The 232,471-nt window shown below is 48.2% G+C and overlaps 5 protein-coding genes and 1 non-coding gene across 23 annotated transcripts; 2 read left to right on the plus strand and 4 right to left on the minus strand.

Moving 5' to 3' along the window:
- The first annotated feature begins 48,366 nt into the window (after positions 1–48,366).
- On the plus strand, positions 48,367–53,819 carry lrpap1 (low density lipoprotein receptor-related protein associated protein 1). The gene is made up of 8 exons (XM_023829798.2): positions 48,367–48,664; positions 49,432–49,576; positions 50,429–50,559; positions 51,452–51,572; positions 51,815–51,970; positions 52,470–52,552; positions 52,641–52,817; positions 52,892–53,819. The coding sequence occupies exons 1-8, from the start codon at positions 48,500–48,502 to the stop codon at positions 52,958–52,960; spliced, it is 1,047 nt and encodes a 348-aa protein (XP_023685566.2). The 5' UTR covers positions 48,367–48,499; the 3' UTR covers positions 52,961–53,819.
- A 912-nt stretch (positions 53,820–54,731) lies between these two features.
- On the minus strand, positions 54,732–83,847 carry dok7b (docking protein 7b). 7 transcript variants are annotated; one of them, XM_023829768.2, is made up of 16 exons: positions 83,337–83,847; positions 83,157–83,202; positions 82,099–82,287; positions 80,000–80,230; positions 77,897–78,097; positions 72,066–72,185; positions 68,802–68,909; positions 67,923–68,719; positions 64,459–64,533; positions 63,099–63,147; positions 60,900–60,988; positions 60,216–60,285; positions 59,482–59,538; positions 57,681–57,758; positions 57,062–57,250; positions 54,732–56,303 (listed from the first exon to the last, which is right to left on the minus strand). In XM_023829768.2, exons 4-16 carry the CDS (start codon positions 80,067–80,069, stop codon positions 56,167–56,169), a joined length of 2,040 nt encoding a protein of 679 aa, XP_023685536.2. In that variant the 5' UTR covers positions 80,070–80,230; positions 82,099–82,287; positions 83,157–83,202; positions 83,337–83,847; the 3' UTR covers positions 54,732–56,166. The 7 variants fall into 7 exon arrangements, with proteins under 7 accessions (XP_023685536.2, XP_023685530.2, XP_023685531.2 ...); XM_023829762.2 differs by lacking the exon at positions 82,099–82,287 and having other exon boundaries at positions 83,337–83,846; XM_023829763.2 differs by lacking the exon at positions 82,099–82,287 and having other exon boundaries at positions 57,089–57,250; positions 83,337–83,844.
- Positions 62,411–62,482, plus strand: trnaa-cgc (transfer RNA alanine (anticodon CGC)). Its single transcript has one exon. It is a non-coding gene; the product is annotated as a tRNA-Ala (tRNA).
- Positions 83,848–93,556: 9,709 nt separating the features above from the next.
- On the minus strand, positions 93,557–140,165 carry rgs12b (regulator of G protein signaling 12b). Of its 8 annotated transcripts, XM_023829675.2 has the most exons (19): positions 138,963–139,250; positions 138,725–138,804; positions 136,076–137,986; positions 130,213–130,332; positions 115,602–115,623; positions 113,506–113,675; positions 113,326–113,418; positions 112,647–112,790; positions 111,771–111,950; positions 110,799–110,949; positions 110,446–110,543; positions 109,723–109,902; positions 109,539–109,612; positions 109,141–109,267; positions 108,318–108,414; positions 107,495–107,556; positions 105,255–105,357; positions 104,463–105,044; positions 93,557–94,834 (listed from the first exon to the last, which is right to left on the minus strand). In XM_023829675.2, the coding sequence occupies exons 3-19, from the start codon at positions 137,963–137,965 to the stop codon at positions 94,476–94,478; spliced, it is 4,452 nt and encodes a 1,483-aa protein (XP_023685443.1). In that variant the 5' UTR covers positions 137,966–137,986; positions 138,725–138,804; positions 138,963–139,250; the 3' UTR covers positions 93,557–94,475. The 8 variants fall into 8 exon arrangements, with proteins under 8 accessions (XP_023685443.1, XP_023685444.1, XP_023685440.1 ...); XM_023829676.2 differs by lacking the exons at positions 138,725–138,804; positions 138,963–139,250 and adding an exon at positions 139,815–140,165 and having other exon boundaries at positions 107,495–107,553; XM_023829672.2 differs by lacking the exons at positions 138,725–138,804; positions 138,963–139,250 and adding an exon at positions 139,815–140,164.
- Positions 140,166–142,666: 2,501 nt separating this feature from the next.
- Positions 142,667–178,624, minus strand: htt (huntingtin). Of its 5 annotated transcripts, none has more exons than XM_023829651.2 (66): positions 178,246–178,624; positions 175,324–175,407; positions 174,978–175,098; positions 174,525–174,584; positions 173,913–173,992; positions 173,700–173,838; positions 171,197–171,338; positions 170,902–171,080; positions 170,240–170,444; positions 169,944–169,991; positions 169,484–169,564; positions 169,050–169,384; positions 166,677–166,800; positions 165,875–165,993; positions 165,593–165,704; positions 165,148–165,285; positions 164,891–165,049; positions 164,558–164,655; positions 164,277–164,416; positions 164,118–164,181; positions 163,936–164,036; positions 163,687–163,833; positions 162,988–163,108; positions 161,990–162,135; positions 161,703–161,854; positions 161,416–161,618; positions 160,430–160,556; positions 160,220–160,344; positions 159,618–159,728; positions 159,449–159,526; positions 159,139–159,362; positions 158,250–158,328; positions 157,654–157,815; positions 157,262–157,317; positions 156,908–157,056; positions 156,181–156,434; positions 155,451–155,573; positions 155,136–155,371; positions 154,792–154,934; positions 153,893–154,100; positions 153,660–153,801; positions 153,017–153,196; positions 152,750–152,926; positions 152,583–152,659; positions 152,345–152,483; positions 151,778–151,900; positions 151,449–151,677; positions 151,091–151,236; positions 150,741–150,918; positions 150,551–150,652; positions 150,290–150,474; positions 149,996–150,122; positions 149,796–149,899; positions 149,261–149,415; positions 148,876–149,015; positions 148,547–148,629; positions 147,682–147,812; positions 147,468–147,600; positions 147,235–147,390; positions 146,941–147,131; positions 146,699–146,813; positions 146,322–146,535; positions 146,123–146,228; positions 145,786–145,948; positions 145,450–145,610; positions 142,667–145,044 (listed from the first exon to the last, which is right to left on the minus strand). In XM_023829651.2, exons 1-66 carry the CDS (start codon positions 178,341–178,343, stop codon positions 144,831–144,833), a joined length of 9,342 nt encoding a protein of 3,113 aa, XP_023685419.2. In that variant the 5' UTR covers positions 178,344–178,624; the 3' UTR covers positions 142,667–144,830. The 5 variants fall into 5 exon arrangements, with proteins under 5 accessions (XP_023685419.2, XP_023685418.2, XP_072563020.1 ...); XM_023829650.2 differs by having other exon boundaries at positions 160,220–160,347; XM_072706919.1 differs by having other exon boundaries at positions 160,220–160,347; positions 168,912–169,384.
- A 1,156-nt stretch (positions 178,625–179,780) lies between these two features.
- grk4 (G protein-coupled receptor kinase 4) lies at positions 179,781–228,590 on the minus strand. The gene is made up of 16 exons (XM_023829689.2): positions 228,298–228,590; positions 207,319–207,414; positions 199,296–199,408; positions 198,248–198,325; positions 197,807–197,907; positions 193,695–193,787; positions 193,184–193,247; positions 192,900–193,040; positions 190,496–190,686; positions 189,868–189,905; positions 189,481–189,570; positions 188,330–188,538; positions 185,714–185,851; positions 185,266–185,403; positions 183,907–184,038; positions 179,781–183,478 (listed from the first exon to the last, which is right to left on the minus strand). The coding sequence occupies exons 1-16, from the start codon at positions 228,347–228,349 to the stop codon at positions 183,425–183,427; spliced, it is 1,728 nt and encodes a 575-aa protein (XP_023685457.1). The 5' UTR covers positions 228,350–228,590; the 3' UTR covers positions 179,781–183,424.
- Positions 228,591–232,471: the final 3,881 nt, after the last annotated feature.

A 232,471-nucleotide genomic window follows, 5' to 3' on the forward strand; every position in this document is an offset into this window, starting at 1 on the left:
GGTAAAGTCATATATCCGTGAGAGCGTTTCCAGGAGAAGTACAAAAATCTTTTACAAGGATGTCTTTAGCCCATTGAATTGAGGGCTGTCTATTTCAGTAAGATTCCATCCATGCAATTAAACACTTGCCTAAAAAATTAATTTTGGCTCATGACACTGTGCTTTTTCATCCTGCAAGAGCAGTCTTCACCTTGATCTTCTAAGCGTTCCTCAACATTTACTTTTAAAGCCCCGGAGGCCTTCAGATGTCCCTTTGAGCAATCCCTGTCCTCAGACTGACTCAACGCGCTGCACAGATGAGGCATTCACCAACGCCACACTTCATAGCAAATTGTATCGCGCAAAATCGCTGAGTGATTGATAGCTAAGAACTGCAGCTTACAGCAGGACTAACGAGAGTTTTCTTCAGCCTGACGTGAGTCTAAATTACTGTCGTCGTTTTTTTGGCATATGCGTATGTCTACAAAATGGAGACAAAAGGTTTTAAGATCTTATAATGATTTGTAATCTTTCAAAAGACACTCTGAAACAATGATTAGTCCAATATTCACACTACAAATATTTACCGAACGTTATGATTACGATATGGAAGCATTCAAAGTGAGGGCAGTTTGGTGGCACAGTGGTCAGCCCCCGCTGGGTGAGGGTGGGTTTGATGTTCATGAGTCCGCACTCAAAAAGTCACTTCGGGCTTCCACCCCCTCCGAAGTTTCAACGAATGCAAAAGATCACTAGCGAGTAGTCTGAGGATCACGCTGAGCCAGCTGGTAGCAGACTTTTTGTGTCCAGAATGGGGCCCTTAAAGCTCAGGGGGGCTATGCAAATATGTGGTTTTGGGGGGGGGGGACGACTCTGACTCGACTAAGCCCTCATGGAAATTGCCTCCAGGCAGGTGGCCCTCATTTACACCCGACGCGTATTCAGCTAGTCGTCCGCATTTCACGCACATCCATCGTGACTTAACCTTGACATCTTACGTGGTCCCGGGATGTAAGCTGAGCTGAAAAGAGCACTTTTACTGTGGCAACGTTGTCCTCCTACACTCCCAGAGTTATTCGTTCAGGTTTCTTTGAATTTCTGCCTTGTTGATGGGACGTTAGTCTCTCTTCAGTAAATGCCGCATTTCATGCGTTACAGAAAATGCCTCGATTTAAACGATGGCATTCATGCAATAATTATAGATGCTATCCTAGCTTAGGTAAGTGCTTCCCTTTTCAAAGGGACTTAATAGAGTCATTTAGCTATGTCACTATCAACCACATTTTATAAATGTTTAAATAGCAAATATCATTTGTTTAATAAACCATAAGAAAATATTCCCTCTTGTAGATGTGCATGAGTAACTAGGTCCAGTAATACATCTATATATTGGTTCTGAGACTCATGGCGTAAACAGTTTTGAGAAATGGATATTTATTGCTTAATTTATGGGTTCAAAGCATCCAAGGAGAGGAATGTCAGATAGAATTTCAGCATCAATCTCCTTACTGCCCCTATCCTTTTAAGCCCTAGATAGTTCGGTGGAGCAAATGATGAGCATAAGCTTCAATGACCAAGACTGGGAAACTCCACGCACCCCAGTGATGTGGCCATGCGCAGTTCCACAGAGTCCCTGCAGGGGGCGTGGCAGTAGAGTGAACGCATGCTTCCAGGGCTGGGCTTCGAAACCCACGTGATCCCGAATGAATGCCGGTAAATAATGCAAGTGCAAGTCCCCTGTGATGGACTCTGGATTACCAGCACTCTAACTGGGAAAGGACTGAAAGCGAATAACATAGCAATTCTGGCTTGTCGAGAATTCAATAAAGAAAAAATTATTCCGCGCCCTGTTGTTTTAAAAGAGAAATAAAACACACACATGAGACTTTAGAGAAGTGCCTGTATGAGAATTACCCACAACAACATAAGTGAAAGGGCTAATTAAAAGTCTATTGTAGCATAGTGACTCCCATTGTTGCCAAGTGCATATTAATATGTTTTGGCGCCAACTAATTTCTGCTTTTACGACTCAATCTGGGCAGATCAGCAAACAGAACCATATGATGCCGAGTGGGAGGAAAAAGTTGTGGCTTTCTTTGTGCAAGAAAGCGGAGACAGTTTAACAAAAACAGTAGGTAGAAGTGTAAACAATAGCTAGCTCCGTGGGCGTCATCACAGGTAAACAGAGTCAGACAGTGGTCCGGTTGCAGTGGGAAATGCGCTCTGGCGGCAGGTTCTGAGCCAAAACAAAAGCAGCATCTGGGGTTTCCGGATGCTTATGGGAGTTTTACTTACACGAAAATGTTCTGAGGGCAGAAAGAAAAATGTCCAAGCAACTTGAGGTAGCGGGACCAAGACATCTGATTGGTTGATCCCACCTCCTCAAATTGCTTTGTCCCACCTCCTCTACAATCTGATTGGTTATCTCTCTGAACCAATCATTTTTCATTCTGCCCACAGAACATTTTTTTGTTTAAGTAAAACTCCCATGAGCTTCTCAGACTAGTAATAAGGCTCAGGTACTTTGGACAAATGCCCTCAAGACCTGACCTCTCTCTTATCCTGATGACCATATTCTCACTCCCAGAGTGAACAAGAATCACTCAGCTGTCCATCATTTTTGCCTGATTTAAATACGGGTATCAAACGTGTAGCAAGAAGTGTGGAGAAAAGTGCCTGGACTGGAACTCAAGGCCACGCCCTCTGCACAGAAGCCCCTCCCCCGCTTAGTGGCGATTGGCTGCCTGGAGAAAATGGACTTCCTGAGCAGCCAATAAGTTCAGGCATGGGCTCTGCTCTCCCATTAGGTGGAGAGCAGGGCTGGCGTGTACCGGGGGTGGCAGTCAGGTGATTACCACGGCACACACCTGGCCTTTCGTCATTAAGCGACTCACCTAATCATGCAATCTGAGCTTCAGACAGGTATTAATGTGTAATTGTCTTAAATCTGTGACGGGATCATCGCACCCTGTGTGGGTATTAGAGACATATCACTGAATTTGGGAAACAGCTCCATCTGCATCTTAATGTCACATTCTCGTCCAATTACACATGTTCCTCTGGGAAATTTAAAAGCATTTCTCTGGCCTCGGCCTCTTGCAGCCAGCATTTTCCTGTGCGTCCTCCTTTCTCTTATCATAATGTGCTACAGCATGCCAAGGCATAGCATTTGGGAAGACTGCAGATTGAACCACCAATCAGGGTATTAAAACCCATCCATCCATCCATTTCCTGTAACCGCTTGCCCTATTCCAGGACACGGTGGGTCCGGACCCTACATGCTCAAGGCAGAGTAAAACAAATTTTTAAAATGATCATTTTATTATGTCACATATAATGTTTTGCTAGGGGCAAGTCTGTAGCCGGGATTATATTTTGGTGGTGGGGGGGTCATGGGCCTCGGTGGATTTCACCAAGTAGGCAGGTCCCTTGGCAGATTTTGCCAAACAGGGGAGGGAAGGTGGGTGCCATACTGATTGAGGAGCAGAACCAACTTTTTTGTGGGGGGGGGGGGTTTCAACTCTGCTATTTTGCTACCTGGCTACAAGCCTGGTGAAGAGCAAGTAAATTACATTGGGGGGATTCAAGCCCGTAATTTGACTAAGCGGCTGAGTGCCTGGATGTGGGTGTGCTGATATGACGATTCCCTCCCGGGACGCTAAGCCATGCAGTTAGGTAAATTACAGCCTTTTGTGCCCGGTGATGGACTGGCATCCCATTCAGGTTGCACCCCAGCCCTGCGCCTTACGCTTCCTGGACAGACTCCAGTCACCCTCCCCCCACCCACAGCACTGCACCAGATAAGCAGTTACAGGAAATGAATGGATGGATGTTACATTTACAGGATGAATGTACCTGATTCTCAATAATTTTTTTGTAACAGTGAAAACATTGCCGGTTACAGTATCGCTGAGCTGACCGCTGTGTAATTATTCTCGGGATTCTGCCATCAGTGGATAGCCAGTTCATTTCTTATCTGTCTTCAAGCAGCAGTAGGACGTCCGCTGTTTTCCTCTCTGCTCCCAAACGGGAAAATCACCGGACTCGTCTGAAATTCCTGTTCTCTCCATTCCGCTATTGCCGTTCCATTCCGCTACTCTGCAGTTACGGGTGCCTTTGACAGGTGCCGACATGTACATATATTAAATGTCTCAAGCCAAGAAGCATGGCGTGAAGGGGGCGTGGCATGTCCCAAATGGGCGTGGTGATTGCTGAAGGGGGCGTGGCCTTACATGAGTTCCAGAACCGTGTCATTGTTGCTGGGATGTGGCTGGAGATGAGCGTATTTTCAACTGAAGAATCCAAGGAATACCTTCCGGACTGTAAAACAGCAAGCAGTGTTCAGCTCCTACAGCCATTGCAAATAAAATAAATGATCCTTTAGTCCTTTATCTCTCTTTCAGAGGCACCTATCTGGCGCATATGTTCTATAAAACTTAGTTAAATTGCCTTGAAAGAGAACAGGCTGAAATATATATAATGATTAAGGATTTATTTCTATAATGACTCAGGGACACCCGAGGTGAGGGAACGCTTTCGGAAAGTATCGGGAAGGAGTTTTCATACCAGAAGCCTGTATTTTTGGGAGTTCATCTCAAATATACAATTGGAGGTCTTGCTTGTTCTATTAATAAAGCCATAATTCCGTGGTCTACAGGCCATGAGAACAACTGAATGGAACCACAGAGCAGTGGTATACCTAGAAAATTAGTTCTCGGCTTGGCATGCAGAGCACAATAAAGTAACGTGTACCTATAGTAACCATTACTTTAATTACTCATTGGCCACGCCCATGACCGGTGTTGTGTGTGATGCATCCCCAGTGATGAAATTCACCAAACAGGGCCGGGGGTGGGGTGGGGGTGGGATGGTGTCCCTGATGAAAGAATTTATCGAGCACATCCAAGCATACTATTGGCCACCCCCGAGAGGCGGGGCTTACTGGAGCCTGCGAGGATCTTGTCATCCAATACCTGCTCCCACTGCAGTGTGACACAACCTGAACTTCCCAGTGGGGAAGCTCCACAACTACTGAAGCAATATATTTCACTGTTGAGTAATATACTGGAATACCAGTCATAAATATCACTTAGCAATATATATATAATATCATACAATATAGATATAATATCACTAAAGTAATACACGTCAGGCTACCATGACTTATTTCTGCCAGAATTATCTCCATTATCGCTGTGTTCCTGCACCAAAACATACCCAGTTCCTGTAGGTTCTACATGCCAGCAATACTGGCTGTACTGGGAATGGCTGTTACCCACATGCCTTTTTGGATCATCACTCCTAATATTGTGATGGTGTGTTATTTCAGGTTTATTATATAATCTGATAATACTTGTGTTATATTTCACCTCAATCACAAGTTTTTATGCAGATTCGCAATTTTTCTTTATAACCACATTAATATATGAAATGTAGTCGTCAAGCTGACTTTTAATTCAAATAAAATTAAATGAATGGTGATTAGCATGGCGTCCCTGACAGTTATTAAACAATATATTATGTCACTCGTTGTTTTTTGCTGTGAAGAATGTTCAATTTAAGGCTTTCATCCTTCAGATTGATGCTGGGGTGTATTGGCCTGTGTTTTAGGATGCTTTGGCTGCGATTTGAATGTTGTTGGTTCAAATCCCAGTGTTGGCAGACTGGTTTCACCAGCCTTACCCACCAATTGCCCCAGGGAGTCTGACCCTGTGTTCTCAAAATTGTTTGTGGCTTCGGATGAAAGCCCCCGAAAATGCTAATTTCAGGAGAATGACATGAGACATTTCAGAGAAAACTGGAAATTAACGCACGAGTACTGATCTACCTGCAATACGTGCAAATCCACATTTATTTGTACATTTTTAATGCGGGATCGGGCAGCCGACTAACAAATATCAGACAGCAATATGCTTTGTCTTTATGCGCAAATCTTCTACAGTCAGTTCACCTTTGAAGACACCTGATAAAAGTGACAGTGCCAGTCGAGATGACATGGAGAAGAGGCTTTGGAAAAACTACTTTAAATGCAAATCCGCATCCTGAATTCCTCTTTACCCTTTCACTGTTTTTAGGGCTTATTATAAGGATCCAATCTTTAAGCGCAGGGATTGTTTTGTCACTGGATAATGAATGTATGAGAAGAGTAAAAGTACTTTTCCTCCCTCAAAGAAGTTCTGAAGGAGAGTGGAACAAATTCCTTCCAATTCATGTAGTGTATTTTGATTTCTGGATGTAATAGCTGTAATTTTTTTGCTCCTTAAATGCCCCTAAAATATGACATACGGCAGGACTGAATCTTTCGCCATTTATTAGCAATGCACTATGCAAGAAAATATTTCCTGTGTTTTGAAAGTATCTCTTTGTCAAGATATCCAACAGTATGACGGTTACACAGAGAAGAAAATCTTGCCACAATGGATGCTGGATCTTCTACGCTGGCCTTTCTTCATCGGCTGCGTCCCCAGCAGCACCTGAATGTGAAACGTCCAAAAGCTTATTTGTCAACACAGGAACAGAAGCACACATAAATGAAACTGATTGGTTCAGGCAGCGATTTCGCTTTACATTAACGCCGCAGCATCGGATACCACAGCTCCGACGGTTCATTTTTCTCGTCAGGGGTAGGAGAGGGAGAACCAGCGGAAAGAATCTTAATTTCACATGCAGCGGGGTAGCCAAAGGTGTTGCAGATTATGGGACACGACCAAAAACTTTTATCTGAATTTCAGTTCAAACCACTGGACAGGAACTATTATTACACCCCAGAGCCCCAGAATCCAGCTGTCTATTTGTAGGCAATGAATAAAACCGAACTGTCGGCTAAGTTAACCAACTAGAAAGGTTTGAAGTCAAAGCTGACAAAGAAAAGTATATTACATCTGGTAAGCTGTGACATTAGTATTAAGTTGTATTATAGTTTTACCAGAAGCAGTAGGTGTAGTAACTGTAGTACACTGCTTTTCCATTTATTTATTTGTCAGTGAACCATATTAACATTTAAGGCAGCATTGTAATCATTTAAAAAGTGACATTTCACAGGTTGCATGGTTAGATACGCAAATAACCTCATAGTGTAGAAAATGCCGGAAGTCAAAGATACGTACATCCATGCAGGAGAAACAGTTATGGGGAGCAATGGCTTGGAAGTAATCTGGGTTTCAGAGCTGCAGTATAGTCAAGAGAGACGAGTCTTCATCCCTTTCTTGAAGAATGAGAGAGAGAACTTGGGGCCCTGAGAGATACAGGGAAGCTCAGTGTGTCACACGGTGGGCGAGGAGGAAAACAGACGGGATTTAGATTTCCGACCTTTCAGACGATGGAAGTGGATCAGTGGCGGAGCATCATGTGACATTTTGGGGAGGCTGAGCTCAGCTCAAGCAGCAGGATGCTGGAGTTTGACCAGCAAGGGTGAAGTTGCGACTTTCCAGGCAGGAGATGATCATAGCCTGGACCAGTAGTTGCATCCACATCTCCGGGAGGGTGTCACAAACCTGTCAGATGTCACATGGTGCACAATAAAGATGGACAGGGTGGCTGTCTCCATGTGTTTGGCAACACTGAGGTTCTTGTCAAGAATGATGTAATTTTGACAGATGTTTAATGTGATGGCAAGCTTGTGGTGAAGGATCGATAGTAAGAATAATATGGGTCGAAGTATCTTCTGACAAAGCTCTGATAGAGGACATAGAATAGAATAGAATAGAATAGAATAGAATAGAATAGAATATTCTCATGAGCAAGCTCTGGTGCAGAATATAGATATAGAATATAGACGACGATGCTCATTAACTGCTTTTCAGAAAATGTATTCAGTTCTGTTCCTTCATATTTACTGGTCAGTGCAGCGATCCAGCAGAGAGTAATATGCTATAGAATATAGCACAACTTTACTGAGGCGACGCCGTCATGTGTGTAAGCCAGACATCCGGAAAGAGAAATTACACACTGTGGACTGAGAGTTAGCCTAGCGGCGGGAGCTACACTAAGAGAAACACCTGCTTCGCTTGAGGGTCACCTGATACAAGGAGGAACTCTGGTTTATGAGCCAGTGGAAGTCTGTTAGTGAGCGAACATAAATCAGGGAGCTCTCCACGCTGCGACCAGGCGCCTGTTGGGGAGGAAGGGAAACAATTAGTAACATTCTTGCTGAGAAAGACTCGCCGCAGCGGCGAAATGGCAAAAGGCTTCCCACTGACTCAGAACAGGGGAAGAAGAAAACACTCAGAGGAGAGCTAATGGGTGTGAATGTAAAAATGTGGCAGGCAGAATGAATGCTGAGAGAAAAGCATTAAGAGGGCAGTGTGATGGGCAGGCTGAACTGGGCCCGGAGCTGGGGTGGCATCTCATCCTGGGCACGTCCGGGACCCCAAGGTTTGGAAAAGTAGCGAGTTGAGTTCGAGAAAATTAACCCCAGGTATGATACTGTATTATGAAATAGGATTTTATTTACATTTTACATATTTCGCAGATGCTTTTGTCCATAGTGACGTATGCAGATAGCAAATAGCATAATGCACACGTGTGTGCTGTCAGAAGTGAACATTTCAGGTCCAGAAAGTATAAATCCAGGCCATGATTTTGTTCCAACCAACCAGTTGCGTATAAAGAGTCACAGTCACAGAGTACTCAACTGATTGGTTGAAACAAAATCTTGGTCCGGATTTTTACTCTCTGGACCTGAAATTGTCACCTCCGCATGCTGTTAATATGCCATGCTCAGCTTCCAGTGAATGCCCGGGTACGGGTAAGCAGTACTGCAGCAGGGGCTGCACGACGTCCTCCAACAAAGCAAGAACTTAATAAGACTATTCAAGGGCCAGAAGTTCAACATTAAGCACATTCAGGGAACAGGGAGTGATAACAGACTAGTAAGGAATTCCTGGGATATATTAGCACTATGTGTAAGGACTTTATGGATGCCACTGAGTATTCATGCAGCAGAGAATCAACATGTGAATTAGCCCTTTGACCGGCTCGTTGACATCTGTCTTGTGTGCAGTTGCCATCTTAATGTCTTCCTAACAACCACCCTGCATTTGAAAAGAAATTGCACAACCGAAATTCCATTATCTTCAATAGAGCGGTGACATCTGCCTTGATATTCCATTTCAATTGGATTACCTACGCCCCCAAATACAATCAAGTAATAAAATATGGATTAGTATCTTTTGTTTACAAACATATTTATCTGTTGACAAAGGTTAACACAATTTAGGAACATACTTAATCACAATCATAAAATGTTTCCTTTTAATGGTACCTTTATTTGCTTCTCTATGTATGACGTCTTACTCTGGTATTTGAATATAATTTAATCATACCGTGATATTTTGCAGGCATCACACCATCTACCGAGCATTTGCCATGCAGGTGACTTTGTGAGAAAATGTGAGAATTCACCTGACATTAAATGGTGTCTGACTCTGTTGTAGTAATGTAATTGTCTTTTGTACAAGCTGTGTTCACACTTTAATATGAATAAAAATATTCCAGATAGAAAATGTCTGGTACTGAAGTAGAGCTACAGGAAGACTTGTCAGTGGTATTTAAGGGTATTCTGAAATACAAAGGTCAAATACAGCAGTGAAGACTGTGTAACACAAATACTTCGCTTCTGTCATCCGACTATGTCTTGCTGCTCCATTATAATGGATAGAAAGTATGCGAAGGTTGTCTGATAACCGATTCTGTTAAGGCGCTTCTTTATTAATAATTGTTCAGTAAAAGAAAACGCTGGGCACAGATAGTGAAAATATGTTTGAAACAACATTAGAGTCACAGAGTGCTTTGATGTAAATCCAGTATTTCTTCTGATTATTGATCAAGACCAGAATGGGGAATACTCTGAGTGACTGATGACATGACGATTCTTGACGTGGTTCTCCTGCAGAACAAGGTGCCGTTTTGAGGTCTTTCCCTAAATATGTATTTGTGCCTCAAGTAAAGTGTTTCTGAAGTTATCTACAGAATCAGCAAGTCCGTCTGCTGTGATTCCCTTTAAGGAGCTGCCCTTTAAACTAGTGTTTCTCAACCCAGATCCTTGGGGATCCCCCACACGGCCAACATTTCTGCTGCCTGGCAGGGAGCCGGGGGGGGGAGCGGAAATGGCTGGAGGCTCCCTCGAGGAACAGGTCGACACAAATCGCTTTAAACAACATCAAGGGAGTGTTTTCCTTTTCCCAGTGATGGTATTTCGCTGATACACCTTCCTGGCAGCATTTAGAGCCACAAAGAAAGAAAAAGGTCAGAAATCATTTCGATTCTCTAACTGCGCGCAAGGCAAGCAAGACTGCAACTGATCTGACCCACCTAATAGTCAACGGTGTGAGATATTTTCCAGGTACTCTAACAAGGGTAAAACCTCTCTCTCTCTCCCTCTCTCTCCCGCTCTCTCTCTCTCTCTCTCTCTCTATATATATATATATATATATATATATATCATTTTTGTATTTATTTATACATGTATTAATTTAGCTGGATATTATCCTAAAGCAATTCAGGCCTGGTACTGTTCTCAGAATGGCCCACTTAGGTCTCCCAGTGACAGCCATAAAATCGTAAGACTGTATTCTCCATCATCTGGATCAACGCTCCCTGTTGTTCGCAAAGAAAAAAAAGTTTTCAGCTGAGTGGTGCCCAGGTAGTTTCACACTCATTGTAACGCCATGTTGGTTCCTGATTAGAATGCCTTATTCTGCTCTCGTTGACAGTTTGCTATTCTCTGGCTAGCCTTTAGCCGCTCGCCCAGCGTTACACCGCCTCTGTCAGCCAAATCCCCCGCATCGAACGCCGCCAGCCCGCGCGTACGGCTGAGGTCCACCTGGCGGCCCGTTTCAAAGTCACTTTATCGAACAGCCAAAAAACACAACCGGCTTCCGAGAAGCTTTCACTCACACACATCTGTTCCATTAGCCGGTTTGTTCCATTAGCGCTTAGCGGCGTAAGGCAGAGGTGCTCTGGATTGAAAAGCGTGTTGGAATTGATTTGTACCCGCTGCAGTTTGGGGCTCCTAAATTCACATCTCATCACATGCATTCATAAGCAAAGCGGGTGAAACGCTATTAGGGTTTCCGATGCCTTGAGGTGTTATACAGTGAAACGGCACAAATAATGTCTGGTCCCATAACCGTCTAAGCCCGGACGTGTTATCCATCCATAATCACATGCCTTCGGGGGGAACCACAATAAGAGTTAATTATTATTCTTCATGCATACCAATAGAGAATGATTAATCGCACATCCAATACTCGCATTAATCTCATTCAAAGAACAGAGACAGTGGAGTCAGATATTCAGCCCTTCGTAGCAAACTTTTAAGTCTCATTAAATATGGAGTGCAGCCGACTCCAAGTTAAAAGTCAATCTGAGCGTGTGCCAAGTGGGTGGAAGGGAACGGCCGGTCAAGTGTGCTTCAAAAATCTCTGGCAGGAAACCTCACACTGCGGTCACTCACCCGGCTCTTCCCGGCTTTTCGGCTCTCGAGGCCCAGAGTAAGAATTTGCCAAAAAGGCAGATCTCGGGTTTGATTGGATTGGAGAGGTTCTGCGGGCACCAGATTCTTACTGGAATCTCTGCCCTTTCTCGGAAACAAGGAAGGCAGCACTGGGGCCGGGTGACTGGATGCTACTGGGAAAGTCCGTTGGCGTCGGCGTTCCCATAGTGAAGTGATGGTGTGGAGAGCTGCCGTCAGCTTCAGGAGAGAGAAGCTGAGGGAAACAGGCCATACAGACACCACAGGCTGGGCAGTGTTCCAGCCCCCCTTCCCAAAAAGGGATTAGACCCCTGCATCTTCAGCTTCGACTCATCAAACCTGTTGACGAGATTCTTTTGCTTCTTTTTCACTCAAAACACATCACCAGCTCAAGTAAAATGTTTCATGACGGTCTACAGCTTTTATGTCAATTCTGGAACAAGAAAGAAAACTCCAACTTGGTGATTAGGAAAGCATACTTGTGATTGAAAGGTTGTTGGTTCGAATCCCCAATCAGCAAAGTACATCTGAGGTTCCCAGAGCAAGGTACCGCCCTCACTCACTGCTCCTCAGCTGCTAAATATTAGCTGCCCACTGCTATGCCACATATGAGTTAAATGCAGAGGACACATTTTGTTGTTGTGCACTGTATGCGATGGTGTGTGAACAATGACAAGAAATCACTTTCACCTTCAAAATGTCCATCAAACAACATGGCTGCAAAAGCTCTGTGGCACCACTGAATCACGTTACCAGACACGGCTCACAAAATCAGCGTTTAATTCTCCATGTGTTCAGTTTGACACAACTGTTTTGCAAAGCCCTCAAAGTCATGTGACTCAGAAGCCACACGGATTACACCGCCGGCTGTATAATAGCCTTTATAAACACGCTCTGTCAAGGTGCTGACTCACAGGGGAGGCTGTCATGCTTTCAAAACAGCCGTATTTTGGCTCCAGAACCAGACCAGAGATTTAAACTTTTTCTCTCACCATTTGTGTTGTTTTAAGATTTGTTACTGGAAACAGTTCGTGACAGTCATCATTGTATGCGGTATCATCTGCAGTCACAATAAATATCTGCTTCACTACAGTCATATTCTCTAAAATGAGTCAATAATGACATGGCACCTTTATGCAACTTTTATGTGAGAGTTGTTACGGCCCCGTCCAGGGGAGGGACCATAACAGATGGAGTGAGCAGAAGAAGGGAGGACAGCAGGAGGAGGGTAAATGGCAGTGATTATTTTGTCAAAACGGACAATGCAATAATACAGTGCAATACAATAATACAATGCAATGCAATATCACAGTGCAATAATACAGTGCAAGGCAATAATACAGTGCAATGCAATATCACAGTGCAATACAATAATACAGAGCAATACAATAATACAGTGCAATACAATAATACAATGCAATGCAATATCACAGTGCAATAATACAGTGCAAGGCAATAATACAGTGCAATGCAATATCACAGTGCAATACAATAATACAGAGCAATACAATAATACAGTGCAATACAATAATACAATGCAATGCAATATCACAGTGCAATAATACAGTGCAAGGCAATAATACAGTGCAATGCAATATCACAGTGCAATACAATAATACAGAGCAATACAATAATGCACCGGTGCTGTATTTCAGAACACTATGATAATTCCCAGTCTAATTTACAGTTTATCTTACTTATAACACAATAGGTGATGTACAGAACTTCCATACTGCAGCAGAAAGGAGAGAACTGGGGGGTTCTGAAATGGAGCTGGTGGACTGGACTGCAGCGATGGGATCTGTGAAGACCTGGAGTGGATGACAGGCCTGTAATAAACAGGCAGCACAGCAGCATGTAACAGAGTGTGGGAAGGTACGTCGAATGAGGAGATACAGGGGTTATTAGGGTTGCAAAGGGCTGGAAAATTTCTGGAAATTTTCCTGAAACTTTCCGTTCCATGGGAAGTTAAGCTGGGGAATTTTGGAAATATTCTACATTAGAAACTTTCCATGGGAATTAACGGGAAAGTATGGGAATTAACAAGAATATTCCTAGAATTTTGCAACCCTAGGGGTTATGCAGGAAATTTGGGGATTATTCAGGTGGAGGTTTTCCAGTCAAGTCGCTCCTTATGGACGGCACAGACACAAGACAACAGGTGAACAGGGAGCTTGGGCCCTGCTGCTTTGAAGGATATATAGAGGTTACATGTAGAGTTAACCAGTGCAGAATGACCTGCAGCAGTGTGTCTCAACCCGGTCCATTGGGACCGCCAGACAGTCCACATTTTTGCTCCCTCCCAGCTCCCAATAGGAGCAAAAACATGGATCGTCTGGGGGTCCCCAAGGACTGGGTTGAGACACACTGACCTACAGTAGGGGTTCCCATACTTTCACTGACCAGGGATCAGTTTATGATGCGCAAAAAAAGTCACCGATCGGTAAAACAAGGGGCGCCAGCGGTGGATCAATCAGCAGAACAGATTTATTAAGTTGAACTGTGTCCATTTTTTTCAGATGCAAGCAAAGGTTGTAAAAAAAGACGTGAAAGTTTATTCTGGTAATTAAGCAGCTCACCCCCAAAACCCCCAGCATGCCTCAGGCCAGCGGACTGGGAACCCCTGACCTATTACACTGTCCTCAAGTTCACAGGCTCCTTCTGAGAACTTGAAGACCATCCTGTTTGTACTGATGATAATAACAGCATAAATGAAATATGGCGAGTACTTTTATGGAGGGTGCTTTCAGTATGGTCTCCGGGCACGATGACCCAGTGAACGAGGCAGGCATCGCTCTTCAGAGGGCTTCTGGTAGCTGACGGAGATAGAGCTGGCTTATCTCACTCATTCTGCAGGGAAATTAGATTTCATTAGTGGGTGTGTGTGGAGGGGGAGGGGGGGAGGGTTGGATCTGTTCCAGTGCGGGATTTTCCTGTCTGTGTGCCTGACGAGAGAAGCCAAGATGGAGCTCGGATATCCCACCAGGACACCTTTGTTCCGTAACGTATTCCTGAGTTTCCATTTCAGCTGTAAATATGCTTCATGAAAAACTGTGATCAAACACACTGAATAAGCAGTATAATGATTAGAGAAATCATATTTAAAACGGAAGCTTTTCGCGAAGCTCGCCTCAACTGTAGCCTCAACGCTTGTCACATCTTCCTTCGTCACGGTGTCACATGCTGTCCCACTGTGCTAACAAACGTAATGTTTACTCGTGCTGGGTTGGCTGGAACAGTCCTGTTCTGGCAAAGATTCACACCTCCAATGCCTTCAAATCACTTAATATTCAGAAATTCTACATTTTTTGTGTATCCACATTTGTTTTTACATTCCGTACTTTTGCCAAGAGCTGTGGCATAATCCATCCATCCATCTATCCATTCATCCATCCTTCCATCCAACTCAGCCTATTACAGATACTACAGGCACAAGGCAATAACCCAGGATGGGGTGCCAACCCACTAGAAGATATACACACACGCACACACACACGCACACACACACACACACGCACACACACACACACACGCGCGCATTCAAGAATAATTCTAAATGTTATTTACCCGTAAAATTCATTTTCCCATCTTTCATTCTGATTAAATTGATAATGAGCCAGAAAACCAAGGTCATTGAATAAACAATAGTGTAAAAATGATTAATTAAATTCTTAATGACCGACAAGCAAGGCCAACTGCAGCACAGAGCGGCCGCCCCTTTAAGCGTGAGTGACAGGAGCAAGAAGGATTTTGGGTCTCGTTTGATTGACAAGTCAGAGCCTCTTCTCCTACAGCCCGGATCTCACATGCTATGAATGGAGACCCAGAGATCAAGTGTAATTATGCTGAGGGCTCAGTGACATGGTGGGTGAAACCCGTGACAGCTTTTGGCGTGTTTTTATAAAATCCACATCGTGATGGTGGATGAAGAGTAGGCCTTGTGGGAGTTATGTTAATCAGAACCTCCCAGGAAAGTGGATTACGGTGTAGGAGGTGAGGTGAAATCAGTGCTTCAGCTCTCTGACCTCAGCAAACATTTGCATTGTCACCGTCTGTGTTTGTCACTCAGATACGCTAAACATTTTCTATCTGCATCTCTCTGGCAAAGAGAGAACCTGCCGTTCATGCAGGAATCACTCGAGTTTAAGGCAGGAATTAACATCCAGGGGATCATTCTGAAGCATCTCTCAGCTATATGAACAGAACTTTGGGATAGAAATGCTTAAAATATTTGAATGAATGTAGCTTGAATAGAGGAGAGCATCAGGTAAGGGTTGAAATGGGCTCGCAGCTGGCAGAGAAGCTCAGCACAGTCAAATAAGGTCCAGCTTGTGTTTTTCTTCCACAGAGGGAGGCTCATGACTGGAATTCCGAAATTCCCCAGTCCTCTATACGGCCCCATGGGCAGACGGAATATCACACAGAGGTGGTGGGCTGGGAGTGCATTCACTCCCCAGAATACACTAAGCATAACAGTGAGAGTCGGGTGGGTAGGAGAAAGAATAACAGCAAATCTGACATTATTTGACTCTGACCAGGATAGAAGATGGATGGGTGGATGGATGGATGGATGGATGGATGGATGGAGTGGTGTTGCACCCTAGGCAAGCTTCACTGCCGATGCCCCAGGGGGAGGAGAGTAGTTGGACACCTGCAGTTTGCTAACCCCCTTCTGTGGATGCCGCCCACAACAATTTCCCATATTGCCCTTGCCAAGTTGGATGGATGGATGGATGGATGGATTTGACTAGAACTTTTAGGAGTAGTTATTGGCAATGGCTATCTTTACAGACCAAAACCCATTTCAACAGCAGATGATCAGAAGCGTTTTGGGAAATAATCCCTGAAGAATTTCACTTGGCACCTTCTGCAAAAATCTACACAGTATTTCACAGAGACAAAGGGAACCAGATGGCGCGTTTTAAATCAATAAGCTCTCTGTAGGTTCATGCCATCATCATTTTCATCCACAAAATTGCAAGCAAACACTCACGCTTATTATGCAAACATTCGGGAAATGCCCTCATAGTGCTTTGAATGTTTTCACGTCTCAGTGAGCTGCATCTCAACGGACGGCCGTGAAACGTGCCGCAGGTGTCACACTTTGCCTAAAAACGTCGTCCGTGGCCAAACAGAACGTGCAGTAGAACATTCCGGAACAATCAAACAGAATTCCTGATGCACACATAAAACAGCTCAGGTTTACTCAGGGGGAGAGGCGATTTACAGCGCAGTAAACACGGCAGCGACGGTCTTTGTGGGCTTTAAAGATCTAACAAGATAGTGTCTTAGATCCTTAGGCGTGCTTCTCTGTGAATGTAGTTTGTTCTACTAAGAATCAGGCCTCTGCAGGTCAATACATGAGTTCCCTTCAGAACTGCAGCAAGAAAAAACAAACGTAAGTAAATCATACGAAGAGAAGTCGTCATACAGCTTTGAACAAAGCGATAAATATGACTGGAGGCTGCCTTAGGAAATTTGGCCAGCTGTTCTAAAAGCTTCCATATTATGGGTATAAAACTTGATTCACCTGCAGCTCGAGTGAAGAGTCCCTCCCGCATTCCATCGTACCACATTCATGATGGAAACTGTCCCTTAAAACCTGCAATTAGTCTAGCATTTTTTCTACCTTGCAGTTGGAACAGATGCCTAAAAATCAAATTAGAACTAATTAGAATGTTTGCTCCAAAAACAAACATCGGAATAAACGGGGATTCACAAACAGTTCTGGCTCCACCATGAATAATAAAAGCCTAGCAGGCTCCTTTATTCTCTACTACATAACACCCCTTCAGTGAGGTCACCAGTCACATTTACATTTGCATTTATTTACTCTGCAGCTGCTTTTGTCCACAGCGACGTACGACTGCAGCAGATAATATATCAGAAGCACACAGCTACACAGACTGTCCCGACATACAACTTGCACATATGAAGTTTCTATTTTAATTAGGTTAATATAAATATATATTTCTGGCAGCTGAACACCCGACAGTGCTACACTACCTAGTGCACAGCTATTCAATTCAGGCCCTCGATTCCAAATCCAGGCCGTGTTTTCAGTTCTCCCCGGTAGTTAGCTTAATAATCACTGATTCTGATTGGTCAGAGGCTTCACACCTGGCTCACAGGTGAAGGAAGGCTGGAAAACCAGCAGGACTCGGCCCTTGAGGACCGTGAGTTGAATAGCCCCGACCTAGTGTTTGCTATGCTAACCGTGTGATAGTTTCCCCAAGGAAGTACTGTACTGTACAGCCAGAGGTGGGTAATTCAGGTCCAGAGAGTAAAAGTCCAGACCAAGATTTTGTTTTAACAAACCAGTTCAGCATAAAGAGTCACAGTCACAGAGTACTGAACTGGTTGTTTGCAACAAAATCCTGGTCCGGACGTTTACTCTCTGGACCTGAATTACTCAACTCTGTGTACAGCAGTGTGACCATTGCAGCCGCATTCTCACACCTAAAAGTCAGTGCGCTTATACTATTGCAGCATATTGTATGTCCAGTTCGACGTACGACATGTTCGTTGGATTGGAACCCACCCGCAATTTGGGAACACCCTGTGCCAATAGACTGAGTTTCTATTGAAAGATCAGATGCAGAACAGCTATGGGGTGTGAGGCCGCGTGTATGGAACCGTCCTCACTATTTTAAGGGGACAGTGGCATTTTACCACAACAATGAATTGTTTTGATATCTTTCTCCCAAGGTTTTTGTTTGCAGGATCGGCAAGGGTGGAAGCAGATGGGCGTGCACATGTGGGACCTACGTAGAGTCCTTATTTATATTTATTGCCTTTTTTTTTCCCTTATGGTAGGGTGGTACCCTTATACCCAGAGGGGAATGGTAGCTCCCAATTAGAGGGGCGGGGACAAGGGTTTATAAGATGGTGGAAGGGTTAGTTCTTTTTTTGGGGCCCAGCTACTTGTGTGCTCTCGGAGTGGGAGGTCCTTAGGTGTGTGGGGACTAGAGGCCACGGTACAGTCTGGTGTACTTGTTTTTTCGTTTGTTTGATAGTTAATTGTATTAGTTTTTCTTTGTTTTTTTTATTTTTTTTGTTTTGGAACCTTTGATGGGAGAGCCGAGACATGAGCTGATGCCTAAATAAATCACCAATCTTTTTTGGATGTTTCGTTGTCTTTGCCCGACCCTGAGACCTCTCGACACCTTACCCCGTGACATGGGGACTGTATTACAGTACTGAATATCATTCCATAGGTAAATCACATCAGATAACCTAGACTTACTCTGTGAATATTCTGTGACTGTGACTCTTTAAACTCAACTGGTTGGTTGAAACAAAATCTTGGTCTGGACTTTGACTCTCTGGACCTGAACTACCCACCTCTGCTGTCAGTATTGTCTCTTTGTAACCAAATGTGGCTGAAACCGCAAACATGTGAAGGCACATGTTACGCACAGCCAATAAAGATCTTGTGTCTTGAATCTTCATAAGCAGCTGGAAGGTGGCCATTTGCATACATGTGACTCTCTAACCATTGTACACTAATGTGCAAAATCAACACCCCTGTTCCCTCCCTCTTGATCAGACTGGAAATAATCATCATAGACATACAACTATAAATGTCCCAGTTGAAAGTTTGTTTATCGAGCCCATCTGGCTAGATGTAATGTATTATAGCAGCATAGAGCCCAAGCTCAGAGTCCGGAGAAAAACACATAATGAGTCTCATAAAGACCAACTGCACTGAAAATGTTGAATCATTTTCGAGATGGTTTGGTCCCAGCACTACAAAGAGCTCTTTAAATCAGCTAGACCTTGAAAACAGAGCGACAAGTAGGCGTTCAAAAGCGTTTCAAATGTAGCCAGGCCCATACATTCAGCCGTCCAGCTTACCCGAGAACCCAGCTATCATCTTAAACCTTGTTATCATGCCAGTGCCGCAGCTGATTGGCTGAACCGTTGGGACAGGGTGTCAGAAATCGCCAATCCACTTCTCAGTCTCAGAGCATAGCCAAAGAGGCCGAAATTGCAGTTATAAATCGTCCGTATAAATGTCCGACTACAATTGCTATTTTTTACCCTTAAGTATTTTCATACGGTCCATAATCAAGCAGTCAGGTTATAGCTAAATGAATAATTGAATACACCTGAATTATTCAGCACGCGGCGGCTGCACGGAACCAGGAATGTGGAATCTGATGAGCGTGGGGGCCGGACGCCGATACTGGCATCCAGGACGTGAGGAAGCATGCAGAAAACGACAAAATAAGGGAAAACGTAATTGCCAGTTAAAATGAAAAGACCGCAGCTTAATTACAGAGCCGAGTGGCAGATGTGTTAGCGTTTGTTTGCGGCCCCCAGCGCGATCTGCGGCTGAGGATAAGGAGATGGATCCGCGCCGAGGCCACATCTGCGAGGTCCTGGGGGCAGCGGGAACGTCCCTGTGCGCCGCGTCCCCAGGACGGGCAGCTCTCTGATCTGTTTGTTAGTGTGACGGGTTTGAATAAATGGGAAAAAGGTAACTTTTTGGAAAATACCTGGTTTACATTTTTTTTTCCAGTTTTTTGTACATTTATCCACACCTTGCGGTGGGTTAAAAGTTCGTTGGATGTCGCTAAGTGAAGTTTCTCTCTCTCTCTCCCTCTCTCTCTCCCTCTCTCTCTCTCTCTCTCTCTCTGCGTTCGCTCCTGGTCGGAGTGCGCTGGTCGTCTCTGCCGCTGACAGCATTGATTCTCCTCGGCTGTCTCGGGGGGGGGGGTGATGAGGGTGGGACTCAGTGGGGGGTGTTTGCTGTTGTACACAGTGAAAATCTTTTGCTTGCTCTATTCCTGTGATTTGTGTTTAACAAAAAAATTGATCATAAAAGAATATCGTGGCACATTTTTTAGGGGGTGCTCTTACCCAAAGTGATGGACTGTTGAGAAGGGGGGGGGTCAGACGGTCCGGGGAGTGACTGGTGTAAAGGGTCTTGCTCTGGGGCAAATTACATGACATGGTGACATCATTTTGCTGATCGTGGGATTTGATCTGGTCACCTTCTGGTCAAAGCCACAGACCCCTAACCTGCTGAGGCACAGATGGCTTCTTAGTGCGTTTCCTGTTGGCTTGCAGTTTGATCCTTTTCTCCTTCACATTACGAGACTGAGAATGGACATCATTCAGATATTCACCCACCCAGGATGAACCAGCAAACTGCATATCCTGAACACGACGGACCACGCAGAATCATGGCCGCTTCCACAGAGTGGATCCAGCTATATTCCCTCAGCACTGGAGCCTCTTACCCCCATGTCCTGTGCCACTGCACACTGCATTCTCTGCCACAGGAAAAAGCTCTCTCCTCGTATGTACGCCTTACTGCATTCTGGATGCCGACCTCTTGACATCAGAGGTCCCTCTTTGTTAAATGGTTACGAAGCTGCATCTTCTCAAGCTGCATCTCGCGGACCGTGCCTTTTAAAAAATTAAAAACCCACGTGGAAATTGAACGTCTATTCATCATCTACGTCCCGCTGTAATCTCTTTAAGAACGAGCTCTTATCCAGTCGTAAACAATGTGATGCACTAACGTAATATGAGAATTTAATTCGGGGGGGGTAAAAAGTTGACATTTACACAATTTTGAAAAAGCAAATCCTGCCTTGACTTCCCTACTCAGGACTTGGTGGAATCGCTTCATAACTTCCATCTCTCACTTACCAGTTAGTATTAGGACTGTGTCTAATGGCGCCTGCGGAAAATTTTTGATTGAGTCAGAGGTGCCGCTGAATTAATTTTGAGCCCCATGAAACATCATACTGGGGCCCATATCCAGACCAATCAAATTACATTCCCAGTTTCTCTTGGAATCATCTTAGCTTCCCCCCTTTATAGGGTCACTGGACTGGGGGGGGGGGGGTTGGGTGGAGGTTATAGTTATCGGGGTGGCACAGAACGAAAAGGAAATGATCAACCTACCTGCTTGATAAGCAAATGACAGGAGTGTCTACAACACAAGTATGACAGGTTATCTGGAAATAAACTCTGATAGCAGCACATTCCGTTTCACTGGGTTGTTGCACCGCATAGTGTCTCTTGTATGGTTCATCTTAGAAAATAAAATAATACATTTTTTGTTTTTATTGTTTCCGTATGGGGTGGAAACAGAGGTGGCCAAGTATTTTATTTTGGGCGGGGGGACATGGCCAGCTCGTGGGAGTTTTACACAAAAATATTCTGAGGGCAGAGAGAAAAATTATTCAGGGACATAACCTGTCAGATTGTAGAGCAGGTTTGTCCCAGCAACTGGACGAGCTGGGATCAAGATAGCTGATTGGCTGGTCCTGTCTCCGCTAGTTGCTTGGACCCGCCTCCTCTATAATCTGATTGGTTCAGAGAAATAACCAATAATTTTTCCTTCTGCCCTCAGAACATTTTTGTGTAAGCGAAACCCCCATTGGCGCATGGCCAGCCCTAAAGTTACTCCTCACACCCACCCGTGCCCGTATCCCCCAAAAGTTTGCTCACGGCCAATTAGTTAATCGCAGGCGTCGTTCCCCATCTTCATTAATGATCTTACATACGGAGACCTAAATAATAAGTGTCGAAGTCTAGCTACGAGTTTGGATTGCCTCCACACACGGGCCCATCTTCCGCTAATTGCTAATTACGGCTGGAGTGTCTGGGTTCACGGGTCTCCCAGGTACGGAATCCCGCCAGAGGGACTTCCATCAAAAGGTAGATCAAAGTGCGGATGAATCCACGTCTCCGTAGCGACATGTTCTTCCTTTTTACTCCTCATCTCCTCCTGGACTTCATTGAATTAATAAGAATATTTCTTTCCAATCAGCCTCATAATAAAAGTGTTGTGCTCTCCAACAGGCAGAGGGAATGAATTAATTTACATCCAAATTGCAAAGGACAAGCAGACATCCATTTGTTCTTGCCACAGTCTTATCAGAACTACTTTAATCTGTGTAAATAATGCCTTTACTGTCGCTTTTGTTTATTGTTCAGTAGTGCTGGTCAGACTTTGTACTGCAGTTTCTGTCAAGACTCTAGAGAATGAACACCGGCTGTCTGTCTCCCTGCTGTTATTGAGAACCAAGAAATATCCAATTGTATGGACTGCTGCTACACTTTTAACTTCGTGCCTATCCTGGATGGTATCAGGTTCATGAGATATTGAGAGGACCATGCTTAATACTGTATGTGTGGGTAACAGGCAGATTACAGAAGCGTGGCCTGATTTTTGGTCCGGGTCAAGACATATGTGGCAGACAAGGTCATGGATTCAAAAGGAAGTGGAACATGAGGATGTCTGTTGCAAGAATGTAATTGATCATTATAAGTTTGTACTTTTGTACTCATTTACTATTAGTAAATTTTTCTATGGTGTAAACTTCATATTCATGTGAGAGAGAATGGGGTTTGATTGCTCTACCCTGTTAAATCATGGTTTTCTTGATCAACAAATAGAGTCCTGTTTCTGGGAAAAAAAAATGAAATTAGCAATGAGAGTGGTTGTTACTGGGGGCTGAACAACACAAAAGCATTAATATATAACTCATTTGTGTCCTTCAGTTTGATTCATCCACGCCCATGTTACCTGCACGGCTCCTAAGCAAATAATATTATAGTTTAAACAGAAATAAAATGAAAGTCCGAACTAGGGAGCAGAATATAACGACAGGAAGCATAAACAACCAGGGAGAGACTCCACTATGAGAAAAAACACCAAGGGCCCCATTTCCCACCGCAAAACGTGACGCAAAGTGGTTCTGCTGGTTTCCGCCCAAAGCATTGCTCATTCTGCGCCCCCTTTCTGCCGGTAGGAGTACTGCTTTGTAAATGAGGCGTGGGCGTGCACATTGTCCATGGGTTGCTGTTTTAATGCACTGCAATGACATTGCACTTCTAACCAACAAAAACCACGTCTAAAGCCAATACCACATTATTAAATGGAATTTAAGCGGCGGGTTTTAGAAACGCGTGGGTGAACGACGCTCATTACTTACACAGATAGGCACTAATGGTATTTCATTATTTTATTTCATTTATATACGATTTATTATAGAGTACATCTGGTCCTTTCACGTAATCGTACTGTTCAATAAAACACCAAAAGAAAAACAACATATATTAAAGAACAAACGAGCATTAAAAACCTCTTTCAAGTTCATTATCAGAATTAAGCACGTACTGTAATCGAAAGTACAATTGGATTGCTGAAAATGCGTTTCGGATATTTAGATAAGTCCGGTGGAACATTACAACACAGCCCTCAGAAGGTCACAGCATTCTTTGTGGGATGTTGTATGTTGCGTAACATTGCCGTGCGTGATGGATGTCTGTTGGACATAAATTGAGGACACATAAAAGGACTTCAGAAGGTGTGATGCTGTGCAAACGCGTCATTATAATAGCAATCCGCTATAGATCATGCGCCGCTGCGTTTTAAAGGTGAGGTGACACTTGATTCTGATTGGTTCATTGCATGCTACACCCAAAACACACCTCTGAATAATGAAGAGAGTTAAGACAACTTTGTGTTAGATTTTCAAAATTGAGCCCCAAGACTGGTGCAACCAGAGTTGCCGGGCTGCTTTCATAGCCCCCAGACTGATCACTTCCAAGTTAATATGATGTCATGGGGTCGCTAAAATGGAACTAGCTAATCAAGTTGAAAGCATACCGTCCTCAGATTCCTGCAAAAGCTTAATTCTGACAGAATGATTGTTGCTTTTTCTATATGGAACTGTTTAACTGATTTCCATTTATCCATTGATTGTATATACTGTAACATAGCCTGCCCCCCAGCTCAGTGAGCAGTTAGAGTTTTTGGAGGAATGCAAGTTCATCCTCTGATACTTTACTGAGTTGCAATTTCCTGACCTCAGCATGGAAGCTATGCTAGGAAAGTCACAAGCCTCAGGGTCCTATAGATTCTGCTGCGTACTTGGAAATTTCCCGGGTCGACCCATGTATACTTGAAATGCAGGTAACACATCGTTCTTTTGACATCTGCTGAGTTCCATCAGTCCTTTCAGCAGATTATAAACTTTGGAGAAAAGTGCCACATGTCGATCGTGGTGATGTTCTCGACCAGAATCTCATTTAGAAGCTTCTAATAGATTTTTCATGGTCTGTGTTTTCTGCATGCCCACCATGCAGAAATTCTCTAAAATGGCCTGTTTCTGCTAGGATTGAACAAGTACTTTCGACTGACAGGTTGGAGTTGAATGATGTTCAGTTACAGAAGAAGTTTTACCCTCCGCAAGTTTCAGGGCCAGCTGTCAGTCAGAGTTTGTGTAAAGTCTGTTCTAATGAAACCTCACACAGGGCTTCAGCAGATCAATACCCTCCTTCCAACATTATATACTACAAGAAAGCTCGTCTAAGCCTTTGAAAATTGACTAACAAAACAAATATTTCTTCAGGAAGTTTCTTTTGCTCAGTGATTATAACTTCTTACTTTGTTATTGGTGTAGAGAGACTGGGAGACCGCAAAAATCGTCCCAGCTTCTGGTGTAGCCTTGCTAAGCTAACATGCCCTGATGTAGCGCTTCAAGTCATCTACAGTCAGGTGAGTAGAGAGTAATCTTATATAGAAAGCCATCCTCTGTATATCCTACAAGTCCGCCCTTCCTGTCAAAGCTACATCCGTGGCACATCAACATACTTCACGTCCACGTTCCCCCGTCCCAGTTTCGCCTCATGATTGTCTGCTAATCGTTTCCTGACAGCATGTTTGTCTGACAAACATCACCTGTCAGTAGCCTTAATACTTGTAGGCAAAATCATGTCACTCGACATGTGACTTGATGTGAGTGGGTCGCGGTGGAGCCTGTCACGCGTGAGGTCGCGGCCTTACCGAAAACGTCGAAAGCCTAAAATCAGTGTGATCTTCATTTACATTAAGAGTAGAGTCTGCAGCAATAGTATGTATGTATTTATATTTTGCAGTGGAAAATGTTATATACGTAATGCTTAAGACATGTTTAGGTATACTTAAAAGCTTCATATTAATGTTCTATGAATGCATTAATTAAAGATGCATTATGTATGTGCATTTAATGTGAAGTGTTACCCAATAGCCCATAATATACAGAATAATTCCAGTTCTACTTTTTAAATAACTCTTTTCAAATAAAATCTTAACATATAGCTCAGAACAGCTGTCAACCTTTGGGACAATTAATTAATAATTTCCTTATGTATACAGCCACTATCAACAGAAATACGCTTATAAAGTTCAATTTTACCAAAAAATAAAAATAAAAATCACAGCAGTCAAATAAACAGACTAAACAATGTCCTGGCATAATGTTTACACACATACTCAGGTTACGTGTTGAGAGGTTGAATTCACTCAATTCCCTTCTTTTTGCGGCTGTATTCGTGTAACGTTATATGGCTGTTAAGTAATTATTTGATAAAAGCTAAATCAATGCTATCAGTACTAAGTGTTTGAGTTGTTTTCCTCAGTCATTTGCAGCTGTTGGGGTCCATTAACAACAATGCATCTGCAGAAGTCTCAGAGTTTCCAAACCAGAAAAATTAAAGCTGAATGGAGATAAACATTGATGGGACTGATGATCGCTGGGGGATGGGTGCGTGTGTCTTTGGGGACTCCACTGTCCTCCAGCAATCTGAAGACACACCATTCAGAGAACTGGTTTCTGCAAATGCATGAATGAAAGTCCAACTTTGCAATCAAATGAACTGAGACAAAACAGCGTCATGCTATCACGTTTACACACATGCTCAGGTTACGCATTTTGAAAGGTTGAATTTGCTTAATTTCCTTCTTTTTAGCATCTGTAGTGTTGTGAGTGTAAGTGTGCATGTACCACGCAGACTATACCACGCAGACTATACCCCCTGCTGATGTTGAGGGTGAAAGGACCCATTAAAAATTTGCCTGGGAAAAATAAGATGGATGGATGAATGGATGGATGGATGAACGGATGGATGGATGGATGAACGGATGGATGGATAGATGGATGATGTTTTTTTTTGATACCAGTTGATCACATGTCCAGTAAAAACTTAAAAAATTCAACATGACATAGTTCGGAGTAAATGCTGTAGATGTATTATTAACATCTTAATTAGACCCCTCTCCCTTTTGAATAGGAAATTGGCCCATTCCTCACAGGAGTCTCGCTCAGCGTCCAGTGACACCCACACTGGCCCGTCACTGAACACTGGTCTTCTGCCTTCTGCACCTGCCTCCTCTCATGCTGTGGGCCACATGCCATGTTTGGAAGAGACAGCAAGTCCACCCCCCCTCCCCCAATTACCCTTATGGCCCCGAGGGCCCTCAAGCAACGTCAGACATCTCATCTCCCTGGAAAATACAAAAAATACAAACCAGTTTCTTCGTACCTTCCTGTCCCCAAAAGTTAATGGGGCAGCTGGAAACTGGACCAGGGCAGCCTCTGTAAGGCGTATGTCAGTTTGACATTATTAACATTTCTATTCATCTCACATATCTGTAACTGCAATTAACAGCAGTCAAAGAATTCAAAACATAATCAGAAAGTAACGTCCAATAACTCTAAAAATTCGATAAAATATTTTGCCTAGTAGCTTAAACCATTCATGAAAGACTCCATTCGTTTAAGATAGATTATGCATAAGCCCTTTATACAGTAAACAACAAAATCTAAAGATGTATAGTGCATGAGTATCTCATTTCCAAAACATTATGATTCATTAGGCATTTCCTCGAGGGTAAATAAGCAGTTTTCTGTGTTGGGTTTTACTTAGAAACCCTAAGCATATACATTTCCTGCTACAGCTGCAAAAATCTGTGAAATGAATTCACTGTTGGTTTTAATTTGTACGCTTTAAGTCACTAAAGTGATCCTCCACTGCTGTCTTTTAAATTGCACACGTCATGTCCTATTACCTTTTTCACTTCAGATCGGGCTTTAATCATGCAAAGTATTTCACCCAAGTCTGTCTCTAGATGAGACGGTTCGGGTGATACGTGGCGCAGGAAGCGAGGGAAATCGGCCTTCCGCTAGTCGAACTTCCCTCCAGAGGTGTAGTAGAGGGTATACACGGGTTTATGGTGTACACCCACCTCTAAAAAAATAGATGTACCGTACACCCACCAAATAACTGTGAGAAATGCGTATCAGTCTGAAGATAAGTGTGTATACATAATTATAAGTATAACATATATATCATTAATTGTATACCCACCTACCAAGAGTTCACTAAACCAGTGTTCCTCCAGACAGTCCATGTTTTTGCTCATGAAAAGGCAAATATCAGCCGGGAAAGGGAATGCATAGAAGGCCGCTGGAGGCTGTTTTATTTAACAAGCAGAACAGAAATCAAAGGGCCCACAAGCTCAGTAGTTACACAACACCTTGAGACAGGGAGGGATCTATCCTCTCAAGCCTTTGGAATTAGCACGTGAATCCGTTTCAGTGAAGTGCAGAGACAATGTCCCTTCCGTGTGTTTTATTGGGTAATCCTGAAGTAGGAAATGGTAAATATTTTAGGACTAGAAAAACCATCCAGAGAGTAAAGCACAGAAAGATGTACAAATTATACTGCACTGTCTGTCATTGACATGTGTAGGGGAATCAGTCACAAAAGGGATATGGGAGCCCATCCAATACCCCCCCCCCACACACACACACACATACCCACCCACTGTATTTAAACCTCTATCAGCATCCCTTGCAGGTTCCTCTGGTCTGCCACAGATCCATCTCGAAACTAAACTGCCGACACCAGCAGTAAAATCACACCCAGACATCCAGCTCCTCGGAGCCTGTCGGGTTTGAAAAGTGCAGACCTCCTGGACGGCTGATTCCCCTGGTCATTACAGATCCTTTGGGCTCGTCATGTCAGAGAATCCCAGATGAAAACATCAACTGAAGCTTTGGCGTCGTACTCGATCAAGCTCCGCTTGAAAAGCAGCCAGGCGTAGGCGGCCATAGCGGTGATGTACGGAGCGGGCCAGATCGCTTCGATTAAGCTCAGAGCATGGCACTAGAGTAAGGCAGCATAAACGCGAAATTGTGCAGTGAGAGTCCATTAGCGGCGGGCAAATCAACCATAACTCGACCTGGATCTCAGCCCAGATCAAACTCCCTCCGGAAATATATCGAGAATCGCAGCAAAATCTGCTTCTCTGCCCGTCAGACTCTGACTGACGGCAGCTGAATTGCTCACATCCAGATAATTAACATAGAATATGTATTAAATATGTATTAGCTTGCATTTTTTTTTGGGGGGGGGGGTCATTTAAATTAACAAACGTATCATTTGGTTCCGTGTGGCTGGCAGTTAGGGGCAGACTGTAAGCACGCTGAGTGCAAACTCAACTTAATTACACTACAAAGGCTTACACAACCATAAGTCATTAACAGAAAGATAATTACCTCGGAAGGAAGGCTTATTTTACATTCCTTTGGTTGAATATTCACTTGAGTGAAAGATTCTCTTTCTGAGCCCAATACTGTCTTTGCATTCATTTATTTTTTTGCAAGGATTCTTCAGTCTTGAGTTAACAATGGGAGATGAATTAACGTTATAACAGGGCCCTTTCTGGATGCACTGAAAAGAAAGATTAGCTTTGTCAGATACAAAAGTATTTGTTGGCATAAGCATATCAAACGAGGCTCTCTTTTTAAATGAAGGATGAAAACAGAAGTGTATACAAACCCATAGAAGTCTTGAACTGAAAAAATGTCGTTGATTCATGGAAAACCCTGGAACACGAAACTTTCATTGTTCCTTAATGACATGTTTCAGTGAGAAACTAATGCAGTCTGTTTCTGTTGCTCCAGATTGATTTTGTTTACTTGTTGTGCTTCTAAAAAATGGGAAATAGTTCCCAATTCCCCTGTCTGAATGCCACCAGAACAAAGACCCTGACTTCTCTTGTTAAGTTGAAGAATTACAAATTGTTTTTTTATAAATACAGGCAGTATGTGAAATTCTGTTGGTAACTGTTTCTACAACATGGGAAAAAGAGACCAGTGAGTGATGTCTTGCTTTATAACTGAGGCTTCCTTGTAATGGACTGGCATTCCACCAGTTTGTCCCCTGCCATGTGCCCAGTACCGCCTGGGACAGACTCCAAGTCCGTCTACCACTCTGTACTGGGTAAGTGGTTGGAAGATGGATGGATCGATTATCCCTCTTTCGTTACAGAAGCGAGTGTTGACTTTGGATGGATATCCACAGAGACAAGATCCCTTACAGCAGTAGTTCTCAAACTATCGGTTACGACCCCCCCCCCCTCCAAGTGGGTCATTAAATAATTGTCAAGGGTTGTGAGACTGTTAGCAATCTGTTAGTAAACATTATATCACCAGGCACCTTTGGTATATTTTAGCATGGGACTCATCATGGGTCACCCCCCCTACTCAGCGAAATATATGGTATCAAATAAGGATCACAACACTTAACCAACGTTCTTTGTGGGGTCTCCAGGACCCTCAAGTGAGCTAAGGGGTTATCCAACGTTCTTTGTGGGGTCTCCAGGCAGAAAGTTTGAGAATCTCTGCCCTATAATAGGCATTTTTGCGGCAGTATAAATAATTTCCGACAGTCTGGTTTGTCATCAAACGGAGTCCTGTGTCATTGAAAGTAATTAAGTATCATTTTCCTTGTGGCCTCCTTTGCCATTTTCAGATTCGGCCCTGAACGGAAAGCAGCGGCATGGCTTCCCGGGGTCCGAGCAGGTCGGGCGCCAGTCCAGGGTGTACAACCTCACTCTCGAATTACTCTGCGAAAAAGGCTTTGCATGCCAGCGGCTCAGACAAGCAAATCGGTAGTGTCAGGAAGTTTTTAAAGCTTCAGGGCTAGGCGAGGTAGCATTGTCATTTTTTCAGTTAGAGGTAAAGAAGCTCTGCCAGCCAGCACTGGAAGCAAGGTAGCTAAATAACTTCTGCATAGCTAAAGCTGTTACGGCGTGATGTCATCATTGCATTTTTGCACGTTCTTTTCTTTTCTTCCGGATTTCCTCAGCTTCCACTCTCTGCCCTTCTCAGCTACATGTGATGTCCATCTGTGCATACCAGGAATAGCTGTCACATGCGGATGCGTTTTACAGTCTTACACGTCACCTAGCCATTCGCCGTTTATCCATAAGCACGTCAGTCGGCTCACTGAAGGTTTCAGGTCCCCCTGGGGGGGGGGGGGGGGGGGGGGGCTTGTCTGTCTCACAGCAGATGTGATGCTTAGCTCATAGCAAATAGTAACAACGTTCTACCTTAATTTAGCTAACAGTACAGCACTTAAAATCAGATCTGTTAATGACTCCTCCCGTAATCACCATAATATATGGGCACACAATGAAGACAGAGCCAGAGGAGAGGATTAACTTAAATAATGACAGTTGCCTCATTCATACCCTCCCCACATCTAAATTAGCTGTTGCCTAAATAAATGCGCCCCATTTAAGTCAAAGCAAGCAAATTAGCAGAGGATTTAATATTGCTCCTTGGTCCTGTTACCCCAGATTTATGTAAAGCGAGAATCACCTCTAAATGTGGGCAGAATAAAACTGCCATTGTCTTTTCAGTAACAAAGTATCCCCCACAATCCAAGCCAAGCAGATAAAGTTGTGTCAGGCAATCATCAATTATTGTAAAAAATAATAATAATAATTAATTAAATACTAAATATTAATTATTATTGGGGAAAAAAACAAATATTTTTTTTTCATAAATGACAAAAAATATACAAGTGAACACTTATCCGGTACAGGGTCTTCAGCTATTGTGATATTATGATATTAGTTTTTTAATTAGGCAAAAAATAAAAACTACAAATTTACCTGTTACTGCCAGTTTTTTTCCGATTTAACCCTGACCATAAATGCAGGCAGCAATTCAAACAAGCTTAATTAATTAAACAAACATACCACTGCCCCCCCCCATCCCACATCCCATGAGTAGTGGGATCATCAAATTGTACTTGATCCCTCTCGCCCATCCATCCCCACTGTCCTTCTTGGCATCATCCAGTGAATGATAGCTAATTACCATGTTACATTACATTAGGTGACACGGCTTAACTCGGGATTTGAAATTAATGTGTATCATCTCAGGATAGCTAAAGCGCGCCCTGCAAATCCAAATTTAATTTACCTCAATTGAGTTCGATTAATCCCCGGAACAAAATGAGAACCCTGGAGGGGAGTCATTTCGGAAGTGTTTCTAATCGTCGTGTGGGGACATTTTTTTTTTTATTGCCAGTTTTCGATAACGGTGCTGTCATATGAGAGGCGTGTCAGAAGCCGTTTCCAATTTGTGGCCCCTCTCAAATGGCGCTTTTCCACTGGCATACAGGAACTGACCTGTACCCAAGCCGTACCGTGAAGAGGGACTACTTACAGTGCGGTTCCAGCTTGCTTTGGTTTTCCACTGCATAAGAGTCGGTTCAGTAAAGACGGTGCCGAGTTTGGAGAGCAAAAGGGACGCAAACCCAAAGAAGTGCTTATTTACGGTTCACATGGTATAAGCCGTGATTTACTATGCGCTAATTTTCCGCTAGCATGTCTGTGAGAATTACTGTCTTATATTAGCATCAAACTCTAGTGGAATTAGCATTCGCTTGTGTAAATTTCCGTCATGAATACATTCTGTTCACCCAATCTATATTACTTTCTCAAGTAGATGGTTGGTAGATTTTCGAGTTTCAAGTTATCAAGAATACATCAATGCATCACGATGTTTGATACTACTAACCCATACATATCGACGCAGATTACCGGTTCTTCCTTGTGCATTTCTACGATTCAGATGGCAGTGACGCAACGAGCTCGGTTTAGTGACACTTTTGGCTCTGCTTGTAAGCAAGGACACGTCAACGCTGGTATGGGTTAGGTACAGCTTGCATAATTTACAATGGAAAAGCGTCTCTTTGTGGTTCGACTCTGGTACGGCTCAGTTCGTGGTGTCAGTGGAAAAGCTTCAAGAAGCCAGAGGTCGTCCTCTGTGAGTCATCAACGGGCCTCTACATAACACGACGTAACCGAACAGCAATGTTAGAGATTCACCTACATGCACTTACAATCATAGTCAGCTAAATCACAGTTGCTCCTTTGTTTATGAGCTCAGCCTGGGCAAATAAGAAAAAAATCAAATGCTGTCTCTGATGCTGTGGTGAGCTGACAATGGTTGCAGGCTTGCCTTAAGTCTTAATCTAACCTAATCTAATCGTTTAATTGGATAACATGGAATTATTTCACGGTGTTTTCACAGTTGCCGGTGAAAACTGCAGGAACGGTGGCCCCATGTCCCCACCATCGGAGACGCGGTTCCTTTCTGCCAGTCGGATTCGCTTTGAGCCAGAGGTGGTCCAGACAGCGGCGTAGCGAGTCGGAGAATATTAACATGTCAGTCAGACTGCAACGTGGGCATCTGGCCGCCTAGCATAGCTGTCCCGACAGCCATTTTGCTACAAAGCTGTCACCGAGAAATCACATTTAATTCAGCGCACGGCCCAAACCTGCTCGTTCCCTCCGGATTTCCTCAGACTTTACATCCTGTGAGGTGCCTTCAGATGTGCCTGTCCTTTGTGTTTATATAACCAACAGCTTTTAATTAGGAAAACGACAGGAGCCGATCGTCACTCTTACCAGCCTTGATTTATTTTGACTTCCCCATTAATATAAAGTATGCGGCTGTAAGTTTAGCGGGCAAATTTACTGTTCCTTCCACACACACCGTATCAGTTAATTAATTGTATTATACAAAGGCTAATTGCCCGAAACGTCCCATAAATTTTCAGGTGACAGTGATTTCATTAGCTTTTTATTTGCCTACAAATCTGGTATTGCTTTTCAATAAATGTAACATCGGACCTTTGGAAGAACTTCACACCTCCCAGTAATAAAGATGAATTTACAGCCGCGTTTAGTGGTCGGGTACCTTCTTGCGTCAGGGGTAGGGTATTAACGCAATAACTCAAACGTGCTGCTCTTGAAACAAGTCACCGCCTTTTTTTTCCCTCCGGAAATAGATGTCAGCCAATTGTGAAATTTAATAAAACAGCCGGGAATCAGAAGTCAGGGTTGAAATAAAATAATTTAAGGTGACAGGACTCTGACCAAGACACCGGCTCTCTCTCCATACTGGGCTATAATTTGTGCTTGGGTGATAATTTATAGATCACTGACTTCTTGACACCTCATTACTATAACTTGAGGAAACTCTGATTAGGCCTTTTCCTCTCCTGAGCGTATCTAAAGGACACTGAAGATGAACAGTTCTGATTGGTCTCTCTGACCTCACATAAGCTTCACCTTATGGCAACAACTTCCCCCCAATAAGAAAGAAGTGGCCTTGGGGTTATTCCATCCAGAACCAAACCAAAGCGGTGCCCTAAGCGAGAATCACCACTGGTGCCCCCTGTCTGAGGCAAAGTGAAACTAGCTGGCATGTCTGTGCCCCCCTAAGCAGCTGCCTATGTCACCTATAGGGCTGACTGGCCTTGATCCCACTGTTTACATAGATCACATATGGGGACAATAATGTCCCCAAAGTGGGGAAAGCCCTGAAACTTCCTTACTTTTGGGGACATTTTTCAGGTCGCCATTTGGATAAGCTCAATTGTATAAAAATCTGTGAATGCAATCATAAAAGTAAAAATGCCAAATGCCGAAAGGTTAGGGCTGGGTAGGGGTTAGGGGGGTCGTGATTGGGATTAGGGTTTTTCCTATGGAAATAAATGGAAGGTCCCCATTTAGATAGGTAACCCACTTGACTAGCTATATTTGAAAGGTAAAGGGAATCCTTCCATCATGCCCAGTGTTTCTGTCAGATTAACAACAGATCACTGCATATTAAACCCGAATTTGGTTTGATAACAGAAATAGTTTTTTTCTTTGTATGGCGAGTCAGTGGGTCACAGTAGGAGAACTTCAGCGAAGATCACGGCCTCTCACATACATGCCCACCCTCCCCCTGGAGGTCAGACCTGTACTGGTGGCCAGGGAAAGAGACACTATAAAGGCTCTGCTCCCCATAGCAGCCGCGGGCCCATTCCTGGACAAGCGCTGGAGCTCGTCACGGAAAGCGGGAGCTCAGTCGCTCGGGAGCCCGTGGAGAGCTCAGTGAATCCGCCATCTGTCCCGTCTGTTCCTCCTCGAGAAAGTGGACAGGTAACGGCGTCCCCTGAAGTACGAGGATGTGCTTGCGGTAGCGTACGGAAATATCTGCGCGGTATGTGAGCGGACACCCAGGTCCAAACGACGCACCTTCGTCTCCGGTGGTCCGAGCGGGTGGTGGATTTCCGATCCCTATCGGGTACTCTCTTCATACGTGTTCCAGGATTAAATCCAGCAACTTCTGTCACCAGGAAATGATGCGTCACACCACTGCGGGATCTTCAGTCGAGCTCCGCCTGGCGAGGGGAGACCGCAGCGGGAGCAATTATCCCACCAGCAATCAAAGCGGTACATGTGGACTTTGATGTTGCGGACCATGTATGGTGAGATATGCTCAGTCTTTTCAACTTTTGAAAGGTGCCCCTTCATGTAACGAGTCCCATGTGGATCACAGTCAACTTTCAGCCGATCTCTTGCCATTATTGACCAGCAAAGGGCAGAGCTGGAAAGACAGCCTAGTTACTCTCAACGGCAAAACTGCAAAGATAGCCAACTGCAAAGGTAGCCTGCATGTTACTCTCAACCGCAAAACTGCAAAGATAACCAACTGCAAAGGTAGCCTGCATGTTACTCTCAACGGCAAAACTGCAAAGATAACCAACTGCAAAGGTAGCCTGCATGTTACTCTCAACGGCAAAACTGCAAAGATAACCAACTGCAAAGGTAGCCTGCATGTTACTCTCAACCGCAAAACTGCAAAGATAACCAACTGCAAAGGTAGCCTGCATGTTACTCTCAACCGCAAAACTGCAAAGATAACCAACTGCAAAGGTAGCCTGCATGTTACTCTACAGCTCATCCATACTACCCAGAATTCAATTTGCAGAAAGTTCTCCATATGTGCTTATAGTTGGGTAACCAGTGTGAAACTCTCATGGATAAGGTTAGTTTCGTAAGGCTTGGTCCATCACAGAAGGGGGCAGTGGCCCCGTGAATCGCCCGGGACAGTTTTGACCCCCACACCTCCAGGGCTCTCCGGATTTGACCTCTCCCTGTGCTTGAGTGGTACAAACGTGAATGCGTGTCTAGTGGTGACCTTGGATTGTTCTGAATAAGTGTTTCCCATCCCAAATGGGGCACAGAATGCTCCTTGCCTTTCATGTGTAACCTTTGTGAATACTGATAGAGGCTCTGTGTAATTATGACCCTCGATAACTGGACAAGTGATCACCATTTGTCCAGAATAACAATTAGCCTCACTGCATATCTTTGGACATCAAGACTAAATCAGAGTACCAGGAGGGAACCCACTTAGAACAACTAAATAACAGTGATCAAGATAGGCATCATATTTACGGAACAGATCGGTTTGTACTAAAAAGAAATACCATTTATTTTAGGCTACTAAGAAGATTCCTTCAGACTCAGACTTTTAACCCGTTATAAAATGATTTAGTGGTTCTTTAATTTCCTCGTGAGGATTAATATCTACTGAAATATTGATCTTACCACTTAAGTCTGACTTTAAACCAGTGTAAGGTAGTTTAACCCTTAACTTAGATTCTTAAGGGATGTTTAAATTCACAGGCAACATCTTTGTAAAGAGCACCTAAATTGGCATTACATTGGCTGCGTTTACGAGATACACTGATTACTCAAAAGATACTTTCAGCCGATCAAATTTTGAAAGGTTTTTTTTGCATCAGGTTAAATTACGTGGCTAAATGGATGCACCCAGGGCATAGAAGGAATATTAGGTGCAGATTATCTTTGATGTCTAATGGCTCTGGGCGTGGGAGGTGAGCAAAGGTAGCCTGCTTCCCGCAGCTAATGTTTGTTTACAGTGTTCAGTCTAAATCCCCCTCAGTTTGTTTTTTGACCCATCTGCATGTCAACGATTTGTTACATATTACTGCTGCTCAGTATTCAGGAAAAAAAAAGGAAGTCACGTTGGCCCCAAAGAACTCAACATCCCAAAGTTCAACGGGAGCATTTGGCTGCTCCTTTGTGCCACAGCCTGGTTAGAGTACGTGGGTGTTATTAAAATAAGTTAATATATTAAATTTGCCTCCATGACACTAATAATCTCATTTCCTTCCCTCTGTGTTCCATAGTTTAATATTATATATCGTTTTGATTAATGATCCGAAACCATAAGTAAAGATTCTCAATAAAGTTTATTGTCTGTGCTGAAGAAATGAGCCAAAAAAACATTAAATGATTGATGATATTTATGGGAAATCACTTTGCAGCTGTATTTTAGATAGGTGAGGCATCCTGTGACTGTAAAATGAGTGACACTGAGATTTTACTTTTATTCATTTTATTGAGCAGAAAGCAACATACTTCTTTAAACAAAGGCAGCATCAGACAGTCCTTGGAAGAATTAGGGTTTGGGGCCCTTAAGGGCCCAACAGCATAATCACTCTATCAGTCCCAGGATTTGACCCAGCACCCATCTGATCCCAACCTGCAAATCCACACACCACCCAAAGCAAACCATACGGACACCGACTTTCCCTTAATATTGTCCTGGAGGAGCCTCACTTCTCATAAACATGAACATAAACATAAACGCAGAAACACACACAGGCTCTGCCCTGCAGAACCCTCCTGCCCTCACGCACACACACACACACGTCAAGTAAACATATCTTTATGGGGGCAGCTCATTCATTTCTAACGCTAACTATGACAACCTTAACCCCTGCTCAGCCCTAACCTTAACCATAAGTAGCATTTGTTCCCAACAATGTAATATAAATCTAATCCACACGCACACATGCACACACACAGACCAACAGCTCTGGAAAAAAATTAAGAGATCACAGCAAAATTTTCAGTTTTACTCATTTCTCAATTTATTAGTATGAGCCTGTGTGAAATATACATTTTTTCATATAAAGCTCCTGTTTCTCATTGATGAAGAGCTTCTTCCTTGCTTTGTGAGACTTCAGTCCTGTTTCTAGGAGCCTGATACGAACTGTCCCAGCAGAGCACTTCACACCTGCACTTAATGTTTCCCATTCCTTTCGAAGGTCACTTGATGTCATCCTCCAATTCATGAGGCGCTGCTGGATAAGTTGACAGTCAACTCTAGCATTAGAGTGTAGCTTCCACCCTCTACCTGGCTGGTTTCTGGTTGTTCCCAGTGTCTCCTTCTTCACATTGTTCTTGTGTTCTGCTGTCTTAGAAATTTTCAACCAGGAAGCAACCTGCTTCTCAGCGTAGCTTCTGCCAGCAGAACCAGGATTAAACCAGGATTTAAAAAATACAGATTCTTAAAAAATATGGAGTGATCTCTTAATTTTTCCAAAGCTGTATTTGTTTTCATATCTCTGCGTGGACAGTCCATTCTTAACCCCTACCAAACCCTAACCTTAACCACAAGTAACTAAACAAAATACAAGATTTTTGGCATTTTTACTTTTTTGATTGCAGTCACAGATTTTTGTAAAAATTCCTCTTGTGGAGACCGAAAAAAATGTCCCCACAAGGTCAAAATAACAGGTTTTTTTCACACTGTAGAGACATTGTTGAATCAATTTACCGTGTACATTTAATATGGATGTCGCTAGGAGACTGACGCTAGTGGAAGTGGAGGTACGTATAGCAGCGGTTAGTGCTGGAAGTGTGTTGAGCCCCCTGGCCTTTTCAACGTCCATCACCGGCCTCCCCCCTATGGGCCAGTGTTTGGCACCCAAACCATTCTATTATTGCCAGTCCAAAGCAGGACGATGCAGAGCCGCTCTTCTGAGGGGGGGGGGGGGGGTTGGCGGGGTAAACATGCAGCCAATGCCCTCCAGGCAGGCCTGTGTCCACATGACCACCCGCCGAAACAGCGGTCGGCATGCCTTTCCGGTTTCCGTGACAACCACCACGTACACTGAAGCAAGGTCTTCCTGCCCCGCGTTGAATGACGCCTTGTGATTTCCTCAGACGTCTGGCGGCCCGGCGGATCCCACGGCGGTTATGAATGTTTGCTTATTTGCCCCATCGCTCTGCTGTTCGTATTTCCCTCTGGGCCCACAACCCCAGCTGTTCCCAAACAGCCGGATTCTGCCTGACCTCCGGAACGTCCGAGCATTTTCATCTGTATGATTACAAGTCAGCGGGGAAGGTCAAATCAAATCCGTTCTTTCATGTTGTGGCATTGAAAATTTTCCCATGTATTTTTCTCAAACCCAGTATTCTCAAAATTTTATGTTCTGTGGGGAAATAAAATTAATAAAATATGACAGGTCGATGATATGTCCGTTTCTCACAGTCTGAATGGAAAAGGCAGAATGTTAGATATCACCACTGTGCGATGAAAACCATAAATTTCAAAAAAAATTTCCAAAGAAACCTCTTAGACAGCCGTCAGTGAACAGTTTAATGTTCTAAATGGACTTAAATGGAGGGAGATGAATCAATGTCATCAAGATACAAAGTAATCTTGCTTTATATTCACAATTAACAATGATATTAGCTAGCTATCTAGCTATCAAATGGAAAAACAAAGTTATCCATAAAAATAACCATCATGAATACACGTTAACCAGTACAAACCTAAAAAAAGAGTTAAATAGATGACTTCATAAAACATTTATAGGTCAATTAGATGTGAAACGCTATCAGTAGACCGAGGATAACTGGGCGTATTCCATTTATAGTATTCATTCATTTAGAGTAACAGTTGGTGTCCCAATGAATCCAATATGGACATATCAGAGATGCATGTTATCTTTTATCTTTTACTTTTTTGTTGTTGTACAATATGCACTTATATCCCAGGGCCTTAAAATCCCTGAAAGCGTATTCAGCGGCTGTTTGCTTGGCAGGAGCTGGGTCCTGTGGGCTCGCCACGCTCGGCACGCTGTATTCCAGAGGACGCGCGAGACCCGCGACCTGGCAGGAGATTAATAAAATCAAAATAAATGGAACCGTGAGCTTTCTGCTCGCCCCGAGGGACCACTGCGCAGGAACTTCTTTGCTGTGAACAGATAAAAAATAAAAAAGAACAATAACAGTAATATGAGTCACGCCAGCGTGAGTCACAAGCAAGGAGTGTGCACGTGCTGCCGTACACCAACGCCCCCCGTGACCGCCATGTTGCCAGGTGACTCACCTGGCTCTTCACAGTAGGACAATAATATGCCGCCTCGCTCATGGGATGGGATGTCAGGATCACTCACATGGACGGAGTGTCCATACCAAATCTATGTTCTGATCCTGCATGTCGCCCCCTACAGGTCACTTTGTGCATTTCAGACATTAATTAATCAATACCTGGAAAAGGGGTGACCAATCATATCCGCAAAGGGCCAGTGTGTATGCAGGCTTTTGGGATAACCTTTAGGTCAACTGTTCAAACCCAGGTGCGAGGACTCTTCAGCCAATCAGTCCTCTAATTAGTAATCCAATCAGGGAGTTGCAGTGAAAACCCGCATACACAGCGGCCCTTTCTGGATAACATTGGCCCCCCTGACCTACAAGATAACCATGATTCCCCAAAGACCCAGTTAGACCTGGGACTGCACCTTTTAGCACTTATGACGAAAATTTAAGCATAATGTTGCCATGGTTACTGGAGGCTGTAGGTCTGCGCAATGCTGAATGGGTAAATGGCCGTTTTAACCAGGTTTTCATTTCAGCTGCTCAGGTAAAGAAGGGCATGAAAAAGCCTTATTTACAACATATTCACCACACAAAAAATGTCATCCTTTAGAAAATAAAGTTAATCTTAAATTATTAAATATATTTAAACAATGCTTACCACCTCATCAGTTTTTGCAAGATTGAAAGATGTATGTTAATGTTTTGAAGAATGGGAATATTTGAAAATTGTGCCATAATCGCGCAAAAATTTTGATCCCAAGGAGAGCTCTTCATAAATTCATTTAAAATCTCATTGAATCCTCCAGTTTTCCTTAGCAGCTGTGAGATAAACGAGTGATATTCTGCATGCGTGCCGCGAGTTTGCCGTTATCGTTTGTCTGGAGACCCGGCAACCGTACTGACCTGGAAGGAATAGCTAATCATTTATGCAGAAACAATATTTATTCATGTAAACGTGAATCTGCAGGGTTTAGCCAGAGGCAGGAACCCGTCTCCGAGGATCAGTCTTAATCGCATAAACAAAGATATTTAACACGGCCTAAATCTTCTCTGCGGAATACATGGTCACCCTGGGTGCATTGACAAAACAGTGTTATGTCACGCGCATCGTTTTTCAAAATGTCCACCAGCGACTTTGGAAGGCCATGTGAGAGGCCTAAGGTACAGTTCCACTTGCTATGTCTAAATCTGTATTTTTACAGTAATGTTCGAGAGCCAGCCATTAACAACAAAACCAACCCAAACTTGAGGGTTCAACTAATCATCCCCTTAGTTTCCTGTCAAGTACGGCATAGGAGTACCAGGCAGGAGTCAGCCACGTTTTAATCTTTCACAGCCCAGTAACCAAGACCTATACAGAGGTTAACTTATCCAGTACGCACTCAACTAAAAGCAGGATTCAAAGACTCACGGAAATATTTGCAATTATACTCATTAGTATGCATCACCGTGTGTGTGTCCGGGGCTGACTTTTTTATTCAAATATTCAAATATAATGCTAATTCTTTGACTTTACTGCGTAGAAATGTAATAACCTGCAAGGTCCAACCTTTAAAAAAATATGAGTAGAGAGCTTAAATGAATTCTGAGAGACATGCTGGCCAACTCCTTTTAAGCAAAGCTCAAGGTTTTATTGAAGGTTGCACAATATACTGGAGAGAAACTTCACGAGTCACTGAAAAGTTGTATTACGGTATACAATTCTTCTCTACCGTGTGTGTAGTGTGGTATAGATTTCAAAAGACATTATGCATTGATATTACACGAAATTCTCCTCTGGCATATAAATACCATCTGAGGCATCTAAATGTGTGGAAAATGAGGTTTGAAAGGGTGCAGGCAGCAGCTATAACAGGTGTACCTTGGTACAGCTCTGGTGTTCATCATGCTGGCTTTCTGACGCCGGAGAGTGATCTCTGCTTGCTCGCTGTCACCGAAATAAAGCCCTAATTCCCGGCCACTGAGCTAGTTAGCCTTTGTTGTGTTTGGTGTGGGAAAGCAGCGTGGAGGAGGGGGGACGAGTCACGATGGGAGGAGACTCATAGTGTTTATTACAAAAATACAGCATGCAATCAGGATTGTGGAGGTTTAAAAATGCCCAACAAATCCCAAGCCAAGTCTAGTCACTCTGAAAACCTTCCAACTTAAAATCCCCCACGAAGGTGACACTATTACAACATAGAGGAGCTGCCCCCCCAATACCATTTTTTTTTTAGAAGACTTGCTGTCCAGGAGGGGGCTAGCTGTGAATTGTTTGGGACTGACTGAATTCCCCTGAAGCACTCACACCAAACTACTGAGAACGCCCATCACATCAAAAATCCGGCCTCCAGGCGCTCCCTGCAAGAATGTCATGGAAATTTGTTAGAAATATTGCAGTAACAACGGTAAACAAAGACACAGCTATTTGCCTTGACTGCTTTTCATTAGATTTTTCCGTTTAATGTCTCAGACAGAGACGGAATGTCTCTGCACTTCTCGGGACATTTTAAAATGAAACCACTCTGAGAGAAGCTCCTCTCCTGACCTGCCCTGATCTCAAACCTCCGTCTATTTCTTGTATGACTCCCAAATCTGGCTTTTAATCTCCTAGCTCCTTTATATTATTTGCTGCCCCAGCAGTGATTTTAGGTGATATGGACAACAAATACTCTTTACCGAGTCCAAAATGAATGTCCTTCAGAGTTACTCTACACAGGACCTTACAACCCTTCGAGATTAGTTTCGCTGGAGTGACCACCTGATTGCTGTGGGTGGTCACCCCCCCCCCCCCCCCCACACCACTGCTCAATTGCAATTGTGCAATTTCTCCACTTATTAACTGATTCCCTCGTTGCATTATTCCTCCTTTTGTTTGTGAAGCATTTATCAAGCATATAGTGACTGTGCAGTTGCCACATGCAATGTGGTTTAAAAGCACAGAAGAGAATCATTTTTTAATTGACAGCAAAACATATTTAGGTTTGATATCATAATTGATAGCTGTTAGCATTGATAAGCAGTTAGCGGATGGATGGATGGATTAAAAGTTTATTTGGAACAAAGAAATTATATGAATGTTTATCCCTTTAAAATTAATTTACAAGAAAAGTGATTAATAACAATAATTGACTTTTCACTGGCAAATTCGGAGTTTGATTAAATCGATAAGATATAGCTAATCAGCTGGATAAACAAAGTGTTTAAAAACATTATATTAGTCCCCGTAATGGTGTGTCAGTGTAATAGCGCCCTGGGAAGGGTTGGTGTCCCGTCCTGGGTGGTTCCCTGCCTTGTGCCTGTAGCTGCCGGGACAGGCTCAGGACCCCCCGCGACCCTGAATAGGATAAGTGGGTACAGAAAATCGATGGATGGATGGATGGATGGATGGATATTAGGCCCTGTCCCAGTTTTCTGTCTAAAACATGCACAGACAGCTTTAGCTGCGAGGAAAAGAGCTGGCCTGAAGTTAATCTCCTTCCCCGAAAGTCTCAAGCTGTCAGTGCTTGGAGGGGATAGTGTAAGAGCGCAGTCCTTTCTGTCAAAATGTGCCCACTAACCACAAGTGAATTTATGGGGAAGAGTACCTGCCTTTCCAAAATGGAAAAGTTTGCAATGGAAAAAAATGCACTTCAGTTTTAGCGCTGAGTATTTGTGGCCTGGAGGAGCACCTCCGCAGGGCAAGGTTCAGATCCTACTCCCCGCTGTGTGTGTATGGAGTTTGCACGTTCTCCCCAGATTGAACAGGTTTCGTCCAGGTACTCCGGTTTCCTCCCATAGTCCTTTGTGTGAGTGGACGCCCTGTGATGGACTGGCTTCTTGTCCAGGATATGCCGTGTGCTTTCAGAGACGGGCTCCAGGCTCTTCGTGGCCCTGTATTAGATAAGCAGCTAGAAAAGTTGGATATATAAAGAATCCAACTCAGTAGTTCTTCAGAGTATATTAGTTTTCGTTGAAGTCTGTGTGCTTTCCATTTAAAAGTTTAAAAAGTGACAAAATTTCTTTAAGCACACGTTTATGAAAATGTTCTACTGCTCGTTCTTGGAGCATACTTGATGGAAATGAATATTGATATACTGTAACAGAAAAATCTTTCTGAAAAAGCCACATACGATAAACCGAGTGCTGTGATTTTTCACGTTCTTCAAAACTTTTAATTATCTTGTCGGCCCCTCAGACGGTGATAAGGAGGTGAGGCTTCATCCCGGAGACTGATTTTTAACAATGAGGGGTATTTCTGCGTCTACCGTGCTTTTGCCATCGAGTCTTTTTAATTTGGCAGCCGGTCGATAAAGATGCACCCGATCGACGCTCGATTCCGGCTCCAAATGCCCGGCGAGTGACGTCTGGCTTTAAATGAGATATGCCAGCCGGCTCACGTGGCCCTGATCAACACTGAGAATGACAGTATGCATTATCAAGACTGCACCTTTGATTGAAAAAGAGCCCTTTGGTCTATTTTGTGCATCTCGTAAAATCAAGGCCTGTTAGAGAGCAGAAAAGCGGCAGTCATTAAGAGACAATGTGACAATATGCATAATGGACTGAAATATAAAATAACTGGACTGAATGAGCAAAAGGCCTTTTTTAAAACTTCCTCACTCCCAGAGGCTTTGACATCTAAGCACCTAAAACAGATCAAGCCTTATTTAGGGAAACAAAACATTTACACGCCATTCTGAGCTTATAGTAGGTTATACAAACGTGAACCAGCATTGCTCTAATACCTTGTCACATTAAAGCACAGAATTGTTGTTTAGCAAACTGCTAACTGGACAAATTTAGAGGGGGTGCTTATTTTTAAAAGACAAATGGCTTTGAATTTAGTTAATAGGCAGACAGCAAGCGCAGCACATGCAATAACAACCACCAACACAGTTTAGCTCTAGGTAGCTAGATGTTACTTTGGAGATGAACTCACTGGATGGCATTCGACGTGTTAGGTCTGACAGGCAGCTTACCTAATGGTCGCGTGGATTCAAATGCTGCAGCAGTGCATCCTGGGAAAGTTAAGCGCTCATCGGGAATTGTAATGAAACTCCCAGCCACCAGCTGTGATTAAAATGCTAAGTGGAAAATCACAAAAAGGCTTTTTTATTACTTATTAAAACTAAATAGCTGTTACTGGTTCTAGATTTTCACCCGAGAAATAACATACAAAATTACTGCGTCAATGCATTTTCCGCTTAAAATGCTATTACCGCATTTGTCTTCACGTCGCATTATGCATTTACTTTTTAATGTTTTTTTACATAAATGTATTTTAATAATCTATGCAACTGCTTGATTCCCAGAGGGAAAACTATATGAATATAGAGTGTAGTAATTGCTAGCACTGGTCAGATGGTATACTCTTTATAAAAGTAAATTTTTTAATCAACTGTAATTTTGCTGTTTTGTTTCTTCTCTGAGTGCCCTAATTGTTTAATTGTTGCGTTGCTCTTTGCAACTACCATTATATTTAATACAACAGGTTAATTTGTAATTTTTGCGATTTATAATTCTGTGTGGACCCGTCTTGGCAAATACACACATCTGTATATGAAAATGAATTGCATTAAATACAGGTATGTGTGAGAGCTCTGGAAGGTTCTGTGAATGTCAGATGCAGCTGGTCACGTTTACCAGGTCCTTCAAATGTTTAAAATTCGTGCTTTTTGAGGACTTTTTGAGACCTACAGCCTCAGGCAGCCTCTGAAAGCCCAGAGCTGTTGTAGCAATATGTTTCTTGGCTGGTTGCTTTTATATATCATGGTCTGCAAAATCAAATAATCCCCGGTTTGTTCTTGCAGAGGAACATTAAGTATGCTACTCTCACATCTTTCTTCTGACTACGTCAGTATTTGTAAGGAAGGCCATTCTGCTTTAACCTGAACACAATAATTCAAGTCAACACAGCTGAAAACCAGTATACAGGAAACCTGTATACGAAAGATCTTCTTCTATGATTTTTAACTTGGTTGTTCTCTAAAGAAGATATCAAGCATGTGATGAGGTTAATTGAATCACAGCAATTCATCTAGACTAATGAATGGAAGATCCATTTTGTCAATCTCACTAACCAGGGCAATTCATTTCTCCTTTGTGACAAAGTATCTGTCAATAAGATTAAGATTATGCAAATATTATACAGCCACTTTGGGGAGAGAATCTGAAATTTCATACTTTCTGGGTCTTATCTGCCTCTCATGGGGTGGAAACACAAGCCATTTTAATGGAATATATGGCAGGAAGGTTAGATTTCATCGCAGGATTTCCTGTCTCATGAAAAACTGACCGTAATGTCAGGGGTTAAAGGACAGTGACCCCACCACAGAGGGATAACCATCTGTGTGCATAACAGCCCATGGTTCACTATAGGCAGTAAACTCAGCAGCTCCCCCTTTTGGTAAAAGTACAGTCCTACAAGGGAGGATTGCAATACAATTTAAATGCTAACTGAAACATAATACTCCTTGGGTTTATAGAATTATTTTATTACAGCTAAACGAAGTGGGTACAAAAATACGAAATCACGTCACTGGATGACACTGCAAGAGTAAGGTGCCCGGGTCCCAAATACTCAGGACGAATGGGGTCCGCTCTCTCCCAGTACTCCGCAGGCCTTTGCTGGGAGATGCTCGGGTACCGAGGGCTGTCTGACAGCATGTCCTCCAGCATTCTCTCCTCCGATGCTCTAAGGGTCCTGCCCTGACTGAGGATCTATTCCAGCACCACAACTCCGGCACTGTTCCGGGGTCACGAATGACCCCTGCCTACATGGACTTTTCAGTTCTGCTTCACAGCTCCAATGAAAGGCACGCTGCTACGACGACTGCTAGCCCGTCATGCTAACACCCAGATAACTAGGAGACATCTTCAGCCTAAAGCAGGCCCAGCCAGTTATTTTCTGTGCATTGCCAGATCTGTATCAAGAAATCAGCAAGGCACATCGCGAACTTCCGGTCTGCTTCAAGCAGTGGGACAGTTAACTTCAGTTATCAGCTCAGTAAAAACTGAAAACTTTTATTTCATATTTCCAGCAGCCGCACTGCGTGGACTGGCTGGATACAGCCGTTTCCTACAAATGGATTGTGTCCCAAATTTCTTTCATCCTTATCTCTGAATGAAGAATGTCAGCGTACAGTCATGTTCTGTACTTCTGTCGAGTGAGGCATTCCGCGGTGAATCACACAAGGCACAGCACAGAAGCCATATTTAATGGAAAGTAATTAAGTATGAAGAGTCTGGATAAGGTGCACGCGAGAGTAGAAAGGAGTGTTTAAAGCTAAATCGCCAAGCTACTTCTGTGAACTGAGTAAAGTATGATGTTGGGGAATTGGGTTCAGCAAAGTACAGTAATATCAGACTTTCTCCTGCTTCTGGGAGCACACAAGGCAGATCAAACGAAACATAAGATGCATTATTTGTCCAAATGAAAAACCACTGAACCAATACTCTAAGAATGCAACACTTTAGACTTAGTTAAGGAATCCTACCCTTGGATCAGAAATGGGGCAATTATTATGCAAAACCTAGGAACAAGATCTATAGGTAAATTTATCCAAATTTCCTTCACATTTTAAATAAAAATGAATCTTTATTAGCCTCCAGAGAACTGAGATAACTCGAATCTGAAATACATATTGAGTATTATCGTTTGGCTTTTGAAATCGAAACCTTCTGCAAGACTTTCTCATTTCCTATCAAGGTTGAGTCCTTGTTGATGTTTATAGCTGGCTTTGCATTTGGTTGCCATACCAATGTGTTTAATTTGTTCCATCTTGAGGAAAGTTACTAATGTATACAACTCAGTGGTTCGAGGTACTGGTACTGGCTACCTCACCAGACCTTTACCCCTGAGACCTTAAGAAATGCATTTGGGGGGGATTCGGGTGGGGGAGAGGACGTATTCAAGGAACATCATTTATATACTAAAACAGGAATGTCATTTTACAAGTTTCTCTTTATAAATGACAGTTCCTTTTGAAATATTGTGTACACAAGAGGCACTGAAATCATTATTTCCATCTTTTTATTTTAATAGTTATACAAGCATACCATAATTGATTCTATTGACCAAAACGTTTCATGATTGATTTTTGTTTTTTTTTTTGCAATGCATAACTACTATTTTCTGGACTGTGAGAAACTGCTAGAGACCAGTCCGATGTTCACCCGCCTAAACATTAATAACTGGTTAATCTTTCACAGGACCAGTCCGTTGTAGCGGGTCAGAGCAACCGGCAAAATTTTGGCCAAATACTGCTATACAATTATTTCCCCCGGATCCGTGGTTCAACTATACATCACATAAACACTAAACACACATTTAAATTACGTAGTTTCACCATTGATCAATTACACAATTCACACAATTAATAACAAGCAATAATCATAATAATAAAAACAATAATGGTCCATAAGCACTTCGTGCTTTGGGCCCTTAATAAGTCCAACAATAATTAAAAATAATTTTGATTAATTGTTTAAACGTGTGATTATTTTGGTAACTTAAAAAAAGTCAAAGAATGCAACCAAATGTAATTGTAAAACAGACACATAAAGTTGAGAAAATGCCAAAAAACGGTGACGATGACTGCTGTCAGCATTCCCAGCCTCTCTAAACCGCAAGAACGCTCCTTCTATCGTGGGTGCTTCTCATTTGCTCACGGCATTTCTGCAGTTACCAGGAGACGAGCCTTTTGAGCATTGTGGGAATTGCCGTTCAGAAGTAGTTTCTAGTTTTAGATAACAAACGCCGTGACGCTACCTAGTAAACTACATATCCCATAATGCACTCACCCCCGGTCCTTTAAATTTGTCTTTTGCGTGCCTGTGCACATGACTAGCGTACGTACAGCTTTTGGGCTAGCTAGGTGTTCTTCGCGCATGCGATAGTTAGAAGAGCATTGATTTTGTAAACACGGAAAAACTATCGCTATTTGCTGTCTAACATGAAGCTCCAGAACTTGTGTGTGTTGTTACTTAGCTGTTTATGTTTCCGGACCCTGGCGAGTAAATATTCCAAGGAAATTAATGACCCCAAACCTACTGATGGCAAAAGCACAGTGGAGTTCAGGATCGCCAAACTGAATCAGGTCTGGGAAAAAGCGCTCCGGGTGAGTAACTTAACGAGATGGCATGTACATGTGCGTCGTTAGGTCCGATCACAAATGCTTTACGCCCCGATGCCAATCTTCATTCAAAAAATAAAAACGTCAAGCCCCAGCAGAACTTGACTCAGCCCCTGATCTTTTCAATAGCTAGAAACTCCCCTGTGCATGCATGATTAATCACTCAGTGTTGCCATTTGTTTCTATCCATTCGGTGACTTAAAATATCTACAAGCCCGTATTAACTTGAGCTATTTTGTCATCAATTTTTAGCCCTTGCACGAACACTAGAAAACAAGTTGCAGTCAACTTGCATCCAAAACAAGCTTTAATTCTCTTGAATGTAGGCCATTTTGAACAGTAGTATGTGGAGTTCAATATGATTAAGCTTATTTTATAATGCAGTAAAGTAATATGTGATCAAGGGGTAATAAGGAGATAAGAATGGTTACAGCCAATTTTGAAATATGCGGTACTGAAGTATGACCCTCTGGTGGGGGTTGCTGAGTATCGGAAGCAGAAAACTTATTTTCCCGAAGGAAATGGCTTGTGAGACTGCACATTACATCCAGATAAAATAGTCAGTATGCAGTATGACATAAAACAATCTCTGTATAAAAATAAATGTGACATAGAGATGACAAATACTAATTGCTGGGTGAATGTGGTGATAAGTACTGCAGATATTGCACTCGAAAGATATTGGTGGAAAAAAAAATTGTATATGGTTGGCCAGCAGATTGGTATCTTACATCCCATTCTCTCCCCTCCAGATGCAACTGGATCCAGTTAAACAGGCTGAGCTGCACAGTGACCTAAAGATCCAGGAGAAGGATGAACTTCGCTGGAAGAAGATGAAGGCTGAGGGCCTGGATGAGGACGGGGAGAAGGAGGCCAAGCTGAGACGGAGCTTTAACGGTGAGCGAGCCTCCGGTCACTATGGTGACGAGATGCCCTACCTATTTACATTTAAAGGGACCATGACGTATAACCATGCTGAGTGTTTAGGGCCTTATTGCTGCTGTAAGTATAGCCATAGCTTATTCAGGTGCTTTTTTAATTTAGTAAATGTTTTAAATGAATGGATGAATATCTTAAAGAACCCTTTCAGTTTCTAGACCTAAACATTGCGTACCATAGGAAAGCTGCCAGTTAATCTCAGTGTAAAAAGATGGAATACAAATCTTAAAAGGTTAAATTGGAAAATAATTTTGTAGGGTGACTTCTAAATGTCATGTTCTGTTTATCAAGCTAAATTAATTAGAATATTCTAAAACTGCAAAGTGTCTGTTTTGCTGGCTTTGGTTTCTTAATTTGGTTCTGATGGTTAAGATGTATTTTCCCTAGAAAAACGTGCATAGGGATGTTGTGCGGCTCAGCGGACTAAGTCTCCGTGTCTGTGATCAGTAGGTCATTGGTTCAAACCCAACCTAAGCTGAATAGTCACATGTCTGTGGGCCCTTGAGCAAGGCCCTTACCCCCAGCTCCATGGGCACCACAAGCTGCCTGTCCTGTCACTGTTGCCCCCAGGCCTGTTCTCACCTGCATGGAGAGCTAGCAAAAAGAGAATTTCCCCACAGGGATCAATGAAGTACCTCTATTCTATTCTACTCCAAATTCTCTTGTCAAGTGTGAGTTTGTATCCTTTATACAGTGCTTGTAGTACTGACATCTTGAATTAAAGGACGCTGCACCTTTAACGAGTTTTGTTTTCCATTTTGTTGCAAAGCTGACAGCACCTTAATGTCGCCCTGTTTCTCTGGCCCTCAGTTATTTTAGCCAAGTACGGCATGGATGGCAAAAAGGACACCCGTCCATTAGAAAGCAATAACCTTAAAGACCACGAGAGCAAGGAGGGCGATTTGTTTGATGACCCCAGGCTGGACAAACTCTGGAACAAGGTGAGGGAACGATTAGAAAATTGATGCTCCATTTTCAGTAATGAGAACTGGAGGCCTGTCGTAATGGATGGTGGTGATGCTTAAATGGTTCCCAGCAGAGCGAATTGGCAGGGTTGATGCACCGTCGATTTATTTCTCCTATAGTGTTGATGATTTTCTTCTGTAACTTTCCATAGGCAACTAAACGTTGAGAATGACCAAGGGAATGAGGCCCTTTTGAACCTCTGTTTGTCTTTGTAAATGGAGAATCGTTTCTGTGAGGGGAAATGTCCAGGGTTCGAGTACCACCCTTGCCGGACTTGGTTTAGCTAATTATTTTACACCAGCTAGATGTTAACTGTTGACTGACGTTCAGTAACCGCACTTCATATCCGCAAAGGTCTGATGTGGTGTTAGTATTGGTTTATATACTTAAACTGAATTTTAAGGGAAACCCAATGAAGTCCCCTGTTTGTTGTACTGCCAGGTAAGCAGCTAGCATTAAATACCACTTAGTTTAGAACTTGATAGCCCTAGCAAAAGTGAAGTCTCGGTTTTATAGTGTGCACACAGTAATTTGTTTGTAATCCTTTAAAACATTTTGGGCTTTGAACTGTAAATTAAACATGAAAAGATCAGAAGAACATAAAGCGAGACAACGGAATGGAAATTAATCAGACTTTAAAATTCAGTAGAAAGTGTAGGCGGTATGTTAATGTGTCTTTTATGCTTCTTTTAAAAGGATATACATCATTTATATGGTGGTACAAGGAACCGTATGCCTGTACCATATATATGTGCTCCTTGAGATGCTGTGAGCTTCTTTTAAGATGCACCAATGTCAGCCAGAGCCTTGGTGTAGAGGAATGACTTCAGATAGGCTACTGTGTCTGAAGCCCCTTTCATCTTGTAGGCCATGTCTTCTGGAAAGTTCTCAGAGGAGGAGCTCCTGAGTCTACGGCGGGAGTTTGAGCACCACAAGGAGAAGGTCCAGGACTACAACATCCTCATGGACACCGTCAGCAGGACCGAGGGTGACCGCTCCCTCCGAGCCCCCCACTCCTCCCTTCCTCTGCTTTTTAAATGTAACCATTACAGGTCGATTTCCTGCATCCTTCACCGGGGACCTGCAGGGTTTCTCCAGGGTTTTTGTTGACACTATATTGCCAGTTCCTGCTACCCAAGCCTTATGGGAAATCGTAACCGTCCATTAGTGCCTATCTGATCGACCCTTGTTTAAATATCAAGATTAAGACTGATATGTCACCCCCTTCAGAAATCCACAAGAACGTCATCTCCCCCTTGGAAGGGGAAGTCAAGGAGAACGCTCTCCATCAGAAGCACCAGGACCTGAAGGAGAAGATGCGGAACCTCAACCAAGGTTTTGAACGACTGCGCAAGCTGAGTCACGAGGGATTCAGCACGGATAGTGGTGAGCGGTTCGAGTCTCACATTCCTGGGTTGATAATCTGCAGGAAGCCAACTGTCCATCCGATGAAATCGGTTATTCAAAACTTCAATTCTGTCCCTGAACAACTTTTCCATATCTTTCATCCCAAACCCAGTTTGAAGGACTAATTATTTAAATACAGGTGTATATGACTTTGTGTATTATTTATGGCAGTCCGTGTTATTTTTGAACCTATAATAGGACTATTCTTCGGGCAGCTTCCTCAAAGGACCCATAGGTTGTTAGCCATGATAGACGTGACATTTTGGAACAGGCTTGAAAATATGCCTGTTATTAGTCAAACGCAAAAACAAGCAGCAGCCCAACTGGCAGTAGATGACTCACGGTTATTTTTCGCTGTGTGAAAGCCAAAACAGGACGGTAAAAATGTACTAAAGTACGTACTAAAGGCGTGGAGGCTCCTGACGTCTTGTTGAGATGTGACCACGTGGTAATTGCATTCTTCACTTTTGATCTGTAGAGTTTAAGGAACCAAGAGTCATTGAGCTGTGGGAGATGGCGAGGACAGCCAACCTTAGCAATGATGAGCTGGATTCCCTCAAGGTGCGTTTCTCCTTTCCTTTAAATTGAGTGTAAGAAGCCTCCTCAGGGTCACCTTGAAAAGTGACCTTTGTTCCTCTACCCCATACAGGAAGAGCTGAAGCACTTTGAGACCAAGGTGGAGAAACACCAACACTACCAGGAGCAGCTAGAGCTGTCCCACCAGAAGCTGAAGCACGTGGAGTCCCTGGGGGACAAGGAGCACATCTCAAGAACCAAGGAGAAGTACAATAACTTGGCAGAGAAGACCCGGGAGATGAGCTACAAGGTGGGGCATGTAGACCTTTTCCTAAATGTGTAGGATTGTTATGAAGACATTTTTATGGGATCTTGTCTTTTTAGATGAAGAAGCACCTGCAGGATCTCACCAGTAAGATCTCACGCAATGGATTCAACCACAATGAGCTGTGAGGGTGTGTGGATGCACCCGAGTGAACTGGCTTCCTGCTTCTGGGACCTTATCCAAAGGATCTACATTGCAGTTCTTCCCTCTCAACACACCATGGTACAGTAGATGAGCAAGGATTGTGGGCTCAATTTAAAACACTTTTTGGACCATAGGATGTAGAGATTTGTGTAATCAAAACACGAGAAATTGAAAGCACTTATTTTATAATGACCAATTCATGTTATGATTATTGAATATTTTTGCTCGGATGTTACAGTATTAGTGAATTTTTGTTCAGACGGTTTTGTGCTTTCGCGTCTATATTTCGCTTACAATCTTGACTCTGCTTCACATGAGTACTATAGTGGTTTGAAGGGTTTAGAAGATCGGCTGGGATGACCCGATCGTTTCTCACGTACAGCTGAGAGGGAGGGGACACTGGGATAGGTGGGGTTGCTGGGGAAAACCCAACAAGTCAGCCATTCAGATGTGGCTTCACCTGTATCCTGCATCCAATGTTCAGCCAGCAATAGGTCCAATGTAAGTAAGAGGTTAGCAGTTACTGGTACCTGGATGCTGTGTGTGTTTGGGGGGGGGGTGTCTACATTGGCTGTTGTATTTGTCGATTGGCTGTATATTGGCTGCAGTGTGTGTCGTCGAACACACCGACTGATGGATTGCCTTGTGGCCAGTGCTTCCTGGGGATTGGCTGCCAGCACCCGTACTGACATTTGGTTAGAAGACAGATTTGTATTGTATGCATTTGTACTTGTGTAACACTCAATGTTTTATGAAGGAACATAACGTGAGAGAATCGAGGCAGAACTTGTACCTAGCCTTCTAATCAATCACCTTGAATAAAGCTAATTTTACATCTGGTTATGCCCTGTGTCCTGGCCTAGAACCTGAACAAACTATACTGCAATGTCTTCAATTCAGACTACTACGAATCCACCGGTTTCTTGCAGACTTTTGAGAGTGATTGAATGCTAAACTTGCTTTTCTAAGGGTTAGAAAAAGCATAAAAGGACATAGCATCTTCCCCTAGTCCTCATGAGCAGTGTTTCCCCATCCAGTCCTCGGGGGAACCCCGGACAGTCCACGTTTTTGCTTCCTCTCAGCTACCAGCGCAACTTTACCAGGTATTCGGTGTTCCTGATTGGCTGGGAGCTGAGATGAAGCAAAAATGTGGACTGTCCGGGGTTCCCCGAGGACTGGGCTGGGAAACACTGCTCATGAGGCACAGAAGTCCAGGTTTTCTTGAATTGGATGGTCTGTGCCTGTGATCAGAGGGTTGCCAGTTCAAATCCTGCGACTGGGGAGGTGCTTACACCACCGGGCCCATGTTCCAGGGCCATTGACCCTCTGATATCCTAACTTGAACATAATTTTGGACAAGAGTGTGTTCAATGTAAATCTCACCTGGGATGGAGGGCTTAGCAACTGCAACCACCAATTCTAAAAGCCACAGACCCCCAGACCTGGGCTCAGGGGTGGAAAACCCTCTTTGACAGGCCGAGAATAGGTATACCTTTTTGCCTTCCTATGGAACCAACCTCTACGGTCCATTGGGCAATAAATGTTTGAGAGCAGGAATGCGAGGGACAGTGGCAGCCACTTCAGCTAAATTTGTGGAGGATACAACCATGCAAGTCTTCAGCTAGTTCCTGTGCAGAAACACTAAGTGAAATAGTGATTAGTGCATGAAAAGGCCATTGACTGGAGCAGAAAGATAGCATACGGCTCCAAAACGTCATCGAGAGCGGCAACAGGAAAAAGTCACACCTAAACCGGTAAGGTGCCTAAATTTATTAGAAATACAAAGTAAAATCTATGCGTTTGAAAAAGATCCCTTCCAGAGCGTTCACTTTACATAAAATCCTTATATGTACAACTTTGAGATGCGTGTTACCTACACGGCAAGGATATTTACAGGTCGTGTGGAACAGCTGGGGGTGAAGGCGAGAAATGGAAAAGTGAAGAGCGTCTTCCTGCATCTTCACCTGCATGCAAGCCAGGAGCTCCAGCAGAACTCCGTCTTTACTCTACCTGCCTAAACATACAACACACCACCGTAGGGCACATATACTCCATATACCAAGAATAACTTCCTCCCCAGGGCCAGAGGATCAAATAATGCTACAAAATTAGGAAAGATTATTCTTATCACTCTAAAATCTTTTTGCATAATTGAGGTCCAAAACACTGCTCTCCTATTCATTTCCTGCAAGGGAAATATACGTAACGGTAAAGATAAGACGGTAGATTTGGGGTTGAAGCTGTCCGGAGCTTATTTTTATGCATCCCCCACAGCAAAGAACCAGCCATTAGGATAGTAGCAGGATGGAAGTTAGCACCAGAAACTACGAAATTCCGAAGCGGCCAGTTTTGCTGTTAGCGTCCGTCCGGAAGGTGGAACGTCCAGCCCTCGGCAGGAGGACGTCACTCGAGCGCCAGGCGGACCGTGTTCGCACCAAGCTGTTCCAGAGCTGAGGAGGACCACTGAAGCGTAACACTGAATAAGGTTGGTCTTGACACACGCATGCACGCTACGCTATGCTATGCTACGCTACGCGGCACAGGACGTTTGGGAAATGACGGCTGTCATGAGGGAGTGTCGGTAAGTACAATGCTACAAACCAGGGCCAGGCTGGCTAGATATTTTTCCCGGTAGACCAATGGCATATGCCGCCCCCCCGTGAACAATATTTAATGTAAGGGACCTGAAAGTTCAGAGCCAATTTTGAATCTCAGTCCAGCCCGGCTACAAACTCGCTTGAAAGCTGCCACCCATGAAGCACATATGATGGGTAACCACCATCTCAATATCGTAGGTAACTAAAGACAGGAAGTGGCATAACAGACCCAAAAAAATCCCCCAAAATGCATCACAAAAAGGTTTCAGGGGAGTTTTTCCTCCCTTGGCGCCGAGCCAGTTCCCAGGGGGCTGATGACAGAGCTCCGAGGGCTTCAGTGAGGAGGGGGGAAGAGAAGGGGAGTCTGTGTGCGTCGTGTCCAGAAAGAGGCTGAATGTGGAAGGGAAGAAAGAGGAATACAAACGAACAGCGACAGCTCCCGCATTGGGCAGGGTGGGGGGGGTGGATGGTCATTTTCTCAGACGTCGGGTCTGGATTTGGTTACTCCGCGCTGGGAGCATGTGCTTCTGCTGCCGGGGAGGGAAAAAAAAAAAACTCAGAAATGGAGCCGCGGGTTCAGTCCGCTTGACAGGTCACTGCGGCGCCCCCTTCTTCCTCTGCTCCAGCTCCTGCAGGCGCTCCTCTCTGCACTGGGCATGCTGGGAGCCCACTTTGTGGGCCGTCTCCGTGGCGGCGATGTCAATCAGGGCGTACTTTGTCGAGCCTCCTCCTGGCGTGAGAAAAACGAGCATTATCATCCCCTATCTCGCACCCCAACAATATCAGCCGACTACAGAAGATGAACGTCCCGGTACTGACTCATGCAAATCCCTGAATCTTCTTATTTAAAGAACATTGGTTTTCCTTCCGGCATTAGGTCAGGGATCTATGCCCATATGCAAAAAGGTGTGGGTTTGAGTCCCATCACAGCATGAATGGGCACCTATACCCCAGCTGGCCCAGAGGTGCTGAAGGCTGGGTGACCCCGCTCTCTGACCCCAAGCCTGTCCTCACTCTAGACAAAAGCATCTGCTGTAAATGTCAAATGGCCATTATATCTAGTAACCAACTGAGAATGTTACTAAAGCAATATGAAATACCACCCACCTTCAACTGTAGTACTATTATTAATGCTACACATACAAATGACAGTGGGATGCATTTTCTGATAAATCACATCAGGCACAAATGTCTCCCTGTGCAGGCAAGCAATTACATTAACAAGCTGTTTTGAGCCGACTTTGGACGCAATTCACCTTAGCCCTCAGCCGTCAACCGCAGGAAACCGCGAGTACAGGTTCACTGTTCTGTTCTCTAGAAAAGTCAGGCTACAAGGCAACTGCCCCCCCCCCCTGCCACTGCAGCACAGTGTGGCGATTAGCAGCATGCTAAGAGTGTGCAGTCGGGCCGAAGCACAGAGATGGCCGTGCAGAGCGGGAGCGCTGGCAAGCCGTGCGCACACCGGGCTTAGGGAGGGAGTGCTCTTACTACGTCCGCGCAGGTGTGCGCCGTTACCTCGGACCGCAGAGCCAGGCTCCTGCAGCTCCAGCTCCATGTAGTGGAGCTGCTTCTTGGATGCGGGGCTGATGGGAATGTTGACGTAGGTCGGCCCGCCCCCACGCGGCCTTTCGGGCGGCGCCGCTGCCGCCACGTTCCCCAGGACGGCCGACGTGCTGCCTGCCGAGGGACAAACCAGCGTCGGCACCAGCCGTCGAGGCACAGGGGAAGACCGGAGGAACGCGAGGAACCTTCAGGGATTAATTTCAGCGGCTCGGCCAGCAACCTGGCAGGTATCGAGTCTGGCACCAAGCCCGTCTCTGCGGCTTTAGTTTAATAAGCTTACAGATAAAGTACTTTAATAGCCGGTAGGGTTTAAAAAAAACAAAACAGAAATGCAGGATGGATTCAACAAACCCTGATTTCTTCAGTAAATAAAACACTGCATGTCTATAGTGATTTTCAGCTAATTTTCGAAAAGCATCTTCCCCCAACTTGCAGGCCTCAATGCACTTGCTAATAATCAACCATTGGCCATTTGCAGATGAATCCGGTCCTCCAGCGTCAACTATGTCAACTACTCATTGAGATGATAACATGGGATACTAACCACACTCTGCTGGATTCACGCCCCCCCTCCTGGGTGCATCGATAGTGGAGGCCATCAGCTCATAGCCTCCTTTGGGATCTAAAAGGAACAGAAGCTAGCGATGAGCGTCCTGTGAGGGACAGGTCGATGAGACAAAGGGGGACTTCTCCAGAGGAAGCCACCCAAACAACTGCCCCGAATGACATATTCAGTCATGTGATCCTAAACGCACCTGTTAACTGATTAGTTACACTTCAACGTACATGAGCAACACTGTGCGAGAAAAAGGCGCACCTCAGCAAGAAATGGTCAACTGCCAGACCAACTGTAAATGATCAACCAAGGGCAACCATTGCCCCGAATCCCTTTGTATGATCTGGAATGATCCGCAGGTTGTCTCAATTCGCTGCGGTGGTAGGCCCGAAGCAGATTCCAGCTCTGTTCATTTTGACTTCATATCCTTAGGAACTTCAATTGAGTATTTGCGACAATGTCATCAAATGTTATCAAAAAAAAACAAAATAAACAATGATACACACTATACTGAAAGCAGTTAAGCTAACTAAGCAATTAACATTTCATAACATTCCATAGTCATGTATAAAAAGAAGTGGGCATGACCCGTTGCCCCTTATTTTGGGTTTTGTCAGCATGCCATGAAGACGTGATCTTTCACAAGGATCGACATCAGCATGGAGGCGTAACGAAAGGAGAGCATCTTCTAGGGCTCAGGATGGAAAGGAGCACATGCTCCTAACTCAGCAATGTCTATACATTTGCTTAAGATGCAAGGATGAAGAGCATCATAAGTTGGCTGCAAATATCAAGGGACGAAGATACAAGAAGTCAACTGCAGCCCATGGATAATTACAGAGGGACGCTATGGTTGGTTTGCAATGCACTGCATCATGTTCTTTCAAACAGAACAGAAAGAGGTCTAGAGAGCAGTGGGGGGGATCTGATCAGATAAGCCATCCATCTAGAACAGGGGTCTCCAACTCCGGTCCTGGAGAGCTACTATCCAGTAGGTTTACTATCATACCCGGCTTCTGATGAGCCACACTAGTTCTCAGGTAAATACCAGGAACAGGTGTGACTCATCAGAAGCCAAGTGGGACCGAAAACCTACTGGATAGTAGCTCTCCAGGACCGGAGTTGGAGACCCCTGCTCTAGAAGAAACAGACGTGCACATGTTGGTCTGTGCCAAAAGAAGCCTACAGGCTTGAAAATCATTCCCCGTGGTGAGGGGGTCCTGGTGGTTCTGCTATGCTGGGTTGCAACTTTCCTGATATGGTTTAGGTTCTACTTAAACCCTTGGAAGACCAAGTAAACACCAATAAATGCAAAGCCAGTGTGAGTGGTCGTGTTCATCCCACAGTGAAGCACTTCTAATCTGGTGGGTATGGTATCTTGTGGGATTAAGACGCCCCTTTTCACCAGGCACCAGTGGTCACAAGCCTGTTGATACTGACAGCAATGTAAATCATCCCTGACCATGAAATCTGAATTGGTGCTTATGGGGGACACCAATGTCGTACCATGGCATCAAGAAAACACAAAATTATGTAAAGGAATCAAATCCCTCCAAAATGCTCCAGATGCTTTTAGAATCTAAGCAAAATATCTTCATGTAAGCGGATTGTCTGAAAACCGTATGACTATTTTGCCAGTCACACACATGCGGTTATAACACCTATCGCAACAAACGAATGGCGTGAGGCTGAAGCCATCTGGTTGCCATGGTGCCAGCTGCAAACACCAGCATGTCTGCCGCCACTCGCTAGCATTCGGCTCCCCCTTCATACCACACTGACGTCTTACCAGAAGTTTGCCTGTGAGCCTTCGCCATGGTGGAGGAGCCCATCGAAGACACTGCTCCTGTCGGGATGAGGACAGCATCGTTACCGCAGACGGACCTCTGAGTCCGGAAAGCCCACAGGCTCCCGCGCTCTCCAGCTCTCTCTCCACGGCTGCCCAGGCACGCTCACTGACACCACGGGGCGAGTGAGGCCTCTTTATGCAACACACGTCGTGACGGCCGCAGCGAATCAATTATATTTTCTGCACGACTCCCAGCTCGATGATCGATGCAACATTGCATTCATTTGCAGTGTTCCTTCAGAGCTCAAACACGGATTTCGGGTGTTATTTAACAGCACGAAGAGCTCCCTATTGCTGAAGGACAACTAAAACAAATAATTCAGACGGTGGTTAATGATTCTCAATTAGCTGGTAGTGAAGAAAATAAATCTAAAATAAGTCTAGACATTGTATATAAGACCCTTTGGGGGTGGAGGGTCTTCTGATACAAGTTGGTCTTTTGCTTTTATATTTGTTTTGCTATATATGACCACTAAAAGTTAGTTCTCTGGTGGCCTCCATATATGGTCTGAGAAGCTCCGCTATCAATTAGCGAAACCAGACCAAACCGGTCAGGAGGCGCCTCTCTAAACCCCACGCGTCCGCCACGACACACGAGTCACACCAGAACGGCCCGTCAGGTCAGAGGTCAGCCTCCCGTATTCAGAGAGGCACTCTAATGAGGCAGCCCTTACCTTCAGAGTCAGCGTACAGTCTCTGCTGACCACAGCTGCCCATCAGTTCATAGCTGCTCCGGTCGTCAACCTGAAAGACAGCAGGCGATGGGAGAGAGGGGCTTTGTTCTGATTGGCTGCTCCCTAAACCACTCACCCAATACGATCACTGTTTATGCTAACTTATACAAAGGCATTCCATATTAGTCTGTCCTATTGACCGTGTTTTCCAACCATAGCTCTCAGTCGCAGACTTTGAAGGGGGCAGGGAATAATTGATCCAGTACTGAGGTCTCAGGTTTATTCCATTTTTTATTCAATAATTATCATAAACTACTACAAATAATATTGTTCTGGCCTTATTTCTTGCACAAGCTAATTTGTAACTAAACATTCTGCTTGATTGGCACAGCACATCCACATACACACCCAATCATACAGGCGAAATATGATTATTGTAAGTCTGAAATCATCACAGACCCACGAAACACTCAAGTAATGCTTGGTCTGTCCTAATACCCACCAAATTAATTCCTGAACAAGTTTAAAAAGCTGACAGCCTTGGGGAAAATAGGGCTTCTATCCCTGACTGTAGACATTATTGTTACATATTATCTGGTCTCGTTCAACAATATTCTAACTGTTCATTAGACACGTCTTCAAATAACTTTGCATTAAGCAGTTTGCCAACCTATTAAAAATTACCTCGGAGGACTTCTCCACTCCCCGCCCTTCCATAGCTTCATAGGCCACGCCTCCTTTGCCCTTATCCTCCTTCTTCATTGGCTTTTTGTCTAGATGACAGAAGGCGGAGCTTGTCATCGTTTTTTGTGACATCACAATACCCTGGTCTGACCTAAATCCTTCAAAGCTCTGACTGCCATCCTCAAACAAACATTAGTGTTAAAATCCCAAAAAACCTGCAATGTTTTAGGGTATGTTGGGAGGTCCTAACAATGTGTCACCTGCTAATATAGTGAAACACCGACAGCAATTGATGTCTTGCCCACTGGAAGGTTACACTGCAAGGCAGGAAATATAATCATTGATTCACAACACGCACATGGTATTAAACTAAAACCCTGCATGAGACTTATGTTGGAGGGTTGTTGGTTCAAATCCCTGGGTTGGCAGAGTGATCCCACTATTGGGCCCTTGAGCAAAGCCCTTAACCCCAAATAGCTCCAGGGACTGTCTGAACATGCTTTCAGAAAGAAAAAAAAAAGTTTCTTTGGACTAAAGCATCTGCTAAAATAAAAAAAAATTGTATTGGACTGGCGAGAGACCAAGATTTATTATTTTACCATGTGTCACATCCCCTGAAAAAAAAGGAGATATTTTTTGGATCTCCATGAAAGAACAAAACAGGTGCCCCCAGGCTATGTGAACATTAGTGTATGGAGCAGTGATCTGACAAAATTAGAATATGGAATCGGGTGAAAAACTCAGTGTAGTTAGACAGTGGTGCAGAGACTGGGGACTCAGGCAGGCTGGGAGAGCAGGAAAGGGGGGACCTCTTGGCATCTCACCAGCCTGGAGAACCTGAAATGCTGCAGCATCAGGATCTACAGCCGTAATGCATGTGAGAATCACCATCCACCTTGTACGACAGGGGTAGGTGTGGAACGTAACCCTGATCCTAGACTGCCGGTATTCAGCCGGTTTTTGCATCCTGTCAGGTATCTGATGAACTGCACCTGATCTCAGGCAGGTAGTAACTCATCAGGTGGGATAGAAAACCTGGATACCGGCACTGCAGGATCAGGGCTGCCTACCCCTGTTGTAGAGTATAACGTGTCTGTGCGTCATTGTCCTCGCCTGTGTGTCACCGCATGCTGCCATTAATCCGTTCCCGGAGCTTTAGCTGTAGCCTCCCATTTGTAATCAGGTGGCATCGATGCTCTGCCAGTTTTTGAAATAAACATCACTGCAAAAAAAATGAATAACCCAAAAAGTGTTCCCCACCGCCCCCCCATCCAGAATAAAATTGCATCAGTGTGAAGGCAACTGCTGAACTTCAAGGACCGATCTGGCATTTGGCCGACAGACACACCAAAGGAAAAAATACGACTTTCACCATATAAAGGCGTTTCATCACATAAAGGCGTTTCACCATATAAAGGCGTTTCACCACATAAAGGCGTTTCACCATCTAAACAGGGCAGGAATGACACTGGACCCACTGTGAGCCGCCCATTTTCCACAACGCACCCACAGGGGATGTAGCTCAGTGGTAGAGCGCATGCTTCGCATGCATGAGGTCCTGGGTTCAATCCCCAGCATCTCCACTCTTTCTTCATCCAAGGGTCAGTAGAGCAACATCACTCTGGACCCATGAGCAAGGTCCTCAACCACAGTCAGTCCAGGGACTGTCTGATTCTGCTTTCTTGAAAATGTGCACATTGACTAAACATTTTTTTTTTTTATGATTGCTGCTGGACAGTGATACAGATGATGGCATAGACGACAATGTACAGTTAGACTGGGAGTCTCATCTGTTGTTTTGCATTTGCTTGCTTTTAAACCTTGACCGAAGGAACCATGAAAGACTTCCAATGTACCAGAAATTCTGTACCTGTGCAAATGGCAACAAAGTTTCAATTCAATTCTAGACGAAGCACTAGTTACCTACAATGGATGACATGTTTCGGTTAACACAACCGACACAGAACATACAGGCCTCCTATGATACTCAACCCTGGTCCTGGAGTGCCGGAATCCAGCGGGATTTCCATCCTACCTGGTCTTTGATGAACCACCCCAGATCTCAGGCAGATAGGAAATCAAGCAGGACAGAAAACCTGATGGATACTGGAACCTGCCTAACCCAGCTCTAGATACCAGCATGCATGCAATCACAAACCAGTACAGGAGCTCCTACACAGAGCCCTTCATAGGACGTACCTGATCCGGTTGGAACGGCCAGGACTCCTGAATGCGGGAGAGTTGTTCCCTAAATGGCAGAGAGAGCAGAGCGTCAGCTGATTAGCGTGGGACTGAAACATCCTGATTGAATGTACCTTCAAACCCAAGGCACCGCAAATAAGCTCTGCTCCCGAACAATATACAAGTCAATCTAAGTAAGAGAAAATTTCAGAGATAAAATGCAATATTTTTAAAAAGGTACCACTTTTTAAAGTTTAATTTGTGCATTTTGTAGAGCAGGAATGGGTTAGCACACTTCAGAAAGGACACGGAGTCCACACAATTTTTGTTCTGGCCCAAGGATTAATCAAATTATGTTTACTTATGGATAAAACCAGCCCGCTTTTGCCATTCTGAATAACCTACTGATTGGAACATTTTCCTAAGAGCAACTCATTTCACCCAACAAAATTCAAAATTACAACAAAATACAACAGACCCCGTGGCCCTTCCAATGCATGGCTGCCCACCTCTAGTGCCAATTCAAAAAACAAAATAAAAACCCTTCTTGGCATTACGGCCACTCGGCAAATAATATTATAATTACCAGGAGCCATTCAGCCACTGATTTGCTTCCCTTTGGCAGTAGATTGCAGGATGAGGAGGAATACGCTGGGTTAAAAAAGGAAAGAAAAAACAGGCACGCAGGTGGACACCTGTGGAATCCTGAGGGAAGCCCATGGCTCTGGGTCCTACTGTTCTTGAGAAGGACTTTATTTTTAAAAGTACAGCTTAGGTCTTTAAATGAAAACCGAACCCCACTTCAATCACGTAGAAAAGTAAAACAAAAAAAAACAAGCGTTTAATTTAATGGTCCTGTGGTGTTTTAGATCCATTCTGGAACCCTCTAAAGGTCAAAACGCCCAAGCCCCTGCTACAGGACCCACTGTAAAATGTAAGCCCCTGGAAATACAAATGCCTTCTGACATCACATCACAAGGTCTCTCCCAAAATAGCTCTCATTGTTTGGGGGTGGGGGGATGGGGGGGGGGGGTAGGCTTAGGACAGAAAGTCAGGTCCCAGAAGCCCGCAAACGCAGATCCACAAGTATCACACTGCTTGAAAGTAAAAGCGATACAGAAGCAGCGTGAAGAAACCCCTGAGCCAATCCAAACAAACCTAAACATTAGTCCACCAATAGGAAGCCAGCTGTCAATTTCATTAATCATGCGGGGACCTTTAAATTGCATTAATCAATGTGAAAGGTAAACAAGAGTAGATGAGAACATCAATACAATAAAAACTCTGTATCTGACACATGTGCTTATGTGTCATTTCTTGTTAAGCAATATGCAGAAACCTTTTCCAAACAAGACCACGATAAACGCACAGTTCTTACCTGCTTACCACATTTTTTCATTGCTGAGTAGCACTGCTCATGGGTAATGTAGTTTAGATTAAATGAATGATTGCACTGGATGGAAAAAAAAAGGTTTTGGGGTTTTAAGACACAGGAATTTCAAACGGCACGTTTTATACTGATGGCCTGCAGTTAATATGGTATAGCAGGGAATCACAAAAACCATCTACCACCTCGCATTAAAAAGAAATTAAACAGATCTATACTTCAGGCTTTGGATGTACTACAGTAATATGGAATAACACAGTATTTCTGCGACAAGATTACAGAGGAGCAAACAATAAAATCAGGATTACCGCTCGGCGAGTATCATCGGATTTCAAATACCGGAATAATGCTGCTTTTGAAAATACTGCCAGAATACGGTCAAAATCCCATATACCACAGCATAAGGTCTGGACAGTATGATGCTATGAAAAGCTTGACACAGTCCAAGTCGACTGCACGCAGTTTCATAATCATGACCTCAGAAACACGTGCAAGTAACATGCACAAGGGTGAAATACAAGTCTTTGCTGACGTATATTTTCACATCTACAGCAAGGTGACACATTCATGGCTGTCCGAATGTCCCTCACATAACTCCGCAAGCTATCCATAATATACGGTACCAGTCAAAAGCCAGTTCAAATCCCTAGTTTGGCAGAGTGATCCCACCATTGGGCCCTTGAACGAGGCCCTTAACCCCAGTTGCCCCAGGGACTGGCTGCCCCTACTGTCCCCTCTACACCAGTTCCATGAGGTGGCCTCCTGGGATGCTTTTCCAGCTGTCCTGAAGGAGGTCCCACATATGCTGAGCCCTCATTGGCCACTTTTCCTTCACTCTCTGATCAAACTCCTCTAAAACCATCACTACTGTGTTTAGGTCAGGTGACCAGGTCATGTGACACTATCACTCTCCTTTGTAAGCGGATTGGCAAATCCAGACTTTTGACTGGACTTATGTCCAATAGTTAATAGTTAACACTAAAGAAAGAAATGACTGTAAACATATAGAAAATAAGGGGTATCCTAGTACAAGGGCAGCAAGCGGGGGTGGGGGGGGGAGTAGCCTCCGACTCCCAATGAAATGAAATCCATCCAGAACCTCCACCAGCATTTCCAGCACAAATCTGCTTAGCAGGACATCCTCTGACCAATAACCTCCCCCCCCGCCGCCCCCCCCCCCCCCCCCCCCCACTACCCATCACACAGAGAAAATGAGCTGTGCCCCTTCTGTCACAAGAGATCGCTTTCGATTCCTCCATCCACCTCGGACCAACGCCCCGCGCCCCCCCACCCCCACCCCAAGCAACAGGATGATTCACAATGACCTCGCTCTGCGTTCCTCTGTGGTGTGTCACGGGGGGGGGGGTTGGGGGCGTGAAAATGATTCACTTCTACAGGGCCTCACCAGTGTGTAACAGAAAAGAGAATGAAAAGAAGAAACCAGGAAAAATCACTGATCCGGGATCAGCTGTGGAGCACCTCAAAGCCCATTTCACATTAAACGCGGCTTCCTGTAAGAAATTTGCTGCTGAAAACTATGTGGACCAGGCAGCCACCAGAACAACAACCTCGTTTTCAATTATACGAGGGAAGGTGGCCAACCGTTCAAATGACTTTTTTGTCTGATAAACAATCAAACACCTTCCATTTCCCCCCCCCCAGAGGGCCAACAACTGGATTCCTACATGTACTAATTTTTTCACTGCCAAAAGTTTTTGTGTCCCTGTACAGCAATCCTGCTGCCTTAAATATTCACTGCACATTCTGAGCTTGTATGACAAGGTACTTATTCAGTTTTGCTAGGTTGAGGGTATTACTGTACATCAATGACAAAAATCACTGCACAAAAACCTGTCTTTTAAACAAGTGGAAAACACTGGCAGATACTAGTAAATGCATGTTCACTGAAACACACGATATTCCAGCAGTATTCTTTGCTGAATCATTTGCCTGGAGAAATGTATCCTTAGATGTGCAGTGGCATCACACTGAACGTGTAGTGCAGTGGCATTTGGTGTGGAGGGACAAGAGGGGAAAAGGGGTCAATCCTATCATTAGCCAATGATGTGTTTTGTATCAGTGAGTGGGAGGGGCACTCCACAGGCCAATCAGCTTTCAACCAATAACCCCGCCCCCTGTAAACACCACTCTCCTGGGTATAACGGAACCGTCACTGAGCCGACTAAGGCAAAAAAAATACAGCGGCCATTTAGAGCTCAGAAAACAAACTGTATTGTTACTCTCAGTGTACTATTTCCATGCAGACATTTGATTTCAAGCAGCTCTAATACTAGTTCTTTTGGGTCGAGGAAACATCTTTGCTACCTGTTTATGACAACTTGGTATGTTATAAGATGGACTTTTAAGGCAGTCATAGAATATATCCCAATATAGAGTTTAAACAAAATTATGAGCATGTTCCATAGATAATTTTAAAATATGCATGCTCTCTGTCTGAGATAATTTGCTTTATCCTGTTCTGAGACAAGTTCTGTAATTAGTTTTGAAAAACAGGTTTTGTAGTATTAAAATCGGTTTCACAATTGTTAACAGGAACTAATCAGTGAGGCAGAACAACCATTTCAGACAACATACACGCCATGTACAATTCGGCGATGTGAACTGCAGTTCAAAACTAAGTCGCATTTTTAAATCGACGGCCACAGTAATGTGCCTGAATTCAGCCTAGACCTGCGCATAACCAGCCAACGCAAGCGGGAAGTTAGTCACCGCACACAGAGTCTGGAGGAGCAGTTTAACCGAAAGCTAAACGGCAGTTTCTAAAATGCAGAGTCTCGGCCGTGTCCCAGAACGGCCGGAAATAAGCCAACGCCGTCGGCAGCAGAAAGAAAAGCGCGATTTAGGACCGAAGGTCCAATTACACGCCGGAGAGTGACATTAGCGCGGCGGAAGATTAATGAAGGCGCGTGGTGGTGACCGAAGGCAGATGAGACACGCGGCGCTTCGTGATGCGTTTCCATGGCAACCCAGGACTTAATGTCAGCGCTGGGCTTTTAATTGGCTCGGAAGCAGAAAATGTTCATGTTACCAAGAACAAGCAAAAGTTTAAAGGCTTTAGTTCCCGGTGCTGTCAGGTCTTTCTGGCTAAGCTACGGGGTTAATTATTAAGAGGCTCTGCGAAGATGGAACACAGATTAAAAGCTAAGTTTAAAACCTACACCACTATGTCCAAACAAGATAAGTCTGCTATACTGGAAGTGACCATAAAACCATGAATTAAATTTGACACATTTGTCAGTCGAGTAGCTAATTCAAGAATAAGAACAGTATGTCACAATGCAACGTTTCAGGAAATATTACACAAAGCTGTTCATAATTAAAGATACATCAGAATTAATATACTGGAGCAAAACATTTGCTTAATTGGAGTTAGACAGAATTTGCATACTGGACCATCAATCAGTTTAAAATGATTTGCATAAAAGATGCCGTACCTTCGTTTTGCCGCAGACAGGACAGGCAGCGAAGAGCGGTCTTGCCATCCCAGACTGGAGGCTGAATGTCTCGTGCGATTCCAAGAGGCTGGCAGCAGGGGGCGCCACCTCGCCGGCCCGCAAGTCCAAAGTCGGTCCATGTTTCTGTGGCGCCGGCAACTTCAACGCCGAGTCCATGGAAACCTGAGCCAGCTCTCCCAGCTCTGGGCCGGACTGTACGGCCGGTCGTCTGCTCGCGCTCGGATCTGCCCCCCCCCCCCCAGCATCCGGGGCCAGGGGGGCCAGCTGGTCCCTGGGTGGTGCACACTGGCGCAGGTTCCTTGGTGTGTCGTAGAGAGGCCGGAGAGAACTGGGGACCTGGTATTCAGCGGCTGGGCACGTGCAGACATTCCGCTCAGGCAGGCTGAGCAGAGAGCCGAACTCATCTCCCTGGCCGATGTCCAGACTTCCAGTGTAGGACGAGAAGCTTCCGGAATACGACGAGTGGCTCCCGGTGGCAATGCCGCTATCCGACGAGCTCTGGCGGCCAATTTCCTGCAGCCCCCGGCTGCGGGTAGGCTTGGACAGGACTCGTGTTGCCGTGGTGATGGCGGCACCCAGGCCCTCTTCGGTATGCAGGGGGCCCCTGCCTTGGGCCTGGACCAGGGGCTCCACGGCACCGGATGCCCTGGGCCCCGGCTCCGCCCACAGGGTCAGGCGGCTTCCCAGGCTGGTGTCAGAGTGGCTGGTCTCTGAGGAGGAGCTGGATATGCTGCGCTCATCACTCGCCACAGACACGCCGTAGCTGCAGGTGGACACTGCCGAGGACACGACACTGGTTTTAGCCAACTGGACGCAGAGGAGCGGCTACACGACCCGCGCAAGGACGGGGGGCGGTACCTGCGCTGCTCTGGCGACTGCAGTGGGAGAGGAGGCTCAGTCGCTTCTCCAGCTCCTGCGCCTCCTGCCTCACACGCTCCTCCATGGAAGCTGGACTTGCGTTGGGGTCTGAAACACAACGTTTAGCCAGTGTCCACAGGAAGTGACATCAGTGCAGTTGAGTAATCATCACTTAGACCCGAGTCCAGTGGAAAACCAAACAATAAAGGTGATGATACACAGGGCAACTTTTTGAGCGATGTTGCCGGTGCAGCTGCCAACCAGGTGAGACAAGGGGCAACTCATCCGGATCAGGATGATCACGAAAAGTTGCCCAGTGAGATTTATTGCCCGATAAGTGCCCGAGCGCCATTAATCAGCAACACTGCCTGGCAGCATTACTCAAAAAGTTCCCCGTGTATCAACACCCTAAGACTCCATTTTGGAGCAGTAGGTGTTATTACACAACCAGAATCGGAAGTGACATAGTGACCCATCAACATCCTTGGGACAAAGGATGGGAGTATGCAAGACAGACAACGAAGATGGACAGAGGAAGTGTACGATCCCCATCGGAAAAGCAGCACAGATCCCACGGACTGCCAAAGTGCATCCAGAATGCATGGAGATGCAGTACAGCCTGGCTAACCCTAGTGTGGAGATGTCCTTGATTGTTTAGCTGTTGTTGGATGCCTCTTCAAATGCATCATCAGACCAAAAACATCTTCTGGGTGCAGCTAAGTAGAGATAGACCAAGGGGCCCAAGCCCAATGTCAAAGGAGACGCTACTTGCCCGTCAGAGGCTACAGCTAAACATGAGCGGGATTCTCCGTGTTCCAGAGATGGCTGTGGACCAGCAGTTGCTAATGACGGGATACCAGCTCCCATTTTTTGCGAGTGGTACATCCAGCCTGAATAAAGACGTGCGAGTCATCAGGATGAGGGGGGGTGTTGGGATGCCATGGTGAGGTCACGCATTCCAACAGCAATTGTCGGCGTTTGATGGGTGGCGTCACCCACCGCGACTTGTGGTCCGACGCTCCTCCCAGCCATTTCTCCTCTTTACCCCGCGAGGCGGTTTAATAATAGTCCCTGATCTAAGCCGGGACGAATCCCGCGAGTAGGTGGTGACAGACCCACTCAGTCCCCTTATTCATCATTAGGAAACCTTTCCAGCTTCGGGGAAGATTAGAGGGGATGGAAACGCTCACACCAGATGGAGTGCTGCAGCCAAAATTCCTCTGTGATCGGAAGGAAAGAAAATTCAAGGACTAGCTATTAACAACGATCCCTGTCATGCTGCACGTGTCTGCAACCGTGACAATGATTGACGGTTCGACATCCTTAAATCTCGTTCAGAGGCTTCACCGCAATTGTAACGACATTAAATATTTTAGGAAAAGTGCAATATTCATTAAATTTAAAATTGCGACACTTTTTAAAAAAAAATTAGCTACTAATCTAATGAGTTATAAGCACTTGTCAGAAGCCATACTGGACCAATGAAGCTAAGAACCTAACAGCCAAGGAAGATGTCTGAAAGTCGTGGAGTCTAACAACAGGGACCCTCTTCGAAAACGGCAGAATGTATTTTTCCCAAAATTTATGTAAAACCAAAGACTCTGTAGCAACCGATAAAAAGATATATTAACAACAAGCGCCCGTCTGGCAGAGCCTCTCCGAAAGTACCGTGCCGTATCAATATCCCGCCGGCTAAATTAGCAACGTGTCATTCTCGGCACTGGGTTTGCGGCCCCCCCCTTGAATTTATAGCTTCCAGGTTCTGGTTTCACATTCCGACACCGGCACCATTGGCTTAAGTGCCGGGCTTTTTTATTTTTTAGCGCAAAACAAAATAACGGAAAAAAAAATAAACGGTCAATCCGACACATGATCTGGCAGGGGGTGCCTGTCATACCCGCACGTCCATCGCTCGGATCACCGGTGTCACTTGAGGTATCAAACCCTGATGCTAATTTTAGCACCTTTACTGCAATGAATGTCTCAGTTTTAGAAGGGTGGTAGGAGTAGTAGGGTTTTAATAGGGGTTTATAACTTATATGCATTACAAAAAGGCCCAACTCTCGATGTTGGGCTACACAAAATTAGTCTAGTTGACTATCTAGGCAAATCTAAATCATTAAACCCACTATAAATACATAATAGCTATCACACCGTCAGCAGATGTTAACCAAATTATTTAAATCAAATTATTCTCTTCAGCTTCGCTGTTGCATTAGATAACTCCACTATAATTTTTAGTCGCAAGAATACCCAATACATATTTCCCGTTCATGTTTTCAGGGGTTACCCATGATGCACTGCGGCATTTGCCCGGGCAGGACACTTCAAGGTCGCAGGGGGGCGCTCCCCACAGCATTCCTGAATGGATCCACTTTCCCCAGAACCATAATCTCACCGTGTGACCCACTTCCTGGAAAAGCCAATTAAACGGCGACGAACTGCGCAAGGGGGCAATTCGAGATAAACCCCCTCCCTGCACACTCACTGGCCCCCCCTGTCCCCTGAGAGATGCCAAGCCAGAGATGCGGGGATTTAGTGATCCACCCATTGGTGTGAGGCCCAGACCGAGAACACCGACGGGAACAAGAAAGACCCGCATTGTGGAGTGCGGCACCACGTACGAGAGCCCTGTTAGCAGGCAGCTGCGTTTCCACTGTGATGTTTTGTCTGGGGTCTGCCCTGGGCAAGCGCGACGGCCTCGGCGAATCAGGAAGCCCGTGTATCTCTTTACCCGAGCGCCGAAGGAGCTGAGGCAGGCCAGCCTCACTTTAACCCACGGAAAGCAACACTAAAGGGGAAAAAACGGCGGGTGGTGGGGACAGACCCAGCTCTACAGGAGGGGCCAAGGGTGCAAAACAGCCCGGAAATAATAACGTGGCCCCTCAGGGGAAGGTACATCGGTCCAGGACTGAACCATGGATCATGCCTCCTGATAGATTTCAGATTTTTTTGTGGACCCGGCACTGGGTGGGGTCACTGCCAGGTCAACTTGGTATAAGTGCTTCGCAGGCGATACTGAGCTCACAGGTCACTCAGCAGCGCCCTCTGCAGGGCAGGAGGTGCAGGACACCGGCGTCCCTGTGGGTTCTGTGGGTTGAATGGGACGGGATGTGGAAAAGGCCCCCAAATGCCATTCCAGGAGGAGCTCAGCTACCCCCCCCCCCCCATCCCGAGGCCTTGGATCTGTAACCCGAACGCAGGAGGGTGGGGCGCCAGACAGGGTGTGGTTTTGGGCCAGCACTCGGTGCTTGTGATATTAACCTGGCAGGACTGGCCTGAGCCCAAACGGGCCGCGGGTCGGCGAGACGCCCCGGACGATGCAGTCGAACAGAAAGCTGATCTGCTCGCCCTCCAGGCAGGACAGGAAGAAGACGCCAGCCCCTGTGGGAGGAGAGGGGGGAGGGAGAGAGTGTCAATGACGCCGCAGATCCAGCACTGTGTCCCTAGGGCTGCCATTCGGGGGGGGGGGGGTCACTTCCCAAAGGGACTCCCATGACTTTCGGTGGCTGAGCATTTTCGACAGTCTCGGGGCCAGATTGTGGATCGGTGACATCGATGAGTAAGTAGGGGCACGACTCAGGGGCCCCGGCACTTGACAGGGGCCCTTGGATATGAAAAACTGAGCAGGATGGGGGGCCCAAGGTAACAGCTGGGGAGTGACGACACATGACAGTCCCACAGGACAGGACAGGGCAGCGGTCCGTCGCAGGGCAGAGTCACTACAGTCACCCGGCATTGTCACAAAAGAGGGGACCTTAAAGTCAAGGAAAAGAAAGGAGAATGATAATGTCTCTCTCTCACACACACACATACACACACACGTTAGTAATTATATCTTTGTGGGGACTCTCCATTCATTTCTATGGGAAAGAATGCTAACGCTAACTATGACAACCTTAACCCCTACTCAGCCCTAACCTTAACCATAAGTAACCAAACCAAATACAAGAGCTTTTGCATATTTAGTTTTTTCATTGCAGTCACGGGAGTTTTCCCATATGGTCCCCACAAGGTAAGGTATACCTGGACCACACACACACACACACACACAGCTGGACCCAGACTTTAACCAGCAACCCCACAGCCATGAAGCAGCAACAGCAATTCTCACTGAAGCTTAATTCAGCCTCTCATCATCACACACTGGCCACATATGTGTATGTGTGGACGCAGGTGAGCTGACACAGCCATCCAATCAAAAGGTACTGGGGGGGGGGGGGGGGGGAGTGTACAGGAGTGTTACATTAAGACTATTCTACAGCTAAATCACAGCCCCACGTGGTGATCAGAAAGAAAACCACATTGTATGGGTCAGTTATATATAAATATAGCAAAGTCACGCTAATCATTAGCTCCCATCACAGGATGCCAGGACATAATTTATCACGGTATAATAAAAAAAAATACGACAGTTGAGAAGCACTGGCAGCATATTTGGCCGACTGAAGGCGTGTGGCAGAGCTATCAGAACGGGGTCCGCCTGCTGCCCACCCTTGGATGCGACCCAGCGGGGCTGTCATGCCAGGCGGCCGCGGTCCGATCGCGCCGACAGCAGTCCAACACTCCTCTCACACTGTCACGGGGGGGGGTAAGAATCATACGGCATTATGGCGGCGAGCAGGAACCAGAGAGAAGGACAAGTCCTCCCCCGGCGACCCGAGCCACCCTCACGGACGGATGACCCTTGCAGAGCATATATTTTTATTACTCTCAAGTTTTTATTGCCCTCCATGGAGACCGTAGAATTTGCCCCATCCAATTGCTTCTTGGATATGCAGCCATAATCGCAGTGAGGGCCAAGCCCCCCCTCCTCCCCCAATCCGCCCCAACCACTCAGTCCAGGTCAAACGCACTTAAACGGACACAAGCACCACTGATCAAGGAGGAATGATCTTATTGACCTCTAACAGACCGTTACATAACTGCTTAATTGATGCCAGCTTTCAGCGTTAATCGGATTAACCTGTGTTTTGGCGAGGAAGGTTTGCGTGTGCCACGGTTGACGTTAACCAGCTCTCATGCCCTAGCGTGTTTGAGTTCACATGTACATGTAACCGCTATCGTGACTGTGTCACACTGTCAAAGAACCTTTCATCTGCGGCACACGAGTGGTACAACTCATCTAAGAAATGGGCCTTACTTAGAAACTCCTGTTCTGATGTACAGCCTGGAAGTTGCAAAGGGAGAAGACGTGGGGGAAAGAAAGAAAGAGAGAGAAAGAGAGAGAAAGAAAGAGCAACAGTCTAAAAAGAACCTACAAAGAAAAAGACCGTAATTTCAGCACACACAGAATCAGATTCCAAGCACAGGCTCCATGCACAGCTAGTCTTCTGGTCCGGGTTACTGCCCAAATATGACATTCAGTACCGGTGGGGGGGGGGGTGTGTGTGTGATCACATGACCGCAGTGACAGACAGCAGCCCCATCCTGCCCTGCCACCCAGGGGGCAAACAGCTTTGCTATATCGAATGCTACTGTCAACAGACTATGGAGTTATAAGGTGAATACACTTGTTTAATAACAGCGTCGGGCCCAATTAAAAAGCTGTCTTTGTGGGAGTTACTCGGCCGCGACGGCCCGTAATGTGGATTCCGCAGTTTCCATGCATTCTCAGAGAACGTCACCCCGCTTCTTGCCAAAAGACCACCCAGGCAGACCACTGCCACCCCTCCTGACCCATATCCACAGGGGGGGTGTGAGAAATTCTGGAAGCCACCCGGGATCGGGTGGACGCAGGGGTGACTAAGCCCCCCCCCACACACACTACTATATGTGTTATAGTCGCAGCAGTCGTGACGGCTGGGTGGAGGTGGCTGACCTTCAGAACAACCACGGAGCAGAGGACCTTTCTTCCCACCGCCCCCCCCACCGCCCCAAGAGCCACCTCACTTAAAGAGGCGTCAGCCAGGAGCTGGAGCCGCCCCCCAGCAGCCAGCCACCTGCTGTCCCCCCAGGATTGGCGTGGAAGCCACCGTGTTATTCTTACACCGCATACCCCAGTCACAGACCCCTAACCTGGCCTTTCAGGCACCTGTGACCACCCACAGCCTTTAACGGTGGCCCCGAGGCATGCTGGGTATCCGCCTTCCACCCTGAACCTGAACGTCGTCACTCCTTGCTATATGCACACGTCAACGCTAACAATAATTGGTAAGTGGATTAGAGAAGGGCTATAAAATAATCACTGAAGCCTGATAGGCCAAAAGCAGGGTAAAAGCAGCCAAAACATGCCCACCATTGGCTCACGGCGAAGGGGCCTTCAGTTTGCACTGCATGGCATATCTACCTTTTGCGAAATATTTGGAGAGGGGAGGCTAACAGCTATTCTCAGCACACGCGGCGAGAATGCGCCTCGCATGTTTGTAGAGTATATTCCTGAATTATGAAATGCAATCCCAGTGGCCTGGAAGTTATTTCTGTAGGGTCTATGTTCCTCTGCAATCACATGCTACATTAAAGATAGACGGGGAGATTATTTGGCTCCGTTTTACATGATAAAATAAGACAGGGAGGATTTGGGCTGCCAATCATTGTGAAGGGGAAAAAAACACACACAAACGTAAGTCAGGCGGTGGGGAAAGGCCACCATCATCAATCAAAAGTGAGACGTTTCGCAACGTTCCGGCCCAAACGTACGGAAAACAGACCGAAAAGTTATAGTCATAGTGAGCCAACCCGTGGGCCCAGACCAGAACCACGCGTGCCGTGTGCATCCCCCGGCCTGCCGACGGGACAGAGCACCCCGTCAGGCTCGTAAATGGGACACGTTTCTCGGGGGGTACGATTCCAGAATAGCGCGCCGATTAGCATAACTTAGCACTGGGAGCAATGAGACGTGGGGCCCATCCACTGATCGCCGGCCTGTCAATCACCGTTTAGCCAAACGCCGAGGGCTCCAGCACGAGTCGTAAAGCGATTACCGACTTCCGAGGCCTCGTTTCACACTGCCGAGAATGAGCCCAGCATCTGAGCACCAGGACACATTTCCATATCGATAAATTAACGATAGCATGTCTGGCAATAAGGAGCTACATCTACAGTAACTGTATCTCCTGATATTTCTTAGTATTGGGTCTCGCTATGGAATTGAAGCGTTTCACGTTTAATTAGTTCTGAGATTCGGAAAACAACTCAGCGCATCTGCTTAATTAAAACTGTTTTTGCATAGTATTTCTCAGACCGAGAGAAGAGAGAATTCACCTCGAAAAACTGCCTGCCTGCCTAGACCAACAGTACCCCAGAGTACAGGCCTGTGCCCAAAACGTTAATATTTAAAAGGAAATACCTAGGAAATTCAGAAAGCATTTAAAAAAGAAAGTGCTACAGATGCACTTTGAACAGAAAAGTGATGTATTTTGTTTAGCAAAAAACTCAAATGCCTACATCAACGAGAGGGACTTTAATTCGCTCTGGAAATCTGTGGGAACCAGAACTGATGCACACCATCAACTAGAGAGATGGTAATAATCACAGATTTTATTCTTATAGTCACAACATGGGGGGAAATAGATTCATTTTAATACTACAGGCTCCAATAACAAGTCAAGCTGTCAAACTTTTGGGAATGAGGTCAGGCAGGTTGGCTGGTGCTGACTGGCCGATAAAACAGCTCGATTAGAAGGCGCCGAACTAAACACTTTACACTAGTGACTAATAAGCAATAGGCTTCATAATCACACCATCTGAATGTGTAAATTTTATATTTCAGACAGACACTATTAGCACATAATCGTATTTCTTATTGGTTCTTTCTATACATAATATTTACCCACAATGCTGTTCAGTCTGGGACAATGACTAATATACATTTTAGCAATGTGGCCATTTTGGGAATTTCCCCAGGAGGTGAATCATGTCTGACAAACTTACAAGGAAACACACTCTCCTGGTATGATTTGACCAGTGAACAGACTGAGCAGCTCGCAGACGGCTGACACAGACCGCCACGCACTAAGGCCGACTCGGAGGGGCCGGGGACCCTGATCGTACGTCTTTAAACAGCGTGGCGGGAACCGGAGCTTCTGGAGGAAAAGCCACATGCCGCAAGGAGAACGTGCAAACTGCATACACACAGCGGAGGCAGCATTCAACCTCTGCTACTAGCATTATAGCTAATTAACGATATAGCACAGCATGTTTCTCCAGGATAATGACGAATTTTTAAACTAAGCTAACTGTGAGTTGAAACCAGCAATAATTTTTAACACCCACAGTATGTATTCATGGTTATCACCGTACTAAATCTCATTAAGAACATTTTCTAAACCCTGCCGTATCGTTATATTTATATCTGAGAACAGGCCCCATTGGTTCCTAATCCCGCATTTCCGTCATCCCCGGTGTCACAGCAACGTAAATAGTACTCTACCTGAGAAGCACTCTCTGGGAGCTCATGCACTGGCCACGATGCTCAAAAGAGCTTCAGATGGTATAAACCCAGGGGGTTTAGGTGGGGGGCTGGCAGACCACTTTACAAAAAAAATACCCACAATGCATCTTGGCACATGCTTCAAGTGAATGGCCGAAAACACCAGATACCTGTGATGATCTTACAGACAGAACTCATATAAATATTATATTCATCAACTGCTCAATTTAAGCTTCTCGTTCGTTAGTTATTCAGCTAATTACCAGCAGGGGATTTGATCCATTTCAATACATCTCCCACCAGGGGTACAGATAGAGATTTTGGGCCCCATGGAAGCATATGACACTAGGCCCCCCCAACCCAGAACAATCCAATTATGTTACAATTTTTTTTAGGGCCCCTGTCACTTGGGGGCCCTTTGAATCATCCTAACTGCCCTCCTCCCCCCCGCTACAGGACCCTTTGCCTCCCAGGACTAAGAGTCTAGAGATCAAAATGCCCAACAGGTGTGACATCATTAGGGTGGATATCGGTAAACTGGGACAATTTTTTAAAGTAGACTTGTTCTCTTACTTAAAAAGATATTACACATTATAAAAATTTATAAGCATGAAAGTATTATTGAAAGCTCAAGAACTGAGCTTAAGTTAATAGTCACCCAAATGAAGATTGGGTGTGGGGTTAGGTTTAGGGTTAGGGTTGGGGGGGGCGAACAGTGACTCACAGTAACCGCAGCGCGTGCCACCCTCGAAGACGAAGCCGTTGGGCACGGCACCATAGCGCCGCAGGTCCGAGAGCTTCCACTGGCCGACGACGGCGGGGGGCAGGTCCCGGGCCAGAACCAGCAGGTTGTTACACAGGTGCAGAGTGGCGGGGCCGCTTTCCAGCCTGGTACCGGCCAGCACGCCCACGGCGAACCTGTGAACTGGGAGCAAGAGAGGCGACTGAGCGGGTCGACCGTCCGGCCTGTTCCCGGGGGGCAAGAGCAGGCAGGCCTTTATAAAGATCTCATCAGCCGCCGGGGACAGAGGCTGGGGGGGCCGGGGGGCCTGTCCGGCTGCACGTCTCATCGCTGCTGTTCCTGCCTCAAATTTTCACCACAAAGGCAAAGCAGCCTTGCCAGTGTCCCGCTGAGAATGGGGGGGGGGGGCGGGGGCGGCCTAGGAGGCCACAACAAAGCCATGTGCGGCCATGTATGACAACAGCCTCCGGCGGCAGGCCGATTAAATGGATTTACAGCCAAAATGCCACTGGTCCGCATCCCAAGAGGCAACTGGCACGCCTCTGAGTGTCAGCCTCGAAAAATAAGCTATAAAAATGGCCAGGAAGTCACCTCGGTTAAAACTTACCAATCACGCAGCAGCAACCTAGTATATATTTACATAGGTGCAGCGACAGGACAGGCAGGGCAGGCGATGGCCTGGGGCCCCGAGCTGGGACTGGGGGGCCCCCGAGGGCGGCCGAAAACATGGCGCATTGCAACGACAAATCTGCTTTATTTGCATATTCTGTTTGTGAAAATAAAGGAATTGTCTTTATTAATTTCACTTTTTTATATTATCAATTTACACTTCACAGTAAAATAGAGATAATGTTACCATGCTGGGGGAGGGGTAATTCGAGGCCCCCACGGTCCTTGGAATCGCCTCTGTATATTTATATTCCCATAGGATCAGTGGTCCACCGGGACCTGACGCAGTTACCACCAGGGACCTAAAAAGATAGGTAGCTATACACGTCGTGCGGCTAAATCAATGCCGCGCGGGTGAGATTAAAAGGTGCAGCGTGTAACGGAGTCACTTAAAGTCATTAGTCATTTAAAATGAGTAATTCCAGAGCCCCCACCACCCCAGTTACTCTAAAAATATTGGCTCGATACTATCTTTTTAAAATGAAAAAGGAATCAGGCAGTGGCAGGGGCAGCCGTGTAAATTCCGCAGCTCCGTCGGGGCCTCCGCGCCAAAGACGCCGACCCTCATCCATCAGCCGCAAACAGGCACACAGAAGACACCTGAGACGTGCCGGACGGTCGGCGCTAATAATGACAATCAGAACCCGTCCCGGTCTGCCGGGCTTGGGCCGTCACCGCTCCCGGCAGGAGACACAGGATATAAGAGGGACTGAGAGGTAGGCGGAGACCCTCGCGGTCTGGACACCCAATCCACAGGGCCGCTGGTAAGCCCCCCCCCCCCTCAGGCCTAGCCCCCACAAGACAACTCTCCGTAATAAGCTGTCGGACACAAATGTGAGCAGTTTCACGATTGTTACTGAAGTCTAACCGCAGAAAATATAAACTTCACAGTCGGAAACACCGCCCCCTGGTGGGAAGGGGGTGTATTACATCATTCTTATCGCAAGGCATTCAGCAGCGAGACCCGAGAAGAGGCACACACGTACGGCACGGGGTGTACAGACAGAGCCACGCATTACAGGTCCCAGTGCTGGGGAGGGCGGGGGGGGTTGGTAAAAGTGACTTGCGGAAAACGACATCCATGAGGCCGTGCCAACCGCGGGCGACACGCGACCCTTCGATATTTTTCACCATCTGCCCTCCCTACTGCAAATATTTTATACACTTCTTGGCATGCTGGGGGATTGTAGATGTAAAAAAAAAAAAAATAAGTAAAAATACACCCCCAACCGCCCCGGGAAACGTAATGGGCCAGCATTATTTTCAGGGCTTATTTTTACCCTATGCGGCCGGTATCGCATAGCAAAGCCGGGATAAACACCTCACCCCCCGCAAAGAGGACACAACAGGAGCAGCTGGAAGGCACAGACTCTGAGCCCGGGGGGGGAGGTGTCGGGGCCCGCGTTCCGGCGTTACCTTCCCCCAGGCTGTAGCGGATGCGGGTGTCCCAGGCCAGCAGGGCCTCCTTGCTGTCGAAGCCCAGCATGACGGCCTGGCTGAGGGTGACGATGGCCAGCGTGTAGCTGACGCCGTCGTAAGGTGACCCCGGCTCCAGGCCGCAGATGTCCTCCAGCGTCACGCTGCTCCGCTCCCTGTGACCCTTGGTTTTATCTGACCAGTCTTTGTACACCAGCAGCACCAGGCAGTCTGGAGAATCAGAAACATCAAAGCCCTTACAGCCTTTCCATCACGCCGGCTCTGGAAAACTAAAAATAAAATTAGAAAAAAAACATGGTAACACTTAAAGCGGTCGTGTATAATACACTATAGATACCTTCATAACACATTATAGCCATGCTTATTATGCATTATGAAGGTTCTGTGAAACTCCATCTATAATGCAATATAGATTCCTTCATTCTGTAATGCATTATAATGCATTAATAAAGTACTATAAACATGTCTATAAATATTTATAAAAAGGAATAACAGCCATAGTTATTATGCATTATGAATGCTCTATGAAGCTCTCATCTATAATGCACTATGGATACTTTCATAATGCAGTACGAAGCATCCTTAATTCTTACACTGACCATTATAATATATTATGAAGGTATCTATGGCGCATTACAGTTGAGACTTTCATTGAAGCTTATGAAGCATTATAATCAATGCTATAATGCCTTAAGACTGTCAATAGAAGATGCTGTAATGCTTTATTAATTCTTATAATGACCGTTATAGTGCATTATCTAGGTATCTATATTGCATTATACCCGATAAGGTATCTATAGTGCATTATGATGATTGCTTTAAGTAAAATGTTACCACATACATTTTTCATTCATTTTACATCCTATAAAATCAGTGTCACACTTTTGTGTATATGTTTCACCAAGCATTAAAGATGGATATTCTACAAGAGTATTTAACCAGGAAACATTAAGTTACAGATCTTAAGTTCATGACATCTTACATTTACCCCAAAGCCCTTCACACATACAGCCATAGCAGTGACTCAAACCGAAGTCCCCGAAGCAGGAGGCAACAGTGCTAACCACTGCACCAGCATCCCAGTGCCCCAACAGTGCTAACCACTGCACCAGCATCCCAGTGCCCCAACAGTGCTAACCACTGCACCAGCATCCCAGTGTCCCAACAGTGCTAACCACTGCACCAACATCCCAGTGTCCCAACAGTGCTAACCACTGCACCAGCATCCCAGTGTCCCAACAATGCTAACCACTGCACCAGCATCCCAGTATCCCAAAAGTGCTAACCAATGCACCAGCATCCCAGTGTCCCAACAGTGCTAACCACTGCACCAGCATCCCAGTGTCCCAACAGTGCTAACCACTGCACCAGCATCCCAGTGTCCCAACAGTGCTAACCACTGCACCAGCATCCCAGTGTCCCAACAGTGCTAACCACTGCACCAGCATCCCAGTGTCCCAACAGTGCTAACCACTGCACCAGCATCCCAGTGTCCCAACAGTGCTAACCACTGCACCAGCATCCCAGTGTCCCAACAGTGCTAACCACTGCACCAACATCCCAGTGTCCCAACAGTGCTAACCACTGCACCAGCATCCCAGTGTCCCAACAGTGCTAACCACTGCACCAGCATGCCAGTGTCCCAACAATGCTAACCAATGCACCAGCATCTCAGTGTCCCAACAGTGCTAACCACTGCACCAGCATCCCAGTGTCCCAACAGTGCAAACCACTGCACCAGCATCCCAACAGTGCTAACCACTGCACCAACATCCCAGTGTCCCAACAGTGCTAACCACTGCACCAGCATCCCAGTGTCCCAACAGTGCTAACCACTGCACCAGCATCCCAGTGTCCCAACAGTGCTAACCACTGGACCTCATTTTTTGATGTATGATCTCAAGACCTGCCAAAACATTGCAACCAGCAACTAGTTACCCTAGTGACTAATTATGTTGCTTTATGCACAGAATAAGCCAGAGGAGCGCTTGGAGGATAGGCCTCCTATGAAGGACGGCTCTGAGGTGCGCCAGATGCTCAGGGCACCTTAACGCGCGTTCAAAGGCACGCAGACGAACCGTGCGCAGCCTCGCTTTGTCAGTTGTGGCGGCGGCCAGCCAGACAGCGGGGTTATCGAGGGGATCCGGCTACTTCAAAAGGACGGAATGGTCCGGGGGCGCAGCTCCTCATTAAAACCTCAAGCGGGACCTGTCCTGCGGCTTAGCCCACTTCAAAGAGCGAGGCCCCTCTCCCACTCATCCCCTATGCTTTTAGGGAGAAAGAAGACAAAAGCGCGCAATATACACACCTTCCAGGAGCATTATATGCAATTATGTCTCAGAAAGGTCCCCGATCCCATATTTTCTAAAGGCAGCCAAAGTAGGACAGATGCGCATATATGGTTTTCCCGGGGCGGCTGATGCGTGTTTTATGCCGCTTGAATCCGGTTTTAATGAAACCCGTTATGTCCTACGGATCGCTGGCGCAGGGAAGGTGTGTCTAAAGGCCACAGGGGCCGGGTTGGGCGTCCCTGATATCCCACCGAAGCTCATTTCTGCCCCAAGACTCGCTGATCTGGGAGCAGACCTTTAAACTGCCCCTTCAAGCTACAAATCACAACTTCAAAAACGCATCAAACAAAACCGGCCGCAATTAATGTGCACGGAGTCAAACGAGGCTGTTTGAGAGTCTGCTTTTATTACGGCCCCGGTTTGATAATAAAACTACGGATATATTAAGCTGAATTCGGTTCGTTTTAAAATATAAAACACACGCCTTTGCATGGGTAAAATTCTGAATGAGCAAGATGAAATTTAAGACTGTGGCCGGCACCCGGTGCCAAATCGGAATTATTTTCAAACCACGCCAGCGCAGCATGTCCAAATATCAAGATGAATCGAATATAATACTATCCGATTACTTAGACTGTAGTTCTCGCTGTTTTTCTCCGTCCCTGTGCTTTTCAATACCGAAACTAAGCCGAACAATCCGAATTATGTACTTTCACTTAAAAACAGCACGACGGACATAAAAACTAACGCTCACATCTATTTCTTTAACAATCCAAATAATAAATTGTTTATTTTATTCTTGTAATCTTACCAAAACATATTGTAAAGTAGTATTAGCAACCAACCTGCTACTGGAGAAGGTTTCCGGAGAGCCACCCACCTACTTTTCCACTGCGAGGAAAAAAAATATCAAAAATAAAAAATAAAGTTACAACTGCTCATTCACACCATCTGACAGCACCGAGAATCGAACTATGAGAGTCTTGCAAGGTGCAAAAGAGCAGAAATTAACGCATTTAAACAACCTTTTTTCCATCTCTGTACTTGGCTTGTCCCTCCACGACAACAGTATCCGTCATCTTCAGTCATGATTCCGGACAGCTGCTCTCTGCTCTCTGCCCCGTTCCCTACTGAGGGGGTCACTTTCAAAATAGCTTTACTAGCTCCCAGCCTGGCTGCTGCAGACAAACGGCCCCCGTCCGACAGCCTTAGAAGGGCCCACCCCGAGTTTGTTCAGTTGTCAGTCTGTTTGGGGACGCATGTTTCCAAAGTGCACCAAGATAAACGCAGATGCACGATCCCGGCTTTAAATGAATGCGCAGGTTAATTATAGCCATGCATAATAACCTCGCTTCTACAAGAGGTGAAAATCTTTGTCTGATTTCTAGGGGAGATGAACTTCTGTTGCAGGTTTGAAAGCAAGGTTAACGTCCTACAGATTTGGGATGGATATATTGGACGGGGCAGACACTTTCTGAAATACGAGAAAGACAAAAAATTCGCCTGAGTGACTGGCTAAGTGAAAGCTCCATTTCTAGCATGACAATATTTGTAATCCCCCCCCCCCCCTTATAAATCGGCGAGCACTTTCGGACGTCCGACTCGGATTTCAGGCGAGACTGGGAGCTAAGTTAATGTGGGAAGCCGGGCACAGCTGTCAGGGACAAATGCGAGGGGAGTCGGCCCGCGATGTGAGCCTGCGCTAGGATTATTTATCAGCACGGAGCTGCCAGAGAAAATCAGATCCAGATCCCAGTAGCGTAGGCGAAACCTTGGAAAGGGAAGCAAACAGAAGAGTGTTTTATCTGACTGACCAGCTGGCTTGTTGTGTGCGGTCATCGTGGACCAGAGGAGGCTTGTGGCAGGGACGTTCCTTCACACTTCAAAGGTAATTGCCCCCCCTCCCCCTCACGTACTGGAAACACCTGGGTGATGGTGTGTGTCCCTCCGTCATAGGGGTAAGGCTGACTGGCAGGAAAATGATCATGCAAAGAGCCGGTCAATATGAGGAACATATACAATATAGATCTAAAAATCATAACTCAGGATAAATGCCATTAAACCGAATACGACTGAGACGTTATTGTCACTGTCGCTGTCCTCCTACGACGCGGGTGTCACGCTGAATATTGCTGCCTAGTTATTCTGCGTCTGCGTGTTCTGCGCATGCTCAGTGCCCAATTTACGCAGACGCATTTTTAAGGTTTATAACTTTCTATGAACGTTCTTATTTTTAATAATGTGTGTGAGATGAGGGTGTTCCTGCCCTACCCACACCCCTAGTACCTACATCCTCCCGACATCTATTATTATTCTCACATCATTACATCATAATAACTTCTCTTGTTTCTTGTGTCCTGTCTTGCCCAGGCTCGCTAACCTCGAAAAGGGAGTCAAACAATAAAATACCCGTTATTTCTCCCTTCCTCGTGTCGCCTGTTTTGTCCAGACCCGATAATTACAGCCAGACCCGCCGAGTCTCACGCATTCGCAGTGACTCTCCCGCACTCCTGCAAGCCCTGTTTCCATGCATCCAGAGTCAAAAGCAAATTTGCAAACACCATTAGCATACAATTACTACATGCGACTGTTAAATGTATTGCTGACTTGTCATTAAAAAATAAATCCGTTTATGCTTAAGAATTATGCATATTTTTGTCTTCATTTAATAGGTTGGAAAAAATTGCCTAAAATCAACAGGTGCAACCTAATGCATTAACACAATTAAAATATGGCAAACACACGTTGGTCCGCGTACAGCTGTAACAAATAATAAAATAAACATTATTCAGTTTAGGTTTGTTTCAAAAAAGGACCGTGGTTGGGATTTTTATTGATTATGATTCGGAATGATTCGATGCAGATCACAGGATTACAGCTACAAAGTAGCTTTGTGTAGTTTTTTGGCCTATATCAGGGTTCTTCAACTCTGGACCTCGATTCCAAATCCAGGCCGTGTTTTCAATTACCCCAGGTAGTTGTTTAATAATTACTGATTCTGATTGGTCAGAGGCTTCACACCTGACTGACAGGTAAAGGAAGGCTGGAAAACCAGCAGTGCTCGGACCTCGAGGACCGTGAGTTGAATAACCCTGGCCTATATGTTGTATACTTCACCGTAAATACCTCGAGTTCATTGAGCAATTTGACCCTCGAGAATACCGAAGGAAGTCAACGTAGCGGCGAGCATAACCGGTGTCTGGATCGACAGCTTGGCTATGAGGCGCCAAAGATTATTATTAAAAACTCGCTGCAAACGCAGGACGCCGCAGCCACATTCCCTGCTTTCTACGGTGTTACAGCATCTTAATTACTGAGAAAGGAAGCGGGACCCCATCAATAATAATAACGATTTAACTCCCGGCAATATCCATAACGCGCTGAAAATTTATGATGTTGAATTTCTGGCCGGCGTCATATGTTTGCGGGTGAATCTCAGTGAATTATTTTCTTTTCTCAGTGAAAACGCTCGTTATTCAGGCCCGGGGGGTTTCGCGTCGCATAGGGTGTCTAGTGCCGCTGTGTGAAACAATAGGGCGTATCAGGGCTGCCCTACTGAAATCACACTTCTGGCTCTGAGATCGACAGTTAAGATCCCACACCTGTTGTACGCTATAAAAAGTATCTGTCAATGTATCGTGTGCAGAATTTACATGACTATATATTTGTCTACAAGGAAATGTGATATATTCCAAAATAAATAATTAAAATAGAAATTAGATTTCCAAATAGTGTTGGATATACATAAAATGCAGGGCAGACGGACTGATTTTCGCTGTCTATATATGGACGGTATTGAAAGCTAAACCGTGCAGATCTTTCTAGAAGCCTTAATTCTCCAGGTAATGTAGTGTGCCCGTCAGTGGTTTTTCTGACGTAGGGGAGTCGTCTCAGGGCTTTGCTGCCTCTGCTGGTCCTTCTGTAGTGGTGACACAGGAAGGCTCTGATCTCCTCATCTCTGGGCATGCAGCCACAGCAGCAGCACATACATCTTAGCAGTCGATTATGAACCAACTTTAATGAGCGTGGGGTAGCAGATTGGACGGTGTGGAGTTCGTCCTCAAATGTGTAGGACCGGATAACGACCTTTAAAAACTACCGTACCATTCCCCACAGCAGAAGTCTCCGGGATTATGCAAGAGACACAGTTTTGATGTGGGGGGTGGGGTACAGTGGCTAACACTGATACCTCTGGGGAACAGGGTTCAAGTGTCTACTCAGGTTCTTTGGGTTCTCCAACATCCGCCCCCCGGTCCAAAAACATTTAAGATGAATTGCTGCTAAATTGTCCTTAGGTGTGAATGGTAAGTGTGTGTGTGTGTGTCTGTGTTTTTTTTTTTTTTTTAACGTTTACCAACGGCAGCGACCTCTATGACCTCACATAGGACATGTGGGCATAGATGTTCTAGATCAGGGCTGGGTAACCTTATCCAGAAACGGCTGCTGTTTATGCAGGTTTTCGCTGCTACTGCCTAATTAGATCACTAATTAGAGGACTGATTGGCTGTAGAGTCCTCGCACCTGGGTTTCAACAGCTGACCTACAGGTTATCCCAAAAACCTGCACACACACCGGCCCTCTGCGGATAAGATTGGCCACCGCTGGTCCAGATGGTTTCATTGTTTTAAACTCTGGTGTCTAACCACACCAAATGAGCACCGCTACCTCAGTTGCTCGGCACATGGAACAAAAAAATTCCCAGCATTCCAGCTAGAATATTTCTACCCGCCCATTCCTGTTTTATGACGCCCAATTGGGGGATCAGCAGCCCACCTCCATGGACAGGTCTGACCCTTCCAGCACACTCCCGACTGGAGACAGATGTGCATCAAGCCATTTCCTAAAAGCCTGCTGGGGCTGAGCACTGCTGAGTACATTCATAAATGATGCTCATTACAGAAAGATCCTTTGTGACCACATGAAAAAGCATATCTCCCAGTCTGCACATAACCCACCGAGAAGAGAGACGGTGCATTTTGTTGACGATAGCTGATTAAATCTTTACAGGCAGGATTAGTTATTAGCTTCTACTGCTCTGATACACCCAAGTGGACACGGTCTTCCATATGACTGACTCTTACTAAGTCTAATTATCCTTTTCCGTCAATAAGTGCCCTGTCATTGCAGAGTATGTTAATCTCAATGGGATATTTTTCTGGCTGTTTTATGGGTACTGATGAGCCGCAGTCAATACAATCAGCCACCAGTAATGGAATACAGATTTACAACATAGAAGCCTGTACTCTCACGTAATGTTACAGCACACGTTTATTTTATTAATCCAGTCTCTCACAGACGGAGAACATCAGGGTTCAGAATGGCCTCATACAGGTTCTCCAAGTTAATGCGTTTATACAGAGGCTCAAACATCAGCCAGGTTATTTATCTCATTAAAACAAATGTCTAAACAAAATAAACCTATTTAGTCTGCTTCAAAGATTTGCTTGCTAATTTGCAATTCAATTTCCCGACAATTGCTACCAACAGGTAAACATCTACCCCACTATTTGATACAAGATAGTATGTAAATATCTATAAATATATATATAAATATAGGCTGCTGTAGTTTTTTTTCACCAATATATCACTGCAATAAAAGTGCCTTTTTACCCAAGAATGACTGCAGCTTCGAGCAAAGCAAGCTCTTGATTTCTTAAAACCCATTTACAACACAAAGAAAAAATGACCTTTCCTCACTCCCTCAAAAATAACTGAGAAATCATATATCTCCGGCCACAGCAGGGATGTGTGGTCCTCAACCGGCTACATGGCTGCTCATTTTGCACTCTACTTCAGCTCTTAATTGCTACAGCAAAGCTGTTGCTCTGGTATGGTCGAAATCCACCTGCAGGTCCAGGTATTCTGACAATATGCAGTCACTGGCTCTTCATGGAGGGTTTTCCCACACCTGCCAATATCCACATGTACCCAGAGACAGCAGAAGAATGACCCTTCACGCTGGGCACCGAGATGCGTATGACGGTCTTATCGTAGTCGACAGCTGGTGTCGCTGTAGAGCGAGAAGAGGTAAATCCCAGTAAGTTTCCAATCCGGCTGAGGTCGTAAATAAACAGACGTGATTAAAGTATTGATTGAATGCATTACACCATTTTCATCCCTTTACGGGATACGCTCCCATTATTCGATCATTTGTGAAACATTCAATTATTTCATTATGGGAAGGACATCAACTAATAATTTATACAGTTAACGCCGCTTTATTCATTACATTAATCGTTAAAGCGAGTTTTCTTTTCATGGATCAACAGCTCATTCCAGATTAAGTAACATAAATCTCAAATGAACTAAAAATCAGCACACACGGTTCCCAGCCTGTACCAGAAAAATACTGCTTTAACTTGGTTCACTTTATTTGTGCAACTTTATTAGAATAAGAATGCAATTAATATATATAATTCATCTGCTTAATTGTCGGGAATTACTGATTTTTTTAATCTTAGGCATAAAATACATATATATACATATATACAATATATTCTTCGGGTACATTTGTTTCTGCAGCATAATTGTTGCGCTTTTAAAGCCATATCTATTCTTCTAGTTGTCTTAACATTGAGAAAATATCTCAGAAGAGACTCTGGCGGCGATTAGGTTCGGTCGGTTCTCGTAAACCAAGAAATCTTCTGGACACAAGCAAGGCGGCTGGGGGCCGTATCAAATGCAAGTGTGTTGAAAGTGCGTTTCCCAAAGGATGGCTGTCAATAGGGATGTCGGCGTAACCTGAATTAACACCCCCAATACACTTCTAATTCACCATCAATGCGGGCAGGCATTTATCAAAGTAATTTGCTCTAACTGGCTTGTTTCGATGTCTCAGATTTCCCATAAATAACGCTGTGTATTGCCTGTCTGTAGGCCCAGTCATTCGCCGAATTGCATAGTGGCTATAGCCTAGGTTATGCTCTAGGAATTATTTGGTGGTTAATTCTGGCTGTTTACCAAATCCCATCAAACCCAAGGTGCTCGGTATTGTCATTACAATTTATCAGTGAGTAGCTCAATACACTATTAGCGTGATTAATAAACATCGGTCACTTGCACTGAAACCTAAATGTTTTAAGGCGACGCCAAATTCACAATTAACGCAGGCAAACGCACACAAATGTACCTTCTGTAATGCTATTCCTGTTATTCACTAGTGACCTCCGGGTAAACCAAACTCGTCGACTGCACTGATAAATATAGGCCTATATTAAAATATGAAGTATATATATATATATATATATATATGTATGCACACACACATTATGTGTACTTAGTCATTCTTAATATATAACATTCATTTTAAGGAAATGATGACTACTTAAAAAAAACGCAGCTAAAAGCTGACAACGTATATTTACTTTGCCATTTATTGCAGATTTATTCAATTCGACATACATTTCTAAGAAAACAGGGTCATCCCAGGAGAAATTTAAGGTTAAGGGCCTGTCGAAGGGCCTAACAATGAAATCACTCTGCTTACAGCTGGATTTGAACACACCGCCCGTCATATAGTTGCTTATGAATTAACGGATATAATCAATAAAATATGTCTCTATGGAGCTAAATATACAGTTATAATCACAAAACAATTACGCTATAGAGCGGAATATACATATAATGATCTAATATACCATGTCGATGGAGCTAAAAGTAAACGATTTTTAATAATAATTAATAAAAACGCACGTTTTTAAAAACATTCGTAGACGTTTTTTTATTGACGTAAACTGTGAGAATGAAAATCCCGTGAATGTCATTTTTGGTCATTTAGCGCCCATGCAGCCCTGCTGTAGGAGGGCAGAGCAGTAACTTCCGCGGATAATAACCTGCGGTGCATAAATGAAGCGTGTGATGGATTTTAGCCTAAATAAACACCTATTTCCCATCTGCACACTCCTTAATTCATAACAACACACGGTCTTTAAGGGACACCTGTTTAGACGGCAGACTGCTCATTTTTACCCAGTGATTATATAACACCTTATCGGGGATTTACAGCATCTGGCTCCTAAGCCCACATATCTAAGCTTTGGCTACAGCAAAACCCTTCGCTGCCGATTAATAAATTACTAATCTTAAACGCAAGCAGGCGCTGATATATCGCCGTCCCGATGTCGTCAGTCGTAAATCCTTTAAGGGTTTTTAATGGATTATTGTATTATGGGCGGCAACATGAGACAATATGGGAGCTACATGGGTAGTTAATTTCATGGTTATCATGCTGCGCAAGGACGGTCGCCGCCACGGCCGAGGAGCTGAGGTCTAAGCAAAAGCACAAATTTACCTTCTGACAGGCTTACAAATTAGGGTTTAATTACAGCCTCTGTGAGATCAGCTTTCCCCGACAGATAATAGGTATTTTACAGTATATAGCACTTTCAACAGTGTCTTCTCCGACTACATTCATATGCGTGCTGCTGTAGATGTACAAATGGTGCTTTGCAGGCTAATGTTTAATTTTATTCAGTAAGCATGTGATTATAGTGTCCTCCTGTGCTTTTGTTCATTCAGAGATTGTCAGTTGATCCCTGGGATTATGGGAAATTTTCACATTTTAGTATAAGGATTTTGATAAATGGCCACAACAGTTCGGCTCAGACGTAAACGTGTGGGAAGTATATACATCGTCAAATTGCTCGCAATCTCTGCTGGACGTCGCGCAGTAACTGGCAGGAAATGCGGTGGCAATAAGGCTGGTAATGCATTTGCAAAGAACGGAGTGTGCTGACCCCAAATGCTCTTTATTCTTGGAAATCAGTAGGACTATAATTATTATCTGATCCTACACAAGACATCACCGGCTTGCTGGTCTTACTCGTACTCGGGATTCATCATTTCGCATCATGCTGAGAATCTGCAAACATCCAGAGTAAATGATGACTTCGGTATGTTCATACTGCGCTGCATTAAATTGGGGTACACTGTGAAATGCCACGCATATATATTCTCGGAAACCACTGGTCTAATATAGAGTCGGCGGCGGCGGCGGGGGGGGGAGCCTATGGGTAGAAGCAGGGCACACTGGCACCTCCAACCTCAGAAAGCTTTTTGGACTGGGGGGGGAGAGAGACCAGAAGAAGCCCCACCAGGACACGGGGAGCCTGGGGTGGGAGATCATCTCATTCCGGAGATGACACTGCTGCCTCCTCCCCGGATGATTTATATAAATATAAGAGAGGCAGGTCGTGCAAAGATTTTCTGAGAGGCTGGTGCCCGACCGGTACAATTTGTCGATGCGGGGAGGGGGCGTCTCAGTAAATTTGGGGTGATCGCGCTAGAAAACGGGCAATCGGTTAAATTTGCTGATCAGTAGGAATGGAGAGGGGGCACTTGGGCCTCAGAAGGGAGGCACTTTTAATGATTCCCCCCGCACATCCTGGGCTACATGCAGATATGAGGAGTACCGATGAGATTATCCGTCCTACACGGTGCGGAAGCTCACGATTCAGAGATACAGCCCAGTGGGTTTATATATCACCGCAGAGAGAAATCCTATTGCTCCACTTAATTGAAAAATCTTCTAATTAAAATCACTATGTTTGTATCCCTTACAAACACATAACGATCACCAGCATTATGAGTTTAATATTTTTATAAGCATGTACAGCGTTTTCCATTAAGTGACTGCTGTATTATAACTTGCGAATCATATTTTCAAAACAGGCTCAAGTGACACCTCATTTGGAAAAGTTTCACGTGTATAACAGCTCTACATATTATTCACTTAGCAATGTCAGTGCAGTTCCCTCTATAATCCAGTCTTAATATAAATATAATGAACCAAACAGTCGATTGTGCTGGAAATTACTGCCTACGGAGTTTGTATGTCCTCTCTGGGTCGTGCAAGTTTCCAGTGGATATTCTGCGTTTTGACAACACAGTTAAGCCAGTTGGTATCACAGAATTGCCTGTAGCATGATGTAAGGTTTTGCCTGTTTGCATATACGTGCCCTGTAATGGACTTTAATCCCACCCACGGTGTGCTCCCCGTGTTGTTCCCTGTGCTGCTTAGTAGTCCTACCCATGACTGTGCCAGTGATGAGCAGTCATTAGAATTCCCGACTTTACCTGATCAGCTACTTACAACTTGTCATGTGACCAAAGAGAAACTCTGATTGGTTTGGATATGCCATTGTGCTTCACAGTGCTCCACAGTGATTTTTACACTTTTAAAAGATGTAGGAATTTGTGCATCATTTACACTTCTATCTATGTATGCATCCTCATCCAATACAGGATCACAGTGAGTCTGGTTGCCTGTTCGGGATGCACAGGCCACAAGGCAGGGGGCACTCCGGACGGGATGCCAGTCCATCGCAGGGCACGAGGCAGGGGGCACTCCGGACGTGATGCCAGTCCATCGCAGGGCACGAGGCAGGGGGCACTCCGGACGGGATGCCAGTCCATCGCAGGGCACGAGGCAGGGGGCACTCCGGACGGGATGCCAGTCCATCGCAGGGCACGAGGCAGGGGGCACTCCGGACGGGATGCCAGTCCATCGCAGGGCACGAGGCAGGGGGCACTCCGGACGGGATGCCAGTCCATCGCAGGGCACGAGGCAGGGGGCACTCCGGACGGGATGCCAGTCCATCGCAGGGCACGAGGCAGGGGGCACTCCGGACGGGATGCCAGTCCATCGCAGGGCACGAGGCAGGGGGCACTCCGGACGGGATGCCAGTCCATCGCAGGGCACGAGGCAGGGGGCACTCCGGACGGGATGCCAGTCCATCACAGGACACAACCTTATCACTGCCAATCAGCTTTCAGCCCCCGTGGCCCCGCCCCTATGGGCGGAACTGATGCTGGACTGACTAGAACGTACCTGACCTGGTCTTTCATAAAGCATCGCGGAATATGCATGAGTGGCTTACAAGCGACCACCTGTGTCAGGCGTCGACCTGTTTGGCAAAAAACGTTCAAAGGAGCCTCATTATCAGCTCTGAGGTCAGAGTAGACTTTGTTATTCAGAGGAACATTTTTTGCTTTGAAATCAATGCAAAGTGCTCAGAATTCAACGCTGGTTATTCCCGGTGCATCAAACAGTTAGCAATGACAGAATACGAAATGTTTAAATCGAACTGCAGCAAGCTTTGCTATAATACCATGGGTGCTTCTGTTTAAATTGTGTATATCTAACAATATGGAAAGTAATGATTTGCAATATTTAAGGACAGAAATTCGACCGAGATCACACTCCTGTAAAAATGAGCTTTGGTGCTTAATCAAAGAGAGATACTCCTTTGGTGTTTCAATTCATCAATTTATTAAATTAATACTAAGTTCCGTACAATTAACAATACGATTAATGGGCCGCTGTGGGTGCTTTTAAAGTCCGAAGGCTAGGAGGGAGTTAGCACGCACTGCCAAGGCCCATAATTCCATGATGTGCTGCACTAACATGGTGATGTAACACATTTGTTCAGCTGGATGAATTAATAATGGAGATTACGGCATTACAGACCCCCCTCGTCAAGGAAAGAGCAGTGTTTAGTACGGGCACAGACTAAGTCAGCTCTGGGGGCAGCGAACCCCCCACCATGCTAACATTCGGGCTGCGTCAGTACCACGCCGCGCTGCTGAAATCCATCAGCCGTCACAGCGTGGCAGCACGTTAATAACAAATTCATGTTATATCTCAGCGGTCGACCTCAGCTCCTGTATGCAAAAGCAAAGAGGGACTAAAGCAATGTACTGGTTGTGCCTTTCAAACCTTTAATTGCAGGTGGAAACCTGGAAAATCAGGACTGTTAAGGTGTAACTGATACCTCTGATGTTGGATGGTAGCAGAGATGGAAAGTTCAGGGCCAGAAAGTACAAATCCAGACCAAGGTTTTGGCTCAACCAAACAGTTGAGTTCTCTGTGACTGTGACTCTTTATACTCAACTGGTTGGTTGAAACAAAACCTTGGTCTGGATTTGTGCTTTCTGGACTTTCCACCTCTGGATGGTAGTTGAGGGAGCGCGGGAGGTAACCGAGGTCTGTTTGCAGAGGCCTCCTGAACTCGCGGTGGTGCCAGCTGCATTGCATACATCATTTGGTGGTTTCTTGGTACCATGTGTGATGGGCGCTCTGCAGACCCACAGTACTGTGTTTCTGCTCATGAGGCGGGCCCTCGGTGAGCACGGGCAGACGGCAGCGGGTGTTCCGGAAGCCGGCCTCACACGAAGGTGGCCCGGTATTTGTTCTTGCCAGCTTTGCTGTCGCTGGCCTGGGCACTGATCATGGCGGGCAGGCCGGACGGCTGGCACACGCCGGTCCTCGTCCTGCCCTGGCACCCCTGTAGCTCCGACACACAGCCCTCCAGGCTGCGGCTCAGATGGGACCCCACCTTCCCCAGGGGGGCTTCTTCCAGGCGCACCCCATCCACGTCGATGATCCTGTTGGCGGCCAGGGACAGTTTGTCTCGGGATTCTGGGGGAGGAAGGCGGCCCGAAGAAGATGCCCTCCTGTGGACCTTCTTGGAAGTACGTCCCCGCTCCCGGTCCCTGTCCCGGTCTCGAGACCTCCTCTCTTTGCCTGGGGACAAAAAGGTTGACGTAAGGTTAGCGTTATGCGAAGTGCTGTCCTCCTCCTCTGTGGAATGCAACAGCTCGCTGAGGCCAAGTCACTGTGGTTGCCTTAGTGGATTAGGAATGCTGTGCCTACCACCAGAAGGTTGTAGGTTCAAATCCCCAAGCTGACAGCAAGACCCTTAACCTTCAATTGTTCCAAGGACTGAATGACCCTGCTTTATAAATTGCATGTCTTCTTGGTTAAAAGTGTCAGCTAATTACAAGAAATAAAGCATAAAAATGACAGGAAAACTCAGCAGCTGTCCTTATCCATGGCTAAATTACCTTGTTATCTTTAGCGAGCAATAATGGTTGGCTAACATCAGCTTAAGGAAATCTTAGAAGGATTATGTTTCCTTTCCAAGAAAGGTTCAGTTGCTATACCGTTATGGAGCAAAGTGCTTTATTTAACCTCATTCAGTATTTAAATGATTTATGTGTACTTACATAATGTAAAAGGTTTATAAAATGTTAAAACTGAATATCTGCTAGGCAACAAAATAATACGAATGTGTTCCAAGGTTAGAGGGACATTGTCTCATAAAAAATGATCTTGTTGAATCTCTTGTTGAAAAGTTCCTTTAAACGCAGGGCTGAATCTAATCACGTCTGGCCTTGAGGACAATCGAGGGTGAACGCCTGGCAAAGAGCTCATCTCATCGCATCAGGACACTCTAATCGAATCGCGACGAGGATCGCGGTGCTCCCGATTGCCTCAGTAACCAGCTAAAGCGGAAGAAGTGAGCCCAGCGAGTTCAGGCGCATCGACAGGCACGAGGAACGGGAACTCAGCCTCACGCCGCCGGCTTCAGAAGTCCGGGCAGGTTTTTTCGACACTAGCTTAGCATGTAGCGCCATGCAGCTCTGCATAGATCCTGACGATAGTCTAGAGCGGTCGTTCTTTCATCCCAGAGGTGAAGCCTTAAATCACTTCGACGCTGCTGAGGGCTCGCCCAAGACTGACAGCAGAAACACTGGCATTTTTGCTTTCATGCAGAATCAGACTAATACTGTTCTTACACTGTCAAACCGAAAGAAAACATGAAGGATCGGATTCTGCTTAATTACCAATGAGCGCCAAGCAGTCTTCTGCTGTCCCACTTGTGACATTTCGCCCCATCATTGGCTAAACGCCGCATCATCCATGTCGACAAGAACCTCGTACAGACATATTCAGACCAGAGCTGCTTATAAATATTCTCCTTCCTGAATAACATGTGAAAGTGAGACGATGCACACAAGCTGATACGTTTATCTGTGTTTTGGCAGAAATTTCAGCAGTGGGACTTGGAGTCCCTGATAAGTGTTTCATCTTTGCTATCTACAGTCATTGATGTCCTACAACTCAATATCTGAAAACATTATCTGTGAATTTAAAGTCTGTTTTTTTTTTTTAGGCAAACTGGCCTGTTAGGTATTAACTAGGTTAGTCCATTACCTAATCACGACCATACACTCAGCTGGTCTGAATCCGCCTTATCTAGCCTTGTTCTTGCTTGGCTCAGATGGGGGTATTCTACTTTTCACAGGAACTGTGTTTCAAGACTTTGAGTGCAATTCCTATGGCTGGAGATGGATCCTGTAGAGATCGGGGTGGTGTAGAAGCAGCGAGGCAGCCTCTGAACACCTCAAACTCCGAACGTCTTGGACTTGCAGAAACGGCAGAGCACTGAGTTACGAGGGGGATGGATTGGGGGGGGGGGGGGGGGGGGGTGAGACTGGTCTTACAGCTCAGCAGGTCATTGACACACACTGCCACCCGCTGGTTGCAAGCGGCATATCAGGCAGCAGAGGAAGGCACTGCTGTCCAGTCCCGCTGATGTTATACACCCAGAAACATTTCATTCCTACACCGTGCACATTCTGTGACAGCATGCATCTACACAGAATCTACGTAATGGATCTTCTGCCTGAACTGTCAGTGAAGCCCCCTAGTGGACTACAGCCTTCTGCAACCCTGGGTGGCGTTCCAAGGCTGCAGAGCTTCCTGCTGGAGTCTCCCTGGGTTTCTGTAGTACGTTTGCTGCTCCCAATCCCCCCCCCACACACACCCGTCTGGCTCTTCCCACCAAACAATGCTCATGTGGAGGGAGGGGCACGCTGATAGATCATCTCACACCGTCTGATGCTGTGGTGTACAGCCCCTCTTCCTGATGAGGTTCTAGTAAGCAGAGTTTAGGGCTGATGTCATGGCGAGTATTTAGTGTTCATTTCAGTAACAGGTTCAACCCAACACGAACAAGCAGTAGTTCCGATACAGGGCTCTGAGACTGATTTTGTTTTTCCAGTTACACCAAACCAGAATGTTCAGTGGAAGCGTGCTTTTATGCCCTTCTACTAAACAATCCCTGACAAACAGGGACGCAGTGTGAAGAATTCTGTGCTGCTGAATACCAGGAGCAATCGGGGGCCAGAGGCAGCCTTGAGCCGGCCCACTTGTGACACTTCACTCCGTGATTGGATCAGAACTGCCTCATCTTTGAGCCTTATACAGAAAAGTTTGGATTGGTGCTATTTATACACATCCATCTCCAAATAACCTATTAAAGTGAAATAATAGTGTCTCACAGTCGTATTGACGCACATTCGCCCAGGGGGACCTAGAGTCATCAGGCCCAAATGCGATGGATTCTTCTAGATTTCATTCAGTTTGTAAATTCTTCAGCCTTTAATAGGCAAAACATATCATTCATTTATGAACTGTAGGAAAATCCAAAGCCTTTTAGTAAGCTGGGGACAGTTACGTCATCGCTAAATATTACTCGTAAAGACTGTCGAGGTGGTGTTTCTGAGTGACATTAGCTAGGTACTGTCCCCCTTGCCGGTCACGTAGCATATCCCAGGATCTCCCCGGCCCAGACTGTGGGATCCTGGGAGACGCGGGGCGAGGGGGGAGACTGCGGGCCGCGCCAACAAAAACAGGGATGGGGGTGCAGGGGGGACACGTCCAGAGGATGGGAGCAGAATAAGGGCTCCCGGGGGAGCCGGTCGCAGACGGGGCCCGGGGCCACACAGCGAGGGGGAATGTGGAGAGACGAGAAAAGCGCGCAGGGGTGGTGCAGCTCCGCAGTCGGCCATTTATTTAGCCGATGCTTCTGTCCACGAAGACCAAACATGGCAGGAAGCTGAAGCTTCGCCTCTTCTGAATCATACCAAGTGCACCGCTCATCTCTGCTCTGCACTTTAGACACAAAAAAAAGATTTATAATGGCTTTCTGAATTATCTGTGACCTCATCTGTTCTTAGCAAGGCTGTATTTTAGTGTGGGAGAAACGAACCAGGCTTATGTTAATGCCTGCCGTACGAAGAAGTTACCGATCTGTCGCTAAAGTGAGTTACTGCCTGTTTGGATACATTTGGAGGTCAGGACCTGGGCATACTTGCATATATCATCTTTTGTTAGGCCAAAATATACAAAAAAGAAAGCGTGCCGACTATCTGCACATCAGTTCCAACCAGAGCATTTAAACGTTGTCTATGCGGCCCTAAATCTTATAAGATTTGACACCTGCAATTTTACCACATCATAGGTGCTGCCCCCCTGTGGTTACATCATGCTGGTCGCCTGATCGTCCTGCAAGCCTGTCTCATGATGAGGACCTGCGGAACATCAGAGTCCAGTGGCTTCGCGAACACAGATTAAATCTCATGAAGTCAGATGCACTCCAGTGAATATAATGCGTCTGTTATTCTGCCGTCACCAATGCTTGTTCTGTTGATAAATGTGCTCGGGGTGGAGAGCTGAATACTTAATTGCATTAAGGTACCAGCAATTTGTCATTTAAATGTCAGGGCTGGTGTTTAATTTCCGTATGACGACTGACTGGGGTCTATGAAAACATGCGACAGGTTTCAGGGTCGGCCACTAGATGGCAGTGTGGTTGACTCGCTTGATGGAGGCCAAGCCGGCAAAGCTGGTCTAGTCCACAGGTCGACGAAGCTCTGGAGGTGTCCTGAAGCAGTGCTAACGTGCTACAGTCGTCTCCCTGCTCGTCTGGTATGAGCTGCTTGGCCTTGCAGTGTATATAGAAAATCGGACAAATAGAAGATGGTGTAAGTAGCTATACAAGTGGGCTGGAGGGGTGGTAATACAAGAGGTCCAGTAACACCAGTAGCACCAGTACAGGGATTCTGGGGTGAGCCACAGGTTGCTGTGAACCCGTCGTGTGTTGAGCCGACCGGCTGAACTGCAAGTCCTCAGAAAGCATAATTACATTTACAAAGCAATTACCTCTTAGCTACTCAAATCATTTTCAATATGTAAATATAAATGAAGTATCAAATCGTGAAGGAAAAAAAAAGATTTGGATCCATTACTCGGGGCCGTTTGAGTTCTGTGGAAGAAAGAGCTGAGGGAGAAGAAAGTAATAAACCCACCGACCACCCCCCCCCCCCACCCCACTCGCCACCCCCACCCACTCGCCGCCCCAACCTCCCCAGGGCTCATTATCAGCCATGTGGAAACATCCAGCGTGGGCGGCTCGTTTCCATGGCTCCCGGTGAGCCGAGGAGAGAGCACAGTGCTGCTGTTCCTCCGTCGTCGGGGGTGTTCTCTCCCCACCAACACGCGGCCCCACGCTCCGCCCCCCCCCCCCAGCCACATGCATCCGACGTAGCGTCTATGACACGTTACTGGGGGGGTGTCCGCCTCGCCACGGGTACCTGGGACGCGGAAAATGCCGGCTGCTCTGCAAGGAATTCCCACAATCCGTGTCCGGATGATGGAGGTGGAGAAAAGCCCCAGCAGGTCAGACGGTTGCGAATTTGGAAGAAATCTGAGGGAATTCCCCCATGGGACAACTCAAATTATGCTCACGCGCCTAACCACCAACGTCTGCGCAAGCACGACCACAGAGCAGTCACCTTACATGACGTAAATGCTCATCACGTGCGTAGACGTGCGTAGACTGGGGAGGTCACTCTGTACAGAGTTGATAGCTAATTGACGGGAATCACCCAGTCGAGTGCTATCCATGACGGAGGTACGCTGTAGGATTCAGCAATGACTTGCCTGTAGAAAAGGTTGTGGCATCGAGTTGTACAGCATGAAAGGGTCAATGACCATTATCTCCACAGCGGCTCTCTGATGCGTTCAGGTCTGAAGCCGTTAACTACACCAACTCTCATTTTGAACAGCTAGAGGATTGGGGCACCTCAAAGTCAACCGATCAAACGGGGCGGCGGATACTGCTGCAAGATGTTCAGCACGAAGCCAGAGGAGGATAATGGCTGAATGGCTGGTCATCCCAGATCTCCAGCGACAGCCACCACGAGGGTGGAGAGGGACGTCCTGAAACAAGGTGCTAGTTAATAGCTATCGAGTCAATAGCTATCAACATTGCAAAAAAGAGGTTACCCAGATCAGGGACTGATGGGATACATATGGACCTCATGTCGTGTGCCTGAGATGGGGTATCTAGGTTACTGGGCGTGGAATGTGACCTGCTCCACTCCACAGAGACTGACAGCTACGTCGACTTTCAAGTGTGTCCCCTTTCACGTCGGTCTGCGATTATGACACCTTGATCTTCTCCATACGCTGATATGACCTTCTGTCAGCCACCATTGCTGTCAACCATGTGTACCCATCCATCCATCCTCTGTATGAACTAACGTTTGAGGGATCCAATCCAGTGACAGAGTACATTATATACATATACAGCTCTGAAAATAATTCAAAGACCACAGTAAAATTTTTAGCTTCACTCATTTCTCAATTTATGCGTTATGCACCTGTCTAATATATATATATTTTTTGCAAACTGCAGCCTGGTTCTTCCCTGCTGCTCATTGATGAAGGGCTTCTTCCTTGCTTTATGGTCTTCAGTCCTGCTTCTAGGAGCCTGATATGAACTGTCCTAGCAGAGCACTTCACACCTGCACTTAATGTTTCCCATTCCTTTTGAAGGTCACTTGATGTCATCCTCTGATTCATGAGGCACTGCTGGATAAGTTAACGGTCATCTCTGCCATTAGAAAGTCACTTCCACCTTCTACCTGGCTGGTTTCTGGTCGTTCCCAGTGTCTCCTGCTTCACTTTGTTCTTGTGTCATGCTGTCTTAGAAACTTTGAGCCTGGATGCAACCAGCCATGTAGCCTTGTGCCAGCAGAACCACGATTAAACCAGGATTTAAAAATTTAGACTTTTAAAAAATATACAGTGATCTCTTAATTTTTTCCAGAGCCGTATACATACAAACACAACTTTGAAGTAGAGATTCACTCAAATCAAATTTTTTGAACTATGGGAAAAACATGATAGAACACACACACACACACACGCACACACACAGCTGGATACCGACCCCCAACCCTGGAAGCATGAGCCAACAGCACTGCCTTCTGAGCCAGCAGGCCTCGATCTGCCAGTGCCACAAATGTCATGTTATGCTTACCGAGATAACAAGGCGGAACATCGTTTGCAAATATTTCCATTTTTATCCAGCATTTCCGTACTGCTGGTCAGATCACACCAAGTCTATGCAAATCTGCCATATTCACAACCCCACTGCACGAGTTAATCGGCAGACAGTGCACAGAAACAGGCTCTTCGCAGCAAAGCGACACGAACGATGGCACTCCATCCCCACTGTGCCCCAGCTGGTGCAGAACCGAAGACGCCAGAGGTTCACATTCTCTTTGGAAAGCCCCAAGAGAACGAAATAAGGAGCTTATGGAAAGGAAACCTGAAAATAACTCTGGAAAGGAGAATGAGAGGAGGTCCCGGAACAGGGCCGTGCGGGTCACTTAGGAAGATGCTCACTGTTGCTGGACAGCTGGAAAAACAGCAGATGCTGGCTGAATCTCCCAGGGGGGGGGCTCAATATGGCTTTGCGTTACTGGTGTGGCTGCACCCAGATGCCTCACTGGGAGCCTGCCAGGAGGACTGACTTTCTCTGGGTGGGGAAAGCTCACTAAGTCCCCCCCCCCACCAACTTACCTTCATGAGCCTGCATAGAACTACCACCAGCCAGCTGCAAAGCCCAGCTGACGCGCACCACACCCCTGGGTCCCCGGCCATTACTCGTACTTTTACTTGTACTCTCGTACCATCGCAGATTTTAATTAAGGACCCGTCTACATGCAGAATGATTGAGCTGATCTTCCTCAGGAGGGTAAGCTCGGTACGCCCCCTCCCGCCCCCCTCTGCGGGCTGTACCGTGTGGCCCCCGCCAGCGTGCCCATGTCCCTCGCCGACCCCTCGCCGTTTGATGTTCCCCCGCCTTTGCTCCGGGCGTTTTCTCATGTATCCGCCGCTTTCTGAATCCCGGCCCGGCCCTTTGAATCCCCGGAAAACGGCTCTTTGATGATCCCTTTCTTTGCTTTTGGGGGGGGGGGGGGGGGTGATGATATATGCATGTATTTTAATTATAAGTGAGTGCTTATTCTTTTTTGGAGTCATTTGATTTCAGGTGCTTCATTCTGCGAACTTAACAGGTTTTTTTTTTTTATGTTCTCACGTCTGTGAAAAGATTCTCATGAATGGCATGTGAAGACAGTAACTAACGGTAATGCAGAGAGTGCGAGAGCAGCCTGTGTTCCACCGAGATCTGAACTCGGATCGCGGGATTCAGAGTCCAGAGTTTCACGCGGGCCCTCATTTCTGAGCCGACGGTGCCAACCTTTCGGAGTATTCCCGGATGCCAGGACAACAACGGCCTGAATGCCCGATCGTGGGCTCTTGGGAAGCCCTTCAGAGTCCTCTACAATTACCTCTCATCCTTTTCCCAGTAACCATCTTTTTCTTCCATTAAGAAGAAAATGTCAAATTAAACACAAACCTGGCCACGTTAAATAAAGATTGAATAATTATAAACAAATCCGAGCCCTTTAAAGTTAACATTTTGATGAAATAAAAACAAAAGGACCCTCTCGGCTAGCATAGTGCTTGTTGCTAACCCCATTTTCGATGCTGATCGGGGAGTGGATTCCGACAGACGCTTGCTGTAAGCGCACAGAGCGTCGCAGTGACCGGGGGAAGGAAGTTGTTTGAACACCGTGGTACCAAAGAGAAGCATCCATTTTGTCTGCGGACATTGGGACTTAGAAAACACGAATGAATGAGGGGTAGTAAATGAACAAACCGACGCCAATTAGGAGCCCGCTAACGAACGGCTGTGCACTGAGGACAGACAGAGCGGGCTCTTGTTAGCGGGATAGCGGCGCCTATGCAGCACAAAGCTGCCTTGGGGGGGGGCATTCATCTCCCCGGGGGCCTATGCATCGCTAATGGCCCAGACTTTCTCTCCCCCCGCACAAAGGGCCGACACAGTGCCGGAAGGTTCCCTGGCAGGGAGTGAAGAGCTCGAGGCTTCCTGCTCACACCCCCACGCGCTCCCCGGAACTGGGACGCCCTGGGGTTTACTCCTTCTGGACTTGCCACTCAACACCTCACAGAGCAAACACAGCAAACATGACAAAGAAACAGGAAGAGATGGATGATGGGATCATGCTAGGTTACTGAGGAGCAGAAATAGGTGGGACAGACCTGTCAGTCTCAGCGAAGGCCCGGATCACGGACACGTACCTACTCAAGCCTGACAGCCAGTCCCCAGGCCAGAAAGATGGGTGAGAAATGAGCGATGGCACATCACAGGCATTTAGAAGACAGTGATCTGTGATTTCACTCTAACATTTATTAGATCTAATCACACAAAGGTACAGAATTAATCAGAACAGTTATCTACAAAAGGCATCTACTCAGGACAAGAAGATTATAAGGGAAAGGGGCCTGCAATTCAACAATGGCACTTTGAGAACAACTATATGTACATTAACAGTATATGTCACTCCGTGAAAGTCACACAGTAACAAAAATGACAAAGATAAATAATCTGAGATCTTAATAATATATTACGGAATTGCATACGTAAAACAGGAGCGGGAAATGGACTTTATCTCGGGTCCGTCGGGTTTCGGAGTGGACGCACCGCGGCGGAGAACGGGCCGGCTCACGGACATTGTTGAATTGCATTTCACTGGCAGACAGAATGGCGGGGGGGGGGGGTCAGGGGTGGAAAAAAACACGTTTCTCGAAGAGGAGACAAAAGGCACGGGAACTTAGAGCGGGCGTGATCAAAGCATCGTCAGGAGCGGGAGCTTCAAAAGGATGCGGCAGACGAGCCTTTGGGTCCGGCTTTGCGGTGCCCTCCCAGGCGGGGGCATCTTGGCGAGGGGGGGGGATCGGAATTATCACTATATACAGCACCGATGGCTAATGGCGAGCCTGGGCTCCTGCGTCATTCATTCCCGAGTGAGAGCGTCGTGAGAACGGCCAGGAGTCAGGGCCTCTTGTGAGAGGAGCCTGCTCCGGGGGGGGGGGTCTGGCTGGCTGGGGAGCCTGAACGGCAGGCCGCTCTGCCAAAAACATCTTTTACTTGCCCCCGTTTTTATTCTCCACCGCTTCTTAATTTGAAATTAGTCACCATCGGGATTACTTGGGCAAAAATACATAAAAGGCTCGTTTTTTATACAGGATAAAGTGCATTAAGTAAGCATTTGGGGCTGTGATGGTTGGCACTGGTCTCCGGGGTCGACGGAGTCCTCAGCGATGCACTGAGCACACAGAGAGATACATCACACTCCAGAAATACCTGAGCTCGAGCGGACGTCCGCAAAGCTTTCCTCAGTGTCATGGCGGGGCGAGGGGGTAGCGGGGCCGCCTTCCGGAAGGCCGGCCCGGCACGGGGCGGGCGTGGGGGAGGGAGGCAGCAGCGTGCTGTTGGGGCTGGTGATGTCCCCCTCTCCTACAAGAGTCAAGTCTGCCACGTGCTCGTCCTCCACCGTCTGGATGACGTCACGGGCCCAGGGCGGGCCCTTGCAGTCCGCAGTGTGGGGGATGGGCGAGAGGGGAGGTGAGAATGGGGCCCCGGGCCAGGGACCGGCGGGGGGCACAGGGGCCCTCTGGCCAGCAGGGGGGTCCGGGGCGTCGCCGCGGACGAACGGGGAGTCTAGGCTCTGGGATTGGTGGCTGGCATTGAGGGCGGCCCTGTGGGCCCCGGCGGCACCGTTTTCGGGGCCCCGGCGCGGGACCGGCGGCCGGGCTGCCGGAGTGGAGCAGGCAGGCTCAGGCACCAGGCGCAGAAAGTCCGGCAGCACCAGGTCCTTCTTGTTCAGGAGGCCCCGCTGGTCGTCGGCCCGGTGGCTCTGAGCTTTGGAAATGAGCTCGAAGAACTCTGGGGGGGGGGGGTACACGTAAACCATTAACGACCTATCCTCATCTAACCAACCCCCGATTCCCAGCTAAAAACCAGTGCAGTAGTGCAGGTAAACGAGCTCATAGGCAGCTTAGCAGGACTAAGAGGAGAGGTGGTTAGTGAGAGCTGAAGCGAAGCTGTGTTTCTGTACGGTGTGGGCAGGGGGCGCCGTTCCGAGTGGCGGTTTACCTTCAGCTTCATCTATATTAATCTTTTTCTGCTTTCTCTCAGGGCGTGCCTCCCCGCGCAGGGCCCTCACAGAGCTGGCCTTCCCTGCCGCTTTCTCATCTCCCTGGATGGCGACAACGAGAATATGCACCGAGGTGAGGGGCCGGCGGGGGGAGCGGGATGGGGGGCCCCACACGCGGCTGGCTCCCTCCAAGGAGCGCGCTTGTCTCCCAGGTCCCCCAGCCCCCCCACCATTCTAGCTACCGACGGAGGGAGGGCCTTTCTAAATTGGTTTTGAGTCGGTTAAATCCAGCCACAGCCACGGGCGGAGTGCACAGGTATACACACACACACACACTCACAAACACAGATACAAACACACACACACACACAAACACAGATACAAACACACACAGACCCACACACACAAACACAGATACACACACACACACACACAAACACAGATACAAACACACACACACACAAACACAGATACAAACACACACACACACACACAAACACAGATACAAACACACACACAAACAGATACAAACACACACACACAGATACAAACACACACATACAGAGATACAAACACACACATACACACAGATAAAAACACACACAGATGCGATCACACAAACAATACAAATACAAAGATACAAACACACATGCAGAGATACAAACACACCCATAAAATCACACACAAATATACGCACACCTGTGGTGTAAAGATGCATCGTTGCGTCATGATGAATCGATTATTAAGGTGGCAATTCAACTGCTTTGATCTGTAAAGTCAGAATTGATTTCTGGGGAGCGAAAAAGATTTTTCTAATTTTGCGTTGCCAGTGTTTATTTTGACAGCGTATCTTGATTTAGTTTTAGTCTTAGTCTTTTCACGAAAATGCAATTTCATTTTAGTTTTTAATTTTATTATTTTCTTAATTTTGTATAGTTGAATTCAACGAATATTATAGGATATTTAGTCGACTAAATCTCCTTTAGATGTAGTTGACTTAATGTACAGTCAATGAAACTAACAAAATCAGTCATAGTCTAATACAGTGGTTCTCTATCCTGTTGCTGGCCCCCCCCCCCCCCAGTGCCGACTGTACCACAGACCTTGCTTGGGTGGCATCTAATATTTCACACCATCCAGAGATTATTTGCTCCCCCACAATAAAAGTCCCCCAAGCCTAGCAGAGACATAACGAGCTTACATTCAGACTTCAGAGACAGAACTCAAACGTTACTTGAAGCCAGTCGGATCAACATTTTATCCAATCATGCGCAACTACAGTCAACACTAACTAAAGATACCACTTCTGACTGGGTAACTTTCAAAATCATCTCTTCCTGACGTTTTCATCGCATTTTTATTCACTGACGACTGTGGCATCAGAATTTGTTTTAAATTTTAACGTCATCTCGTTTTCCATCAATTTAAATATATTTTACAATAAAATACACTGACAATTTTCGTCACAGGCATTGTTATGATGCGTCAGTCTTGGGATTTATTTAAACTTTATCGATAATGAAAGTTAGCAGCACTGGAGCTAAAGACACAATTACTAAAATAATGGAGTTGATTGAACTGGACAATCAGCCATTTTCCATAGTGGACAATGAGGGATTGCATCGGCTAATTCACCAATTATAAGAGATCTAAACGTACCGGCCCGTGACATGTTTATGATCCATTATTAAATCTGGCCCACAAATCGATCACTCATCTCTGTAACGACATTCCACTTATCTGCACAGGCAAGCTCGGCAAATTTCACTGCCGCCAAACTCCCCCGGCTCCCAGAGCTTCCGTACGCGTTTCTTTTTCTTCTGTACAGTTCAGTAGTTGGCCTTTTTGACAATTTATGCTGATTTGTCCTCCCTATTATTTTAACAATAAATCCAAGATTCTACTTCCTTCTTATTCCATTAATAAAGCTCCCATGGCAACTGTGATTTTTTTTCAGTTTATCTAAACAAACATTTGAATTTATATTATCGAAATAGTCAAATAATCGATTAATCGAATTGAACCGGGATAGAAATTACTAACTTTACTAATAACAGCAATCGAATCGCCTTGTGGGCAACGATTCATACCCCTAACACACAGATACACAGACACGCAGGCACGAGGCAGCAGGGCAATGCAAGGGAAATGGAGCCCAGAGGAGGTGAGTATAAAACAGGACCATGCGGAACACAGGAAGGACCCTCCCACCACCACCAGAATGACGACGTTCCCTTACTCCTGTCGCTTGACCTTTGGGCGTCATGTGGCTCTTCGATGGGATGGGCTTCTGTTTATCTGCTGGAAAAAGGAGAAAGGGAGGCGGACGCTGAATGGACCGGTGGAGGACGCTTGGTTGGCGGTACCAGGAGGGCGGACCACTGGCTAAAATGGGTGGAGAGTGATTGGTCGGCAGTACCGGGGGGAAGGAGGAGAAAGAAGGGCGGACGCTGGCTAAAATGGGTGGAGGGCACTTGGTCAGCGGTACCAGGGGGAAGGAATACAAAGGAGGAGGAAGTGCATCAAGCTCTGACCAGAACCTCCATGCAGAACTGCAGTGCGTCAAACGGGCCTATCAGGAGACCTACCTCGGGGTGCGAAAGCAGAAGCCGTGTGGCTCCGGGGAGCCGTCCATTCCCGTTACCTGGGAAATAGCCCCTCTCCAGCCCCCGCCCCACCTCAGAGAGGTGGCACGTCTCACACTGCGCCGGAGACGGCAGGAGGGGTTGTACCTTTGATCTATGTGCTAAAGCCACGCTCATGAAAGGTTAACCGACGTTTGAAACACAGGGAATTCAAGGTTACATGGGACATGACGGCTCCCCTGGTTGGCTGACAAACAGCCATCCTGATAGGCTGAGTAATGACCATCCTTATAGGCTGGACTAGCGACCATCCTGATAGACTGAGTAATGACCATCCTGATAGGCTGAGTAATGGCCACCCTGATAGGCTGGACTAACGGCCACCCTGATAGGCTGAGTAATGGCCGTGGACAAGCTTGGGGGCCCCATCCCAGCAGCCCGCAGTGCAGACATGCGGAGAGACAGCGCCCTGCTTACCTTTCACAGCGGTGTGGTCTGCTACATCCAGCACCACGCGCAGTCCGTCCAGGTTGGAGATGGGCAGGCCCAGATCCAGGGGCTCCCTCTCGCCACTCTGCAGGGGCAATATGGCGGTTACTGCAGTGCTGGCCGCACATCGCGAACACGCCGGTTACTGCAGTGCTGGCCGCACATCGCGAACACGGCGGTTACTGCAGTGCTGGCCGCACATCGCGAATACGCCGGTTACTGCAGTGCTGGCCGCACATCGCGGACGCGCCGGTTACTGCAGTGCTGGCCGCACATCGCGGACGCGCCGGTTACTGCAGTGCTGGCCGCACATCGCGGACGCGCCGGTTACTGCAGTGCTGGCCGCACATCACGGACGCGCCGGTTACTGCAGTGCTGGCCGCACATCGCGGACGCGCCGGTTACTGCAGTGCTGGCCGCACATCGCGGACGCGCCGGTTACTGCAGTGCTGGTCGCACATCGCGGACGCGCCGGTTACTGCAGTGCTGGCCGCACATCGCGAATACGCCGGTTACTGCAGTGCTGGCCGCACATCGCGGACGCGCCGGTTACTGCAGTGCTGGCCGCACATCGCGGACGCGCCGGTTACTGCAGTGCTGGTCGCACATCACGGACGCGCCGGTTACTGCAGTGCTGGCCGCACATCGCGGACACGCCGGTTACTGCAGTGCTAGCCGCACATCGCGGACGCGCCGGTTACTGCAGTGCTGGTCGCACATCACGGACGCGCCGGTTACTGCAGTGCTGGCCGCACATCGCGAACACGCAGTCTTCACACGCTTCCCATTTTCAGCACGCCGTGCCACTTACGATTCTGGCCACCAAGTCGTTCAGCTGGAGGCCGTACTTGGAGACGACCGGCCGCAGGACCTCCGTGACCGGCTTGGTGGGTTTGGCCTTCAAGCCAACGGACCGGTTAATGGGTACGAGGTCCAGTCTGGATGAAGAGAGAAAGGATGTGCGTGAAGCATCCATCATTAGTGGCAGCCATGGAGGTCGTCCTTGCTCTGGTGGCTTGGGATCATGTGACCCATTACATCACTACAACATTTGCCATTTACTTCTCTGCTAATGATTTGCTTGTTCAGCAGATATTCAAAAAGGGAAACTCCTTCAAGGAAAATATCTTAAAAACGCTAAGCCCTCGATTTTGTGTGTGTTCCTAGTGTCCCAGTCAGCTACATACACTCTATTTAACCTGCAATTACCTGAACAAAGTGCGTTTCTCTAAGCGCAGGTCCCGGGAACTCAGGGTCATGCAGTCTTGGTCCAGGACCAGCGGCTTTTGGAGGGGGGAAAAGGCAGGGGGTGCTTCTGAGTGACATAAAGGCTTCACTTTCGGGGAAACAATTTGAACAGGACGGCCAGCAGAGGTGCGGTGTGGATGGGTACCTTCTCGCCGCCCACCAGAAAGAGGTCGACGGCAGCCAGATTAATGGACAGCTTCTCGCAGAGGTCCTGCAGCACCTCCCTGACAGACGTACCGGGCCGAACCTGCACGGTGCAGCAGGTGCCGTCCGGCAGGTTGACACTGCACTGCTGTACGGACGCCGAGCTGCGGGAGGTCTCGGCCTGCAGGGGGCGACAGGAAACAAAGGCAGTCAGTCTGACCTGGTCATGGCCTGCCCATCCTCCCCAGTCTCCTGGGAGGAGCACGTCAACTGTCAAGGACACTATTGAAAGGGCTCTAGGGAAGGTTCAAAAGAAATAGAGGCACCTCGTTCTTCAGAGGAAACCTAATATCCCTTGTTAACATAATATATGCGGGATGCCTTTTCAGACAGTGGCTAAAAAATTCACTTCCTGTTTACTTATTCAAACATTACACAGATACAGAGCGCCCGGCACTGAAACACATGCATACAGAACTTGACATCAGTTTGATGGATAGACTGCCAGCGTCCTCCTCTCCTCATCCCAATAATTAAGCCACCAGCAACCCCCTGAAATCTCTTGGCCAGCAACGCTGCCCTTACCTAAAGCTTCATCCGATAAAGTCTCTAAAACCGTGCTTTATTTCCGCAGCGGGTCACGCTCGGGACGACGACGGAACATGCGAATAGCGGGTGCCGTGCCAGATCATCGCGCCGACATGCCCCTACAGCACCTACTCACCTCGGCCTTGCCCCCGGAACTGGCAGTGCCCAGCTCCACGCTGGCGCCGGACGACAACGAGCCCTGCGATTCCCGTCTGCCGTTGCCGCCGGTGAAATCTGTCGGCAGGACACGTCCAGGAACAGAGCGGTTAAACGCACGCCCGCCGGGCCCCCATGGAGTGGGGGTGGGGGGGGGGGGTTGCTCTTTAAGACAGTGTTTCCCAGTCCGGTCCATAAGGACTCACAGACAGTCCATGTTTTTACCCAACTGGGAGCTGAAAGGGAGCAAAAATGTGGACCGACCCTGGATCCCCGAGGACCGGACTAGGAAACACTACTTTAAGAAATCCCAGCAGGATGCGCTTGACTCACTGTAGCTGTAATCCGCCAGCTCCCTCTTCTTGGGCCCTTTCCCGAAACTCCGATTGCGGGACCAGGAGAAGAAGAGTCCCTTCTTCTTATCGCCATGGTCCTCTTGGCTGTCATCGTTGGCCGGCCGGCCCGCCTTGGACCTCTTCTCATCCTACCCACACACCCCATTAATCAGTGCTGGGACGGCCCGCTCCAGCCCTAAGAGCCCCCCCTCCATGCGATCCTCCTTGACCTCTGACCCTGTGCTGTTTGCTGTCTCCCCCCCCCCATTGGATGCTTCATGCCTAATCTCCCCTCGGGGATTAATAAAGCTCGTGTGTCAGTGCGTCTCTGGGTTCGGAGCCCCTCGATACAGGCCCGCCCTCCCCCGCAGAGCCAGCCTCGGTCATGCTGGGAGTTTCCTGCCTGCTTACGTAAGGCCATTTTAGGAAATAGGTCTGTGTCAGCAGGAATCACAGGTTAGCGTGAGCGGCCAAACAAACGCTGTAGACCTTGAGCAACGTTGCTGGTGAAGCCCAAGGGAGAGGAGGACCAATTCACACCCACACCCCTGGCGGCCTAGCGGACGAGTGTGGCACTTGCCCCTGCAGTGACCCAAGCCTGCCGGCAGAGTTTGACACCCAGTTGTTGATGCCATACTCCGCTAAACGCCGCGTCACAAACACAAAGCGTTTACGGATGGGCCCGAGGCAGAATAGCATGACACCGGAAAGCCCCGAGGCTGGCGTCTGACTGTCCCGGATCGCAGGAGACGGCACGGCGCCCACGCAACGCGTCCCTGGCAGGCATCCCACTCTGCCCCATCCAGGGGTATCCTGGGAATTTCTTAATATGCCACATGGGGCAGTTGGTGCTCCCGTTTCACATTTCCCTAAGATCTGTTTGTCAGTGACAGGGCTGCCCGTGAGCCGATCCGCTCCGAAGATCTGTCGGCTGACGGGTGAACTGCCGCCAAGCTCGATGGACGGGTACCTTCTTGGGCGTGGACAGGTTGGAGCGGTCGGAGCTGGTGCTGTGCTTCGATGTGGGGCTGCTGGGGATTTGGTAGGGGTCGGGGAGGGGTCGGCCCTCCACCTCGGCCACCATGCACTCCTGGTACAGGAAGGACTTCAGGAAGCGTGTGTAGCTGTCGAACTTCATTAGGTTGAAGATCTGCAGAGTAGGGGGAAGTGGATCGGTGGGGGGGCGGGCTTATTACAGGGTCAATAGAGAGGGGAAGACGCGTCGGCGATGGCTGGCCTGCTCCAGAGAGATGCTTAATGTGCTTATTTATACAGCGTGACGCGTTCTTATACACAGACACAAACCAAACTGGGCTCAAGAGTAATGAGTAACAGCAGCGCTGTTTGCAGAACTGACAAACATAGAAGGCGAGGGGGGGGGGGAGAGCAGGCACCTCGCTCTGCAGTCTAATAGGCTGCTCAGCGCTAATGGTGGGAATATGCATCACCCAGACCTCGCCCCCTCCCAGCGGCCTCATGTGTATACAGGGGCGGAGCCACGGGGCCACTGGCCCCAACTGAAAGCTGATTGGCCCTCGGAGTGTCCCCTCCTCTGTCACTCACAGATTCTAAACATATCATTGGCTAATGATAAGATTCAGTTGTGGCCCCTCTTATGGGATCCACCTTAAAAAATCCTAGAATCACCCCTTCCATTATTCAGACACTCCATTGCAGGCCTCCTGTCATTCATCAGCACAACCAGGATATTTTAAAAAGTAACCTGGGACTTAAATGAATGTTAACTAGGTACCAGTCACTTCCAAAAGCGTGCTAAAGCCTGGCCAGTGTGGGCAGAGCCTCGCGCCCCACACCCACCCCCACCCCCACCCCCACCCCCGCCCACCTGCAGCTGCTGCTCTTTGAACATGTCTGGCCGTGGGGCGTTGAGGATGTCGTCTGCCAGCTGGGCCTGGCTGTCAATGTTGACTGGCGTGGTGGCCTTGCTGGACAGGAAGTTGTTGTAGATCTCGCGGGCTCGCTGGGACAGCTGGGGGACAGGAGCAAGGCGATGTCAGTACTGCCGCTGAGATAACAGCACAGATAACAACCTTATCTCACTACCTGGGAGACCTCGTCCATTTCCATGTAGCCATGCAGTGGCAGCGCGGCCCCGTCCTCATACTAATAAGGCACCCGTGCTAACATGACCGCTATGCTAACACAGCACCCATTCTAATGTAACACCCATGCTAACATGACCGCTATGCTAACACAGCACCTATTCTAATGTAGCACCCATGCTAACATGACCGCTATGCTAACACAGCACCCATTCTAATGTAGCACCCATGCTAACATGACCGCTATGCTAACACAGCACCTATTCTAATGTAGCACCCATGCTAACATGACCGCTATGCTAACACAGCACCTATTCTAATGTAGCACCCATGCTAACATGACCGCTATGCTAACACAGCACCTATTCTAATGTAGCACCCACGCTAACATGGCCCCAATAGTAACATAGCACCCATGCTAACAATGTATTCATGCTAATGCTAACGCTAATGCCTCCTTACCTGCTTCTTGTCATTTTCTGGCACATGGCTGAAGAACTCGCAGGCCTGCCAGAACAGAATGTTCTCCTCGCTGAACTCCTTCTTTAGAAACTCCTGTGGGGATAAATCAGGAGTTGTGGCCAGGGGTCAGGGTATGGAGTCCAGAGGTCAAGAGTTTCGAGGGGGGAGGGGGGTACTTACCGAGAAGTACCGCACGCCCACAGGGTCAGCGAGCAGACGCTCGAAGCAGACCGCCCAGCTGGCGACGCGGCGCTCGGTGTGCCGACGGTGGCTCTGCACACTGGGCAGGCTGGCATTGCTGCTCAGGCTGTTCTCGCTGCCGCAGCCCTGCAGGTCGGCGCTGTTGAGCTCTGTGGGCATGTGCAGGACGCACTCAGGAGGGGGTGCCGCCAGACTCACTCGGCCACGATAATGCCCGGATTCTTCAACAGCAAACTTATCAGGACTCAGACGACAATGGGGGGGCGGCATTGAATGGTAACGGTGCCCCCCCCCCCACCCCAGAGAACAGGCTGCGAGTGCTGCTGTAATGAGATTGGAAGGTGTGATTCCCCACCTGGCGGGAACGCGGTCTGCCTCCTGAGTCTGCGTGGAGGCATCTCCACCAGGTTCCTCAGAGGACCAGAGAAACCTGACAGCTTTATGACCCCAATCCCCTACAGAAAAGTGAAACATTGAAATCTCCCGTCTCCCAAGCTTCCTATACGGCCATGATCTTCACCGCTGGGGAAACGCTGAACGTCTGATCCTTACAAAGGTGCTCCAACGCGGCCTCTCCGCTCGCCGCGGCCCCTCCGCTCGCCGCGGGCCCTGCCGGCTCGCCTTTCACAGTCAGGGACAAAGGAGCTCTCTGTCTGCAGCCTGGACCTGGGAAAGGCCACGCTTCTTCACGTCGGCAAACTTTACGCGGACGTGTTTGCAGAACGTTCTCGCGTCTAACCTAGACCCATCTGCGTGAACCGCAAGGTCGCGGGGCCCGACCACAAGGCGGGTCTCTTCTTAACAGCAGAAATGTTTCGCAGTGTCTGGACGCCGGCTGCTGAGGAACGATGAAAACCTCTGAGCTACGGAGTACATTTTGGATTTAGCCCTCGCAGACGTCAGACCTTGTGAAAAGACCGTCCGTCTTACCCGGGTACAGCTGGTAGAAGCCTGTGTGCCACCGGGTCAGGTACTTCAGCCCGACTGGAACCCATGTCCCGGAATCCATGGCGAGCCCATCAAAGGGGACAGAAGCCCCCCAGGGAGGCTTTGGGCTCCACACAGCGGCTCATAGCGAGTGGCAGAAAGCGGATACGCAGTCCGGCACAAAGCCTGTGGCGGCTCCGCATGAATAATGGAAGCCAGAGGGAGGGGGGAACCAAAGATGCCTTTGGCAAGTGGGGCCCTACAATATTGATGGCCTCAGGAGAGACCACTCGTCCCTCTGCCGAGGGGGGGGTCTCGGTCGGGACCGCTCCATACCTCTCTGACGACATGGGGACACAGCAGGGGAGGCCCTACAAGTCTGCTCACCCTCGCAGTTTGGGACGTCCCCACCCCTCCCCACATGGATGTTCCGGCCCTGGCTCTCCCATGCCAGGAGAAGCTGCACCCCCCCGCACCCCCCCCTCAGAGTGACACGTGAGGCCTGGCCTCATTCTCATGTAAACAAACAAGCGACTGGCCTCTGAAAAGAGCGAGCAGGCAACGTCCCTCCCCGCCCCTCCCCGCCCCTCCCCCGCTGGCCGAGGCCACACAGACATCCCGCGGGTGGGGAAGGTGACACTTACACCCGGTCAGGCTCCCAAAGCCCGGCCCTTGCATCTTTTGTTCCCCCCCTGGGTGGTTGAATTGTGAACGTAGAACAAACATTCACACCTTGCACGGGGCATTGTGCACATGCTAATATGGAGGTGCTGGTGGTGGTGTTGGGGGGGAGTAACACAGAACATAAATGCAAAGCCTTCCACAAAGACGCGATACAGCCTGACGCACAAACCCATGAAGATAGGCCCAGCTTAGCAGCCATGAAGCTGATCCAGGGCTTATCTGAGGGCAGCTTTTCTGCTCGTAGAAGTGAACCAAAAAAATGTTAAGCTCTGGGGTGTAATGTGATACCCAGGCAGGTGTGACACCCCCTCCCCAAAACACTGCACAGGGCCAGCAATACCGTAAAACAAGAGGCTACCTATTGAGCGGCGGCTGCGGCTGAGTGTGGGGCATCGCCCCCCCCCCCAGGACTGTTAGTGGAAATGCGGTGGGTGTTAGTATAGGAGAGTAAAGGCTTGGCTTACCTCCATCGGAGAGCGCAGCAGACTGTAAGAAAACACAGAGAGACATGAGTGAGAGGGGGCCCCTCCGAGCCCACAGGGCGAGCACAGTCTCTGGGGGGGGGGGCGCGGGGGGCCGCGGGCATGTCCTGGGCCACGTCGTGTGTTTTGCTCATGCAACGGAAGCTCCTTTCGCACTGGAAGGCCGGGATGCGTCTGGGCCATTGCCTCCACCCAGCTGTTCCCACCTCAGAGAGAAGCTCCGCCCAGGAAATCCCCCCCCCCCCCCCGGGGACGTTAGGCTGCCTGACACACAGCACTCATTGACCACTGAGGATGGCTCGCCGGGGTAGTTTTCACTGAAACAGCTCAATGCTAATTAAGCTGAAACTAAATAAACTAATTCCTAAAACAGGGGCACCAGTAGTGATTCAGAATTATGTTCAGGTTCTGTCATGCTCGTTAGACGCTCATTAAACATGATTTTCAGGCATTATAACAAACTCCCTACAATAATGAAAGTGCACTGAAAATCCCACACCATAATTATGTTATTTACTGTTACTCTAACAGGGAAAAGCCGATCAGGGCTGCCTATAGGAAGCCGCGTCTGTCCAAGCCGGGTCCCCGGCACGCACTGAGGAATGTGCTGCCAACATCACCCACCAGGACGTGCCCAGGGGTGCCAGGCTATCGGCTCCTGATCAGTCCTGAGGGATTCGCTGGCTCCTCCTCCAGAGTTACACTCCCCCCACTGTGAGGAAACCCCCCGCCAAAATGACCAGCTCTTTAAAATCCTAAAAAGACCCTTGAGAATCCCACACGACCTGCCTTTATTTGGGTGAGACGGCAGGTCACATGACCCCTACCCGGCACGCTCTCCCCATTTCCACAGCTGAGGCTCACAGGCAGGTCACGTGACCCCTACCCGGCACGCTCTCCCCATTTCCACAGCTGAGGCTCACAGGCAGGTCACGTGACCCCTACCCGGCACGCTCTCCCCATTTCCACAGCTGAGGCTCACAGGCAGGTCACGTGACCCCTACCCGGCACGCTCTCCCCATTTCCACAGCTGAGGCTCACAGGCAGGTCACGTGACCCCTACCCGGCACGCTCTCCCCATTTCCACAGCTGAGGCTCACAGCTCCGTGTGGTCTCCCTGTCGGACCTCACGTGGATACCCAGACCGCGAGGCTTGGAACGGGGCTGAGCCGCTCGGCTTTGGGTTCGCGGTACAAACGGCCCATGATCTTCAAAGTCCCCACAGAAGCTTCTGGAGAGAGATGGATGAGCTGGCTCCCATAGACACGGCTATTCACATTCCTCTTATCTGTTAAACACAACAACCCAAAAACAAATAGCCTCCGTAATAAAGACGATCACCACATCCAAACCCCCTGGAATAAAGTCATCTGCTTCATGAGACCGGCACGACCGCGAGGGCTCGGAACCACAGGCCAGTAAATTACAGCGCGCGGCGTGCTTTGAAGGGCGTAAATAATGCCCTGACCTGAAAAGGCGGTCGCACTGATTTTCCACTCAGAAGCAGCTGCTCTCCATATGACGCTGGCCCCCGGACTCCGGTGAGACTTAACCGCACCCGCGAGCGAGGGGAAGACACAGGATCGTGGCTGGGGGGGGGTGGGGGGGTGCCGTGATGCAGCAGGACCCCGTGACAGAGCGATCACTGTTCGACAGGAGGCGTCAATTCAGGGCCCGCCCTCGCCCTGGCCGAGGCTCCGCCCACATGGGCGGGGCATAAGGCCCGCTCGTATCTGTCTCCGGTCTCCAGACAAGAAAAACCAGGGGATTTCTCAATCTGCACGGAAGCTGAACCCACAAGCTCCTGCAATCTCCCTGAATATCATTTCCACAAAAGCTGAATCACGACAATTTTCACGCTAATTACAAAGACGGGATGGTTTCTGTGTTGCGTATGAGCTGTTAAATTCACTCCCCAGCCCGTGACTGTTCATCTTGTTGTCAATAGGTAAACAGAAAGGGCTGCTTGTCCTGAAGATCTTCACTGAGCCATTGTGCCAGGTAGCTAAGCTGCACCTAATAGGCTGAATCCCTGTGAATGTATGAATTTATGGATTTCGCCTTTATTTCAGTTACTGTCCTCAGTTCAGGAATGCAGTAAGCACACCCCAGACAATCCTAGCCCATCCTAGGCCAAATCCTTTTGTCAATAATGGCCACAATTACATGAATGCCGAATTCCATCCACCCAGTTTAATCAATCGTCCTTTAACCACTTCCCTAATAAAGGGTCAAGGAGAGCCTGAAGCCTGACACAGGCCGTCAGGTGGGGGGGGGGGGGGGGATGGCACCCTGGAGGGGATGTCGGATCATCGCAGGGCACACGCTGAAACTAAATTAAGAGGCAAACGATGTTTTCGCATGATTAATCAAAGCCATGAGGAGCAATGTGCTTTATTAGAGTATAATAAAAAAAAGCCAAACATGTCTCAGTAAAGCTGCCAGCAGAGGGGAAAAGCTTTAATGGGGGTGTGGAATGTGCACCCTGCGCAAAACGCACCGCAAGCCGCCTTCCTACCCCCCGATGGGACGCCGCTGGTGCTCCGCTCCCCCCCCACAACCGCCCGTCGCTCGTCACTCACGTGATCGCCAGAGATGTTAACGGGAAAGGCGTGCCTACCACCTTAATTAAAGATTCTGCTTGCTTAACGAGCCGGCGGACATGCGGCGCTTTCCCCGTTTCCGGTCGGCCGTGACTAACCCCGTGACGAGCGCGAGGGGCGTGGACACCCGGTTAGGCGAGAGGAGAAAGCTCGCTCATCGACGGCTCGCACCCACTGCGACCGGCACTTTTCATAGGTCCCGCCTCCTGGCCTTTGCTGAGATACCTTTGAGAAGAGCACTGCGTGATGCGTAGCTCTGTGGCTAAGTATGTTGGGCATGTGATCAGAAGGTCGCTGGTTCAAATCCCAAATTCAGCAGAGTGATGTCACCGTTGAGCCCCAGAAAAAAGGCCCTAACCCACAATTGCTCAAAAGACGGTCTGGTCCTGCTTTCAGTTGTATGTCGATTTGAATAAGAGAGTCTGCTAGTCCGTCATCAAGTTTTTATACTGAATGCAATAGATGGGACTCCCTCAGGAGAGGGCCTGATGTTCCAACCTCGGGCGAAATATCCGGCTGCTACAATGCACTAAAAAACGTCATGCAGCTTTATTGAGGATGGAATGTTTTATCTGCTTCTGGATCTTGCAAATTATCACCTTATAGCAGGAAAAAAAATTAATTCACTTTAATGCAAAGCTGGGTTATTTGCAAATTCGTTTTTGCATAATTACGCCTGACCTTTTCTTCCTGTTACTGACCTGATGTACAGATAAAAGGACTGATAATCCCTCTTTCCTTTTAATTTCTGCATAGATGGTGAGACAAGGCAGACTTCTGTCAAAAAAGCGCACATACCTATTCCCCTATTCTGGGTTTTCACAAAGTTTTGTATGGGAGTAATCGCTATCATTCTTACCAAATCCCACTGGTGTATGTGAGCTGTCCATATTCTGAAAAAAAAAAGTTAGATGTAATAGAAAATGATGAACACTTAAAAGCAGGCCTCCAGAATGTATAACACATCTTCTAGTGTGTTTCACCATGATGCAGGATCCTCCACAGAGTTGCCACAAACAATGAAAAATCGAATCCGTCCCCCAGAAGGAATGTGTTAATGAGACACACATTTGAGGCAGAATTTCAGCCTGGCCTGAAATGCAGCCCCGCGGACACAAGCACAGAGACGACAGCGTTTGGGCTGAAGGTGCCCATAAATGCCGTTTTAAACCCATATTTATGAACCGCTGCTTTTAATAACAATGTTAGCACCTTGACAAAAAGGATGAACCCCGATAGTCACGTACAGAAGAGACTGTGGGAAAGGTGACAGCCACCAGCCCACTGGGGACGTACTGACCCGAAGATGCCGATGGAGTCGTATGGATTTTCCAGCGAGAACAGCGGGACTTTTGAGTCCACGTGGTCTGACAGAATCGCGTGTTTACTTTTGAATTTGAAATTAACGGCACCTGGCAGCCTCAGTGTCCCCCTGGGATTCAGCGCAGAGGAGACAGCCTCCCTGTTTGTTTGAGCACGCTCGCGTCCATAATGCGCTGGGACTTACGCCGAATGACACGGCGATACCATCAGAGAAAAGGTCTCCGCGGGGGTGTAAGGAGCTCTGCACGCCTTCGGGCGCGAGGCGACCAAAGCGGCTTAAAGACGCTCCCGAGGGCAGACGGGATGGCAGACCGTTTGGAAACGGGGCGAACGAGCGAGACGGCTGACCTAAACGGAGTGCCTGCAGGAGCAGAACCGGATGGGTAAGTTTCAAGGAAGTTCTACTCACGGCGTTGGGGTTGAAGTAGAGCACTTTCTTGAAAGACAGCCTCTTCTTCAGACTCATTTTGCCGAAGAGAGAGAGGAGCTCGGAGAGGGGTAACGCGGCCGCCCGGCCCCGGCTGAGTGTGAGCAGCGAGCGCACGCTGCAGCCATGCCTGTACAAGCCCACAGCCAGACCTGACTAGGCACTGACTAGGAAGTTCCATTCTACTCCCGTGTAGTTCCCATAGCAACCGGCCACTGCAGGAAGCCGCCGATTTGCGAGGGCTTCGCATGAGGTCATAAAGTCCTCCTCGAATATGAAACCAGGCACGCTCTCCTTTCTCATTGGACCCCATTTGTTCCTGCATGGCCCCAGCGTTTTAACACGGCGTGCGGTGCTGCCGTTATGTGGCGGTCTGGACTATTTTTAGCATCTATACCGTCTGTAGGAATTTCTGCCGGTCAAAGCAGAGTTTCCACAGTGAAACTTGGGTGTAGTTAGAACTGCAGCTGTTTCTGGCCCTTCCCTCCAACGGAGCACTACTTCCAACTAAAGTCAGGCTTATTGATTAACAGAACGACCATAAAAACAAATGTACACGCATGTCCATTTTACCACACTTAACACACGTAAAATGGATTTACTTAGACCGGGAAAATCAAGCCGTTTGTTGAAAACACATCCCACGTGTGTGAAGAAGCAGGGAGACTTTTTCTCGGGAGTTAATCAGCTCTTTGGTCTGGAACAATGAGCAGATGTACAAAGGACAAGCGGCTCTCTCCCGAATGATCGTCTCTAGCGTAGCGGACAAGGGCTGCGTTTAATTTCATCCACATGGCTCGGCAGAAATATTTCAGAGTTTCTTTAACCAGCTTCCTGTCTCCAAGAGTTTTCTTTTAAAACATTTGGCACCTCCCGCTGCTTCAGTAGGAACTGTGCTGTTTGTAGAGGCTCCGTTTCAGCCCTTTACGTTCCGTCTGGGTGGCCATTTTCCTGAGTTTCAGCCGTTCCTATAGCAGTCATGGTTCTTTACAGCGTTCCGTCTCCGTGGCCGTTTTCCCATTCAGTCTAAATAACGGTTACGTTAGTCTAAACAGGGCGTATCGGCGCTTTGGATGGACCCCGCAAGGCCGCTAAATCGTCAAGAGACTCCTTGATGTTATTACGGTGACATGCCGACTGCAGACTCCAGGGCCACGTCTTGATAAGCTGTCACTCAGGTCCATGTGCTCAAGGACAGTCTCCACGGTGACGCCCCCCCCCCCCCCATCTCCCTTAACATGGATGGCCACTGGCTTTCTGCCGTAGCCTGTGAGATTAGGGGGCCGAACGGCACACTTCACCAGGTCAGAAGAAGGTAACAGCTTAGTAGAAAAAGATTTGGAGTGAAATATGCATGCAGAGAGTTACTGGCACAAAGGAAAATTAACAGAGACAATGATGATAATCAGTAAGGGAATTTTTGAGTAATTGTTAGATGCATGAGGCTGCACCTAAATAAATGAAAACAATAACACATCCATCGCCTAAGCGTTTCTCCTGGAAAGTGTCACGAGGGCGTGGAGCCCATCCCAGGCAGCTCTGCGGTTTACAAACACTGCGCGGCGCAGCGTCTAATCCAGGAAAACACGTCATCTCCAGTCAGTGCGTGCGGTGCTGCCCGTGAAACTATCCACTGTCCACAGGGGTCAGAAAATCCTTCAAGATGGCTGTGACTAAAAAGAAAAACGATCTCTGGCTCAGATTAGTTTTTAAGTGCGCTGGATAGAAATGAACCTCAGAGCAGAACTGAATATGCAGCCGAATCCTCCACCACGGACATACTCCTCAATCATGCCATTCCATTTTTAACCCAAATCTAAGATCTAAGACCCTTTGAAGGAAATGCATGTTCAGTGGTGCCCACCCAGCAGTTTGCTGCAATCACTAAATAAACAATTATATGTTTTGGCCAGAGACTTCAAGACAGCGGATAGAGCTTTAAAGCTAGACTACAGTTTGCTTTATTTAACAGATGCTTTTTACTTAGTGATGTAATTGTTTTTTTCTTCCTCTTTTTTATGGTGGAAGCAGGGGTCAGACAGTCCCAGATGGGATAGAGGGTTAAGGGCCTTGCTCAGGGGCCCAATTGTGACATTACTCTGCCTGCTTGGGGATTTGAACCCATGACCTTCTGATTACAAGCGCAGCATCATAACCTGCAGAGTTACACACCACCCTCGGTGCATACCATTAACCGTGACTCTGACGCTTACACAGTCCACAATGTCTCCATCTATTCGGACTTTACATTAACTCCCATCCTGTTGGCGTAAGCTTGTCGAGAAACTCAAGCCAGATGGGTCACGCGGAGACGAGCCCAGGGGACCCCGACTCCCGGCTTCGCCATCTGGCCTTACGTGCAGCAGCGGAGGGCTGACAACGCGGGGCACGGCTGCGGAGCTTAAGGCGGCCAAAGCCCGTCAACACGGAGCTACAGCGCTGAGACCGTGGAGCTTAACCAACACGGATGACGGAATATGAGCTGAGCTGGATCTCTCATCCTCTGTTAAAGGAGGCTCGGGGGAGGGCAAGATAGACAAGGCAACTTATAGATCATTGACAGAAAGGTTTGATCTAAGTCCCGACCTTTTTGAACCGGAGAGCTACTTCACGGGTACTGAGCCATACGAAGGGCTACCAGTTTGATACACTCTTCTTAAATAACAAATTTGCTCAGTTTACCTTTAGTTATATATTATTATTAATGATTATTGATACTCATCTATGTGAAGATCACTGATCACGTTAATGATTTTATCAACAATGACTTAAGGTGGGAAACATAATATCAATATTCAACTTTAAACTAGTTTACCTAAACTTATCTAAACTTCATGTATAATAAACATGTTTTAAATGCTTTTTTTTAGATATTGTCATTTTCAAATCTATATAAATGCAAATGTGGTTAAAGAAGAATAGCAACAGGATAAAATTAAATTTTAGACGCTGCTCACTGGTGAGTTGCGCTATTTTTAGAACAGGTCCGCGGGCGACTCATGTGGCCCTTGGGGGCATCCTGGTGCCCGCGGGCACCATGTTGGTGACCCCTGATCTACAGCCATGAGAAAAGGGAGGGAAGATGGGGCAGCATGTCATGTGACGTCTGTCGCCTCTGAGGGCCCCGATCATTACCATCAAGCATTTAAAGAGCCATTTAAGGAGAAGTACTTTGAAAATGACAATTGCCGTCTTATCTTGGCCGCAGACGGCAAACTACAGCTGACATCTAATCCTGCGGAGGTGGTGCTGGTGAGGGGGGGGTTCTTCCTCTGTCGGGTTCTAAGGGAAGGCGGAGGGCGTGACGGCTGATAAGGTGGGAAGGAGCAAACATCCAGGCTGCAGAAGCTCTCAGCACAAATAGACAGTGGGAGGCGGTTTGGTCGCGCAAACGACGCGCGGGTAGATACAAACTCAGATGTGAAACCAGGAAGGGAGCTGGTTTCTCTGACGGAACCAGAGAGCTGTTCAAGATTCTCTGAATAAAAGTGTCTTTTAAACACCTTGGAAAAACCGGAATACGTCTCCGACATCATCCGCCTCTGCACTCCGCTTTTCTCGTAAAATCAAAATAGCGCCATGTGACGAATAGCTACAGCCAAACCGCCACCAGGACGGCTAAAGCGAAGGCCGTCACTCACATCCCGCTTTCTCCGAAAACCCGTCGACAAACGAGGCTGTCAGGACCAAGGCGGCTCGTCTTAAACCCCGCGGGGGGGGGGGAGGGGAACAAAAAAAAAAACACATTAATGCCATGACAGGATCTGAACACGCGTCAGTGATGTCATCAGATGCTCCAGCGCTCTGGGCAAACTAATGGCTGTGAGTCACGGAGACAGGGAAGAGAGAGAGTGGTCGAGGGCAAACATTAACACGAGCCCGGTGTGTATAATCCTCTCCGCAAACAGAGGAGCGGTGAGCGGCATCAGGCGCCGGACCCATTAGCATTTAAATGTACTGAGCGTGATGCTCCATTTCATGTGGGCCCTGATCTGGCATCATACTCCGATAGGCACCAATCACCTGTTCCCGCTCTGATTTGCTGCTCCCGCTGTCGGCCTGCTGATTGGATTGGGGAGGATGGGCTTTTTTCCGGCTTTTAAATGAGACGGGGATAATTGATTCTCTTTCACACCCTCTGGTCACCCAGGTGTGGCAGATCGGGGTCGGGAGAGGATGACGGACACACGTCTCGCGGGGCTTGTGTTGTTTCTCGACTGCAATCCTTTGGTAACGCCACGTATCTGCATGGAGATCCTGGCAGACAAACGGACGGGGGAGCGGAAAGGTGCTGAGGGAGCGGAAAGTCCCCAGTGCTGCCATATTTCCCAGTAACGGCGTGTCTGATGCACTGTAATCAAAACGCAATAACTATAAAAGGGATCCAGTGTAGTGTGCTGTTGCCCAGTTACACTGGCAGTGCCCCCATTTGCTTGGCTGGATGATGGGTGCAGGGCCTTCCCAGCAAGCCATACAGGAGACTGGGATCTGAACCTGTGACCTTCTGGTTTCCAGCAAGGCTTTTTAACCACTGCTCAATCTGAGATTTCATCCTGAAGATCCTGGAAATCCCGACGTGGGGCACCTGTTCGCCACATACTACATGAGTTTCAGTGAGATCAGCGGCAGCTACTGGGAGATATCCAGCTCAGGCGACATTCCTTGAAAGCAGATGGAAGAGGAGGACATTCCGCTTTAAGAGTGAGCCTCGAACCGACTTTCATATGAAACTTAATCCCTTCGCATACCAGCGCGCAGACTGCAAGGCTTACGAAGTCACACAGAAACCACACCACAGGACGTCACTACCGACACCTTTCGTGAAATTAGACGGTAATACTACGTCTACCCTCCTCCCACAGCGGCAAAGGACAGAACATCACAATGCGGGGGGGGGAGGGGGGGGGGCATAGCAACCACCTGTTGCTAGGGTATGTTCCCAGTGTCGAGTGAAAGAAGAGAAAGCCGTTGATCCTGTGGCCACGGCCAGAGGGAATTCCTCAGACGCTAAACGAAACGGCTTGTCTAGCCCCCCCAAACCTTTGGTGGCACCCGGGTCGGGCCGCTCGGCGTGACGGCCGCGGAATGCGGATACGGCCCCGGGGCCAGCGAGCAGGTCGGCGCGCCCCATGAGCTGTGCTCCTGCAGATCGTGTTCCACAGCCCTCGGGGCCTCCTGGCTTGTCCGGCTGTGATGCGTCTCGCAGGACGTGTGACTGGAGCAGGATGGGACGGCTCCCAGAACTACATGAGGGCCCCAGGTATGACAGTTCCCAGTGTAACTCCAGCTCATGACCTGCTGGTGATAAGTCTTATAAGACTTCATACGGTACAGAAACACTGTTTTGTTCTGGAAGCTGACGGAAGGCAGTCAGGGTGACAGTGTGTCCCGGTGCAATCAGGGCATTTAAACAGCCTGCGCCTGCCTCTCTGCCCCCCCGTCCACCTGCGATCCCAGAAACGTCCACCGGGGGCATTTAGAGTCCAGGCTGAACCGTCTCGGTCCCTGAGCAGGTCCATGGTATCAGCCGCAACATCTGTCTGGTCTTCTAACACAGGCAGCATAAAAACAAGCTAGGGGGCAACCTGGAGACCTTTCCAAAATGTCAGGCTGACCCGGCCAAGGCCGCCGGTGCTGGGGGCTGAACCTCCCCTCCCCTCCCCAAACGGGTTCGCTGGCCACATCGCTCTGAGGCTACCCTCTGCTGTCCACATGCGGGAAGCACCACGGGGCCACCCTCTCCGCCAGACCGGGGGGCATCCTTAAGACGTGGGCACGGCTCAGCCGCAAAGTTCTGGTTCCACGCGCCGGCTTCTGTCGCCACTCACGCGGAACGACATTAGACAGAGGAGAGCGGAACGCCGAACAGCAGGCGAAAGGTGACATTCTCGCGGCACGCCAGCCCGCGGGAATAAAGGCCCCCATGTGCATAGCTACGGACCATTTAGTGCCCCTTTATGTAAGGGGGCTCCCCCCAGCACCCCCCCCCCCCTTGGGGGAAACAGCTGTTAGTGGACATCTGGCCAGCACAGGGCAACCCCCCCCCCCACTTCACGTGGGCAGGACACCCAAGATAAGCACGACTCTTTAAAGGAAAGCCGATATCCGCCTCTATTAAATAACTAAGTACGCGGAGCCTCGCGGAGTCCGGGGCAGACTGCCGGAGATAGAGCGCGGGGGAGCGGGAGCGGGAGCGGGAGGAGGACGAGGAGAGGGGACTCACCCCGTCGGAGGTGACGCTGAGCGCGGACTCCATGTCGGCGGCAGCGGTGGCCGGCTGGCTGCTCCCTGACGGCAGGTCCATGCGCCCGTGGCAGCGCTGGCTGCTCCCCGCTCTCCACGGCGCTGCGCTGTGCTCTGCTCCCTCCCTCCCTCCCTCCCCGCGGCTGCCGAGCCCTCCCCCTCCCGCTGCCTCCTACACGCCCCCCTCATTCCTATTCCGCCTACTGAGGAGGAGACGGGGGGGATGATGATGGCGGAGCGCGTGTGTGTTTGTGTGTGTGACAGTGTGATGTTGTTTGTGAGTGTGTGGTCACTTTTTAACCCTCATGAGATCCCACAGATCTGTCTGTGTCTCTTTGTACACCTGTGTGCGTCTGTCTGTGTTATATCCATGTATGTCTATGTACGTCTATGTGTGTGTGTGTGTGTGTGTGTGTGTGTGTACACTCACAGATCAATCTTCATTGTTAACCCCTCGCATGTGTGTGGTCATTGATCTGTCACTGTGTGCGTGTCTGTGTGTGGGGGTCGAGTGTTTGGACGTGTCACTGCAGAGCCCTCTGGGGTAGGGGGGCTGTTTTCTCACGTGAGCCCCACACCCCCAATCTGGGTTCTAATGGGGTTGGCCCAGGCTGGGGGCTGGGCGGGGGCATCCCGGGGGCTACAGAAACGTGAAGGGCGGCTTTTTGCATTCTTTGACGTGCTGAGACACAGGTGGAAGCTGGCGAACAGCGTGGCTCACGGCTGATGCTGCTCACGAGCTCGGGGGGGGGGGGGGGCCCGTGGCAGTGGCACAGACACAGCATGTCCCTGGCTACCAGATGTGCAATGCTTGGGGGGGGGGGGGGTAGGGAAACAAAGACTGACTGAAGAAGCAGGCAGATAAACCCAGGGCACCCACACGAGGCGGACATCACAAGACCGGGCCGGCGGTCCCTGCGTTACCCCGGTTCCCCCTGCCCCCCACCCACCCTTCCTCCCATATCACCTTCAAAGAAGCCCCCCTTAAGCAGCCTTCGAGCCAGCTGCTCTTTGACCTGCCAGCCCACCAATCAGCCCACGGACGCTGACATTGGGGGCGGAGTGACGCCCGCAGACCCACACTGCCTAGCGCCACATGTACGATATGGAAAGGGGGGGGGGGTGCTCTCTACATCTGTCATGTAAACGTGACTAATGAAATGGACCACAAAGAAGGCTGCCCGACTGTGCAGTCACCATGGGTTGTTGCGCATCCACCCAACCCCCCATTTAGGCATTTTCTTGGCCCTCCAGGATGGGAAAAGTGCCGTGTGTATGGAGCCAGAACTGCAGCTCATTCCTGAGGTTAGGGGTGGCTCTGCAGGCCCTCTGCCGCCTGAGGGAATTCCTGTTCCAACTGGTTTAATGGACCCCCCCCCCCCCATGCCCGCCTCCACCATGTCACCAGCCTCGTATCGGCTGCGGGCCGGAAAAAAATGCCGATCTGCACGACGACACCATGGAAACTCCTGGGTTTTCTCCGACCCTCCCGGCGGAGTCAGCACGTTTCCTTAGCGTTGGGGGGGCAGTTGGGAAAAGTACCACCTGAGCGAGACCATGGACACAGACCGCCAAGGTTTCCCTTTGGTGCATGAAGCCGGAAGTCACTGGGAGACTGAAGGAAGAACTGCAGCCCCGGAGCCCCACTATGGAGACCCGCACAGGACTGCAGCCATTGCCTCCGTCTGATTGGCTTAAAAGCCCTGACTACAAAATTACCCCCCCACCGCCTGGAGCTCTATATAATGGTGCGCTAATGACACCGCGGCCTCTCTGCCCACGTCCTGCTCCTATAGCCAATTATTCTCCCTTCTAGCAGCCTTGAGATAAAATAATAGGCTGTGCGGTCAGTCTGCAATTATCCAGATATACGGCGGCGGTCCTGCCCCCCCCCCCCCCCCCGGGGCGCCTGCTCAGCCCGGAGACGGCTGGTCTCACGCGGCGCGTGTGGAGGGGAGGGGGGGGGGGCTGTCTATCAGCCGGTCTCGGCTTCCTGCTTCGACCCCGAGGGAGGAGCCCTGGGTAGGAGGCGATATCGATGAGGCCTGCGGGGGGGAGGGCGTAGTCAAAAATGACGAAACACCAGAGAGAGAGAACGGAGAGGCGTGATGGGACGAGGCAGCGGCAGTCACCGCTGGGTCACCAGGATGACACAGCGTGGAACGCATGAACACGCTGTGTCACCATGTTACATGCGGCCGCCATTCCGCAGTAGGTCTCTTGTAAAGGATTTGACTGACGGTTCTGAGATGGCGATGTGATGATACCACGTGCTTTCGTGTCGCTCATCCATAATCATCCAGCTCTTCAGCAAAGCCAATCAGATTAAGGCCCCCAGGTATGACGCTTTGTCACATAATGATCGAGTGGCTTTTCAGGTGGAAACAGAAGCGCTTCCCGTGAAATTCCAACTGAGGAAGTCCAGCGGCACTCCTGTCAGGCTGAACAATGTACGACGGATGGCTGAGTCACGGTCAAGTGACACACGGGCTGGGGCGGGCTGTGACACGCCCATCGTGTTCGTGAGGCTCTGCGTGTCGCACCTGGAGCAGGGGTGTCGCCTCGAATGGAGGGTAAACACAAAGAAAATGGCCATCACTGGGGAGATGCAGGCCGTGCATAAACAGGCTCCCCTGCACATCTCACACGCAGCAAAGTCCGGCATCTGCCTGGGCGCTGGCAATTAATCCAGTTAGGCCTTGCCTGTCTTTGTGGCCAAACTCCGGAAACGCCGGCCTCGATCTTATCAGCTGGCATTTCTATTTCGCTCCGAGGGCCGCTCACACGGTGCCCACCGTCCAGCGAAACCAATTTAGCGCGAAGCTAACAAACGGTGGCGTGGACAGCCGAGGATAGAATGTTCCGGATAGTGTATTTAATTAAAGCGGCGTCTCATCTATTTGCTACACTGCAGCAAACGTGAAACGGACACACCATGGCAGACTGCGCCGGATGCACTGCCAAACTGGGGGGGGGGAACGGGGGATGGTTTATAAGGCACAGCCTTCCTCCGTCCAGTGGGAATGAGGTCATCCTGGGATAACCACGCCACCCCCCCCCCCTTTCCGCAGCACCGAATCCCCATGCCGGCAAAGGGGAGCCACCCATGATGCGGTGGAGGGGGGTGAGAAGCAGAGACACACAGCCGAACAGTCACTTCTTAGGCTTCTTGTCTTTCTCTGTATCAGTATCCCAGGAGTGAAAATGTGGAGTGTCTGACAGGGAGCTGGGAGGGAGCAAAAACATGGATCGTCTGCGGATCCCCAAGGACCAAACTGGGAAACATTGCTCTATATGGACTGCGTAGCTCACTGCTGCATAGAGGACGGGCCAGAAAACACTTTACAAGTTTATGTATTGTTACTGCACACACACCCTGTTTACTTCCAGCTGGCCTCTCCGCGTTTCCACCCGGAGAGGAATCTTCCTTCGCTCTTTAACTCCATTGCTGATGAGAGAAGCAGCCCAGGTGTATCTGCTTTGATTAGATCCATCTTCTCCAGAGCGGATACTAGACCTCTACACCCCCACTGGGTTTCTCTCACCACACAAAAACCATTTTACTGATACTGACAATCATTTTAAAATGCAGCATTAAAACACTGCAAATTCAGCTCCTCCCCCGTACTGCCAATACCTCACTGCTCCTGTTCCCACATACAATGCCAGTTCCTTTCTCTACCAATATCTTAAGTATCATTTTAACTTAACTTAAACGAGTATGCTGGGATTCCACCACAGGGCACAAGCACGGACACACACACACACACACACACACACACACTTGACAGCATGTGGCAGAAAACCAGAGCACGACATGAGCAGGAGGTCTGATGCAACAGAGCACCGCACAGATCCACCCTGCACCCCCATGAGCGATAAGACACACATCAATCCTCTCTGGAGGACTGACCTCTATTACTCTACGACTCAGAGGGTTAACAGTCGGAGCGCTTAACTCGCTTAAAGCTCTCATGCGCCAAAGGTCGCGCGTTACCTCCAGGTCGTCCAGGGAGCGTGCCAGGCTGAGACGCCGACTGCGACCAAGGGGGCGCTTGGAGGATGAGCGCTGAGGCAGCTTCGGGAGGCCCAGGTGGGTGCCACCGAACCTCGAACCCTAGGGGGCGACAGAGAGAGAGAGAGAGAGAGAGAGATTGAGTATTCACAGAACCAACATGGAAGAGGAGGAGGAGGAGGAGGGTGCCCCGGCATCCCCAAGCACCCTGCGGACCCCAGTTCTCGGGGGTGTAATTTACACGTCGCTCTCCCGGCCTCATAACCCAGCTCGCACGTCAAATGGAGCGAACGCAGCAATTACGCAGGCAGCCGTGCTGTTAAGATGGCAGGGCCTGTTCTGCATCTCGGGAATAACAGAATGACTGATAATTAGCGCAGCGTCACGTCTGTCACCGGCCTGTCAGCCACGGCGCAGATGTGATTACAGACGAGATGGAGGGCCATCGACGCGCGAGGCGGCTCGCTGACTCTCGCAGAATCCCCGCTCTGCTTGACCTTTCCGTTATGTCATGTAGAGGCCGAAGCAACATGCCCCCCGCTGCAGGTCAGCGGCACAGAACAAGGGCGGCATCTAGCACCCGAAATCTGCTGCGGACGAGTTTTGACCCAAAACCACCCACACGACTGTGACTGCGCGGTTCCGTAGAGAACACACAGTTAATAAACAAGAGGAACCTCGACTGCAAAGAAACAAATCTGATAAAGCCAAATCTGGCACAAAATCACAAATGTAAGAAAAAATGACTCCCAATACAAACATGTGATCACATTGCGAGCCTTTGTGAAAAACTGTTTTTGTACTAGCGGGCAAAGATCATAAGTGAAAGATAACGAGAGGATTCCAAGGGGCACATTGCTGTGTATTTATTCCCTGGCTTCAGATCGCCAAGGCGCCTCTTCATGTTGCCTGGATACGACACAAGGCTTGCATGGTATGTCACTGACATTAGTCTGGCTGGTTCCGGGACCGTGTGAGACAGAGGAACATGGCCCCCATTACCCTGCTTAAACGCTGCCTCCAGGAAGCCCCCCCCTTGGGCTATTCTTGGCAGATGAGCTCAAATCTGGGACTGAGTACTTCACCAAATGGCTCCATTATAATTTGGACACCAAATTATTCTACTCTAAATATACCACTCCCTAAATTTCTCCATTCTAAATATACCATTTCCCAATATTGTACACCATATTTATATCAATACCCAATTTTCCCGACCATAAATATACCATTTCCCAATATTCTCCACCATATTTATAACAATCCCCAATTTTCCTGACCCTAAATATACCAGCCTCCAATTTTCTCTAAATATACCGATCCCCTAAATTTCTCTACCGTAGATACAGCTCTGGAAGAAATTAAGAGACCACTGTATATTTTTTAGAAATTGACATTTTTTAAATCCTGGTTTAATCGTGGTTCTGCTGTCAGAAGGCTACATGGCTGGTTGCTTCCAGGCTCAAAGTTTCTAAGACAGCATGACACAAGAACAAATTGAAGCAGGAGACACTGGGAACGACCAGAAACCAGCCAGGTAGAGGGTGGAAGTTAGTGATCAGTGTTGACACACCGCAGCACACAGTGCACAACAACAAAATGTGTCCTCTGCATTTAACCCATATGTGACATCGTGACATAGCAGGGGGCAGCTAATTCAGCCCCTGTGGAGCAGTGCTTGGGGACGGTAACTTGCTCAGGGTACCTCAGTGGCGTCTTGCTGGTCGGGGATTCGAACCTGCAATCTTTCAATTACAAGTGCGCTTCCCTAACTATTAAGACGCCACTGCACTGTCAGCTGTAATGTACCAGGGTTAGACAATGGCCTAATCAGTGAATGCTGCTACACTGTGCCATTGGGCCCTGTACTATCCCAGTGGGCAATCAGCAGGTCAGGCATCATGCCGCCTCCGAAGGCATAAGTTAATGAGGCGTTACCCTGCTTTAGACGAGCAGTTACCTTGCTAATACACATGCGAGGAAGGCAGACGGCCTGACGAGTCCCACTGACTACACCCCCCCACACCACCCCCACACAGCACGCCTGCCTGTGGGTTTGGGTGAGGCCCAGGAGCTAAATTATTCCGACATTTACTTCAGGAGGTAATTTTCCTTGGGGCTCCCCTTTCAAGCTGCCTTTGCAATTATTTGTCATTTCTAACCACAAACCCTCCACCCCCCTGCCTATCTCAAGATCAGCTGACCTCCTTCCATCCTGTTTACAGAAATCCAGTCGATGCACTGCGAGTAAACATCGGATCAGTCCTCATCGGCAAAAGCGCGGCCTTGCCATCTCCGAGCCCCTGCGTCCCCCCCAAAAGCCTGCTCATCTCCAGCCTCAAGCCATCCACAAACCAGCCCCTCTCCCCCTCCACCCCCATCCAGCATAACCACACCACATGCTTGGGCTGGGAGCACTGGGTGGAATTCACGTCTCAGCATTTCGCAGGCTGACGGAGGGTGCCGAGAGCTCTTCTGCCAGCATGTTCAAACACAGCCTGCTTTACCACCAAAAGCTGCACACTGTACACTCAGCGTTTGGACTTTACCAGCTGCAAACCTCCACCTTAAATGTCACGCATTACTCAATATAACACGGGCAGTTACAATGCAGAAGGCAGCTGTCGAACGTAATGAATCCAAAGTCACCCCCAAAAGGAATGACACTGGCTGCCTTATAGCACACTTAATACAAAACAAAGTTCTTCAAGACTTTACGAAACTAAAATATTTAAGATGGAACATTGACATCTAGTGGCCATTAAAAGCAATTCCTCCACAAACAGTTCTCCCTGTACTGCTTTTGGGTCTGTCCGCGACAGGCAGGGATTGGTTCTTCATCTCTAATTTAATCACTGAAATGGCCAAACTCCTTATGGAAAGTTTTAGCGCCATGTTTAGCACTAATGAGGACCTGCTGCTTTTAAACCACATCTCGTCACCATGCAGGGCTGCCCCTCCGTAACTATCCTGTTCAGTGAGAGTGGCACACTGCATGGGTTTAAGACCCACAACCAAGGGCTGGTAGTTAGCACCCTAGGAATTAGTTGTTTTGTTATCTGTTTACTTTATTCTATGTGAGCATCTTTGAGATTCTGAAAAGCAATATATAAATAAATTATTATTATTATTGTTATTATCATTAACTCCAGCTTAATGAAAGGGACAGCTGAACAAAAGTTTAATACTACTACTAATGTGTGGCTCAGTGGGTTAGGATGACGTGTCACTGTTCAGAAGTTTGTCAGTTCAAGGCCCAGACTGAGAAGAGCACCTACTCCTTTCACCTGAATGAATATGTCCCCCCCATGAAAAATTACCAAGGGGAGAAAGCTAAATACTTCAGTGTTACATTCTTGACAGTCCTCAGACTATGAGAATTCACCTACAGGTCCCACTACCAGAGCAGTATCTATGAGACTACTTCATTTCACTGACAAATTGTTTATTTGTATTTAATGACCCTTTCATGATGCGTTACCAATCCAACACGTCCAACCCAGACCACCGCGACATTTCCATTGTCTGAACCCCAGGAGGCAGGAACGGTGCCCATGACAACCGTGTTTACTCCCAGAGGCTGCTGGGAAGTCTTCCAAGCGCATGGGCAAAACAAAATGTATCGACTGGTGACCGGTGCCTCTTTTTGTGTGGCCGGGGAATACTCAGCGCATGAGACAATTTTACATGAGCGCAGTGCTTCACCCACCACAGGATGAATGTACAGATTCGCCTGGGCTCTGCAAGCTGTGGCCCCCACATGTAAGACCTCGCAGAGGGATCTGCACTTACAGCACAGCGCAGTTAAGCTAATACACTCAAATCCACTGTACCATCTGTTTGTTTCTGATTTAATGATCAATGCTGGTTTTTGGAAAGGGAACCAGTAAGTGTAAGGTACTGTGTCTCCACATACTGCACGAGGAAGAGCCCCTCTGATGTCCGAAGAATGCAAACATGCCCAAAAAAAACCCTGAAAAAAACAATCCAACCTCTTCTTCATGTAGTTCTTTACACATTTTCTACGAAACATTTTATATTTCAACCCCATTCCTGCGATGTACACTTTCTGTCTGTCTCCTTCACTTCAGGAGACAAAACAATCAGCACACAACAGATTAGTGGGTGTTTTATTTCACTGTGTTGTTAAACCTCGGGCAGCTTTGACCGAAAGAAACATAAATCAAAGTTGCTGGATTTTTCTCCAGCGATGTGCCATCTGGACACCTGGCAGCACATCTGAATGGCATGTGTACCAGGCAGCACGAGCCCTCAGTCCCAACAGCGGGGCGATATTTCATCTTCTGCATAAAACAGCGATAAACACACGAGCGTCTCTCATCTCCGACTGCATCAGGAAAACTCCGTTCCCCATTCCCGTCAGAGGCCATGGGACACCCACGCTTCCTGCTGATTTTACCTAACAGAGGCAGATACAGACTGCTTGTCAAACATGTCAGGCGAACCGCAGAATTATACCGTACGTGTCTCCCACTCTGGCTCTGCTGGTTGGCATCATCCCAGCCGGCACTTTACAGGCACGCTGCAAAAACAGCCGCAATTATATATGCCGAACCACCAGCCGCGGATCACAGGCATCCTCAAACGCACTGCTGCCAACTACTGACCATGGTGAGTACTGCAAGTGCAAACAAAGCTTTTCACAAACATACACTCCAGCATTTCTATAGGGCCCAATTTCTAAAAAGGAGGAAGTGACACATGAAATGGAGCCATTATGGAAGTCTAGTTCACAATTTAGAAGGCCAAAAGGTCTGTCATAGTCCTGTAGAACCCCAGGAAAGAGAATCACCCGAATTTTCCACAAAAATACCCAGCTATAAAAATGGGTTAGACCAGATGGCGAGTGTCAGCTAAGAATTTAAAGGTATACGCAAAATGTAAATATATAAATACTATACGGAATACATGAAGACTCCTCTCTAACATACGCAAGGGAAAATTTGTGGGCGTTGTGTAGGCCACGCCAGACTGACCTATTTGAGGTCATGACATGGCACAGATATGTTTAATGAGCACAAGTGTCTCAGAGCCGTCTCTGCTGGTCAAACATCTCAAGGTACCTCAAGGTATCTCAACATACGAGTTACTGTTATGGTTTGAAGAGCCAGCTTGGCTGCGGTTATTTTTAGATGCGATGGAAGATGGATGCAACGGAAGATGGAGTTCTGCTCAGATATCGAAGGGACACTGGAATCCAGCAAATGACAGCTTGTCTGGTCACACATCACACAGATTAGACCACGAAAGATATGAAAGACTTTTATGAATGATGGCAAGAATTTTTTTTTTTAATTAACTGCAGTTATTTCTTCATACACTGAGAAATACGAGCTGAGGCGCGGTCACGAAAGCCGCAGGGACCTGCAACTGGGCGCTTAAGCCTGGTCTTCAAAGGCTGGAGCCTGCAGTCTTCAGCAAACCATTCATTTGATGTGCCATTTATTTGGATAATAAGAAACAAAAAAATATTTTTCTGCAAAAACTTAAGTGTTTTCGTCCTTGTAGCAAAGGGTTAGGAATCCCTTAGTCGTTGGCTTTAAAGCCAGAAAGTATTTTTTAGAAACAAAAACCCTAATGAACAAATAGAATCATTGCCAAAGCAAGTCTGTCCACTCTTCATGTAGTTCAGTAACTAGTTTTAATTTTGCTTTCTTATGTTTCCCTGCTTAATGATTGTTAGAAGCAAAGCTAAAGCGCAACATGCCAACAGCCCCCTGTGACTATAAGTAAAGCGACTGGGGATGGATGAACCCGGGGTGCGAGCATGACGACTCGATCCCACCCGTGAATCGCACACTCTGCCACAGTGAAGCACTTTTACCTTTTCTTTCTTTTCCTCATCTTTTCCACGCTTGCCGTTCTGCCGCTCCCTGAATGCCCTGTCTGCCCCGAACAGCTTCTTCGCCCACTCGTCCTTCTGAGCGGCCAGACGGGACGGCTGGGCTATTTCCCCGGCCGCCCGGTACCGGTCTGCCGGAATTTTGCTCATGGGGGGCGGCAGGGTGCTGCAGTTCGCGCTGGACCAGCCGTCGGTGGACTCGGCGTAAGACTCCTGGTCGCTGCTGGTGCCCCGCTGCCGCTCTCTCAGGACGTGGACGGGGAGCCAGCGCTGGCCACCGCTGTGTGCTGCTCCAGCCCCGCCCACCTTCTTGGCATGCTGGTAATGAGCCCGGGGGGGCGGGGCCGGCCCCTCCATCCTTCCCGAGGAGCCTAGATGGCGGGCAGAAAGCTGAGACTGGTCCGGGTGGGGCAGATCCGAGAGGTGGTACTTGCCCTCATGCTCAAAGCGGTAGCCATTCCGGTGCACGGCCGGCTGGCCCTGGGTTCGAGCCGGAGGGCTCTCCCACAGGCCGCTGGGAACGTGTCTGGCAGGTGCACCGCCGAGGTCGACGAGAAGCACCCTGTTGTTCTTCTCTTCCGGCAGGAAGTTGCCGATGCCGCTGTCGCTGTTGCTGCTGGTGCTGTTGTTCTGCTGGCCGTCCACGTCACCGTCGAGGAAGGCCCGGGCCCGCATGCCTTCAATGGACTCGCCCATGTCCCGGTAGAGCACAGAGACGAACTGCAGGAGGGGCTGCGAGGTCGGCGGGAACTCCAGGCAGCCGTTGGTGTCGGGATCGGGCGTGCATTCGAAGCCGAAGCGCCTGGCGACACCCTGGTGGACCTTGTGATGACACAGCTCGGGGTCCACGATAAAGACATGGCAGGAGGTTCTGAGGCTGCTCTCCTCCTCCCGGGAAAGCCCATGATTCTCCGTCACCTGCATGGTGACCAGCCCGAAAAACCTCCTGTCGTCGGGACACACAGCGCTGAACGCCAGCTTCTCGGCCGGGTACGTGGCCAGGGTGGCGCCCTTCTCGTTGCACAGCTGGACGCAGTCGTGCATGACCTTCATCATGACCAGCGAGTGGATCTTCTGCTCGGCTCGCAGCCGTCGCATGCAGCCGCGGATGGCCTGCAGGCTGTCGTTCTCCAGGTTGGCGCTGGCCGAGGCCAGCTCGATGGAGCCCAGGTACCCGACCACCATCCCCACGTTCAGGATGCTGGCGTCCAGCGCAAAGTCGTCCTGATTCTCGAACATGTCCACGAACACAGAGTCGTCGTTCAGCACCTTGGCCATCTCCTCCTCAGACAGCAGGTCCGGGTTGCTCTTCGAGCAGCTACTCTGCCGCCTGTAGGAGCAGTCCGGTTCGGATAGAGGCCTTGGCTTCGGAGCCGCCGCCTTTTCAGAGCTGCTGGAAGAGGCGCTGGAATTCTCGAAGATCATGCTGAAGATGCCCCCAGACTGCATCTCGGCGACGACCCTCTCAGCCCTGTTGATGCCCAGGGTCTTTGAGTCGACCTTCGGCCTCAGCCAGTGGTTCTTGGAATCGTGGAAGCCGAGTTCCTCGTCGCTGGAGCAGGAATCCAGGTGGCCTCTGCACTCGGCGATGACCAGATGCAGGACCCCCGAGCACCTGCCGATCAGTTTCACCACGTCCTCGTGGGAGGCCTTGGAGACATTGATCTCGTTGACGCTGAGGATCTGGTCCCCGGACCGCAGGCCGACGTAATCTGCCGGGCTCCCCTTCAGGATGCAGTTCAGGACGCATGGGGCCTGACCGGACAGGGTGAAGCCATAGCCCGTCCTGCCCCGCGCCACCTCCACGCTCCTGATGCGTGCCGCTGCCGGCAAATTCAGACGCCTCTTGGCCGTCTCAGGCTGTCTGAACATTTTCTCTTTTATCGAGGGCTTCTGAAATGCAGAGAGAGAAGACCAAATGTAACACTGGGGTGAAACCGTCGCTGGCTGCCAGCATCACCATGGCGTTTTTATCTGTGTTAACCCCACTTCTTGGAGTGTGTTAAAAGGAGAAATATTTAGAAGGACAGGCAGCAATTATGGTTACAAACATTCAATAAATTCAAATAAAGAATCAATGAATAATACACTCAACCTAGTATTACTGTAATATTAGACTAGGATTCTGGAAACCGGGTGTAACCCAAAGCCTGGATATTCCCAATAAATGGTCTTGATATAGACTCACAGTGTAGCATTTAATCTTATCGAAAATATGCAACAGTTTAAGTGTGTGAAGTCCAGGTATAACCAAGAACACTCAAAAAAATCTCAACTAAATACTTCAACTCATTACATAAGAAGAAGTGTCTGTTAAGGACCTTGGAATAAAAATCATCAATACAAAAATAAGCGTTTTAGAGGACGTGTTATGTTTCGGAATAGAGCAAATAAACGATTTCGTTAAATTTGCCTTTTTTGTTCGGTGCCAGCACCCATACCTTCTGTGCTCTTTCTCTTGAATAAACACGTGGAATAAAAACCCTACACGTGTTTGATAAGAAAACGGGAATCGCGTCTCTCCTTGCATTAGCCGTAAAGGTAAAGACCCGTGCGGGGTTGAGTCTCAAAACGCGAACCGGCCAATCAACCGCTGTTAGTTCAGATGTGGGGCGCCGAATCGGGGCACACCTTTGCACAGGTAGGGAGTTGGTAATCATGCGACACACCGCAATCCCCCTCCCCGATACCTTCACAACAAACTGGCAGGACTTTTGGGTCAGATGTGCATTATGAGGGGAAAAAAATCAAATTAATAAAAAATAAGAGATACTGGCTAGCAAGCTAAATACTGAACCAAACTCAGATCTAAGTCCAAGTGGAGGTTTAGCCCACTAGTATACAAGTTAAATATGCACATTTTACTTACTGGTCCAAATCTGAAAAGAAAGTGATGGCCGACTCAGAATGAATCTGAACAGCACAATCTACAGTTGTGGTGTTTTTTACGCTGTAATAGGCTCGATAGCGGGCTAAATGAATTGTCTCTCTGCACAAGTAAAACTTCTCTCCGCACCCACTCACACGAGTTAAGCTGCCCTGCATGATAAATGCATTTGATTTTTTAACTTTTAAAACTCTTTCTTCCTCATCCCCCTTTTTACGTCCCGATGTGGAATTCCAGAGCCCAGGAAAAGTCAGCCAACCCTGCTTGACAACGCAGCTCCGCCCCGCCTCGCCATTGCTCCAATGCGGGCGGCCCCACCTCCGTAACCATGGCAGCGGAGATGTCCGCTCGCCGTTGACTTCTCATATTGGCTCTGCAAGCTGTCAGTCACGTCCGCTAACATCTGCGCTGTTAAACAAACCGCTAGTCGACTGTCCCTAAATTACACTTTAATGGGCTACGTCCACAGGTGTTAAGTACGAGTCGATTTAAGTATGTTGCCATAATTCCATTTTGAATTATCCTTAAAGTCCATATCCATACAACTAATGCCGTTTTAATAAAACATGTAGGTGTAAACTAAGCCAAGAAGGAAAGACCAACTAGCAGGCTCCCTGGAAGTTATCCTGTTCCCTATAGCTAGCAGCTGTTTGCCTGGCTTAGCGAGTGAAGTGAACTCAGTGGTAACCTGGTGTTACGGTGTAGTTTACATTGTACGGTTTGAGCCTCTGTTATTCATCGAGATAAGTAACAAATAAAACACCGAAGCCAGGATTGGACGGCAGAATGTCAGTTATACACTAGATATGGGATAATAATTGAAAGCAAACTTACTTGGTCCCGCCGCTCACTTGCATGGTCCCGACGAAACGCTCTGAACGGTAAACACTGGACAACGGTTGCCTGGGCGGTCACGTGACGCCGCGCGACAGCCCAGGCAGCAGCTCGTGGGAAGGTCCACTTAAGGCGAGTTTATATTAAATTAATACCATTAAAGACCAGCCATATGTTTTATTTGCCGTTTCGATCATGCACTCCGTACTGTGCGCTCAGTCGCTCAAAAAGATGTTATTGAAACAAAGGCGTTAGTATTTATTTGCAATAGCTGCCAAGATTTTAAAATGAATGGTTTTAGGGTTCCATAATTTTTAGTTTTGCATTACCTGAAAGTTTTCTCTGACCAAGTAGTATTTCAGCTTAAACAAGCAATAAAGTTTGAAATGGACGTAACACACTCCCTACCTCTCAGCTATGCCCACCAGCGTCGCAACACCGCCCCCCATCTCTTTGTTTAACTTTAAATGCGTCCCTGACAACGGCGTTATCAACAGCAGTAAATGTATTACCAGCAGCTTGCAGGAACCCGTTACAGGGATTTGCTTTAAGTGACTTTATTTTATGTACCAACTGTAATATATTAGACATTAAAAATCAGGTGTAGAGTAAACTTTTCATTTATTTAGGTATATTATTTGACATTGTTATTCCAGTTCCAGTTGATTGAATTATCAAAGACAAAAGCAAACATAAATGCAGAGCGAGAACTCAAGCTGTCATTTATGTATGCATTATCAGAATCTGCTTACCTAATCAGGATGACATAGACCCAGAAGCAAGCATATGGCAAAAGGCAGGCAGACTGCACCCCAGACTGATGTAGTCCATGCACACACGCGAGAATTCGTTTGAAAGGCGTCTTTGTAAACCGTAGAAAGAAAGAAAGCTACCCATAAACGCAAATGCATCTGCCAACTAGCGAATGCAAAATACAAAAATACTGAGACTGATTACAACACTGTCCGGCTTCCATTTATTGAGGGGACTGCAAACAAAGAATGTATTTTCCCTTTTGCTTGTAGTTAAGGGCAAGAAAACCGCAATTCGCTCGTACTACATAATGAATGGTCTAAATTTATTTAATTGTATTATATTTAAAAAGATATATTAAATAATGGTTCAAATACAGATCGGCAAAGTAAAATTTAGTATAAATTAATACACATAGCTTACATCAAATTTATGGGCTACATTCAAAATCAGTCTAACAGCAGGAAAGGTTTGTTTTTAGTATCTAAAGTGGATTTTATTTTCCAAGCTTAAAAGGGGGGATCTAACTGAGAGAATTAAAAACCCCAACTCCGTAGGTCTGAATCGCGCAGCAGTGAAGAGGTGAAATACAGCAGGTGAAAATCGTGCTCAGATGTGTCTGAGCATTACCTGTCACAGCCGGCAGGGCCGATCGCTACGACGTGCTGAGAGCGTCCATCAGGGGCCGTCATTAGGCGCGTGTGGCTTGCCTCCCAGTAGAGGATCCGAGAGCAGACTGGGGCTACTGGAATGGGACGCTGGAATGTAAATCTGTACCGCTAGCCAGCGCTGGCGGCCATGAAACATATCTGATGGATGGATCTAAGGTTTAATCACTGGGATATCCCGTATTTCCCGCGACGATTACATATTCCTACTCTGAGCCCGGATATGTTCATATTTTGTTACATATTAATCTGGTCAGTTCTTTGAATTTAACACCTGAAACCTATTAATATATAGTTTGTATGACCGTTTAGATATTTCAAGGGTAAAATCTATACACATTTTAAGAACTGGACGGAGGGTATTGTAATATATCGCACTTCCAATGCAGCACACACACGGTCATTACTAAATGTAAGTGGTATATTTGAGAACGGGACAGGCAAGCCGTCACAATGTCAGCACTGTTCACTAATTCAACCTAAATCCGTTTTAGCGCGATTAAAAAAAAACCTTTACCAATGCACCCTGGGGCTGACAGATGCTGCTCCCAGATCCCTGCAGAGATGAACAGACTGAACCCTTTACGCCATGACAGTCTGTCTGCAGAGTCGAATTTTCGGGACTTAGAACCACACAGTACAATACAAGCAGAGTATAAGCAGCTATAAACCAAAAAGCAGCCATGCAATCCTTAACACAAACCTTTCAGGCACTCCCGTGACAGTTTTGAAGAGCAGCAGCCCTCAAAAGCTAGAAGATAGGGGAATTAAAAAAAAAAACACACACACAAACAATCAGATGTGTGATATGGCAAATGGATTGCAAGTTTGGGGAGTCAATCATTTTCACCAAAATCCTAAACGACGGTCCCCGTTAAATGTGCTAAAGTAAAACAGCACCAGAGCCAGACGGGGGGTGAGTCCGCACAGATGGATCCCAGATTCAGAAAGCATAGGGAGGGCCAGAGTCTGGTTGATGGCAGGCCACAAATCTCTGGATGCAGAATGGTTACCAGTGGAGCTACAGGGGACAAATAAAAGTGGGTGATGCACACAGTGTACGAAGTGAGACATAGATCCACTTTCTCTATGAAACTGCACCAATCTGTGACTCAGTCATTGCTTAAGCTTCCATGGGGAGTTACAAAGTCTTGTTCTTGGACAGGATTGCATTCACGTCATTTAGTTCAGAGTCTTCATGGGCATCCTAAAAATCTTCAATCTGCAGCGGCCAAACACTAAATACATGAAGAGAGTAAGAGGATCACGCCATCAGATCTGCACTTAATCCAGACTCATTAAACAAATGTGCTCCTTTATTAAAAATGTATCTGCGTGGCGGTTCGGTCATCACATTTTAAGGATCATTACTTAAGCGTTTAAATACACCTCACAAAATGCCAGGCCAAAAACCACAGCACATACAAAGAATTCAATTTAAAACATTTTATTGTTTTACATATTTTTTTTCACGTAATGTTAAAACATGACATAAAATGTAATACAATCTTCTCTCATAATATGAAAGCATAACAGCGACCAATCTTGTGTAAAGGCTCCAGATTCGTCCCTTCACAGCCTTGCACAGGAAAAACACCGCGGGCACAAATGTCCGAGGTCTGAGCGGCGACGACGACCACGGCATCGCACAAGACGCATCCCTGGCCCCCCCCAGCAAAAAGGAAACAGCTGAACATGATATGTGCTGCCAAAATATGGGAACAACTTAAAGCTTCACATTTCAAAAATGAGGGATTCAGGACCCCGATGGAATGAGGAAAACAATCTCCAGTATTGTTACAGAGGTCGGACGAGCCACATGGTTTAATTTCAAAGAAGCTGCAGCTTACAATCTCTGACTAGAGTCATTAAGGGGATTACCCACAAGTTAATCCACAGCTAAAACTGAGCAATTTTGAAAGCCTTGCTTGAATTCGAAATATACAGTTGGAAAGAGCTTCCAAAGTGCAGTGTCGCACAATTTCAGTGTCTACCATGAAATGACCACTCTTACAGGTGTTGAAAACAAAACAAAATATAGATCATCTTGCCATGACGTCAACTTTGCATCCAATAAATCTGCTGCTACGGATTTCCACTGAGCAACACGATTAGAGACGGCAGCAGCTCTGTGTAGATTCCATGTTTAAGCGCTAACAGGCACTTAATCTGGTGACTAAGGTGAAGCAGGGGCTCCGGTACGAGTCTGAACTGAGGAACTGCAGCTTAAAGCTTCAAAGAAGTGGAGTGAGGCGGATTTGCGAACACTGCAGCAAGCGACAGTGACGATCCTCCAGGTTACAGGCAACGCAAACCCCCGGAACATTCTTTCACTACCGAAGTAGCCTCTTTCTGAGACCGATGCAACCTAAAAAAATATCCATTTCCGTTCAAAAGCGGACTCGTAGCATGCTGCAGCTCTAATATACACAAAGTAATCAATTTACGTAGCTAGTACTTGTATTTACAGGTAATCCAGTCAGGCCGCAAATCTCACGTCAACGTGGCTCCGAACGGAGGCTTGTGGTTCGTGATAGAGGGTTAGCCATACCGGGTGCAGCACTTTGTTTATTGCTTGGCGCAGTGAGTTATAGATTGCAGGACCGAGGGCCACGACAGAAACATCCTAGGAAACAGTCGCGCTCAGTACCAGCTTTCATCTTCCCCTACTCTTCCTCCACTCTTTCTTTTTCCTTTTTTGTTTTAAAACACAGATCTCATGCAGCACAGGTTTTACAATTGTACAGACTATACATGATATAGAAAGGTTTCCGTTAAAAGACACTTCCAGTCAGTATAATCTCTTCTTACGTCCTGAGAATTAAAAATAAAAAAAACAAAAAAAAAAGACAAGACAAAAGAAGCAACTCTGATTTAGTATGTGCCCCCCCTCCCACCCCAAGGATGCAGAGACAGACACATGTATTGTGCTGGGTAACTGCATACAGGGAATGATTGCAACCGGCCAGGGGAGGATTGCGGTTAAACACAGTCCCAGCTGTCTATGGCTATCCAGAGATTTAAAGGAATTACGGAGACCTGGACATTTTAAAAGGACAGAGAGAAATTATGAAGCGATTAAAAAAATACAAGTTTGACCACTGTGGACATCAGGCAGGGTTTATAGTGCTTTTCTGGCCAGTCATATAGAGTTCAATTTAGTCTTCAGTAACAAAACACACTCAAAAATAGTAATTTCTTTAACTATAGGCGCTTAACCCTACAGGTCTGACTCGAGCTCCCCCTTAAAGGGAATGTCAGGATTCATTTTTCATTCACAAGAGCTTCAGTTTCAAGTACCGAGGGACAGGGGGAGAGAGAGAGAGAGAGAGAGAGAGAGCGAGAGAGCGAGAGAGAGAGCTCCTTACACAGTAGTGTTGAGTCCATGCCGGGGGAAGTGGATCAAGCTGAGCCAAAAAGCATTAAGAACCGGAGAGTTTTAGTGGTGCTAAGAGGGAATCTTTCTTTCGGGAGGGTCTTGGGGTGAGTTTGAAGGCAGAGGCACACAGATGCAGCCCCCTGCCCTCTCCTGCCCCCTAGTGGTCACTCAGATGGGAGGCCGGCGCTCCCTGTTGGCTCGTGGCTCAGGTGGCCCTCAGAAGGTGGTGACCCGGTGGATGTTCTGCAGGCTGCCGAGCAGCCGGTGGTAGGGGCTGCCTGGGCAGGCGACCACCTCGAAGACCGACTGGAAGGCCCGGCGGTCAAGCTCCTCGTCAATCTGGTGCCTGTAGAAGTCTATGGCTACCAGGCAGAAGAGGTTGACGTCGACGAGCTCAGACTTGCCCATGCGGCTGATGACGTGCGGCAGGCTGAGGGCGACCCGGTCAAGGAAAGCATGCAGTTTACAGACACGTCACTCCCCGCGGTTTTGATCAAACCTGAATCGGCACCTTCTCCACCTTCTGATTACGCAGCCAATCAACAGGCAGCATGTGTGGGGAGTGGGGGATGGGAGAGATCGACGCCCAATGGTGGACTGATGTGGCCCTTGCTCCTGCCAGCTAGTGATTCACACACAACCTATAGGCTGAAGCTCCATGTAGCAGACAGGCAACACATCCTGCGTAGTTACAAGCTATTGGGCAGAGCACAGAATGACCAGATTACCTAATGGAGTCCCCCCTGTTTGATGAACAGATCTAGTTCCATGACATTGCACAAGGGCAGAGTCTAATCACACCCAACTCAGCATTTTAGCTAGAGGTTTAGGATACAGGGCGCTGATCCACTGGCTGGTGGAGGCGCTGACAAAGAAGCAGGAGAGGCTCCACATGGCCATGGCCACCGGGGTCCTCTGTGTGAAATTGGACAGGGAGAGCAGGACCCAGTCCCGCACCATGGACGACTGGCCCGTGGCATGCAGCGTCTGGAACACCTGGGGGGGGCGTGGCACACCACAACACGCATTTTAACAAGTATGTTAGTCAGCTTTGGGGCAATATGGTGTAAACGGGAAAAATAAATCACACAGAAGATCCAGAAAAAACCAGGTCTCTGCTCTGACTTCCTTGAAAGCTTCCTTGCATGATCAGCCAATCAGGGAGCCTGACCTTGTAGACCACTGCTGCCATGAACTGTGGGTATGGCTGCTGATTGGACAGGAACTCTCCGATGACCTTGTTCATAACGTCCTGTGGGGGGAAGAAGTCATCCAAGAACTGAGGCAGGATGCGGGCGACCACGCGGGCCTCAAAAGGAAAGCCCTTCCGGATCCTGAGAGAGGGGAACAACAACGAGGATGAGGCCAATGAGCAGAGATTAGTCTAAGGCTTCACTAACAGCTCCATATGCAGACTCATTACAGGAGATCTGCAGAGTTCCATGATAGAACAACAGAGCATTATGGGTAGGTTTAGACAAAGCAGACCAGCATCTACAATACAGTACCTGTCAAAGAGCACAGACACGCGTTCCATAGCCACAATGATGGACTCGCTGTCGGGGGCTGCGGGCTCCGTGTCGGTGACTCGCCCGGGGCTGCATTTCTCCTTCCCTGGGGGTAAAGGGAAGCGGGGGGAGGGGTGACATGGCACCACAGGATCCCGTGCGCATGCTGCCGCCTCCGCAACAGGAATACCCTGCTTACCCGTGTACATGCAGGTGAGCATCAGACCCAAGGCGGCCATGGCCCGGTGCGGGCTTGACATGTTGACTCGGTCCACACTGAGCTTGACCAGGGCCTCGGAGTCTAGCCGGGACAGTTGCTCTGACAGCAGGAGGCGCTCCATGCCCCGCAACACGCAATGGTACACCATGGAGGGCGTGGACTCCTCATTGGCCGACACCATCACCCCACAAACCTACAAGAGAGAGTACACCAGGAAGAACATGAGGACTGAGAAACCAACCCAGTATATAGGAATCTTCATCAAGCAGTCATACTTTTTCTTATAATTCCTTCACCATTTGAGAATTAGCAAACAGCGTTTACGGCTGATAGACCACGGCATGGCCCTATCTCACCTGGATAACCCCGCCAGTAAACTCCGAGCCCACATCCAGCGGGTAGTTCTCCATCATGTAGAAGGCAGCGGCGCACATGACCAACACGTGCTGCTGGTTGTGCAGCTGCACACAGCTGAGATAAAGAGTGGATAGGCAGCAAGTTAGACACAGTCAGGGAGTCCCATGCTGGCCACATGTCACCAGAGAGCCGAGGATGGGGCCCTGAGGGACCCCTGACTGGTTCCAAGAACGGGACTCACTGAGCGATGGAGCGCAGGTTGGACAGCAGGTAATCGGAGACGGAGGGGATGAGCTGCCTGGCGGTGTCGTCCAGGAGGTCGCACTCCAACACGTATAGGACGCCGTGCAGAGCTCCGATCCGGCTGGGCAGGTGGGTGCTGCGGAGCGAGGCCTCCAGTAGACGACACACAGGTTCTGCGGTCGCCTTGTCCTGATGCGCACAAACATGCACTCAAATATGCAATCATTAACGGAAAGTGGCTAAAATACGCAGCAAGCAAGTGATAAAAAAAAAAATGAGCCGGAACCTGTACCATGCCCAGAACGGCAGCAGCCTTGCAAATTGCCGGCACCAGGTACTGGTTGAGGATCTCGTCTTCAGCAGGGTGGACCTTCTGCAGCTCAGTCAGCGTGTTGTACATCATCTCGAACTGGTTCCTCTCCGTGAACAAATCGGATACGGCCAGCAGCTGGGGAGGGACAGGGGGACGGCATTAAAGACACGCCCATCCAAGAGGGAGAGCCAGGGAAGTGCAGCCAAACTCACCGAACGTACCACCTCGCTGATCAGCACCACCGGGGTTTTCCTGTGGCTTGGGCTGCTGGGCAGGATCCACTGGCTGTAGAGCTCCAGCAGGAACTGGGAACACGAGTGAATGTCCACACCGGCACGGTGTTTCCTGCGGGGCATGCTCAGAGTCAGCGACCTCTATGGGTCCAAGGATGGAACCGTGCAGAACCCCTCGGGATATGGCCTTCACCTGGAGTTGATGGGAGAGGTAGGCGGTGACACCGGCGCTGGGGTGTCCGTCTCATCCTCCTCATCCTCCCCCCACTCCTCCTCCCTCAGGGGTGTGATGTTGTTGCCTAGCCAGACCGAGTGGATGGACACCTGGGAGAATGAGGATAGCTCATTTAGACAGTCTGGGAGAGAGAAAATGTCTTTGCTCAAGGAAAATGAAGTCCCTCAGCAAAAGTACCTCCTTCATGCAAATATTTGTGGTCAAGGTATGATTTTTTACATTTACAATACCTGTAAACTGTGAACATGTCCATTGGGCAGGATATACTACATCAATACTGCCTAAATCTTTTCCTTATAAATCGCACAGACTAAGAAAAACAAAAAACGTTAATATTTTTATTCAAATTAAACTGACTTTTGGCCTAACACCATGCGTAATAATACAATAAGTCAGTTATTTCTTGGTAATACAGTTACAGAATTATGCCATTCTACTAAAAAGCCCCATGCAGCCAAAACATAAAAATTTAAAATATTTCAAAAGCTCAAGACCTTTTAAGCCGACAGACCTCCAGGGAAGCGTGACCGAGTTCAAGTCATGCAACCAGCTTAAAATCTGAACAAAGCATCTTTCATACTTGATTAACTGGGCCACTGAAATGAGCTGCCGTGCCCATTAGTGAAGGTTACAAGTGTCCATTACAGGGTGGAGAGCGAAGCAGCTGAAACGCCATTGCTGTTATCATTGCTAATGATGCCTAATGATGCTGTGCATCATGCAGAAATGCAGTCAGCGAATGATAGTTACATGCAGGTCAGAGAGACTGAGCTCACACTCAGGGTATCGGGACTGTGAGTGATTGCCTCATTCCCATGCGTACCTGGCCCAGTTTGTACTCCATGTTTCCCAGCTCCCTCTCGGTGTTGATCTGGAGAAGCAGTCTCTCATGGCTGATCAGGGTACCTGCAAAGATGGCACCATTCAAACTCTGCTAACCACTCGCATGCACTAACTCAGACATGGCAACACATAATATTCAGATAGTTCTGAGACCATTTCTGGATCAGAGAGTAAACCAAACGCTGATGCTGATTAGCTTCCGCATGCCCAGACACGTCATGCCAACACCAACTCCAATGGCCATTAATGTCTATGGCCTGCTAGCGAGGTGATGGTCAGTACTTGACCCCCAGAACTGATGACCGTTACCTGTAGATGAGGAGGACAGAGACGGCACGGGATCCCAGGCCTGGTAGGGGAAATGAGTGGCAATGTTGTCCCGCTTGGACACCATGGCCTGGATCTCACGCTCCACGACACCGCGGATCACGCATAGCTTCCTACCAAACCTAGTGTGATGGGGAACCACAGATCAGCACCAGGCACTGCTATAAGCAATAGCAAGATCCATTTCAGTCCTGCAGGCCTGGCAGGCATAGCGACAAGGATGTTGACCATACCTGTTTAATTATCCCTCATAAATGTCAACCAGTGATTATTAAAGATGTGTTCCTCACAACCTCAAGTCTTCCTTAGAAGTTTGTGGAAATGAAGGCCTACACACGCCACTCCCAGGCTAAATGGGGCTTCTCACCGAGTGTCCAGGGCTTTCAGGGTCTTGTTGCGGGGCTGCTGCTCCAGGCAACTGACTGCCGGGTTCCCGGCGATGGGCAGCGTCATGGCGCTCAGCACCAGAGACGTGATGGCCTGGACCGCGAGCACGTTGATCTGTGTCCGCTCCAGGTCCTCCTGAGGAAGATAAGCCCCTGTCCATCACAGAGCCTCAGCAGTTCCAAACCCAGTTCTCCAAACGAGCAGAGAGAAGGTACAGGATGCATTTGCCTTGGCGGCTGCCAAAATCTGATTACCCAGACAACGGATTCAGCAGGTGGAAATGTAGAAGGTCGCCTGGTCAATGGAGATTTTCCTCACTTGCTTAAAGGAACCCTGCCTTTCGACCCTCTGCCCAAATTACTCCAGGACAAATGCTAATCTGCCCAGACTGGTGAAGTGTTGCCTAATCTAGTGAGGTGTGCCGAGAAGCTGGATCTTTTTGGGATGTTTGGGGACTACTGCAGGAAAGGCCACCCAGCCGTCTCTTGTAAGGTAGGAATGCCAACACCTCCCACCTCCTGCTGGTTCTCATCTCCATGGTCCATGGTGATGGGCTGAGTGACCAGCACTCCCAGCAACGTTGCCCAGGTCTCCTCGAACTGCGTCCGGCTGCTCCACCCTGTCCCAAACGGCCCAGCACAGCTCAGAACCCGCCATACAGTAGTGATTCACCACACGGCTCAATGATATCTACGATCATGGCCTGCCCTCTTACCCAGGGTATTGATGCGGTAGAGGAACTCCCTGAAGACGTCCTTCTCCTGCAGGAACTCCACAGGGATTTCTGGGAGGGCTGAGCCAAATTCTCCAGCCGGCCTGGGGGACCAGCCCAGCTTCCAGACCTGTGGAGACAGCAGTACATGGCTGCTTTGGGTTTCTTCTCAAATTTCTCACACAATACACCAAATGTCATGCTACTAGACTGTGCTTGTTTGTTATGGGGGGGGGGTGACATCTATTATGAAACCAAAATCACAATGGGTCTTAAAAAGTACTAGATCCTCCTCACCAGTGGGGGCACCCTGGCGTAGCTATTGACCAGTGGCAGCCTGGCCAGGCTGATGATGATGTTGCACAGCGTGGGCATGAGGAAGGCTGGGATCCGGCTGCTCCTGGGGTGGCCCAGCGCCAGCACGCTCTGAAGTGCCTCCACTAGCTCCGCTGTGACCTCACATGCACTCCTGACGCACACCCCTACGGCAGAGGCCCGTGTCAGGACTACAGTGCCACTCGCCTGCATACTCGTTCCCAGTGTGGCGGTCAGACTTACCGGCTGGGGACGCGGAATCCACCTGATCATCCTCGCTGCCTCTGTCCGAGGTCGTCTTCTTCCTCTCAGGTCGCAGGAGCTGGTCCCCAGGTTCCACCGCCACTGAGAAGACACCGAATTCACTGAGGTTCTCCGACGAGGCACCACGAGATTTGCAGGGCGGTGGTGTCGCCACGGCGATGGCCCCAACCTGCTTCGATGAGTAGCCGCACGCAGCGGATGAGGGAGCAGGCCTGACTGGAATGTGAGGCGGCGGCGAGGTGGGCCCAGAGGCCGGGCTGCTGCAGGGTCAGACAGCAGCAGGACAGGGCCGCCTCTACGTCCACGGTTAGCATGGGCTGGTCCTGTAGGAGGCGCCACAGCACCAACTGAAGGGGGGCAGAGGGGGATGGGGCATTAGTACGTGTTCTGCTTGAACATGGTTCTTCCCATCAAAAAGCTACGTCAACAGGACACCGCTAGGTAAAGTTAGACAGCTCAGAACTGGAATGGGGGAGAACACAGGGAATGGGGTGTGTGATCCACCCCCCCAGGACACACCTCCAGGGCCAGCACCGCAAAGTTGACCATTAGAGCCTCTTTGTCTGCAGGGATCTGCTGGGAAGCAGGGAGCTTGGACAACGACAGCAGATACTGACTGATAGCCCTGCACAGGCTCATGACAGTCTGGTAGAACACGAGCTCACCTGCAACACACAGAGAGCGGGATGGCATGTTTTAAGGCGGACTGGCAAAGATCACAGGAGATCACATAAAGCTGAACTCCCACTCACAAACAGGACGACAGCACATTTTAAGGAGGACCGGTAACGATCAGGGAAGATCTCCCACACACAAATAGAACGACAGCACATTTTAAGGAGGAGATGAAGATCACTGAGAAGGAGGGACAGCTCACTGAAGACGTCTGCCAGCTTGTCCCAGTAGGTGGACGTCATAGTGTCGGAGGTCACTTGGTCGGTGGGGGGGGGGAAGGGCTGGTGCGGAACGGGCAGGAGCTGCACGGTCCTGGCCAGGTGTTCCAGTGTGACCTGCAGGGTGGTCTCCAGGAGGACACTCCCACGCTCCTGGGTCTGGCGCTGCACCCCCACGCTCAGACACGGCGACAGCAGGTTCAGGTTAAACTCCTGGTGGAACAGAGAACAAAGGCTCAAGTCCATTTTAATCACCTTTCTGCTACGAAACAAACAATTTCTCTGAACACCGACACCACAAAGGGGCTCCCACCTTGCACATCATAATGGAGGAGAGATCTGCTTGGGGCAGTTTGGTGAGCAGCTCAGTGGTTTCCAGCAGGGCAATGTCAGTGTGCACACTGCACTGGGACTTGACCAGTGCCAGGTACCAATCCTGCCAGACCAAACCTCACATACATCAGCACCATCGCTATTTTCTAACCCCCCTGTACATTCAAACTGATCATTCCCCATCTTTGTGAAACTACATCATAGGAAAAGTACAACTGTGTCATTCTCAAATGATGCTAATTCTAAGGCGGGTAGAGACTGCGAAAGAGCGACAGCTCCGGTTTCAAATGATTGTCAAGTGCAAAAATGTTACTGAAGTTGGCGGAAAATTAGTCTGATGAAAATGTCAAGTCGAGAACGAAAAGTCTGTCATGTTATACACTGACTCGGCTGCAGATGGCAGCACTGCAAAGACAGAAGGTCTGACTGCACTGCGGATGGATAGGGATCTTAACTGTAATACAGACACATGGTGGTGCCACACAGCTCTACCCCCCTTGCTTCCCCCTTATGTAGGCAGTGGGGCAGATTAAGATGGAGCCCATACCTTGTCTGGGATGACCGTCTCTGGGGCTGGAGAAGGTTCTCCGTCCAGGGGATGCGGGGTGACCGGCGGCCCTGGGCTAGTAGAATGTTCCGCGATGGTTGCCCTGAACCTGTCCAGCAGGGAGAAGAGCCTCTGATGCCTACGGACGGAAGAGGAGACACGCGAGTCAAAACTCCGCCCACGTGCGGGTTCACCGCGTAGACCCAGTGCACCCAGCCACGGGTGGGGGGGGGGCTACCTCTGAGCTAAGCCGCTGCTCTGAAGGTACTCCTGGATCCTGTCCAGCTCCTCCAGGGGCAGTTGGGCTATGCTGTTCTGTGAGGGGAGGGACATGGGAGATGTCGTGTAAGTGGCCAGCGCCATGGCGTCAGACCCCGCCCCCGTCGAGGCCCGCCCCCCCCCCACCTGCAAGGTCTCGGCCAGCAGCATCTCCACGCGCCTGCAGGCCAGAGTGTCCACCACGCGCGCCAGCACGCGGAACGGCGTGTTGATCAGCTTGTCCACGTACAGCATCAGCAGTGCCCCCGACTGGCTGAGGTGGATCCCCTCCAGGCACTGCAGTGTCTTCTTCAGCATGGTGGGCTGAGGGGTGGACGGACGGCAGAAGAGTGACTCGATCGCAGTCGAGCAGGATGGAGAAAGGCAGGGTGAGAGTGAGGGAGGGAGGCGTACCGTGGAGAGGTTTTCACAGCGCGACTGGATGGCTTGGATGAAGAGGCCGCTAGCCGCGGAGTTGCGGTGCACGGCGCTGATGAAGTCCTGTACCGGAGGCTCATGGGAAAGGCGGATCAGGTCTCGCACGTGGTTCACGATGAGCCAGGTCAGGTGTTCCGAGTCGTGCAGGTTCTGGCACTGCAGGCGTGCGAGAGAGCATCACGGGGGGTTCGACCATAGAGATGCTCATGCTCCATGCACACTTACCTAATAAACCTGCACTATTAACCACAGAAACCCACATTACTATCTCCCCTACTAGTGATGACCAGCAGGGGGCAGTGTGGGGCTCAGCTGGTTAGGCTAGGCCTCTGTGGAAAGTTTCTGGTTCGAATCCGTCAACAGAATAGTCACATCCCCCCAAAACTGAGAGAGCATCTGACCCTGCACTCCGACTCCAAGCTTCACTCTCAACTCTGTCTGTGTGTGTGTGTGTTTGTCTCAAAGTAGAGTAAGACGGGTTATGCGAATATCGGGATATCAGATGACTACATCCCTGAAGGTCATCAGTTCTAATCCCCGGTTCCTGGTGGAAGGGTCACCACGGCTCAGCCCACGACTCATCTGGACCCACTTCACACACGCAGGAGGGGCAGCTCACCACGTAGTCACAGAAGAGGATGAGCGCCCCCCTGCGGACCACCTCCCGGTTACAGACGGCCAGCCTGGCCTCCGGTCTGTCCTCTGGCCCGTCTCCGGACGGCTGGGGGCTCAGCAGCTTAGTGCAGGACAGACTGTGCCTCCTGTGAGGAGACATGGCGTCACCACATTGGCTGACCCCCCCCCCCCCCCCCCCAAGCGCTGCGGCGGGTGCCCAGCCCGCCCTCGGCGTACCTGGGGGTGTGATGCACCTCAGACCACCATGCGTAGTTGGTGTAGTTGATGATCAGCAGAATCTGGCACCACAGCAGCACCAGCGCGGGGTGCGTGGGGATGAGGCTCTGAGCCGCGCTGTTCAAGCCCTCCAGCGTGTAGAAAGTGCTCTCGACCCCCTCGGCCTTCAGCAGCTTGGTGGCCGCCGCCGTGATTCTCCGGAACATCCCTGGGGGGGTAACGAGAACCATGGGGGTAAATCCTGCCTTACAGTGGTACGGTACAACGTTTAATGCAAAGAATACTGATCCAGTGAACCTGTCATTCCATGTCTAAGAGTGTGTGACTCGCTTAGAAATAGGTGAATACATCCATATAGAGAGAATAAAAACTTCACAGTGAAGAATTTAACAAACTGAAAAGCAAAAACAACATAAAAAAAGGAACAGCTATTCTAAACACTGACATGAGCTGAGGTTTTTCCAAGTGTCGATACGGAAGTAAAACAGTCCTCCTTAAATATTGTTGGCACTTTAACAGAGAGAAACCAACCATAACAGCTCTCTTAACTGCGAGACCGAAGGCGTAATCAGAATTGGTGGAATACAGGCAGTGGCCAGGTTACAAACAAGATCCGTTACTCAAGCCCGTCTTTATGTCAAATTTGTAGGGAAATCAGAAAAATAATACGCTACATAATAACTACATTATTATTGTATAATAATTATGTTATTTAGTTACAACTCAAATTTTGAATATAATAGGCTTTATGGCAGTCCATTTGGAAGTAAGACTTGTCCAAGTTGGACGTTCTTCACCCCAGGACTGCCTGCACTGACAGAGTGAAATGTAGCTCTCTACCCAAGAATGAGCCAATCAGCTGACCCCTTTCTGTCGGACCTCGGCTCAGCTCGGCCTACCTGACTTGAAGATATGGATGAGGCACATGAGCAGGGTCCCCAGCTGCTGGCAGTAGAAGGTGTGCTGCTGTTCGCTCATATCCACCTTCACCTGCTTGGTGGAAATGTCGTCTAGCAGGACCCCAACCAGCTGCAGCAGGAACCTGAGTGAGTGAGTGAGTGAGTGAGAGAGAGAGTATGAGAGTGAGTGAGTGAGTGCGTGAGTGAGAGAGAGAGAGAGAGAGAGAGAGAGAGAGAGACCCAACCCAACTGTTTTAACTACTAAAATTCATTACAGTTATCACCAAATATTAGTTATCCGGGAGCAGGGTGAGTGACATGCTTGACCTGAAGGGGGCGCTCACCTAGCGAAGGTCTCCTCCGGCAGGTGCCGCTGAGAGTCGCCGTTGATCTCCTCGCTACAGGGCGCCGGGGCGGCGTCCTGGCGGAGAAGCTGGATGGTGGCGCAGGAGAGGAGGAAGGGGGACAGCGACAGCTCCTGGACGCGGGAAAGCACGATGTCCTCGGTGGACTGGGAGATGAGGACGCGCAGCACGGCCAGGATGCCCGACACCCACAGCTGCACCGTGCCCACAGACGACTGCCGGGGTGGGGGAGGGGTTACTCAGAAGGACACGGCCACTGCCGAAAAGGGACACACCCTGTGGACGGGGACTCACCATGGTGCTGGGGGTGACAAACATGCTCTTCAAGAGCATGTCCACGGGCCGCAGCGAAGAAGGAGCCACCGTCTCGAACAGCGTGTTCAGCACTCCCAAGGCCTCATGGGAGTCCAAGTGCATCTGGAAGACAAGGCAGAACCTCCAGCACGCTGCCTATTAGCCCTGCACGGCACGTCACTGTGACAGGCTCTCAGATATACGTCAGGGCCTAGCAGTTACGGCCTCGATGCACTCGCTAAACCAGAGGGTCAGCACATGCGCTTTTCCTGGGGGTGCAATTACACTCCCTACTGCCCAGATGAAAATGCTACTTGGACATCCATACATTTTCTGACACCGCTTGTGCTAATCAGGGTCGCGGGGGGGTCCAGAGCCCGTCCTGGGCGCAAGGCAGGGAACCACCCAGGACGGGGCCCCAACCCATCTCACAGCATATTAAATTCAATAAAATTAATTACATTGTAAGGTTATATTTGAAAATGTAGCTCAGGTTAGTCATATCAATGTGTAATAATTTATCCTAAATATATTAACTTTTTTTCCTCCAATCTTCACGTGTAGCTCAGTTTAATGTACTCTGTAATAAATGACTGGGTGGGCTCTCTCACCTCTCTCCCTAGAGTCAGGGGTACAACAGCTATTAGTTTAGGGGTCCTAGGACTCAACGACGCCCCCCCCCCCCCCAATTACAGAGACAGACAGCAGGGGGTGGGGTCAGCCCACTGACCTGCTGCTTGGCGATCATGGGCAGTATGACGTCGGCAATCTGCCGGGAAAGCCTCTTCCACTTGTCCTCGTTCTCCTTGTGACACTGCTGCAGCACCAGGATGAACATCTCCAGAACCTGGTGGTGCTGGATGAGACGCAGAAGCATGGACACCACCACCTCCTTCTGGGTCTCCAGCTCCTTGCCAGCGTCCGCCTTGTTGGAGCCGCGCAGCACAAACAGGTCGTGGACGATAGGCTGCAGTGCGGGGATCGCTATGGAAACGAGAGGAGCCCGGACAACAGCGGCCTGGTCACTGAAACAGCTGCAATGAGCGGGACTGGTCCAAAACATCATAAATCCATATTAAATGTGGACGGAGACAGAGATGCTCACACAGCCAGTAAAGACAGCTAGGTATTTAATTTCAAGTTGACACTGCTAGATTCTCTGTTTATTCGAATACTGACATTTATACCTCAACTGGAAATCTATTGTGTCAAAGAGCTTCTCACTGTCATGTAAATGTAGAGCTTAAACAGACAGGGACAACAAAACAGGCAAGAAGCAGACAGAGATAAGGGAAGATAATGCGTCACGTAGCAAAAGTTGACGCCAGAAACAGAATCGACTCCAACACATATGCAAATTTGAACATGACAGTGGGAAGAGCCGGCGCTCATCTCATCACGGTGTGTCACCGACAGGCTCCCAGAATGCAGCTGAGCCGGGAGTGGGCGGGGCTCACCGTGGGTAACAGCCTTGCGCCCGCTGGCCATGATGCCGTCGCACAGCTGGATGATCTTTGGGATGCTGATGATCTGCTTGGAGTGGTAGCGCTCGTAGGACAGCAGCACCAGGAAGAGGAAAATGTTGGGTACGATGGCCTCGGAATCCCTGCCACGCACAAAAACCAAACCTCCGATTATCAGGGAGTCTGGATATCCGAAGGCTGACTTTAACGGCCCAAACCTCAACACACGATCAAAATAAGCACTTCAGCTAGGATCTAAATTTAACACTGCGTTTCACTAGTTACGGATCTGTAATATGACGCGAAAGGAGGTGTTTTTGATGCAGGTAATGGTGGAAGAGAGCTCACCTAAACTGTCCCACCTCAATGTACTCAAACTGCTTGAGAACAAAGCCAATAAACACCTGCGAGAAAAGAAACTAAGGATTAACAATGGAACCGAAATGGTAACAGGCAATCATGAATGGTAACTTTCACTTAATATGTCATATACCAATACATAATTTAAGGTTGTGTAATGTAGACCACCAGAATGAGACAGTCTATGAACAGGTGGTACATAGCAGTGCTTCTCAACGCAGTACTCGGGGGTCCTCATTAATGCTTCCTCCCAGCTCCCAACACAACCGAAGGGAGCAAAAATGTGAACTGGATCAGGGTCCTGCAGGGCTGGGTTGACAAACACTGGCTCACAGATCACAGATGAAGTTGTCACTAAGTCGCCACAAGGAGGCGCTCACCTGGTCCGAGTCCAGCAGGCAGTAGTTGACACGGAGCTGCACGAGCTGCGCCAGCAGATCCAGGACCTGCTTCTGCAGGAGGACGGACGTGCTGGTGGTGTACTGCTTTAGAGCCTTGATGACCAGCGGCTCAAAGAGCCGGATGTGATTGTGGATGGCGTTCTGTGTACAGGAGACGGGGAAGAAAAAATAAATACCAAACTGAACACAGGGACCTTTTATGGGAAAGCTGATGAACTGAAGCCAAGCTGCCTCAATACCCTTGAGGAATGAAGCTTCAACTGAACAAGTAAATTATATATCGGGCAAGTCTATCTGGATAGATTAGAGAAAAATGCAGCCATCAATTTTGAAAACACACGTTGGACTTGCATGAAGGTAATGGCATTATCGATCTGCACTGGCTCCATTCCAACTGCAGCATTGTACTTCAGATTAATAATTAAACCAGCCAGATACATTAGACGCGGCGTGAATAATGTCTCCGCTGACAGAGAGATGCGTAATTCCCCGTGTCCTCACAGAACCTTCATCTGCCTGCGAATGTCGAAAGACCAGAACCTCCGCGGGAGCCGGTTGGCGGACGAGAGCATTACCTTCTCCCCCCTGTGTCGGGTGACATTGGCGATGCTTGACCTAAGCTGGTTGGACACCTTCTGCATCACATCAAACCACCTGAAGGTCACAAAGACTCACGTTAATTAAGGCTGCTTCACACGCAGCTGCAGAGTAGCACACAGTTCATTTGGGCAGGACCCAGTACAATGCTGATTAGATAAAGGACATGACTAGGGCAGTGGTACCAAACACAGAACAGCAAAGCCATTAGACTCTACGACGAGTCACACTAAGGCACACCAGCTGTCTGAACAGACCTGAACCACTTAGATACATTCACAGAACATCACGGTCATTTGCTGTGCAATATCCCCCGTGCAATACTATTTCTGAGCCGTTAAAATGCATAGTAATTTCTTGTCACAGCAGCAGAAATCCACATAAAATACGTACGCATTTCCACTGTTACAGCATTCAATTGCTGCACGCATCCCTTTTAAAGGTCAATGCATACTTGCATACCAGTCATGTGCATTCCTGGTTATGCATTGTTACTGTTTTCTGTCTATTCATGTCTAAATGTCTTTTTACTGTGTACATATATATACACATACACTGTCAACCAGAAATTTCCTTCAGGATTGATGAAGTGTCTAATCCAGGGGTGGTGAACCCGTTCCATGGAGGGCCGGTGTGGGTGCGGGTTTTTGGGATGACCTCTCAATCAGCCAATCATAAAGCAGCGGTTCTCAACTCCAGTCCTGGGGACCCTCTGTGATTGGCTGATTGAGAGGCCATCCCAAAAACCCGACCCCACACCGGCCCTCCATGGATCAGGTTCCCCACCCCTGGTCTAATCAGTCAGTCCGACTGATTTAAACCCTCAGAGCAGCAGACTGAAGTCAGCAGAGGCCGTGTGAAACTGACCCGGAGGCGTCCTGCTCCAGGTCGGCCTGCACCATGTTGCGCAGGCTGGCGTCGGCCAGCGCCTGGGTGAAGTGCGTGTAGGGGGCCATGAAGCAGTAGTGATAGAGTCCTGGCCGCAGGCTGGAGGAGCCCAGTCGCAGCCCCTTGCCCTGGGACTTGCTGGGGTTCGACGAGGAGCCATCATACTGGGAGGCCAGGTTGGTTCCAAAAAGGGTCTTGAGAAGCTGGAAATCGATCAAGGAAGTAAGTATCGACGTCATCGATGAGACAGACATCACGGGGGCAGCGGAAGGGTGGGGGAGACTCGTACCTGCTGCACACACACGGTGGCCATGGTAGGTTCTCTGGAGAAGCAAGACTTCAAGTAGCTCAGGATTTCTTCTACACACTACAAAAAGCATGGGAGAGATCGCTGAACACTTCCACTGGCAAGACCGGCCCGAGATACGATTACCGTGGTTTCCAGAGCAAAGTCGGACCTTTCCAATGTCATGCAGTGTCGCCAGTTCCAGCAGCTGGGACAGCACGTCCAACGCCGACCTCAGGAAACCGCCGAACTTCTCGCTGGGATTGTGAAGGTCTAGTGTCACCTGCAGGGGATGGACAGAAGCTGCCGTCTTTACTAGGTCAGTACTTAACCACTGGGTCTCGCTCTCCATAGCTAGTCTTCGGTAACTTCGTCACAGACCTGAGGCAAAACTACACTAGAAGGTTTACCGAACCATCAAACGTATTTGATGGACTACAGAAACCCAGATGATCTGACAGACTGTAAAACAGACTGACATTTTAAATGCCAAACATAAAGCAGGAATGCGTTTAAATAAACAGATTCTGTCACGCATCGTGTCTGAGTCATGTTAGTCCTCTGGCACAAGAGGAATTCACTGGATTTTCCTGCATATTTTCATAGGATGGACTGGCATCCCGTCCAGGGTGTATCCCATCCTGGTACCCTGTGTTGCCTGGGACAGACTCCAGGCCCCTACCAACTACACAGACCAGGACAAGCTGTTAGAAGATAGATGGACTTTCATAGCAAGCAGTCAGCGCAATAATTTAAAGTACGTCTAATCTCGACCTTGTAGTTGGTGTGGGTGGCCTTCAACACGTCATAGAGCTTCAGGTAGGGGGGCAGGTGGTAGAAGTTGCCCAGCGAGGTGGACTTGTTGATAGTGGCAGGCCCCGTACCCTCCGTGGGTCTGGCTGCTGAGGAAAAACAGACTCCGCTTATGCGATTCGGCAGAGCACCAGAATTTCCAAGAATTCCCCGAGCCGTACGGTCTCCCACCCTGACTGCCGTCACCGCTCTTCTTGGGACTCATGGGGGTGGCGTTGGTTTCCACCGGCTCCTTCTCTTTGCTCTTCCTCCTAATGGGGCTCAGTGACGGCGTGTTGGACAGCGAGGGGAGGGTGGCCTGGAAGAGAGACGTCGACAAGCTCCGTGAGACGAAAAGCTGAGATGATACCAAGCTGTCATCAAGCCCCCTGTAGCTAGGGTACATCTTAATGCAGAGGCGGGCAATCTTATCCAGAAAGGGCCGATGTGTACTTGGGTTTTCGCTGCAACTCCCCAATTACATCACTAATTAGAGGACTGATTGGCTGAGGAGTCCTCACAGCTGACCTACAGGTTATCCCAAAAACCTGCAAACACATCTATCCCGGGAATAATAGGTGCAGGCGGGAACCAACCCTGGGCAGTCGGTAACACACCACAGGGCGCACACTCTCACACAACTACAGGGCCAATTTAGGATCACAAATCAACCGATCCTGCACGCTTTTGGACTATGGGAGGAAATCAAAGCCCCCTGGCGAAAACCCACGCGAACACGGGGAGGGCATGTGAACTCCACACAGCATGGACCCGGGACCGAACCCAGGACCTTCTCGCTGAGGCAGCAGCGCTAAGCACTGACCCGCCCTTCCACCTGCACTATTTTTTATTAAATAAATTGGCCTCAGAATTTCAACAAAGTGGGTCGTGACTTAACGAGCAAGGAAAAGTGTGCGTCTTGAGGCTAAGATAGCTGAAAATCGTTTCAGTTAAACGACCTATAAAAAAGGTACAAATATACAAGGTAGGAACCATACACCTGTGAAGAAGTGTCCTTCCCCATTTCCTGAGACACCAACCCAGCATCCAAACGGTACCCGCCGAACTGATCTGATGGCATCTTAAGCCCTAACAAGCGCACTAGTCCAATTCAGTGCCGTTTCAGTGCCTAATGACGGCCCCCAGGAAGTGAGGATCTAACAGAGGCTTCCGAATACCTTCACCGCAGGCCCCGGGGCCACCTCATCCACAACGTGCGCGCAGATATTGATGATCTTGAGCAGGTGGGAGAAGAGCTGCTCCAACATAGCCGCCACGGCGCGGTCTCCCAGCGCCGGCCACGCCTCCTCCTGCTTGCCGCTCCCGGAGGCGGACTCCTCCTCCCCCAACCAGGGACTCCTCATGCATTTGGGAGCAGCGGCTGTTGGGGACGTGAGGACGGGCTCAGCACGTGAGGAACCGGCAGCGTGGAGAGTGTGGCGAGTGGGGAGCGAACGGTAGGTACCTGCGAGCAGGTTGCCCATCAGGAGCAGGGCATCCTGGTGGGCGGAGAGGTCGAGCGGGAACCAGGCAGATGCCAGCAGCGACAGCACCATGTTAGCCATGCCCACGGTGCAGGTCTTCTTCAGATCGTCACCTGAACCAGGCTGGGACTGGCTGTGGGGACAGCACTGATGTTCGCTAAAGCTCGTCAAGCCCATCCAGCACAACAAGTTACCGAAAGCCGGGGGAGGAGCTAAGAGTTACCACCCAATCAGATTCAAGGCGCTTCAAAGTCCCGGTCACTCGCACCTGAAGGAACGACTCCTGTTCTTGTAGAGACTCGAGCGGCTTTGCTGATTGGTGGAGGAGCCGATATAGCCACAATGCCAGCCCACGCTCCAGGTGCACACTGGGAAGGCGGAGGACAGCAGGCACAAGGCCTCGCAGCAGCCGAACTGCAGAAAGGACAAACGGCACGAAAATCACGCGCAGGACACAAACAGGCTTCACAATAACTTTGTGGAGTGTCTTCACGATGGAAAGTATAATCATTCATCTATCCGTTTTTTGTCCAATGCAGGGTCACGAGAGACCCATCCTGGTAGCTATGGGCACAAAGCAGAGAATAACCCAGTTGCCTTCATTTTCATAAACTTTTAATGTAGTTGGGTAGGTTTGAGTTTATTTTTGTAAGTAATATTTTATGTATTAACTTATTTTTTTCATGATTAAATTTTTTTTTTCCTTTTGTAAAAACCTCAAGTGTTTCCCGGTAAAACTTTTACCATATTTTGGGGTACTAGAACTTATCAGGAGGCAAAATAATAATTTAATTGAACCTAAACCTCACCTTTCTGTTGAATCTGTTGACAAATTCTAGAATTATTGGGAACAATTCATTGTGCTTGTGACTCTATGTGAAGATTGTATGACTCATTAGGAAGCAGAGGTGGAGATTAAGAGTCACAGAACTGGTTGGTTGGAACAAAATCTTAGTCTGGATATGTACTCTCTGGACCTGAAATCTCTACCTCTGTTAGGAAGTGACCTGCATCTTCGTCAGTACGGTGTTTGTGAATGCACAAGTCACCGGCTGCTGATTTCATTGCGCTGAACGTTTGTGATATTCCATTAAAATAAAAGTACAAAAAAAAATTCAAAAGAACGTTTCTTCAATAAAGCAGCTGCGGATGCAGTTTAAGCTCCACACACACCCACCAAAGCGGGCCGGCTTTAGTGCGTTTCCCCAGCTGCCCCTGCAGATGGAGGCTGACCCTGAGGCCGCCCGGCCAGAGCAGCGTACTCACCGTGAGGGGGCGGGAGGTGGACGAGGTGAGGGTGTGCGACACGGCCGTGATCACGCGGGACAGGCTGTTTTCCAGGGTGATGTCAGATGAGTGTGGGGAGAGGCTGTACCCTCTGTACGTCCTGAGGACCAGAGACACGTGCTCCGGCTCAGTGCTACTCTGCCGCTGCATTACACACACACTACGTCAACAAGCCTAAGGAGTAACAGCAGGGTAGATACAGAACCTACACCAAAGAGCCAGATCCATGGCGAACTAGGCAGCCGCCCAGGGCCCGATCGGCATGAGTAATGAAAATATTTATTATATATCCATATTCAATACATAAATAAGAACACTTACACAAAATAAACAGTAAAAAGCTACTAACAGGCTACCATCTGGTTATTTTCTAAAGTATTTGCTCATATGAATAAGCAGAATGTTGACGGAAGGGGGCTCAAAAAAATATTATCTGCCGAGTGTTCTGTGACGACTTCATCCGGCCCTGCCTATGGCATCAAACAAACTGATCTCTCTACGGGTCTGTTCAGACCACCATGAAAGGGGGAAAAAAAACATTAGGCCTATACACACAAATTTATAAGAATGAGGTGCATTTCATGAACAAAAAAATAAAGTTATTAAAAAAAAACAGGACTAACAGGACACATAGAATGGCACACCACGGAGGTGCACCCTGTATGGACGGGCCGGTACCTGGTGATGGTATTGACTGTGAACTGGGATGGGGGCTGGTTCTCGTGCATCAGCAGCTGCAGGTACACGCTGCTCTGGTCCCGAGCGATGGCCACCACGGGGTCTCCCTGGCCCTGGTCGCAGTCGTAGAACAGCCTGGAGACGAGTCTGCAGCAAGGGGAAGGGGCGTCAGCCGCAGGGAGCCCCCCGAAGTCCGAACGGCAGCATGAAGAACACGTACGACCCGAAAGGGCTCGGGCAGGGCCTGACCTGCCGACTGTGGCTGCGGCCACATGACGCACTCGCGGGTCCTCATCACCCAGGAGGTATAGGACGACATCGTTCAGCACCCTGTCCTGTAACTTCAGCAGCTGCAGCACCAGCAGGGGTCAGAGGTTAAAGGGGCTTTACAGTACTTTGTGCACGTGGGGCACATGAGGACTGACACTCACCCCAGTGTAATGGTGGTCCCCCTTATGCAAATGCTCCGTCTTCCTCTCCAGGAAACTTATTAACCTGTAAACCAAACAAGGCAGAAGCCCAACTTAGGGTTACTGGCGTGGATCGCGTGACGAGATAACGCAACGGAGCGTGAAACAAGACTCCGATACCGAAAATCCATCTCGGCGAGCGTCTCCAGCAGCTCGGTCCTGACCAGCCAATAGGAGCAGTCCCTCAGGGTCAGGAGGTTGATGACCAGTTGCAGGCCCAGTTCACTGAAACTGCTGCAGCACAGGGCCATGATGCAGTGCTGCGACATGCAGAGCATTTTCAGCGACCTTAACACTCCATCCCGGCACAGCATCATTCATATCGCAAACGCAGTGTTGCTACAGTAACCAAACTTATGACGGAACCTCTTACTGGAAGGTATCCATTTAAAGCCACTCACCCTAACGGCGGCGCAAGACATCTTGCAAGTGACGGAAGACTCGTCCTTTAAGGTCTTCTGCAGCAGAGGCACGAGGTCCACCACAGACATGGGGTTTCCTGTCACATGGGCACAAACATAGTGAGAATGTTGACTGAGGCTTACAGCCAGCCATCGGCGACCGTGACACAGGGATCAATAAAAATACTTTATATTAATAGCAAGCCATTCTATCACATTGTGAGACCACAACAACTGTTTATTAGACGTATAATAAAAATAAAACCAGACCCTATATCCGACTCGATTTTAAAACGACCATTTTGATTATCCATCTCTGTTCGGGACACACACCCGTTGAGGTTTTCACCGCAACCAACCAGGGTTCCACGTTGAACCGGGTCTTGGTGAGGACGGAATGGATGACAGTCCCACACAGGATGGCGGTGGATCCCCGGATCTGCGGGTCTCCGTGGTCGACGTACCTCAGGATGTCGGTGACGTACTGCTGCTCTGTGTGGGGAGAGGACGCATATGCGAGTTCGGTCATGCCGCCAAGGCGAGGACTGACTGACTGACCCCCGGGGGGGGGAGCGGGTCGGCACTCTCACCGTCCGACGGCAGCCCCTCCAGAGGCTCTCGGTACAGGCTGCTGAAGAAGGCCTCGGGGAGCAGGGCGGCGGCCGCCCCCACGCAGCTCACCGCCAGCGCCTTCACGCTCACCCGCACCTCCTTGTCTGGCACCAGGCCTGGCCAAGAGGAAAAACAAAACCAAGCGGGTGTACGGTAAATCGCCGGGAAGCAGAAACTGCGGCTACGCTCGGAAAACTTGCTCGCACTTGTATTACAAATAAACCACAATCGCTAAACGTCCCTGGATGAAGATTATATCGTTAAAATTACATCACCATACAGCAGCTTACTCAGCACTCGGTGTAAACATCTAGCATGTTGTTACAACTCAAATTTTTTAACTTGTTGCAACTGTGATGTTATTGAACACCGATAAAATCACAACGTACAGAGCCGAAGGGAAAAACAAAAAAAAAGCCCTACCATCTTTCTGTCCCGTGAGCAGGAAGGATGCAGACAAGAGGCGGACACAGTGCACCAGCGGCTCGGCCCTTGGGTCTGTGTAGTGTCCGATCTCTCCTTTTATCCTCGAAGGCTGGGTGGAACATCAAAGGCCAATCAGTTTTCAGTGTTTCGTCATCATGGGATTCTCCACGCCCCCATTGGCCGAGAGCGCCCCGTGTCACAGCACCATGGAGCGAGGACACTTGTCCATAGGCACGCCAGGGCATGCAGATGCAGCTGGACAGTCTGAGAGGGACTTGCCTTGTTCTCCAGCTCTGTGGGCTCCACCACCTCCTCCTTGAGCACCAGTCTGTCCACGCTGCTGTCGGACGACTGCCGACTGTGCCCTTTGTTCTCTAGGAGGTGAGGCTTGCTCAACACTATGGACAGGGCACACAGAAGAGCAGACAGCTCTGAGAAGAAGTAGGCGAAGCCCTTGGACTTATCGAATTTCCGCACGAATGGCTCCAATAACCCCAAATCATAACAAAGACACATATTTTACATACCTTTATTAAATAAATGGTTTAAACAATCAAGCTGATTGATGGAAAAAGTATGTGAATGTTTAGGCTAATGAGCTCTTGAAAAAATAGTTGTGTTCTTATTAATTTAGATGTGGGTGTGACAAGCAAAAAAATAAAAATAAAAAACACAAAATTTTGACTACCTTCTTTTTGCAACAGAATTCTGTTCAACCGCAATTTGGCCCAATCAAAACAGATTTCAGAGGACCCCATACTTGCACAGATTATTCTGAAGGGACCACAGACTTTCACAACTGTAAATTGGTGTTTAGCGGTGATGCTGACCTAGTGTGACATTTACCCTGTACAAGCAGACAGATTCTTAGGAGGGTTTATTAAATTGCAGCCCTGTCCTATGCTTAAACACAAATTACTGCAGAGTAAAACGGAATAAAATAGATAAATCAGTTTTGTGACCGTGGTTCAGGCTATGGACGGAGCCACCATTATTCACCCAGTCTTCAGGACTTCATGCCAAACAGACAGACAGAACTGGGTGGACACCAAGAAAAAACCCCCACAGCTGACAGACATACCAAGGGCAGTTCTGGAGAGGGACTCCAAGGTCTCCTCAGCAGTGGTGTTTGCGTTTTCCTCCTCTTCATCCTGAAGTGTACCGATCTGCATCCCCGAGTACTGGCTCTCACTGCCATCCAGAACCTGAGGCAGAGAGGCTCAGGATGAGTCCTGCTAGACACTCCATTCAACACAACAAACACGAAGCATTCGCAGCTCTTTAGAAAATGCTCCGAAATGGTCCAGACCAGTGTTTCCCAATCCGGTCCTTGAGGACCCATAGACTCCTTCCCAGCAAAAATGTGGACTGGCATGGAGCTTGGAGGGAGCAAAAACCTGGACCGACTGAGCGTGCCTGAGAACCGGACTGAGAAACACTTCCCTAGGCGAATCTTGTCCATAACCGTGCGCGTGACGCTTCAGCGTACCACAACAAATGTCATCAGTAAAGCCAAAACTGTTGACAGACCGGGCTGACCCAGGTGTGGGGTGCAGTGTTGTTACGAACAACACGAAACCTAAATATATCTCAGCAAAAGGACGAAAAACTACCACAGCATCATATCACACCATGGTATGTCATATCTAAGCTACAGGCACTGAAAGGAGAGACTTAGAGAAGAGAAACAGGGCAAGGCAGCATAACAGGTACTGTCAAGAAATAGTTCATTAAGAAGATAAAGAGGGGAACTCATCTAGCATCAATAACTGAATTGTAAACTCAAGTCCACCTGGTGTTATACATACGGTATGATACTGGTCAGGCCCACGTTGACTGGCCAGTATCACATATAACATCTGGCACTGCTGAGGTCTCACAGATGACAGCGACCAAATCGGTCCACTTGATACAGAGAACATGAAACCCTTGTTTTGATTGGCTGCAGACCCAACACAGAGATAGGGCAATCACAGACTGAGAATCAGGATGGAGTTTAACTCAATCTGACAGTGCACCAAACTGATGACTCTATATTTAAATAAACCACACACTATAAACACGCTCCCCGGGTTATGATGGGGTTATGTTCCAAAATACCTAACTTAAGGCAAATATATAGTAAGACGAAAATTCATTTTAATACGGTACACCTACCCTAACAAACATCACGGCCTAGCTTAGCCTACCTGAAATATGCTTAGAACACTTACATTACAGTTGGGCAAAAGCATTAGCACAAAGCCTAAAGTGTTGATTATTTCATATGATTTCTTGAATAATGGACTTAAAGTGAAAAACAGAATGGAACTGGAATATCCATCGTAAAGTCGAAATATCGTAACCCGGGGAGCGTCTGTATAAGTCACACATTTTATGTCAGATTCAGGGAACCTTAAAGACGGCCCCTAAAAAAGAGCCTTAGTACATTCATTGAGTTGATTATGAGCAATTTCCTAGATCCTGCAGCTCAACAAGTAGAGCATAGCAGTAGCAACATAAAGGTTGTGAGTTCAAATCCCAGGGAGAACACAAACTACGACCCTCTATAGTCGCTTTGAATGAAAGGGTCAGATAAATGAATAAAATGTAAAACAGTCCAGCTAAAAAAAATGAAGGAAGCAAATGCATGATGCGGAAGCTGCTGAGAGGAGTAGAGAGCAGCAGCCTTTATGCAGGTCTCCTCATGCCTGCTGATGGGGGAGCATGAGGTCCAGACCTTCAGCTCTCTGAAGCAGGTGTCCCTCAGACCAGAACACACGAGCTCTCCTCACCAGCCAAACGGATCAGAGCCACGTGACCACAGTCAAACACAACTGATCCGGTGGCGAGTGGAAAACCCATCGACTTTATTCAAATTTTATCAGCTCTGAACCTGAGCTGGCATCGTGCATATGATGTCACATGACAGCACGCGATTGATTGGCCGAGATGGCGAAGGAAATAAAGTGACCTTACAAAAGTTAGCACATTTGCCGTAGCCATCCAACTAGAAAAGACCATCATCCACCCCCCCACCCCCAATACAGATGTGGAGGCCTGGAGGAAGTTAAGCGGAAAGGGCAGGGGAGGGGCTCGTGCTCTGATTGGTCAGAATGACTTCCCTCCTTTTTTCTGAATGGCAGCAGAGGGTTAGGAGGGGAGCTGTCAGCAGTGAGGGGGCGGGGTTTAGAACTGAATGCGGGAGCAAAGAGCGAGGGAGGGGCCAGAGGCGGGGTTTGGGTAAGGGGAGGGCAGGCAGCAGGCCTTCTCCCCAGAGGTGGAGTTTGGGTAAGGGGAGGGCAGGCAGCAGGCCTTCTCCCCAGAGGCTGCTGACCTTGTCACTGCCACTAGCGATGGAGGAAGAGGAAGAGGAGGAAGACGTGCCGGAAGAGCTGAAGTCGGAGCTGGAGGAGGCGTCGGGCCCCTCGGTGGAGCTCGGCGAGGGCTGCAGCGCCCCCTGCAGCACACTTACGAGCTCGGCGCAGTCGGAGGGAGTGACGGCTGAGTCGGGGCCCTCGGTGGTGGTCTGGGAGCTGTCGCTGGGGGGCGACGATGCAGGCAGGGCGCCTTCAGGGCCGCCGGAGCCGCTGGCCGGGCCGGAGCTGGGGCTCAGCACCTCTTCTTCCCCCGCGTCCTCCTCCTCCTCCTCCTCAGGTGAGCCGGGAGAGCCCTGCTCCGAGGAGGCGCTCAGCTCCACAGAGTCGCCGGGCTGCAGGCCGCGCTGGGAGGAGCGCGGCTGCTCCGTGATGATGTCCGCCGGGGCCAGGGAGGCCGAGGGAGCGTCAGCGCCGTCGCCGGTCACGGAGGCTGAGGGGAGGGAGGGGGGCAGTTAGCAGTTAGCTAACAGGCAGGATGTGCCACGAACCGGCCACACCACATCCAGTCCACGCCGCTCAGCACACGTACCAGTGAAGGCTCCTGTGCCGACCTCTGACCTGCTCTCAGAGTCGTCCTCAAGCCCCTCCTCCTCTCCGGAGAGCAGCTTGCCTGAAAAGGAGCCGGGAGTGTCAGGGGCACTGCCCACAGAGGAGGAGCGGCTGTCGGCCAATGGATGGATGGACTTCTGTTAAAGTGTCCGACAGGCTTGTAACCATTATCTCATGGCTCTTCATACTTTAAAATCCACTTAAATTCAGTAATAAATGAAAGCAAAAGTCCATGAAGCTCAGCAACAGAAATCCAACCTAATCCATGAAAATGGCCACGGGCAAAACTTGTGTGGATAATCGGATCAGACCGGAGTAAGGAGCGCATGACCTTGGATCAGGGAGCGAAGGATCTGACACAAACTGGGAGTCTAGCACATATAGCTACAGATGAAAGGTGACGTGAGGCTAAGCGGGCGGCCACTAGGGGGCATAGTCACCTTTCTGTTTCCTGAGAAGAAGCGGACTGCATGAAGACCCTCCTCCGGCTGCAGGTCACAGGAGAGAAGAGAGAGCAGAAAAGCCCTGAGCCCCAGAGGAGATACCCCCATAGACACCAGGGAATCCCCCCCCTCCCGGTGGGCAGTTTGGGAAGGACGGCCAGGAGTGAGGAGGACAGGAAGAGGAGGGGCCTATGGTTACCACGGCGGCCGACCAGCCAGGACGGGAGGCCGAGAACATCCTGAACTTAAGGCTCTTCGCTAACGTGAGTGCGAGATGCGGTCCGGCCACTTACCGATGAGCTCCAGGATGCTGCCGCTGCGTGCCCGGCTCTCGGCCTCCTCGCGGGACACGCCGACGCGCTGCACGCTCCCGGCGGTGATGAGCACGCGGAGCAGCTCTGGCGGGGGCGTGCGCAGCACCTGCTGCAGCAGCTCCAGCGCAGCCGTCACCACGTTGTGGTCGCGGTGTTGCGTGTAATGCAGCGTGAGCTCAAACACCTGCGCAGAGTGGGATCCGTCAGGCACCAGGACGCGGGGATCTTCGCAGGCGGCAGAAGGAACACCTGCCATCGCTGAGCCTTTACTCCGTCCCAACACTCCCAGTGACAACGAACCATAGCCGTTCCATAAATTCTTTATTCAGAACATCCGATTCTGCTAATTATGGCCCTGAAGTTGACCCGTCCCCATTCCACCCCCAGATAAATGGAACAGATGAGGATTCTGACATCACGGCCATAAAGCGCGTTCTTCGCCGTGAACCTGTCACTGGTGACCGAAGGAGACGGTATCTCTGCCTGTACCGCATCAGTCAGGGTTACAAGTCAGACTGCCACTACCCATAATTCACCTGTCCCGACAGCAGGAGATTCTCCATTAACCTTCAGGCTGGCAGTAAATAGCCACAGCACTGGACCAGGGCGGGGGACAGATGAGGAAGCGGGCGGGCAGGCACCTGGACGAGCTGCTCGGGCGTGGGCGAGATATCTGGCTCCTTGCGTGTCACCCCGAAGCTGCCCTTCAGGGTGGTGTCCTTCACCTGCTGCTGCAGCAGGGGCATCAGATAGCGCAGTGTCAGCAGAGCCCCCAGCGTGAGGGGGCTGGGGTGCTCGTCGTCCACAGGGACCAGCAGACCTGGGGGGCGGCACGGGGAGGGGTTACACGGGAGGGAAAGAGTCCTGAGGGTCCGTTTAAAGTCCAAACGAAACAGACTATACAGGCAGGAGCCGGCGGTCGTCCCCAGGACGCACCGAGGAGCACGTTGAGCAGCCAGGTGTAGAAGTACTGGGGCCGGCGGGAGTGCCGACACACGCTGACGGCGGAGCTGGCTGCCGTGCGCCGGATGGTGGTCGAGCTGGACTTCAGGTTGGCCACGAACGCCTTCAGAAGCACCTGGGAGACCAGCAGTGATTCAGGGAGGTCAGCTAACGTGGTCCAGCTCAGAGTGGCCCGGGGCCTGGAAGCACGCGGCACAATACGGGGGGGTGCCCAGGAGGGCAACCATGCAGTATCACACACACACACACACACACACACACACACACACACACACACACACACACACAGTCCATGTATTCATATCTTTGTGGGGACCGTCCATTAATTTCTATAGGAAAATTTGTATATATTTCATAAAGCTTTTAATATGGTTGGACTAGTTTGTGTTTCTTGTTTGTCTGTCTTTCGGAAAAAAATACTCTCACTCCAAATCTGCTAAAATATAAAGCAACAACACACAGCAGCGTGTTCATGGAGGCAGCCATGTTTGTTCCGAGATGTGGTAGCTGGAACGGGAGATTGTCCGACGTGATGTCACTCACCTCGGAATTTCCGAGTTCTGAGAGATAATCGAACGCAGGAATATGACACATGCGCAATCACCAGGCCTTTAGGTGACGAGTGCCAACATTTGCCCGGACGCTGGCTTTTCAGTACTATAAGGGCGTTTACTTACGCCCACAATTTCGTAGGCAGAACAGTAGTATGCCTAAAATATTAATGAGAGAAGTACTGTGACGCCCAAAAGCAATAAATTATTAAGTTAGTATAAATTCGGCGTATCCTTATGTTTACTAAATTCATTTAGTGGTGCACGCCACATGTGACTGTTTTGGTAAATCATGAGAGCGATAAGCACTGAAGTCGCGGTGAAGAGAGGAGCAGCTCAGCAGCCACAACGAGGAGATATTGTAGATAAACAAGGTAAAGAGACGTCAGTGATGTGGTGGCACTTATCAGGTGTAACGTGTAACGTGGTGTTTGCAAGTCATTTATTTATCGTTTTGCAAGAAAAAAAATGACACATTAAGCCGTTTGAGTAGAAACATTTACCATCTGACCAGAAATATGTCGACACCCCTATTTATTAGATAAACTGGCTAATTGTGTCACAGATGGGTGTGGCTTAAGTGCTTAATTAAGTACATAAACATGCATTCTCCTGCAACAACCATTAGCAGCAGAATGGGTGGCTATACAGAAGATGCATCCTGTCCCGGCCAGCCGCAAGAGAAGCGGCCAGAGACATAAAAACAACAGTAAGCAAGTTCAGTTGCGAAGTTTATGGCAACGCAAACTCACAAAACTGAAACCTGAATGTCAGCAATCCCACTAGCAATGTTTCGCCATCTCGTGGAAAAAGCTTCCCTAGAAGAACAAGTGGTATTTTAGCAACAAAGGGCAGACCAGCTTCACACTGATACCCTTCGTTTCGGAATGAGATCGTTTTGGCCAAGTAGCGCATTTATGGTTGGGGACATTTATGTGAAGCAGAACAGAAGCTTCTATAATTATGGCTCTGCGTCTCCGCTGAAACGCTTGAGTGATTCCTCCTGTAACAATACATCCCTCTGCTTGGAAGGAAAATTAGTGAGTCATTGGGTAATGCTGGCAATCAATATATATGGGGGGGGGGGGCAGATAAATTTTAACCCGGAGAGCTTGGGAGCCCGTTTTGGATTAAGGACGAGGGTTTTTCCTGGGTTATTTGGAAGCGAAAGGTGGGGCAGCACAAAGCGACTGCAGGGCCCCGCTGACCTGAGATCAGCACCGCATCCTCATTCACACCCGACAGACCGAATCGGACGTCGTCATACATCATCACGGGTTCCTCCCCAGCCAGAGACCCCCCCCCCCCCACAACTTCGAGCCTGGGCGTCACGCCTGAGGACGCACAGCAGCCAGGGTGCAGAGCGAGCGGCGGCGGCGGCCCAGCGGAAGATTCCGGCTCCTGTGGGGCCCGCTGTCTGCGTACGGAGGGGCGATTACGTCATCCTGAGTCACCGGCCACATTTAGAGCATGACGTGACCCTACTGCAGTGCTTGGGAACGGCAGACTGGGCACGTCGGAAAGGCCTTCCCTCCCTCCGCCTCCCCCCCCACAGAGGAAGTCGCGGCTGAGCAGCCCCCCCACCCCCGACATGACACAGCACTAAAGGCGAACAGAAGCACAGCGCCACCTGGAGGCGTGCTGTGCTGGTACAGGCACGCACGGCATCCGCGCTCCAAAGGTTGTTCATTTTCATTAGGAACTAACACTAAATGATACGATTATGCTTTTCAGAGCCCCCTTCCCCTGAGAGCCGAGAGTGTCACACGACCCGGCACCGTCACATGACCCGGCACCATCACATGACCCAGACCAACACCAGAGGAATGTCAACAACTATTTCCCAACAACTTTATCCTCAAGCCTCCCAACCGCAGTGTCCACCAAACACAAACCGCCTCGTAACCCCCGTGACCCTGTCACACCTTGATCTCGTTGTCATTGGCGAAATTCCCCAGGGCGGCCATGAGCTTGGGGATGGCGGTGGCCAGAGTCTCCTGCACGGTCTCCTCGGGTCTCTTGCTGATGCGCGTCAGGCAGGGGAGCAGGTTCACCAGGTAGGGCCTGAAAGGGTCAGTCAGGGTCAGGAGCGCGATCGGGAGGTCAAGGGGCCGCGGGAGGCTGGACGAGGGCGTCACCTGCACTTCTGCGGCCGGATGAGGTGGGCGAGCTCCGCGAATCTCCACAGCGCCGCCCTGAGGCTCCGTGAGGCGCCGTTCTGCAAGGGGACACCGGCCTGCTTTAGCTTCCCCAACACAGCGCCCACTAGATGCAGAACCTCACTCTCCTTTTAAAATTACACGGCGGCGACGGCACGTGGGCGCATCCAAGACCGCCAGCGATCAAAGGTCACCTACAGATCCCTCGCCACCACTTCTGATCAAGATAACGCCCTAGGGAGCAGCACAACAGCAGAGAGGAAACGGCAGGGCAGCTAGCTTATGATTCCTCAGCCAGAATCAAAGCACACAGAGAGGGTTTTACAAAAGGAAACTGGCTCAAAGCCATTCACAGACCATAATTTCACTTTGATTCTCACAGCAAACATACGCAGGAAACCTGCTCATATACAACCACTAATCACCGGAAAACTACAGACACCTAACATTAAGGGGAGCTGTAAACTAAACCATGACATGAATTAATATAATTTCAATAATTGAATTTGTTTTACACGACACCTTCCCAGCCGCGCGGCAGACGCGGCTCCTCGACGGACAGAAAAGCGCGGCCGGACGGCATTCGCTTACCTTCTTAATCTCCTTGTACAGCTCGAGCTGAAGACGGGGAAGGTTGGAGTCCATGAGCGCCTGGTGAGGAGAGAGCAGCCGTTAAGCCGGAACCCCGCCGTCACCGGACCCGCTGTGGCTGGGAGGTTCGGGACCCCGCAGTTACGTTCCACCCAAGCTGGACAGCCAGCCGGGTGCGCGGCTTAAAGACTGGAACAATTCAGTAACAGAGAACGTGGAGACGAAATTCGATTTGAGCCCTTGGGGTGAGAGATACGAAGCCACAGGTCTCCTAGAACAAAAAAATTCACTTATCTCCTTTCCAAAAGTTCAACAGCCTGTCCCACAGCTTCTCCTTACCGTCACGGACTGTCAGCCACACGGCACAGAAACGGGGAGAGAGTGTCACCGGCTTCACCCTCCGGCCGGCTACACCCTTCGACCCCGGCGCAGAGGAAGGGGACCTTGCCTCACCTTGATGATCTTGTTGAGGCACTCGTCCGCCACCATCCTGACGTCGGACTCGCCATCGTCGCTGCACAGCAGGAACATCTCCATGGCGATGCCCAGCAACTTCTGGAACTCCGGGGAGGTCCTGGTGCCGGGGTCATAGGGGTCACAGTCACTCCATACAGATCTACTCCCTTGTGACCGCACATACATCCGGAGTCGCAGTACGGCTGGCTTCGGACAAGCCGACCATCGGCAGTGCGGTTTTTAACAATCACGCGTCTGGCGTCCGCAGGTCCGGTCTGTGGCCCACTACTGTAACGTGGCCTCAGCAGAGCGTTATCACGCTTCACTGGGTTAGGTGTCTTACCTCAGGGACTGGGCCACGATGTTTTCGCATATCGTCAGGCAGTGAGTCACCCTGTCCTTTTTGGTGGTGGTAAGATCCTTCTTCCTACAAGAGACACGATTTAAAAAAAAATAAAATAAATGAAACTGCAGAGAACGGGGACACCGGATATAAGGCCTGGGACAAAATCACAGAAGCAGGGAGGGGTCATGCAACCAAGTGAAGTGCAACTGGCAGTAAATGTGCTGTGAATTGCCACCCCCCCTACACACACATACCCACATCCTGTGATCACACAAGGATGCATCCAACTATGGTCACATTTACAGAAGTTCAGATTTGCCCTCACTACACTGTATCATGCAGAGAGAACCAAAACCCGACTTACCCTGAAAGGTTTACACTACTGATGTTCCTGTTCTGGGACTGATTTCGTTATAAAGTAGATAACAAGGGCTCCTTAAAACTAAATATAGCATAAAGCGTTACTTCGAGATATACCCACTCTTCACACACACAAACATATATATCCATCCAGTGGGTCACCCACTTCTTCAAGCAGAGTTGAGATGACCCAGAACGTGGGACACACACTATCCCACAGACACACACACACTGTCACGTACAGTCACTGTCACACAGCCATGTCTCAGCACAGCAGGCCAATGTGCCTGAGAAACATGTCTTAAGGTGAAAATGCGAAGGGGGGATTGTGCAAATCCCAGGCAGGCAGACACCCAGGCTCAGAACCAATGATACAGAAACCAGCAAGTAGCAAGCATAGCAAAGTCTATAGCCAGGAAAGTCAGGACCTGCCAACTCGACGGAAGACCTGTCAGTCTCAGCTCCGAAACCTGTTAGCAGGTCTCCAACGCGGCAGGTAGGCCGACTGTGCTCTCGAATGGGTGATGTAACGGTAGAATAGCGAGATTGCGGCAAATCGGCGGACAGCTAAAAAAAAAACAGTCAATGGTACTTGGGGGGGGGGGGGGGGGTTAACGTGGGAGTGTTTGACTACAAAGTCACGCTGCACCATGGGCCGCGCAGAGAAACCGACAGCACAGACAGGTAAGGTTACCGCATCCTGTTAGCATGGCGATATTTTTTCCACGCGTCCGTGACACCCAGCTCATGTCACCACAGGACGCAGCCGGTGCCGTCACCAGCTACAGGACACAGCCCAACTCTTCCCAGCAGCGAGAAAACCCCAATCAGTCCTCCAGGTCCTCCATTTTCACACAGCACCAGCAAGCCCGGCAAACCTTTCGACTAAAGTCCCATTATGCAGAGTGTTTTCAGTTAGATAAGCAGGTCTTCATGCCATACAGGGCTATCCATGGTGAGACCAAGGTTGCATCTAGGAGCTAATAATTATTAAAAAATAAAATCTTAAATCATGGACAGAAATGATGAGATTGCCTACAAATTCTAAAATTTAGAATTTGGAAATCAAGAACCGTCTCCGGTTTAACACTGGACGTTTTAAGCCAACCTCACATTAATTACAAAACCAGTGCCATAATCCATCACCCGCCCGCTCATCTATTTTCCAAACCTGCTTGTCCTACGCAGGGTCACGGGGATCTAGAACCTCAGTGCGATTTTTTTGATTTTCAATGCCATTCTACCCTTTTAATTAACAGTCATGGTTTTCAATGGACAAGAACTGACATGCTGCGAAGTTATGGAATCGCAGAATTGAGGGCAGGGCAGGGGGCTAACGGGACAGCCAGGAAACATGCAGTCCTGCAGCAAACTGCGTTAAAGACACACGGTCGTGCATCTCCGTTTCCAGTACAACAGGAAGATACTGTACTGCTTACTACATGGGCTTTATAACACAGAGACAGTGCTGAAGAGGAGGTCTGCCTTACATTTCTTGTGCTGGACCCCCTTAACTGCAGTTCACCACAATTCCCATCACCAGGAATTCAGCCTTGAGAGTAAACCAGCATAGTGGACCAGACTTAAATAGTTCTACACTAGTTTCCAAAGTGACTGGCAGGTAATTACCAGTTGCTCTGTGGCCGAACAGGAAATTAATCCTTACTTACCCTCAGAGGCAGAAAATATACAGCTCATTTCCTGTTTTAAAGAGTGAACTACGTAAATAAGATGTGAATAAATTACTATCAGAGGCATAACCAGTGATAAATTCCGGATTTAACAGGTGGTAAGAGGCTGTGATTTGTATATCAACACATAAGGGACACAGTCTGCTTGATAGGTGAGGTGAATATAAAACATATAAATGCAGAATGTCTTGATGAGCCTGCTTTACGCTGTACCTGAGTGTACCTAAAAGATAAATGGCACTCTATTCCTCCCATTAAGCATTCATGCCGCAGCATACCAGTGCCGTTCAATTGGCGGATTTTTAAGCAGCGTTACTTGGTGGGAAAGGAAAAACTTACAAACTGGGTTTTCTGCAACCCAAATCGCTATAACATAACGGTTTCAGCGATCTTCAACCCCTGGATTGACCCGCATAACAACATTGCATCCAGCCGCACTGCAAGCGAACGTCAAATGGCACTGGTTGTTAATCTGTCTTAATCTTCTGCGAGGAGCATAAATAAGCGTGAGAAATGTTTGCGAGAACGATCATAAAGCTGCACGCACCATCCTGGGGCAAAGGCATGCAAAAATGGCATCAGGCGTGGGGAGGGACAAACACACACCCCTGCATCTACAGCTTCCCGAGGCAGGGGGAAGGTGACAGGGGGGCAGCCAGCCTTTAACGCGAAAAACGGCAAGAAGGACCGGCAGTCTGCACAGTCGCCACGGGGGAGAGGGAGGCTGCGGCCGGCCGGTAACGCGCCGGGTGAGCCGCATTACCCCTCTCCCGGCGGCCGTGGGAGGATTTCGGATGACGCCGCTTTTCCCGACTGGATAAACGAAGCCCACAGCAGCCGGGCCTCCAGCGAAGCGCTCGCTACTTACTGCTTCTGCACCAGCTCCTCGGCCGACGGCGGTCCCTGCTGCTGCTGGAATGAGCGCAGCGATTCGAAGGCCTTCATCAGCTTCTCCATGGTGGCCATTTTCCGCCAGTACGATATTTACAAATAGGCGCACGAGCGGCGGGCGCGCGTCGTAAACAAAACCGGGCGCGAGCGGCTCGCTAGACGCCGGTCCGCCGGTACGAAGACAAGCAAGCGGCGGCTCTTACGCCGCAGAGCCCTCGCTTCTGTCGTCCGCCGGTTGTTTTAGGTTTCGCCAATGTTATTCCAAAATGAATGGGACGGAATTCGCGTCGCATCCAATTCTGCGAGCCATCTTTAACGCATCCCGTCAACCTCCCTAGGAAGTGGGTGCTGTGACAGCTTAGGGGCAGGACGCGACATCTGCAGCCATTCAGAAGCAACCTGGGTTTGATTGACAGGAGTGCCGGCCAATCGACGGGCTGCAGCGTCCTTAAAAACGGAAAGGCTTGCGTATTTACTTCCAAGCCCATAATTTCAGCTTGTCATATGACTTAGGGCTCTTAGAGGGGGGTTATGACGGATGAAATAGTCCAATGGAAAAGTGCTCTCCAGTGTACTTGGATGTTCAGAGTAATAAAGGGATTATTGTAGGAGGGGTGTTAGCACGTTTTGAATATAATGGCGCGTTGCGAAGATTGCGGCTAGTTACTGTCTGTTACGTATCGTATTTTGCCGGTGCCTTCGATTGTTTATCAAGTATCTGTATTTGTATGTGTCTCTTGTTTTGTTGACCTGTCTTGTTTGTTTGGTGGACTAAATATTGTAAATTTTCATTACAAATATTCAAGCTTAATGTTTCCTGGAAACGTATATATAAGTACAACAAGCAAAAACTGTAACTGCGGGAAGAAAATGCAACCATGTATCACACCTGTTCTAATGTATTTCCACTGGCGTCCAGTTAAGTACACAGTTTGAAATTCTTCATTTTGTTTACAGAGGCCTTGTTGACTTAACTGATTACTGATCACAGAATGCAGATCTCCTCAGAAAACCTCACATAAATAAAGGGGTTTTGGCAGTGGTCAACCAGCGTATGTGAGGCTTGCATCCTTGGTCTTAATATTTAAATCCTGAATGAATACTTATTAGTTTAGCCAACACACCATGAATAAGGCCACTGGTACCACTGTACACACTGCTGGTTTGTTTTTCTTTGCTGTGACCTATCTGTACTGACCCATTGTGCTATTCTCCCAGTCCAAAGATGAGCAGGTAGGTAAAATTGTGTCTTTAAATTGCCCATAGTTGTCCAGTCCTGTAATGGACTGGCATCCTATCAAGGCTGCCCTCATGGTCCTGTACTGGATAAGTGGTTGACAGATAACAACTGCTTTCCTACAATTTAGAATTAGAGATTAGTAACACAGCTGAAGGATTGAGTCTTCTTTTGTGCGAATAACAATGGAAGGTGTTCATTAATGACCTTAAATTATGTCAGAGTAGGGTTTCATAACACCCTCAGAGCCCACAATAAAGACACTGCGACCTGTGTACAAACGGCAGTGTTTTATTTCATAAATACAAATGTCAGATATGGTACAACACCCAGTGACAGAACTTGTACAAGAATTACATTGACTGCAGTGGTTGAAAGACATGACTGTACACCTACAAAATCGCTCACCGGGAATGAAATGAATAAAGGTGGCATCCGATATGCATGATATGTTGGCACTGCGATATAATTTACAAACAAGAAACCTGAAGATTACTACTAATACATGCTTGATTAGTAACATGTTTCTAAACAGGCATTAAAATGCACTTTGTGCAGACATTCAAACTTTAAATTATTTCCTTACCAGCAAACTTGGGGATGTAGCAGATTCGTCTCTCCAATAGGCCCATGGACCAGATAACAAAATATCCCATAATAATAATAAAAATAATAATAAAAAACTGGCACTCAGGTAAAGGTCAATATGTTTTCAGGTTTAACATGACATATCAAATATGATGAAATTGTCAATTTCATGTAATGGCAATTTCCTATTTTAATTTCTCAATAGAAATGCGGGAAACTTTTGTTTTCACATATTTGTGTTAGAAAGTTACAAACAGACACTTAAGCCTCAATGGGCAAACAAAAGCAATCGCAGCCAGTCATTTAGAAGAATTAATGTCACTCGTTCACATTTCCCTAAGACCCACTGACCACGAATGTGCCTTAATGCCATCTTATGATAAAATCTATCACACAGCCCAGTAGAGACACAAAACATGTCTGTAACAGCTCCTTAATATTTACCTTTACTCAGTAATGTAAATGAATCACTTCTGCTACCCGATGTGGTCAAGCCAGTTCAAAGTAGCTGCATGTGTACACATCAATTATGCTATTTCATCACAGAACAATATTAAAAGCCCATATCATGTTCTGTGAGTGGTGTATTGTGGACTTTAATCATATTACAGGTGTTAAAAACTTGTTTTTCCCGATCCGGGCATGCAAAAAAATCAATGTTTCACATAAAATGAGAATCCATGATTAAACATCCAGAAAATTGTTCCAAAGTGGCGATGGGTGCCCTTTTACGAAACGCTTCCAGAGTTTACTTACAAACTCTCGTTCCAAATTAAAAGCGAGAATTTAAATGGAGATCATCAGAAACCCCATCAGAACGGCTTTAAGACCTGCAAAATGATTCACGGTTCCTTCCTTTCGAGCCGTTTTTGTTTCCCACGGGATGCGGAAGGTTTGCATCTCTGCTGCCCAGGTCAATCATATCTAACAGTGGAAACCGTGGCCAATTCAAGACTTGTTTCCTGTTTTACGGACAGTTCCTGAAAACATCAAAGTTAAAACGCAGAAAATGAAACATTTTAAAATGTAATGGAATTAGACATTGGCTTCACAGCATTAACACGAGTTGGTTAAAGTCCATAATTGCAAGGAGTTTACATTGGGGGGGGGGGGGTTTGGGGACAACAAACGACTGCTGGAAACAGGATTAACACCCACTCCAGCATCGTGCAGAAAGAAATGTGACATAAAACAGCAGACCCTGCAAATGCACCCCTTCCGGTCACGTCCAAATGTCAACTTCTCTGCTGCACCCAGATTGACAAAGTGCAGTTAAAACAATACGGTTCTGTATCTTTACAGGTAAGCAGAGTTTTTATAAATACATGTGCTGCGTGGGAATGGACAAGCAAATGGATGCAACGCGGCGATACTCCTCTGGCAGACTAACGGAAAGATTATCATGATAATCAGTCACCTTCTCAGTTAACTGCGACTGTGGCTGCGGCTGTTGAACAAATTATAAATCAACGTACCCCGGGCCAAGAGCCAAAGTAAATCATCTACCGCATCTACCCCTTGTAATAAGCCAGGGGTGTCGTTTACACTCATGGCTTCCCACACAGAGCCAAAACACAGAGCTTTGCATCTTAACAAGTACGATTTCGGCCTACTTGGATGGAAATGCAAAAGTGTCAGTTTAACGCTTAATGGCAGATAATCTGAGCAAGTTCCGTTTTCCATCATTTCGGATGAGTCGATATTGCGTTTCTGTACAAATATGGTTGGTATAAAGCGTGGATTAGGAGGCAGCCAATGTATTTCACTTGGAAACTGTACAGAGTAAGTAACTGTACATGAGTTGTGTGGACATATAGGCTAGATGATGAACACATGCGAAGCACGTTTTCGGCGGGAAACTACAGACACCGCAGTCGTTTGCGCGTGTGCCTCAATGCATGTGTGCAGTTACAATTAAAAACACATAATAATGCAAAATCCCGTCTAGCACTAAACATATTTAATTATATTATATACATACAGACTTATTTGTCGTTTTCAAAAACCCCGTTCGAGGAGTTGCTCAAATATTATACTTCGCAGTGTAATTAAAAAAAAAAAATACTGAAAATGGGTAAAGGCCAGCCGTATATTTTATGATAGGCTTTGGCTCTACTGTAAGACAGTGGTCTGCTGTGAGTGTTTAGCAACATTTAACATAAGGTTCAGTTATTATCATTGCTTAAGGCATAGGTACACCCAAAGTTGCTCACTAAAATCAGCAGGGAATATTAGGCACCATGACATCAGGATTACATCCCTAATCTTAACACAACAGTTTGGAATGTTATTTATTTACCACTATGGATATCCGATCCAGTACTACTTTCGGATTTAAAAGACTTTTGTTTGCTATTTTGTTTGCGACAAGCATTATTTAAACAGCTCACATCACAAAGCACAATTTCCAAAGAATGAAAGAAAAAAGGCCATAATAATTACTGCGTAATTATGTTTTAAAAAAAAAAAAAAAAAATGATGCGAATGAACGAAATGGAGGAAATATGCATAATGGTCTTCTGCTGACCCCGTTTTCGTCTGAACGGAGAAAAAAAAGTTTTGGTAGGACGGTGATCCGGTGGCGGCTGTTCTGTGTCTCTGTCGACCAATGTGTATCTGGATGTTAAAGCTGGTCAAAGTAATGCAGGAGAAGTGTGCTTATCGGGTGCGAGCAAAGCTACGAATCCCACTTGCGAATTTTCGTTTTGGAGGGTGGTACGGGGAAACTCATTTGTATTTATGAGAGGAGGTACCTGATTGGTCAGCGAATTGTCAAAAGCATTCACTGGTCAATCAAGTAGCATCTCATGAATATAAATGAGCTTTCTCAAACCCACCTTGTAAAATTAAAATTCGCATCCCCGCTTTTCCCTCATCATCCGGGATGTTAGGAGCGGCCCTACTCGGCTCGTAGCGTACCTTTCCGGATGTGTCGCCGTTATAGGATCTCGCGGCTGACAGTGTGGTGCATTAATGTTATGTGTTGTCCAAAGAAACATGAAGAAAATGGGAACGTGAGACATGAATCCCTAAGCTACTGCAAAGAATAAGACAGATACCATACTGTGCTTTGAAAACAATAATTAAATACACATTTTCATACTAATTCCAAAGGAAAAAACATTATGTATGCATTCAAGTGGTACTTTTATGGCTTTTTATACAGTACAACCTTTAGTGAAAATATACATCTAGACATAATTCAAGTACAAATGTACAAAATCTTTAAACTCATACTTTTTTCTTTAATTATAATACACTTTTGATACAATTCATAAATACAGTAAAACATTCATTTTGTTAAGATTGCGATCTTTTGGCAGACAGTGGTTTAAAGTCTGGAGGGTTCCTCATCCTCGTCACTGTAGCCACTCTTAAAGCAGACCTGGAAACAGGGAACAGGTAGTTACTTGTCCCCCGAGAGGCGAAGACCTTCCTCTGTGGCCTGTCAGCAGTCAGAGCAGACACTAGGGGGCGCCAAAGCCTGGGAAAAACTAGGACCTAGAAATATTTATCCTCACGTGCCCATATAAGTGAAACTAAAGGACTGTGAATTTTAGAGAGCCTAATGTAAACGTTACGGTTACGTTTGACACTTTTTTCCAAAGTAACTTACAACTTTCGATATTTAGGGTGGCGGACGTCCAATCGATCAGACACTGTCTGCTGTAGCTGAATGTTTCTGCCGCTTCATTACGGCTCTGCTACCAGTGTGTTTTTGGAGTCATGGCCACCTACAGTCTGGGAGCTCAACATCAGAACTAGTGAGGAGTCCCGTGACTAAAGCGTCTCAGGTTTCCTTCCGGAACTTGCCTGTCTCCCAAAGAGCCTGTAGAAGAGGCCTCTCTTAGGTGGGGGGTTTGGTCGGTTCACGTCGAGGTCCGGACACAGGATGCCGTCTGTCTCGAAAATGTTTATCTCCTTGAAACACTCCATCTCGATCATCTGCCAAGAGGAGAGCCAATCCAGTGATTGCTCAGGACCAGTGATGGGGACAAGAAAGGGGAGAGTTAGGCAGACCATTGCTCCCTTGAAAAAGGCTGGCTTAAACTTCCGCACAAGGTAACAGGCAACTCACTATACAGTACAGCATCTAAAACCCTCAAGGTTAACAGGGATCAAAGTTCAAATCAATGCACAAAAAAGAGGTCAACTTCTACATACAGAAAATTACGCTTAAGCTCACCTTAAAGGAGACTCAGCAAATCGCCCATGAACCAATCAGAGAGATAACCAATCAAATTGTAAAGGAGGTGGGTCTAAGCAACTAGAGGAGGCAGGACCAAGACATCTGATTGGTTGGTCCTGCCTCTTTTAGTTGCTTGGACTGACCTCTTCTACAATCTTATTGGTTATCTCTCTGAACCCATGATTTTTCATTCTGCCCTCAGAACATATTTGTGTAAGTAAAACTCCAACAAGCCATCAAACCTTAAAACCCTCAACCCAACTGACATACAGGACAATGGCAGATCAACATGTTGAAGAACTTTCGCTGATCTCAGTGGAACAAAAACAGAGTAAACATTAGTCATTGTCCCAAAGAGAACAGAGAACCTGGGATAAATACAATCAAAAAGCCCTCCCCCCTTTCAGACTTATAGACGTATAGATCTCACATTTATCCCTGCCTACTGAAAACAGGAATTACCTAAAATAAAGTCCAGGGATCCAAGTCTCTTGGCTCAGTCCTCAAACCATGCATATATCTACATTATGTTTATATTTTGTGTTTCACACGTGTTACATGCCTCTCCCCGTTATAATGCACATTTTAGAAGCAGTGAGTTTTCTCCACTAGTTGACAGCATTTCTATAAATCAGGGACCTGGCCAAACACACAGCGCAGCGGTTTACAGGACAATGAACAACCGCCGGCTGGCCGGAAGACCTCTGACTGCATTCTGCAGGCTCAGCTGCGTTAGCACCTTCGGAACGCAAGATACGTCACCTCTGAACAAAAGCATTCCATGTGACAGGAAACGACCTCAGACAGCCCAAGTCTGATTAGTAAAATTAGATACGCACTTTACATTTTTTTCCAACTGCACCGGTAGCTACTTGGATATTATTATACCGTGCTGGTTTTTGAAAACAGCAGTGTAAAAGCGTGCTACTTTTACGTTGTTATCCGTTTAGCTTCTACGATATTTCAGTTTGCTGATGCAGTACCTCGTTCTGCCAGGGGATGGAGACACTTCCTGTGACAAACTTGTGGTAGAAGTCGTCGTCCGTGGGGTCCAGGTTCACCCCTTTGACAGTGGAGAACTGTTCGATGTCCAGAACATCTTTGCAGTAGACCGCCCGTGGCTGAGGAAGAGACAATACGGCCTTCAGGAGACAAAACCCAGGGGATTGTCGGTGCCGTGGCCGCACCGTCGAATTGGTGCGCCAAGGCGATCAGTTGGTCACCGGGGTCACAGCTGACCGACACAGTCACAGAGATTCTATACCTCACACAAAAGGCCCATGTGTAACGTCAAATTAAAAGCCCTCGGATTACAGCAACAGTGTAATTATGGCCCACTGTGTGAGTGTGTGTGTGTGTGTTTATAATTTCATTACAAGCACAATAAAGGGACGAGCTCTCCCCTGGAGATCCAAAGATGAGGCCGCTTACGTCGGGGCTGAAGGGCGGATCCAGCATGTTGGCCTCCAGCCTCTTGAAGTTGATGTTCCGGAAGATGCCGTGTTGCTTCACCTCTGCCGCTCCGCGGCCCTGGCAGCCCAGCCGCTCCTTGGGGTCTTTTGCCAGTAGCTGTGGGACGGGTGGGGGGGGGGGGGTGGTGGTGTGGACACCCAGGAGGATGGTTAGGGGGTTCGGCACGCCGTACCGCCCGCACTTCAGCTATCCCCAGCACAGCCAAGACCTTTACGGCCTTTAACGTACGGTGCTGTATATACCTTTACCATACATAGATACACCACGTTATATACGCGATCCGCGGATGGTACACTATTACCCGCGGTTTCAGCTAACCATGGTAGGTCTCGAAATGTATCGCCCGTGAATATAGAAGGACTACCATATGCACTTTTCCTATGACTGATACACGTTTCTGACAATGGGCATAAGGTATATGTATTTTGCCTATACCCGCCACAACATCTCTGATTTACGGTAAAAAAAAGTAAAAAAATCTCCCTCCATCTTCGGTGCACCTATAGAACTCCAATCTTCAACGGAGGCTAGGCTAACAGGCTAGGCCTGCCCCCTCCCTGCCCCCGCCAAACAGAGATTAAAAAAACCCCAGATTAATGACCATATGCTTGTTACGTCATTCGAAAAAAAAGTTTCGCTGGCAAGCAACAAAAAAAACACATGCTTTCATAAAACTTGCATAAATGGCTATATAAGACATATGTTAGTAATGTCAATGAATCTCTTTTCATGGTTTTGGGGGCCCAGACATATTCCTTAAATCAAAATAGTGTCTGTGCTGTAATATCCATATAAAGGAAACATAAGTATCTGTAGCAGTACTTCAGGGGGCCTGCTAGTTTGTGACCCAATCGGGGAAGCATGTGACCTTGTGGGGGGAGGGAATCCCTGGGGGTTGTGGGGGTGAAGCCAATGACTGTCGTGGATTTGAGAGCTTGGTGATAAGCAGACGACGCTTAAGCACTTCAGCACCATACACAACCCTTATGCTCACTGTAGAGCTGGTAACAGCAAACAGCTCAAGGTGTGACGAGAAGCGATGGGGGAAAATTGGCTTCCAAAGCGCCGGCGGGTGACATCATCAAGCAACGCATCATTGGCTGGTCTAAACGACCGATTCTGATTGGTTACTCAACTCCCTTTAGGATAAAACAAGCGGTGACTACAGGTAATGTCACCCACAGTGGGTTTCCATGATCAGTAGTGATATTTTTAGATTACATCATACCATCTCCTTCCAGCATCTGGAAAGCGATTAGAGCAATCCCAGTCCTCAATCCCAGTCCTCAATCTCAGTCACACAACATCTGACACAAACAATGGTGTTCGTTATGGGTAAAATAACCAGGGTCACATCTTGCCCTGTCCTCTAGCTCCTCTGCTTGTTCAAACATTAGTCTATTATAAGACACAGCTGATATTCATCTCTAAGTGAGGCTTGATATACAAAGCTCCACTTCATCCCATGAGAACCTTCAACTGCTGCACATCAGAGGTCAGAATGTTCCACTCGGGGCAAGTCCGTCGATATTTCACTTTGCCTTGGACGACCACCGTATCTTGGGGGACGAGTTTTAATTTAGCTTAGCGTGTTCTCACGCCACGTTCTCACATCGCTGTCCTAGCGACAGAACACATCACCGTCGGGGCGTCAACTCAGTGTTAAATCCCTGCTTGACAAACGACTCTAAACCAGGGATAGGCAACCTTGATCCTGGGGTGCCGGTGTCCACCGGGTCTTCTATCCTACCTGATGAGTTACCATCTGCCTGAGATCAGGTGCGGTTCATCAGAGGACAGGCAGGATGGAAAACCTGCTGGAGACGGCACTCTGGGATCAGGGTGACCTAACCTTGCTCCAGACCGATGCTTCGTCACCCAGCATTCGTTTGGGGATGCACATCAGTCAGTGGCACCTTTGAAACACTATAACTCATTCATTTTTCTGCATCCTTACTAACAGGTGGATTTATATCCTTCTGCAACGGTGCCACTATGAACTAGAAACTATATACCTTCTGGGTGCCCATCCTTATCATCCTGATATGATCACAGGCCAAGCTACCATGGTATAGTAGCCGGTCTGTCATCATCATTTTCAGTGGGTCGGGTTCAGATCGAGATGAGATACAGTCTGAAACCTGAAGAGGAACTACTACAATTGGGAATACATCCGAATCCATTTTACAATGAGGTAGCCATCAGGTTGTTGAGGCCATGTGATACCAAGGCCAGCAGGTCATGTGATACGAAGGCCAGCAGGTCATGTGATACGAAGGCCAGCAGGTCATGTGATATCAAGGCCAGCAGGTCATGTGATACGAAGGCCAGCAGGTCATGTGATACCAAGGCCAGCAGGTCATGTGATACGAAGGCCAGCAGGTCATGTGATATCAAGGCCAGCAGGTCATGTGATACGAAGGCCAGCAGGTCATGTGATACCAAGGCCAGCAGGTCATGTGACGCTAAAGTCAGTAGGTCACATGAGTTCACAATGACAATCCAAAAGCTTGACTGGGCTGGATGATAGCTTCAGCGGCTCAGGAAGTCTGGGAGAGGAGCTGGAATGCTCACCTGCCTGCAGATATCCTTCGCTTCTTCGGAGAACTTCTCGGAGTACTCCTCCTGGTCCTCGCGCACCCGCCGGTCCACCTCCTCCCGCTTGACGCGCTCCTTGCGCCGGCGGAATGGCGACTGGCCCTGGATCATCTCAAAGATCAGGCAGCCCAGGCCCCACCAGTCCGGGCTGAAGGTGTAGCTCTCGTTCTGGATCACCTCAGGAGCTGCCGGGTCGAGACGGAGCCCCGGATCAGGACCTCTCCAGCTGCTCATACTGTCTCCTGCTTATAACCTATTAAACTTACAATGACTCGTACATTCGACCGAAGTACCAGAGGTGGAAAGTTCAGATTCAGTAAGCAAAAAATCAGACCAAGACTTTGTTTCAACCAACCAGTTGAGCATAAAGAGTCACAGTTACAAAGTGTTCAACTGGATGGTTGAAACAAAATCTGGATTTGCACTTTCTGAACCAGAACTTTTCTCTTCTGGAAAGTAAAATAGTCGCTGCAGGAAAGTACTGCACTCTATGGCAGTGTGACCATCTCCCAGTCTCACTCTCACACCTAAAAGTCAGTGCGATTATCCCAAAATGTCCATTTTGATGTATAACCTGTCTGTTGGAACAGAACCCCATTGTAAGTCGGGGACGGTCTGCATTAAGTGACACTGTAGATCAGGGCTATTCAACTCACGGTCCTCAAGGGCCGAGTCCTGCTGATTTTCCAGCCTTCCTTCACCTGTGAGCCAGGTGTGAAGCCTCTGACCAATCAGAATCAGTAATTATTAAAATAACTACCTGGGAGAACTGAAAACACGGCCTGGATTTGGAAGTTGAATAGCCCTGCTGTAGATCGTGTCACAAACCACCCCACCAACTGCACTCAGCTTGGCAGGATCGCCACTGGTAACAGCCCGAGTCCTAAATGTCGAGCCCATTCCCTGCCCCACAGCTAGGGGGCGGTAACATGGCCAGCTGGAACTTACCCAGCTGTCGGCGAGGGACACGACGTGTTTAAGTGACAACTGTATTTTGCACCTACCCTCAGGGAATCTTCCCGTGTTGTAATTCCCTGCTCCGTGTCATGGGGGTCAGAACAAGAAAGGATGGGGGCCGAGGAGAAGCAGGAAGCTCCCCCCCCCACACACACCAGCCTGACGCTTACCCATGTAGCCCACTGTGCCGACTCGCCCCCGTATCGTCTCCCCTTCCGGGATCTGGACCGCCAGCCCCAAGTCAGAGATCCGGATGTGACCTGCGAGGAAAGAGTGACGATGGAGGGATTGAACGACACATACGCTCGTCTAGCTTTATAAAGAAAATACTCTCGAAGCCATACTTTATCTGCAGGAACTGGTTGAAGTGACTTTTAACGGTCACCGATAAGCCTGGGAATTTACCCTTGAAAGGTTCGGTGTCTTTAGCGGCAAAATGAAATCAAATCATATTTTGTAGAAAAATTAATCAAAAGATCTCAGGCAGTTTTGCGACAAACCGCAGTAGTTTGGGTATAACTGAATGTCAGATTAATCAAGAAAAAAAAAAGACTTACCACGGTCATCTAAAAGGATGTTTTCAGGCTTCAAGTCCCTATAATAAAGGAAAAACAAGAGAAACCATGTTTATATTTTCGTTTATTGATTAAATGACCATTTGGATTGCAAAATCTGGAAACGGACACCCTTACTGGTGATCAGGGGTGCTGTAACGGGAGGGGAAGATTATGGCGATTTCAAGGGCCCCTGAGTAAAATGGCCCCCAATTGGATTGGACTGGGTATGACACGCTTTCATGGGCCCCAACATCTCTCAGTCATCCAGCTGCATCTATGCAACTGTCCACCAGGGGCACTGTTACATGATATCACAATTATGCTTATTTTGTTACACAGGTCATTGACAGAGTGTGGCTACATGTTAATCAGGGGTTCTGGGCTTTCAAAATGAATGCAGGGTCTCAGAGAGCCTGGAGCTTATCACCAGAGGTGGATAGTTCAGGTCCAGAAAGTATAAATCCAGACCAAGATTTTGTTTTAACCAAGTAGTACTGGTTGGTTGAAACAAAATGTTGGTCTGGATTTGTAATTTCTAGACCTGAACTTTCCGCCTCTGCTTATCACAGGGAAGGCTGTGGTTTCCTTATTTAGGGGGTATAATGACAGAGAGCCGGGGGGGGGGTACCTGTAAACGATCCTCTCCCGGTGCAGGTCCTCCAGACCACAGCAGATCTCGGCGGCGTAGAAAATGGCGCGCTGCTCATCAAAGCCCGAGTTGCCCATGTTGTAGATGTGGAACTTGAGGTCGCCGCCATTCATGATGGTGAGGACCAGGCAGAGGGCGTCCTTGGTCTCGTAGGCGTACGCTAGGCTGACCTGTAGGGGGGCAGTAGCATGTCAGTACCCCCCCAAGAAGAAAATCCTGAACAGTGAAGTGGGAGTTACACCCTACCGCCCCCCTCCCCCCGCCATCCTGCAGCCATGCTGTCAGGGGCTCTTTTAACTGCCGTCAGATAAAAATCAGAAGTTTAAAAAAACAATTTGAAGTCCAGCCAGGCCCCAAACAAATCTCTGACAGGAAAAACACGTTCTTTAATCTAGGAAGTGATTTCTGCCTGCGCCTCACACACGCTATGAATCTTCATTAACACAGAGAGCCTGTTATTGTCCTGGAAAGCTTCTAATTAAAAGGAACGCAGGGTATGTCCGGCCTAAACAGTCCGGATGGGGAGGAATATACACAAGGCGTCCGAGACCGAAGAACCACGTCTGGGGCTCTGGGTGGGAACTCCACCTCCCAATGAGCTGTGGGAGATCTCCAGAGTGCTACTGGGGGTAGGAAGATCATATGAAAAAAATAAAAGACCCAGGGAGAGCAGTTGATACAAACAAACACGTGCTCACACGCACACACATGTCAGCGACTGACGGCTTTGCATGCCCGTAAGGCGGGATTGTTAGCCAGATATTATGGTTTTGGTTTTGGCTTTCGCGGCGCCCGGGGGGGGGGGTGTGTGTGTGCGGCACGTGGCCCGGTGTCCTCCTCGGCAAGATGCTACAGGGTCACCCAGGACTCAAGGACGTCTATCACGCGTAGCCTAAGTGTCCTTTAAAGGGGGGGCCGCTTCACCAGGCCTTGGCGTCAGCCCAGGGGGCAGCTCATCAACACACCTGACCCCACCCGTTTCAGACATGGGGAGTATCCACCGCTCTGACCCCCGGGCAGGGGTGCAGAGAGCAGTGTGTGACTGCCCCCCTCCCCGAATGAGACCCCGATGGGGACCACTACAAAAAAGGAGGGAAGACTATGTTCCGGAGCGTTCCGTGCTGAAACACTGGCCCGTTATTAATAGAGGAAAGAGAGTCAGGCAGACGGCTGCTGGAAGACGGCTGCCGGTAGAGCTGCGTGCCGTTAAACCGGCCCGTCCAAACACAGCAGAAAGCACAGCAGAACCGTATAACCTGCGGAGGTGTGCATTCCAGGTCCAGAAAGTAAAAATCCAGACCGAGATTTTGTTTCAACCAACCAGCTGGGTATGAAGAGTCATAGAGTACTCAACTGGATGGTTGGAACAAAAACCTGGTCTGGATTTTTACTTTCTGGACCTGGAATGTCCACTTCTGAACACCTCACATAAGAGCTAACATTAATGAGACATGTTCTTATGTCTCTGCAGCAAGTACAGTTTAGGAAAAACCCCACCAACAGGAGGCGCTGTAGCCCCAGACACTTCATAATTCCATAATTCAAGGTGAAGTCTTGCAACAGGAGAGGTGGCGGGGCAAGCAGGATGGGGGGGGGGGGGGGGCGACCTGCGGGTTTGCTTCAGAGAGCTTGCCTTCTGTTGTTAGTGTTTGGTCAGGGTCGCTAGGCAACAGAGCCCCCGCCAAAGGCAAGGTGGTGCCCAAAGGGGAGCCGGGGCGTGCAGGTTGGGGGGGTGGAGCAGGCGCACAAGCAACAGGCGGTCTGATGGGGGGGGGGGGGGGGGGGGGGCGTGAAGACACAGCGTATTCCTGCGGGGGAGTGTCCCTCAAAAGCTGCCGGAAGCTCATTCCACGCTCGGGGGGGGGGGGGGGGGGGACAGGTGTAAGTGGTGACCTCCTGCCAAACTGCATAAATAACGGACAGGAGGTGTGGGGGGGGTGGAGTGAGACATATGATGACAGCCTTTCAAACAGCGTAACTACAACGTTAATTACAACGTTAACACGAGCGAGGCTGGTGCTGGAGCGGCTCGTAAACACGCCTGTCGCTCTCCTCGTCTGGAGAAGCACAGACCTGCAGGAAAAGTTTGCCAGGCCTGCTGACTGTAAATACCAAAGCAGGCGGGATTTTAACAGCAAGTCGGCCTTGGATCTGGCAACAGTTGGCAAGTAACTCTGAGACCTTTCGGTAGCTTTCGGTAGCTTTCGGTAGCTTTTGGTAGCTTTTGGTAGCAGGGTCTACCCCGTCTGTAGTTCCCAGACCGGGGTACGATGCCGTACTGTCCCAGGAAGCCCAGTACCTCCACTGTCGTTGGGCAGAGTGGGAGGGGGGCACAGGACGAGCCCACGCACCCAGGTGGTGACGAACACAAAGGGCAACTTACCACAAAGCTGCTGTTGACTTTCTCTAAAATACGCTTCTCATTCAGTGCCATGGCTTCCCCTTTCCGCTTCTTCACCCTCTTCTTCTCCAGCTTTTTGCAGGCGTACATCTTGCCCGTGGCTCGTACCTGGCAGGCACAGACCTGCGGACGGCACGACCCGGCGTCAGGGCACTGGGGGGGGGGGGGGGGGGGCGCAGGGGGGAGCCGCACGGATGCACACTAAATGCGGGAAATCGGGTGATATCGCGCCGGCAGAGAGCTGCCGGGAGCAGGCAGTGACTTACCTCGCCAAAGCCACCCTTTCCTAGCACTCTGTAATGTCTGAAGGTATTTTTGGTTACGGGTTGCCTGCAAAATAAACGATTCAATTACTACGGGTCGCAGAGGAGAGGGGAAAAAAAAACATTAATTGGCCCCCTGGTGCATGTTTGAATTCACTTTAACAGGCAATGTGTGTAAATGGATGATAAAGTCTTTCATTAATTCCGGTAATTCATAATGTTTGCTACTGTTGTTCCACAGATACATAGCAGATATAGCTGTTTTTTTACCCATAAGTCATTTCAATTTACTGTATATTATTGCCTATAAAAGCCACCATACAGATCTATATAATTTGTGCTTCTGTAGCCTCCGGGATAGACTCCAGGCGCAGGACAAGCGGTTACAGAAAATTAATGGATGGATGGATAATTCTTTGTAAGTAGATCAACAATGGACTTTCTGTTACGTTTGATTATGTAACCTGAAGGCCCTAACGCGCGGCTGTGATTGGCCAGAGACGGCCACGCCCACCTTTCCAGCCACTTCCACTGCAGAAACCGAGAGAAGTACATAGTTTCTTGGTAGGCGGTGAACGGGGCCCCACTCAGATACTCGCGGACGATCCTGTGAGAGGGGGGAGAGAAAATAAAACAGGGAGGGGGGGACCGAGTTAGCGGACGGGAGAGAAAACAGGAGGACGCTCTCACGGGCGGGGAGGGGCGGGGAAAGCCGCACGCCGGCGCCGCGGAGTCGTGTAGCGCGGTACCTGGTACTCCTCAGCCTCCCTGCCTGCCCTGTGATAACCTCAACCGCTCCATTCCAAAATAAACGCCCCCCCACCCCCCAACAGGATAAAACAAAGCCGACGGCCCCAAATCGCAGCCAGCTAAGGAGGGGTGCATTTCTGACCGTCAGGAGGGAGGGGCTGTTGCCGGACAGTGGCCCCGCCTCCGCCCCCACCGAGCAGGACCGGCGCACATCTGGACCATATCAAAAGGGGTCATGCACCTATTCGAGCGAAAACATACGAAGGTGACTAGAGTAACAAACAATAGCAGGAAGGTGTCTGTATGGACCGGATCACCCCCGATGGCATCCAGCTGAACTGGGCCATCCCATATGCCGGCGCCCAACTCCCCCCTCCCCTGATGAGACCCAGGCCCGTGAGAGGGGGCCAATGACCGGGGGGGTTCCTGACACAGACGGGTTTCGTCACGGCGACCTCCCGGCCCGTTTGGGACTGCAAACAACCGGCAGCAGCCACAAAGGGCTCCAGCCCCGTGTCTGTAAACGCGACCCAAGGGCCGGAACAAGGTGCGAGGCTCCGCCAATCTTTTAGGGATGTGGTTGAATCCCCTGAGCCGGGTTGTCGACACGGGGGGGGCAGGACCCAGTCCAGTTATTTCGGGGAGCGGGGGAGGTGCAGCAGGTCCATGTCAATGCTGGGGGCTCCATCCCCCCCCCCCCTGTTTCCTGCTTCAACAGGTGGGACGTCTCAAACACTGCACCCCCCCCCCCCCTCCTCAACTTCAGGATAATAAGCCGGTGCAGTTTAAAGGAGCCTTAATCAGAAACAGGTTTGCCTGCAGTCAGCCATGCAAAACAAATGGCAGGAATGGAAAAACGGAACAGAACCACTTAAGCTGGAATTCGGACCGGGCCTCACACGCACGGGCACCCCATGAAGGCTGTCGCTGAACGTCCGGTCATGGCGCCCCCTACAGGCCAGCGGGAGAGGTGCGACTGCCAGGCTCCGGGCACAAGCACAGAATGCCGCACGTTTTACCCGCCTGCCAGCGGGGGAGGGTGGTGGGGGGGCTGTTGGCAGGTACTTCACAGGCGGATCTTTCAGGGGCGAGCTCGCCGTTTACGACACCCCCCGCGCTTTGATGTTCGGGGCTGACGTCAAAAGCAACAGGCAACGAAAGGGCGCGTCAGAGCGCCATCTGGCACGGGGGCCGCCGGGCCCCGCCGTGGACGCGCCGCCTATGGTACCGGGCCTCCCCGCCTGCTGGGGGCAGCGGGCCACGGAACAATGGCAGAATCTAAACACGGGGGTAGGGGGGTCGTCCAGACCTCGCTGTGGTAACGGGGTGGCCCACCCAGACGGGGGGGGGGGGGGGGGCGGACTAAACAATACGTCTTTTGTGAGATGGAAGAAAAAACAAATGAAGAAGCTAAGACGGGTGCGGGGGGGGGGGGGGAATGACGTAGTTCCGTCCCGGCTGGAAAGTGCCACTCCGCCACCAGGGGGGTGCCATCTCCATGCCTGAATGACGCACACTGTGCTCTGAGCGGCGACCCAGGTGTGCGGAGCCTGTCATGGGGGTGTACGGCCCTAGCACACATGCCCAGCCCCCCCCCCCCCAACTAGTCCTCGTCAGCCAGAAGCTTCCCTAAGACACGTCCTGTTCCCATAACACACTGAGACGGACGTAAGCCTTCGTGGGACCTAACAGACAAAAATAACGTGGGCCACGCCTCATTGGCCGGCAGGTTAAGCTGACACCTGGACGCTCGCCTCTGGTTGGCTGGGCCCAGCCCGCCCTCCAGCCATGTGATGTTGGCGTTTCCTACGTATCGAGTGATGCGAGCCACGTCTCGTAACACTTTAATGGATGCATATGGCGCTCTTAAGCAGTGTAGGGAAATCGGAAGTCCCATCTCAGGCAATCAATGAATGCAGCTTAATGTCTTACTGACCATAAGATTTCTCTGGGGGGGGGGGGGGTCGGGGCCTTAGTGAACCATGGAAAACCCCCACAGGACCACCGCCGCCCAACCCATTTGTGAGGAGCATGCCGCAGAGAGTACGTTAATGAGGTCTGATGATGTTTATGGCTAAAATGTCCCACCCCAGAAATAAAAAAACACAATTAATGGCCTCGGTCTGAATAATATCGGCCCGACTGACCGTGAGTGCCTAGGGCAGCGAAGGCGGCCAGAGAGCTTCTCTCCACGTCAGCCGGACCATCTGCAATCTCGCTTACGGAGCTCGTTAAATATTTCATGAATGCGTGTATAATCGAGGCCCGCAGGGACGAATGTTTTCCGGAGCGCTGGAAGATGTGGGACATGCATGGGGGGGCGCGTTCCGTTCTGGCACCCCCCGCCCCCCCCTGCCCCCCATCATTCTATCGATTCATTCTTTTGGATGAGTCAGGTGAGCCCAGTTCGGGGGGGTGCAGTCGGCATGGTCTGGGGGTACAGGGGGCTGCTGGTGGGGGCCCCAGACTACCACCCCCCCCCCCCCAAAAGCAGGTTAGCCTGGGGACACAGTGTCGGCTCTGGGTTGCTACAATGCCGCTTCTGTCGCAGCAGAGACACGAAGGGACACGATTCGGCCAGCGGGCATCAAAGTGGCTCTGATCTCTCACGGCAACCGCAGGGAGTGGAAGTCCGACGGGGATGTCGCAGAAATCTGTCTCTCTCCGGCGATCTAAACCAGGCGCGGCTACAGCCACAGGCTCCCCCAGGACCGAACTGCGGCGCCGGCATGTTCTCCGATAGACTTTCTCCCAAAGGTTCTGGGAGGGCTGGGTATTGCCTGTTGGAACTTGTTTCTGGCTTTAAGATGGGAACAGCGTGACCAGTGGAGATGGTGCGGGCGCGGTAATGGTGCGGGAACACCTGAAGGCGGCCACGGACCCGGGTTTCTGAACGGGGTGGGGTCACGACCCAAGGTGGGCTACAGCACCATTTTCATTGGCTCACGAAGTGTGTAGCTTAAAAAAAAGAAAAAACGTCACTGTAGCCATGACCCCCCCCCCATCCCACCACAAATGACAGCTTTGACTGTTCCCACCCCCCACGACTGAGCCAGTTCAGGTAAACCCCCTCAGACATCCGACGGCCGATTCCGCCGACGTCACTCGTTAATTTAAGCACAACTGACCTGCAGCAAGGTGAATGGACTCAGTCATAACTATACACCCCCCCCCCCCCCCATTCGCCTCACTCCTCACAGACGGCAGCAGACTCAGCTAGCCGGGGGGGGGGGGGGGCACAGACTCACCCCCAAACTCCATTCATAAAACCCCTTATAACTTTTTGCTTCTTTGGGTGGTTGGGGGGGGGGGGGTATTACATCTGTTCCTTCAGAGGGGGGGGAAGCTCAATGGACACCATTGTTCACCCTGGCTGGAATATAGTGGCAGGAGATGGGGAGGGGGACCGGCAATGTTACTTCAGGCTTTTCTGTGTCAGTTTAGGGGCCGAAGGGTGGGGTGGGGGGGTCACTGACCCCCTAACCCGCCACACAAATGCAGGGTGAACCCCTCAACGTGGCACAGCGCCAGGGCCAAGATCAAAGCCTCTGCTTTGGCACCTGCAACCAAAGGTCAGTAATGTTAAAGGAGGGTCTACAATCCTTGCTGTGGCGCCCCCTAGTGGCCACACCGGTCTTCCTACCTTGACACATCACACACAGGAGCACAGAGACCGGTTCACGAGCCACGGGCAGGAGCAGGGCCCCAGGGCTGAGCCCCGCCGTTGAGCTTGGAGAATTTAGCAAGGCCAATTCGGATGTTTATGTGTATAATTGATTGCATGCAGGGCGACAAGACTGTGGGGGGACCTAAGGGGGGGAAAAGGAGGGACAGCGGGGTTCCCCTAGGGGGGTACTAGAGGGCCGACAGGCTTACCTGGCACACTCCTTGAACAGCTCCTTACAGGGACTCCTCTCCAGTTTCTCTCTGCACTCTGCTACGACTTCCTGAGGTATTTCTGGTAAATGTGCTGCAGACTTTAAAAAAAAAAAAAAAAGCACAAAACGGGAAGACAAACAAAGGAGCTAATTAATCCTATTATGACACACAGCTGGCAGGAGACCTGGAAGTTGAAGGAGGCCAGCGTTTCAGGTCAGCACGACCCCCCCCCCGATACATGGGCAGACCTAGTGAACTAATTTCCTCAGCGTTCAAACACCGCGGTCGACACGCTTTAAGTTGACCTAAGTGGTACAAAAAATATATATATGAGAGTAAGCTTACTACAGCGTGGTTGGCTGTATAAATAATACTGGGTGTCACGGTCGGGGTGGGGGGAGGGGGGAGGGGGGGGGTACACCTTGCTTGAATATTTACCCCGTTATTGAAGTACGTGTCTAAGACATTCAAGCCACAGTCTCTCCTCTTCTCATCCGGTGCCAGCTCATACTCAGCCTGTAGGGGGCAGAATCTCTGCGTTAGTGCCCCTGAAAACGCCCCCCATCCTCTTGCTGGACGTCCCCGTCCAGCCAGACCCCTAGCAGAGGGCAGAGAGGCATCGAGGGGGGGTGCAGGTCCCCCCGTTTTCCTGTGCTCTCTGGCGCCCCCTGCCTCCGGTGCGTCAGTGCGCCCCCCCCCCAAGTCCCCCCTCCCCAGAGCTGAGCAGGTCTTGCGAAGTGTCTGTAGGAGCAGCGGCCAGGGGGAGGAAGGTGAGCTGGGAAAAACGTCAGCGTGGGGGACAGATAACGTAAAACGAAGAGGAATTTAAAAGACACAAGAGGAAGGAGGAGCCAGAGGCGGAGCAGGGAGAAGAACGGTGTGGAGATGTTACAGTCTGATGAATATGGTCCAGCAAATTCACAGGGGGATGATAACAATGGCGAGACCCAGACGTAGCGGGCTGGACGCGGGGAAGTCGACCCAAGCCCAGCCAGGAAATACACAATTGGGCGGGACAGCATCCCCCTCCCCAGAGAAACCCCCCCAGCCAGCAGCTAAGCATGAGGGGAACGCGTACAAATCAACATCTATAAGGCTTAATACCTGACGTGCGGCTCGCTAATTGTGGACTACATTGTTGAGCAGGAATTCCTGGTGGTAGCTGGGCTTTTGCATAATTTTCATGACAAAATAGTGTTTTACAGCTGGGTTGCTAGACCAGCTGCCCCAGCGCCAAGCCCCAGGATCAAGGCCACGTGCGTTTGTGTACCAGACCGTAGGCCAGTCCACCTCATGATCCTGCCCCACGCTGCAGGCCAAACTGGGCGTTTATGTGGGCCGAGCCTTACGGAATGATCCCAGTCTTAGCATGAGGGGCAAGGGAGGGCAGAGAGCACCCCCCCCCCCCACCCACATCTCCATCCCCCACCCCCCACAGATCTCAGCACAGGAAATGGCCCACCAGAGCCAATGGAAAAGAACTGACCACAGCATCCAGGAACTCGATGCAGCGCTTCAGCTCCGGCCGCGTGTCGCAGAACTGACGGAATAGCAGGCGTCCGATAGGCTGCCTCTCACACAGGCTGGAGTAGTCCCTTTCTGAGGGGGGGAGAGAGAGAGAGAGAGAGAGAGAGAAAGAGAGATGTTAGTGAGTGAGTGAGACATATCAAGGCAGTCTCTTTCTGAGAAAAAAAATCTGTCAGGGTAGTCCCTGTCTGAGAGAGAGACCTATCAGGGTGGTCCTTGTCTGAGAGAGAGAGACATGGGAGGGTACTCCCTTTCTGAGAGAGTGAGAGCGAGAGAGAGAGGTATCACGGCAGTCCATCTCTGAGAGAGAAACATATCAGGTAGTCCCTGTCTGAGACAGAGACGTGTCAGGGTAATCCCTGTCTGAGAGAGACCTATCAGGGTGGTCCCTGTCTGAGAGAGACCTATCAGGGTAATCCCTGTCTGAGAGAGAGACCTATCAGGGTAATCCCTGTCTGAGAGAGAGACCTATCAGGGTAATCCCTGTCTGAGACAGAGAGACGTGTCAGGGTAATCCCTGTCTGAGAGAGACCTATCAGGGTAGTCCCTGTCTGAGACAGAGAGACGTGTCAGGGTAATCCCTGTCTGAGAAAGAGACCTATCAGGGTAGTCCCTGTCTGAGACAGAGAGACGTGTCAGGGTAATCCCTGTCTGAGAGAGAGACCTATCAGGGTAATCCCTGTCTGAGAGAGAGACCTATCAGGGTGGTCCCTGTCTGAGAGAGACCTATCAGGGTGGTCCCTGTCTGAGAGAGATACAAGCTGGACTATTCCATTAGGTACATACTGTAGCAAACATTTTTAAGGGAATCAATATATTAACTGAGCTTTCTACAAAAGTGTAATGTTTTTTTTCCAAAATCAAATTTAAAATGCAAAAAAGTCCTAGTCCTTATATTACTAATGTACTACTACACACTGAACAGAATAATAGACATTTAATCAACAATAACACGAACATTAAATGAACCATTAAATGAATAAATGAGCAAAAATAAAACTCATTTCACCGCGTTCTGCCAGTGAAACGGTAAAAAAACTACAAAATTTGTTGAGTGACTATTTTAATAGTGCAATCCCAGCTTATTAAACAGGAAACTCGGCAATTTTGTTAACCTCAAACATTGTTCCTTGTGCTTATCGTCTTAACAAATAACACTTATTTTGGATCGGTAAGTGACGGAATGGTGGTTTTACTTGTTTGATTTCGGACATGTGGGCTTCATCCAGCAGCCGACGGCTCAAAAGAATTCCCAGGGAGCACTCTGCCAAAACCTAAACTATTGTCTGACTTTCCAAGACGCCAAAGCTTTGTGGGAAATTAACAATGGTAGGAGACCCCCCCACTCCTAACACAAATACATTTTATTTATTTAGCAGATGCATTTATTGCTAGATGTTATTCCCCCTGAAACTCAGCCAGTGTCAGATAATCCCTGGTACACTTGTACTTCAAGGGCCTTTCTCAAGGAATCAAAGAGTGATGTCACTGTCAACCATGAGATTTGAACTGGCAACCTTCTGTTTGCTGGCATATGGGCCTAACCCATTCAGCCGCACCCCCCCTCGCCAAAACTGCATTGCTTTTCTCATACCTGGAGTTTGACAGGAGGATTCACAGCATTAAAACCCCATCCACCAGATTCAAGAATAGATTGTCCTTCTAAGCTGCCCATGTCATGAACAGCTAAGTTTGATGATAATGCAATTTTACTGCACTCTGCACTGTACTGGAATGGCGATGTACTTAAAAGTTACCAGTATTTACCGTGTCGTCGCACGCCTAATCGTCTGCCTCGTTTGTTTGTACGCTGTCATCGCTTGTATTGGGTGTGGCCAAACTAGCATGCTTTCCAACTCGCTCGCTGAACACAGTCAACGAAGAATCTTGAGTCTTGCCGACCAGAAACCGAACCGAACAAGTTTAACAATCGCCCCCTCGGTCTTGGTGGACAAGTCTACCGGCTTTCAAAGAGGCCAGTGAACACCACCTGCCTTGTGGAGGCTCAGCGGAGAAGCTGACCTATTAATTGGGGCACCAGAATCGCTCTGGCACTGTAAACCTACCAAGGAGGAGAGGAACAGAACTACCAGCCAGAAGATACCGGAATCTGATTCAGATCTGTTAGCGGAAAGCACGCGCGCTTGTACAAGGAATTCACCACGGCATGCAGCTACAAGAATAAACAAGAATAAACAACATTAAAAAAATAACACTAAACAAGTGTATGATAATGACGAATTTGAGGGATAAAAGATAAAAGCTGCGCAAAAGAGAAATTAAAACAAAACAACAGAGAATGAAACAAACAATCTGGCCAAACAGAACCTGCACGTACAAATGGGTGAATTAGTGTGGGTGTCCCATGAGCCACGGTAATGAGCTTGATTGTGAGGTACTGATCTTGGTGGTCTTTTGCCAGGAGGGAGTATAGATTGGCCGAGGCAGATGATTTTCTTATAGCCCCAGACTATTAATATCGATCAGTTCATCTCAGGACTGTTCATTCATTAACGAGGGATCCATCACCCTCAGAAATACGTCTGCCCCTTCTGACAACGTATAGCGGCAAACGCCCAATGCCCACCATTATTAAATTAAGGAAATTAATCCTTTCGTTGAGCTTTAGCGAAAATTTCACGTTAAGAGGGATGGTGACGCTATTAGGTGGTTGTGAACGAGACGACCATTACCACAAGGAGGACCTTGTAACGCCACCCAGAGGAAGGCGCTACAGTTACCTTTTAAACAGGCTCCTGTAATGGAAAATGCCAGCATTCCAGAGACAAAAATTATCTATATTTATATATAGCCGCGAATGCGTCTGAGGTTGTAGCGGAGAGTGGATTAGGGGTGATATCACCAGAGCTGGGGCCACGCCAGGCTTCATCACGTCAGGGACGCAATAATAGCCCATCTAAGCACATTATGGTATAAATATTTTAGCTTAATAGCTGCATAACTGCAGTGCGTGACTACTTCTGAGAATTACCCCTCCTTATACAAAGCTTATATAACGGAATCTGGGGGGAGGGGGCAACAGTAGAGCGGGGAACAGGTGTGACGTGACCTCGGTCTCAATCCTGGGTGGGGGGGGGGGGCAGGCCGGAAATGGAGGGAAGGGCCGGAGGCCAGGAAGGACAGCAGGTTGTGACGTCGTTGTCCGTGACGCGATCGCACCCTCGGGTGTGGCCAGAAGGTGGGGAAGAAAAAAAAAATAGAAAAAGAGGCGACAGATGACATTCTCGCCCCAGTCATCACAGCAAAGCCCCCCCACCACAACTGCAATTCAGTTCCTGGCCAGTAAGGGGCGCCATACTGGGATCTCTGCAACGATTACTTTACGCTTCTTCCTTAGCTAAATTAAAAAAAAAAAACTGCAAAGCTCGAGGAACGTGGGCATCTGAATTAAAAAATGCGGAGAATACAAAACGGGATACCTGAGCGATAGCACACATTTCTGGAGACGCAGGGCTACCAGCATCCCGTCGAGAGGTGACCGAGGCGGTGGCCAGGCCCTGTGTCACAAACAGCCCGTATGACGAGCGCAGCTCGCATCAGACACCATAAACGAGGTCACAGCTATTACAAGGTCTAAATGAGGCTCTCGCTAAGCTTCTCAGAGACCACAAGAGTCAACCTGCAACACATGACCACGTTATGAATGGCCAGACTTTCCGAACTTCAATGACGTTGCTTTTTGATTTAGAAGCATCGTCTCCAAAGCTAGGAGATGGCTTCTCCAGACTGGGCGCTTCTGGGCCATGACTGTGCCAGCCCATTAAGCACCCACACGCTGCTCGACCCATATGGGGCGACGAACTTCTGAGCAGTTTTCCCTGGAACACATAACCCTTCAAGATCTAGAGGCCTTGAGGCTCAAGGCTAGATAATCCTCAGAGTCTGTCAAAATGCAACAACAAATCTGAGTAGAACAGAACCTGAAAAGCTCTTCAATAAATCTATTCATCCATCCATCCCTGTTCTTTAGCTTATCCGTGGATCCAAAAATTGACATTAAAACAAATTCACTGCTCAGAAGAGCATAATGTCACAGTGACCAACACAGGATTTGTGTTTTAAATAAAGTGTTTGTTGACAGAACCGGAGTGAAGATTTCTGCCAGATTCCCAAAAACAGGCAGTGGGTAAACAACTTATCTGCGTACCAACCAGTCCCACCCATGAGGACTGGGAAGGAAACTGCAGAATTCCTGCCGCAGATCGCTGCTTGCGATGTGAAGCACATACATGTGTGTCGGGCCTTTAACTTCAGGACTTAAACACACGAGTATAAATCCCAGCAAGTTCGACCCATCAGGGGCACTAAAACCCTCATAATTGTCATTCCAGGCCTTAAAGCTCAGCCTGAACGAAATAAAAATCCCAACTTGCTCACAACATAGCAATAATTCCTGTTTATTACTAACTGTCTGGGGGGGGTAAGCTGAAACTGAAAGCATCTATGATAGGGGGGAAGTAAACTTTATTTTGAAACCTACCCCAACTTTTCCATTTCCAGATGGATGCAGATAGAAGATGTGACATGAACTATGACGTTCCAAAAGTAGGTCCCCCCCCCCCGCCGATCCCCCCATTGCATAAAAACAAAAATTAATCCTCCAAAGTAGCAGGCAAACCCTCACAAGCACCTTAAGAAAATAATAACAGGTACAGACTGTCCTCCAGACGGGGGGGCCAAGGTTCTGGTGCCAGAATGTGGATCGCACTGTGAGATCCCTGTGTGGAACCCTCCCCCTGCCCCCAACCCACCTAAGATGTGCAGGTCCGGACAAAGACCCTTCCTGTTCCCGAACGAGGGCGCCCCCTGGAATTCTGGAGGAGCGACATGCGTGACAGCGGCCTCGCACGGCCTCGCACGGCCTCGCACCCGGAGCCAAGTGGCGCACTCCAAGAGAAACATCATTTCCGAGATGGTTTCCTGCCGAGATTTCCCTGGACAGCTTTTCCTTTTTGACCCTCCCCACCCCAGCGTTCTCGAGAGGAACGGAGCCCGAGGAGCTCCTGAAGGGAGGCACAGCGCCAGCGGCTGGCATCCACCCTGCTGGTAACGTCCTGTGCCTCCGGTTCTAGGAAACGTTCTCAAACCAGCCACGGGGCGAGTACGGCAAGTAGCGGGTGAGTTGGGGCACTTTCATGCCGTGATGGGAGACTACATTGTCTGATGGGTCTTGTACGCTTAAATTTATTCTTTCCAGAAACATTTGTGCGCTCGGTTTGGGGGAAAATAAACTACTGAGGTCAGTAAAAGCAGATTCTCATCAGGGGCGGGGCCACGGTGTCACTGCACCCAGCTGAAAGCTGATTGGTCCCCAGAGTGCACCTTCCCCTGTCACTCACCGAGTCAAAACATTTCAATGCAAATGATAAGGTTGGCCATCCTGTATGAATTACGCCCCCTCTTCTGCCGCCACCCCCACTTTGGAAAAAAACGTCCCGGATCTTATGGCATGTACCAAACATCATGGGGTAAGGAAAACCGTCCCCCAGGGGTAGGTGGAGATATGCTTCAAAGGGCCTGTATAGGCACACCGGCAACGAAGGTAAATCAGCTGGCCGTCCGGGACGTGGGTGACAGAGTGGCGATCTCGTGCCCGCAATGGCATCGCCCGACGGGGTCCTGTTCTGAGCAAAGAGATGGAGTAATCAGAGGGGTGAAGCGGGTGGGCGGGGGGGGGGGGGGGGGCACGAGATCTGTCAATCAACCAGCTACTGGGACAAAGCTGTGCCACATCCGAGGGGTCAGGTGACAACAGGTCTCCAGAGAAGCATATACATGGGCGGGGCTACAGGGGCACCGGCCCCGGCTGAAAGCTGATTGGCACCCAGAGTGCCCCCACCCCTGTCACTCGCAGATTCAAAACATATCATTGGTTAATGATAAGGTTGGTCCCCGTTATGACCCCCAACTTAAAAAAAAGTCCTAGAATCGTCCCTATGCAGCCCTTGGTACCTGTCTGTGAGCGACCATCGATTACAAAAACTACCTCCCTCCGGCTAATGAAATCAAAAGCTTAAGCTAAACTGACTTTGTGGAAACGGTTAGGGTTAGAAAGCAGAACAGAAAAATCAGTTGTTCCTGTTTTGAAGGGGGAGGCGATCCTGTCCAAACGTGGAAGATCGCAGCCTTGTTTAATGCAGGACTCGCAGCCCATCTATGATACTCAGTCCTCATTCTGCGACCTGATTGGTGGGGCACCCTTCTGTCATTTGTAGTTACGGTAATTTGGATTTTCTTCGCCAGTAGTAGGAGGAATGCGGCAGATCAACGGTTTAATCGCGGCAACATCTGGTCTCTGCTGACACAGTCGGCACGGGCACAGCTGCAAGGGGTGAATAGGGCCACCCAGTGCCAGGAGACCCCCCGCCCCCAAAGAGGGTCACAGAGGACAACCCAGGTCAGCTTAGCTGCCCCCCCCCCGAAGGAGGCAAGGTGGACCGGTCCGGAAAGAATCTCCCTGCAGGTCATCAGAAGCATCGATATGCCAGGCATGCCTTAAACCACATCAAATCCATTGTGTTCTCTTGTATGCTGCCCCCCACCCTTGCAGAAGACTCAGTAGCATTTCGGTAAAATGCTTTTAGAAAATAATGAGCAGCGCAGCAACGTAAGAGTAACTTAAGCAGCTCCGTCTGGGAGAGTCACAGAATCTAAGCGAGGGCATCTGAGGACACCAGCCGTAAAAGAAAAAAAAGTCAATAATTTATCGCCTATAAAACATATTAAGTGGAGCCTTACTGTACGTTCACACCGCGGGCGGTGAGAGCATTAGCGATCGCTCTGGCCGACCTGCCCATAATTCTAGCAAAGGTTGGGGACGCTCTCTGACGCTCTCCAACGCTCTCTGACGCTATCCGACGCTCTCCGACAAGGTTGTTCAGAATGGGGTCACATTGCGTCTTGAAAACTTTTTAAAGGAGTCGCAAAGCAAACGAATGTATAGCTTATCTTTGCGCCGACTGCCGATATGGTATCACTTGTCCATGAACATTGACAAACACTAACGCAGGGCTCTTCAAATCTGGACCTCGGTTCCAAATCCAGGCCTTGTTTTCAGTTCTCGCAGGTAGTTAGTTTAATAATTACTGATTCTGATTGGTCAGAGGCTTCACACCTGACTGACAGGTAAAGGAAGGCTGGAAAACCAGCAGTGCTCGGACCTCGAGGACCGTGATTTGAATAACCCTGCACTAACGGTAACGATACCAACGGTATGGCGGCAAAATTCGTACGGGATTTCCATCCTTTCTTCACAAAAATATATTACACACTTCACCAACTCACCTCGAACACCTATCATTTCAGACAGCTTGGTCTATGCAAAAAGGGACAAGTTATAAATAACTGGGAACCCCGCTATGGCGATGATCAGTTTTACATAATGTCACCGGGTATAAACCCTCAGACAGGACATGTCTGGACATTAGACACCGTATTTCCCAACTTTCTCCCTAAAACATGAAAAACCAGTTTGAATCCTGAGAGCAGCACTAATCTGATGTTAGCATCTCTACATTCCGATTGGTTGCCTCCAAACCGCGTCACAGCTCATGACCATAAAGTGGACCCGGCTTCGACTACACTTTGATACTCTCACCGGCCAAACGGTGACGCACCACGCTGCTCCGTGCCGTCTGCTGACGCACCTTCCCATAGAGAATGAATGACTTCCTGTCGCTTTGATGCTCTCGCCGCTCGTGGCGTGAATGTAACTTTAGCCCAGCGGAGACCCCTCCCCCAGGAGGAAATGCAGCGAGAGGTCGTGACCTTTCACCTCTGATTCAGGTACAGCCTTTAGAGCTCTAAACACAAAGAGGCCTGTATTGATCACTGCTGGCCCTCTGCTGATCTCAGATCGGAGGAGAGGTTTGCCACAATCAGGGACTAGTTGTCTGTGACGTGCACTGGACAGACCTGTCCCCCGTCCCCCGTCCCCCATCCCCCACAGGTCCCCTACCCACCAATGGTCATTCTCAGCTCCTCACACTCGCTGATGTGCGGTAGCTTCAACATCTCTTTCCATTTCTTGCTCCGGCCATTCCTCTTCCCGCCCCCACCTGCAGGCAAAGTGGGGAACGGAGAGAGAGACAGAGAGAGAGAGAGAGAGAGAGAGAGAAAGGGGGGAGAAAAACAAGAGGTGGGGTCAGCAATATGAATCAGACAGTCCCACCACCTCAGGGAGGCCGACCCTCCTATTAAAGCTCAATTAGATACCACAGGAATTCCTCTCCGTCCCCCCATCTGGACCCTCCTTCATGACAGGCAAGGTACAGCCGTGTGCCCCAAGCTGGCGCGACTCTTCTTCATCGGTAACACCGAACTGATGTCGTCGGCCCAACGTGTTCAGAACGAGTAAAAACTTCCAACTCTACACATCGCTCACACCTGGGCAAGAAAACCACAGCTCAGGTCCTGTCCTGTTAACAATAATAATGGCACCTAACCACTTCCTGTAGGATATTTCTTTTAAACTACAGTTCCCAGCAGCTGGACCATTCTTTTAAACTACAATTCCCATCAGCGTAACCAAGAGCTGCCCTTAGTGAGGAATGAGTTAAATCACTTAATGAAAAGACCCCCAGAATATGTCCCTGCTGACGTTGCCGAGAGCCGTCCATGATTCTGACAGAGACACGGTGGGCCCAGAGGGTCCCAGGAGGATGTCTTCTGTTTTCTGTAAACACTGTGCATTGTGATTTTGAAGTTATGGTCCCAAGGAAAACTTCAGCACAAATGGTTAACAGACGAAAAACAATGCAACTACTCCCACCCTCCCCTCCCCCGAAGCTGCAGCAGAAAACAACAGTCCAGCTGCACAGCTGCATGAATCTTGCGTCAATCAGCGACATACCACTTGCCGTTTACATGGAGACCACAATGTAAACAAGGCTCAAACGCCTGACCAGAAGTTTCTAGAAGAAAAAATGCACAATCAGCTTTTTCCCCACCAACCTCAAACATGCTTGAAAATCATCGATATCAGTGGCTGAAAATGTGCTTGAGGCTAAAATCCTGCTCGTGCCCTAAAAGTCGCGTACCCCCTCTGTATCCCCCTTGTGATGCACGAATGCACGTTCCAGAATGTTCCGCTCTGGGAGGGGAATGGCCACAGTGGCCTCTGCCAATGCATTTCACGCTCTGGCTTGGCCTAATACCCCAGGACACATCGCTGGCGGCTTCTGTTTGTTTACACATAACGCGCCAACGGAGGACGACACTGAAGACCGTCGGCTTCCCCCAACGGCCCTTAAACAAGCATGCTGTACGGTTTCCATCCAACTATCCAGCCTTTTATCCCATACAGGGTCGGCGGGGGGGGGGGTTCTGGATCCAATCCCAGGAAACACAGGGTAACAGGCAGGGGACACTCTCAATGCGATGTCTGAATGCGATGTCAATCGTATGTAGATTTCTCCTCTCTCGAGAAAAAATAAACATGCAACAAAGTGTTATGAAAACCTTTTCTAAAGGTCTTTAAACGGTCTGGAATAGCGTACCCTGTTGTTTGTAATGAGAAAGAGCTTGCGTGAAACGTTATATACAAACACAGAAGAACTTCTCCTTAATTTGATCCTTCGGGGGTTATGGCACGCAAACAGCACACCCACCCCCAGTTTTGGGAACAGAGGAGGATTCCTTTAAATCCTAAGACATTCCAGGCAGGAAACACACAGAGGTGTGCAACTCGGGACTTCGCTGAACAAAGACGGAGCCGTGATCGGTTCTCAGTCATGTGGTGGGGCACAGTTACCAATCAGTGATGTCCCATGTCTCCACTTCTGCACCAAAAGCTGGTATCCCGACACAGAAGTGTCCCCGATAGGTTACACAAGCGACCCCATGCTGACAGGAGCGATGAAGGTCTCTGAAGCTCCAGCAGGTCAGGTGAGAAGTACAGCCTTTGAGATGCAGTGGCACAGAGCTGACCTTTGACCCCCCCCCCGCTGACAGAGCCGGTGTGAGTCTGCGGTCGCAAATCGGATACACAAAAAGTATTTGTTTTGGCTCATGTTGACAATGTCGGCGTTCACGATAAACAGAGATGAACCGCAGGCGTACAGGCGTCAAACTCCAGGGCTCGAAAAGAGCAGAACCACAGACACTTTGATGCTGGAACCAGCTTTGGCACATAGCTCTGAATCTTAGGACAAGGGAACCAGGTGGATGTCAAGGTATTTGACCCGAAGGCAAACTGAAACAAAGCGTGTCAGCATGTTATCGTAGAGCTGATGCGAGGTTTCCTTCCTGATAGTTATGAAAGGGCTATCCCAGAGTCACGTATGTGTTTACCCAGCATGCCCCGCGGCAACAAAACTCGAAATTATCCAAGTTTGATGTGACTCTAATTTTTGGCTCCTGGGTAGGAATGCATGCAAAGCCAGAGCGCCCAAAGTTAGGATGTGTTCCCTCATGTGTAGAGAGCTGACCCCTGGTATCACATTATCAGCAGCGGAGCTATTCTCTCGGGCCAGCTAAGGTGAGTTGAGGAGCTTACAGCATTGGCTTCAATGACATGAGGCACATCTGGGACAATGTGGCCTGTCAGCACCATTCTGAAGTCATTGATCTTCAGCTATGATCATCATGACCAACAGCCAGCAGTGATGCTCCACACAGTAGTAAGATGTACAGTGGTTTGTTTCTAATCTGACGTTTCTGAAGCGATTCTGATTCCTGCCAAACATGGTCAACTCGTAGAATGATATTGGGCACAAGCAGACATCACTGTGAACATGACAGCCAGAGGTAAGCAAAGCCATATCAATCATCACGCCCCTGGATTACCAGCGGCCTGCCGGCACGCAAACAGAATGCCCAAACAGGAGTGTCTGTGATTGTTCACCTGCCCGTCAACACTTTCGTCCTACGAGGGTCCAATCACGGGTTCGGTCACTAGATTTGCATTTCACTCTCCCTCACCCTAGAGATTCCTGACTCTGGTGCCTGAATGGAATTATGGTCTATAGCTAAACGGAGTAAACAATGACAATGATAGATAGGTCACCCAGGTCATCTCCATACAGATAAATTTGGTATTTTTGATTACAAAATCATGTACATTTACAATACTCAGTAAAACACCAAAATGACATCTCAGTAGTCTCCTGTCTCCCTTAAATGTGTCAGACAGAAAGTATTGTTCTAATAAAAAGAAAATGAAAAAAAAAATACAGCGGGATAACAAAAATACTCTTATTGAAACGACCCCATCAATACTCTTTGAACTAAGAACTTAATACTTTCATGGTTCTTCAAAGATTCACTTGCAGAACTCTGGTACTTCACTCGACATATCAGATACTTTTGGCTACAGAGATACAAAGGTGAGGATTATGGATCAGGGCTCATGGTCTGATCACGGTCCTGTGAGGCTCCTGTCTTCTAGAAGCCCCCCATGTCATCGGGTGGGTGGGTCGTTGGGGGAACATAGTGGTATCGCGAACATATGTACAGGGTCTGGATACTGGGAGGCCTAATGGTTAACTCTCACTGTATGTGGAAAGGGCCCCAGGGGTTCTGGTGGTCAGCTTGTGCTGCATATGCCAGGGACCCTCATGCTTAACCTCCAGAGCTGGAAAGTTCAGGTCCAGACCAAGGTTTTGTTCCAACCAATCAGTTGAGTATAAACAGTCCCAGTGACCGAGTCCTCAGCTGGTTGGTTGAAACAAAATCTTGGTCTGGATTTTTAATTTCTGGACCTGAACTTTATACCTGTTCACCTCCAGCCCGAGGCTCCAGGGCACTGCCCCCACTGGTCTGGTCTCTAATCCAGTTCTGGCAGTGTCAGCCAACATCCCTTACAACAGTCAAGTTACAGACCTTGCTCAAAAGAGCCCAACGGTGACATACCGCTCTGCTGGCCACGCAATTTGAACCCATAGTCTTGCAGACACGAACACAGACCCCCAACCCACTGAGCTACATAACATATGGCCACCTTCAGTGACGTCAACGACAACCCAGTTCAGCTCGACGGACCCATTTCCCGCCTGCTGGATCTGGAGGTTTACTTAATTGGCCCTGAGTGAAGGAGGACTTCCTACAATGAGCAACAACCATAATTAGCAGATAGCATGACAGAGCGGACATTGCTAGTGAGGAATCACACAATGCTGATGGGCCAGAGTCACAAAAGAGCACTGAAAAACATTATACCTTAATACATCTGTTCTTCTAATTCCTGACTTGAGCAAATCACTCATATGAGAGGGAATCACCAGAGGCCTGTTTTGAGCACAGCTGCCTGTCTGTGATGCAACTGCTCACAAAAAGAGGAGGTGCAGGACCCTAACGTACCATAAATCTCGCCATTTAATCGACAGATTGGGGAAGGAGAGTCACATGACCAGGTTGGAGTCACATGACCATGGTTCACTCTACCTGTCCTTCACTCACTGTGACGGATGTAAACTGGCGTTTTCAGTTTTTTTTCCCCCTTTTGCTCCCATCCTCCTGGTAGGAGCATCAGCTCCCAAAACCAGAGCCGCAACTTTAGCTCGTTCACTCGCCTGAGGCGAGTAATGTAGACAAAGGGCAAGTACAAAACAGTGAACATCAGCCCTCCAGCTAGGGAATAGACTGCATGCCAGGTCACATTTTTTACTGAACTAACCCAGTTGGCTAAAAATTTCTTAAGATCTTCCCCGACTCACTGTAAACTGTAAAATCCAGGATTTCCTGTCCCCAAATGCTGGTATTTCATTTCAGCCCATATTAGAATGGCATTTTTCTCTATTTTTTACTTTCTGCAGTGACATAATTATCGACTCATATTTTAGCCAGTCAGGTATCACAGTTCCTCGTTTATTTTTATAAATGTAGCTTCAATAGCTTCTACATTAGCATCACCCCGGTAACGGCCTTTCAAACTGCAGCTCAGTAAACTCAGCCGGTAATTCGCAGCCTGTCTGCCGCAGTGAAGACGGTGTGAGCTGGCCAGCTACGTTTAGGTCACATGACACGTGAGGCGAGAGACCGGCGCAGTTCTGAGTGGACGGTCTGCAACACACGTTCGAGCAGAAAATATTGTCCTTTTATTGCTAATGGTTTGTGAGTGCATGCATGCGTGTGTGGCCTATAAATGGATGGAAGGATGGATGGATGAACGGACGGAGAGATGGATGAATGGATGGATGGGTAGATGAGAGATGAATGGCTAAACAGATGGATGGATGTTACTATTCTCCTACCTTCTCCTAACCCCCAGGAACAAACCGACATAGCTTTTGTTCTGGATAGCTGGACCATGCTGATAATGTGGCCCTGAGGTAAACATCGAGACCCCCCCCCTCGTTGGGGGGTATTCCCGATATAAGTAGGGGCCTCACCCACATCTACAGAGATGGACCGCAGCTTACCCCGCACATGACCTGTGCCATGCCCACCCCCCACACAGTGTAATGACCGAGGGGGGGGGGGAGGGACGTCGCAGACCATTACACACACGGCTGCAGCTCCACAGCCCCGTCTGCCAGGTGCCCGGCACTCGCTGGCACAGAAAATACCAGAAAAGGTCCATTTCTCTCCTTTAATTTATGCACGTCCCCTGAACCTCGACGATAATCAGCTGGGCAGCCAATAGGCGTCTATTTAGCTGCTATTACTGGCAGGGCGACCCAGATCCTGCCCTAAACCGCGGCCCATGGCGACCGGAGCTCGGACGATGCTGTTGTGATTGGCAGGGCAGTGTCGCCCGTGAAGAGGAGCATCCTGGGACATAAACACACCAAGCGGTGCAGTGATTTGCTACTCCTCTCCTTAACCAAGAGACGATCACTTTGTGGGGAGCAGGGGAACCAGATGGAGAGACTGGGAGAGATGGGTCATTGGGAACTGGGAGACAGGCCCCCCCCCGCTTCTGTCGCCGGTCCCAGGATGCATCATTTGAAAAATTGTGGGTCTAGCTTAAACGACGGGGTTAAAACATAAACAATCCCGAGTCCACAGTTTACTTCAAAGGCGCGCGGTCGGTTTGCCGAGAAGGCCGACGGCGGCGAGGAGGAACGCTGCCATGTTTGAGCGAGCCCCCGCCAGGGGTGACCGATGGACGGGGAGCTCGAGGTCGCCCGTCCGGATTAGCTTCAGCCTGCTGCCTATTAAACAGATTTTAATACGACGCCCCACCCAGGCAGGGGGTATATTTAAAGGATTGCCGCGGCTGGCTGGGGGTGCAGGCGGATTTTGGAGGGGGGCTGAACCGGACTGCAGATGTCCGACAGCGGGGGAGGGGGAGGTCACCCCACCTGACTGTCATTGACCAGGCTAATAAACAATGGAAAACCGTGCTGTTGAAAATATCACAGGGAGCCTCTGTCCAATCCGGCCACATCACAGGGAGCCTCTGTCCAATCCGGCCACATCACAGGGAGCCTCTGTCCAATCCGGCCCCATCACAGGCCATCAGTCAGGAGGGATCTCTTCATGTGGGCCAAGCGCCCTGATAGATGGATGGCCACACAACCGTCCCGCCAACTGGGCCAAGTCAAGAACCAGACTTCAGACTTCCGGAACCCCTCGTACCCTCGAACGTGGCGCTGCACCGACATTGGTATGTTAAGTGATGGTGAATTAGAAGTTCCCCTGCCTAAAGAGACTGCCATTTCTTCAGCTCAAAGTAGGTCAAACTCCTACAGAAATTCAGTAAAATGCCTGGACAGGAGCGATGTCCAGAAAAAATCTGAAACGTGCTGATTATCGCTAGCTCTGTTTCTGTCCAGTTATGCTAATTTATAAACAAACGTCGTTTTATCAGATTTCTGTACAGCATAGCACTACAACATAACCTACAGTGATTTAAAACACACACAAACAAAGCTTCTGTTTTGTAACCGTCTAGGCTGAAGTGTCTCGAGACTTTGTTTACTTGTTAAAGATGTGACCCAATTTTAGGGGAACCATATTTCCATATTGATGACACCGTTTGCATGTGTGACAGGAAACAGAGAGCTGCCACTGAAAAGGGTGTGGGGGGGGGGGGGGTTGCAGGAAGCGATGCTGGGGTGGCGGCCAAACATCAGACAGGCTGGGTCGCTTCTCTGGGGTGGTGGTGGTGGTGGGGTGGGGGCGGGCTGTTCCGTTTCACAAAAGCTAAAGTTGATGATGGATGTCAAGGTGTGCGAGCAAGTTGTCACGTTTAGGCACAAAGATCTGTCAGAGGAGGTAACGGTTTTGGGGGGGGGGGGGGGGGTAGGTTTGCCCAGATTTGCTGGCCACGCTTCACGCCACAGAAATGCGCCGTGTCTCCGTGACGGAGGAAGAGAAGGAAGAAGTAACTTTTTTAAAAGTTTATTACTGAATTCACACCCAGTGGTTTTAACTGACGTTTAATCTTCAGTGGGTCGGGGTAGTTTACAAGGTTCTGCATGGCTGTGCGGCACAGCTGTGCGGAATCCATAAATATCAGAGCCCAGTGGCGCTGGTGGAGGCACTGCCTGCGTTTTTAACAGGGCTGCACCATAAAAGCTGGGAATTCTTCTCGACGGCCATCGGACCGCATGCCGTTCAGAGGGCCCGGCCGCCCGCCGTGAACTGCAGCATCCGGCCCAAAGCGGCTACTCCAGCCACCCGGGCTCTGTCCCCTGCGAACACGCTCTGCAGAGGTGGGTCAGCTTTTATTGATGATATTTAAGCTTATTTTGTATAGCAGACATTCCTTGTCCGGAGACAGGGACAGAGAGGCAATGCTAGTTGGGCTTATGGGCCCAACGTTAATATGGCCACTCTGCTGGCCATGGGATTTGAACCCACAACCATTGGCCCAGATACCTAACATTCACATTTTATTTATTTAACATATGCTTTTATCCAAAATGATGTGCAATTGAGAGCAGTCAGCCAGTTCATGGAACAATTAGGAGATAAGGGCCTAATGCTGAAATCACTCCTATCTGTCGATCACAGGATTTGAACCAGGAACCTTCCAATCGCAAGTCCAAACCCAGTGAGTTATGCACCAGTACACCACCTTTACTGACCCCAACAATGGCCAAGGCCAGCTCAATGGACCCATTTCCTGCTTGTTCACTCTGGAGCAGTGTTTCCCAACCCAGTCCACATTTTTGCTCCTACCTGGAGCTGGGAGGGAGCAAAAATGTGGGCTGTCTGGCAGGGAGGTCGGAGGGAGCAAAAACATGGACCGGCTGTGGGTCCCTGAGGACCGGATTGGGGAATATTGCTCTCGAGGGTTACGTCACTGGTCCTGAGCGACTGGGCGAACTTTCATGGGCACAGATCCCAACACACTGAGCTGTACACCAGTATTTATAAACATGACACTAGCAAGCCAACTGAAAACCTTTATGGTGTAATGTTCATCCCAGGGGGGGGGGGGCAAGAGCTGGGCCTGACACCAGAGAATTACGACACATTCAGCCACACGGGTGTTAAACCTGCATTAACTCCTTCCTTTAAACTGCCATCTTACTACTGACACTTCGGATTTAAGGTAGTCTGGGTTAAACGTAAGTTAACATACAGTCCGTTTAAAGTGGGGCACCTTAAATCTGACAAGTTATCCGGTTAAGTTAGAAATCCAGCTTTGCGGTAGTTACAAAGTCCCACCACGGCACGCACACACGCTCTCTCAATTTACCGCTGTATTTACAGGCCCCCAAGCCCCTGAAAGCATTCTCTTTCATAACGCCCAAGCTAACGTTCAACATGAGTACGAACACAGCAGCCATTTGCCTAGTAGGACCAATGTCTTCAAGTCCGCTTTAAAACTCAGAATCGAGGGACCTACGCGGAGGATCTCTGCCATCTGTACTGTAGCCTGGTCATCGGGGGAAGCTGATGTCGCCGTGGTCTTAGTCCAGGGACCCCCACCTCACCAAATAAGGGCACGACGCATCACCCTCATTGTACGACGACCCTGAGTTTTTTTCATACCCGCCTTCCTGAGGATGTGGTGCTGGGAAAAGGCTGATACAGACTGGCTTTTGAAGCTAGGAAGTGGAGCGAGGGTAACTCCCTGCGGGGGGAGGTCAGGCCGCACGGCGTCAGCGAGCTCCACGTCGAGCCCACCACCACCACCAGGACGTGACCCCCTCCCCCCACACAGCAGAGTCGACACAAGCTCTGTTCTTACAGGCCACCCTCCTGACATGGCAGATGCCCACAGTGTCACCCTTGTCCAGTCTGCTGCCGAGTCAACCAGTGACATGTATGAGGCCAAGGTATCCAGTAACGAACTGAGTCACATGTTGGGTAAGATCCCATTCATGTCAAATAGCTGAAGCAGGACATATGGGACAAACATTCATTCTGTTAGTACATTTACAATAACTTAACAGACACTGTACTTGCTCAAGGGCCTAATGGTGAAATAACCTGCACTGGGAACTGAACTGGTAACCTTCCAACCACAACCAAAGCACTCCAACCTGCTGAACCACACAGCACCCAGGGTGAGGTGAAGATGAGGCTGGTATCTATCCCATGAAGCAAGTGGGTGATTTGGTAACTATAAATTCATGCACTTATATTAATCCTCATAAACACTGACGTCCCAAGCAGATATCAAAGATCAGATACAGGGCGAATCTAAGCATTTTTTAATTGATCGGTATCGTCTACTACAGTCTGATCCAAAGCCGATCTATTTCATTTCTTGCGTACATCAGTTGTACAGATTATATGTTCCCATCACACGCTACAGTAAACCTGAGGCCTGTGGCCTGAAACGACACTGTATGACACTGTCAGCCGCGGAGAAATGATTTAAACTGGTAACTCAGCCACCTGCGATGTTTGCAGTGCCACCCATTTGAGAGGATGCAGCAACAGAGTGTCATTTTAATACAATGAATCTAATTAGGCACTTGCAGAAACATACTAATGAAGATACTGCAAAAGTGTATGTGTATGTATATTTAAATATTTATTAAAAGTTCAGACCCGGCCTTGGAATCTGCAGATATAATACTGAATGGATCGCAGCAGATCGCAGTACCAAAAAAGTAGATCAGGACATCCCTACTTAAGTACGTATAAACGTTTTAAGTCTTTACCAGCCATTTGGATGCAGAGAATTTTAAATACCCTAAGACCTCAAACCCAGGTAGATGGTTTGTTGTCTTACATCCAGTGCTATAGTGTTTAAAAGAGCAGGACTGCATAGATTGTCTCTAGAGCATAAGTATTTAGATACTGAAGCCGTTGTGTTAGACACGACTGAAGAAAATGTATGTTAAAAAGACAGACTTAAGATCTGTACTTATATCGTATGGGAAATAAATGATTTTATTTCAAGGGAGGTTAGAAAAACAGTGTAAGAGACTCCAGGGGAAAGCAGATGGGCTGTGTTAATCTGATCAAACACTGAAGCTTGACTGAGGGAAGAAAGTTTGAGCAGAATTAAAACTCCGGTGAAGGCCAGGCCCCCACTAACAGGTATACATTTCACTCACTGAAGTGTGCTGCATCTGCCTTTCCTGTTTGGGGTTTCTGTGTTTGATTAGTTGGGCCTGGCAGGCAATATGAGGGAGTGCTCTGTGTACCGGCCGTTCATAAAAGCAGCCATGACTGTTTGCCTTGCTTTTCGACAAACTGCACACAAGAAATGGATATATTTGTTTAGTCTGGAGCTTAAGCTGCCTCAGTGATTCATCTGAACGCACGACAGTCGTGCCGCACGGCTGAGCGAGGCTTCCCCGCTTTTAATTGCTAGGTGCGTCCTGTCGCTACGTTCCGCTCCCTTGACATCTTCGGGTCACTCCCTGGACATCGGGACAAGTCACTCTCATATTTAGGAATGCTCCTTTGCTGTGGGAAAGAGCCAGACATCAGTCATGGTAAAGCTGAGCTGGTTCTCCTCTGTGACCCCTCAAGGTCATCCAGCAGAGCAGACCGCTTTCACATCCCAAAGTTTCTGCCCAGGCTCCACCGGATCACTAAATGGTCCTCAGCTTGTATTCTTGTTTACCTTCTTCTGACTTTCAGATCTTTGGACTGATCCGGTCTCCAGTTCCCTTTTCCATCAGAACTTCGCATATCTCTCTTTCTGTTATTTTCCATAAAGCAGTAAGACCAGATCATTCCAGGGTGCTCTCCTTCCTGTTTGTACCACTCCTCCTCTGCTGCCAATGGACAGATAAAGGGAGTCCATCAGGGCCTCTGTCAGCCCAACGGGAACCAAGGTGGTTCACAGAAACCCCAAACTACCATATTCATTCAGGGAAGGTTGCCCATGCAGGAGAGGAATTTATTCTATTATTATAGTTTGAGGGCTTTCGGATTGTTTAGCTGAACTTTGGCTGATGTCAGGAACAAATATATAAAATACCATTTTATCACTCGACCATGCCAACGTTTCACTGCTCCGACTTAGCGGGACGTGGGTTTGTACCAAACATTCTCCATGTGTGTAGCCGCCGGCCGAAAATCCCGGCACGCCTCGGAGAGCGCTCGTGTTTGAGCACACGTCAATAGCGGTGGCTGTCCCGGCGTGAGCCGCGCCACGGGGCCAGCTGGTCCCCCTGCCATGCTCCTAGACGTCACAAAGCATCTGCCACTGTGCCCAAACCACCTCCGGTGACAGTCACAACCGGATTAGAGGCACCGACTCTAAACCCAAGACTTTACAGTGTTGATCTTAGCTTTACAAGACCCTGACTCTACGTACACATTACTGTTAGGTCAAGGATTGCTCATGAGTGCTTACATAACCACTTGTTTATGCTACAATTCAGCAACTGGTCATATGACTCAACGATTCAGCCTCCCGATAGGATGTCGAGTGACTGCCATCACAGGCCACAGCAGGCTGGTCAGTGTTGCGTAGCTTTGTCAGCAGACATTGGTGCCCAAGTTTGACCACATGAGGGATGTGGTGCGCCACAATGCCCGGTCACAGGAGGCAGGAGGGGAGGCATGAGATGTCACATCTCTCACATGGGCCCTGATTACCACGTTGAGATGGGGGAAGTAAGGGAGACGCTTTCTGTACCTCGAACACCGGTGACCTTCTCCTCGGACCTACACAAAGAGAGCCAAGGGCATGTATCACATCTCCTCTGAATGGACCCTGAAAGGGGGTGACGGCCAAGCTTAAAACCCTCTGAAGTGTCCTTCAGGAGAGACAAAAGCCAAGAGGGAAAAGAGGATGGCGACCTCCAAGACAAGAAGAAAATGAATGAAGCAGAAAAGATGAGTGGGTGTTTCTTTCCAGTCAAGTCTCCAGCAAGAATCGTCGACCAATTCCCACATCATTAATGCACCATGCTGTAATGGCGTGATTTAGCCATCATCTCAATCGAGAAGTTTTACATAACAGAATGATTCTCACAGAAGATACATCGACTCGCGTCACATCCTAATGCTTTGTGGGTGACATAATCCCAGAAAGTCACATTACACAGAGACTGACATTCTCATGTGGGGCTATTTCATCGGGCGTGTTCTAAGACAAATAAATTCTGTCATTAGATTTATTCACGGAGCCCTGCTCATGATTACACGCCAATGCAAGCCAATCAAAATTCTGGAGATGTGACAGTTTTACCCCATGTGACCTCCGGCCAATCCAACCCCTCAGAACACATCATCCATTCAGAAATCACAGGGCGACGGTGTGCCCTTTCTGCTGGAAGCCATTTTCATGATGTGCTCCTTTTGTACGAAAACAAACCTCACAGCGAACTCACCACGCTCGGCCTGATCTTACGGGCGTAACTACATCCATCTGAAACACTTTCAGGTTGAAAGATCAGGTGCAAAAAGATAGTAGAGCCTGAGTCTGCAACTCAGACCCATGTAGAATTAAACAGGTCTGTTCTATCCACTGGTAAAGATTTTCTTAAATACTTAAAAACATCTGGTATACTCTACCCATAATTTATAAGAATGGTACGATCCGCTGAAAATCAACCAATCATCCACTACATTAGACCTCTGACATCACAAACATCCCAGAAACCCCATTATGTTTTTAAATACAAAGGAATCAGTTACTCATTTTGACACATAGGTCATATTATCCTTCAATTAAAGCTAGAGTTACCACTTCACCTACCTTTGTCTCCCTCTCCTCATGCTTTTCATTGGTTACTTATGACAACATCCCAGGATATATTGAATGACAAGAAACATATATTTTATTTCTATAACAATCTTTACTTTATTTGCTTTTTCATAGTGATGTGCTTCGCATTCCTGTACTAGGAAGCTGAGTGCAGCTTTACTCATGCGTGTAGAGGAATTCATTTCTGTTTATTTGTCGACCTGATTCACCGTCAAGCTCCAAAACGAGAAACTCGCTCTCAAAGTGCAGCTTCCCCCCCCCCCTCCCCCCACAGTGTTTTTCTTCGTAAAGTTCACCCTCCCTCCCCTACGTAACGTTTTAAAGTCATCTGTCGCTCTGCTGTAGCCTTTATTTCATTACGAGCAAGGTCTACGGGGCTCTGTAAAAGCCTGCCGTCGGTGATCGTCGGATTAACATTGAGGCCGTTTGCTGGCCGCTGCTGAAAGCTGATTGGCCCCCGGAGTTCTCCTTCCCTGTCACTCACCGTTTCAAAACATCTCATTGGCTAATGATAAAGCTGGCCCTGCTGTATGAATTAAGGCACATCTTATGCCCTCTACCTTAAAAAAATTATCTTAAACTCTCTGGCAGGGGCGATCCTAAGTGTACCTCGGGATCCATCGCGAAGCGATTAGTGCCCTGGAGCACAGCACTCACGCTAAAGACACACTCGTTTCATTAAGAATGACAATGCAGCAGGTCACCTGCACGTCCCAGATTTCTCTGCCTATACTGTCGAAGAACTGTCAGTGCTGACATGCCGGTGCTCAGACCACAGTGAAGCACGGAGAACTTTGTTAATAAATCAAGACGATGGACTAACATCAGAAACAACCTTGGACCTTCTGCAGCCCTACGTTGAGAAAGCGTGCCGCAAGCCATAAGGCAACTGGGATGTTTGCCTCAGGAATCCCATCATAGTTAAAATGGAGGGAAAAAAAACTTTGTGAATTGGCCATCGCTGCTCCGATGCATTCCTGAAATCTATTAAGAGGAAATGAGGAACATCTACAGAGACTTAGGAGAGCCTCTCACTGCGGCCCAGCTATTAAAAGCTGTATGATGCAGTCCAGGCTGGCACAGCATCGCAGTATCTGCACGACACGGAAACGGCCGGAGCGAATAACACGGCCCGACTGGCGGCCGCATGAAAAGAGAGTCAAGAGAGTTCCATGCCGTTAATTATTCTCACACTATGTGTCTGTTTGATTAAGCATGCTCATTTCTGAAATCCATTACATGAACATCATCCCTCCATCTATCTTCAACCTCTTACACTAGTCGTGGTCAGGGGGGCCTGAACATTAGTGGTGTGTTCAGTATGTTTTGAGTCAAAGTCCAGAAAAATGTAACAATTGTGTGGGGGAATTTCATCCCATATAAAAATATAAAGAAGCAGGAAGTTTGGGGAAAGTGTCTTCTATCGACCTGCCGAAATATGTACTATTCAATCTGTACTATATTGTAAAGCATATAATGCTTACATATTCATACCCTCTGAAGCCCTTATGTACCACTTACAATTACCAGATATTTTAAAACATGCGAGAAATTTCAACAAACAGAAAATCATTTTGGTCCAAAAAAAAAAAAGCAAACTGTAACTATGTCCTGTGTGGTGCGTCACATCAAAGTATCTCACCTCAGCTTCATTTCTAACGGTCTCACCGCGAGGAGCGGATGAGGTCCACGAATGTCACCGTCATGGGTGTCGGCTACACGTGGAGGGAAAGAGGGTGAGAGAGAGAGAGAGAGAGAGAGAGGGAACGCCAACGGCGTGAAAACAGGCACTAACACGTCGCGGCCAGGTGTGAAACGCGTGTTGTGCATCTCGTACACTAAGTCGAACCAGGCCAGATATTAATCAGCATCTGTGTGCAAAACAGAGAAGTGCGGAGAGAAGCCAGTGTGGGACCAGCTGATTGGGAACTGGGGATGTTGGGAGGGAGAGCGGAGCATCGGAGGGTCTCGCAGCGAACGGGAAACTCGGTGACTCGGAAAACTCCACTATGCTGGGAAGGCGCCACGTGGCAGGAGGAGTGAGGACAGGCGTCAACAACAGCAGACGTGTCGAATCCATCGTCTCCTTAGTGGAGCCTGTGGAAGTCACTTAAATAAGGGTCTAACAGCCTACAGATGGTGATGTGTCATTTTATCTTTCATGTTGGGTCACAGTGCATCTATAAACATAGGGGAGCCTGGACCGGATGCCAGTCCAGCGCAGGACACACAAAAATAGAGTCATCAGTTCACCTAACTATGTTCTTGGACCTTGGAAGGAGATCTACAGAGATATAAGGAGACCAAGCAAACTTCATACACTTTCCAGACCCGGGGTCAGATTCTCGAACCCAAACCCTAGAGGCTTGAGGTCACTGTGCCCCCTAAAGTGCTTTACAGGTTGATCGTCACACTCTAGTGAACAAACCGAAAGCCCATGAAGCAGAAGGACTGAAGGAGCTTCCTTCGGCGCCTAAGATCGTGTTCTGTCGTCCGCCCCCCAAAGGCTCTCCAATCCCGGCCTGCTGATCGCCATCTTCCGCACGGGCCGCCCAGATGTCGACAATGGCCGAGCCCCCAAGAGCAAGCAGCACCGTCCTCCTCTGGATTGTTTATTCCTAGAAACTTCTCACAATAACAGTTTACGTTCAGAAAACCCGACTCACTTCCTGCAGTTGCCCGTCCGCGCTTCCCGTGTTGCTGGTCTGAAAGGGAAGGAACATTCGAACCCGTGTGAGGGACGGCTCGGTGATCGTGGGAATCTGCCACACATCAGAAATTTTTGAACAGCAACAGGAAGTTGGACAGGAGGGTGGGACACCTCAGCATAAAGTGACAGGGCGCCGTATGGGAGAAAGTCATATAACGAACATGCGGCTCTTTACAGGAAGTCCAAAATTATCACTTATATTACAACTGCAAGAAATCCACCCCCACCCATTAACTGTAAAGAGGAACCAAATGACTGTTACCAAGATTAGGGAGGGTTCGGGGGGGGGGGATATATTCAAAAATGCATGTGAAGATCACAACGCAAAGAGGGCCACACCTCACAGTAGTACTCAGTTCATCTGCCGAGAAACCACAGCTCCTCTTTCAATTCTCATCTCTCCCTCCAGCGGCGTGCGTACCCAACCACCACAGGGGGCGTGCGGAGCAGAGATACCAGCCGTCTGCCGCGTTTACACACGAGCTTCCATCCAAGGCTTCCGGGCTCCATGCTAAGCACCCTAAAATGGTCAATCGCGAGCGGAAAACAACACCCCATTCAGGCAGACAAGCGAGGCCGCGCTCGTGCGTCGTGAGCGCAGAGACGGCACGCCGCTTCGTAGCTTTCGCCCCGTGTCAGCTTGTGTCGGGTCCCTGCTTGTCTTGGAAGTCCGAGGAGAAACAAAAATTCTTTTGATGTCCGATTTTTTTTCCAGCCTGCGTGCAAAAAACCTGCTGCTTATGTATTTATTTAATGGTTTCATAAAAATGACATTCCAAGTGTGATTTTTGCGCTCCCCTGCCCAGTCTTGGTTTGTAGTCCATATCTCATGAGTCTTTTGTCATGCTATAAAAATAAGACAAAAATTGTATAATAACCAGAAAAAAAATCAATAAATTTTCATTTTTATGAGAAAAAAAACTTCCAATGAATAACAGATTCCTAATAAAAAAAAATTTGTCTCCCACAATGTTACTCACAAATTACTTGAAGAATGCGCAGGCTCATCCTGTATGACAGAGAGCACCCCCCATCGTAAAGAAAAGGATATGAGAATATGGCTGCCCCCAGCACTCCTGTTAACTGGGGAGGGGGGCCTTTTGTATCTCTGACACCCATCTTTCACAACAGTACCAACTGTGGCTATGGGGCGATGTTTACCACGCCTGAGAACATTCCGGGTCACTGATCTAGGCGGCCGTGCGTTGATCACCACGATTTTACCCAACGCTTGAGTGCACAGGGCTGCAGGTTCGAGATCCCGAAGTGCAGAATCTGAGCGTGGTTCCTGCATTACTGAGGTCTGCTGTGGATCCCAAAGGGCACCAATAGGTTTGTGCATCAAAACTCTCTGCTGATGCAGCACGGCCTCATGGGATGGAGGAGCCTGGAGCATCCTGGGAAATGCAAAGTACCCTCTGATTGAGTTACTACTGCATCACACCAGTATCACGACTGTACCACAATTCCGAAACACCAGTTCCCCAAACGACACATCTTTGGACCGCAGGAGAACATCTGCATGATTCACAGGAAACATGCAAACTTGAAAACCCAAGCCCAGATGGTGTGAGGCACCACTGTACCATCAAACCATAATGTGTGCCTCATAATCAATTTTTAGAAGCTCTAAATTAAAGTTATCATACCAGAATACACAATCACACCCCGCGTCCATTTCTGCAACATAATTTATAGAAATCACTAGCTTTAAGTTGGTGTTTTATCTAGCATCTGCTGCAGAACTACCTATGCACTAAAAAACAGGACAAAATACAGGAGTTTTCATATCCTGCACTCGGGCCCAAGTCCTTAGTCGCCACACACCCCCACGTTTCCCAACGGCTGAGAGTTTAACGTCGCCCCCCCTTCGAAACCTGTAGCTTTTCTGATGCAGGACAAAAACAACCAGATCTGCAAGACTTTTCAGATGCAACATAGTAAATATTTAATTGCAAAGAAATATCGAGCAGGGGGAATTTGCAATTGAGTACAAATAAATTTATTGTTATTATTCTTATTATCGGATCAAATAACGGATTTAATTCCACTGAGCTGCAAACTCTACAGACATTTTTTAAGTAGCACAAAACAGTGGAACGCAACAGACATTTAAAATGTATGTCGATATGTTATTCTGGATCCTGAATCAAAATCTTATTTCATATGCTGTCCCCCGGAGGGGTATCAGTCGATCCGCCACACCCCCGGGATGGAGTAAGGTCCTTGCACAGTGTTTTCTATGACGGGGTGTCTCCTCCATGCCACTGGCTCCCCTACACACCCCCAAGTCCCCCCTAAAAGTGACCCCAACTTCACCTAATAAGAGCCTTTCTGCAGGGCACCCGACACGTTGCTCCATGCGCTCTCCTCTCTCGCCGTTTCCCTCTTTAACCCTCCGAACTCCTGCAACTTCGAGCTCTCTGCTCTCACCAAACCCTCATCCCGCATCCCCATGCAGGAAACATTGCCAGGGTTGAGGGCAGCGTCGCAGCTCATGCATGCTTCAGAGAAGCTCAGCAATGCTTCAGAACCTACATGCCACGCGCAGGGCCACGGTGGCGGAAGGGAGCCGTAAAAGGCCACGCAGGACAAGCGTAGCTCCTGAGACAGTTGATTAAAGAATCATCTGGGAAAATCTATACATTCAAGTATTAATAGATTCCCAAACTTTTCACAAGAGTATTCGCAGAAAGCCTTACCGACATTTTCATTTTTGAGCTGTGGCGAAAATAGTGTTCTTCAGATAGAACGGAAACATCGAAAAGCAGACCCGGTTTGGGATTCCAGTTCACAAACACCCAGTACCGTTAAGCTTAAAGGTTAATACCATTCCTACAGTCTTCTACTTATAATATCGTAGTCATTAGGATTTACTCAGTACTTGAACTGTGGGAAAAGAGGTGTTGGTACTCTCCATGTTATTCAGTACCAGGTATGAGTACTTCCCTGGCTATTCGATACCAGCAGACACAGAGAGGTGCTGGGACTCTGAAGTGAAAATCAAATAGGTGCTGGTACTGCGTACTGGTGAGTCCTGGTCCACTTCAAGCACTCAATTTACTTATTTATATTTGTTTTTTTGCAACTTAATGTGTCTAGAAATTGAGCAATGCATATAAAAATGAATGGTCTTTGCAGAATACTTCACCAGTCCAATCTTACAATCACGTTGTGACATCTGTGGTGGAAGCACATTGCCACTGTGGTACAAGTCCTCTTATCTAGACAAAAATGCAACAGGCTCCCTTGATACTACTGCAATTACAAGTTTTACCACAAAAAAAAATTCCTTTGCTTGACTGATGGTGCCAGAAATGACAGGTGCCTTTGCATATCGATGCAGCATGCAAATAAAGTTACCTCAGCGACTGCAATCAAACGGACTTCAAGTTAAAGTTCTCCTTTACAGTTCCACTAAATGCAGAATTTTAACGAAGTAAACATTAGATAAAAAAATAAGTTGGAGAGTAAATAAATCAAATTAGGCGCCCTGGGATCCCAACAACTTGCAATGGCCTGGACACCATCTCTAGCGCTGCCTGTAAAGGGTTTTTAAATTGCACTTGTTGCATGAAAGCATAACCACCAATCCACCCACCTCCCGCCCCCGACCTGAAATACCATGCAGCTAATAATCACTGTTTCATGTCTGTTTTCACCCCGCCAGTGAATGAACGCTTCAAGAAAACGGATTTATAAATTTTGTTTTAATACGTCAGGACGTCGCTGGTGCACAATTACCACATGATGGCGATAAAAGTTTCTTTTTTGCATTGGCATGTAGAAACAAGAAGTCTGTACACATATAGAATACATATAAGTATCTGCCGTATTTGTTACAATCTTTCTAATACTTGCAAATTGCAAAAAAAAAAAAATCTGATAAAGAAAACGCTAAGTGCATTTCCCAGATTACAGATTGTAAACTTTCCAAAACACCCTTAAATGTAAACTTCAGCTCACTGTACTTTCATACCTATAAATGAACAGAATTATAACGGTGTAAGGTATATAGTATTGCTATGTTGTCTTTACATACCTTTGTTTACATTTTACATACATGTTGTCTTTATGTCTATCACACCAGACGATTCATTTTAGTGATTAAGCAACTTCTATAGTGTTATATTCCATATAGTACGCAGGATCTTACACCATCCGTTTCGTGACTACATTGTAAGTGGGTGATCGCAAACTTAAGCCTCTTCTTCACTCATGCATGATTACAAATAACTCTGAATAATTTATCTTAATTGGTTCCAGGACGGGATGAAGCTCGATCCTTCTTTTTATTAAGCCAGAAACACACAGCCGCTCAGTCTCCCCGACAGCGTTACGGAGCCGATATCGTGCAGGGATGCCGCACAGCCACCGCCAAGGCAGCAGCGCTGGGCTGCTTTTAGTTACCCGAAATGCCATTATAACCTTCCGATCCTCATTTATTTTCACTAGCCGACCGGCAAAGCAGAAGCCTGGGCCCGCAGTTGTACCCAGACCCCAGGTAAAGAGAGCCAAGCTGGGATATACTATGTGCAATTTCGCCTCAGTCAGTCTTTACGAGGCCTAAATGCAAATATTAAACTGCCTTCGCTGAAAACAAGGGTCGGTCCCGCTCCCCTATGGATGGCAATGCCGTGGGATTGATATTTCTGCGGCAAATAATGGCACAAGGCTCCCTTATTCGGGGTAAATTAGCGAGGATCCTCGATGCATTATCTCGCTCTTATAAAACAGCCATAGAGGCAGGAGACAATAATACCCAGTGCTGTAACGTATTGTACATATAGGCTATTAACGTGTTTGCTTTGGACGCCAGATCCAAATCCGATGTTCAGAGTGATGCAGAAACTGAGTAAATCTGAATTTCATAGACGGCCTAAGCCCTATACAGCTCTTATACAGAAAGCAGACCGAAAACTACAGACGCATTCGTGCCGATCCTGTTATGTACAGAAGGGATCGTCCGCATTTGCCATTTAAACGCCTCCTCTGATCTGATGACAATTAGTTAAAAATCGTATTGAGCGCGATCGGGCTGGTCGCGACGCGGATGTCAGGGCTTTTAATGCGAGGCTCGCCGACCAGCGCTGCGCAGGATGTGTGTATTATAGGAAAGACACGATCGACACATTGTAACGCTCCGGCTTCCTTCATCCCCCCCCCCCCCCCCCCCCTCTTTCTTCCCCCCTTTCTGCCCATATCGCTTACCTTCTCGGGCTTTCAGTAGCACAGTGTTGGCCACGATATTTTCAATCTCCATCGTCAGTTTTTGGATCCCATTCAGCCTCGATACATTTCACTCAACGGGAAAGTTGAAGATGGTTGTACCGATGATGATGATGATGATGATGATGACGACCGGCGTAAATCGCGATCTGGCACATACCAGGTTAATTGTACTTCTCCATTGCTCGGTGTTAAACCCACCCCCCACCTTTTAGCACTGCTTGAACCTTAACTCTCCTTGTTAGCATTCAATGCCTTGCCTTCCTTCCTGCCTGCCTCGCTCCCTCCCTCCCTCCCTCCCTCAGTCACACAGGCTGCCTCAGGGTAGGACGGCTCCCTTCACATCCACAGCCGCACACATACACGCCGATCTGCATATTCACAAAGCGGAGTCTGTGATGCCTTTAAAATGTGCATCACAGCCGATCCGTGCATTTAAGCAGCTTCGATCCTTTGCCAGAATGCATAGATGCAATGGCACCATCGCCAGTATTTAAAAAAAAAACCACGAATGCTTTACTGCCTTTCGTTTATTGACAGGCACGTCATGCATTGTTTGTGTGCACTGGAAGTAAATATTCAACTTGCCTTCCAGTGGAATGTGATTTTGATTTTCTGCGTACCTTTTCTGACCATTTTCACAAGGAGGTTTGGCTAAATTACATCAGAAGGACTCCTTTTATTTTGAGGGAAATCCTCACTTGGGTAGTTTGCATGTTCCCAGTGCACGTGAAACGTCGTAACTACAGCACATCGGTTTATATATTAATTTGATGGGAACCATACTGATCGCACATTGATCGTTCCTTGACTTGCACATAGTTATGGCGCAAATGCTGTTTTCACGTTTGACACTAGTCAAGAGTGGCAGAAGACTGGTTCGGAAGCAGCTTGGGATAGTTAACGCTGACTAACCAGAAAGGTTTCTTTGGGTGCAATAAACAAGTGCTAAACTATATATTTTAAATGTACACGTTTGTGACCGCGCAGGAAAACCTCAAGTAATTTAACAGAATAGAAGTTTTCTTCGAATAAACAAATTGTTTAAACACATTATGCAGCCGTTTATACTGAATAAATGTTAATAAGGATTAATTCGATTTCCAGATATGCGCCACTTTTAATAAATTATATATAAATTTTCCTGTCTCGTAGGAGGTATATTCCGTGTCTTTATCAAACTGAATAACCAGAGCTTAGATGATACTTCTGTGTAGACTTCAACAGTTTTTACCCATTTGTCATCGTTTGAGTCACTTGCTGACGGTGTCCTTAAACCATGCAGATTCGGGCGTGTTATAAGTTTGTGTCCATAATGACCAGGCAATTCTTAAGAATATGATTTCTAAATAAACACGTAATATAGCGCTATTATGCATAATAAACACGCTGAAGTAACGTGAGTGAATCACTTATTAAGCAATTTTGTATTTACTCATTTTCATTTTAAACATTGACACATTTAGGCCTATCCTTTTATATTCGATAGTAAATATTGAAATTACCTGAGTGTAGAAAACGCTTCTTTCAGTTTTGAACAATGTTTAGCAATATATATAATTTTATTATTATCAAGTCACTTAGTTGATATCATTTATGATTTAAATTCTGTAACCCGTCTGTGACGAAAAACAAAAAATTACAATAAACCACATAATGGATTGTGTAGGTTGTGGTCGTTATGATAGGCATAGTTCCAAACTATACTTAGATTGCAAAATGGCATGAATGGACAGTGTAAAACATCATTCATTTTGTGTTGGCTTGAGCCTAGGATAATTCAAGATCATAGTCTATATGTGAGAGTGTGACATTCTATAAAGGTGTCAATCTTACGTTTGTCCGAGCAAAGCCGGTTCCACGATGGTAGTCTGCAGAACCCGTTTCAAGGTGGCCTTAGGCAGAATGCCTTTAGATGACTTACATATGGACTTGCCGCACTGCTGTAATAGCACAACCTGTCTAAAACCATCTTGAAAGTGATTTGCAAAGCAAGCACATTTACAGTCCGGTCCAGGTTAACTACATTCTGTGTAGTAATGGATTTCCTTTAGCCACAGTCTTACTCTACAAACACTCTTAATCAACCACTACTGGGCATTAATAATATCGTGAGCACTCTCCCTTGTTTTATGTCCAACATATATTTAAAAACACCAGCTCAATATTTCCTAATCCAGTCATCGGGGACCCCCAGACAGTCCACATTTTTGCTCCCTCCCAGTTCATTGCCAGACAGTCCACATTTTTCCTCCTTGTCAGACAGTCCACATTTTTGCTCCCTTCTAGCTCCTTGTCAGACAGTCCACATTTTTGCTCCCTTTCCAGGAGTTGGGACTGTCTGGGGGTCCCCAAGGACCAGACTGGGAGTCACTGCACTAGCTGATTATGGCTTTCTGACTGATTTCAGACATGTATTGCTATTATTTCTAACTCATCTCCTTTGTTTCCTTGTATGGATAAGCTTTCACAGTGTATTTATAAGGTCTTGTTGATATCTAGTGAAAGAAAGCTCATTCTGATGGATTAAGTACAGGTATGTTTTTATATTAGCAATGGGAGACATTTAGAAAACATTTTTTTCCTGGCTACATACATTACAGTAATATCCCACATCACCATGACTGTAAGACATGCTCTTGGAGTGTTGACATTTATATAGAGCTGTAGTGACTGTAAAAGTTACTCGTAGCTCAGAATCAGCCACAGTTACCCGTAGCTCAGAATCAGCCACAGTTACCCGTAGCTCAGAATCAGCCACAGTTACCCGTAGCTCAGAATCAGCCACAGTTACCCGTAGCTCAGAATCAGCCACAGTTACCCGTAGTTCAGAATCAGCCACAGTTACCCGTAGCTCAGAATCAGCAACAGTTACCCGTAGCTCAGAATCAGCAACAGTTACCCGTAGCTCAGAATCAGCCACAGTTACCCGTAGCTCAGAATCAGCCACAGTTACCCGTAGCTCAGAATCAGCCACAGTTACCCGTAGTTCCTCTCTGTGTAGTTCTATAGGGGAGATCAGGGATAATTGTTGAATGGGGTCAGTCTTGCATTCCTTGGTATCCCCAACACACTGCAACGTCATCCACTCCCACTTGAGAGAATCTGGGCCTCAGTACGAGCCTCTATGTGTATGACAAGGATCCGTCATTCTTAGAAGTGATGCAGCGAGGTCCCCCCCCCTTAGATTACCTTAGATTAAGGGAAGTTCCACATATATATGGGTGGATCAATCTATAGGCATCATCTGTCCAGGGGAACTGATGTTGAAGTGTTTCTTATGGAGAGAAGACAGTAAAAGGGACTGTAAGTGTGCTGTCTGTTAAACACAATAATCCTACATGCACTGAGACCGGAAGGCCACAATATATTATGCGAAAGGCTCACGTTTCAAATCTACTGTAAATCTTCGCCGTAAGTCAATAACCTGCCCACATCCATTCAGCACACCTCTGTTGGTATGCTAATGACCGTACTGTATACCATTTTTATCGCAGAGATTCACATTAATCTGGAGTGATCTCATTCCTCTTAGTGAAGTTCTGCATGGCCCGGGGGGGGGGGGGGAGTCCTCCACAGTAGAACATCCCATAGGATGGGTCGGGCAGCGTTTGGTAATGGGGCTGGTATCGCCCGTGGACTGATGGTCTGGTATCTCCTTAGCGATCAGAGCAATTAGCCACAAGCTCCAACCCCACTAACACAGGCAGACCTCTGGCCTTCAGAAAGGCTTCCAGATGCAAAGTGCTCCAATATCTAATCAAGTGAGGCAGACAATGCCCAAAAAGCCTTTTTGTGGCAACACAACCTACAGTTGCACTATTACTGTAACATTTTTTTTTCCTAGAGAAATGTTGTAATAAAATTTGAAATATATTCTTCCTGTATTCAAATCTGCAATTTTTCTTCATCGACTCTATATTGGTGGCATGAAGCTAATTAAATTAAATGATTTTCTGGTTTTATATTGCTGTACAAGATGTACGTATTGGTTGAATAGAAAGTGGCAGATATTTTCATTTTGAAGTCCAAGAAGCATATAAAATTTTGATCATGGATTTTGGCCATTTTGTGACGGTTGAAATGTCGTCACAATACTTGAACGCTACGGTAAATTGATATCAGGTTACTAAGTCGTTCGGCACTTTTTTTGATT

Source organism: Paramormyrops kingsleyae, chromosome 25, assembly GCF_048594095.1.
Source record: "Paramormyrops kingsleyae isolate MSU_618 chromosome 25, PKINGS_0.4, whole genome shotgun sequence".
Taxonomy (NCBI): Eukaryota; Metazoa; Chordata; class Actinopteri; order Osteoglossiformes; family Mormyridae; genus Paramormyrops; species Paramormyrops kingsleyae.

Bases quoted from the DNA above. Each gene is read 5' to 3' on its own strand.
- dok7b (XM_023829762.2), bottom strand. From the start codon at position 83,390: ATGACGGATACTGTTGTCGTGGAGGGACAAGCCAAGTACAGAGATGGA. The intron at 60,989-63,098 runs GTACGTCCTATG...TCTGTCATCTAG, and splicing joins GGCCGTTCCAACCGGATCAG to ACAAAAAGCCAATGAAGAAG. The intron at 60,286-60,899 runs GTAATTTTTAAT...GCTGTCTTTCAG, and splicing joins GAGTGGAGAAGTCCTCCGAG to GTTGACGACCGGAGCAGCTA.
- grk4 (XM_023829689.2), bottom strand. From the start codon at position 228,349: ATGGAGATTGAAAATATCGTGGCCAACACTGTGCTACTGAAAGCCCGA. The intron at 198,326-199,295 runs GTCAGTTCTTTT...TGCCCCCTACAG, and splicing joins TCGAGTTCCTGGATGCTGTG to GCTGAGTATGAGCTGGCACC. The intron at 185,852-188,329 runs GTGAGCATTCCA...CCCGTCCCACAG, and splicing joins CGAAGGATATCTGCAGGCAG to CTACTGGCAAAAGACCCCAA.
- rgs12b (XM_023829672.2), bottom strand. From the start codon at position 137,965: ATGTTCAGACAGCCTGAGACGGCCAAGAGGCGTCTGAATTTGCCGGCA. The intron at 112,791-113,325 runs GTAAGGAGGCAT...CCTGTCCCCCAG, and splicing joins CAGAAAATGACAAGAAGCAG to CTGTCCCAGCGAGCCCGCGA. The intron at 105,045-105,254 runs GTAAACCGCCAC...CCCCCCCCCCAG, and splicing joins TAATATAGATGAAGCTGAAG to AGTTCTTCGAGCTCATTTCC.
- htt (XM_072706919.1), bottom strand. From the start codon at position 178,343: ATGGCCACCATGGAGAAGCTGATGAAGGCCTTCGAATCGCTGCGCTCA. The intron at 161,619-161,702 runs GTACCTACCGTT...CGTCCCCAACAG, and splicing joins GATGGGCAACCTGCTCGCAG to CCGCTGCTCCCAAATGCATG. The intron at 155,372-155,450 runs GTGAGTCCCCGT...CCACCCCGGCAG, and splicing joins TTGTCACCCCCAGCACCATG to TCGTCTGTGGGCACGGTGCA.
- lrpap1 (XM_023829798.2), top strand. From the start codon at position 48,500: ATGAAGCTCCAGAACTTGTGTGTGTTGTTACTTAGCTGTTTATGTTTC. The intron at 50,560-51,451 runs GTGAGGGAACGA...TTCATCTTGTAG, and splicing joins TGGACAAACTCTGGAACAAG to GCCATGTCTTCTGGAAAGTT. The intron at 52,818-52,891 runs GTGGGGCATGTA...TTGTCTTTTTAG, and splicing joins CCCGGGAGATGAGCTACAAG to ATGAAGAAGCACCTGCAGGA.